Source organism: Arvicola amphibius, chromosome 2 (assembly GCF_903992535.2).
Source record: "Arvicola amphibius chromosome 2, mArvAmp1.2, whole genome shotgun sequence".
Taxonomy (NCBI): domain Eukaryota; kingdom Metazoa; phylum Chordata; class Mammalia; order Rodentia; family Cricetidae; genus Arvicola; species Arvicola amphibius.
Genome location: NC_052048.2, coordinates 49,357,790 through 49,646,147, shown reverse-complemented (window position 1 = coordinate 49,646,147; position 288,358 = coordinate 49,357,790). Strand labels below are relative to the sequence as shown.

The 288,358-nt window shown below is 40.7% G+C and overlaps 1 protein-coding gene across 1 annotated transcript; it reads left to right on the top strand.

Moving 5' to 3' along the window:
- Positions 1–238,927: 238,927 nt before the first annotated feature.
- LOC119807764 (DNA replication licensing factor MCM7-like) lies at positions 238,928–241,086 on the top strand. Its single transcript, XM_038319899.1, is given in 3 exon segments — positions 238,928–240,121; positions 240,123–240,238; positions 240,240–241,086. Coding segments are annotated over 3 exon segments (2,157 nt in total).
- Positions 241,087–288,358: the final 47,272 nt, after the last annotated feature.

The window sequence follows — 288,358 nt, the reverse complement described above, 5'->3', positions numbered from 1 at the left end:
CAAAAATCAAGAAATGATGCATTGCTTGCTAACCTGTCCTTGCCACTAGGATTTGTAAAATTGAATATAACTTTGAAAGAGTTTCCTAAGTGGAAACTTGCATCATTTTCTGTTCTGGATAGTGCTGTAGGCAATTCCAGATGTCTAGAATTGTTACATTCACCCTGGTGTTACATAAGAAAACCATCTCTGTACAAGGTGACTAAGAGAGAGGCCAAAACGATCTGCATCTATGTTTGACTTGTTTCAAACTTCTATATCGAACTTCAAATCTTAATACTACTTGTTTCTTCTAATTAAGCTTCCTATCTTTGTCCTCCGTTTTTACAAATTACCCTGAACATGCTGCAAGGCAGAAATCCTTAGTTCCCACTTTGGTCATGTCCTGGTCCTTCTTTAGTTTTCCAAATAATGGTCTCCAAGAGGAACTGATGGGTAAGGACACTCAGGGTGCATGTGAAGAAGCCCTTGGATAATCTGCACATGTAGGAGAAATTGGACATGAATGATATGTTGTATGTCAGTACCCTGTTCCTTTTCTCCCTGACGTTACTTGCTGTAGTCACTTATCACGCAAAATAGACGTTGCTCACAGAATTCACCAACAAAGCCCCCTCACCTCTTCAATTCTTTCCAGAAGAGTTTGACATGTTGAAAGTTGTGTGTGCTGCCTAAGATGATTTACAGGTTATATAACTTGGGTATTTTTTCCCCTTCACTTTTAGTGGCTTACAGAGATGCTATAGGAGAACTGTAATGACAGATTATATAATTGTACAAGCATCCATCTGCTATTTAGGGAAATGAGTTCTTTGTCAATGTCATTAGAAAGCATCAAAACAATAATTTAACTATATTTGACATGTATCAGACTAAAATTCAGATTTATCATAAAGGTGATTTTAAATATAAAACTCATCTACCACTATTAACAGGGACATTGTCCCTTAGAATAGAAAGCCATGAGGATTTTCACTCTGATGGAAGTATACATGTGTAACCTGCAAGTAAATACATGTGTTTGGGGAACAGCTCAAGACTGGGCTTCAAAAATAGGGATTTAAAACAAGTGGGCTCTTGAGACTGACAAGGCAGTGTTTTCTGATACTCAATTAAATTGTGCCCGTGTTAAATGTTGTAATAATTATTATAACTTCATAATTTGAAATTAATGTGTCAGGGTCTGTGTGTGTGGTTTTTTTCAATATTCACAAAAACCATGCAAGCAGAATCTTACATATTTTCCTTGAAGGAAGAACGTGAGAGCCTATTACGTTTCTCAGAGCTAGTGTACTCCAAAGTTCAACAGCTGGATCCACATGTGATGTTTGGACCTTAAACACTACTTTCTTTACTTATTCCCTGTGTCATAATCAATGTGTTTATTTTAACGTTTAAGAGTGAAGGGTAGAGGAGATGAGAATATGTTCAGCATATAACATATGCTTGCACAGAAACGTCATGTGTCACAACACCATGCACAATGACTATATACAAAGGTTGATGTGGGAGAGTCTTCTGTTTGAGTTGATTTCATTGGCTAATAAAGAAACTGCCTGGCCCATTTGATTGGCCAGCCTTTAGGTGGGCGGAGTAGACAGAACAGGAAGAAGGAAGTGAGGTAGATGGCTCAGTCAGATGCTACGCCTCTCCTAAGTTAGACAGACCACCTCTCCTAAGTTAGACAGACCACCGTGCCTCTCTTCAGAGAGATGCCAGATGCGATGAAGCCAGCCACCAGGTCAGATGTGCTGAATCTTTCCCGGTAAGACACCACTCATGGTGTTACAAAGATTATTAGATATGGGTTAGTCAAGATGTGAGAAAGAGGCTGAAAATAATGAGCCAGGCAGTATTTTAAAAGAATACAGTTTCCGTGTAATTATTTTGGGTGTAAAGCTAAGCATGTGGGAGCTGGGCGGGACGAAAAACAGGCCTGCCCGCTGCTCGCCTCACTACAAAAGGTACTTTAAAAAATTACATCAAAATTACAAGTATTCATTCTCTTGAAGGAAGCATAAACTATGTAACAGAGATATTAAAACACATTCTCCTGTTGGTGTAGCTCCTCTTTAGCTAGACTGCCAAGATCCTGTAAGCATGCGTTCTTAGCTATCCCTTCTCACAGTCTAGTCACAGTAAGTAGGGGAAGCCCTCCTTACTCCAGGCTAAGAAAGCCCATTGCCTCTTTTAATGCTATCATTGTTTCTTCTTCTGAAATTTTGGTCACAAGTGATGTCTGTTATTTCTCTAGTTCTCAACCGTGCCTTCCCTTATATTATGTTTTTCCCCTGATTTTGCACATCACAGCCAATGTAATGTACTGTGACAAGTGGCTGATCTACCATCTATTTGGGTGACCCACTTGCAAATCCACCACCGGGTAAGCATTTGTCAGTCCTTTCATCTTAGAATGATGTAAAAGATGTTGTTCAAAGAAGTAAACACCCGGCAGAGTGCTAGCGAGGGTCCCTTTGATCCTGCTTGTTGCGTCTCCTCTGCAGCTAGACTCCCTAGGGCTTGAGGGTAAAGTGTGGATGTTTAGTGACTTGCGTGGGGTCCCTCGCAGTGGCCTGTGAGTAGTGCTGCACCCACTGGGGCTCGTTCCCGGCTCTCTCAAGCATCTAGCTTTTGTTTGCGGTTGTGGTAATCTTATGAAAATATACCTAAAATCCTCAGCGTGTGATCAATTTTTTTCTTTTTAATACTACATGATCACAATTTTTACCATATTTAAAATAAAATGCTACAGAAATATTTAATAACAGTTCTCCCTCCCGCTGAAAGAATTTCTTTAGAATTAACCCCTTGGAGGCTGGATAACCAGAGAAGGACTTGAAAGAACACGCAGCCTCTTTACTCAGCCACAGTTGGACTGGCTTGTGCTTTAGCTGTGAGTGCTGATACACTGTAGGTCCTTTAAACTTGAGCCAGTTGTTATCAAGATAGTTTTAAAATAATATGTGAGTGTGCACCAGAATCATGAAGTACAGAAGGTATAGTAACTGTGTCGGTAAGAAACCAGTTTTATTATGTCATTGGCAAAAGGCAGAAAGACTCATTTCTTAAAAATAGGAATATACATCTTGCAATTCTCCACACGGTGGATTTAAAATATGCCTTTTTTTTTTGTCTCTGACCTTCTGCCACTATCCTGTTATAGCTGTATCCATCTTAGTAAGAAAGAGCCCATCAGCTAGAAGGTATTGGTCTAGGAATTCCAGTATAATAACTTTCTTGAGCTGTATTAGGATCAGAATCCCTGGCAAACCTAAAAATCTCTTCACAAAGGAAATCTCAAATTGTAAGAGATTTCCAGTCAAAGTCTCGTCCATTTAAAAGAATCCCCGTGTAACATATTGGCCGGCACCCAGATCCACCCTTGCGCTTGGATGCCTCCTGATCTTGCAGCTTGCTTTAGTAATATATATTGTGACTTTAGCCTGAAAACTGTGAGCAATGTCTCCGAATAGCTAAAAGCATCACATCCAGGTGCATGTAAGCAAAGCTGTAAGCAGATCCTGAGTTTCTGAAAGCAAGGGCCAATTGGATGGTGTTTTACAACTTGGATAGTTTCTTGGGAAGTTGGGTGTTTTGCATGTATTCCTTGTGCTGGAAGTTGTAAGGTAAGTGTCATCGGTATGGTGGTGGTTTGCTCTGAAGTTATACAAGAATGTACTCCCTTGCGAGTTTCTTCTTATACCAAGTTTCCCACTCAAATACCTACCTGTCAATCTGGCAGGGTGGTGGGAGAAACCTGTGGGAGGCAGAGAAAGTCAAGCACCAGGAAACTAACATTTTCTCTTTCCTTTGATTGGTAAGGGCATCTCCAGCTGAAGAACAACTTTTTGTTTCAAAGTGAGTGTGTGTGTGGGGGGGGGAGGGGTGTATGTGTGTTAAGTGAGAAGTCAGTGCTGTTTTCTCTCTTTCTTGTTTTTGTTTGTTGTTGTTATGTTTTTGTTGCTGCTGTTTTAGACAGGGTCTCTCCCTAACCCAGAGCTCAACCGTTGGCTAGACAGGCTGTCCAGGAAGCTCCCAGGGTCCTCCGTTCTCCACCTCCCCACCCTGAGGGTAGCAGACTGCCACTTCTGGTAGTTATGTGGGTACTGGAAATCTAAGCTCAGGTCCTTTTCCTGCCCAGCAAGCACGTCACTGACTTAGCCATTGCTCCAGCACCTAAGACAACTTTTGCTCATCCCCAGCCTTGTGAAACACAGGGAAATTCAGGAGTGTGGTGGCTGAGATGCCAAATGACTAAAAGAATTTGCTTTATTAACATTTGCTTTACTGCACACCTATACCTAGTAAATCCTCGGTTTTCATATGCAATTTTTCTTTTAAAAAATAATGAAGCAAAATATAGAGGTTGTGAAAGGGAGAGAAAGAGACAGACAGATAGACAGACAGACAGAAACAGAGACAGACAGAGAGATCGGGACCCCACCAACGAATCAAAGATTCCCCAGTGTAGAAAATCAGCATGGTTCAGAAATAGTGTCTAAGTGGGGGGACTTTCCAGTCTCCCACTTTTAGATACTGAATGTAGAATTGATTGCTCTGTTGTTCTAGGATGCAAGGCCCTAAGCAGAGATCTTTCTTCTCTTCGGTCAAAGCTTCCAGCCTGAGAGTGAGCTGGAAAGCAGCCACCCTACCGGCCACTTGTTTTCCCTCCTGTGTATGCTGTTTGATGGTTCGGGTTCAGCTGTTCATTTTCCCTAAGGGCCGAGCAGCAATCAAAGCATATGAATAAATAAGTGTTCAACATTTTGAATGCACAAACTTTGTTATATTTTTTGCAATGATGATGACAGACATTTTGCAGGCATTTTTTAAAGGGAGATTTTGCACCACTTGACATAATCTGATGCCATTACTGATGTTTGAAGATGCCTGTATTTTTCCTAGGATAAAGACACAAATGCAAACTTAAATAATGGCGATGCATTTTGTTAGTGGATGTTAAAAATATAATTGCCTTATTGGAATTCATTGATCATAGTCCCCCAACGTTTTTTACATAAATGAAATAAAAAGTAATATTTATTTTATTTTCACCTTATAATTTCTGCTGCATTTTCCTACAGATCACATTTTATACTGTATCTTTAAATTAATCTTTTTTCACTTAAAATTGAGTTTTATATAATTTCTATGATTTTTATGAAATATAGTAATATGTAGATACTACAAATTGTGACTAATGGAAAAATAATTTTGTCTGACACATTTGATTGTATCTTTGTCAATATAAAAAGATTGTTGCTGTGTATTTTATCACTTACCAATCAAAGTTTGAAATTCAGGTTAGATATACTTATTATCAAATTAATTTTATAAAGTCATGCTTTGATGGGGCACAATTCCAATTTAATCTTTGGAAGCTTGTGATAGACTTAGCTCTATAACTCCCTCACAAAGCTCATCTGTAATTTGGGGCAAAATCTGTAAATTGTTTAGCCTTTATTTCTCAACCCTGTAAGATTCTGATGTCTGTATACTCTTTCACTGGAGAGTGGGGGCCTGAGGCACTGAATCCAGAGTCTTGTATAAGTTTGTCATGCTCTCTACCACTTAGCCCAGTCCTTCTCCTCATAGAGCCTACTTGAAGAACAGAATGGGAGACTAAAGGAGTCAGAAGACCCAGTGCCAAGTGCAAGCTTTGGGGTACACTAGCTAGAGCAAATGTTCGGTAGCAGCCAGAAACTGCTGTACTCAGGAAGTCCTGGCCTCTGAATAGCACACATGAGCTTGGATCTGCGGAGGATTCCTACCACGAGACCTAACAAAAAGTAGCCTCCGGAAGCCTCAATTGCTGGGATGTACAGGTCGGCTTAGGCTGAGGCCCTGATCTCATCTGGGGAACCTGGCATTTCCCATATGCTGTCATCACTCCTGCCTGGGGGTGGGGAGTTAGCACATTCTGTGAGAACGCTCTTAGGGACCTGTGCATGGTCTCCTCTCTGTAACCCCAGAGCCCCGACTTTGCCTGGGTATGCTTGCACTGTGAGAAGTCCTAGCCCCAGTACAGCCTATGCTAAGCGATTAGAATGCTTTTAGGAAATCAAAAACCCAGGGTGGCTTAGAGATTCAAACATTATGATCTTGAATGAGCTGATGAATCTTGTGATGTGTAAGTGATCCTGATGACACCCATCTCATAAGGAGGCCTGGCTCTAATGCAGTTATATGTTTTGGCAAAGAAATGTCTCAGTAAATCATTACCATTATTTTCTTATTTAAAGCATTGTCACCATCCTATCTTTCTGATGCTCTGGAATATAATTTCTTGATGCTGTTGAAAAGGCAGGAAGGGGTGCGGAAACCACAACCTTCCTTAGTGAGGTTCTGCTCTTGCTCCTTCATCAAACCACAGAAATAGGAGAGCCCAAGAGATTTGCACACAAAGCACCTGGTGCTCTTCCCCAAGTATCAAGGACTGTATGGTAGACATTATTTTTTGTTTGTTTGTTTAGTTGATGATTTTTCGTTTATTTGACTTGGTTTTGCTTGTAATTTTTATTTTTTATTGATTTTATTGACCTATACATTTTTCTCTGCTCCGCTCCTTTCCTCTCCCCTCCCCTTCTACCCTTTCCCATGGTCCTCATGCTCCCAATTGACTCAGGAGATCTTGTCTTTTTCTACTTCCCATATATATTAGATCCATATGTGTCTCTCTTAGGGTCCTCATTGTTGTCTAGGTTCTCTGGGATTATGAATTGTAGGCTAGTTTTCTTTGTTTTATGTCTAAAAGTTATGAGTGAGTACATATGATATTTGTCTTACCTTACTCAATATGATGTTTTCTAGATCCATCCATTTGCCTGCAAATATCAAGATGTCATTAATTTTTTTCTGCTGTGTAGTACTTCATTGTATAAATGAACCACATTTTCCTTATCCATTCTTCGATTGAGGGGCATTTAGGTTGTACCCAGGTTCTGGCTATGACAAACAATGCTGCTATGAATGTGGTTGAGCACAAGTCCTTGTGGCACAATTGAACATCTTTTGGATATACACCCAAAAATGGTATTGCTGGGTCTTGAGGAAGGTTGTTTCCTAATTTTCTGAGAAATGGCCATACTGAATTTTTTTACATTTTTTTTTTTTGCTTAAAGTTTTGAAGGTATTAAAATAATACCTTCATTCTCCTGTACTAGACTTTTTCTTTTGGGCTATCAACCAGCTTCCAAATCATGACAGGGAGACTTATAAGTTTTGAATAGTCAGCCTAGTTTAAACTCATTTCTGGCTAGCTCTTTTTATTTAAATTAACCTATTCCTCTTTATCTATCTTTTGCCTCAGAGCTTTTACTTCTTCTTTCCTTCTGTATGTATATCTTACATTTACTACTTCATACATTTGCTGGATCATGGCTGCCTGGCTGGCTTCTTGCCACATTCTCTCCTCTCTTCTTCCTTTCTTCTTTTCTCATTTTTCCTCTCAAACCTAGAGTTCTACTCCTATTTATTCTCTCTGGCTGTCAGCCTCGCCTATCCCTATTCTGGCTAGCTATTGGCCATTTAGCTCTTTCTTAGACCAAGCAGGTGCCTTAGGCAGGCAAAGTGAAACAGATGCAACACATCTTCACATAATTAAAACACATCCTTACATCGTTAAACAAATACAGCATAAACAAAATAACACACGTTTACACAGTTAAAGTAATAGTTCATCGAATAAACAAATGTAGCATATCTTTTTTTAGTTAAAATAACATTCCACAACATTCCCCCCAGCTAGAACCCTGACTTTTTTTATCTCAGGATAGATTTCTTCCCTAGACAAGAGGATGCATCTTGGTTGTCAAGACAATTCAGCATCAGATGACCTCTATCTCCTTGACCTGTCATGGGTTTAGCAGTGGGTGTTCTGAATAGATAGCATAGGAGTCTAGGTCACAGGAGATTTGCCCTTCCTATAGACAAAGCTTCACGAAAAGAAAACCCCTTTCCTGTTGACTTCTCCCTCAATAATGTCTGAAGGCATAAATCATAAAAAAATCCCACACCAGTTTGGAATTATGATTACTAGAATGGTTATTTATTTAAAGAAGAAAAATTTACAGATCACCGTCCCAGACAACAGCCCTCTGCACAATCAGGAAGAGAGCCTAGTCGCCGGAAGCAGAGCCAGAAGCCAGAGAGTAAGCGAAGGGCAGTTGCTGCTTTTTTTAAAGAAGGAGAGACCATGGTGGTATCTCAGCAGCTATTGGCTGAAGGAGCAGAAGGAGCTCCCACAACAAATGTGTGTTAAGGGGATATGGTATTGATTTTGTCCTATGAAGACACGGGCTAAAGCCAGAAGTCAGAGTGATAGAACAGAAATAATGTCCTTCATTGCAGCAACGTGGAGCAAGTTTCCTTCTTGACACATGGTCTATCACATGATGGGCACCAATTTGGAGAGACTTTTAAAGTACTGATTCATTAATTTTGAATAAAAACAAGAATATTTATGCTTCATCAGTAATATAAGGGTCTATTGAAAAGGACCCTTGAGAATCAGAGAAAGAACCAGATCCAAAGGTAACAGAGTTGTTCCTCAGTATCTTCATGGAGGTTGGTTTAGGATCCCCATGGTCCTAAATTATGTACCCAAATCAGGTACCCAAATCCATGGATGCTATTCAAGTCCTTTATACAAATACAATGTGATTTTTTTTGCCTCTAACCTTTGTATCTCCTCCTGTATCCTTTAAACCATCATTATGCTGTTAATTATAGGACCTAATCTAATTGTAAGTGATATTTGATGCAGTTTACAGTGATGTTTAGGGAATAATTGCAAGAAAAAAGTCTCTGTGATTAATACAGATGCAACTCTTTTTTTGACTAATTTTGGTTGGCAGGGATTGAATCCACAGATGGAGACTCTCCAGGTGTGGTTAGATTCTGGTTACAAGCTGCATGCTTGTAATCTCAAAGCAGTAGGTGGAGGCAGAAGAGTCAAAAGTTCTAAGGCACCCTGAGCTAGATAATGAGTTCCAGGCTGGCCTTGGCTACATGGGACCCTGTTTCCAAAAAAATTAAAAAAGTTAAAATAGAATCTATAGCTATGCATTTCAGTCCCTCAAATCTCTTGTTGGACTGTTATGAGCAAAATAAGCATTTTTTTCGTGTGTGTATGTGTGAGTGTGTGTGTGAGTGTGTGTGTGTGTGTGTGTGTGTGTGTGTGTGTAAGCCAGAGGCTAACACTAAGTGTCTTCCTCAGTCACTCTTCACCTTACCTTTCTGAGAGAGTCTCTCACTGAATCTAAAGCTAACTAAATTAGCAAGAACTGGTCAGGAGGTCCAGGGAGTATTCTTGTCTCTCCCTCCCTAAGCTGGAATTACAGGTACTTGCTTCTTTTGTGACTTTTATACATGGATTTATGGAGAATCAAACTTGGGTCTTCATATTTGTATGGCAAACGCTTTATTGACTGAGCCATTTCCCCCACCCCCAAAACTTAGTACCTTCATGGTGAGGAGCAAAGTAGAGTTTGAAATATAAGCTTTAATAAGAAATGTTTTATTCTACTTATTACATTTCTGGATGCAAAATGTTATTACACTTGAATGCTTGGGGTCAACATGTTTGAGGCAGAAATGAAATAGTGATGATAGAATACAGTTTTTTTTTCTTTAAGGGTGATCACATGGTTTCTATAATAAGGAACGAGGATGACTCACTTCAAACTTGCATCTTTATTGACTGCAGTGCACACCCACTGTCATGTGTGACACTGCTTATTAATAAGGAGAAAACTTTGCAAGTACCTATGCCTTAGCATAGCTGCATAGCTGGCTGAAGGTTCATGAATAACTGATGACAAATTTGAGTTGAGATGTATTGATGGAGCACACAGCACAGCTAGCCTCATAGCATCCTTCTTCCAAAGAATTTTTCTTAGTGTCTGATTAACTTCTGGGGAACCAAATGCCACTTCTATTTCACCAAACAGACTGATGAATGGCTAAGCAAAAGCCACGTTTTCTAAGAGAATCCCAAGTGTCTTTTATGTACTTGGCAGAAGCCTGTAGCAAAGACTTTATGATATATACACCTTTCATTTCCAAAACCATCATCATTAGGCAGAAATATCTGCCCAGTGTCTGAAGACCAGAAAGCAGGGGCTGAAGCTACAATGGATGACTGACACTTTTAACGTTAAGGATAATCATCTCCTTTGTCTGATTCACCTGGGGTTTTCTATCTCGGTCCATTTTCCTTGCTCTGTGTTTATGTATTGTGGCTGAAGAGGTGACTAGTTCCAGGACTGAGGAAATGGCTCAGCTGGTAAAGTACTTGTCATGCAGACATATCCCAACTTTAACTCCACATAGAAATCCCATGTAAGAAAAAAATTAAAAACCGAGGAAAATAGTGTGCACGGGAACAGTGTTCTGGGGGCAGCCAAGACAGTAGGATCACTGGGGCTTGCTGGCTATCGAGTCTGAAGCAGTGAGTTCTAGCCTCAGTGAGGGGAATACTGTCTCAACAAATAAAGTGAGGTAAAAGAGATGGCTTAGAACAGTGGCTCTCAACCTCCCTAACGCTGCAACCCTTTAACATGCTTCCTGTTGTGGTGACCCCGTCAACCATAAAAATATTTTTGTTGCTACTTCCTATCTGTAATTGTTTCTACTGTTATGAATTGTAATGTAAATATCTGTGTTTTATGATGTTATTAGGCTACGCCTGTGGAAAGGTCAGGGGTCACAACCCACAGACTGAAAAAGACTGTCTTACAGGGTAAATAAATGCCCTTGTAAGTCAAGTTTGAAGGCCCGTGTTTGATCCCTAGAACCCAGGATGGGAGGAGAGAACTAACTCCAAAATGTTGTCTGTGAGTTCTAGACATACTGTATCAACCACCTACACTCATACATAGCACCCTCTCTCACACAGAGATCCGTAATAAGAGTAGTAGTAGTAACAATAGTACACTAATTTAAAAGTAAGGTGGAAAGGCATTGATGAAAACACCCATGTTGACCTCTAGCCTTCATATAAACAGTCACGGGTGAGCAATCCATAAACCTATGCATTTGTACACATGAACGCACACACAAAGAACGGCTGGTTCCTATATTACAGTCCAAGCTCTTTGGCATTTGGTAGTAGACTGTGGAAGTTACTAGTAGGTATAAAACTCTCTGAAGAGTTGCGAGTGCCAAGCAGGATAGAACTGAAGATGGTACTCATTTAAGGAAGACAGTTTTGTACTCAGAGCCAATTCCTCATTACTTTTTAAAAATAAGCTTTTTATTTTAGGATTGTGTTAGATTTACAGAAAAAAAAATATTGAGATGATAGTAAGAGTTCCTAGATATTCCTTCCACACAGAGTTTCTGCCCCTGCTAGCATCTCGTGGGAGTGCAGCGAACTGGTCACGATTTATGAATGCACAGTTACTACGGTCTGTTATCATTAACTGATGTTAATACTGTAACCAGGCTCTCTCGAGTGTTTGTACCTGCTTCCTTTTCTGCTCCAGGGTCCCACCTCAAACCATGCTAGGTCCTCTTGACTGTGAATATTTCTCAGCTCCCATTTGATTTTGATGACCTTAACAATTTTAAGGAACGCTGATTGGCTATGTTATACAATTTCCAACAACTGGTGTTTTTTCGATGAACATCTGTGGTGATGGATTTTAGGAAGGATGATTACACACATAAATTCATTGTTGCCATATAATATTGAGGATACTATTTTTCCAAGGACCTCTGGTCTGTCCTCCTAGAGAATCAGAGCAGACTGTGCATGGTGCTGACTGTGTTCAGTGCTTCTTGGTGTTGGAGTGTCACTTTCTAGATCTAGAACAAAGAAATATGTGTGCCTTATATAGACCAGAGCATATAGAAATCTATATTATGTTGGACTCAAACTCATACCAATGATTCTCCATCTCTAATTTCTTACATTGTGGATAATAACTGCTTTTCTCACCATACCAGTACAAATATGATTCCAATACTGCTCATCTGTTTAATTAATTGTTCAGTTGCAATATGTCTATAAAGTCATTTATGAATTGGTAACCCATATGCACATAGGGAACATCTTTATAAAGTGTATCCTGCTGTTTAACCTTACAGGTTCTAGTTACCTCCAATGTTGCTCAGATCTTCCCCTCAATCCATCCAGCATAGTTTGGAATACAAGCAGTATGTTTTGCTACATTTTGGGTTTCTTCCTTAAATCCTCCAACATTCTAAGTTATTATCAGCATCCTTCTTATTGTTTATTATTGTTGTTGTTGTTATTTTATGTGTGTGTGCATACTTGTATGTGCCCTTGTAGAGACCAGAGATTGACATATGAAGTCTACTTCAACTGTTCTCCACCTTCTGTTTTGAGACGTGTTTATGCTGAACCTGGAGCCTGCCAAATTCAGACATACCAGTTGATCAGTAAGCCCAAATGATCCTCCTGTGTCTGCCTCTTCAACAATGGGATTTAGCGTGTGTCACCATGTTAGCTTTCTTTGCGTGAGTGTTTAGGATCGAAACTTAAGTCCTCACACATGTGTCAGGAGCACTTTGTCATCAGAGCCATTTCCCAACCCCTTGCCTTTTCTTTCCCTTTTTCTTTTCCTTCTAGACCGGCTCATACTATACAGTCCAGACTCCTTCCAAACTTGTAGTCATCCTACTTTGGCTTTGCAAGCACTGGGATCACAGGTGTATGCCATCAGCTCCAGCATGCATTGCTTCAGCGACTCTGAATCCCTGGTCAGTCAGCTTCCCCTCACTGTAACAACACCCGAGTTAATCACCTTACAAGGACAAGGCCTGTCTGGGCTCGTCTTTGAGAAGTCTGAGACCGTGTTTCATTGGCCCTGTTGTTTTGAGCCTGTAGTTATAGAGTAGGTTGAACAACAGAACTGCTTGTTCAAGACCTTAGTGAAAAAGCGATTGAGGCAGTGTTGGGGTCCCCTGTGCTTTCCTCAGTGACATGAATCACTAGTACTAGGCCTTACCTCCTAAAGACTCCACCGCTCCCCAGTAACACCAGATGATCACACTATCACAGCAAATTGTTACACTGAGGCAAAAATTCCTTTGTGTTTTCCCCGTGGGTTTTTCTGGACCCTCCCCCATCCTCTGCAACACTCTCCATGAATATTGATCATAGGCCAATTTACCATCTTAACTGTTTTGCCTGTTGTAGAATGTCATGTGATGGACTCGTCAGTATCCTGCCTTTTCAGATTGGCTTCTTTCATTTAGCCATAGCCTTTAATATGGACGACCTGGCTTTGGTAGCTCCTATTTCCCAGCACTCAGTAGTGTTCTTTATATGGATTACAGCCATTTGATTATTCATTCTGGTTTGTTGAAGAAACCTGCAACAGTTAATATGCATGATTTATCCCCCACTGCCATCCCATCTCTGCTTAGACATATCAACGCTCTCCTGTTATGTCTCATATACTTCACCATTCCTCCACTTATTCTTCCAACTGGATTCTAAGATAGTAGATTTCCAAATGGCTTTTCATAAACCCTTTGCTTTTGCCCTGATTTCTACTTCCTGTGCCTCTCCAGTCCCTGTAATACATATCCCTCTGTCACTTTTACTTATGACCTACTCTTTCCTCCCTTAATGTGTCCCCCAAAGGTCTGCCTTCCAGTTTCCTGCCTTCCATGTGTGCTCCAAGTCAAACTCCTAAAGTCAAACAGGAGTTGAAGCTAGAATATGCATATGAAAGAGAACCTCACTCGGTATAAATTTTTCCAGTATATTCCATTTGCCCGCAAATTTCTTAACTTTCTTTCTCATTAGAGAAAAGCAATATCTCATTGTGTATATGCACTACACTTTTATTATCCATGCATTTGTTTATGAATATCTAAGTTGATTCCATTACTAGCATTGTGAATAGAAGAGCAATGAACATAGATGTGCAAGTGTCTCTAGAGTAGAATCGAATCTTTTGGGTATATACCCAAGAGTGGTATAGCTTCTGCTTTAGCCTTGAATTGGTGATTCCTTATATGAATGCACAAGCAAACCTTGCCATGAAATTAATGCTTAACCATTACATAAAAATGTGCTGATTGCATGCTGGTGATACATTGATTACATATCGTAGCAGAAGAGAAATAGACATCGCCACCCACTCATAAACTAGTCCATTAAGAAGATTATAACATTCTAAAATAAGATATACAAGCACTAACTTACAATATGCAGGGAATTAATAGCAAATAACAGTACGATAACACAGACAAGTAAATGCATCTTCAGGGCAATTCAGTGACTATAAACAGAGGCAGTGCAAAAATCCCTCACTGCGGAAGAAATAGCACAGTAAGTTGGATTTCATTTCAGCTGAGTCCTATCCATTCACTCAGGGCAGATGGTATGTGCACTGTATGCAAAGTACTGTAATAAATCAAGGGAGGGTGCTTAAAAGATGGAAAGAAATGACCTTGAATTTTGCTTTACTAAATGTACTCAAAGAGTTACAGTTCAAGCTATAGTAATTATTTAGAATTTGCTTAAGTGAAGGAGGTAGTTTGTTTTGCAAATTGGGAAAACAGAAAGAAGTGCTGAAGATAAAAAAAAAAACATCACAGGAGCAGATGGGTAGGGGGATGAATAACTGGAATAGGAACATGATGTCAGAGAGGGCCTCACTTGCCAAATGACTCCAAGAGGTTAGAGAACAGCCTACAATGGCGTCTGAATGAAGAGAGAATGTCCGGAGCCAAGATCCTGATTTGGTTCATTTGAGTTACTCTAGCAAGCTACCACAGACTGAATGGCTGGAGCAAAAAGTAATTATCTGTCACAGTTGTGGTGAGCCTGTGGATGCCCAAGTTCTGGGCAGCAGAAGGATTTGATTGGGGGGAAGTAAATGATTTGTGATGGAAGCCTTCGGTTTCAAAGAGGGAGGGTGGCTGGTGGATGGTGATTTCTCTTCTCTTTGTAAGAGCCCTAGTCCATTATGAAAACCCTACCCTCAGGGCTTCATTATCTCCCAAAGGCCTAAAGCTCGGATTAGATTTCCCACAAATTGGGAGAAGAGGCATAAACATCTACTGGGCTCCAAGTCACAGGTGGGTCATCTTGGGTAATCATGGAACAGCCAAACTGCAACATAAGATAATAGATCTGTGGAAGAGTGTATACAAACCAGGAGGTGAGACGAGCTAGTCTTAAGTCAACTTGACACACAAACTAGAGTTATCAGAAAAGTGGGAACCCCCACTGAGAAAATGCCTCAATAAGATCTGCCTAATTTTCTTAATTGGCGATTGATGGAGGAGAGCCCAGCCCATTGTGGGTGGTGGCATCCCTGGGTGGGTGGTCCTGGGTTCTATGAAAAAGCAGTCTGAGCAAGCCAGTAAGCAGCACCCCTACAGGCCTCTGCATCAGCTCCTGCCTCCAGATTCCCTGTTTGAGTTCTTGACCAACTTCCTTCAGTGATGAATAGCGATGTGGAAGAGAAAGCCAAATTAACCCTTTCCTCCCCCACTTGCTTTTTGGTCATGGTGTTTCATCACAGCAATAGAAACTCTGACTAAGACAGCAAGGTAGCAAGGGTTATACAGAATCTTCTTTGCTTTTTAAAGAATGTTGGTCTTTCCTTGAGGAAAGCTGGAGCCATTAGAGAATTGTGAGCAGAGAGGAACAGAATAATTCAGTGAGGTCCCATCATGTAAGCTATGTGGAGCAGGATTAAGGAAGCAATCAGTCTCTCTCCATTGTAGGGCAGGCCCCCTGCTCACCCCATACCTTGTTCCATGAAAAGCTGTGGCTTTGCCAGGTGATCCTGGTTGCTGGATCATTTTTTCCTTCTTCGTGAGTCGTGGACAAGAGAGTCGGAGGAGTGGCGTGAGAGAAGAGTTTTCAGAAAGTGTGGAGCACTTACTTGGCAGGCAAAGTGTAAGGAAGTCGGTAACCCATTAAGTCATTCATCCCATGGCAGTTACAACTTAACAGAATAAAATGTGGTCATAAGTATTTTTTCATCTATTTAATGATGGAAATCAATAAGTGAGGCACTGTTGGAAGAAAGAAATAATGCTTTCTGTAAGTGACGTTTAAGGCATTTGCTCTTGTAAGGTTGTCGGATTGGTCCATATGGCCATTAGGGGTGGAAGAAAAGGTCACTTAATGTAGAAGAAACAGTGTGGACAATAAGCCCCAAGAGTTTTCTCCTAAGACGAGGGTAGATACAGTACTGCAGACAGTATATTATGCACAAACAAATTATGCATGAGTTTTCTCGGGGGACTAGCCAGGCTGCTCCACAATAATGGGTAATTGCCTTAGCAAATGTATCCTCCTATTGCCTATGCACCCCAACAGACACTTAAAGGAAAAGGTATTGAGAACAAATGTCAATTCAAAACACATTATTTTTATGAACACGGCTGTTGGGTTTGATTCTTAGGCATCACCCATTTATTAGGAAGCCTGTGGAGATGTTGCTAGGACATAGAGAAATTTCCACTTCCTTCGGGATGCTTAAATGTGAGTATGAGTGTTGCTCCAAATTTGAAAAACCAGACACCCAAAGCACTTAAGAAAATTTATCTCTTCTATGTCAAAAGGAAAGCTAAGTGATTAAAATGCCTGCAATTACTCCTTTAAAAACAGTTCCTTTGGCTTGCTCTTTTTTTTTGTTTTGACCACCAGAATGTTCTGTACCAAAGACATATGTTTAACTTTAAAATACCATTTTATTCTTCAATTTTTCTAGGTATTATATTGAAATTCTAAACCTTTGTGTTTTGGCTTATTTATATTCCACATACACAATATTTTAAAAGTTAGACTTTATGATTTGCTACTAGAATGTTTCGAGAGTCTCCATTTTTCTTCTTTTGGGAAGAGTATTATTTCTGTGTAAGATTCATAATTGTTTCTTAATATATATTTAAGTTGATCTTGCATAGAAAATACCAAGGAGCCATCATAATACAATGAGCTGAGAGATATATAGGAAAGGTCCACCTCACATGAAGCTGACACCATCATTTCCACACCCCAAACAGGAATTTGAATGCTAATTGTGAGAGTGTTTCGGATATGTTAGAGCGATACTATGGAAAATACCCACAATCAGGATCACTTGTCTGTGCAGAGTGGGGGCACTCAGATTTCTCTGTATCTTTGCTCCAAAGGAAAGGTCTTCACAGACTGACACTGGAGAACTGGCTAGAAGTCTGGCTGGTAAGGATTATTCCCCCTCAAAGGCTATGTGTTGGATGCTTTATCCCCAATTTCGTGTGATGATGGGCATTAGATATGGGACCACTGAGAGATAATTAGAGTGAGAAGAGCTCACCGATGTGGGGTTTCCATAAAATGAAGGTTTTGTAGGAAGAAGAAAAGAGACAGGAGCTCACACCTTACCCCACCATTCTGTCTGGCTAGGTGTTACCCTCCACCATTTTGTAAACATAAAACATAGACATAGACATATAAGGAGGTGCTTGGGAGATGAACCAAGTTGACCTTAGACTTTCCAGGCTTCAGAAATGTAGGAAACAGATTTTCCTTCGTGAGTAACTCAATCTGTGGTATTCTTTTATGGAGACAGAAAATTGACTAAGACAACCGCGGTCCTTGCCAACCAGCGCACAAGCGGTATCATTCTGTCTCTTAGCTCATCCTTAATCACACTATCGGGAAAGCTTCCGTTTCCAATAAGATATTGAGATTAATGAGGCAAAAGCCCGGTGGCACATGTGTGGCCAAATAAAGAAGAACACAAATCAGAAGAAAACCTAAAATACTCAGAGGCATACTTGACTTGCTTCCAGAATTTAAAGCTAGGGTTATGTTTTTAAAAATAAGTAACCAGAGAGAAAAAGAGAGCTTTGATAAAGAAAAAAAAAAAAGATCGCAAAAAAAAATCCATTTTAAACTTGGAATGTGGAGTTCTGAATATCTTTCAGAAATTAAAACAAAACAACAAAAGACAAAAGAGAAACAGCATCAGATGAATAAGAGCCCCAGTTCCCACCATGAAGAAATTTCCACCGAGATTGGATTCAAGGCAGAATTTTGGAGGCAGAGACAGACATATCTCTGAACTGGGGACTAGCCTACTCTACAGAGCAAGTCCCAGGACAGCCAGGGATACACAGAGAAAACTTGTCTCAAAAAAAAAAAAAAAACCAACAAAAAAACAAAACCAACAACAACAACAAAACTGCATGAGGACAGAAGCGCTGTGATTAAAACTGCAGCTAAGCAGAAACAGGGTACCTTTGTATTTTCCAAATGAAGCAGTAGAATCAACAGCACTCTGTCCTTTAAAATATCACCTCATGAGATAGAACAGTCAAAAGCAAATTTAAAAAACACACACACACAGAAAACAAAACAAAAAAAAATGGAGTCTTCACTCACTAAACAAATTGTTTTTCTTTAGAATACCTCCATTCAGAATACACTGAAAAATCTAAAACTAAAATTGGACACCTTCAGTCCTGAGCCAAGCACACAAGAGCAGTAACACTGGGCAATATTTAGTGATACTGGTGATGACTCTCATTTACCACATGATTTTATTTGTTCATTTAGTTACCTTTTGAGTTATGTAGCCCAGGCCTTCTTACTATATTTGATCTACAATCCTCAAATATTCAAAGAAAAAGTCTCCAGAAAAATATTTATCAGATTAAAAATGACAGAGTCATCAATTTGTGGTGATTATTACAAAGAAATTTAAATCCGTACTGACCAGAGGAATAGTGCACCAGTGAAGTGTGTGTGTGTGTGTGTGTGTGTGTGTGTAAATCCAAGCCTTCACACATGCTAAGAGTACAATCTATAGCTGAGCTCTATCCCCAGCCCCAGTGCAGATATGATTTTGAATCCAAGTTCTATAGAAGTCAATTTGTTCTCTTTAATTACAGAATTATATAATATGCATAAAAAATATCACATAATCCTAAATTTAACAATAACAGCCATTGAAATATGCATGTGTTAGTGTACTCTTTCCTAATTCTCATGGTTGTGAAGCAAAACCATTAGACTATATGTGTTTATAAGCTTGAATACAATTAAGCATGTACACAAAACATACAGTGTGTGATGTACGAGCCTTCCTAAATAAACAGGAAATTGGAAAACGCTCAACTTTCCCTGCTAACCCTAAATCTTGATAGTAAGTCCCAGCTGCTTAGGGACACTTACTAAGTCAGCTGAGAAATCTGCTCCCTGCTCCTCGCTTTGGTTCTTCAGGATGGCCCCCAAGCCTGTGTGGGTTTGTGCCTGTGCGTAGGTCAGAGGACAGTTTCTGATGTCATTCCTCTTCAGGAGCCCTTGCCTTGTCTATTTTGGACATTGTCTCCCGCTGGTCTGGATCTCTTGAGTACACTAGTCTGACTGGCCCAGGAACCCCCAAGGTCTACCTTCACAGGCTTTTTTTTAATGTGGGTTTTGAGGACCAAACTCAGATCCTCAGGCACTGAGCCACTCTCCCAGCCTTGCTCCTACTTTAAAAATACCTATCTGAGATTCCATGCATTCTCTTGAATGAGCAGTTAGCTGCATTTCCCTCTACAATAAGAAAATTCATTCCATAGATATTCATTCCGTAGAGTCTCTGTCTCCTTCTAATTTAGTGCTTCTAATTTGCTGTGGTCTGGGAAACCACACAGCTTAGTTTATTAATAATCATAACTCTAGTCACAGCAGTAATTAGACTGAGTGTTTCTGAACACTTTCGTTAGCCCAGCCAATGACTGTAATCGGCGCATTTTATTCTTTATTATAATTCATAGGAAACTGAGGATTAGCAGAGATTCAGCAATTTGCCCAAATTCCTGGAATAAAGCATCTGATTTTTGAAGAAGAACAAACAGAGCTTGTCAGCAGAGAACGGAGGCTACCGTTGGCGTGAGGAGTTGGTTCATCAACATTCCTCAAAGGGTGGCTGTGCTATCCAGAGTTAGAGCTATGTAGTCACGGAAAGGAAGATGACTCTGTGGTGTGCTCTGAAGAATTTTATGTACATGTGTGTGGGTGTGAAACAAACTTGAATTACATAGTAAAATTCCACTTATATCTTTGTCGATTTATTTCCTTATTTAGTTATCGGTGCTGGATATGCACTATGCTAGGCAAGGGCCCTACCATGAAAAGCATTCCAGGCTTTCAAAATCCTTTTTTTTTAAATTTAGTTTCAGGTTCTCTGATTATGTTAAAGAAAAAGTCACAATGCAGGGTAGTATGGTAATATGTTCTTAGCATGTTTTATAGATGTAATCAAACACATTCTAGAAAACAGGACTTTATACACCAGTATAAAGCTTCGAGGAGAGCTGTGGTACCTAGCTAGAAGTTACTAATATTTTTCATTTATTACTTTTTTTTCAGGATAAAGCCTGCTAATAAAAAGTGAATTTTTTTCTGAATAAATGGCATGTCTCCTTTTGAAATTCTATTGTTTTGTTATCTGGAATACTATGATTTTTTGATTTGAAAGTTGAGTCCATTTTCATGAAGTTAAGTTGTAACAGATGTGACAGGAAAAACACCACGAGGATTTCATAAATGATGAAATATTTAAAGTGCATCTAATAGAAGGAAAATTAATTTTGAGAGTGAGAAAACAGGCCACAAATGTGACACAGTTTTCTATATTTAGAAAAGACAGTCTCCCCAAACAAGAAGCCAGTAGCTTCTCTCTCTTCCCAACTGGGGGTGAGGCGGTTCTCTGCTTCTCCGAGGTGTGAGTTCTAGAAGGTCTTCAGCACGGATGAGACAGTGTGCCAAGCTCTCCTGAGCTCTGCATGACATACAGCAATTTCACAAACCACTTATTAAACCAAGCCATCGCCAAAACTAAATTACACTAATTTATATTTAAATAAAATTCACTATAGCTGAAATAAATACACAAAACTTCCTGTATTTTACTCCTGCCTTGCCCTTGAACTTATTTGTGTCTGCTGTAGAGTAGACTGGCAGTGTAGCCTAGCGAGGGGCTACTGCGCCTGTCTACGGCACTTCAACGTCAGTGACTTCGTGTTTACTCTCTCCTGTGGTGTGAAGACTTTATACCAGGAAGACTGGCAAAAGCTGTGAGCTGGGTTATTTCCTCCTGGAGTGCTTTGAACATTTAAGAGCTGTAAGTGCCAGAATGAGAGGAACTGGATGGCCCTGCTTCTGACCCGATGATCCCTAGTCAATGCTTCTGGTCACTGACTAGGCCTCTCTGACGAGGAGCAGATGGGTAGTCAGCCAGAGCTCACTGGCTGGAAATAGCAGGAGTGAGATCCTGAACCTGTTGTGGTTGCGTACACAGGAACAGGAAGCTCCATCTCCAGGCTCCATAGCACAGAGAGAATGCATCTTCTGTTTTTTTTTTTTCGATAAAATTCCATGCCCGCTTGCTTTTGTTCATATTATTACTTTTTCATTAAAGCATGGCTAGCGATGTCCTCAGAAGTTTGAGTACTTTTCTGAATGATAGGGACTTATCCTTAAAAATTCATAAAATGTAAAAGAAGCCAAAGTAGACAGTGATAAAAATGTCAGTTGCTGAAACAGAATTTATGGCTTTGGTTTTAATACTAGGAGTGTTTTGAAAATATCTCGTCTCTTATCTTGTGCACACAGTGGCTCTTATTCAGCTGAGAGAGAGGTTAAGTGAGAAACGAGTTGGCTCGCCAAGGATAGATTTGTCCCACCCACCCCAGCCCCCAACACACATATATACTCGCGCACACATACTCTGATGTGAATTTGATTTGAAAAAGAAAAAAAATATATATATATCAGGAAACATCATCATCAATTTCTCTTCTTACAGAAATGATTATTCTTGCTTGAGTGCCCTCTGCTGGAAGTCCTGATATATACACATTGCCTCTACTTACAAGGACAAGCTGATGCAAGAGGTGAGGAACTTAATATTATAAGCAAGACGGAGGATGTGCAGAAGCCCGGCGTGCAAGATTAGAAATAAAAGTGAGTTAAGCATTAAATGCAGTGGTCAAGTGTTGATTTAATTAGCCATGAAAAATAGCCGCGTTTTGAATGGATCAAAGAAAACAATTACACATAATGGGTGAACTGAAAACAATCCACTATTACTGAAAGAGAGGAATGCCTTAATTAAGCTAAAAGATCTACCTAATGTTAAATGAGCTGGTTACAACAGCTGCATGGGAAAGCCGCTTAACTGCTGATTACAATATGAGAGATCGGAAGGGATGGTTAAATGCACCTAATAAAAAGGCAACCTTATTAAAATTCTATTACTATTATTTAAAACTATAGTGAGCCCTCTTCCATGTTTGGCAAGTTGGGTAACCATATTGAAGAACAGTCATTCACTAATAGAAAATATTTAGGTTATGCTTTTAATATTATTTCTGATACAGAGATGTTGATGTTCTCTGCTTTATAACTATATTGTCGGTATTATTTAGGGAAAATTATTTCAGAGAAAGAGTGTGATTGTATAGCAATAAGATCTTGGACTGGTTAGATGAGCACGTATTGATCTCTTTTTATAAGACTTCCAGAACCCGAAGAATAGAGATGATTGTACAAGGTTGAGCTGGTAGTAAATTTGAGCCACAGGAATCCCACTTTAAAATGTCGCTTGTAATATTTTTTACCATGAAGATCCTTTCTTTCCTTGGAGGAATTTGAATTATCAAAGAAAACAGATTTTTAGTTGTGATTACTGGTCAAAGCCCAGAGCTTTGTGTAAGTCACCATCTTCCTACAGTGTCTTAGTCAGTGTAAGACCTAAACAAAGGGATTAGAAAGACGGAAGGTGATGGGAAGAAAATAAAGGAAAGCCAGAGATTTAATAGAAAGAACAGAGCAAAAAGTAGCTTCCCACGCTATCTCATTCTATTCTTATCCTTCATACAGACTGGACTCTAGAGTTAAGGCTTTTATGAGCCAAGTTTCCTGAATTGAGCACATGGATTCTGGCAAGGTGCACTTAGCATTATTTTCAGGGCTGGTTAACTGGTGAGGCGTGTTTGTTCTTTTCAGTAAGAGCTACTTACTATGCAAGTAAGTCTTGTTTCTAGTACAAAAACAATGATATGGGCAGACAAAGATGGTAGAGATACCAAGTTACTCACTAACTCAATCTAAATGCCCTCTATCCTATCCTGATACCTCTGCCAGCAAATATTCACTTAACACATTTCTGACACAAATTTGAAATTTAAAAATAAATCTGGAGGTAGAGTTTGAAGCTAGAAATGCAATTTGATTTATTTTTGTGAATGCCATAAGATAAATGCTTAATCATTGAATAAGATGCAACAATCTAAGACTCCTTAGAGTGAGACATGACCAAACACCATAGTATGAATGCAAAACATTCAGATTTTTGGAGGACTTTTTAACTGCTAAGCTGCTTTAGAATTATACATTCATGTTTTAGAACAAGGATATAAAATCATTATATATCTAATTTACCTCTGAATGAAGAAGTAAGCCCTATTTCACTCAAAGGAGAAATACCCAAACCTTGTGTCAATCATGAAGCTGGGGCTGTAATGCTGGGATTTCTGGCTATGAGGACACAGCCCTTAAGCACAGATGGCTCTTTATCTAAAAACTACAGAAGTCTCCTCATGAGTCATTATCCTAGTTATATGCAAGGTCTAAGTAGAACAGGGACTACCTAGGTGCTGGGGAAATTGTGGCTCTTTTAATATGCTGGCTAAATAAAAGATGCTGCATGACATTTCTAGAATTCATTTTCCAAAAATTCTAAGAAGTTACGCATGCTGCCGAGACACTCTAGAAAAGACTTTTTCCCCCAGTTTTTTTAGATACATTCTTGTTGTCTGTAGGCTATCGTTTTGTTCATGTTTCCAGAATCCTATTTGGGGAAATGATCTGACAGACAGCCTGCTCCCAGAGCAGCAAGCCCCTTTCCCCACTCGCCTCTCTGCAGCATCTGCATTGGGCATGAGCCCGGATCCAGATTTACGAGACATATGTAGACACTTCTCCCTTTCTTGGCAAATGCATAAATAGACTCCTACTGTCTACATGTAGGTACTATATAAATACAGAGTTGTGCATACTCTGCGGATGCCATGTATCATTTATCCACGTATTTTTAGCATCACCAACACATTTACATATGCTGTCACGTTTCAAACTGCACCTCAATATAGTGCCTTTTTCAACATGATCTCGGCAGCAGGCAACATCCATCCCTTTAACATTTCCACCAAAAATGAAGATCAGAAAAGCCAGCGAATAAAGCCAAAAATAGAAGACAAATTTAAAAACGGATAACACTTTTACTAAGATGTTCTGAGATAGTATAGAATTAGCTGGAGCAGCGGACTGAATCCTGTTCTGGAATTTGATTTATGCAATCATTTGAATGTACCTCATATGCCTGGGCTTCCTCAAATGAATGTTTACCCTTTGGCCATTCTCTAAAAGGCAGTATCAATATGCAAACTATCTTCACAATTTGATGTGGGATGCTTGTAAAACATGGTAGCAAAAGGAAACAATTCTTTAAATATGATTAAAGAAGCCAGAGACTCTTCATGGGGAGAGAAATCATTTGAATTGATTCTTAGAGGGTGAGTACAAATGTGGATTGCTTTGTATAAACCATAGGAAAATTAGAAATCAACTGACCTAATAGATTATGCCCAAGATCAAACCTTATAAAGTAATTCATCTAATAGATGACACACAGAGGACCCAATTTCTCAACAAGAATCAGTCTTACATAAGAAATCATGCAAAGGGTTGCAGAGCGTGTCATCCCACCCTTATTGAACCCTTAGTATGCCTTCCCTTGACTTTGATGGCTATGTAGGGATGGCAGATCAGTTTATGAGGTTCACAACAGAGTGAAAATGTTTGTACATTTTCCTTGAGAAGCAGGGCATACTATTAAGAGAAATATTTCATGGAATGCTAAGCATAAAAGAGAAAGAGGCAGGCAACTAGCCTGTTTTAAATGGGGGCATGGAAAGCAGAAGATCACTTACATGCCACATGGACTTGGACAGATAAAAATGCGCACATGTATATGCAGGAGCGTGTGTGCACACTCTTTTGTGTACACATAGGGTGTCCTTTCTCCAGGTTACTGAACGTCTTTGTGGATACTAGTTGTAAGTAAAGCTGCCTGACTCTGGCCCAGGGAATTCTGAAGATCCCGACCACCATCTTTTTCAACTGTCCCTGATCTCATTCCTCCAGCAGCTACTAGAGTGGCAGGTGTGTTTGGGAGATTCAGCCATGGGGCTGAGAATATAGTGTGAGAAGTAGCTACCCGAGAAAGCGGACAAGATACCGTTCCAACAGTCCGTTCCCACTGATACTGTGGCTGTAAGGCCTGAGGTGGAGCCCAGGAATCTCCGGGATGAAGACTGCACTCCAGGCAGTCTGATGGAGCAGTGTACGAGAAGTGGGTATAATATAAATGACTGCAATGGTGACGAAGGGGACTGGACGAGGAAAGAACTAGAGTAAATTCCAAAGAAGAGTTGAGAAGGGGGAGGAAGGCATTGTGGTCATGGCACAGTGCTAAGACAAATGGCCCAGCTGGCCATGCAAGGGCACTGCTGTTGGTTCCTTACCCCTGCTTTAGGACACAAATGATAGGAAACATATATACAGGTTATTATGTGTTGTTTCCAAACTATAAGCATTTCGTTAACCTGTATGTACTTACCCCTTCTTTGTTCTCCCTCTCATTTCCTCTCCACTATTTATCTATTTAAGGGAGATTTATGGGATTTTATGAAGAAAGCTCTGCTAACCTTTTGATAAGCTCAATAGCAAATCATAATTGTGTGTATGTGTGTGTGTGTATAAGCACGAAGCACTCCTGTTTCCTTGCCTACAATATGGTTTTCCTATTCTGTAGCTTTTATAAAAAGTTAAGGTATAGAGATGTGAAGATTAAAATATTCTTGTTACTTACTGGTCTGAATGGTACATAGTATTTAAATAAAACATTATAGAGCTGGGAACATGGCTCAATGTATAAGAGGATCTACTCTGTAAGCCTGAGGACTTAGTTCAAATCCTAAAAATTCATGTAAAACCTGGACAATACTACACATGCCTGTAACCCCAGAATTGCTGGGGCAGAGGCAAGAGGATCCTGAGAGCCTCATGACCAGCCAGCCTAGCTGACCAAGAGCAGTAGAGGAAGACCACCAGGGTCCAATTCTTGTCTCTGTCTGTGGGTGCACAGGTGAATGCACCCATGTTTATGTACATACAACAAACACCTACCTCTCTCTGTACCTCTGCCTTCTCCACTTTGTGTTTCTCTCTTCTCTGTCTCTGTCTCTGTCTGTCTCTGTCTCTGCCTCTGCGTGTGTGCGTGTGCGTGCATGTGTGTGTGTGTGTGTGTGTGTGTGTGTGTGTGTGTTGTAAGATGATTGTTATGGGTCTTCCAAATGTGGACTTAGCTTCCTATAGATGCCTGGAGAGCAGATTCCCTGGATCATGTATGTGAGCATTTCTGCTGGGATATACATTTTAATGTCAGTACAAGTCTGCCTTGGTGTTTGCTATATGGTTTTCTAAAATAATCATTTTAATGTGTTATATCATTAACAGTGTTTCAGAATATCTATTCCAGTGGTCTTTAACATATGTAATTAATCAGTTCTTTTAGAGCTTGTACTCTTAATTCTGTTATTACTATGTGTTTGTGTATGTGTGCATGAGTGTATGTATGAGAAGACTGACCATTGATCATATATTTGTTGATAATTTTGATTTTAAAAAACATTTAATATAAAATGACATGAAAAATGTCAAGGTTATTTCCTGCTTAGCTTGGGTACTTTTTAAAAAAAACTAAAATGTTTACATGCTTTTAATCTTCTTGAGGTCTTATCTGGGGAGATTCTCATTTCTCTCACCTGCTATTTACTTCGGCCATGTTTCTTGCAGAGCATGTAGCCTGTGTTTTCTGCTCTATGCATAATTCCTACGTTTGTTTGCTCTATGTCTTCAGTTAGACCTTTCCAGAGCACAGTTGCCATCATTTTATAGAATTTCCATATTTATCCTTTTTTCAGAGGAAGTGGTTCTGTATATTACATACCTGGTTTTCCTGTCACAAGCATCTTTCAGTCTTGTGGCATTTGTCACAATTTATAAGCTCACATTATAAACTATGAGATTTAAGTCCATGTTTTATTTAGTTTTCCTCAGCTTATGACACACACACACACACACACGTGTGTGTGTGTGTGTGTGTGTGTGTGTGTGTGTGTGTATGTTGTTTCAAGATCTGCTTCAGGCCACTACACCTCTATACCTTTGGATTCTCTTGGCTAACTGTTTTTTAATCTTTTCTTTTCATTTGTTTGTTTGATCACTGTGGTGGCTTGAAACTGAAGTACCCTGCACAAACTTGTGTTTTGAATGTTTGGTAGGAGGTAGGGTCTTGTTGCTAGAAGTAGGCACTAAGGACGGCTTTCGAAAGTGCCCCAGCCCTGCTTCTGGTTCTCAGCCTTCTCTCAACTCCTTTGCAACTTCACAGTGTTTCTGTTAGGGATTTAAAGGCCAAAACAATGCAAAAGACACCAGTATAATGGTGCTGGACATTTTAAAATAAAATATCCATGATATTTAAACTGCTGCTTTTCTCATTATTAGCCTAGAGTTGTGGAATTTGGAAAGAAAACCATAGAAGTCTCCTGTTCAGAATCCTGATAACCAAAATGTTGGTGTGTGTCTGCAGCAGTAGGTTGGCGGGTACAATGGTCATCGTGCAGACATGAGGACCTCATGTCATGCTCAGTACTCATACAAGCCAGGAGTGCTAGCGTAGGCTTCTAATTCTGGAGACGGGGAGAAGACAGCAAGTAGGGATCCCTAAGGTTTCACTAATCAGCTGGCCTAACCAAATTAGTGAGCCTTAGGCCAGGGTAAGATATCATCTCAAAATTCAAAGAACAAATGTGAAGAAGACCCCTAAGGTCAGCCACTGACTATCAAAAGCCTGTGGACACGCATGTGCACCCACCTGGACATGAACATTTGAGCTTGTCATGTACACACAAACGAACAAGAACATACATGCACACACATGTTGCTCTTCACCCAGGTTTCTGCAGAAGAACATCACTCCTTTAACTTACTGTACATAGCGAGCTCTCAGAAAAGAAGAGAAAGTGCATAGAGCACAGAACGGGAGCTACAGCTACGGCCCTCCTTCCCGAGGAGGACATAGTTGTTAAGGTACTTGGAATTTGACTCTAAGAGAGACTCATCTCGTCTCCATGTGGTTACTTGTTCAATTGTTTCTCTCTCGTAGCCTGAGCTCATGGGCAGTTACTTCATATTTGGACTTCAATCTGGTATTGCTTTGCTTTCTTGTTTTCTTATGGGAACTTTTACACTCAGCCCCCGTGTCTTCTGACATGCCTCCTTCACGTGAATTCTCCGTCAGATTTTATCTTTGCTTTTGATCAGTTCCTTTATTTCTGGCTTCATAAGATGTTCCAGACTTTTCTGATGTATTTTTTGTCATTGTCATAGAATTAAATAGTTTCCCAAGATTCCCTGGTTATCATATGATAGCAAGAACTGAGATTTGAAAGTTACTATTGTGCAATACAATTAAGATGTTTCCAGGTATTAACAGCTGATAGACTGTACATACACTAACTCTTGTATGAGTCCATGTGTATAAGTAATTCTGTATGAAATTATCTCTACCTACGTTAAACTTAGCATGGATTGTGCATTCCTAACGATGTCTCCAACTCTAATTCATTACTGTAAAATGATTTTTTTTACTGTTTAATAAGATACAAAGCCAGTTGGGGTGGCACACACTGATAGAATTTGCTCAAAGAAGCAGAGGCAGGAGGATCATGAGTTTAAGGCTAGCCTGGTCTACAGATTAGAAAAGAAAAGAAAAGGGAAAGGGAAAGGAAAGGAAAGGAATGGAAATAAAACAAAATTTGTGCACAAATATCGAAGAACTAATGGGGAACCTGAGCAGAATCGCAAGCTACCACACCCGCATTGCTTACTCCTAGCTCCAAATGCCCGCTCTCCCTTGCTCCGGCCCTGCTCTTGGTCGTGTCCATCCCCAATGTAAAACCAGCCTCTCAACAAAAACGCTCTTTTCAATTGGATGGCGGACTGGTAGCAGAATTCCTGTAACACATTGCCGCATATATCCTCCCTTACTTCTGAACTCCCCTTGCAACAGGGAAAGTTCAGACTTCCGTTATTTGCCACCTATTTACTTAACTGTTAATTCCTGTAAGATTAATAGAGTATAAGAATTGTTATCTTTTACATTTATTTTCTAAGAATTTCATCTATGACTAGTGTGCTTATACTACTCTCCCATACCCTTTCCTCCTCTAAGTCCTCCCATGTCTCACTCACTGCTATTCAAATTCATGACCTCTTCTTCTATAATTAGACTTGTTACATATATGTGTATATACCCTTTATAATACAGCCGATTGAGATTATTTAGTGTTGCTCATACATACTTAAGGCTTACTTCTTGGAATTAGCCAGCCTATCAGTTTCTCAGTCCTGGAGAACACAAATTCCCCCTTTCCCAGTCAATTGACTATAGTTCTCCTAGGAAAAAATTCCCATGAGAATTCATCTATCCATGGCATAATACCTTGACACTGTCATATTTAAGTTTTGTTTAGGCAACCATACTGTGGGGATTTTCCGGGTGCATCTTTGTCGTCAAATAGAAGATGTAATCTTGCAGCAGACATCCCTGCCCTGGTCCTCTGGCTCTTAGGATCTTTCTGCCCTGTATTATAGGACATTCCCTGAGCCTCGGGTGCAGGGTTTATATTATAGATGCATATGTTGAACAGAACCGTTATCGTGAGGTGAAACTTTAGCAAGTGCTGATCAACCTGACTGTCCATGCATGCCCAGACTTACTTGACCCCACTTCCTTCAGTGGGGTGATTTTGTGTGTGGAAACTCTGCCCCAAACTGCTGTGTCCCACTCTCCATGTATTCATAGATCTTCTGACCTCTTAGATATTTAAATTTGCATATAATACGGTTCTTTCTTTGTGTTGTTAAATTTGACAGATTTTGAAAATTAGTGTATCCTATCTCCACCACTACAGTATCTTGCAGAGTGGTTTTACCAGCCTCAAAACTTCTTGTTCTCCATCTTTTCCACCCTCCCTGCCTTTTCCCACAAACCTGACCAACTCTAATCTTTTGAGTAATTTTTCTTTTTCCTAAAGTGTGTTAAAATTGGAATCATCCAGTGTGTAGCCTTTTTTCAATGGCTTTATTTACTTAACAACATCAGTTTAGAGTTCTTCTATGTCTTTTACTTTGAACAAAATAGCTCATGTCATTCTGTTACCTACTGATACCCTGTAGGCTGGATGCAGGGCCATTTATTGACCTGATCATCTATTGAAAAGCATCTTGGCAGTTTGTATGTTCCAGCAATTATAACTAGATATATCTTTACAAAGTGATATGCAAGCTCTTGTGTGAACATCACCTTTAAAATCAGTCAGATAAATGCCTTTAAATAGAATTGCTGGATCAAATGCTAAGATTGTTTTCAATTTTGCAAGAAATTGCCAAACTGTTTTTTCAGAGTGACCGTGCCATTCTGCATTCCCCTGGGGAGCGAAGTGGAGCCCCTGTGGTTCCCCAATCCTAAGTAGTGAAAATATGATCACATCTTTGAACTTTTTTTCCTTCCCTTTGTTGTCTTTTGATGTTAGCCATTCTAAGTATATGTGCAGCATTTCTTACTGTTTAGCTTGCATTTCTTCAATATAAAATGTTTGCTATCTTTTAATCATTTCGTTAGATTTCTGTGTGTATTTTTAATTGAGGTGTCAAATTAATGCTTGCCTGTGTTAAAACTGGAATGATACCTTGTTGTTAGCTTTAAGCATATTTACAGTATATACATACACTGGCTCCAAGTATCCCACCAGCTACATTTTCTGCAAATATTTCTCAAATCTGAAATTTATGTTCTTTAAATTTTTTTCAGAGTAGTCATTTATAATTTTAATAGTAAGATTTATTTTTCAAGTTTTCCCCATTGACTGTTTTTTTTTTTGGGGGGGTCTTCTATTCAAACCCACAGTTACATTGGACCAGCTAATATTTCTCTCTTGAGGTCCATAAACTTAAACTTTCCACGTAGGTGCATCATGCATTTCGGTTGATTTGTGAAGTCAGGCCCGCCTCTCACTTTATTTGTGAGCACACAGGCAGGTATCCATCTTCCATCAGCATTTGCTGGGTCATTCTCCGCTTTCTCTGAATCCCTTTTGTGCCTTTATCATCTAGACTATCTTTGTTTGGCAATCTCAAAAACACTTAGTTAAGCCCTATTGCTCCTTGTGTTTTTTTTTCTCTCACCAACACTACGCTGCTAGATCCTTATAGCCCTGTGCTGAGCCCTGACATTACAGGGCTGAGTACTGCAATGCCAGCCTAGGTGGTTTGCTTTGCTGGAGCAAATTTAACATCACTGTCAATATCCACAAAGTCTCTTGCTAAATTGTTAATGGGATTATGTTGAATCTATAAGCCATTTATTTAGAGGGGTAACACTAAGTCTTTCAGTCCATAAACACAATGTATCTTCCTATGATTTTGATCTTTGTTGACTTTCATTGTGGTTTAGATGGACAAACTTTTGTAATACCTTGTTTTAAGCCTGAGTACATGTGGTACTATTACCAGCATCAGCTGCAAAAACCCAGAACGGTGGTGCATGCAGTAACCCCAGTACTCTAGTAGTGGTGGTGGGAGGATCAGAAGTTCAATATTATCCTCTGTTGCATAGTGAGTTCAAAGCTATCTTGGGTTATACCAGATCCTCTCTCAAATATTACATTGTTTTTATACTTTATGGTTTCAATTATTGGAAAAGCATCATGTGTAGTTAGAAAGCGATTGTTTTTTTCACATAGTAAACTGGTATTCCGTAGCCTTGCTGTCTTAATTTACTAAGTTAAGAAATATTTGGATAGAATATTCATGATTTTCTAAGCAGAAAATTATATTGTCTGTTAATAAGGACAGTTCTCATTACTTCAGACTTTTTGTTAAAGATAGAGTCTCACTTTGTAACTCTGTAGCTTTTCTTTCTTACCCCTCTTAGAGGGTCATTGATAAACAAAATCAAATAATAAGAAGAAGAATAACATTTTGACAAAGTTAACTTTATATATTTAACACATCTGTTTTGCATATTTTAGAAGTAACTCTAGTCATTATATTTTATGTACACGACTTTAACAAACTATTATTTTTGTCTTTTTCCTCTTAAAGTGAAGTACAAACGTCTCATTTTCAAGCTTGCTTTTGACCTCATTTTCTTGGTACTTCTCTCCCTATACTTAGAACTATATTAAGCACCGATGTATGGTTTTTAACTGACAAACATAATTCAGAAACTGTTGCAAGGAACAAGCCTTGTCCTAACTTATTTATTCTGTTATTCTTCCTTCATTCTTGATAACGTAAGATCCTTTCTCTAAATTTTTCTCTATTGAAAATCCTTCCCTCAGCCAACTGTTTTAAAACAGGTCTCCTAATGAAACTAGGGTTTTGATATCTTTCATCTGTGAATGTCTTAGTGTCATAATCATTTCTAGCAGAGATCTCCATTGAATATGGAATTCAACACTTCCTTCAGTGTCTAAAAATATTGTCTTGTTTGTGTTGTCTTTCAATAGTGCTGGAAGGAACTTTCTGTTGTTTGAATTCTTTCTCTCCTACAGGTAAGATGTTTTCTTCTTTCTGGTTTCAAGCTTTTCTATGTCCTTGATTTCTGAAAGCTTGACTCTGCTGTTTTTATATGTGCATGTAATATGTGTGTATGTATATATGTGTATGTATATGGTGTGTCTCTGTGTCTATTTCTGTGTGAATATAGGCATATATGAGTACGAATGTGTCTATGTGTGAGCCTATCAATTTATATACATATTGTGTTGGTATGTATGTAATTGTGCATATATCTCTGTCTATATGTGTATGAGTGTATTTCTGTATGTATAAATGTGTGTGTGGTTATAGGTATATATGAGTATGGATGTGTCTGTGTGTGTGTGTCTATCCATTTATACACACATGCTGTGTTGGTATGCATGTAATTGTGCATATATCTGTGTGTATTTGTATGAGGGTATTTCTTTGAACTTCTCTTTTGAAACATTTTTATGTTTCTAAACTCTGTATGTTGCTATTTTTGCTGAATCTGGTGATTGAATTGTTATTTCTTGGGATCCTTTTAGCCTCATGTTCTTTCCTCCTTTTACGATTCTGATGACATACATATGAGACATTTTATTGTGGTGCAACATGCTCTTGACCCCTGACTCTCTTTTTTTGCTCTGCTTTCCTATTTATCAGGTTTTCTTAACCTCGTCTGGCCCTCTGCTTCCTGTCCTGGAGCTTTGAGTGAGGTTTCCATTTCAGTTGTAGTGCTTCTCGGTTCAAATTCTTCCATTTGGTTTTTCTTAGCCTATTACTCTGAGAAGGCCTTTTTATTAAAAAAAAAAACTGCTGTAGTCACATACATAATTGTTTGCTCAAGCAATTGTATGAAGGCAGCTTTAAAGTTTCTTCAGATTCTGGCTGTCTCAATCTTTGTATCTATTGACAGTCCTATGAGTCAAGACAGGAGTTCTCTTCTCCTTGGTGTAAATGGTATTTTATTGAAACATATATTTAGGATATTATAAGCCCATAGGTCTTTTAGCTACTTTCTTCTGGTGCCAACTCAGCAGCTGGTGGAAGAATGAACTCCTTATTGATAGCAGGAGTGGGTTGAAGTGCAAGGTGCTCCCTGTACCATTCTGTTTAGTGACATTCAAGGCTGGGCCGGGGATGCTTGCCTCTGAGTAAAAGGTTCTCAGTGCCCTACTAGACGTCTACTGATGCCCCTCCAGATGGACTAGGTCTTGTTACTGGTGTAGCCATGGCCTCTACTGACTCATAGGGTAGCAAGGCACCTTGTTGTTACCTAGCAGAGATGAAAACTCTGACTCTTTTCCGGGACAATATCCCAGTAGGTATACTGTTGTTTCTTATTCTGACTTAGGGAAGGTAGAAGTTTAGAATTCTCACTTCACTTTCTCTTTGCTTGGATTAGGACCATAGCTTGTGTGTGTGTGTGTGTGTGTGTGTGTGTGTGTGTGTGTGAGAGAGAGAGAGAGAGAGAGAGAGAGAGAGAGAGAGTACTCACACATGCACCATTAATTTATTGTCTATCTTGATTAAATTTCCATCTTGTGTGTCCTCTGGCTAGGGAACAAGGACTTTGTTGGGGCTCATTTAGCTCTGTTCTTCAGTATTTCCAACTACAACACTTTGCCTGATTCATATAATGAGTTCAACAATGTCTTACTCTTTGAGTTCCCCCACCTTCTTTTTTATTTTTGGTATATGCAATGTATGAGGGGTCCAGCTTGAGAAGAAGAGAGTAAAATGTATACAGAGCATCTTGGCAGAAGGGAAAAGACAGGCACACACTTTTTTTTGGTCCATTCACTACGTATTTTACCTCTTTGGGTTTGATGATGTTCTTGTCTCTGTGTAAGACTTTCCTATTTCCTGATAAAGTCTGCCTCCCTTTTATAAGATGCAGTGGCCATTTTGGTTGTTGACTCTGCTTCCCCACACCTTATGGTGATGGCCTGTACTCATGGATCAGATTTGTCCTTGTCACAGTTTTCATGCCATAGCCTTGTGTCAGTTCTTCTCTTGACCCTTGCATTACTTGACCTGGAGTCATGTCACAGCCAGCCACCAGGCTGGTGTGTTGGGGGACAAGCTGCAGAAGTCCTGCATTCCCAGCATGGAGGCACTGTCCTCTCAGTTTGCAGAGGGACAACGGGACCATATCTGCAAGACTGGAGCCTGGCACAGCACTGTGGTTATCGAAATAGACGCAGATCATCTGGTTCTGTAAAACACTCCAGCCTCAAGTGCGTTCCTATAGCATCTTCTATCCTTGTTTTGCTAACAGAGGGTATAATTTTCTCAACCCAGAGCGAGGCTCTCATCTGCAGGAAGTAGATGACCATGGGCTTTGCCTGCCTGACCTATGTGACTCCTGGGTGCTCAGCAATCTCGTTATTTAATTCTCTTTATTCCTTCCCATTATCAACTGTCTGGGGCAGCTCAGATATGAACCTCTGGGTTTTATCTCTATCTTAGATTCATTTGAAACAGAGTTTACAGACGTTTAAAAAACAATCTGTCACCTTATTGTCATAAGATTTCCAGAATAAGAAGGTGGGGAAAAATTCTGACTGCGGAAGACATTTTTAGAGTGCAAAGTTTCAGCCTACATTTATTGAGTGCCTACTGCTTCAATCTTTCATCTTCATACTTCAGAAGAATCAAAAGAAGACATTTGGAAGATGTACCAACAAAGAAGACGTTGGTAGAGCTAAGCAGAAGTAACAATTTTCAATTGACAATTTGGGCCTCATCAAAATACTTTCTAGAGAATTCTCAGAGATTTTCTTTGAGTTAACCGTGCATTGTTTCCTGCTTCTTCTTGACTAGTTAACGATTTCAGGTACAACACTTTCAAAATCTCCACATGAGGTATTTATTATATGTGAAATAAAATCATAACTGCCCCACATGCTAATTGCCATTACTTCCCACAGCCCCCCGTGTAATGCTTGTGTTGGAAGACTGAACTAACATGCTTATTTTAGAAATCTGCTTTTACAAGGAAAGACTCATTCTACATATATGAGTGCTATGTAATTTGATTGAAGCCATCCAACACCTTGTCATAAGAGTTGGTTTTTTATTTATGGGTCCCTCTGTGACAAACTGGGACTCTGGCACACAGCAATAGGTGCCACTTATATTTCACTACAGATTCTAGGATTTCTACTTTACTATTCCTTTGGGGGAAGCAAAAGAGAAGAGATTACATATACTTTCTTCCTGTGGAGTTGAACTTTGAGTAGAGCCCATCTTAACAATTTTGAAACGACAGACTTTAAGATGGACATGAAGATTGTTCACAAACTTTCTTTGCAAACATGACACATTGTTAATGTCTTAGACTATTTTCTGTCAATCTTTGTCTGTGCACTGAAATTTAATTGGCATCCTGCTGTCCATGCACGTTTATTTCTTTGCTTTTAGGGTTTTGATTTTTTTCAATGTCATTCCAAATCTTTGCAAATATCATTCTAATAATTGCATAATATTTTATTGAATCTTGTTGAAGTATATAAAACTAGACCACAAGGCAGAAAAGGCACTCCATGCTTAGACAGCAAAATATATCATATAAATAAGTCACCTCAAATTGGATATATGAATTAAATAAAATGTCAATTAGGAATGCAGAAATTCTTTCCTAGATTTTTCATGTAGAGAAAGAAAAAAGTAAGGTACTCTTCATTTCCATTAGATTCAAAATATCTAAAACTTATATCAGAAAGAAAAAATGTCTTCACAAATGTTCACTCATCAAAAGAAACAGTAGTCTTAGACTCTCTCTTCACGTAGTATAGAGAAATAAGTTCTAGATAGATAAAATATTACTTTCAATAATCTTAAATACAAGAAGGAAATTTAGAACATTCAGTTTGCTTGTTTGTTGTTTTGACACCAAGTTTAACTATATGGCTTAGGTTGGCCTTGAACTCACAGCCTCTTGCCTCAGTTTCCCCAATGCTAGAAGTATATCACATGTCATACCATGTGATATATCATATCATGGAGAGTATTTTCATGACTTCCAAATAAAGAATAATAACTTGACATAAAAACTCAGGGGTATAACACACCAACAGTGTCTTAAAATGTGAATAAGGTTTCACATTGGGGATGGAGAGATGGCTCGCAAAGCAGACTCACACTTGGTTCCCAACACCAACACTGGACAATTGACAATCATGTGTAGTGCCACCAATATCTTCTACTGGACTCTGCTGGAACCTACATTCACATGTGGGTTTACATGGATATATGCATCCATATGTGCAATTTAAAAAATCAAATAAAAAAGATTTTGAGTAGTAAACCACATCAAGACGAATGAAAAGCTGAAGAAAATGGCAGGAAGTGAAAAGTGAACCTTGGATATAGTATTACAAAATTTCTACAATTTAATGAGAAAAAAGTGACACTAACCATGATATTATAAAATCCCTATTATTAGGAAAATAAAAGATGATCTAATAGGAAAATATTCAAAGAATATATGAGAGAAGGGAACTCCAGAAGCCAGTGACAGTCAGCACATTCTTTCACCCAGTCTGCCTGGCAAACACTTACCAAAGTGTCAACTGCTTGGAGGAAGACACACTCATCCATTCCTGCTGGGAGTGTTTATAAGTCTAGACATTAAAAAGCGACTTTGTAAATAATTGGTATTTGAAAACACATTCTCTTTCATCTTAGTTCTACTTCTGGACATCTTTCCCTTTAAAATAAAATCTCAGTGTGTGGTAGCACTTGCCAGAATGTTCATCTCCTTACAGGGTGGCAAAGGGAAAACTGTGGGGTCCTGGATGTTAGAAAATAAGAAAAGAGCCGAATAAATGCAGTGTCTTTGGAAGCATACATCTAATTAAGGAGAATGAAGCAAAGCAGATCAGATAGCCTCATCCATGTGCATTTGATGACGAATGAGAAAATCCGCTGTAGAAAAATGCCTGCAAAATGATTGCACTTAGGTAAAAACCATCAATGGTAGAGATGTCTCCTGTGTGTGGATTTACAGAGAACTAATTTACCTGTGGCAGCCAAGGAGGAAGTACAAACACTGTAGCTAAAGAAGCAAGCTGTGCAGGAGGATGCGTGTAAGATAACTAACAGCATGCCAGGCACTAAGTGGAAACACATGGACCGTATAGTCTTGTGTGCTACTCTTTCTGGGAAGACAGTAACAAATATTCACTCACCCCCAAATGACAACCAACGACAGACTAACGTGCAGAAGCATCAAAGACCAACTTGATGACTCAATGAGTTATATTGGGGCTTCTTATAGAAATATGGGTGAGGAGTTACTTATAGCAGTAGAAATTAAAGTTGACAACTGTACCACCAAAGTCCATTCCATCATGGGTGACAAGTCATGAAAGCTGGAAATCTGGAGAATAGTGCACAACCTGAGGCCCCTTAGCTTGTTGGAGAGTGTCCTTTCAGGTAGTTCATTACTTTGAGTCTCCTCTTATAGGCAGGTTGCTTGCTCCCCGTTCTTCCTGGCAGCTCACTTTGAGTCTCTCTGCAGGCAGCCATCACTGCTTAGTTTGGGGAGGGAAGGGCATAATGAATCTGATCAGTTTCAGGGTCTTCCTACAGCAGCCATTGCATTGTTTACTTCCTGGAGGTTCATGCAGTGTGGAATGATGAACCTCCCCTAGAACCTCTCATTGTCTCATTTACCCTTAAACATCCTGTGTCTGAACAAATTTCCTTCCAAGACAGATTTTAGTTGTACTGCACAACACTGTTGCTTCTCAAAATGTAGAATATCAAATTCCATTCTATTACAATTTTTGCTTGAAACACATACACACGAAAGTAATGTAGGGTTCATGGTACAATTAAAAATGTGAGTACTAAAATATAATTTTTGGAGATGGTTACTATTTTGATAGGGAATCTAAATTTAAGTTTTAAAAGATGTGCATTTATTGTTATGAGCAATGAATATTTCATTTGTGTGTTGAAAATTTGAATCATGTAACCTTTGTATGTAAATCATCTATATCTCAAATTATTTTCTTTCAAACATGTATGTGCAAGAAGAAAGTGAACAAACACCTATTTTGAAAAGTCCTGGTATCTGCTGACAAATGCCTTTTGTGTCTACCACACTGTTCTAGCTCTGAAATAATAATACTTCCTGTATAGTCATGTCTCTATTCCCACAATAGCTTATACGTTCTTTGACTGGGCTAGTTGATCTGTTTTCTGAAGAGTTCCTCATATTTTTAAAATTCAAAATATAATGTAAACAAAAACAGTTAAAACTAAATATGTGGTACATTTAGAAACAAAAACAATGTATAATAACACCAATGAATGACATCATTGAGAGACAGGCACAAAAAATCAAATATATCTAACAGAATCATACATTTATATTTAATTTAGAAATCCCACTTTGAAGACACTACCTTGAAGTACATCAGCACAAACAAGAAATAAAGTAGATGTGAGATTTTTTTTCTTGACATTATTTTGAACAAAAATTTAGAAATAATTAATATATAGTAGTAGATTCTTTCAATGAGAAGCAAAAGGAAATTGAGAAAATCGATGGGCTTTATTTTGTTATCCCCAGAAGATTGGTTTCAGGTCCCCTGTTGGTGTCAAAATATACAGATTCTTAAAGTCCCTTATGTAAAATGATGTCACATTTTCACAGAACCCAGGTCCATCCTCCAATATGCTTTAAATTTATGGCTAGTTTACTTTTACCTCTTAAGATCTAAATATTGTGGGAATAGTTCTTATACTGTACTGTTCAGAGGCTAATAACAAGTATTAATAGTCTGTTTTCAGTAAAAATTCAGTGCTTTTTCTATCATTACTGATCCAGGATTGCTTGAATCTGTGCATGTATAATCAGCCTGGAGTGATAGTTCATTTTATATGAAAATGCAAAATAATATGCAAGATATTTTTGTTAAATTCATATTGTATCCTTAAGGATATGCATGCCTTAACTGTTGCAAGAGATGCAATAATATGAAGAAATTTATTCTTTGTCTGAAATCTAACTTTAGCTGGTCATCTTATATTTATGATGATGATGTGTGTATACATGCACACCTACCTTTACATGTGGGTATATATGTGTGTGTATGTATATACCTATACATGTATATGTGTGTATATATGTGTGCATGTGTATGTATACACATGCTACTACACATGCTTTGAAGTTAGATAACTTTTTGGGGTCATTTTTTTGTAGACAGATTCCTGGCCACCCAGACCCAAATAATCACACAGAAACTATCTTAATTACAATACTGTTCAACCTATTAGCTCAGGTTTCTTATTATCTAGCTCTTATATCTTAAAATAACCTATTTCTATTATTTTGTGTATTGCCACAAGGTTATGCCTTACTGGGTAAGGTTCTGGTGCCCGTCAGCAGCTACATGGAATCTCCTTGACTCTGCCTACTCTCTCTATATCTCTTCCAGCCTGGCTATATTCTGCCCTGCTAGAGGCTGAAGCAGCTTCTTTATTAACTAATTATTATTAACTAATAAGACACATTCATAGCATACAGAGGGAAATCCCACATCAAATTTTCACCTCCTACTCTATTGAAGATGGATCCTCCTGTGTTTGTATTATTATACAACTTTCTTCAGATTGGATGGCCAACAGTCAGCTTCTAGCCAGTTCCTCTGTCTCTGCCTCCCGTCATTGGGTAGAGTACTGCTTACAGAAGCTTGGTTTCACATCTGTCCTTTTACATGGGCCCCAGGAATCAAACCCAACTCATCAGGTTTGCTCACTTAGTGTTTTTACCCCTAGAACCATCTTCCTGGCCAAGTCTGTATTTTCATTTGCGGAGTCTGATGAGACATTCTGGGGGGGAAAGATCTGAGATGGAATCCAGCATGAGAAAATGCTCTGAAGACGTTGTCCTTAAGACGGATACCCTTACGTACAGAACGAGGAAATGAGAATAAGCAGGACCATTATCTGCGACAGAAGTCCAAATATCCACAGGTGAAGCAAGCTATGAAAAATCTCTAGAACAAAAATTCTCTAAATGGACCAAAGTCCACATGTCTCCTCAATTTAAAACGTTACAGTGAATATTTATGGATAAAATGTCATGATACTTAGGGATTTTTTTTAAAGTTAGACATGAATAAGTCAACCATGGTGGTAACAATCGGTGTCTACGAGCTTATCAACCCCTATTTTAAATATACCTGAAAACCCTAGAATTGTAGCATTTAAATTAGATATTTTCTTTTTCCTTTCCTATCAAAATTTCCTCATTCTCTGCCTCTCTCTCTTCCACCCTCCCCACCTCCGCTACTAACCCTGGTTGGCACTCTCTTTTTCTAATCTTCTACCTCAGTCTCCTGTATCCTGGCATTAGAGATACATACCGCCACATAGAGTTCATTATCTCCTAATCCTGGGGGCAGGGGTTGTTTGTTCATATTTGAGATACCTGCTCATAATTTTACCCAAACATGCATCCTTTTCCTAATTCATAGAAGTTGAACCAATTGGCACTCTTAGTGCTCTCAATTGGTAGCACTTTGGGAATGTCATATATCAAGATATTTCTGAGTGTCAACAACACGAAGGTTTTATTAGTATAAACTAACGTAAGAAACCACTAAATTAAAGAACACAAATAAGCTGGTAGAACGTGTCCACAGAACCTTAGTGGTTCATGGATCTACTTTAATTATCCTTTAAGCATTTTTATTAGGGTTTTTCAAGGGGATGGCTATTCTGTAATATGAGTGAGTTGATACTTCCATGATAATTTACTTAAAATGAATGCTTGAGGAATTGAGGGTTTGTGTCATAAAGATTATATCACAGGTCAAAGGTAATCTGAAATGCTGAGATTCATAACTGTTAAATTTTATTCCATTTTTCTTTCAAATTTGTAGTTGGATCAGTTTTTAAAATTTCCCTAAAGGGTACTCAAATACATATATGCCCACCTATTGGTTTGTAATGTATAAAGCCTGGATCCCTTTCCTCTGCAGTCATTTCTAGATTTTTTTTTTTCTGGTATGAAAGACGGAAGCTTTTCCCCCATTGGTTTGTTTGTTCTTTTGAGTAAATAGCAATTGCTCTATTGAACCTTTGTGAGTTTGACCCCACCCCTTCTCCCTTCTCCATGGTTCTGCTTTTCTAGGTAATTCTCCTTATAAATACCTTCTCTGGAAGGGTGGCAGTGAGGGATCCCAAGTGTTAACTTTATATTGTTAGTGAAATTTTCTTTACACTTTCCATATTTTTCTATTTCTCTGAAAAATCATAAATTTTAAAGAATAATTAGTTCTGTATAAATGTGTGTGTGTGTGTGTGTGTGTGTGTGTGTGTGTGTGTGTGTGTGTATTTCAGCCCATCCATGCCTAGAAAAACACATTTCTTCCATTTGCTGACCATCTACGTGGTTAAGAGGATAGGTATATATTTTGTAAATAGTCTTCTTAAAAATGAAAAAAAGGGGTGGGTATATGATCCTCTTAAGCTAAAAAGGTAAAAGCCAGACATCATATTGGGAAATAGCTTTCGGTTTCCATAAATGCTATAATTAACCATTTTGGAACTCAAACCATGATTGTGACCTCCTCATGTTCTTTGAGGTGTCCACACCCACTTTTGGTATGATTTGGGGTGTTAAGTTCTGGTGTCAATACCAATTCTAACTTAGAAATTACATTCTTCCCACTCAGAAATTCCTCCTGGAGTTTCAACAGGAAAAATTATTCTTCATTTTCCCTCCCAAAAACTGTTGTGTAATGTTGCTGGCCGAGAAAGGAGATTGGTTCCACCCCAAAGCTAGCTGGAATTCAGGCGAAGTTGAAACAGCATCTATATATAGTATGTAAAAGGCCTCAGGCTGGCGGCAGATGAAAAGCTCTCCAGATAGGCAAGGCATTATTACCGCTAAAGTGCTATTATTTTAACTTTGCTGCGTGTTACATTGAACCTATAAAATGTGCCCAACAGCATAGCAGCCAGATATGCCTCACACTCGGGGTCATCGCCCCTGACAATTTGTTTCTCTTACAGCAATGCTACCTGTTAATTTTTATTAAGCAAAAATAATTTGAATTTTTTTCTCTACATGTCCTTAGTGGGAGTGAAATGACCAACAAAACCATTGGTTACGGTGTCACTTTTGAGTACCACTAAAGACAGGAGCTGCCAGCCTTTCTCGGGGATATTAAAAAAAAATAGAAAAAATAATCTACTGCATTCACACTGGGTCTTAAACACGATTCAGTTGCTACCTGCTGATTTAATCAATCCTTTTCAGTGAAAAAATAGAAATTGGAGTATAATATGCATGATGAAAATTTTTAATAAAACACATAGGAATTTCTTTTTCCTAATGGGAAATGGAAATGAATCTAGTCAATGCACCTTTTAAAAATCTTTGGTTAAAAACAGAAAGAAAGAAAAAGAAAGCCGAATGATAAGACGGTATCAAAGCCTGGTTCCAACCCTGTATATTTATTGCAATGTAGAACCCCTTGGTGTGCAGCATCGCCCTGAAACCCAAGAGGTTGTGTGGGTTAGTCTAGCAGTCTGGGGCCAGTCCTTTAGGAAAGGTGTTTTGGTTTTGATCTCTGAGAGGATCAGAGAATTTTGCTTTCCTCTGTACATAGATCCCCACATTCACGCTGTAGCTTTGGAAGTAAACAGTGAAGAAGAGGGCTCAAGATGCAAATTATTGAAAATCCATTTCCAGGCAAATAGAAGCTCTTGTGCGTCTGATTCCAGGGACTCACGGCAGTGACAAACAACCGAGCACATTTCAGCCAGCAGGTCCGACGAGAGGCCTTCCCTGCTCAAATGAAGAGCAAGCTGGGTGCAGCTTATTTCCTTAGGCTATGTATGTAAAGGTGGCAGAACGCAGATGTCCAAAGTGATAGAAAATAAAAATTGTTTTGTCCTTGTCAAAGGCTGTTTAATGGAGTTTCCTGTAAGGATGGAAAGGCCCTTTATTTGTGTTCTCTGTCTTGTGAAAAAGTCAGTTGCTACATACGGCCGCTGAGTACTTCTGAAATGTTGTTAACATAAGTGATGACTTGATTCAATTTTAATTTATTATAATAGCTGCATGTGGCTAGTGGCTAATCTGTGAGACGATGCAATCTATGCATCAGGAGAAGGAGCTACCCAAACTGGTAGATATCTCAGAGCTGGAGCGGATTCACTTCTTCTAGTGTAGGCTCTGTCGGGGCACTTGAATTGGCAAGTGGCATGTTGGCTAGTTTTATGTCATCTGTCCTACTTGATTGGCTTGTGAGCAAGTCCTTGGTGCGTTTTCTTATTAGTGATTAAAGGGAGAAGTTCCATCCCACTGTGGGTGTACCACTCCTAGGTTGGTTGTCCTGGGTTCTACAAGAAAGCAGGCTGAGCAAACCATGAAGAAACAAGCCAGTAAGCCATACCCTCCACAGAATCTGTACCAGTTCTTGCTTCCAGGTTCCTTCCTTGATTTGTTTCCCCGATTTCTCTAGATGATGGGTGTATAAAATCTAAGATGAAGAAACCCTATCCTCCCCAAGTTGCTTTTGGTCATGGTGTTTTGTCACAGCAATAGAAATCCTATCTAAGAAGGGCAGTATAATAGAAAGAAGTGGGTGGGGGGGGTGGAGTTTGAGTATCCAGATTCCAGTCCCCTGAGGACAAATTACTTCATTAGGACTGAGTTGATTTAAAATAATGGTACTGATGCTCATATTGTTAATTTCTTGTGTTGATTTATACAGGAAACATTCTTAGGACCAAAAAAAGCCTGTCATAAGATAGGTGGTCATGAATGTTAATACTTCTTCATTATCTTAGAGATATGTTGCTCACTATAGACAAATACTAAGCTGAACACAGTCATTAATTTAGGAGTATTTCATTATTGCAGCTGTGGGTGGATTACTGGGATGCCAGCCAAAATCTCTAAACTCATTAAAAGGTTGAACTTGTCCCACCCATCCATCCAACCACCTATCCACACATCCACCTATTCACCCATCCACTCATCCATCCACCCATCCATCCATCCATCCATCCATCCATTCATCCATCCATCTAACCATCTATCCATCCATCCATCCATCCACCCATACACTTATCCATCCATTTATCCATCCATCCATCCATCCATCCATCCACCCATCCATCTATCCTTCCACCCATCCATCTATCTATCTATCATCCACCCATCCATCCATCCATCCATCCATCCATCCATTCACCCACCCACACACACTACATACATACATACATACATACATACATACATACATACATCTATCCACCCACCCATCCATCCACCTATCCAACATCCATCCATTCATGTAAATACCAGACTGTGTGGAATACTGTGTTAGGCACTATAGAGTGAAGAAGGGAGACTCACAGTTTACCCCTTCTAGCATGTTCTATAGGATGACCTATGTTAAATTCAATTGAGATTTTGCAGCAGTGGTCTGACAATAGTGAAAATTGTGACTAATAATGTGGCATACCTATTAGGAGATGTCAAAGAATCTCTTCCTAGTTACCTGAGGGACGGCAGTATCAATGTGCCTCCCGTTTCTTCATGCTTGTAACTAAGTGACTTTGTGTGTGTATCATCTTCATTTACATTATGGTAGAGTTCATGTTATATTTTTTAAAAATCCTGTGGCTGTTTTGGTTTGTGTTTGGAATGTTTCCTACAAACTTAGGTTTTAAATAGTTGTTCCCAGGTAGTGGTATTGTTTGGAAAGTCACAGAACCTTTGAGTGTTAGACTTAGAAGGTTAAAAAAAAAAGGAGAGGATGTGTGGACCTTTGCAGTATCTATATAGCCAGGCTCTGATTCACTTGGCTTCCTGAGCTAGCATTGCTACCTGTTCCCACAGCCATTAATACTGCCCTGCCGTAATGGCCAATGAACTCTCATCTCAGAAGCTGCGAGCTAAAGTAAACCCTTCCTCACTTAACTTGTCCTGGTTGGTTGTCACAGAAACGAACATGAGTTACAGTCAAATACTGTGTAAAGAAAAGTATTAATGTTCTCTTTTTAATAATGCTCTCTGTCCTGAAATCTGAAAACACAGGTCAACAACCTAAGACAAATGAAGAAAGCTTCTGACAAGGCAGTCCCCACACACACTGAGGTCACGAGTTTAGGTTCAGGGCACTCAGTGGGGCGGCACACTAGCTGGTTGTACCTCTGTCTAGGGAATAGGATGGCACAAGAATTGTTGGCAAGAGGGCATGGAACAGTCTGAAAAACACTAATGAATGCTCAGTCTTCTTCCATCGGGTCAACAATTTCAACCCAAGCCAGACATATAGTGGTAGAAGTTCCTCTGGATGTCAATGTCCCTACCCTGTGTCCATCTCAAAGTTGATAATGCTGCCGGGTTCTCTGAATTTAAAAGCAGAGTTGAGCCAGTGAGAAATATCACTCCATGGGGTATGTGCATGAACAGTTGTGGACAAAAGACATATTTTGTCTTAACTATCAGATACTTGTGAAAAATCTATCAATTTTTAAACAAACAAAATGAAATGTATACAGACAATTTCATAAGTGCAGAAGAAATGAATGAGTGTATATGATTCTATGTTGCCAGCTCTTCTAACTAGAGGTATTGCCATGGTTAGAACATGATTTATCTCGTGGGTTGTTTTTTTTTGGCAGATGGAAGCTAAAGAGGTATTGTTTATGCACTATGTAATAAAAAATGATTTCTGAAATTTGGAGCAGTGATAGTTAACTATTGAGTCAAACGTTAATTTCTCATAGAAAGTTCAAAGGACAGACAAGTGAGCTTCACCTAATAGTTTATTTCCTTTGTCATGTAACAGACGTAGCAACATAAAGGTAGGTGACTTAGAAGAAATCATCCACAATACTTTTATATTTAATGGGGGAAAATGACATACAAGAAAACCCAAGCACGAGGCAATTGATTTCTCAGTTGGGATGTATTTCAGGGAAAGATGGCAGCGTGCCTTCCCCATCAGGACTTGGTCATCATTCCACTATTCATGAACAGATGCCTTGCGCACATCCCCAAGTGTAAGCGAATTCATTAAAAGATCTGGGGAATTGAGATATTAATTCTAAATCATTACATATTATAGATTTTCTGGAAGCAAGTAGGGGGACATGGCAAGGAGAGGAGACAGGAGAGATTTTATCTGACTCTTGGCCAGAAGTTAGTCTCCTGAGATCAACCAAAAGAGTTCTTTTTCAAAAGTGTAACTTTGCAACTCTTAAAAAGATTTAGGCAGATATTGTCACAGTGTAGAAAGTGACACAAGACAAAGTTGAGTCATGAACACCAGATGCCATATATGGAAGAAGAAAGTGATTATCAGTTGAGTGGAATAGTGTGCAAATGATTTTGTTCTCTCTAAGCTATAGGAAATAATTTTCTGGCAACATTTTTGTCAGTGCCTCTGTCCTGTAGGGCATTGAAAGGAGACTGTTAATAGTAAACATTAACATATATATATATATATATATGTGTGTGTGTGTGTGTATATATATATATATATATGCATGTTTTTTCTTTTCAATTTAGAGCTTCGTTGCTCTCTTTCAAGATTATTTTTTTACTCAGACAATTTAGCACTAGTTAGTTGATGTGTGGGTGGGTGTATTTTCTCACCTGCACAATTAACTTGAAGTTATTTTTGGAATCATTTTCATTTCCAGCTATTATGATGATACCATACTTGGGAAAAAATGCTGTTGAGTTTGAATTTAGAGATTCTGAGTATCTAAGGGCAAAATGTGACAATCGGGTCACAGGGAGAACTCCAAAATAGCATCAAAACTGTGTTAGAATAAAGTTGTCGAGTACATAATTCTTATGGATGTGTTCTTTATGCATTCTGCCGCTGGTAGTTGATGTCCCATCATGACAGTACTATGGGTGCAACATTAAACACTTCTCTCTGCTTTTCAAGTGACTTAATGTCATAAAAATGGAGTAGTGACTTGAATGGTCTCCTCAAAACCATATTCAAGGACATAGATGGGATGGATACTAAAAACATGCTATATTTCTGTAATGAAATCCTGATGATGTTTTGTATATTTAGACCTGTTTTGTTAGTTTATTTCGGTATTGCTTGCTACTTCAATGCCACCAATACCACAACAAAGTTGAGATAAATATTCCTATATATTGGTTGGAAAATAGGAAGTATGGGTTTGGGAGATTACCAACCTTTTGAAGTAGAAATCTCTAATTCTGAAAAGACACATGACTTAGGCATCTTGATATTTATCTTTCTAAATTAAGGCAGAGAAACCAACATCTGTAGGCCATATCTAGTACATTGATTGTGAATTAAATTTTATTTGGATATCAGCCTACCAGTACATAGAGTACAGGCTATGATGGTTTGAGCTATGATGGCAGAGTCAGTCCAGGATTTTTCACGTAGATCATAAGAGCTCAAGAGCCTAAAGTATTTACTGTCTGCTCTTTATATAAAGTTTTGCAACTCATATTTTAAAAGAATTTTAGCCGATGTTTTGAGATTGCAGAAACTGTATCTCTCTTAGAAATTATACACAGAATATCTAAGTTAATAATTTATTAAATGTGGATTTTCATGTGAGGGTTAAATAATGAATATGACTTACTAATTAGCTCTATGTAAAAATTATTTTAGTGTAATTTTGGATTTTCTTTTTGAATGTAACTGTAAATTCATCAATTTAAAAGACAATGTAGCTTATTTTTTACTAAAAAATAATATCCTTATATACTTTCAAATACCATTTTTAGTTAATGGAAGTCCATGCATCAGTTCTGTTCTTGAAACATGAATGAGATAGATAATGGCTGTGGCATTATGAGAAAGTGGGATTGTAGGAAATAGTTATCCCTACCATAACCATATTTTCACATTCTTGCCTTGCTCTTTAACATGGTAGCTTTAGTTGGACCCAGTCACCTTAAACCCTATCAGTTTAAGAAATCAGCAAATACACAGGAACTCTTATCTTTGATTTGTGTTAACAGCAGTCATAAGTGATCTTGCCTGGTATAAAAATGATATACTTTAAAAACCTCAGATTTTTGTTGTCAGTGGAGGAGATGGAGCAAGAGCTGTCACTGCTTAAACAAAAGGATGATTTGGGTAGAATATGTAACATGAGCTGATTAGTCTTTCAAACAAGACACAAATCTCTGCCACCTGTTTCCATCCAGCTGTTTAGCTCTGCAGTGTTCAAAGATGTCAGCCAGCAGTCCCATTTTCTATTCAGATACACCAAAAAAACATCTCTCTGCCTTCCTTTGGATCTTAGATGGTCTTGTGAGCTTCTTTGACAAATGAAATGCAGGTCGTCTGACATCCTGGGAATAACTGTGGTCCAGTCTCTGAGGAGTAGCAATTCTTCTGGAAACCCAGAAGAAGATAACGACTCAAAGAGGAAGGCATCCCAGTAGTGCCGCATACACTGACAGTTAGGTAGATTGGAGACAAGTGTTGGTAATTAAATAGAGTTGTATAAATGTTATTTATATTTGGTTTTCAAAAAAATAGTTGTGGAATGTTTGAATTAAAATCCTGTCTAAAGTTAATTCTTCAAAAGAAATCGGTCACAATACTTGTGTACCAAAACAAACAGCGATAGCAAGAGTTTACATAAAATAAGGACATCTGTCTCACTTCTTGATATACGTAATGGTCTTGATAAGACTTACAAGTTAGTTCTAGGTGTGCACTAGGTGTCGGAAGAAGCTTTATGTGTACCATCCATCTGCTCTCTATTTCCCACATATCTCTTGCCAGTGATTCAAGGAGATGGGTCTATCTCATTCTGCTCGGCCTAGACCAACAGGAAATCAATTTTCGTCCTTGGCATTTTCACTTTTCTTATCTAGAATATAAATACACCTCTGGAGAATGTCTCATATTAGTCATGGTAATTCATGATGGCTCTTGCTGGGGGAAAGTTTGCTTAAAGATTGCTAGAAAGTGTTCCTTCCCTAAAATTTATCTCAGTCAAACCTTATTACCCTCTTCCCTTCAGGGTAGACGCTATTTATTGCCATACACTTGAGTTTTGAGAGAAACTGTGTGACTTGGCCAACGTCACACCAAGGTTGAAAAAGATAAAACCTAGGCTCACCTCGCTCCCAAACTCCTGCACATCTTATGCCTGAAGCCTGATTCAAAGGGTATTCTATCAGCAGAATATGAAGTCTTGAAACCTTATTGGAGACTGCTCACTTATAAAGCTCATGTGAGGCCATAACTGCCTTGGGAGATAAAGTTTCTGTACCCAACCCGCAGAGCCATTCTGAGGCTTGTTTAAGGCAGAGGCAGAGTTGAAAGTAGCCTCTGGTAGCAGTCCAAACTGTGCAGGAATTCTTTCTCTGTCACCAGCTGTAGAATATGGCCCCCCAAAGCCGTTTCCGTTTCCTCTTTGTCTGTAATGTGGAGATGGTTTAATACTTTCCTTTTTCAGTTGTTAACAAATGAAATAAGACAAAATTGTGATAATTTTGACTTTGTGATTGCTCTTACTTTTACTCTGACAACATAGCTATACCCGGGAAATGTGATATTTAACATATTAACATTAACAAATAGAATGCAGGTGAAGACTGGCATGACGGAAGCATGGTTAGCAGCCGGTAGTGTGGAAACTATAACCCAGACTCAGACAATGTTAATTCCCATTGAAAACTTGTTTTTGCAAGCTGGGGGATACCCAATGGCAGATTAGTTTATGAAAGGCAATTTCTTTCACCTTCTAGCCAAGCTCAACTAAATCATAAATCAAGTATATAATATTTTGGTATCAACTGGATAAAAAGCTAGATATCTAGATGTTTCTGCGAAACATTCCTCAATAGAATGCCATCTTAAGACTATTCCATGGAACATTTTATATTCATGTTTATATTCTCTTATCATTGGAATACACTCTCTGGATCATCACAACTGGTGTGCTAGTTTTTAATTCATATCACAAAATTCAACCTGGAATATTTTTTGCTTTGGGAAGGTTCGTAAAATACCACAAGCCTTTTCTTCTCTCACATAAAATTGGGATATTAATATGAACTAGTGCAAGTATATGTAGACAGAAGTTTTTGTCCCGCCTGGTCCCACAGCAATTCAGTCCCAAATAAACACACAGAGGCTTATATTAATTATAAACTCTTTGGCCTATTAGCTCAAGCTTCTCATTAACTAGTTTTACAGCTTAAATTAACCCATTTTTTTGTCTTTGTTTAGCTATGTGGCTTGGTACTTTTTCTCAGGGAGGCATCCTCATCTTGCTTCCTCTGCATCTGGCTGGTGAATGACTCTCTGCCTTTCCTCTTCCCAGAATTCTCTTAATCTGGTCACCTCACTTATTCTTCCTGCCTGGCTACTGGCCAATCAGTGTTTTATTAAACTAATATGAGTGACAAATCTCTACAGTGTACAAAAGCATTATCCCACAGCAGATATAATTATTTTCATACACCCCAACAGATTGTTTGAATACCCACTGTATGGTGTATGCAGAGCTACAGGTGGGAACGTAGAGGATCCTGTGGATGGTGTTTTCCTTTTCTAAAGGCAGAAATAAATAATGTATCCATTACTTTTCTCATTGCCATGACAAAATATCTAAGAAAAGTAACTTAAGGAAGGATTTTTTTCAGCTCACAGTTTGAGGGATACAGTCCATGATGATGGGGATTGCATGGCTGCAGTAATATGTGGTGGCTGACCACCTTAGATCCTCAGTCACGATGTAGAAACAGATGAATGCTGGTCCGTGTGCAGCTCTCTTTTTCCTTTTAATTCAGTTTGGCATGGACCACTCACATGCTGGATACAGCTTCCTTCTTCAGTTAAAACTTTCTGGAAATACCCTCACACAGCCAGAGGTTTACCTCCTATGCCTGCTTGGGTGGACCATGAAGATTGACAACCACAGCCTTCTCTTCCAGACACAAGCTGGAGAAGAGAGCAGAAACCCATTACCTACACAAAAGCCCTCCTCCCCTCAGCTGTCCATGAGGCACCTGTTTAGGTAGGACCTAAATTCAGGAACAAGGAACCCCTTCTAAATCTTAGCTTATGAACCCCTGCTCTGAAAACCAGGGGTATCATATCATCTTCTGAGCCCATATCTTCTTCAAATTCCTGAATAAACAAGCACCTAGCTTATAAGAATATGTGTTCATCCAAGACTTCTAATACTGTTGGTTGAATGCAATTATGCATATAGAGCACAGCTACAGTAATTGGCATCTAGTAGGTGTTCACAAATGAAGCCTATTGATGTTTCCTCTGGCATGACTGGAAGAGTATTTCCAGTAGATGATCATAGCTTATTAAAAGACTGGTGTTCTGAAATGCACTTGTATATTATAAAAGTGGGTCAGCATAAAGGATTCTTTTACAATGTCTTACAAGTATGCAGTGACTGATGACCACAAATGCCAAGAACTGCAGAAACCCCATTCTTTAGTAATCACCTGTCTTATTAAGATATCTATGACTATTTCAGGAGCCCACGTGCCTTTAAAGAAATAATTAATATATTTATTCATTTATCAAATAATATGTACCTATCATGTCCCTGGCATGACTCTGTCATTATTTTAGACATTATTTTAGACCAAAGCCTAAATGTAATAACATTTGATTTTCCACTGGAAAATATCTATAAACAATCATGTTAAGATATACAGAGTAGACAACTAAGTATATGATTTTTTGAGTGTCAGGAAATAGGAAGTCTAGCTTCAAAATTTTAACACAAGAGTAATCATAGCCAACATAGTATAAATCTAAGCCCAGTCATACTGAAGCTTAATTCTTAACACTACCAGGTTCAAAACTGGTCATTTTTTTTCCTTCTTTACAAGTAACAAGGGAACTAGACACCCTCTTCTATAATCTTTAGGTGCTGGAGTGGGGAAGATTTAGAAAAACAGGAAGAGCTTGGCAGTGGTGATGCACACCTTTAATCTCAGCACTTGGGCAGCAGAGGCAGGTGGATCTCTGTGAATTTGAGACCAGCCTGTTCTACAAAGTTCCAGGACATCCAGAGCTATTGTATAAAGAGATCCTGTCTCAAAAAACAAAAAGGAAAAAAAACCCAAAAACAACAAAAAAGGAAAGTGAGATGTAGAAGGAAAGAGAGCAGGCCTGCTTTTTGTCATGCCCAGCTCCCGCACAGCTAGCTTTATACCCGAAATAACAACACACAAATTGTATTCATTTAAATACTGCCTGGCCCATTAGTTTCAGCCTCTTATTGGCTAACTCTCACATCTTGACTAACCCATTTCTATTAATGTGTGTAGCACCACGAGGTGGCTTACTGGGAAAGATTCAGCGTGTCTGACCTGGTGGCAGAAAAGGGGGAAATGATGGAGGAGGGTCTTCTTTTTTTTTTTTGATTTTTCGAGACAGGGTTTCCCTGTAGTTTCTAGAGCCTGTCGTGGAACTAGCTCTTGTAGACCAGGCTGGCATTTCATTGGTTAATAAAGAAACTGCCTTGGCCATTTGATAGGCCAGCCCTGAGGTGGGTGGAGTAGACAGAACAGAATGCTGGGAGGAAGAGGAAAGTGAGGCAATCACCATGCCTCTCCTCTCTGGGTCAGACGCCATGGATCCAGCCACCAGGTCAGACATGCTGAATCTTTCCCAGTAAGCCACCACCTCGTGGTGCTACACACATTAATAGAAATGGGTTAGTCAAGATGTGAGAGTTAATCAAGATGTGAGAGTTAGCCAATAAGAGGCTGAAACTAATGGGCCAGACAGTGTTTAAAAGAATACAGTTTCTATGTAATTATTTCAGGGCATAAGTTAGCCAGGCAGCCAGGAGCCAGGCAGGAATGCAGCCCACCGCTCCCATCACTACAGTGAAAGGGTGAAAGAAGGGAATGAGGGAAGGAGGGAGAGAGTGCGAGAGAGAGAGAGAGAGAGAGAGAGAGAGAGAGAGAGAGAGAGAGAGAGGAAGAAGTCTCTACTGAGAGGACTTAACAGGCATAAGAAGAAGGCTGCTGCTCACTTCTTTCTAAGTTTCATTTGGCTTTGAGGGGAAAAGTCAATTTCCAAAATCAGGAGATTAATGAAGGTCAGGGGACAGCCTCATATATCAGTCCTCACCTACTACCTTGCTTGAGGCAGACTCTTGTCACCACTGTGTGTACCAGGCTAGCTGGCCCACTGGGGATTCTCTCTGGGCTCTGCCCCCATATATGATGCCTTAGCATCACCAGAACTGGGGATGTGCCCTGCTTTGTCCAGCTTTACATGGATTCTGGGAACCCAAACATTTGTTTTTTTTTTTCCACTTGGGTACAAACTTTAACCATTGAGCCCTCTCCCAGCCCTATGATATCAGTACCTTAGAATCAAGATATGAATATTGCTACTTGTTAAGTTTTAGAATCCATCTCCAGATTACTATTATATCAGAAACTATCTGATGTATATTCTGCAATATTCTTTTTAAATAATATTTTCATGAATTTTTCAAGATGTTATAAACTCTTCCCATATCTACTTTCCCCACCCTCACTTCCCTTACCATCCAACTTTGAAGTTCTTTTTTTTTTAATAAGTCCACTTTGTATTACCTAACTACTCTTGGGAGTAGGGAATGCCCAGGGGTATGGCCAATCCACTAAGAGTCACATTATTAAAACTGACTCCCACTTTTCCAGAAGCTACTAGATACCAATAGATCCTCAGCTAAGAGTAGGATTTCATGCTCTCTTCCCTGCCTCCATACTGGGATATTGTCTGGCTTGAACTTGCTCCTAGAAAATATGATTTTACCTTCTTCTTTTATTTTTGGTTTTTCAAGACAGGGTTTCTCTGTAGCTTTGGAGCCTGTCCTGGAACTAGCTCTTGTAAACCAGGCTGGTCTCGAACTCACAGAGATCCGCCTGCCTCTGCCTCCCGAGTGCTGGGATTAAAGGCGTGCACCACCGCAGCCCGGCTACCTTCTTCTTTGTAGTAATCGTTGTGCATGTTTTACATCTCTGTGAGTTCATGCATGCACCTTCCCTGTTGTAGCCAGAGAACATGTTTTCCTGGAAATCAGTTATCACTTCTAGCTCTTTCAATCTTTTGCTCCTTCTCACACTTATCTCTGAGTCTCGGAGGTAAGGGTGTGAAATGTGTATCCCACTTATTTAAAACATTAACTTTTTTCAATGTTTGATCAAGAGTGCATATATATATATACCTTTTAATGAACATTGAGTATGTGTCTGTGCACATATGTGTGTGTGCATGTGAAAGTATCTATTTTATTTCACTTTTACATTATCCAATTTTCTTATAAAAATGCTAAAAGTAAAATTATTGGATCCAAAATATAAATATCTAATACGTATGATCCAATTACCTTTGGGAAACATGGTTCTAATTTATGTCCTCCACACTGGGGAAAGGAGAGTTCATCTGATAGTATTTACAGCAGAATAATTTGTTATAATGTACTGATATATTAGACAAAATGTAATACTGTAATCTAATCTTTTACTTGCCCATTTTTATTATGAGTAATAATCTCTTGAATGTTTATTAAGTCCAATTTTCTTAGCTTTTCTGAGCTCCTAGCAAATATTTATGATTTTATCTTCTTCTTTAAACTAGTGATATCCTTTTCTTTTTTGGATTATCCAGAATTTCCAAAAATAATATTAAATAACAGTGAGCAAAGTGGCCGTTGTCTAAAACAGCATTTCTGGAAGTCCATCTGTTGTGCAGAGTACTTAAACAAGAGACTAGTGGGAGGAATATGACAGGACTTAGAAGCAGATATTAACAAAAAATAAAAGATTGTTCATGCCCATGGGTGATTAGGATATGTCTGCCACATAAAAAGAACATGCTATTTCCCCTTGTTTACTTCATCTAAGAATCATCTTTACTGATCTCTTCTGGGAGGGAATAATGTTTTCTCTGAGTTTTTAGACTAAAGTAAATTAGTCTTTTCATCCAAAACGGATTTGAAATGATTTTGTAGATCCTATCTTAACATGTATTTCTAGCTGTTTTTTGATTTAGAAAATCTGGTTTCTTTGACAAATCAGCATGTAAAATTCTAAAGTAGTGTAATCTTTCTTAACTGTTCAGTCAAATGCAACACATGTCTATTACTGAGTTCCTTTCCACAACACACATCTTTGTGGTCCTTAACTCGTGAGTGAGTGTGTGTGTGTGTGTGTGTGTGTGTGTGTGTGTGTGTGTGTGTGTGCGTGCATGTGTATGATCAGTTTAAGTAGCTGGAGGAGTGTCCTGAAGGAGTTTCTTTCCATATTGAAGAATACTTCATAAAATGGGTTTTATGAGACCGGAAGTTGCTCTTCATAATTTTGAGTATCCTAAAGATGTCTTGTACATTTTATGCTCATCCCTTAAAATTTGACTTTTCACTTCATTTGCCACATAGGGAGTGTGTCGTGGAAAAATGTAAATGCTGGATGTTCTGCTCAGACACACATAAATTTAGATTCTTTTTGGAATTACTACAGCTATCTGTCAGCCTTAAGGCTTTGGATCCAAAATTCCCTAATTCCAAAATTATGAGCCTGTAATAAAATGCAGTTGATACTGCTTTGTGGAATGCAGCCCCTTATGTACATTGTTAATAGACTGAAGAAACAAACACAAGCTAATGAGAAATTGACCTTAATTTACTGTTCAGCAATCCTTTGAAGACACGACTCTTAGCCACAGTCTGTTTCAAAGCTAGAAGCATCTGAAAGAAACTATATGAACCTTGCATTTTTTAGTCTTGGAAATTTACAATGGAAATAGAGCCTGAACTGTTTTTGCTTGGATTAAGCAATCATCCAAAACTCCTTCCCTATCTCTTTCCTCCTTTTGCTGGTTGGCAAGCCTTTTTGCTCATTTCCCACAACATCCTCAAAGTTAGTTTCAGGGTTTAGGGAGCAAGATGTATCCTCATGAACAAATTGTATACCTTTTGTCTGACATAAATTTCCTTAAGTGTTAAGATAAGGTTAGAAGTAAGGGATAGCTCACAAAAAATGGAAAATTTAGATTATATGTGAATTAGTTGTAAGTAAATCAAAGCTATAATGCTTGCAGGTAATAAATATTTGGTAAAGAGGGTTGATTTTCTAGAATTTTCTTTGGAAGTATATTTAATCAGATTTGGAGCTAAGTGGTGAAGGGCTTGTTTAGCATTCTGGAAACTCTAGGTTTGATCCCCAGTGCAGCCCTCCACCAAAAGGGGGAAGAATTGGGTATGAAAATGGTTGAAATACAGTACATGAAATTCTCAAAGAATCAATAACATATTTAGAAAAAGCAAGAAAAAGTAAGTTAAACAAATATATAATGTATATACTTTTCTTTCTTTCGTCCTTGCCGTGACATTCCTTTCTCGTTTGTGCCGACAATTAATATATTTGCTCTCTCATCAGGAGTAAAGGTTTATCTTCCATCACACACTAGAGTCCAACTAGGCAAACGTTTTTCTGGATAGCCTTGGGGATCATCACAGAATCCTAGACACAAGAGCAGGAGTGGAACACGACAATTCAGTGTCAGTGCTACCCAGTAACTGTGTGCAGTGACGGGGCCATGCTGAGGAAGCCTCACTTCCAGCCCTTGCTGGTGGAAGCATCTGGCAGTCTCATGCCCACCAGACCAGTGTTCTTCAGGTAAGATATGATCTGTAGGAATTTGAATAAAATAGTTCTGTGATCTATTGGTTGCCTATTATTTTCTCCAACCAACAAAGAGAAACATGAAATGTAACTATTTAATCAGCTTTTTCTTTAAATATATTTACTTATTTATTTTTGTATATGTGTGTGATCTCACTTTTTCATAGTGGGGATATGTAGATCAGAGGACAACCTGAAGGAGTTGATTCTCTCCTTCTACCATGTAGAATCCACCTCAGGTCACTGGGTTTAGCAAGCCAATACCCTTACCAGCCGAGCTATGTAGCTGGCCCAAGTTTATATTTTTGAAGAAAAAAAATTTTCATTGCTAATTCCTAATCCTGATTTTTCCATAATTTTCTTCTCAGTTTTTCTCCTGGAATTATTTTTCCTACTTATTTTCTTTTTTCAATTCAAAAACATTGAAAATGTGGTTACGATTTAGTTTAAGGATCATTTTCTTGCTAAAAGAATTATACCTTTTTAGCTTAGGTTTCCTTTTTGAAAAAGCTCAAAGCAAGTTTATTGACAAAAATCTCTTTTTGCCTAAGGCAAAAATGAGTAAAATTGTGCCATATGAAAGAGATTATTAAATATTTTATTTTGCTTTTTGGGGGAAAAAGGCATGAGCAAACATTTATAAGGCCCTTCTTTATACTAAAGTTTATTTTTATAAACCTTTGCTGAAGAAAGTTCTGTCTGGTTCTTCCTAGTCAGGTTTCTTGAGTATGAACATACTAACATCTAACAGATAATTAGGCAGCCTTATTTTCCAGACCAAATAGTATGATACTGTGCATTCTGCTAAATGCCAATGTGTTATGATGTTGTCTTGCAACATTACCTATTGTCTGTTCTGTTCTGCAGAGGCTTGTTTAGATTTACAAAGAATTCTTCCAAAGGTTTGTTTGTGGCTCTTGGTTGAATCTGTTAAGGTGAGTTTTAGTTGCTATTTATTCTGCAGCAACGGAGCTGTATTTAAGGAATAAGATATATTTCTTACTCAAACACCATTTCAAATTTTGTTCTTGCCTTCATAAACTGATTGGCTCAGTTAGTGTTTCCTTAGTGTTTGATAAATGAGAGCCAGCCTAAATTTAGGGCCCCTATATATATTCTTTTAATAAAAAAAAATCTCACAACAACCCAATGAGGACATTACAGTGATTTATGGAGATTAGTATACATATTGCCATCTTTTTCTGAAAGCTTTCTAAAATCTTTAGTTTCTTTGAGAAATGATTGCTGAGAGAGTTCAATCTGTAAAGAGCTGGCCACATGATCCTGACGATCTGAGTTCAGTCCCTAGCAGGACATGGTGATATGTGCTTGTAATCCCAGCTCTAAAGAGACAGAGACAAGAAGACCCTTCGGGCTCACTGGCCAGCCACCCTGGCTGGGTTAGTGAATTTGGGGTTCAAGTGGGAGACTCCGTAGCAAAGAACATAAAGTGAATGACTCCTAAGTTACCCTCCCAGGCTTAACCTCTGGCCTCCACACACGTGCGTAGTTACACACAAAATAATCTATTTCTATGTTAAAATCCAATTTTTGATGGACACATTCTCTAATTAGTCACATGATTCCCAATGTATAGTTATTGATAACCTCTTATTTCAGGTTTGATACTTCATTTTGATTGTTTAGTAAGCTGTTCACCAAAACAAAAAGCCTGGCAGGGTTACATTACTCCTCATCACAATTTACAGAACACAAATGGTAGCCTTAAGAGTTCATATTGCCCTATCACACTCTGCCATAATTTGTGTTTACCCACTCAATATTTTTTACATAAAGACTAAAAGTATTTGTGTTATTCAGTCTCAAGAAGTCTGAGCCAGGGAAAAAAACAGTAATGAGATGGAGAATAGCTGGAAAATTCAAAAAAAAAAATTCCTAAGTCCATGAAAGAAGGCCAAATGCAAAGATATAAACAAACACAAACATAGATCAGCATTGGAACTAGTGAAAGAAATGTGGGTTCTAACTTTGAAGACACAGTGCCCTGTTGTTGGCAGGTTAACAGCAGGTGTGGTCAGGTTTGGCTACACTCATGGTTCAGAGCTGGCCATACACAGTTCCTATTTTCTGAAGTACTAGGATACCTGGTTACCTTAAAATGTTGGCCAAGTGTAGCTCGTAATCTCTGGGGAGGGAGGAAGCTTTATTGAACTATAGTTACACTTGTAGCGCAATTTCTAATCAGTCTTAATAATAAAAACCTGGAGTCAGATATTAGGGGGTGAAAGCTGAAAGATCAGAGAAGACAAAGGAGCAAGCCACAGCTTCTGACCTTGCCAGCTCCTCAACTTAAAAGCGCTATCCTGGCCCTGACTCTACAAGTCCTCAGACTGAATGCCCCGAACTCCTGTCCCTTACTGCCTTATATTCCTCTCTCTGCCCAGTTACATCCCTTCCTGTCTCCACGTCCCTAGTGTTGGGATTGAAGGCCTGTGACTCCCAAGTATTGGGATTAAAGGTGTGAGTCATCCTTCCTGGCTCTGTTTCTCTTTTACACTGGATCAATCTTGCGTAGCCAAGGGTAGCCTTGAACTCAAAGAGATCCTTCTGCCTCTGCCTTCCAAATGCTGGGATTAAAGGTGTATGCCACCACCGCCTGGCCTGGATGGCTAACTAGTGGCTTAACTCTGCACTCTGATCATCAGGCAAGTTTTATTTGTTAGATCACAAACAAAATATCACCATGGCAAAATTGAACATCTGTTACAAAGTCAAGAGTCATCAAATCCTAAATATTCACCAAAAAGTTCTTTACATAGAATGTTTGACAACTCCAGATGCATAAGAATCTAATTTTTATCTCCTGATCATATATATATTTTTACAGAATGGATATGTTTGGTATCTTAGAGGCAGTTTTCTTATAATTGATAAAGATTCTTTTTCACCCGGAATGAAAATTACGATTTTATCAAATTTCACTTTTAGTATACATATAAAATTTTTGATTATTGACAAATAGCTTATAGATTTCAAAATACAAGATTCATGTTTTAAGGTGGTCTCAAATGTTTTTCTTCTTAACTTCTAAGATACTGACACTGTGGAATCATTAAAATGAGTCATGAATAGTCTTTTGTTCTTATCTTTAATATTGGAATAATTAAACCTATTCACTGCAATTAGAGTCAAGTTAATTTAACATGGCATCATCAATAGAAATTAAACAATTTTTATTTTCCTAATATATTATCATAATATTTGCTTACATTTGGGGAGATTGGTTGATATTTCAGGTCATGCAACTGCAAAATAACTCATTATCCATGACCTTGAGACTGAGAATGTTATACATCAAATTTAACCCATAGAAGACATTAGTGGACCTTATATTGACCTGGACCCATGTAGATATCCTTCCATATGGCACTTTTGATCTTGTCAAGATTCAGAGATCCCCGATAGACACATAAGACCAGATGGGAAAGAGCGACACTGACAATATAATTAATCTTCTTGGGATTCAAGCATAAGAATGAGAATCATAGTAAGGATTGCATATAGTTTGGCGGGACTTACAGCTATCATACTAAATAAATGTGACTTTCTTCTACATCTGAGCCTGATGTCGTGTGGTACCAGCTTAGCACTCCTGTCATAATCAACCAAATATGAAAACTAGAGGAGGAAGAAGAGGCTAAACAGATAACCAGATAAATTTCCACTCGAGACAGATTCTTGAAGTGAAGACAGCAAAGAAGCAAAGCCTACTGTGACTTTAGATTTCTAACCATGCCCTGATAACTATGGGACCTTATTCGTGCCATTTGAGCACTGGTATATTTGTGTTCTGCTCTACAAAGTGAGGAGTGAACTATATCCTAAAAAATCTTTGGCATCAAAGATCAAGCTTGGAATGAGTTAATGTATTGGTCATGACATTTTTTTAATGCATACCCATTTTCATCATCCTTCCTGGCTTTTGTAACTTAAAAAAAAAACTCACATAGATGAGACAAATATATTTAAACCTGGTTTCATTATGTCTTCTAACCTTTAACCTGAAAGTTTTGGGGTTTGCAACCCCAAAGCCTTTATTTCCCTAGACTATTCTCTGACTCTCCTGTAGTTCCAGGCTAGTAATATTCATAGACCCTACATAAGAACCTCTTTGCAAACCTACTCTGCCACTGTCTCCACATTCAGAATACATGATTCTGGTGAACCAGGTAGCGGGTTTGTTCTGCAGCTACAGCTTCGAAGAGGACATATTGGTTCTGATACCTGGACCATCACTCACGTCTGTTCCTTCACCATTCTCATAGACCAATTATTTCCTAGGACATTTTCAGTGTAACCACAGTCCACACTAGGAAAATGAAAAGCAAAAAGCAAACAGCTGCTTGCTTTTCCAGGGAACATTTGAGCGTGACTCCTGGGAGATATAAATAATCAGTTTACTTGAGCAGGAGTAAAGGGTCCCAGAAGCAAACAGATCAGCGAGACAACAGGCCGTCTATGCTCATACCACCTGAACTGCCCTATCATTTCTGTCTGGGTTTGGATGCCTAGGCGCGGTCGGGCCTGGGTAGAACTGGGATGCAAGAAGCACTACCCTAGCTATGGATAAACAGAGCCTTTGCTGTGAGCATTTTCTTGCGCTTTGTCAAGGCAGAATTTTTTTTAACTAAGTTATTTTGGGGTTTGTCTTTCTTTCCCCCCAAGCTGGCCTGAAATCTGTCACTGTGGCTTACCTTAGCCCTCGGAACTACAGATGTATAACGTCGTACTTGGCCAGTGCATGCAATTGTTGATACATGAGGAAATGGAAGTGAGACTCTGGGAAGATGGTTCAATGGGTGAAGCACTCGCCACACAAGCATGAGGACTAGCGTTCCCACCCCTAGTACCCACGTAAAAGGTGAGTAGGCTTGGCATCCAGCATGCAGACAGAGAGCAGACACAGGGTCCCTGGAACAGGATGTCTAATGACACTACCCAAATTAGAAATCTCTGGGTTCACATGAGAGACCCTGCCTCAGTAATAAAGTGGCAAATACTGAAGACACCTAATGTTGAATATTACTGTCTAGAGCCTCCCTCTGCACACAGTAACGTTACTTAATTAAAAATATTCCACATGTCCATTCACAGGAGCCGAATCAACAGCTCTTTTCTTCCTTGTTTATTTCTAGACAGCTCAGAGGTTTGGCTCTTATACTAACTGGAGATGGCAGTAAAAATAGAGAAATGGGAGGATTTTTTTTTTATTCTTTGTGTTTTGCAATGATGGGGAACTATGCATATGAAAACCATAACAATGATGCCTTTGAGTGTTTAGAAGCAAGAGGGATGTTTCCTCCCAGTTTTGAATAATTTTTAATGATCTTACAGCCATTCTGTTCACTCTTCCTCTCAATTTCCTCTCGCGTTAATGAGGGAAAGCTTTTAAAGGACTAATTCAGCACTGGTGAAATTAAAAGAAGCCGTTAAACTTCATGAATTGAATATGTAAAAACATATTACCATGATGGACTTATCTTACCAAAGGCACCCGACAGACTTTATGTGTAATGTATTAAAGAAGTCAAGTCGGCAATCCACCACTGTCTGTCCTTCCCTTTTAAAACACACCACACTGACAGCCTTCCTGCAATTATATGTATAATATTTTCTAGTGCATGGTATCCTTAACAAAATATTTGATCATTAAGAAGATTAAAAGAGAAACAAACAGAAGAGTGGAATACCTAAATGCTTTTATTTTCTTTAAATTTGGAGGAAAGTGTGTCTGCGAGATGATCGAATCACAAGAATATTTTAGTATCTAAAGAGTTGTCAGTTTACGAAGTGGTTGCTTTGTTCATATGACAACGGAGGCTGTGAAGTGCTTGCCAAATGATAAGGTACACAGAGTTATGCTTTCTGGCTTCCCCTGGGGGTGTCAGTAGCACTGATCAAGGTACACGCACAGGGCTGTAGTACAGCATTGACTTGAGCGCTTTGATGCTAGAGCGCTGCGCCTGCTGTGGCAGATCAGACACTAGATGGCACAGAGCGGGTAGGCTTGACTCGCCTTATTGACCCAAGCACCTAGTACATACAACTAGAACTAAGGCAGGCAGCGGCGTCTGGGATGAATTCTGGAAAACCAGGGTGACTACACCCAGTCCAGATGTTCTTAATGCAGCACTTTCTCTGCTAGAACCCAATGACTGTGGAAGGAAAATAGTCTGGGCTTCCGCCACAATGAGATGAGATTATTTATATCCAAATAAACATCCTGAGAGGCTCACATTGGGAGTAAGGACATCATCAGCTGCACAGTTAATTTTTAAGTAAGAGCCTGAAAGTATTAGGAGAATCGGTCTTGATTTATGCTTTTGCTTTTTGATACAAGGTCTATCTATCGCTGCAGGCTGGTCGTGGAAGACCTGGCCATCCAGCCTCAGCCTCCTAGGGTTGTGATCACAGGCATGTACCATCTTGGCTAGGCCCAAATCAGCCTTTTAAAACTGTCTTTTCCTAACTTAAGAAAACTGCAAGTCAGGGAATCAAAACAACAAACGAATTGGGCTATCGTGGAAAACCTCCCAGGTCTGAAATGAGGCAGATCCACAAATAGATACCAACAACCTCCTTCAGGAGGCTGCCCTAGTATTCAATCTTTATCTGACCATGTATTGGAGATCTCTGCTGCTTCCACGGCCATTTTAGTAACACTTCGATCTGTATGAACATTCCTATGTGGACTTCTCTGTGAGCACAGCTTGCTGATAGCCTCTCTTGGTGTGTGAGATAGCATGTGGATTTGCACAAACTCACCATGGTTGGAAACAGAAGGAAATCAACACTCACCAGGAACACCTCTTTGTCGGCCTTTCTTCTAGAAGCCAACCTTAAGCATAGAAGCAGAAAATAGATGCAAACTAATAGAAGTGCAACATCAAATATATTAAAATGATATAAAGAGTACTGGAGGGCTGGAATTCCCTCAAGAAAGCACAGCCACAAATTTGTCCTGGAGACATTCCCAAGACAAAAGAGCCCCAAATACTTCTCAGAACGCGCGGTAGGGCTTCTGCTTGTCCTGCATATTCTGTATATTTTCAGAAATCGTGCATATAAATAGCATCTCAAAAGAGGGCACTATTTAGGGGAAATAATAGGCATTAATTAAAACATAGACAATAGGAAAGGAAGGTTGACAGCTTCCTAAAATTAGAGGCCGATGATTCAATAACAAATAGTGGCGCATTACTGGTCTGCAGTGGCCTCTGCTCATTGTTCCTTTGTCACCTTCTCTGCCTGTCTAAACAGAGTGGAGGTGAAGGCTCCATATTGTTTTCTTGAAAATTTTTCCAAAGCTTATCGGGCAAAGAAACAAAGGGAGAAGGCAAGTCTGGTCTTTTGTAAAAAAGAGTCCTGTAAACTGAACACTAGAATACTTTCTGATTTCTGCCCAACCTTGGGCTCAGATAATTTTGTTTTATGGAAAGGTTATTCCCATTACTTATGGGATGCTCTCGGGTATGGCTGACAAGTATGCCATGGGCCTTCAGCAGGCAGCCATTTCCCCTCTGTATCAGGATCAGGTTAGGGCACTAGGTTTAGCAGCTTGGAAGAAGCTTGAGGAGGGTCCTACTGAAGCCCTGGTGTCAGGGGTCACCCAGAAACCAGACAAGAACCTTGCATCCTTTATAGATAAGGTTAATAAAAGTCTTCAGAGAAAGATCCCCCTGGGGAACTTAGGGACTGGTTTATTCAAATCCTGAGACGGAAAGAATGCCGACCATAGACTAGCATGTGCGGGACTTAAGGATCACAGCTTGGTGTTTGATCAAAAGAGAGACCCCATCCTTCTAACACTCCTATATCCAAAGAGTCTTGGATGTAATATTAAGTTGGGCGCATCACCCCAGCGCCTGGCCTGGGAGTTGTGTTGGTCCCGACTCCAACTCCCAGCCTGCCAAGCGCTGACCCCTCCCCAGGGGAGGGTCAAGACCACTCCCACAGGGTATTTAGGTGACCATCCAGTGAAGGAACATGTGGTTTTGGGTTTTGTGTGTGCTTTCCATTAGTCTACACCCTGCCATGCTCCCAGCCACCTGAGAGTGCGGCATTCATTAAATGTGGGCATTTTGATTCCATCTAATCTGGTTTGATTGGAGTTTTTTGCTCAGGCAGAGAGACTCGGTTAGGAAATATTCCTAACACTTGGGAAAGTGGATCATTGCTTCCGGGGACAAGGGCTTAATGTCTCACCAAGCAAGGACTATGGCCTCTGCCATGCAGGCCGTACATAAGGAAGAGATGGCAGCTTTGATTAACACCCTACAACAAGTAACTGTAGGAAGAAAGAGGACCTGTTTTGCATGTGGAAGGAAAGGCCATCTCAAAAGAGAATGTCCTAATAAGGCTAGAGTCAGTCTGCCAGCTCCAGCCAAGTCTGGGGTGCCACACACCCAATACCCCCGATGCAAAAAGGGGGCTAGGGATTTTAGGTTCAAGTTCAATCTCCAGGGGAAGCCTTTCAACTCCCCCAGGGGCCATCCCTAGCCCTGTTAAATAAGGGGGAAAGGGCAGTCAAAGCACACTGGACAGTGCCTTTGATACCTGGACTAAGACCAAAGACGGCCCTAACAATAGGAGATAGAACCTTTAGGTTCCTTATAGATTGGGGCCTGGAGAGAACCGGACCTACTCCTCACTGCAGGAAGAGGGTTTGGATGTGTCTTCCCTCAAAAGAGGTCCATCTAGGTGCTGGCTAGAGAGCTTAAATATTTACCCCCAACAAGGCGATAATGATAATAATGTTCCCAGGGAGTGCCCCACCCCTGAGGAATGCTTTTCTGCTACTTCTCCAGAAACAATCGAAGACATGGATGCTGTCACTTACCCTGATGAGACCTAGAGAAGAGAGGGCGAGACCTTTGGGACAACCCCCTGTGGGCAAGCTTGTGGATTTTCACCCTGCTTCCTTTCCCTGCTGGACCTTTCCTTTTCCTTATTTACCTTCGTACTGTTGGGCCTTGTGTGTTTAATAAGATCACATAGTTTATTTACCAAAGATGGGAGGCAATTGAATTACATCAGGTCAAGGTATACTATCATAGGCTGGCCACTCAGGAGTCTAGGTCCCTTGTATGACTGTATGTCTGGTAATCCTCATATAAACTCCCCTCCTCTGCCCTCCACTTGACCAGTGATGGGTAAGATCTCAGTCAGGCTGGAACAACCTAAGGCAGGGCATGGAGTGGGTTTTTTCATAAATGAGGGACATGAGAGATGACCTAAGACAGGGACCATGTCTTCCACTGTCATGACAAAAACAAAACAAAAAAAAAAAAGGCAGATGTTAGACCTTATGGGGCCTGGGCATGAGGCCCAGTGTAATTTCCTGAGCCTAACTTGAGTTGGTATGAGGCCTGTTGTAACTTCCTGAGCCTAGCTAGAGTTTGGAGACCTGTCTCTGTTTACCCAACCTAGACTCTCCTCTGCCCAGCCACCTCTCGCATGGCAGAATATTATTGGCCCTTGCTCCTTGCTCCACCTTGGCCCATCCCAGGCTTCTCCACCCCTCTCACAACCCTATATAAGTCAGTTTGATACCATTAAACGAGTTCCTGCTTTGACAGACTCCCGACTCAGTGGGTGTGTTTCTCCCCATGCCCAGTGGCAAGGGCTGAGTTGCAACACTCACCATCCCTTCAGCCCCAGGGAGAGTTCGGGAGGATCCGGATAGGGCTCTGCCCCACCCCTTTCCGCCAGAGAACCTGGCATCCAGTGACTTGAGTAGTGAGCAACCTCTGGCCTATTCCTTGCATAATAAATACAATGAAATTATTATTCCTTACATGATAAGTACAATGAGATGACTGCCTCTGTCCAACTGATTTTTATTTATTTGAGTTTGGGACAAATATTGAAGAATAAAAGAAATATTGGCATAATTAATTGATATAATTTTTAAAATATTGCTATAATAATAAGAGAATATAAAAATGGTAATTTTACTTTTTAGAGGTAACTGACCTCACCACTCAGGGTACCTTCACATGGGAAAGTGTTGGGCTGCAATGAGGAAAGCTGTCACTTGCTGTGTGACTTTGGGGAAAATTAATCATCCTTTCTGTGCCTGTACTTCCTTATCTACACATAAATAATAATGAGATAATAATTGAGAATAATGGCTGATTTTTCTATGAGTTTTATAAAGAAGCAAAGCTAGACAGCAAAATACAGCTAGGAAAGGTTTGTGGATAATGGGTATTTAATGGGGTTAGTTCCTCCATGGTACCTTTCTGGATCTCGGGTTTCTCATATATAAAGTGAGTAGGCTTCTATCATTGACACTAAAGTCTGTGAAAAGGAGTGTGTGTGTGTGTGTGTGTGTGTGTGTGTGTCTGTGTGTGTGTGTGTGTGTGTGTGTGTGTGTGTGAAATTTGAGGGCAGTAAGCTGGCTCAGTGGGTAAAAGCACTTGACATCCTAGGACCCAAATGGTGGAAAGAGAGAACCAGCTCCCACTAGCTGTCCTCTGACCTCCACTTATATGCCCTGGCATGTTTAAAAACACACACACAGAGAAACACACAAACACACACACAGATGTATACACATACATGCAGATGTACATGCACACACACTAAATAAACAAAAAAAAATTCATCTGGAAATTAGAGATATCCTCGGGTAAGAGTATTTTCAGATTAGTGGAAAATGCATGGTCCTAGAGGCAAAAGCAGACGCCTGAAACTGAGTCACAGAAGCAGGAGAAATCCCGAATCCAGAGGAGAGATGAAGAGAACAGAAGAGCAGGAGAGAAGCTATAACAATTACTGTCATCTGGAAGATTGGGGGGGTCTCCAGGGGGAGGGGTTGAGGAAATTACACCCTGTTGACTTCTGCCAACAGCCCCCTTCCACTCAGTAGAACAAAGGTGAGCGCAGCATGGCTGGTAATATTTAAGATATTATGAATTCATTTTGTAGACAAAATGTAGACTGGGATTGGGGACTCATCTGTCATCATCACGTCTTCTGTCAAACGCATGTTGCCCTTGGCAATGGGTCTGCTGTTACTAATTTCGTTTTTGTTTAGAAGCTTGCATTTTCCCTTCTTGGTTCTCTGAGTTGCTGCGAATTAAAAAGAAAAAAAATTAAAACGCACAAAAGCCAAGTGTCTTTGATTGATTTCTGATGGTAGCTCTGACACCATTGTACTTGATGTTTGTTACATAGGTGGGTGGGAGGCACTCTCCTCCTTCTCTGTGGCTGCTATTGTTCCAAAGTAGATGAGGATTTTTCATGAGATCGCGGGGAGAAAAGCAAGCATGATGCCCCAGTGACAACTAGCAAGGCCGGCTTCTGCTTCACGCTTTTCACAGGGGCAATTGTTCCTAAAATCTGTCGGGAGAGGTCAGTGTCCTTATCAAACCTCAGGGTCTCCTTAGCTCTAAAGGGAGAAAAAAAATATCCTAGTGGGATGCTCCTTCTAATTCCAGGGCGCAAATGTCTGAAGAGGATCCGAGCACACCTTTATCCTCCTGCAGTTCTTTTGGCTAATTATCAAAACTACCAAGAAAGTCATGTTGTTGAATGTTGGGCACAGAGCCCTTTAATTGCATGGCCTTACAAATGACCTTTAGAAACAATCTCCCAATATGCATTTCACCCATTTTTTTCCCCTGTCGAGTTCAGATTCTGTGTACAGCAAGTGACTATCTCGCTCTTCTATCTGTCTCTATTTTGCTGTGGAGACTCAGGAAGATGTATTTTAAATTATTCATAAGCTTTAGATAGAAACCTAAGCAAATTAAAATGTAGGCCAATATAGAGAGAAATGATAATGGGCATATAAGTATTTGTGGCTCCTGTAGCTTCCATTGGGACAATCATAAAATTAATTTCATACCTTGCACAGTAATTTCAATGGGAACAATTTCTCAGTTCGTGGTCAAACTTGTTTCCAACATTGATGGAGATGAACACTAGAGAAAGTATTGAATTTTCTTTCTAATTAGCTTTTTCTTATGAAATAGCTTCTTAATCATTTCCCTTCGTGTCCAGTACATAAAGGTATCTATTCCTTTTAAACTGTATGTGAATTTAATTTATATGCCAATGATGTTTAATGCATTGTCTAGCCTGCATCTCATTACTGTCATTAATAAGCACGGCGGTACATCTAGTTACAAGGTTAATTGGAACAAATCTGAACTCCTTTCTAACTGTAAATACTGTATCTCAGCAGCGCGTTACTACAGTTTTGTGCTGAAACTTACGGGTATTTTACATTGCATTCACCCCTTTTTTGTGGTCCAGTCAATCCAAATGCAATAGGATGTGATTGCTCTGTACACATAGACATAGCTCGGGGTTTTTGCTTTTTAAAATAGGATTGCTGATCATCTAACTGCCGTGTAATCCCAACACTCTCTTCCCTCCATTTAAAACTATTTGACAAACTGGATATCACCAGGAATAACCCCTGTAAATTTAGTACTATTTGTAGGAACTACTATGAGAAAGTCCAAGCCTGTTATTAAATGTTTTAGGCTTTTAAAATATATGTTGGTGATGGAGTGGATGCCTCCCTATATTATCCAGGTTAATATGGTATGGGTGAACTCAAATAATTTTGCCTTTCTCAGCCTACTGAGTAACTAGGACTATAGGCAAGAGCCACCATCCTCAGTGAAAAATGTTGTCAGGTCTTCCACATTGAAGTTTCCGTTGGATACAGTTGTCATTAGGGGACACTGGATGTTTTTATTCACTGACTTTGGAAATCCATAGAGGAATAAGCCGCTGCTCAAGGGCTGTCAATTTAGGAATGAGCCTCTCTGGCCAGTGCACAAGTAGAAAAATGACCCCACCAGAGATCCTAACATAACCCTCTTCTGCTCATGCCACACACATAGTAATCAGACAAGGCTAACAGCCCAGACCTAGCTTCCGAATGCTGTTCCATACGCAATTCAGGTAGCACTTAGAAGGAAGCCGAGAAACAGTGCGCCTCTGGATTGAGGATTTTGAGTAGAAAGATATGAGCCTCAGTGGATTCTATCTCTTTGCCTCGATTCTCCTGTTGCGGGGCCTGGACAGTCTACTTGGTAATGGTTTCATTACCAACCCAGGTAATGAAGATGAAGGACTCATTTAGAATGAACCGCACCATTTACAGAGCAGCTATGGTGTCAAGACATCAATCTGCAGGTCCCTTAGGTGGCCTTTTCCTTAGGACAGTGACAACAGGTGAGGCTCCATTTCTAACTTCCCTTTGATATAAATATCTAAAATCCATCTTTGACTCATAGCTTACTTGGCTTTATTTAGTTAGTTTGCAGTGTATGAGTGTTTGTGTGTGTGTGTGTGTGTGTGTGTACGTATATGTGTGTGTATTCATTTTCATGTGCATATAGGTGCTATCTGACTCCAGGACACCTTGAAGGAACCCATGCAGGGGGATTTCCTCTTGGTGCCATTGTGCCCAGCCTCTGGTAGCTGCTGGAGATGTTACTTCAAGCTAAACAGAGAAAGAAACACAGAATTTGATTTAAACAGTGCCTACTTCTCTTGAATTTTTAAAAAGAAAATAGGGCACAGTGTAAGCCCATCCTTGAGAACATTGCAGTGGGTAACTATACTAACTGTTTCTAAAGTAGGGAGAATATCCTGGAGGGGCGGTGATCCACTGGTGTCTTCTTTCCGTGCTCTGTTGGATTCGAAGGTGTCCTATCCCCCCCCCCCCCCCCCCCCCCCCCCCCCCCCCCCGCCTTCATTCAGAGCCCATGCACCCACCCTCTGGCTCTCAGGAATGTGGGCTGCAGAGGACTCACAGCTCTGTCCCTTGGCAGCAGTGACTCACCTTCCCCAAGGTGAGAGTCCCTGCCTCTCACTGCCTGGCCAGTAACAGAATACAAAGACACAGCTTGTTTCCAGGAAACACAGCAGGGAGCATGCTCAGTTTCTTCAGACAAGGCTGGATATCTGCAATTGTGATGTTTAAGTCCTTGGGAGTTTGAAGTCACCTAATAACTTGCAGTGAACTGGCACTTGGAAGTTTTTAGCTGTGTTGCCCATCCTCCTAGGTAATAGATTCCTTTTATATTTTGCTTAATACTCTGTATTTTTTTTAAATTATTTGGGGGTTATGACAACTACCTACATATGTATGACATGTTTTCCATTGGATAATTTCATGACTGTACATAATGTATTTTGATCAGATTCACACCCGTTACTTGTACCCTACTCCTCCTGTCAAAACCTTGCTTCTTTGCCACTTGTCCTCTTCCTGCGTGCATGTGTTTGTGTGATTTTCCCAATCTAATTAGGGCTGCTTGCAAAAGCAGGGGTGGAGGCTATTTCCTGCAGTTTGGGTCACTTACCCGTGGCTATGCCATTGAGAGAAATGACCCCAGGCCCCCAGCTAGGTTCTCACATAGAAGTGACTGTTCACTCAGTCATCCCCACCGAGTACCTTGGTGCTCATTCAGCTGCAGCTGGGAAAGCCAGGCATGTAAACGTTTCCACATTCACGGAAGAAGGGGAAGAGTTGTTGCATGTTTCCAGACAAAACAATCTGTTTCTAGAGATGTAGGGGTGACGTGTGGAGCCACGACATAACTGTACTCTGACTAGAATGGGAAGCAGCAACGGTCCCTAGGGTATATTTTCCAAGAATCAATACAAAATGAAACCCTATTTTCATAAATTATCATTAATAATAAGTACAGTTGAATATAGAGTGATTTTCATCGAGGAGCGACAATTTGTGATTTGGAAAAAAAAGAGTTTTCCTAAGGGCCTTCAGATACCGCTAAGGTAGAAATATTATAGATGGATTGTCTTCTTTATTAAAAAAAAAGACAAAAATAGCAATCAGATAAAAGTATTCAAGTCAGACTCGTGCTGTTTAAAAGATAGCCATAGTGATGTTCTGCCTGAACCTCCAAGATGACGTGAGGATTATTGAGGACAATATGGGATGGTGGAATTTTAGAAATAGGATACAGGTAGCCGGGGGTGGGGGTGGGGGGCTTGGCCAGAGATAAGAAGTTGATTCTCCACATCAGAAAAGGTTCTACTATGTCCCACTAGAGTATCTGAATCCGGAACAGGCAAGTCTTTGGAGTTTTGGGGGGATCAGTGACAGAGAACTTGAAGCAGGAACATAAATTCCAAAGCCTCGTGTGGATTAAGAACATGAACAGGACCAGATGTGAGATAAGAGATTCGTTTTAATTTATTCTGGGCAAGCTAGTTTACTGCTGTCTGAGTTATGAACAGCATTAAAATATTTAGCTAAGTAATAATTACATCTCTCGTGTCTAAAAAGGCTCTGGGTTTTATTTGTTTTAACTGAGTATATTCATCTCCCTTATTTGTCTCATTGTCATTGTTCCCATCGAAAGGAAAGAACCTTCCAGAGACTCAGATCCGGTAATTCCAACAGTTGACCATAGAAAAGGCAAGTTGGGCCTGCGTGATGTGTCATTTTAATGCCAGCAATATGAGCAGACTCCAGGTACAAGAAAAGAGAGGCGGGGAGAGGGAGAGACAGAGACAGAGAGAGAGAAAGAGAGAGAGAGAGAGAGAGAAAGAGAGAGAGAGAGAGAGAGAGAGAGAGATCATTAAGAGACAAAAGGCAGCATGTGTTGCCATCAAAGTGCCCGCATCTGAGAAACACCTTTGGTTCTGAAGGGAGCTTCATGAGTAAAATTAATCCCGACCTAGAATTATTTGGTAGTTTTTGGTAGTTAACACTGCCAAATTAATTTCTTTCCTAATAAGCACCTATGCTTTACTAGAAAAGTCAGGTTGCAGTAGCAGAAGCCTTCCCCCCCCCCCCCCCACCTCAATGCCCGGCTAGAGAAGTTTCTAGGATCTACAAATAAAATCTAATCAGGTCTCAATCAGAAACTGAACCATGGGGCAGAAAATCAGAATTTAAATAAAAGTTGCAATTAGAAGCCACCGAACTAGCATGCCATTCATTTATGTTCTCAATGCTAAGAAACAGCGAGGAAATCATTGCCACAGTAGGAATAGGAAGGGCTGGTGAAGATTTTTGCCTCCTGATAGAATATTGAAAATTATCTTCATCAGTGGGTTAATTGGCTTAATTTTCCTTCAGATGGTAACTTTCAAATGCTTGGTCTTAATTAGCATGGGTAAATGAGAAGTGTAGGTGATTCTCACTCCCCTGTTTCCCTTGCTCTCCAGGGAGTTCCAGCCCTTCCCCTTAAGATAGTTGAAATTGCTGAAGGCTACATTGATTAAAATAAATTATGCTTGTATTTTAAACCAGTAAAAATGGAGATGGAATTGACTTATGCCTGGTCCATTTAAAATAAAATGCAACCCCTCAAATACCATAATGGAGAGCCGGTGTGAGCTGCTTCGATGAGTCTTGTGTTTGTTGAACTGAAATGCAAAACCTAATTCTTAAATGCTGCCATTGAAGAGGGCTGATTTTTCAAAGGAGAAGAAAAAAATGTTTCAGAGCTTCTTTGAGTCTTGAATAAGGTTTGGATGAGTGGAAATCAGACTAGAAGAAGAATGGGTGGGTAAACAGGAAAAGAATGTTTGTCAGTCCTAGGTGATTTCCTTTGCTGGTTCGCTATTCCCTCCGTCAGGAGTCTCAGCATTGCATATTGTTATTTGAATCTGAGGGTTTTTTTTTTTTTGCGTGTGTCTTCATCTGCTATCAGATATTACATAATTTCTTCTTTATATTAAGCAGTGTTTTCCTATTAATGACATGTCACTTAATAACCTCTGCAGATAAACCTAAGGAGCAGTATCCTCACAATACAAGGCAACAACTTTTCCAAATTTTCTAATAAACTCAAGCCTTTCTCGTTTGGTGAATGCTTGACCTCAGATGCTCTATTGTGAGAGCAGATGAAGCCAAAGAGTTATTTTAAATACTTTAACAATTATTTTTTGAAATTTAATTAATACGGGATTGTTTTTCTATTAACACCTATACCAATAACCAAATATTTAAAATATAAAAATTACTTTAGTTTTCTGAAATTTGACATAAAATAATTGAATTGAAAATAATCTGCATAAAAGGTTAAAATACAGTAGGGTCATATGATATGATTATGTCATTCATAACCAGAATTTGACATAGTGTTTGTTAAATTATATTTATAATAACTACTAATTTATATTTTATTTAAAATATTGATGTATCTACTTAAAATATATCATTAAAACTATCATAGAGAGATTTTCTTTGAAAATTATCTGTACAAGATGTTAAAATACAGTAGCGTCATGTAATATGATTATGTCACTCATAAACAGGTTTTGACATAGTATTTGCTAAATTATATTTAAAATAACTAATTTATATTTTATTTTAAATATTAACACATCTACTTATAATGTATCTTTATACTATCATAGAGAGATTTTACATAAAACGATTAAAATTCATGCTTACAATATTTACTAACTTGCTTACATAACGGTGTTGTACGCAGAAAGATAGAAGAAAAAAAATCAAGAGAAATAGAAATGTCGAGATGGTCTGACAGGTACATTCTGTATTGTTTCAAGTTTTCTGTAGTTCCTGTATTTCCTAGAACAGATATATTTTAGTTGAATAACGTATAATAAAGTCAACCCCTCATTCGCCTTTCCAGGCAAAAGCAGAATGTTAAGAATTTTGAGTCTAGAAGTCGTTGCTTCCCTGGCATAGGTACAGGGCACTCAAGCATGGAGATCACATTTTCCTCACTATCTAATAGCATCTCCGTTTCTAGATTGCTCCCCAAATAAAAACAAGCACTGAACTTCCAATCAGTGATGATAATTTAATTTCCCCCTCAGCTGTAAGTACCAGCAAACAGTCAGGCAATCAGTGAGAAAAACATGTTCTCCCGGTTTATTTTTACATTAAGTAATTAACATTTTTTCTCTCTAACTAACATGATGTCTAAAAGTATAGGCTTAGCTGACCTAATTGCAGAAGACTTTTAGAAGCCGGCACGAGTGCTTTTAGGAAAGGCAGAATTTAGAAGGGAGGTGTTTTAACAAAACCTGGAAATGACAGAACTCTTATAGGCATCTTCAAAATACAGCGCATATTGGAGTACCATGAAAAACTGTCAGTGACTTAGAGCTGAACAGGAAAGAGCCAAGGTTCCCTTCCAGTGAGGTGTGTGGCATTGTTTAGCTGAACTTCCTAGTCTGGAGTTGATAGATTCCACAGATAGGTCCAGTTTGGGTGTCCTATTATTGAGCTGACTAAGTTTTCTATAGAAAATGCAGTTGACTTTCAGGATCTTGTTCATGAGTTGTTCAAAATGTTGCCGTTTTGTCAGTCCAGAGAGATACAATTGCTGTCTTGTAGATAAAATGGCCCCAAATAATGCCAACATTCCTCATGCCAGCGTGTTATTGAAAATGTCCTTTGAGCCTGATTTAATGTTTCACAGACTCCTTAATTAATTGATTGACTATCTTTTGACTATATTAATTTCACATTCGTTCAAAAGTCATTTTACTTTGGCAAAACCATTTATTACTACAAGAAATATGTTGAGGTCATAAAAAGCAGATGAAATCAAAAGCAATTCATAGGTCAAGTATTCTCTAAATGTGATTTAGGAAACTTGAAGTGTTTGCCCTGAACTTTTAAGTATACTTCATGTGGTTTTTCAAATAATAATGAAAAATACCAACTGAACTAAAATATGTAAACTCCAAATTTTTCACACTGGATGTCACTTCCATATGAGCTGTGGATTCCACTCAATGCCCTCATAACCTGTGAAAATTATGGATTTGAGCTCAAATAAAGCACAATACTTGCGGCATAAAAAAATAGTGCCTAAAAATATGTTGCAAATACAAAAGATTCTGCTTTGTGATGTGTTTGAGGCAAGGTTTTCTTTCTTTATACAGTCCAGGCTAGCCTCAAACTCAAGATCTGCCTGCCACACGCCCCGAGTGTCACCCGACCAAGTTTGCTCTGGTGGACACATTCCTAAGAACTACTGTGGTCAAGCATAGCAGAGATGAATAATCCTCAAGTTATCTCTAAGCCATCTGCACCCAGGGCTCTTTAACTCCCAGATACTGTCCGGAGCTGTGTTGCTCTGAATTTATAGTTTCTGTCCATAAAACGGAAGCATTGGGGGTAAGGAAAGAGCCAGGAGAGGCAGTATGTGGGTATGTTCTTAGAAGAAAGCACTTCTCGAAGACGTCATAAGTAAGATGCAGTGATCCACTAGCGCTGAGTTGTTTTTTTTTTTTTTTTTTTTTTTTTTTTTTTTTTTGCTGAACATGTTGAACGTGGAACGGCAGGACAAATAATCATAAACTTGCCTAAGCCTGAGGTCCTGTGTCCTCCAGCAGGCTGGGTCTGAGGTCCTGTGTCATCCAGCAGGCTGGCTCTGGAGGTTGCCTTTGATCCTAACCATTTGTCTGATAGTGAAGAGCCCAACAGTGACAGCTGAAAGCAGTTCCTGTCTCAAATTCCTTAGACCCAACAGAGCAGATCTTTTATTAGATGAGGTATTGAGTTGCAAACCATTGCTATGATGTTGAAACAGGACTCTGAACTGGGGGGTGGGGGAGGGGCATAAACAGTGCAGCACTCTGAGAGGGAGCTTTAACCTAATGACGAGGCTCCCTCCAGGATATGGTACTTCGGGCCCTACAAGGATTTTTGGGTTAAGGGATATGAAGCAATTAAATTTGAAATTAATAAGGAAGGGGGAGAGATTTTGTCCTTCTTTTTCTCGTTCTTTGTTCTTCTGAGTGTGTTGAGGAATATGGTCCGAGTCTCTGTCTCTTTCAATACTAAAGAAATTTCCATGACAACAGAGGTTTTGGAGATCTTATGAGATGACATCCCCCTTTCTGTGCCCTTAAGCATAGGTGTATTGCTTAAGATTCTTACCACCTTGGAAGAATCAGTTATAGAAGGATGAGTGTGGAACTAAGGAGGGGAGAGTTAACTTGAACAACAGTAGTAAGTGTTGGCGTCAGTGTTCTCACATCTGGATCATGTTCATAAACAAATTTTCCCAAATCGCTTCTCGGCAGGTGGTCCAAAGCACTTAAGCTATAAAACTTCCCTCTCTGGTTAGCGTGTGTGTGTGTGTGTGTGTGTGTGTGTGTGTGTGTGTGTGTGTGATGGAGACTTTGAGAGTTTGAGAACAGTGTAAATTATTCAGAAGACCCTTCCATTGGCCACTCAGGCTTTATTTAAGATGAGCACACATGCGGATTGCTTTAGTGAACCCCAAGTTATGGTCAAGTTGAAGAGATGGGCAGGGAATTCTTCTATTTTATACTTTCTGATAGAGCGACGTGGTACCTGAAGTCTGCAGCAGCAGATGGGACTTTCTGTATCAAGAGCTGATCTCCCGAAGCACCGGCTGTTGTGGTGGAAGGATCCATTCGTTTGTTCAGGCCGTGCATCTTAGTAGCATCTGTCCATCTGACATGTGGGTGGAGCTAGCAAAGTCATCCCTGTTTTTCTTCCATAGTCTCCCGGTTAGGCAGAGGCTTGAAGAAAATGTTCTGGATATGCAGGGATAGTAACACCTAAGAGAGAATCTTCACCAAATGTGCAAAGATCTCACTGGTGACACACAAATTGTGAAGTCTCAGCTTTGACATCACTGTATGGAGTCTTTCAGCGCAGCTCTGTCTGCACCCTTATCAGCAGCACAGACGCTGACCCAAAGTTAGAGTTTTAATATTATGGGAATATTTTTAGTTTAAAGGTGTGATTTTTTTCTCTTCTTTTGATATCTAATGTTACTAGTTATAGGAGTCTGTGAACGACTTCCATCAATAGCCTACTTTCCTTCCTTCCTTTTCTCCCTCCCATGAACATTCCTTCATTCAACCAGTACTTATCAAGGATGTAGTGACAGAGACAGTAGTTACTCTACCAGCCTGGACAAACAACCCCTGTCCTATGATCTTTTGGACTGAATGAGCAATACGGACATAGTAAAGAAATCATAGCAGTTCCAGTTATACAATTACACTTATGAGAAGTTCAATTAAGAGTTACAAGTTCTTATGAGAGCATGTGACTGGGGAGCAAATTAATAGAAAGTGGAGGGGGAGCAGCTGGGAGAGGTTCTCGTCCAAGGGAAATTGAGTGTGAGGCCTGCCTGAGAATAGGCAAGAGCTGACGCAAGAGTGTTTCTGAAACCCTTAGCTGATAGAGCCACAATCGGAATAGAAGCAGTGCAGATATTAAAGCCATTATTTTGCTATTGATGCCTGCACTGTAAGAATCCACTAGGCACAAACTCAGACAAGACTGGTTTGTTTGTTTGTGTGGTGAAATACTTCTCACCTTATGGTGTTCACCAATCATTTGGCTGACATATGCTGTTGGATTTGGTATTGAAATTGCGCCTTAGTCACCACGCAGTTTTAACTTCAACTGAATCTTTTATCTTCTTGTTTTAGTTATTAGATAATTATGTCAGTGTCTTAAGAAGAGTATTATCTGAGTTTTCATTCAGCTAGTTTTTCAGCTAAGAAATTGCTTTAAGGTTTTCCATAGTTGGCTATGAATTGCTAAATTATCACTAAATTTCCATTAAGTGGCTGATTTCTGAAAGAGTGGTGGATAGTTCACAAAGTTATTAATTATTAGGAAAACCAGAGACTCGCTATGCAGAACTCCGATGAAAACAAATATTTACAAAAGTGTATGGATTCTTTGACCCATGATAATATCAACAATATGGCTGTCTGAATAAGACCTAAACATTGGCAACACCCATGGGCATGCTGACATAGAAGGGGAAGTCTCAAGGGCCCCAGGTCCACACAAAAGCCTACAAAGACTACCGAAACAGGGAGAATTAGTCTTTCTCAGGGAAGTTTTCCATTGTTGGTTATCCTATACCAACTGGTCAGCCTGAAGTCATAAACAACATAAAAACACCATCAAACAGACTCAAAACGTTATATTTATAGTTTTATGTGCATACAGTTTTATGCCTAAGCTGTCTTACCACCGAGTTAGCAGCTACCCTCGTGGCTCAGGCTTGGTACTGATCCCTCCTCCTTTGTTTGATGGAAAGACAAATGTGTTTGATTCCTGTACTAGATAATAAGGGAATAAATTGGTTTCTGTTACAATTTGTTTCAAGATGCAAATCCCCAAGAAATGCTTTGTATGGAACTGAAAGAACTTCTGCTACAAATAGAGGACCCAGGGAACCTTCCTGGGTGAACCAGGATAAAAATACTAAAGAAAAGGAAGTGCTTTCATTTAAAATCTAGGCATATTGCCCCCCGCCCCATCTTCTAAGCACAGTACTCAAGCCATGGCAAGTACTTGAAATGTCCGGTGAAGGAGGAGACAAAAAGTCACAAAAACAATCGATTACTTGTAGATCTTTTTAAATGATCTCAGTTCTCCGAAGAATATAAAGACTCAGAGATAATAAGGAAATAATCGATAAATAATATTTAAATTACAGCAGTGTTCCTTGCAGATAATATAAAAGAATAATATGAAAGCGATTTCTTAGATCGGATGGGAGAGAACTGAGTTTTTGAGTGAATTGGGACTTTTAAAGGAGTAGCTCTTCAGCACTAGGTCCTAGTAGGAAAATAGAAGAGTTACTCTAGATAGCTTCTCATCTCTAATGACTTTTACACAAGAAAAGCTTTACGGCATGTATAAACAATTAAAAGCCCTGCTAAATTAAGTCCAGGTTGTGTATCTAATGCTAATACATTCATCCAGTTTTGATCACCCTCCTCTCCTCTAGGCTGATGTCATTATTTCCCCGGAGATCTCATGACAGCTTGCACCCAAGACAGCATCACCCAGCTAGATGAGTGCATGCAACAGCTCACCTTCGAATGCGGGTAGGAAGACGAGGATCTTCCATTGCTGTCTCCCTATGTGTCTTACTCTCAATGTCTTCACATCTCCTCTTCCTCCCTGCCCTGTCTAAAGCCTCAGCACTTGACTCTCCTACCCACTAGAACAGTATCCAAATTTCCTTTGCACCAACTGTTCCTTGGCATGGAACACCATCCTACCAGATACCAACTAGTATGCTGGCCTCAATGGAATCTCCTCACTGAGCCATACCCAGGCTACATCATAGAAATTTCAGCATGGCCTCCTCAGTGGCTCTCCATATCAGTCTTTCTGTTTTATTTTGTCATAACGCTGCCACCCTTTACAGTTCTGTATTTCTCTGCTAATGACTCCTCCTCCCATTATAGCAGATTTGAGAACAGGAGTATGTTGAAAGGGCTTGGACTGGCCTAGACCAGTGGTTCTCAACCTTCTTGATGTTGCGACTCTTCAATACAATTCCTCATGTTGTGGTGACTCCCCCACACACACCATAAAATTACTTTGTTGCTTCATAACTGTAATTTTTGCTACTGTTATGAATCACAATGCAAATGTCTGATATACAAAATATCTGATATGTGACCGTCCCCCTAAGAGGGTGGCTAACCACAGGGTGAGAACTGCTGGCCTATAGGTTCAGAAAATACTATTGGTGAATGAAGTTGCCAACATTTCACAAATCCTTGTAGTCCAGGAGTATATTTCCAATATTTTTAAAGCTCACTTGCACAGCAATTTTCAAACTAGAAAGACAGTGACAAAGTTGGGGGGAGCACTTTTTGAATGTTCAAAATTTCTAGTAATTGGTAGTGAAAAGCCAGGTGGTGATGTGGGATTCCCATCTGTATGCTGTGGATAACATTGGTTAATAAAGAAGCTCCTTTGGGCCTATTGCAGCACAAAATGGGGCAAGCTGGAAATTCCAAGCAGACAGAGGATGAGAGAATAGGTGGAGTCAGGGAGAAGCCATGTAGCTACCTCAAGAGACAGATGCTGGATGCAGGATGGAACCTCACTGGTAGGCCACAACCACATGACGATACACAGATTAATAGAAATGGGTTAATTTAAGATGTAAGAACTAGCTAATAAGAAGCATGAGCTAATAGGCCAAGCAGTGTTGTAATAATACAGTTTCTGTGTGATTACTTTGGGTCTGGGTGGCCAGGAAGGAATGAGGAGCCTCCAACTACAAGGTAGGGATGCACACCTTTGATCTCAGCACTGGGAGGCCAAAGCAGGTATATCTCTGTGAGTTCAAGTCAGATGGGTCAATATGGCAAGTTCCAGGCCAGCCAGGGCTACATCAAGAGACCTTGTCTCTAAATAAACAAATAAATAAGTTTCCAATAACTGATACCCAACATAGGAGCATTACTTCAGGTACTGTACTTCTTGAGATCTTTTACAAAGCTGTGGAAACCCAAAGGTTCAGGTGTCCTGTGGGGAGGACGGGTTAGCATTGTCTTCTCCCTGTGAATGACTAGAACAGGCTCATCTTTCCCTGTGATGTTTTCCTCCCGTCATTATATTGCAGATAAAGGTGTATTGATTGTGATAATATTGATTGAATTCTTTCAAAGAAGAGAGAGAATCTCTTAACTTGTATTTTTCAGCTGGAGTTGTGCTATTTGAAACAGTATAACACAAAGCAGCAAGTGGGCTTGACTGTTTAATTACAGGAGAACGCTGTACCAATTCAACTATTGATTTTACTTCACTAGCCATCTTGTAATATATGATACTCTTTTCCAGCCACCCTACAGAGTGTTCAGTGTAGAATTCTATGTTTACATGTTCTCTTAAATATTTAATTCCTTCATTTAGTTCTTAAGGACACATTTTCTAACAGATTGAAATTATCAACCAGTGTCCCATTGAAAAGTTAGGATACAGAGAAGGAAGATCAAACTTTATAATATGTAAGAATTTGTAGAAAACATGAATCCAGGTATCTGAACACTAAATGTGTCAAATTAAATGTATTAATTGCAATTTATGGATTAATATAATAGAGACTACATAATGATATGGATATAGAGTAGCAGTATATAATGAAATTTAATTCACATATGCAAGCAATATGGAAAGTGCAGTGGAGATTTATGTGATTTAATAAGTTTGTTATTGAATAATATATAAAAATTGAACAAGACAAAACTAGGCTTTATTAGCATCTCATATAAATTAGCTGGACAATTCTGATTGGAACAAGTAACATTACTGTGGGCAATGGTCTGAATTTCTTGAGTACTAGAGTTGCAGTATTTTCAAACAATCTAGACGTGGACCTGTGGATCTAGGTCTGCTGGCACAGAGAGCACTCGTGTGCATGACACGTGGGGTTCAGTCCCCAGTGACACATAAGATGGTGTGTGTTGTCCCAATCCTGGCACTCAGGAAGCAGAGGCAGGAGGGGTAGAAGTTCAAGGTCATCCTTTGCTACACAGGAAGTTCCTTTCTTTGAGGCCAGCCTATCTCAAAAATAATCGTCAATAGCATCTTTAATAATCAATGTGTATACATGGGTTTTTATAACACATATCATGTTCATATTTACTGATGTATCAAATAAGATAAAACTGTCAATGATCAATGATGACAATGCAAATTGATACAACATTTAGTCATTAGTTAAACGTGCAACCGGGGGAAAAATTCTGAAATATATATCACTGTGTGATCCAACCACTTTGGCCCTGTCGGCCGCTTGTTTCCTTGATCTATGGAGGCATTAGGAAATGACCACTAATTACCATTATTAGACCAGAGGATGGTCATGTTGGGTGCCACCCAGGCTTGCTAACTTGCTAATGTACAATCTCAATTCCAGGAGAGGTGTCACTGTGGAGCCAGGTCAGCATGGCGGCAGAACCTATAAATACAGTTCCCATATCGTCTCCTGTCATCTGTGAGGATCACGGGCCTTGTCTTTTTAAAAGAGGTCCTCATATGTATGGAAGACATGCGTGATAAATTAAGCACTTCTTTCAAGATACTGAAAACATAATAGTGATCTAATTAATTACAGTCATATTCTTGTTAAAATCGTGCCGAAAAATTACACCTTTTTCGATTAACATGAAATATAAGTGTCAAATCCCTAATAAAACCCTGATCAATAAGACAATAATAATTGTGTTGTTAAAAGCGGACATTGAAAGGTGTTCGTGGCAACATATTTTAAAGGTTAGAAACCCTTTTAAAATAAACGGATTTCATCTTTACACTGTGTCATCTAAATCATTCGTCTGTTTGTGTATACAATTATAATCAGACGATAAATTGCAGCTATTGAATGGATTAAGTCTGCACTTCTTGACCTCGTAAATCTGAGATTGTCATAGCTTTAGGAAATGCTTGTGTAACAATCAGTTGATTACACGCCAGGAGCAGCTGTGTGCATGTTAACTGGGAAACACAGGAGGGGAAGGGTAGCTCGGCGTTCAGTGGTGGAACCCGGATGCTTTCTGAGGCTTTCCAAGGCTTCCTTCGCTGCCTGAATTAGAGGTTAGTTATGTGTTTCTGTTTGGTAGAAAGACGGCTTGCAAGTTTAAATGCACAAAGTAGGGCCCCGCGGAAAAGCGAATCTGTAGTGAGATCTCCTGAATGGTCGATCTTTATTCACATCAAGCTTGCTCAGCCCCGTGAAGAAGAGAGAAGGAAAAGAAATACTTCCTGGTACATTCTAGAGCTTGAGGTGTGGGGGAGGGATTCTTACCAAGACCCGCCCCACCCCCAAAAGTATTTTGTAAGTGCTCCGTTTTGGCCATGTATGTAGAGACACTTCAATTTCTGTTTATACTGGGCAAACAACAACAACAAAACAAAGATTACCTGATGTTACTACAGAGGAAATGCTGCATTTGAGAACACCAGATGCTCTTGTAGATGACCTGCATGGGGCTCTCAGCACCCGCATGGCAGTTCACAACCATCCATAACTCCAGTTCCAAAGGATCCAGTCTCCTTTTCTGTTCTCCATGGGCACATGGTCCACAGACAAACTCAGGCTCACACCCATAGACATAAAAGCTAATATTAATAAAATTTTCAAAATGAGTGCCTGATGTTGCACATTATTGAAAATTTAAAAACTGTGAAAACAGTTATCTCACCGCTAATGAAAATCAAGTGTTAAAGTCACAACACAGAAGTGGTTTTGAAGATGGGCTGCAGAGCAGCCGGCGGCTTCATCTTCAATACAAGCGGCATTACATCCATTTTAGATCTTCCTGAAAGAGAACCGGTTTTAACTCAAATTTATCTATTTGTTTATAGCTTCTACCTTCAAAAATTTATACAGAATATGACCCAATTTGGAAATCTCATATCAAAATGGTATTAATCAAAGATCCAAAGAGAATTAGATTATTAATAATGAAATATTTTCATTGACTTTAATTTTCTTAGATGAAGGGAAGAGGTGTGTGCATGAAGCATTAGTTAGGAATTTACAGCCTGCTCATAAAAGAGGCCTTTTTTCTCACTTTGCATAAAATGTTCCAGTATATAATGGCTAAATAATCCAAGGTCACGATGAAAAGAAATGTCAAGGGGTAGCTAAAAAGAGAATCCTCAGTTTCCCAGTTCCAGAAGAGCAACTGTCTTTTGCAAGCCCCTACTTAATAATATGCAGTGGGAAAAGTCCCATGAAAATACACACCTTGTTCTGTAGGCATTCTGGTGTGGGAAAGAGAAAGGCAGAAATCTGGGAGGTGCACTGAGCTTTGCTCAAACAGTCTTCTAACAGATTAGACCCAGCACCTGGCTTGGGAACCCACTGGGGTCTGTGAAGATGTCTAAGGAACAAACATTCACATTCCAGAAGAAATGCGATTCCTTTTTGCCTGTATGAGCTTGCATCCAGAGAACTCACTAGAAACAAGATGGATGTCTGTTTCTAGTTATCATATCCACGTTGATAATACCTGCTTTTGATAATGAGATTGACAGTTCAGGCAGGGTGGAATATCTCATGCTACTGAGTTTTACTCTGAAAAGCTAGCCCTGAGCTCACAGAGGGCAGTGGAAAATCAATCTTTGGGTTAAGACATCTGTAGATAGAACCTCACTTTGTATTGAAATCAGTCACTAATAATCAGAATCTCCTATTAGGAAACAAAGGGATGAAACATGTTCTCTGAAGTCAGCCATCGAAAGTAACACAGTGATTGGCATCCCAGATGCTTAAAGAGCCAGAACAAAGCCTTAAACATTAGGGAATCTGACCTCCAAGTTATTATGTTTCCCAGCTTTAGCTTCCCTAAGTAGGATTTCAGAGTCTCAGCTAAAGGCTGTCCAGCAGGCTGTCAGATTGAGCCCCATTGTTTTGTGTGTATGTCCTGTGCATAAGTGTGTAAGTTTATGTATGTGTGTGTATCTGCATTAGTGCATTTGTAGGTGTGTGCACATGCATGTGTGCGTGCATGTTTAGAAACAAGATATCAACCTTGAGAATCATTTCTCAGGAGCTTCCCACCATGTTTTACGGAGATAGGCTCTCTCCCGGGCCTTGAGGTTGCTGGCTAGTAACCTCAGGATCCTCCTGCCTCTGCCTTCCAAGAATTGAGATTATAATCACACGCCTTGCCTGACTTTTTTACATGGGTTCTGGTCAGGGAAGGCATTGAACTCAGGTCCTGATGCTTGCCTGGCAAACTCTTTCCACCTATCAGTTTTAGTGCTTTGAAAGTGGAAATTAAAATCCAAAATTCTAGTCTGAAAATCACCCATTAGCCAGTATCATGAGTGTATTCAAGGCAATGTGGCATGATTATTACTATCATCGCCACCATTGTTATTAATTTGAGACAAGGTCTCCTTGTCTGATTGTATTTCAGCTTGGGGTCCTCCTGGCTCAGCCTTCCAAGGGTGCCTTTTCCGTCTTGTTGGGTGATGAAGCAAAGTCACTACAGCTATTGAATGTTAGCTTTTTCATTTCCATGAAAAATGCATTCATGGTTTACCATTTCAGTCATGGAATAATTATCTTAGGAAAAGTGGTTAGAACAACCAGAGTTGCTGTGAGGAAGTCTCCAGAGAGAGTGCTCGTCTAGTGTCCGATGAACAGAAAAGAACTTCACATCTCATTAGGCCAATTTGTTGCTTCCTTTGACACGAAGAATGAACTCACGTAGAGAACTAATTCACTCATTGAGAAAACTAATGCAGTTCATTCATTCATTTTAGTAAATATGCCAAATGTAAATAATGACATGTTGACATATTTACCTAAAAACGGACTTTGTTTTGAGATAAGGGAGTCAATGAAAAACGTGCCCACTGAACCTCTCTTTACCCTCCTGATGCCTACCAGATACCACTCTGAATTTGCAAGTATCCATCTCTACCTACACAACCCCCCCAAACATGTTTTCTCCTGCCTGAAACACGGCTCCTACCCCCTGATTCCACTCCTCTACTAACCTAATATTTTTATCCAGAGCTCTACTAAACTACCTCTCCTCTAAGGACAGCCCTCTGACTCTACAGTCAGATTAAAAGTTCATAGTACATGTCAGGGAACACCCGTTAGAGAAGGTGACTCTTCACCTGAGTTACTTTCATGTGCGACGGTGACCACATGCACAGTGATGCCCCCATAACACTATAATAGGGCTCACTAACTCCCATCACTCAGTGATGTTATAGCCATTGTAATATTATATCACGCCACGTCAGTCACCTGAATGCTGGTGCAAAAAAAAACCACACTGCATTGCCAGTTAGGCACAAGAAGAGCACGTGCATCTGTATACCATACGGAAGGCTTGGTAATGATGATCAACAGTCATGCTACCGACTTATGTATTTACTATGCATCCTATGATTATTTTAGAGTACATACCTTTTACCTATAAAAAATGTTTACTGTAAAACTGGGTGCCATATGCCAGCAGCAGCCTCATACATCTGGTGTTTACTGAACCCCTTGATTGCATCATTTTTTCCCCTGTGCTTGATTTCATCATGCTGTGTTCATCCTGGATCCTGGAGCAATAGATTATATGTTACACATGCACTGTGTAGCCTAGGCATACAGAAGATGGTATCATCGGAATTTGTCCTACATGCACTTTGTTTGCAAGATGATGAAATTGCATTTCTGAGAATATGTCCTCACTGTATTTAACAGTGTGGTTGTTTAACAAGCACACTTCTTTCCCAATAGCCTTTAAGCCCCTCGAAGGCAGGCACCATGGATATGTGTGCTTACCATGCATCCCCAGTATCTAGCGCAGGTCCTGGTGGGCATCAGATAATTCATAGCTATACATTGACTTGGAGGATAACGAATATCACGCAGACTAGCCAGAGACATTGAATAACTGAAGGAGAAAGTTCTGAATCAAGTGTATGAAGCTTCTCTTCATATCGAGTAGCACATTTGAGTATGTGATTCCATCAGTTGGGGATATAATGGTTGCCTCTCTGATACTAAGGCATAGCTGGTCTCCCAATGCTGCTGTACTTTCCGAGTGCTGATATGCCTACAAGCACTGTAGTGTCCCTAAAGTCCCTGTCCATTTTTAGGCTCTAAGTCTGTGTTCAGGTTATGCATGCTTCACACTTTGGTGTAAAACACATGTTCCTGGGACACTGTTTTATTTCTAGATGCCTGCCAAAGGTCTGCTCAGCCTGCCTGCTTCTGGAAACACTTTGCTTAGATATTCCTCAGAATTCTTCACACTTGAGGCTTTCCATTGCTACCCACTGTGAGAAAGGAGCATCCAGGTCAGAGAGATAGTCTGTCACTGCATGTGTGGTTCAGGGTCTCTGTCAAATTTACCATGCCCTAGAACTGAGCGGGCCTCTGAAGAGTTCTGATGGCTCCGTTCCATCAAGGATCAAGGACACAATGGGAAAAATGACACAAGATCTCTTTGTGTAAAAAGCATCTCAGATGCGACTCTGTCTTTTGCTTTGGCCACATACATCTTTGCTGTTCTTTTCTTCTTCTTCTTCTTCTTTTGCTCATTATTTTAGTAGCAAACATGAAAATGGTGCATTGAGCTACTTCTGGAAAATTGTTGACACAGTTGAATACGTAATTTAAAATATACACGGACACAGTGGTGTGGATATTAAGAAAAAGGTGACTTGAACTTAATAAAATAAAGAAACAGAGAACAAACAAACAGAAATGAGAACTGCCCACAAGGTCAGCAGAGCCCATGGAGAGCAAAGCAAAGAGGGCAGGCAGGGAGGGCACGGCCTGCCACCCACAGGGATGTGCAAGTACAGGAGAGACTATTTTTGGCTGAGACGGACTCTGCTGGGACTATTTAGGACACATATTCTCAAATGATGTGCTGGCCTTCAGATACTAAATATTTTCAAGTGATCTAATTTACACCGAAAAGCAATTTCATAAATAGACTATCCCCCTGAAAATAACTCTCCACGATTTGCTACCTGAACCACTCTGTCGGAAGAGGTCTTTGTCAGTTAGCATCTATATGGAACATTAAAATACATTTCATTCTAGTGAAAATTAAAATCTGTATTTTAAGGTATGGAATCTTCTACCAAAGAAACAGTAAAATCTACTCATTTTAAAAATTGCTATTGAATTTTTTTCTAAGTGTTTTTCCCTTTTGAAAATTTCATAAACACTCTCAGGGAAATAAATAAGTAAATAATTTTTTTTAGGGGCAGGGGGCTTATGATGAAAACACAGGTGGCTACTTTATTCCTCGGTGCCTTTGATCTCACCAGTAGAAGAAATCACTCTTCTGAATCCTATATAGTTCTTAGAAGGATTGTCTCCAAATGGTAAATTATACAACTCATTACTGTATCTCATTCTCATTTTTCAAATCTGAATAGGCAAGACGAAAAATTTCCACTCTGTCACTCCGTCAAGCAATATGCTTATTTTTTTTCTATTTGCACTAGATTTTGGCCTTGTGAAGGACTTCATATCTTCAAATATCCTTGTGCTTTCATGTCAGGGAAAGCTATTGTCAGGTGTGTGACTTTTGTTTCCGCTGCAGTTGTTTAACTCTGTGAAGCTGTGGTTCTTCGCCTGTCTAAACCACCCGATGGTCCTAATAAAGAGCTGAATGGCCAACAGTGAGGCAGGAGCAAAGATAGGCGGGGCTGGCAGGCAGAGAGATTAAGTAAAGGAGAACTCTGGGAGGAGAGAGAATGAGGAACAAGAGAGAACAAGGAGAGGAGGACATTGTGGGTCAGCCACTAAGCTGCACAGCAGGCCATGGAGAAAGAAGTAAAGAAAGGTATACAGATAAAGAGAAAGATAAAATCCTGAGGCAAGAGGTAGTCAAGAAAATATAAGTTTAAAAAAAGCTGGAAAGATTCAAGCCAAACTAAGGCAGGCATTCATAACTAAGAATAAGCCTCTGTGTGTAATTTATTTGGGAGCTGGGTGATGGGCCCCTCAAAAAGCCAAAAGAGTAAAAAAGTCACACAACACCTGCCATTTCATGTATTTTAGTGGTTACTGATACCTACTCTATAAGATGAAGATATTACTAATAATGTGTTAATTCTACCCTCCCAATATTTACTTCCCAATTTATTCTCCTCATTATTTCTCTGTCACAATTTGCATTTTTCATACTTTCTATCATTTACTACCAAAAGAACTTGGTGCGTCATTTCTTCTCTATACAGGAAAGGGCAAGCAGCAGCCAGTGAGAAGATACGTAGGGCATGAATAGCAGATGCTATGGGTATGCTACACGAAGTAAATCCTCTGGTGTGCTTTCATTCAGCATGAGTGAAATGGGGCTTTCGTGTTAATAAATTTTAGAATGGACTATGAGTCTTTTGTTAAAGTATTTTCAGGTGTGAGTCTTGGTTAAAAGTCGGCTTGGATTATATAAAAAATGTTTAAAGGTTTTCCAAGGTGATTCCACAGCTCTTGGGTTATAAGAGTGTAGATCAAGGTCTTGATTACGTCTTTGGCAGAAGTAAGCCTTTGAGAATGACAGAAATGGAAATCCATACTAATGAAGATGATAGTGGAACTGCATGCTATGAAGTAGGCACCAGCCGGGATGTCGTGATGGGAAAGTGGAGAAGAGAGCAATTCTTATTCTTGAAGAAAGACATCTTAGAATTCAAGAGTCACTGTGAAGGTTTTATGAGTACCAAAGAATCACAGATCTTCTCTGAAGGATGGTGGAAGGGAATAAATGAGGTGGGGTGGGGGCAGATTAGGCAGGAAGTGAGCTGAGCAATCGGAGATATGTATCCAGAGAATCTCCATAAAGAGTTTCAGAGTGAGCTCAGAGGAGAAAGTGGAAAGAAACTCTAGTCTCGGGTGTCCGCAAAGGCCCAACTCCGGAACCATTTTTGCCTGAGTCTATCTATGGCCCTCTCTGGCTTAAGAGCTAAGACTGACTGGCGGTCACTTCTCCTTTTCTGTTGTCTCAATCGGTATTTGTTGTCTTGCTGAGGAACCTGACCACCCTTTGCCTGTGCACTTACAAATACATAGTGTCTGTTCTAGTGGCTGGAAATTCATAGCCGGTGTATCTGTATTTCCCTGGTTCATGGCCTAGAGTCTTGAGCTGAGCAGGCAAAGCCCATGACAGCATATTAAAATCTATCTGTACTTGACTTATGTTCATTTTCTTCTCACTGCCTTCATTGCTTCCATCTTTCTCTCCTTCTTTCCCTCTTTCTGTGCCCAACCCACACATTTTGCTTGGCTTTCTTCTTTCCTGAAATGATGAAGCCAGTCTGTGCATGCATGGATAAAGCAAGACAAGGTTTCCATGGAGCCATGGTGATCAAAAAGCCTAAAGGGGAGCAATACTAGAAAGAATGGAGAAAAAGGAGATATTTAGTATTTTTTGAATTCTTCCAAAGATGGGAGTATATCATCTCTCTGAGATGCAAGAGAAAAAGAACTGTCAGCATCGTGTGTTAATTGATATTCAACTGGAGTTCTTTCAGTGATGTCTGGCTGAACTTGTAAGTACAGGACTGTTTCCATTCCTGTTACACCCCTCCAGTAAGAATACAATCAAAACTAAGAATCAAATCACCACAGACCTGTTTCAGATTGCAGTGAACAAGAGATTAGGGGTTCAGGGATCCATGTGAGCATTCCTCAGGAACTACTTTGGAGATCACTAGTCCATAAAACACCTGTCTGGATTCAAACTTGTCATCAGAATGGGTGACCACTTTTATAGACCCGATGAGTAGTTTTGAGTACTGTGCACCTCATATGGCTTTAGCTAAAGGGGCTCCCAGTAATCTTAAAATGATCGCAGAGCTTAATATGTTTGAAACAGAACATTTGGATGAAAATGATGCTGGTTACTTGCTAAGCTACAATCTGGGTTCTCCTGGTGAGTGGAACAAGGTTCAGGCTACTTCCCTGAGAGATGACAAACTTGACTTTTTGCCCTGAAAGCAGAGGTGCCTTTGAAAGCAGAGCTCATAGTAACCATATTCATCACCCACAGGCCTACTTCCCACAATGCCAACTTCTTGAATGATACTGTGAAATGTGTTGGCCAAGTTAGACATTCTGCTCAGCTCCGTATCTGCTGGGAATGTAACTTATAGTTGGAATTTGACTTGTGCGTATGGGTACCAGTCAGCCATTAGGTGTGTGACTTCAGAGTATCCTAGAACCTCTATTTTTAAGAGGACAAAATCTACCACTGTCTCTCTACGAGTTCCACGCATGAGATCTCCCAACTTGTCCTTCCTGTGTGACTTCTTACATATGTTATATTCTCAGTGCTTCTTAATATTGACATAGTTGCATGGCCAATTTCGTTCACTAAAAGCATTGAATGAGTTATATCTTGACTTCCACAACTGATCCATTCTCATGGATAAAACAGACTGATGACTAAGAATCAAATTTCCATAAGCATATTGAAAACGTCAGTGATCAAAGGGTTATCACAAAAGGGGGCGGGATTTAAAAATAGAGGTTCACATATGTCACAGAAAAGGCAACAAAAGCTCTAGTCTATGAATGCTCCAAATCAGGAAACATATCTAAGATTGCTTTCAGAATCCAGAAACAACACTTCATTAACTGAGAGGCACTCGTAACAGATTTGTTGATGGTAATAGAAAAACTATAGAGAGATGTATTGACAAAACTGATAAGTTTAACTATTTATAGCGTCTTCACTTTATTAAGTATTTCACAAGTTTTTCATTCAATACCGAGTTCCTCTAAATACATGTAAAACATGACTTGCATTATAAAAACTGAGATTTCCAGAAATATTTTAAGAATGCACCTATGTTTTCAAAGATGAATGACTTTCAGCTATTACTTTAGGGTTTAAGAAAGATAAACCATTTTCTTCTTCGCAGAGGTGTGTCAGTTATAACAGGTTTCGGTGGAAGAGACGTTTACGCACAGATATGCCAGCCACAAGCCATGCCTCATCCTGATCTGTCAATGTCCCTTTAGCTACATTTGTGTCCCTCACACTCATACTCTTCAGGGAGTTTTTCTCAAGTGTCCTACCTTACAATTTCTTCAAATGCTGCTCAAAGTCTGCTCATACTATTTGACCAACTTGCCCAGAATGCCCAGGGTGTCGTGAGGACAGTTTAGCAGAGTGTCACTCACGGACCAGATCCGCAACCAGGAGTGTAAATGCCCAGTTCCCTCACCTCCAGTAGACACAAAGGAGGCATGCTTGTAAGACCAGGACCCACTTCATCATTAGGCTGAGACTAGGACTTTGCTATGGATCGAATCCTTGGTCGCTTCTATCTGCTGCTGTCTTGGTTCCTCTCCAGCTCTGCTTTCTCCGGGGAACATAATCTCACTCATCACTGAGCCTGACTCCTTCTCTTAAGCTGATTTTTTGCTGAAAAGTCCCTACTTTCAAGCAAGATCATCCACAGGTAATTTGAGCTTTGAATTAAAGAATCCGTTTTTTAAAAATTATTTTGTTTTTTTAATATTTATTTTTATTTTATGTGCATTGGCATCTCATCTGCATGTGTGTCAAACCCCCTGGAACTGGAGTTACAGACAGTTGTGAGTGGCCATGCAGGTGTCGGGAATCGAATCGAATCCTGGGTCTTCTGGAAGAGTCACTGAGCCATCTCCCTGACACCACAGAATCCATTTTTGGAATTACAGTTCTGCCCAAAGCAGTAAGGTAGGATATTAGGTTTGGAGACTGTAAAGACAGCACCCAGCCACAGAATGATTAGTTACAGAAAATATACTTAATGTGATCTCTCTCTCTCTCTCTCTCTCTCTCTCTCTCTATATATATATATATATATATATATATATATATATATATATTGAGTGTGTGTATGTTTGTGCATATACATGTATATGTGTGTACATGCTGTAGATACTAGAGGTCAATTTTTGGGTGACTTCCTCAGTTGCTGTATACTATTTTGTTTTGTTTTCTTTTGTTTTGGGGTTTTTTTTGAGGTAGCATCTTTTATTGTGTGCAGAAGTTAATGGTTTTGCTTGGCTGGTTGGCCAAAAGACCCCCAGAAATTCTGTTGTGTCTGCTTCCCAGGCTCTAGAATCAGAAATATGCAAGTAGGTACTATGGATTAAACTCAGTTCCTTATTATGCTCAGCTGGTACTTTAATTGGCATCTCTCCATCCCCTGGACCATACAATATCCCTTATTGCTTCTGACACTAATGTCAGAATGAATCACTGGCCCTTCCCTTGAGACTCCTCCTCTCTGTTCTCACCTCCATGAGAAAGGGAACACTGGATATGTGACCTCTTTCTTTCAAACGAAATCACGTGAGAGCCAACAGAGAGCTGCCAGGATTAGAAGTAAGCTTGTCTCTTTCTACTACAGAGGACAAAGGCATCTCAAAATGAGAAATTCTTCAAATCCAGGAGTGTTCATAGAGACAGCCAACCCAGAACACAGAAGACATGACAAACCACAGCTTCAGTTGACCTCAATGACTAATTAGGAGGCATATATATTTAAATTTGTCTATGCATATTTAGTTATGAGTTAAATTTGTTTTTGTAGGTGAATGAAACTTCTGACTTAGAAAACATATGTCTATGATATTTCATGAAATGCATTAAGTCTCATGGAACGCTAAATGAAATATTTTCTGCGTTAGGAAGCCTATATTATATTTTGTACAAAGTATGAAGATATTATTTATTAATATATGGTGTTAGTATCAAGAGAAGGCATTGGGACCTAGATAAGTTCATGGTATTGGTTTGGCTCAGAAAATGGAAATAGGTATTTTCAACGGAAACACAAAGAATAGAACTTTGAGGGGTTGGTATCAATTGAGGTACTCTAAGTATGGCACATGAAGTACAGATGACTTTACAACTCTGTCCTCTGTCCTCTTCCTCGTCACACACAGAATCATTTCATTACGATGTAAACTGCAAGATTTTACATTTTGATGAACATCCAGAGTTCTATAATCTTATCTTTTTTAACGGTCAATACTCTAGAGTAGGGGTCACCAAGGAGCAGCCAAATCTGGCCCACCACATGTTTGTATAAAGTTTGTGTGCCAAGAATGGTTTTGCATATTTAAATACAGACTATAAAAATCACTATTAATATGTCCATGAGAAGAGTTGTTTGAACTGCTGAGGACAGTATCTCTTGGCTTGCCAACCCTAAAATATTTAGTATCTGGCACTCTGAAGAAATAGATTACCAATTCATTTATGAGTATATAGCCAAGAAAGAATTCTGCGTGGAAAACATTGTTACGTAAGAAACAATCATTTATCAAATATGTTCCTATATTTTTCATCAAGAAATATCAACCATAATGAAAAATAATTATATTTTAGGGTGGAAATGCTGGAAATTAAGAAACTATAATCAGAGGATAATAAAATTAAAGACTTCAATATACCTTTTCTCACTTCTCACCTCTGTACTATAAATGAATAAATGGGAGATACGTGACCCACCGTGAGGCAAGAAAACACACAGGACAAGTGCTTCCTTAGGTTTGTGTGACACCTGTAGCTTCTTGAAGCACTCCCTGATGGTGTTTAATGTCTCACGGCCATGCTATAGCAATAACTCAGGGTTTTTATTGTTTAGTGCTATGAAACTCAATTGTGTATGTTCTTTTTATCTTTCATGGTGACAGTTACTCTACTCCTCAGCCAAGAGATTTAGTTGAAAATCAAGAACTTCATGGGTATGCTACTTGCTCGAAGCTTTTTTCTGGCTGCGGTCAGCACTGGAGGCTCAAAGGGACCAAGACAATCATAAAGTTCTGCTTGTTTAGTGAGTCAAGGTTGTGATTTTTAGGAGATAATCCTACATATGTTTGGAAAAAACGGTCTTTTGAACATCTGCTGCGTGCAGCATGTATAAATATCCCCTGGAATCACTTGGTGCCTGCCAGAGAGCATCATTCCTAACACGAGTGTTCTGCTTAAGATGTTCATCTATAGGCTAACAATGTGCACGCCAGGTAGAGGACTTAATTGCCATGCACAAGGCTCTGTGTTCATTCTCTATATCCCCAAAACATAACATTTCTAATGATGTCATTATGACTGTAGTTGGTAATCACACATCGACCTGGGATAAAGATCCCAATATATACTCATCTTACTTAAAAGAAGTTAAGTCCAGTGTTAGAGTGAATATTTGATCAAGTTAGAGGAATAATTAAAGGAACAACATCAGCTAACTTTAGCAAGCAAGTGCTGCGTGGTGATTATGTACTTAGCACATTGCCTGACTCAGTAACTCTGAGTGCTTATGACTTAAAATTCTTATATTACTGTTTATTGATGATTTCTTACCATAGCCTGATAGTAATGTGTGGGACCTTTCCTCAAAACTATGTAAGTATTTATTTTATAGATATAATGTTTTGTATTCTTATTCTAAACTCATAGGATAACCATTCAAGTGTATAGGCTCTCAGTCTAGAATAGTTGTCCTATAAGTTTAGACTAAGACTATCCCTCCTACCCCTAACAACCATAATTCTACTTTCTAATCCTACGGAATCAACATTTTTAGGTTCTATATAGGGAAAATTCAAATTGTCTTTTGGTTTTTGTCGAGACAAGGTTTCTCTGTAGCTTTGGTGCCTGTTTTGGAAACTATCTCTTCTAGACCAGGCTCGAACTCACAGAGATCTGCCTGCCTCTGCCTCCCGAGTGCTGGGATTAAAGGCGTGCACCACCACCACCTGGCCAGTGTTTGTCTTTTGGTGTGTGGCTTATTTCATTTAACATAATGTCCTCCAGTGTCATGAACTTTTCCACACATAATAGCATCACATTACTCCTCATGTTTAAAGTTCGTTCACATGTTTTCTTTACCTGCTGACAGATACCTCAGTTGATCCTAGGCTTGAGTAATGTATTACAGTCTGGAGGAGCAACTACTTCATTTTAATGCTGATTTCAATTTCTCTCTCTCTCTCTCTCTCTCTCTCTCTCGGGAGCAAAAATGGCCAGGACTTTTTACAGTTCTGTTTTCTGAGTAATTTCCATCCTGTTTTTTCACAATTCTTAATAGATTATCCTACTAACTTGATAAACTATATATTCTCATCATCCTTCATTGTAGTTTAGATTAGCCTGGGAATAAAATCCCTGCTAGTTAGCCAGATTTTCTAGATAGTGGCTGTCTGAGATTTTTATCCTTTAACTGGTTATTCAAATACCAATCTGAGTAGAAGCCATCATACAAACACGTAACGGTATTTGATGACCCAGTAGTGAATAAAGAGAGAAAAGGGAGAGAGAACAGAAATGAGGGTGTCTCCAACTTTCCTAACCACAGGCAGTAGATATGGTGGGAGGTGGGTGATCTTTGAAATAAGCAGAAGCGTGCAGACAAAGGTGTAATCGTGGACGTTAGGGTATTAAAGCAATGCAACAAACACTAACAATGCACAGGCAGCTGCATGAAATGTCAGATGATGGAATTGAAGGGAGGAGTAGTACACCAGTATGGTAACGGCATGTATACACTGCTGAGCCTACCTGCTTGTGACTGCAGTCTCCTATGAAATGCTAAAATTCAAGAGGATTTGTGTTATGTAAAGAAAAACACTTTAGTGTTTCCATTGTCTTAGACTGCTTCAAATTTAGCTCCTCTGGGCTCGGCACAATTGGATCAAACAGTAGCGTTTCAACTCTGCATGTGTATTGCCTGGACGCAAATGTTGAAGTCAGAAAGAGGGAGCACTATTTGCAAGAACTCATCTTGTTTTTCACCCTCTACCAGGTGTATGTTATTGTCCAAAAACTCTAAGGGGGCATTTTTAAAACTATACACCTACGTAGAACCTAGTAAAATGTAAATTTACTGAACTTGATTCAGAAGGCTCCACAATATTAGATAAAATTGCAAAGTCAGAAATACTTCAAGGAGTAAAAAGTTCCCATACATTGCATTCTTAGAAGATACTAAAGTGATGGGGCTAAAAGGACTGGATCGTGAGTAACAAAAGGAAGAAAGGAATGAAAGAAGGGAGGGAGAAAGGGAAGGAAGAAGGAAAGAATGAACTTGAACAAAAGATGCTCAGGTTATTAGAGTAATAACCAGAAGACTAAGCCTTAAGAACTGCAGGCTATGTCAGAATATGTAAAAGGAGTTTTTTAAAGAAATCTTTCAATGAAAGAATTGAAATAAGGAGCAAACCAGGAAAAAAATAAGGCTAAAAGTGGATGAGTCACTGTCCCTAGGGCAACAAGGGAGCCAACTTGCAAGGGCCAGGCCATCTTCTGCCCCTTCTGACAACTGCTCTTTACTTTGAGATGAAAAGATGAAGCATGAAGCCCAGAGAAGTAGGCTGCTGATTATATGAAGCTCCTTGAGCCACACTGGACTAAAGCTCACATGGATTTATAATTTGAGTCCTAGCAGTGTAATCTATAAGGAATTGTGGAGGATGGGAGGCGATCTAAGGGGCTAGAAATGAGAGGGTGCGCTCCCGGTGTCCCCACATATTTTTAAATCAGATTCTAGGAAAGACAGCAGAATGAGATGTTTGCTTTTCTGGGATGGGGGAATAAGCATGGGAGTCTCCTTCTGGTACTGGCAAGTTGGACATCTAGTAAGGCAGAACATTTTCTATGAAAAATTGGGCACCTTGTAAAGCTGGGCATTTTCTATGGCCTGTGGGATGGAACGGTTATCACTGCAAGTCTTCTCATTCAGACTCGTGTGTGTGTGTGTGTGTGTGTGTGTGTGTGTGACTCAGGAAGGAAATCAATCCATGAAATGGCTTAGCTTTTGTTGTTATATTATTGTTTTAACATCTGTCAATAGTGGGTATCAGACTGCTCTTAGGAACGATGTTTCCCCTTTAGACAGCATCTTACTCTGTAGTTCAGGCTGGCCTCTTACTCACTACATTGTTCAGGCTGGCCTTTAACTCATGACAAACCTCTTGCCTCAGCCTCCTAGGGGCTGTGCTAACAGGCATGATTTGGCCTGTGCCTGGGAACATACTGACTTTTAAATAATGATGCTTAAAGAAAGACAACTTGTGGCTACTCTCTGTAGGAATCCATTTACAACCACAGCCCTAGGTGTGCAGACTACAATGTTACCAACTGCTGAAACGAGGACACTTGTTTATCTGCATGTGACAGATACTTGGGAATGACATCTTCTTCTGTGGCAAGTATCAAAACTGAGGCAAGAGGGGAAAAGGAGGAAGAGTGAGAGCAGGGAGGAAGGACAGAGAAAGGGAAAGGAGTAAGTTGTGGGGTGGGGGCTGGGATGAGGATAAGAGGGAGGGAAGAAAGAAGGGAGGTGAATAGGGGAGGTCAGGAGAAGGGAATGGGCAGATGAGGAAGAGCAAGAGGCTCTACCACCTGCTGGCCTCATGACCCTGGAAAGTGACTTACCTTCTCTGAGTGATCATTAACTCATAATGCTATAGCTAACCAACTGATGTTAAAGACACAGTGTCTCTCTTAGTGCTTTTGTCCTGTAATGCGACTAAATCTCCAGTGACTGTCCACTGACGACTGCTGCTGATGTGGCTAGGACAATGAGCCAGCAGTAACAAGGTGTATACAACGGGCACAGAGAGGGATGATAAGCCTGTGGTAAAATAAATCAATTTATAAAAAAACACAGAACACCAACACCCTCTGCTTGTAGTTCAGAATCAATCAGCCTATGATGTAACCGTAAGAGGAGATTGACTTAAACGTCCCGGTTTTGTTCCAAGCAAGGAGAATGCTTCCCCCTTTACTGTACCAAAAATATGTGCTAGGGTAATTGCTTTCATTGAGTAAAATATTTTGAGGATACCAGGACAGGCAGCAGAGGTAACTAATATGTTGAAATGCCATCATTCAGGAAGTCATTATAACAAAGGCAAAGAAGCAAAGCGATTGTCCGGCGAGCATCACGCGCCACGTTAAGGAAGGGGCAGGCTCTGCGTACTGACATTGAAAGGTCACTCAGAACTTTAGCTGTGAAAAGATAAGGTTGGTGAGGGATGCGCATGCCTAGTGAGATTGGCGTCCTGGGTTCAATGCTCATAACTAGAATGAACAACAGAGAGCGAGGCCCGCCATAATGGGAGTAGAATGGGTTGCAGCTTATGCTGAAAAGTATGAGCATTTATGTTTGCCTGGAGATGCATGCAATGAAAACTTAGGAAGAAACCAGGACCGGAGTTTGCTTGTTGGGAATGAGATGTAGGCAGAAGAAACATGAAGGTTGGGGCAGGGTGATCGATTTTACTTCATCCCTGTCTTGCTTCCCCAGTAGCTGACTCGGAGACAGTTGGTTACATGTGAACCGTTCATTCTGGAGACAATACCAAAACTAAGGCAGTGAAGGAAGCTGTGTCCCACCTGTAACCTTCTCCATACAGCCAAGTGCACCCAGCGGTCAGCAGGCGGGGGTGACATAAGGCTGGGGTTCCTAGCAGACACTCAACTTCTTAGAGTCATAGGTATGGAGGAACAATCCCAGCATTTGTAGTGATGCTTTCTGATTCTTGAACCAAGCAAGGTAGTTGATGAAAGAAAGAAAGAAAGAAAGAAAGAGAGAGAGAGAGAGAGAGAGAGAGAGAGAGAGAGAGAGAGGGAGGAAGGAAGGAAGGAAGGAAGGAAGGAAGGAAGGAAGGAAGGAAGGAAGGAAGGAAGGAAGGAAAAAAATAAAATGAAATATATAAAGTCAAACAACATAACTGCTTGCCATACAGTACAAGCAACACTATCAGGACTAAGCCTATTTCTGCTGCCTTCTTATGAGAACCCATGTAACTTATCAGGAGATAGTAGTAGCTATCAGTTTAAGTCAGGAGAACTTTCTAGTAATTAAATCTGTGGTCCTGTGAGGCCTTGATAATGATCTATTATTGGCTTCAGCCAGCGAATAGCACTCACTCGAGGATCTGTTTTAAACAAACATTTATTGGGTCTTAAGTACAAGGTAATAAACAGGGTAGTTAATCTCCAAAAGTGGTCGTCAGAAGATGAAGTAGCTTGTTATGAAGCAATAAAAAAACTAAACAGCCCTTTACATGATTTTTTTTCATTTAATTCTCTCACTATAGCCTTCTTATGAAGGGGTTACCCTACAGTAAGACACTAACGCATGGAGTGGGTGGTCGTTTGTACCTTACCTCTCTCTCCCAGCAGCTAATGCAGTACTCCTAAGGGAGCTGATAGGAATGCAGAGTCCAAGGTCCCCCAGATTTATATAATCAGAATCTGCATTTCAACAATGATTTTGGATGCTTTGTAAAGTCCAGGAAGCTAGTTTTACAGCGATTAGTGTGTTACTTAGCTTTTGGTTACTATGACAAACACCCGAGATAAGCAACTTATGTAGAAATGGTCTAGTTTCCTTTCTAGTGCTGTAATACAATGTTCCAACTAAATACTACTTAGAGGAGGACAGGATTTATTTTTCTTATACTTCCAGGTCTGTTTGTCATTGAAATTAGTCAAGGCAGGAACCTAAAGCAGCCATCATGGATGAATGCTGTTTGATGACTTACTCACTTGCTCTCAGGATCATGTGTAGCTTTCTTTCTATCATCTATCTAAGTAACTAAGTATCTATCTATCTATCTATCTATCTATCTATCTATCTATCTATCTATCTATCTATCTATGTATCTATGTATGTATCTATCATCTATCTATCATCTATCATCTATCTATCTATCATCTATCTAACTATCTATGTATCTATGTATCTATCTATCTGTCTGTCTGTCTGTCTGTCTTTCTATCTTACATCCAAATCACAGTTTCCCCGCCCAGCCCCTTTCCTACATCCCCTCTGACTTCCCATCCACCACTCCTCTGTTTCTATTCAGAAGAGAGCAAGCCTCCCATGGATATTGACAAAACATAGCATATCAAGTTGTAGTAAGACTAAGCATCTCTCCTTGTATTAAGGCTGGGCAAGATAACCCAGAATGAGAAACAGGGTTCCAAAAGACAGTAAAGGAGTCAGAGACAGTCACTGCTCCCACCGTTGGGTGTCCCACAAGAAGATCAAGCTATCTGAAGAGCAAACTTTCTTATACGGCCCAGGACTACAGAGGGCTGGACCTTCAGGTACCAATTAACAAAACAATTTCCCTGAAACATGCTCACTTGTCAATCTGATCAATCTCTCAGTTGGGATTCCCTCCTCGGGTGACTTTAGACTGTCAATATCACAGTCAAAGCTTACGAGGACAGGAAACAAGGTTGATCTAACCTCATACTTTTGGAAGCTTTGGTCCATGGGCTTGTGGTGAGGCAGCACATCACAGTGAATCACGTGGAAGATAAAGCTATAATTTCCATGCCCAGGGGGCAGCAAGCAGAAAGAAACAGTCGAAGGTGCAGGAATCCCACCTTCCCCAGTGGGACTCTTGGCCTCCAGCCGACCAGTGGTCTCACCTGTTAAAGGATCTGTGACTCTCAGTACTACCAAACTTGGAACCAAGTCTCTAACAGATGGTATTTTAGGGGACATTTAAGATGTAAACCCTTCGTTATGATTCTACAACTAAGAAATGTGATTTGTTTTATCCCTAGTGGGGAAAATATGGCCCACTTTTAATCAGTATTTAATCTTATCTGGATTGAATATTTCAATTCGTGAAGCCATAATAAACTGAGTTATCATCAATAACCAACATTTGTTGATGTCAGCATCTTTTGAAATAGTACATGAAATAATGTTTGTGTGAGGAGAGAAGCTGGTTTAGAACGGAAAGGTTTCACTTCCTCAGATTTGAGCATATTGTCCAGTACTGTCCGCACAGTGCCTTGATGTCCTTGGTGACCTAGTAAGACCAGAGTCGTGCCATTGTCTTCAGCTCATTGTCTGAGCCACTCAGAGTACAGAGGCACTCTGCTGTGAGCTGAAACAATGGTACCTGAAAACATGAATAATACATCATACTAACAATGCTTTTGGAACCATTATGGTGCCGAATATTGTATCAATCCATAATTTGAAGATGAGACTAAATGGATCTTTCATCTGAAAGAACTCCTGTGATGTGTCAATTTATACCTGATATTAATAAGAATATACTATCGCCAGAAATCCACATTAAAATATTTTATATAAGACACACTTGCATTAATAGATATCTGTCATTTGTTACTAAATACAGCTGTTCAAAGAACCGCTTAAGTGCTTTGGAAATTTGTTTTTAAGACTTTGACATTGGATTGAACAAAGAGTATTCGGGAGCCAATCTTTCATGGTGAAAATGGACAGAATGGATGAAATACTGTATGTTGCTTACTTCATTTTTGCCAGGTCAAATTGAAATTCCCATCAACATTTGACACCCCTCACATGGCCACATAATGAACGAGTGAGAGCCTAAATATGGACGTTAGATATTTCATTTTCACTAGACATTATTACCGTTTACAGTGGTTCAACTTTGGAGACTTGGCATTTCTTTTCTGAACATCCTGATCTTTCATTATGAACCTTTCCTGTAAGAGGGGAATAAAATAAGGTGGTTCACTCAATTATGAATCATTGTGGATTATAAATTCATGGATCATTAGCCATGAATTCAACAAGTACACAGTGATGTGTTTGCTCTGAAATTGCATCAGAGTGGTGAAGTAGTACTTTAGGAAGATTAAATTAATAAAACGAATTGAGTAACTGTTCCATATCAATGAAATATGGCCCCCTCACCTAAGGGTAAATAAATAAATTCACTGTTTACATTGTTCCCCTTTGACTTCATTTTCTCCATCATCTTCTTGCTGACACTAACTGTTCCTCCATTTGATGGAATCAATATTTTAAATATGAATCAAAATGCAAAGTAGGGGGGCTTAGGCACACATAAGTTTGCAGTAATTTTTTTCTAATGGCTTCTAGTCATTTGTCTTCCTCTGAAAGGCTTTTGACTTGTAGAGGAACCAGCACGCTTCTTTTTATGAAAGTTGTATTTTGGCTTTGAAAATGCTCTCCCAGTGTTTAAACAAAAGAAGCTGAGAGCAAACCAAGTGGGAAATCTTCAACCTTTATTGTGGTTACTGTTGTTATTGACGCTGTTTTGTTGAATAAATATGGAGCATGGTCTCGAGGCTGCTTTGGTATTACAATTGCCAGAAGATTTTCTTTTCTCCGAAAGTGTTTTCATCATTTGATCTCTGCCACGCTTGCATTTTCTATCCTGCGAAGCATCTCTTGATCAGATGGTTGGGCCAATCTGAACAAGTGAACTTGTCAAGAAAAGGTTTCAAGTGACTTGCCATAATGCTGAAGCACAAAGCAGACTAGGAAGTGCATGATTAAGCAATTAGATCGATTTGTTTTCTTGCTTTTTAGCCTTTGTTATTTCCACGCACACTAATGCATTTTCTAAAATGTGCACAGAAAAGTGTAGTTGTTCGGCCTCTTCACCAAAGTGTAAAAGTTCTGAACTACTTCCAAACTTAAAGCTCTCTAGAACCCGAATTGCCACTTAGAGAAATGGGTCCAAATTCTTGAACAAAAGTGAAATTACTGTACGCCATGTTTGCATTTCTCACTAACAAATTCACTTTATAATAGGGCTCAATGCTTTTTCTCCCACTGAACACAGACTCAAAGATGTGGTAGCTTCAGCTGGGGAGCACTGTGCCCTTCATCTATAACATATGTTGGTTGTCTAGATGAAAGATTTGGAGGAAGGAGCTGGACAAGTAGGGCGTTGGCACAGAGCTCACCAGACTTGCCCTGAGCCCCAGAAGCAGGCGCAAGCATCACATGAGAAAAATTGGGGCAGTGGTGCATGCCTGCAATTCCAGCTCTCAGAGGGCAGAGGAGCATCAGGAGGAGGTCCATACTACTCTGAGCTACACGCTGAGGTTAGTAGCAAGCCTGGGTTACAGTGAGTCCTTGTCTCGAAATATGTTTTGAAAGTAAAACTTAGTATTCATGAAAAACAAAAATTAGAACCACAAAGTTAGTTGCTACTCGACAAACTTGAATATCTCCAAGAAAAGCAATATACCATCTTTCAATCGGCCAGACTGGAGAATTTGTGTATTCTTGACTCTTTAGTTACTTCACATCTTAATTTATCTGTGCCAACATTTGCCTTTTCTTTTTCCCTTTCAGGACGCAGGTATGCCATCTTTAAATGCATTCCTGTTTTGTCACTGGGCAGGCAAACCCCTTGCTCTGTCAGCCCCCTCTGCCCCTCCCCAGCCCTTCCCCTCCATCACTAATACATTCTGTCATTACTTCCAGGTCAGCATCTCCATGCTTTTCTGTGCAGTCTCCCAGCTGATGTCCCACATCCTTCATCCCTCGGCATCTGAGCAGACCCACCAGATGACAACTTTAGGATCATAATGCGGATTAGTTATGTTCTCACCATTTCCCATTCCATTAAATCATTGTCAGGACAGTGGATTCATGGGGTGCCATTTCCTGTTCTCATTACAATTTTTGTCACAAGAATGAGGTATCAGGATTGCAGTGCTTAGAATAGCCTTTGAAAAATCATACTTAGTGCGGCGGCTTTGACCTAGTTTCTGCTCTTCTGCCTTTCACTGGGTCCTGCCCTTCCTCTTCTCTCTGCCTGCTTTTGGCTTTGCCAATTAGCAGATGGCACTTGAAGAATCGAGAATTTGGTAAAAGTCAAGAAATCACACAACAGGATTGTCACCGTTCTCTTTCCTGGAGCAAAATTCATTGTTCGCTATCCATTCTCCAGCAAGTTAGGCAGACTCTGAGTGGTCTTTACTTAGGCAGATGATGCATTTATCACCTATATTTTCATTTTACGTTCTCAGCAGCTTAAAGCACAAAACCAGAACTTGTTCTTGAGCTAAAGCAAAGAAATCATTGTTCAGACTCGATTTTTTTTTTTTTTATGATTCCAAATTTATGTTACTTGGGGAGTGCATATTGTTACTATTCAAATAATTTGAATAAATTACTTTATTTCCCCTCCCCGCTGATCCTAGCTGCCTTTATGGGGTTTGTTTTTCAATTGATGGCTTTGTTCTTCCAAGACAGTTAGATGTTCTGTTTGGGTTCAGGTGGAAGTCTTACAAACACCAAGTAATGATTTGTTATCTAAACGCTCCTGCAGCTGTCTGTCAGCTTCCTTATGGCATAATAGCGGTTTCTCCTGCCTGCAGTCACTTCAGGGTGCTGTAATTAGAAGCAAACTTCCTTAGACACCAAAGAGGGCTGGGCATCTCAGAAATGCTGCAAAACTATTGGTTTTCTCCTTTAGTAACAGACAGAATTGCATTTGTTTGTTTTGTTATTGCTCATCAAGAACAAGACATGTTGGAAAAAATGGTGATTGTTTTATTGGTAATAGATCTAGGACTCTATCGGTGTGAAATGTTTGAATGCTTACTATGTATTCATAGTGTCTCCAAATTCAGCACACTTACTTTAATGGTCAGCGTTCTTCCTTTAAAATATAGTCCCAGGGTCTGGTTGCTTTCTCTGTATAATTTTCTGCTTTCTAAATTATATTTGTCTTATATTTCTTTTAAAATTATATATTTTTCTTTTTTTAATTGAGAAAATGTCTCTGGAGTCAAGGCTGCTTCTGAGTTTTCTATGTAACCAGTAACCAAAAATAACCTTAAACTCTTGATCTTCCTTAACTCCAACTCCCAAGTCTTATTTCTGTCTTTCTGGACTTCACAGTGTCCTGTTGCTATATTTTATTAGGGCCAAAGATATTGAGTTCTGAGGCCTAAGACTTAAGCCTACCCAGTAGATGGAAATATAGATAGGAAAATACAGAAATGTACATGTCCTATTCCCCTTTAGTTTCCCTCATATATGATAACACTACCATTCTTTTTGTCTTGTCAAAATCGAGTGCATGGGTAGACATAGTTCTGAGTCCTCCGATCATTGCATTGGACAACTGCAGATCCAAAGTTCTTACCTCTGAGCTCTGTCACTTCAACATCCCAGTCACTTTGCTGCCATAGGACAAAGCAGTCAGGAATTAAATCCAAACTCTGAGTTCTCCATAATATCGCTATATATGGACATTAAGCACTGTGTACAGATATTAGGATTTTTAAAGACCTTGGATTATTTTTAAATAATCTTGGAAGATTATTCTCAATATCCATGCAGAAATGAGCTCACGAAATGTCACAAGGCTTTCTGCTGCTATGGGCATTATCTATAAACTGTAGGCACAAACTTCCACACAGGCCCCCACTATGGGAAATTCTTAGTGGTGGTTTTCCCTTAAAGCACGGAAACAAGTAGGCTCCATTTTATTTCTTCCTGTACGTTCTTCTATATTACTTACTGTGACAAAGCTTGGCTTTTAAGGACAAAAAGATTTCCAAAGAGAATGAGTTCATTAGCTTTGTAAGGTGCCTTATTTCACTGCAAAAATAAAACTTTGAAAGACAGCTACCTGTCTCCCCCTTATGTTTACTTCTAAGCCTGTTTCCTGATTAATGTTGAGGCTCTCTCTAGTCTGGCTTTCTGATAGCTATAAAAAAAGACACAGTATATGAATCTCCTTCCTTTTCCTCAATGAAAAATATTTTTTTTTTTACTTTTACTTCCCCATTCTCTACCTTAGGCTTATGAATGACTTGTCTCCACTCAACACTTTTCTTCTGAGCCGAGTCAGGTCCGCAAAGTACCCATTCGCATCCCCTGCCTCCATTCCCCGAAGCATCCTACATAAGGAAGGGGACGCATGCTAAGTTCCAAAGTCTTTCACTGGAGGCTTACTCTAGCCATCTATTTGAATAAATGAGTTCATAAGGAAAAATGCAGTGTTAATTTCAATTCGGAAGCAATTATGCAAGATTTAACCAATGCCTTTTAAATTAAAGATTTCTGTACTTATTCTGGCTAAAATAAAACGATGATTTTCATTTTTCAAAACTAAATACAGCCCGAGAGAGGACGGCGATAATATTTACAAGTGGTTATATTAGAAGCATATTTCTACTTTGGGAAATCAATATAATGTTAGAACACCCTAAATTTCCACTGGCATTCAAATAAGCTGCCTGAAATTACTAATATTATGGTAAAGGGATCTTTCTGCCGAAAGCATGTGCCCGTAAGATTCTAAATTCAGTGTAGAAGGATGGTTTGGCAGGGCGGAGCTGTTGCTTAAAACATAATAACGAGGAAAGAAACCAGGAGAAAGATGCCGCCATTAAAATTTCCATCTAGCCCGTATGTTCACACTATTAAAATGGACTCAATATTTTCATCTGTTTTCCACACACAAACCCTGTGACTAACCACCTCAGCTCAGTTGAAATCACTCGAATCCTAACATTGAAATCGAATGCATGTCATTTCCCTTTCAAATCTATCTAGCTTCACAACTTCATCTTGAAAGCTGTTTAAGTCTTTCATAGCTTTTACATCTGATTTGAGAACTTGACATACAATTCAAATCTTAGGACTTGAAAGTTTCAGCTAGTGGGAAAAGATCGGAAGTCCTTGGAAACTCTTTCAAAAAGTTCATTCGCTTTAATGTCCAAAGACAAAGCTGACATCTGAAGAAGGAAATTAAAATAACAATAAGCCCATCTCTCTCATTTGGGCTCCAGGTGGGGCAAAGATGTCCCGAGAAAGTCCTCTCAAATGGAGATATCTCTCAGGAAGACATCGGAATTCTCTCTTGTCTGGGGAAGGTTAGAAAGACTACCACAGGAAAGCAGACCAAAGAAATGATTTTATAAAAATTAGCAACTCTAAAATCGGGATAAGAGCATAGGCTCCCAAGCCGGAAGCATCTGTTTGCAAATCTCCAGCCCAGCGATCAGATGGGTAACTCAAACTCCGGTGTCAGAAGGTAGAATGGTAACTTCTGCAAGGAGCCTTATGAATAAAGTGACTTAATCCATATGCAGGGTTTAGCAGAGTACCTGCCATACCAAAAAAAAAAAAAAAAAATGTATCCATCATAATTACTGCCGTTATTACAAATAAAAAGAAGTCTTCATATCTGGCATGCTCAGAAGAGAGTTTTCAGATTTGCATATGCAAATGGCAGAGTTATTGACAAGTGTGTTTAAATAATTCTCCCCATCTTACTTTAATTGGCTTTCTGTAAGACTTGAAATTCTCGACTTGGCTTCTGAACGGCTCCATTTTCCCAGGCCATGGCTAAGCTGCCGCTGTTGTTTTCTAATGAATTAATTGCTGCTTTTTGGATCTGAGCAGAGGAGAGCTGGGCCAGTGTATGGTGGTGCAAAAAGACTCGTCTTTCAACTAAAAGGACCAAAAACCTTTCCATTCTCGCCTATGCCGCCGCAGATGCCCTAGCCCTTTTGTCTCCCGTCTGCCTCCTGCTATGACAGAAAGAGCTTGACTTGAAAAGTTAGATAGATAAGGTAAATTCTAGGCCTGGCCTATGGTTACCAATAAGCACAGTTCAGAGAGCATCCGAAAACAGAATAGAAATCAACAAGACTCTTGAAAATTACTTCCAAGTAATTCCAAGCGGAAATCTACCCATCCACCATCACGTTGACCTTGCCTGGGTTTGAGCAGTTATACCTTATTCTTATGTATTAAACACTGGCAGTGGCCATCTGAATGGCTCCTTTCCTTAATCTTCTTATTTCCGGAGGCGCCGCGAAAACAACTATTAACGTCCCACGCTGCTGGAAGACAGGCTCTTGAGTTTTCCAGCTCCTGGTTTGGGAGGGGGGCAGATGCTAAGGCGGATTGGTTCTGACCCCTGACCTTTTCGCCAACATTACTTTACATACTTTGCCTGGGTCTCCAGGAGTATATGTTTAGGCAAAAAAAAGTGAATAATAGGTAGGAACATTTAATCCATTTACAGGTTCTAATAGATAGTTATGCTCCTTTCCTTTTGATTTATAAAAATGAGAAAGAAAAAAAAATGACTTGTCTTTTATGAAATCGTTTGAAATCTGGCAATACTTTTAATTGGTGACTCTGCCCGTGAAAGTGCTCCGGAGTAAAGTGAGCCCCTGTTCCTTTGTAATTGCTATTTTCCCTGCAGTGAGATAAGGACAATAAGGGCTGCAAAAAGAAAATGCTGATTTGGAGAAACGAATGTTCTACGTTTTCCGTCTATTGACCTGTTCTCCAAAAAAAGGTCTCTATTCTAAAGGATCTTTTTTAAAAATATATTATTCCATAAATAGCAGTTGATTCTTCTCAAAAATCTAAAAGGGAGGAAAAATTATTTTCTCGGATTTCTATGATGCTAGATAAATTGCCTCTTATCCCATGTCTGAAATGTTTTGAAACCTGATGACAGTAAAGAAGAATTCATTTAGATTCAATTGGGTATTAAATGATAAATTTTCTATTTGCATAAGTTTAGCTTCTTTAACTTTAGACTTCACATGTCAGTTTTTAATGTAACGAATCCATCTGTTTGTGCTTGTGGAGTCCCTTTAAAAGAACATTTCATAATAGACTGTACTTATCTAATATTTCAGAATATAAAATAAAATTCTTGGGACTGAACATTTCCAGTTTCTCTTAAGGTAATATAATATATGGTAATCTGTGACTTTTCAGTCACGTTCAGCTGACCACAGGACAACATTCTCAGATTAATCACTATAAGAGAGTGCAAATGAAGCCCCATCCTTTCCTCCATTTTTATTTACATTTATGAAAACCTAGTGAGTGATACTGAGGAAAACAAAGGCTATTTTACCTCATTCAAGGAAGTCCATATCTCACCAGTCTACTGAGAGTATTGCATTTTGTGTCTAAGCTTGGGCTTGTGCTGGTGTGGCTGTGTGTGTAGGGGTTCTACTTAGATCCCGAGGAGCCTTTCCTGTAGGGAGGATGTGCTGTGGACTCTAGCTACACAGTCCCCCAGGATGACAGGATGCAGGCACAAATCCTCTGGTTGAGTTTCTGTGCTATGCAACTCAAGTCTTAGGTGTAAGTTTTTGTACCCTTTGATCAGATGAGGTCAACTAATTGATATTTCTTTCCTTAAGGGATGGGTCAGATGATATCAGTCTTGCCCAAACCTTTGACATATGGTGGAGAATATCTCTATAAACTAATGTGAGGGTAGAAAGTGGCGTGTTTGGGGTGACATCGCTTTTAAGTGTGTCTTTAATTTGTTATTATTGTATGCATGCTTATGATGTGTGTGTGTGAGTGCAGGTGAGAGCTCACGACAGACACCATACAGTGGAGGGCAAAGGACTCCCAAGAGTCAGTCCACTTCCTCCACCATGAGCTCCAGGGATCAAACATGGATTGTCCAGGCAGCAAGCACTTCTCACAGAGACACCTTACCTCGGTTCCCACCGTGGTTGGGTAGATAGCAGGTAAAATCTCTGCTGACAGCAACCATCTGATACCCAGGAGTCTGAAGCCAAGTCTAATGCTGACTGAAGCTTCTTCTATTTTGTTCATGTGATTTGATCCTTAATATGCAATTGACGGGACAAGGTTAGGGATCATGTTTTAGAAGGGTTCCTAAATAGTATCCCAAATAAAACATCCCCAGGCATTTATCATCATTTAAAAACATCTGAAATCATCATTGTCTGTCAAACTTTATTTACCTGTTTTCATAAACGTTTATATTTAAAAGTGAAAGTCATCTTTAACAGTTACCTGAAGTCCAACATTATAACATTTCACAGTTGCTCCAGGCCCTGGAGAGTGACAGATAGACCCAACTCCTCCCCTAGGTCTTAGAGTTGACAGGATGGAACATACAGTTCTGCCCACACTGCATCTCAGAACTGAGTTTTGGAACTTGGCAACTGTAAAGTAAGCACTGTCTTCACATAGGAACACTGTTAAAAATTTAAGGAAGTCATAATAAGAAACATTCGATTCAGTAGTAATAGTATTTTGGAAAAGACCACATATATAGAGTCTCAGGGAATTAAAAATAATACATCATTTATGTAAGACATTAAATATTCTCTTGCACATCACCTAACATACCAGGGACCTGACAGAGCTAGTTTTTATATCTCTGACTTTAGGCATTTTCATTAAAACAGCCCTGTTTTATATTCACAACTAACTGTATTACCATTTCTATATCTTTTTTCAGCCACCTCACTTTGTAAACTTTCATATTTTCACTTATAATTGGTACTTGCTCATATGATTCCTTGCGAATGGCCCTTGTTAGAAATGGTAAGTTTTCGTGTCACATTTACTGTATCACCAAAACAAAACAATAAAACAGCTTTAAGTCTGATGACTTGGGGTTAGGGAGGTTCTGGAGGGAATGACCAGGTGTTATACTACTTTAGTCTAGAATGTCCCTACAGGGTTATCATGTAGCAATAAATCCTTGAAAATATTTTTTTCATGGCCCTTCTCTGTTTACAGCCAAGAAAGCTTCCCAGCAATTCCCTGGGTTTTGACAGACAGAACAAGTCTGTCTTTCATCCTCCCTGACCTAAGGGAGGGTCTCTGTCAGGTCTGAGTAATGTGGTCCCAGCTTGTCTTTCTAGGACCAGGGTTTCAAACTCAAAGGTGATGTTCAGTTGTCTGGGCAATAAAAGTCCTCCTAAGTATCCACCCCTTCTCTCTGTGCTTTCCATTCCTGCTGAGAGCCTGTAGTCATTCACCACCACTCAGTCAGGCCGTATACTCAAGGGTTGTGCTTTTCTTCAATATTTTTAGTTGCTATCTACAGAAGGTTAGATTTGTGTGTCTCGTTGTCACTCACCAGAAATTGCGATACATAGAAACTTTGCAGTGCCATTGTTCCACGCGTGTACCTCGTGTTCCTCCAGGGATGCAGTTTGGCATCCCCACTTTGCCCTCTTCGTTTACATTCTGCTCTCCCTGAAGAAATGCATTATTCTTCCTAGTTCAGATTCTAAGACGTGGGATTCATCCATCTCTGTTCATCTTTTACCCGTAAGCTATGATAGATTCACTGGCCACCCACACACAGACAGGTTGAACATGAATGAAGACAGGATGGAGTCATGCCGGAGAACCTGCCGGGAGGGCAAGTAGCAGTGTTGAGTGGCACTATATGTGGAAGTCCTCACTGTGTTCACTTATATTGACTTACTTGATGTAGAAGGTACAGGTACTTTATCAGTTTTAGATCTAAGATTAACTAACCTTTGTCAGAGATGAATTAATTATTCAGTTTTTCCATAGACAGGAGAAGGAACTGAATCCCAATCCTACCTTATGCCTGTTCCTCGGGACCCTTAGTCTTACACTTGGGATAGGCCATGAGCATTTGTTCATGCTCAGAAGGAGTAAGTCAGTAGAGGAACTCATCTAGGGACTCTGGACAGTTCTCTCTCCCTCCTGTGTGGTGTGAGGACTGTGAATGTCGGGGAAGGAAAGATAGCTGGCAAGTGAAGAGTGACTGAATTTTGAGATTGCTTCATGCTCCCCAATCTCCCCATTCATTTGATGGTGGTACTGTGAGTTATGTGTTGAAATTGTGGACACTTCTGTAAACATAAGGCCTTTTTTTTTCTAATTCAATTGTATATATCTCCTTATATATCTCTGCATATACAGGTAATATAATATAATTTAATTCTACAATATGTTGTAGATAGATTGCAATCAGATCTTTACGCAGTCCTGTTAATCATCTTCTCGTGTTTTATAGATGTAATGAACAGACTCTTTTTTATCTGTGTTAGCTAAGGTGACTCCTCAGAGGAGCCCATACATGATGCTAATATGACTGGCAGCTGAGCAACTTTGAGGGCTGCTGTCAAGGTCACCTTTTATTGTGGAGCATTGATATTAGGTTTTGATGGCTCGGGTAAAAGTTGGGTGGCTGGGTATAAACCCTGCTCCTGATTGAGTTGCTATCTTAGTTAGGGTTTCTATTGCTATGAAGAGACACTGTAACCTCAGCAACTCTTATAAAGGAAAATATTTAAATGGGGTGGCTTACAGTTCAGACCTTTAGTTCATTTTTATCATGGTGGTGTGTAGCAGACATGGTACTGGAGAAGGAGCTGAGTATTCTACATCTTGATCCAAAGACAACAGGAAGTTGACTGAACTCAGTTAGCTTAAGCATGGGAGACCTCAAAGCCTGCTGCCACAGTGACACACTTCCTCCAAACCTACTCCAATAAAGCAACACTTTTAATAGTGCCACCCCTTATGAGCTTATGGGGGCCAATTACATTCGAACCACTACAGCAGCCCTTCCACCATTCTGAAGAGCCCTGAGTCCTCCTCCTCAGAGCCTGTCTTCCCATCCCTACTCCCTTTCTCCCAAGGGATCTTGTCCACTCTGCAGAGTAATACGTTAAGTGCTATCCCCACTCAAGCAGTCTTCCACGGTCCTAGCTATGCACATGTGTCTTCTCCGTTGACTTCTAAGGGTTACTCTTCTGAAATCTAAAACTTAAAAGTTACTCCTATTTCTTTATTTTCTGTTTTTGTGTGCATGGTATCTTATCTCTTCCTTAACAGAAAAAAATACAGATTTTTGCTGAGTAGTGGTGACACACACTCTTTTAATCTCAGCACTCGAGATGCAGAGGTAGGTGGATTTCTGTGAGTTCAAGGCCAGCCTGGTATACAGAGCAAGTTCCAGGATAGGCTCCAAAGCTACACAGAGAAACCCTGTCTCAAACAAACAAAACCAAAAACAAGACATAAACAAAAAATAAACAGATTTTTCTAGGGGAAAAAAAAAAGAAAGGGCCCCAAAATAAAAAAAAAAAAAATCAGAGAGACAGTGTGCCTGTTCTAATGGGAGCTCACCAAATCCAGCGGGACCAGGTGTGAATGAGCATGGGATCAAACCAGACTCTCTGAATGTGGCTGAAAATGGGGACTGACTTGATAAAGGCACTGGGACTTATTTCTACTGCATGTACTGGCTTTTTGGGACCCTAGTCTTTTTGTCTATTTGGATGCAAAGCTTCCTAGGACTGGAGGGGGGGGGGCTTGGACTTCCCACAGGGCAGGGTTCCCTGCTCTCTCTTAAGAAGGGAGAGAGAGAGAGAGAGGGGGGGGGGAGGGGGAGTGGGGGAGCAGGAAGGGAATGGGCAGAGGGGAGGAAATGTAAATTTTTTGAATAGAAAAATAAAAAAAAATAAAAAATAAAATAAGTCAGAAAAGAGCAAGTAGTGATGTTTTTATATAATTATTCAAAAAGAGGAAAAGTCATTAATCAATATACTAATTAGTCACTGTCTCATCTAGAGTAAATGTATATATTCCTATATCATTTATTACTTCCTAATGGTACCTGAATTATGCAGATATATGTCTACTTCACATTGTTCTTTCAGACACACAAAGATGGGAGGCAACACATAAACAGCATCCACATTCCCCCATGAAAACTAACATATTCCATCGCTCATGTAGTCATGAAAAAGATGTAGCTTCAGGAACTTGCTGAATGCCCCTTCTACAAAGGACACACTCATTTGCACACGATGGGCAAGACTTTGTCCAAAGCCTCTCACAAATCTGAACAGGAAAGCAACGATTGCTGTTCCACGAAGGCCTCACTGAATTAAGAAAGATCCTCGCCTCTGCGTTCTAATACAAAATCCCAAAGATTTAGGAGGAGGTCTGTTTCCAGGACCACTACACACGGAATGGATGCCAATGTTCTTTTTGAGCGGGAACCAAACAGGGTGATGAAGAAAGGCACACGGGTAGTATCCCTTTTTGATGTGCTTGAAGTTTGGTATTTCCGTTACATGTGTGCAGAGAAATGGAGGGGGCACACAGCAGTGCAGGAAGGATCTCAGATAAGACACTGAACCATGCCAACTGGGTAGTCTTTCTGACCTCAGAGAGATTACCTGTGTCTCCAAGTGAACATGTGAAAGTGACTGAGATGGGGCGCTAGGAGCTGTGGAATTCCGTCCGTGTGTTATTGGGTGGAGTGAATGTGGGAAGAAGAGCACATAAAGAAAACAACACACTATCTCCAGAGAAGATGGAGAGTAGAACTGGGCAAGTAGGGAAAAGCTGGAAGCCCAGCCAAGCAAAGCATAAAGGAGAGCAGTTCCAGGCAAGCTCTGCCTGACCTGTTATCCATCATGCTGAATCTTTTCACAAGTTACATAGGGAAATTTGACCCCCACCACCGATTACCCTTTTCTCCATTGAAGTGGTCAATTCTCACTGATTGCGCACTGACATTGCCCCCGGCACTACAAGGGGTCTTCGACAAATGTCAAGAGCTTTCTCCACTACGATCTCCAGCATGTGTTCTGTCTCCATCTTATGAATGTGGACAGTGAGCTCAGAATTTAAACCTACCACACACCTCTGTTCCAGCAGCAGAACACTGCCGTTGGGAACGGTCCACTGGAAATGCACACCTCCATCTGGTGATGACGCATCTGCAACTTCCCTTCCTTCCTTGCTGGCTGTTGTGAATGTGTGACACAGAAAACCCTATTGGATGTATTGAAGGGAGAGACCGCGAAGCAACTGACAAATGTGTTTATTTCTGGCCCAAGATGATGTTTTTGGCAACCACTCCTCCCCCATGGATGCAGCTGGTCCGCAGAGTGGGCACAAGCGGGTCCCCTTCTCTTTGGAATTGCTCCGCAAAGAGACATCCCAGGCGTGTCCCCATGGTGACAGTATGTCATCAGCGCACTTTCAGTTGGGCCTGCAGATCCATTTTGGTCTACAGACAGGGAGCGCCGTGAAAAAGTGACAATAGAATGTGCCAGCAACCTTCACCAACAACGATCTCGGAGCAGAAGGGAACAGGACATAGAGTGGAGACTCAGGGCAGCAGAGACCAGGACACACAGTGGAGACTCGATTCTATTTTTCAGAGTTTATGTCACTGGGAAAACAATTTCTGACCTTAACCAGGTTGCAAAGATTTGTTTTGGTACACAGCTTCAGAGGGTCCAACCCTTGGTCTTTGGCTTCACTGACCCTGGGCTTGGGATGGTGCAGACCATCATGGTGGCAGGAGTGTGTGGCAGAGACTACTGTCACTTCAGGAGTACAGGAAGTAGAGACAGAGGCATGGGGAGGTTGAGAAAGGCACCTCCAAAGACACGCTCCACTCGTCTCCCTGCTAGTCTCTGATTTCTAAGGTTCCCAAAGGCTCCACAAATAATAGCAGCTGGAGAGTTCCCAATACTTGACGTGGTTTTCTTGTTTTCTTTGTTTGTGTATTTTTTAAGGGGAGCATTTCATATCCAAGCCATAACAAAGGTGGTTAAAGGGTATGACAGAAATGTTCAAGTGAGCTAGAACTCATAGTAATTTGCATATATGATAATATGAGGATTAGAAAAAACATGTAAAAATAAGAGTGTAGCTGGCATATATACTACTATAGGCTCAATAAATGAGAGGTGTGATCATTTCATTAGAAGTTTGAGTGAATAAAAAAAGATTTTATTCTATTCTGGAGAAAAGCCCAAAATGTATGATTTGATGATTTCACTATTTTTAATTTCAATATTTACAGCTGACATTTGATATTTTCAGATTAAAACATTCAAGTGTTGTAACATGTTTTATTAGATGTCTTTTTGTATCTAATGATATTTCACATGTAATTTCTATTTATCTCCTTCATTTCACACGGTCACACGAGTTTCACTTTCTAATTTTGCTGTTTAATATCCCCACAGCTCAATTTTTCCAGCTTTCTCTCCTCTTTCTCTCTCTTTCTTCCTTTCTTTCTCCCCCCGCCATCTCTTTCTATCTCTCTATCTCTTCCTTATTATTTCCCAAAGTATTCCCATGCCACTTCTTTCTCGTCGCGCTTGGCCCTTTGCTAGCTCTGCTCGTCAGCTCCAGACAGCTCACCTCAGCTGCTTGGCATGTTCACTCCTCACTTAATTTTTACCCAAACCTTGTTTCTCATTGTCTGCTGTCCCCTAAGCTCCGTGGTAGGCTTTGTTTCATAGCTGTAAAGTTTCTTTATCAGAATTTCTACAGCTGGTGTTCTGCCGAGGGAGAAGTCCCATGACAGGGATAACGGATTTGAAGCAGTGGTGCTTACTGTAAAGGAAGAGAAAGGGAGATTTCAGAGAAAAAGCTTTGGGAGGGATTCTGGGAAGACTTTCCTGAGAAAATTCTACGTGATCCCAGTCTCTACCAAGAAAATGAAAACTTTGAAGCATCTTAGTTTTGGAGTTCTACCTGTGTGTGTGTGTATATATATATATATATATATATATATATATATATATATGTGTGTGTGTGTTGTTGTATGAGTGGGTGCTATGTGTGTGGAAGTCAGAGGACAATGTTGAGTGTCATTACTCAAACACCTTGCGACATTCGGTTTGAAATAAGATTTCTCATGAGCATGGAGCTGCCCCATGTGGTCTAGGCTTGCTGGCCAGTAAGCCCCAGCGTGTGAGTGTCTCCCCCTCCCATCTCACCATCACTAGGATTACAAAGGAGCATGGTGTACCTGACCTCTCATGTGGAGTCTAGGTCTGAAAGCCCTTTGCCAAGCTCTCCCAGCCTGTCTTTGTAGTTCAGACTCTGAACTTTTCAGATCGTCCATCTTGAAGCTGGTGAAGGCCCCAAATTCATCCAAGAATTGATCTTTATGCATCTATAATAACCTTGCTGAAAACTGGCTTATTTCACACCTTTCTGACATCTCTGTGCCATCTGTCTTTCTGCTCCCCACTTAAGGTGAGTATTCTGCAATCTTTTCTTCTCACTCTTTGGTAAACTACAGTTTTTTTTTCAGTTGTTTCTGTGTTCTTCCCTAAGGTTTGCTTTTGATTCCTGCTTCCTCTCACCTAGCTTCTTCATATTCTTTTCTTGCTCACTTCATTTAGTTGTCCATTGTTTGCTGTTGAATTTTTTGGCATCCTTTGTACCTTTCCTTACCCATCAGCCAGTAGGATAACATATCCTATTACAGTAACATATCAAATCATGTATAGAAGGGAATCCCTTCATTTCCATGAAGGTGGAACGTCGTAAAACTTGTATGTGATTTTTTCTTTATTTGTGTTTGGGAGATTAACTCATCTGTCCTTGATAAACTGAATAGCAATGATTGCTACAAACATCAGATCATGAAATCTAATGAACTTGGCACAGACGGTAAGACTGGCATTAGCACTTACCATGGAACAGAAAGTTTGTCATCCATTACAAAGAGAGCGTCAGCAGTGGTTCCAGCACGGAGTTCTGTGAATCCTCGTGTGTATAACACTTCCCCATGGGGATAAATCTCAATGCTGCTTATCACAGCAGTTGGCGTGGTGCCAGAGCAGGTCTAAGAACAGCGCCCTAGCAATGCACAAACTCGTAAAAGGCCAGGGATTTTGGAAGTCCCAGGATGGTTAGTCATCAAAGAAAAAACAACAGTAGAGGATGGAGCATTCTCTCAAACAGTGCAGGAAAGAATTTTCCATGAGTTAATATGAGTGTGGACCTCGTTATATTCCAGGGTGTGGGCTCTACCGGATGATTTATGTTTTATTATATTGTTGGAAAACATTGGACTAGTACAAAGTATGTCATTTAGTGTTTAAAAGAAATAAACCCTTCTATTATTCAAGGGAACACGTTTAGAATCCTGCCATCAGCATACACTTTCATTTATAATTTAATAGAAACTTGATATGGAAAAATAAAAACAGTAATAAATCGGGGAAAATCAAACTACCGGAGTGAAAGCCCTGGAATTGGAAGTAACGTTAGCTAAACAGAATGTGAAGGTGCCGTGCCTGCCTTTTAATAGAACCCTGATGCAGTCACTGGAATGGGACTCGTAAGACTGAAAGTTCTAGATTTTGTAATATCTTACAATTCTAAGACAACTCTTAGTAGAAAAAAAATCGCTGGATGACAGCAATGTTCTTTCTGTTCTAACGTCGCCTAGGGAATAGAAACCCCAACAGTGGCAGTGGGTGGAGGTGGGGATCTTATTTAACCCACTACTTGCCCAAATCAGTTCTGTGGTCAGAGCCCACCTTCTAGTCATATGTGTTGGCACAGGACTGTAACCAGCACATGGGAGGTTAGAGAAAGATGATCACAGCTTCCAGGATGGTGAAGGATGCTGAAAGAAAATAGGATAAAATGACCACGCTTTTCGGAAACCCCACAATGAAACTATGCATGGAAGCACGATTTTTAAAGGACTAAATGACAGCTGATAAAATATTTTTTTAATTAGTGGACAGTCTGAGTCACACAATGAAACTTTCAAACTAGAAGAGCAAACAAACAAGCGCATAAACAAAAATCAACCCACTGCCAGCAAAAGTAAGTTTACGTGTCTATAACTAATTCAAATACTTTAGTATCATTATTTAATATTTTGGGAATTATTTTTAAAGTGCATAGATTTCTCCTAGGATTTTCAGGAAATAATTGTGTTTTTTTTTTATCCTATGTTTCTTTGGTGTCGTTCTGCTTATATAACATACATGTGAAACAGGCCAGGGCCAATCTACTAATTTGCAGTGTTTGAAATGTATGTGGGAAGTAGCATGCACTGATTTTGTTGGTTATACATTATTTGAATTAAAAGATAGCTAACTGAAACGAACCAATACTTGATTATTTTTTTTCTCGTATTCTGCTTTCGGAGCTCAGTTTCCTGGTAGTGAGGTGCAGAGCACACACTCACTTATGTATAGATGCTCATGAAGACAAAATACATAGCACATTATGGTCAAAACAAATGTTTCTGTTTTGTTACTTAAGGATTCAGTTAGCAAAATCAAATATGAGTGGCATTTTAAAATGAAAACTTAGCTCTCAGAAAACACGAGCCATTATGATACCTGACAACAGTCAAGCCTGAGACATTCAAAACCACATTCTAAGGGCCATCCTTGGTGTATGTCATGGGGAGGCTTATAATGCTCATCCCTGGTATATGTCAAGGGGAGGTTTCTGCAGCCCAGTATGCAATTCTCGCTGATACAGAAGTAGCAGTTCTACACAGCAGTATTTTAGGAGTTGGCATATTAAGCCAAATTGTAAAACAGACATACTAAGGTACTTAAAATCAATGTCTCCCTGGGTTTCCAAGGTTCGAGTTTTTGGGTATTGTCCTATTATGAGAATTGTTTATTTGTGAAGGTTTGTGTGACTTGCCAGTTTTTCTTGAATTCAATTACACATGTCAGGTGGATGTCAGGTGTTTGGGGCTGGGGGAGGGAATTCCGTCAGCATATGCTCCCTCATTGACACATACATAAAAGAGCATTTGCAGGCGTTTTGATAATGGAAGGGTTCAAATCGCTTGTCCTAAGGCAGTATTTGTAGCAATACTTTGATCAGTTTCACAGTGGTTAGTTAGACCATTTTTTTCCTGCAGAAATTACCACATGCCCCTAAAGGACAAGAGAAATATTATGTGAGAAAATTGGGAAACATTCTCTTGGCATGATTCAGCAACTAAAACAGAATGAAGTGGATTCAATCGGATTTCAACAGCTTAATGTAAGGTGTTTAATACTGCAGTTGGTCAAAAGATGCCAAGAGATAAAATCCACATCAGTCATAAAAATCTCTCTGACACACAATATGCCTAGATCTTAATTGTGATTTTTTTTTGTTTAAAAGGTTACAAATGTCTTCTTCACAATTTTTTACAGTTGTACAGCATTGTTTTCTGTCTTAGGGATATAGACTTACCTAATTCACTTAAAAAAAAACAGGAGCAGACTTTTAATATCCCCTTCTCAGTAGGGAATCAAGGATGACTTTAACAATTACAATATCTTTAAGAATAATAAGGTGGTATATTACAAACTTGGGACATAGATTCTCATGACCAAAGCTCAGGTGATATTAAGGGAGAGGAAGAAGAAAGATTGAAGAGCCAGAGGCAGTGAATGACTTTATGAACAGTGTTGTCTGGACACCGTAGGGCAGTTATATATACAAACTGACAACAGTTGAAACGGCATATACAAGACCTTCAAAGCTCAAGCCAGACAAAATCCCAACATCGAGGGAACAGGCAGGCATGGAGTTCTACCCTTAGCCATGGAGCCACTAGCAATTAATAGCTACTGGGAGAGGGCAGATCCGGCTTAAGGGTATATAAACCATGATAAGTCAACCGCGCACCAGTGGGAGGTCACTCATTCAAGAATATATAAGCAGCACCAATCAAACTTGATGGGTATTTAAAAATAAGACGCAAATGTGGGGCGTGGCCATGAATGGGGTAGATTTAGGAGGAGATGAAGAAGGAATAAATGTGATCAAAACATATTGTACAAAAATTCTCAAAGAACTAATTAAAAAATGAAAAAAATAAAGTAATTCATTTATACTCTGCTGCCCTCCATGGTAAAAATCTCCTATTAATTGTCCTTAGACAGGTACATTAGTAGGAGCATCAGAGTTAACACTTTATTAATACTTTTAGTAACCATTATAAGATCTCCCAGCAACTACATTTATTGAACATTTTTCATAAACTAGCCTTGTAATTTATGGTCTCTGTTTTTATAGCCATGGAGCTGAATCTTAGAGGTGAAAAATACTTTTCCTGGTGTTATATCTATCTATTCATTGAGTAGGAAAACCAGCATTCAAATTTAGGACCTTGGAAATCAGTAAATGCTTTGGGCAGAGTAAATATTAAAAATTAATTAGGATTGTAAACAAATAGAGAAAGAGGATTTGGGGATGGGTTTCTTTTTTGAAAACTGTGATTTCCAAATCTGTTTGTATCGCATTTAACATGAAAACTCTCTTTATTTGAAAAAGCACTTTTCCACATTTCTTATCTGAATATGTTAGCATGTGCTGGGGATGAGGACCACATTCCTTTCATATATATATATAAACTCTGACAGTTTCCATCCTGCTAATTTGTTGAAAATATAATATGCTCAGTCTTCTCAGGGTGTGAAGACTTTTTCATCATAAGCCTTCACGTTTAAAATTAAAATTCATTGTCAGCAACAACATATCTTACGATTTCAAAAATTTCAAAGAAAAAAAATCTTGGGGCGGTTAAGGCATATTGAAGTCCTGTGCTTCCTCGTGACCCCCAGTCACTAACTCAGAGAGAAGCAATTTTAAAAGTGCTTACTCAGACAGAATGCTCTTCCCTCACCTTCCCTAGAGTCAGAAAGAGCTCTCAACACAGTCGCTGGGACCGAGCTTGTCTTCCCGCTCACTGTGTTAGCAGAGTCTTGAAGGTAGAACAACTGTATGTTTATCCTCGTGAACTGTTAGAAACCTGGGCCTAAATGCTGCTGTTCCCTTGTCTCAAATAATTGTTTCTGTTTTAAAAGACTTAGTTCGTGTTATTTGGGGGAAGGGTGTTCCAAATGTTTGCTTCTGAGCAGGAATGAAATTCCACTCTATGACTGGGAATTGAAAGCCAAGTTATCTATGTTGATTTTCACCAAACCTGTGTGAGCCCAAACCAGACCCAGTCCAAGCATGCAGAGTGGAGGTGGGCACAAAAATCGCACCCTTAACAAGGACTGATTGACAATCCTTAGCTGCTAGAAGAGGGGGAGAGATTTCTGAGTGTAGCCCTTGGTAAGGGGACGGAGCTCTAGGAGGGAGGCACAGGGCCAAAAATATATGGGCAAAACAAATTTATCTTGATGGGTTAGAAACAAACAAACAAAAAAGGGACAAATGTGGGTGGATCTATGGGGAGTTGAGGAAAGGGGGTGACATGGTCCAAATATGTTGTACAAGACTCTCAAAGAGCTAATGTATGATAAATAAATGCCAAGTGAGGAAATCGGATGAGAGACACTGAGCAAAATGACAGCAATCAAACCTTCCAGTTCAAGTTGTTTCAGAGAGCTACTTTGAATCCTATCCAACGCAACTCTGGGAGGCTTTTGTTAGAGCTCTGCACAGCCACACCCCCACCCCAGCTACACAGCTTGAAAACATACCCAAGCCCAGGTTTCTTCATCAGCGTCCACATGCTCAGCCAGTTGGTTTGATGCCGCAAAGCCTTTATTTGTTGTACACACCCCACCATTGATGCCTGAATCTTGCTGGGTGCAGTATAGCATTCCATCTCTGAGGATTATTTCCCAAGCTGACTATTCAGCCACAAGCATGCAGTCATATCAAAGAATGAGGCTTCAGTGACTAAATCTTGTTTATGGAGAAGAAATTTTGGGATTTGTGGGGTCTTGTTGTTGTTGCTTTTATTTCAGTTGAAGAGCCTTCTATTAAAATTGTGTTACTGTCAAGTTTTTTGGAATCTTCTGTTTAAGACCCAGTTTTGTGGGATAGTAAAAGTTACCCTATTGCGCTGTCTAATTATGTATAAAGAATGATTTTATTCTGACTCCTCCCACACCACAACGGCACCATGTAAGAGGCAAATGCTATGCCTTAAGCGTGTATCTGGTTATAATCTGTAAGCCTCTGAACTCCATGCTTTCTTTTGGTTAAGGTTTTTGTGTGTCGTGTTGAAGAAGTGGAAATGAAAATTAGGCTTACATTGAGTAGTTCTTCCGGGTCTCCTTAAATAGCAGTGTTTAGACAATTATATTTGAATATCTTCTGTCTAAAGGAAACCCAACAAGCACTACTTTAATTTGGTTTTGCCTAAATGCAAGTACAATAACTCTAGAGGATGATGTATGTTGTGTTTGTGTGTGTGCCTGTGTGTACATGTATTCATAGGAATGTGTGGTGGTGCATATATACATGTGCATACGTGTGAAGGTCTAGAGTTGTGTCAGATGTCTGCTTCAATTGCTGTCCTCTTTATCTATTGATACAGGGTCTCTAATTGAACCCAGAGATCACTGATTCCAGATAGACTAGCTAGCTTGCCCTAGGGATATACTGTCTCTGCTTCATGACATATAAGCAGCCACCAAGCCTGGCCGGCTTTTATCAGGTTCCGGGGGCCCTTCATGCTTACATGACAATATGTTATCTACTGAATCAGCCCCCAGCCCCAGGTATAAAACTCTCTCTGTGAGTATTGAAATGACTTTTACATCACTGGGCATGAAGTCACTTCATGCTGCTGGGGTTGTGGGTATGTCTCTTCTTCAAACACTGCCAGCAGTAGGCTATAGATGGTGGCTTCATTCTCAGTAACCGAAAGAAACACAGATACTTGGACCCAAATGCCATGCTAGATCTCTTTACACTTGTAACATGTCATCTGTGCTCTCTAAAGTAGGCCATGATAACAGAAGTCAGACACGGGCCTTGTTTACAGTCTGTTTCGAAAGCTCTTCTCCAGACTGACTTTATTTTACATTTGCTATCTGCTCGAATCTATCTTATTATCTTTAAGTAATGTGCCTTTACAAAAGGTAAGATTATGAGATTCCATAAACATTACCTACCAACATAGACACCAGCATTAGAAACTACTCAGTTTCTTCATCCAAGTCTAGATGATGGGCCTCTTTGTTTTAGCATATAGCAGTGACCATACTCACTTACCATGTATATTCTTAGGCCCAATTATGCCAGGGAAGTGATTAAGTCCAAATGATTAATCTAGCTTCTTTTCACCCAAAATACTTACAATAATTGTGACTTTGACCAATCAGCCCAAAGTAGATGCTTCAGAAAAGTGTAAACCCTTCCGCTCTCATTTGGGGGGCTTATAATGTGGTCAACAGTTTTGCTACTGTCTGCTTCATTTCTTGTCATCAACACTACAAGGAAAATTTGGTTCTTCCTACTACATTTCTAATGTCTAATTTATCAACTTAAGGGTTATTCATTTTACATAACCAAATACAAAGGTAAGTTTTTGGTGCTGTCTAGATTAACACAAAGAGTGGGACCAGAATGGGTGTTTTGACATGTGTCCTTGGTACCTCTCCAGCTAATCCACAGTCAATGCAAGTTTGAGAAGAATTAGTCAAGCATTGGGGTATAGCCTAATAGAAGAATGCTTTCCAACATATACAAAGTTCTATATTTGAACCCCAGTATGGAGGGTGGCAGAGAAATCTAGGCGGACCTTTATTAGATTGTCACAAGAATACAGAGGTGGCAAGAAAAAGAGCCAGCAAGCAGAGCATATAAAACTGCCAGAGTTTGTCACTGTGGGGAACATGGCTCTGATGGATTGATGAAGATACCAGGATGTTGTGATTGAACTGTAGGAGTCTTCAAATTACAGGGGTCCTTATGGACCTTGTGCTTTGAAAGGTGCACTTGGACACTTCCATCAGCTCTGTTCTCCAGACCAAACTACAATGCAGAGACTATGAAACCTGCCCGAGATCACACAACTCCTGGCAGAGTGCCTCCCCCTCTGTTTGGAGTAGCCTCGTACAGCATGTATATACCTCCAAACGAAGAAATAATTTCATATCTGCCACAAAGAAATGTAATTTATTATAAATCTGTGCTGTAATACACACACCTTTGTTCTTGATCATCATTAGTCTTTTAGTCAGATGATCCTTACTAAAGAGTAGCTTTCTTACTTTGTTTTAAGCTTGAGTTTCAGGTATACTTTCCTCTCAGTAAATCTATCTGAAATGGCTGGAGTTTGGGGTTCTCTTGCCTTGTATAGTTACAAATACTTCAAAGCTCTGTTTTTGTGCATAGGAAACTGGCACCGTGACTGCAGCCATATAAACAGCCTTGTGCTCATGACCCCAGCAACCTACACAGCACTCTGGGGGACAAAGTGTGACAGAGAAGTTAACAGTGCAATGAAGATGGTCCTTCTGCATTTAAGGTCAAACTAGGAGGCCACACACCCTGGATCTGGATCATTCTGAGCTTTGCCACACACACTTTCAAATCATTAAAATGTTGCCCTTGCCCCATGAAGCGACCACATTTTCAATCCAGGTAAATGTCTGCCTACTTATGTTGTCTTGGCTGCAAGAAAAAAAAAAGAAAAAAGAAAAAAAAAGAAGGGAGCAATGGTTCTGCTCCACAGAATGCTAATTATTTATACTGATACAAACCTAATTACCTGGCAGTCCATGGAAATAAAAAATAGGGCATTAAAAAGAATGAAATAATTAAAATATATTGATAATGAGCACACACTGCTATATTGACCCAACGATGGTTAAGATATCAAAGATGCACTCTTCAAAGGGGTATTATTTTGTAATTAAAAAGAACTGCAGAAAAAGAAACTGAAGACACGATAATTATACAGTGCTTCCAGCAAATGCCATTTAAGGAAAATAATACCGTGTAAAAAGAAGCTAACATGTAGAGGAAAAAAATCTGAAAAGGAACTTGCCATTGATATGAGGAGGATCAATTATACATGTCTGGAAGGCAATAGTTACCTGTGATAGACTTTTAAATAACAGACACTGGAAATACTAGTTTCAAAGTCTGGTTGTTTTGAAGAGGGAAGGTTTGTAATTGTCACCATGGACCTTCCATCACTGGGCCATCTTTGATGGAATCACAGCTACTACTACCAGACTATATTCTTAAACCCGGTTTTGTTTGTCCTCATTCACAGTAGAGATGGCCTTATTGCCAGACAGGTGGACAGTAATGTTCATGTTTTTAAGGGACCAAATGCTTGATTTTTATCAATCCGATGTGTCAAACATTTGAGCTCAAAGTCATTGCTGGCATCCAGCAAGGCAAACATTCTTTCACTCTTCAACTCTCTTCCAAATGGGTGGGCATCCTCTTCAGGGAAAGCAATCGGTACAAATTCAAAAAGAATCCGTGGTTTGGACCAAGTTATGTCTAGTCTTTCTGATGATGTTGGGGCCAAGCCAAAATAGTTTTATTGAGGAAAAACAGTAAGAATTATAAGCAGTTAGCTACATATGCTGACAGCTCTGACTGATCATTTAGTATTGCTTGTAGGTGGTTAGAAATTTAATTGTTATACAGGGATAGGAATTAGGTCTAACACTGCGGGATCTAATTCATATCTATTGCTAACTTTAAGACAAGGCCCAATATAAGAGACATATTTGTACTCCATATAAATTGAGTGTACTTAAGTCTACCCCATATCACCTTATCTCTATGAGTAAAGCTGTCAGTGGTTAGGAAAGGTGGGGTCAGGGTCTGTATGGTCCTAAGAACCCTGGCTCTTGTGGAAGACAGGTACTTCTCAGACACACAGTGAGGATGACAGATAGGATTTAATGCAGTCAACCTATTTCCTATTGTATTGAAGGCATAAATGATGCATATTTGAAATCCAGCCCATTCAGCAGTATGTGAGATGCCTACTTGTAAAGCACTATTGAGGTTTGGAAAGAGTTTAGAATAGAAGGGAGAGCAGATTGTACAGCGAGCATCTTTCTCTCTCCAGTTTCATGCCGTATTTGGGCAATTGCTTCTTCATGCTTATATTTTCAAGTCCAAAAACAACTGTCACAGCTGATTAGGGGGCTTCCTTCTACAAATGACAGGGATCCCGCCCCCAGCTTTGCACGGCAGCCTCTCATGTGCTCAGGTCCAGGTCAGTTGACTTGTTCCTTGACTGTTTTCTCTCACAGGGTACAAATTCTATCAGAGCTCTTCTGTATTGGTCCTTGCTCTGACTACAGAGTTAACAATCAATGAATATTAATTAAAGAAGAAGGACGATGCAAGGGCTGAGAGAGTCACCAAGATCATCTTTGGACATTAATTTAATATCCTGGAAGCAAATATGACTATCTTCAAAGTTACCTCATCAAGAGAAGTGTATAATTCTCCAAATGTTCCTTTCTAAGCTTGATAAAAATTCCATTAAAAAGGTAACTCAATATATTTCATAGTCTTGCCCAAAGATACCAAAACCATGATTCTTTAACACATGCTTTTGTGGGGGAAGTATGTGCAGTGAATAAGCATGTGATTCAGGTGCACATGAACTTGTACATGTAGGTACATGGAGGCTGCCATCCCTGATTCGTCTTCATCTTTATTATTTGAGACAGGGTCTTTCAATGAACTGGCAAAACATGTATTTGGTTGAGCTGGCTGATTATCAGAGATCCACCTATCTGCTGCTCTCTCAGCCTAGAGTTGGGGTAACAGACACACACCATCATATCCAATTTTTCCATGGATACTGAGGATCTGAACTCAGGTCCTCATGTTAACATTGGGAGAGTTTCACTAGCTGAGCCATCTCCCTACCACAAAGAAAAGCTTTATAAAAGAGAAAGTGATTTTATGATTTCTATTCATATCTTCTGATCATTAAAATAATGTATATTCAATATATAACACTTAGAAAATACAGAATACAAAAAGCTAAAGATAAGACTTTCTAGAGTAACTACCCAGACATCATTCTGTTTAGTGTATCAGTCTGTTCTACTTTCCCAGGTTTGTTTTTCCCTGCTTCTCTGTACCATGTATCTTGTTGAGATTGTATGGCATATATACAATTTGCTACTTCGTTTTTTTTTTCTTGCCTATCATAGTGACATAATTTTCACATGCCAAGAGCTAATAAGCTCTCTACTTTTAGATATTGATATTATTTTCATTTCTCACTACTATAAATATTTCCATAATGTCAAATATGATAAATCATCCCAACAAATTTAGGCGTTTATTGCCATTGTGTGTGCATAATCAGGAAAAGATGAGGCACAAGTTTCCACGTTGAATTTTCCTAGAGCTAAAACAAAAAATTTAGAGACAAGAAAGAAATTGGCTGGGCTGTTCCTCAGGGGTAGGGAAGAACATGTAAGGTGCTGGGTTAAGGTGCCCCTAGAACTGCAGAAAAGCAAAACAAATACACACTCAAAGAACAAGAACAAAGGAACAAAGAAAACAGAAACAAACAACCCAACACTTTTGCCTATTATGACCTGGCATTTCCACCAACGGAAATGTGACTTGAGCTTGGTTCTTTTGTGAGTCCGGATTATGTCGCTGGATCTTAACAACCCTGTGATTTAATATTTGGAGAACAGACATTAGGTATGTGATCCAAACCTATTTTCATTTTGAGTGTTTTTCCCTTATTTCCAGAGAGGTTTGTTATATGAAAGAAAACACAGCTGCATTTTCTCCCAAGTAGAGAAAGAGACTCCCCTTAACTACCCATCATCTTGAAGGGTTTTTTTTTTCCAGAGGATTCTTGGTTGATCTCTACTTGCCCCGGTTAGACATACCATCCCATGTCACACTCGGCCATGGATGATTGCTTTTTCTATCAACTCCATGACAAATTTCATGGCTAACCTGATGGGCCACTGGGAAGATTAGTAAGTAGAGGACTCACGAATGCGCCAAAGTGTCTTTGAAACACTCAAGCTACGAAGTGCTGTGGCAGGGAAGAGCCTCTAAGACTTGGGCAGCATCTCTACCTCCAGGTGCTCAAATGAACTAAGAATCTATTCGTTCTGTTCACCAAAATAAAGTATTTCGTTTCAAGCAAAGAGCGGAGCAACGAAACCAGGGATACCTGGCTCAACAGTGTCCTTGGTCTGTTTATTTGGGTGTTTTGGGGTTCCTCCACTCTAGGGGAACTCCAGCATTCTGCTTTGCCTTCAGGTCATTTGTTCAGGTTTGGGGAAACAAGCTAAGTGTGTCTTTGGAATTCATCCACTTTCTAGACTATGGCTTCAGGGAGTGGTAAAAGATTCACACCTTAATGGTTAAGAGAGGGAGCCAGATTTAAAAAGCAACAAAGCCTTGCCAGCGTTTAAAAATCTTGTGTGTCTCTGTTAAGGCTGAGTTCAAAAACTGCATCCTCACAGGCCATTGTTATTTCAAGTCACGTGAAACAGGAGTAGAGAAAGGAGGGTATACAGGAAGTAGTTCATGCGTTATCAGGACACTTTCCCTCACCTGGACAGCACTGAAACGTGCAACATTAATTTTTTCAAGCCCTTCACCCCAACCTTGCTTTTCATTGTAATAATTAATGGCAGCTTAACATCACACACGAAACAGTGACACACATACACACAAATGATCGGTCTTATTTCATTTCCCAAATCCCGTCATAACCTAATTAGGTTTTCATTAATATGTTCGGTGGAATCTTTAGAAAGCCTGGCAATGTCCTTTTCTCTGTAGAGTTACGTGTTGATTGCCCAAGGTGATTTTTCCACTGGATCCCACAAGTTGGTTTGAAACAATTTGTCTTTGTGTCTGAGAGCGCTCCTTGAACAGGTTGGGGATGGCTGGAACAGCCACTGCGCCTGCCTGAATTCTTACCTGGAGATCCGGCTGGCTTCTGCGGCCCAGGCTTCAGCTGTACAAACACATCGCGCCATCTGCACATGGCGGGGGAATTGAGCCCGGAGACGCTCAGGACCTGTGTCAGTGTTTTCACAGAAGGACTGTTCGTGAACAGATGTTCTGTGGTGTTTTTCACAGAAAATGGACTCTGGAGAGCGAAAATGTCTATCAATTACCGAGGTATTATGTATAACAGCAATTTTTAACCTTGAGAGTGAGTCTCTCAAAGTTCTTGACAAAATATTGTCAACTGTGACCACTTTCTTTGTCTCAAGTTGGATGCAACCTGGGGTCATATGCAAAGTACCCACTGTCAGGTTATGGGGTGATCTCTGAGCTGGAGAGACTGAATTCTCCACCCACCTAGGGGTCCCTGAAGCTAATATGCTTTCACAAGTAGTAAGAGCTCGCTGCCTATAAAACTGCTGTTTTCTTCTCTGTTTTTTTTTTTTTTTTTCCTAGTAGAAAAAATAAACTTTAAAACTATGGGATGGAATGGCCAACTAGATTTTTTTTTAATCAAGTGCTCTTAGTGTATTCCATTGCTTTGGTTAAAAGGTTTTAAGTGGTTCAGAAATGTTAATTATGCCTGGAAAATTAAGCATTTAGAGTTTTATAAATGAACCCGTTTGCTCTAGCCTCCTTCCTGGATTCAACCCGAGGCACACAGAAATGAAGTCCACGGCTCCTCATGGCTGATGTTCCAAAAGATGGAATTATCTCCGGTAGCAATACCAGGAGCATGGAAGCCCCTCTGTGACCTGTTGACAGACACCATGTTTTGCATAATATATATATTTTCATTTTCCCTTAGCTTTCTTATTATTTATTCAATAAATCCTTTTTTCTTGCTGACAGCAGTTGTATTTATAAAGCTAAATCCAACACAGCAAAATGTTCATCACTTTATAAACTAAATGCTAATGTTTTATTTATGTGCAATGAAGAGAGAAAAAAGAATTGAATTGATGTTTACCTACCAGGCAGCACAGAAGTGCGGTACCATAACGGTGGAGTTCAGAAGCATTCTGGCTTGTAATTTTGGGTGTCAACATTTGAATTGCAGAAAGAGTTTATGCAGACATAGCACGTACACAAGTGCAGTTTAGATCCACATCTATAAAAATAACATCTGTTTAAGCATACATTACATTTAAAAATAACTGTACAGTGATCAGCTGGTTAAGTACAGTTAACCAGATGTCGTTTTAAAGGGCCAGATGGAACCATGAAACGAAGATTGAAAAATTAAAAAATACTGTGAAAGGTCAAACCAATTAAGCAACCTGTTTTGTTGGCATGCAATAGTTAAAAAAGTAAGTTGGAGTGCTTTGGGAGGGAGTGGCTTGAAGACACAGCATTTGTAGCCAGGTCCTGCTCCTCTAAAGATAATCGGGGAACATCTAAGGCACCCCTGGAATCCAGAAATACTCATTCGCACTAGCATCAAGAAGCACAGATTTCCTATGGTTCCAAGCAAGCTCAAAATCAGATTAGAGGGCTCTTGGGCAGCAGACACAAAATTTCTGTAAGGCATCATGCATGAGTGTACAGGACTCAGGAGCATCGCAATGACCACAATTGAGGAAATGTATCTGTAGTTGAACATCCGTAAGGAGTAGATGGTAAGTATTCTCACCACACACACACACACACACACACACACACACACACACAGAGAGAGAGAGAGACAGACAGACAGACAGACAGACAGATAAACAGACACAGGGACACACACACACACGCATGCACGTATGGTGATGCTGTGTGAAACAGTTTTGACCATTTCACAAAATAAACATATGCCAAAGCTTGCTGTAGCACATGAATATATACAATTGTTAATTTTTTAATGAAAAGAAGGTAAAGAAATAGATAAGTCTCCTTAATATAATTCACAAGGTTTACAGGCTTCTCAGCTGCTTTTTCTTTTCTATTTTCTTCTGGTCCTCTGACAAAAATTTAAATTTATGCACAAAGTCAGAGGACCCAAAGAAACTTTCCAAAGCACAACCTATAGGCAAGTTAAGCATGTTAGCATAACAGGAACTAAGACTAAACATGTTAGCCCTCCGTCTAAGTCATAAATCAGTTCCTTAAACCTGAAGAATCGGGTGAGTCTCTGAAACACTCAAATTGCTTATTTTTCTTTTCTCGTGTTGGGTACGACAAGGAAAAGATGAGACAAACATTTGTGGAATAGCTATAATGAGGCAGTCTCTGTTACAAACATGTCCGCATCCATCAGAGGTCACGGCGGGAGGCTCCTGGGGCCGGTGTGGCTGCAGATGTGTTTTCTTTGGCTTTTGCCATGCTTTAAGTTTTGAATTAATTGCCAAAAAGTAAAAATTGGGAGGTTTCACATAAGAGCCCGGATTTCCAGCTTCCCGGAAAATCTGGCAATCCCAGGTCTGAGGGTTTTTTTTCCATTGTGGGGGAAAATATACTGGCTAGAGCTGAAAGGAACAGCTGCCTCCGGAGAAGAGCAAAAACTCTCCCCTTGGTCATGAACAAATCCACAGGGTGTCAGCATCTTGTCCCTAGGCATCTTCTTTCATCAGTAGTACCCATGTAGTTTCTGGATGTCTTAGAGCCACCCGAGTCTGGTAGCCATCGACTTCCTGGTGTGTAGTCACCCTCAAGGAGGGAGAACAGTTTGTTACTAGTACTCTATTGGGAAGTAAACACGGGAATCCGTGTAGCTCCCTTGAGACACCTTGCTAACTAACAACACTGATAGGCACACTGGAGTCTGGTGGTGCCGCTTTTCCTCAGAAAGCTCCCTGACTTGAGACAGTCGAAGCCATGGGCCTCTCATTTGTCAACCACGTAACAGCAGGCGGAGCTAGTTCTGTGGAAGGCAGGGGTATGTTAGAAGAACCTTTGAGCCTCCACAAAAATTGACCCACCACCCAAAGACCATTAACCTTCAGAAATGAAGGTGTAAGTACAAAGATTTCATCTCCCCTTCCTAGTCCAGGTCTAAAACCAGTGAGCTCTCTCTCTCTCTCTCTCTCTCTGTGTGTGTGTGTGTGTGTGTGTGTGTGTGTGTGTGTGTGTGTGTGAATTGATTAAAGCATGATTTTCTTGATTTGTGGTAATAACACCCTGCTCTTAAGTCTTTTTATTAGTACTTCCGTTTTCTGACTTCTTTAAAATCTGTTTTCCCATAGCACATGACTATCATAGAAACAAATAGATGCTAAGTATGTTTTATTTTCTACCTAGATATGCATTTCTTTTTCAAGGTGGAACCCTTTTTCTTTACTGTCCTTGCTACTGCAGTCTTAAGGGGAAAGTGCCATTAGAACAGTGCAAAGGGAAGGTGGCAGGAGAGAGGTTAGCATACACTTGTGACATTAACCCCACAAGCCACAAAGCAAGTCTCTCTGTAGGGATCCAGCTGCACTGGCCAAAGGAAGGCAACATCCAGTGTGAGTTGAAGTCACGTGATCCCATCCAGGAAGAGAGCAGCCTGTGGGGGTGTAGGGGGCAAAGGAGACTTTTGTTTTCATTCTCTAAGGTGAAAATAAGCTCTTAGCTTGCAGAGTGTCCAGCTCCCATGAATGATCCTAACAGATGCTTCGCTGTGACTGACATTTGCCCCAAGTTTCATGGCTCCCCATTCTCTCTGTCACCACCTCCACTCCCAGGGTCTGTCCTCTTCTACTGTTGTGACACTGATCTGTGGTATCTTCCCCACACCACTTCCTTAAAGCCTCCCTTTGCCTGGCTCATGGTCTCTGACACATACTCACGCCAGAATTATGGTTTTTAAAGAGACGGGGCCCAAAGGGCAGAGGTGGAGAAGGAAAGGAAGAAAAGAGCATGTTGAATGGGTATGGATTATAGGAAAGACAATGATAACTGAATAACTCCACCCACTCCCCCTTCTCCCATGGTATAATGTATGAAAAAAAAATAAACAATGCTCAAAGGTTTTCTTGGAAATTATTGCATCAAAACTATATTCACAGGGCCTATTTGTGGCATTATAGACCTGGGAAATACTTTGGGACACAGTTCAAATAACCGAGAAGACACTGTGTCTTGATCATTTCAAATAGCATATGAGTAAGAAAATTGTGGGTGGTAAATATCCTGGACTTAATGCTGGCAACACCTGACTCCTCAGCCATCCATGAGGGAAAATCCTTGCCAGAAAAAAAAAAATAAGGAAAATGGAATCTGAGATTTGATAAATAAATATGATGACTTCGAGAAAGGGTCAGTGTGTGGAGAGGATAGTCAGAAAAGATGGAGCAAACCTTCACCGACAGCAGACCGATTGGTTCTCTCACTCGGAATCCACTCCTTCCTCCTCAGTTAAATGAACTGTTAAAAGGCCCAAACCAAAGCTGCAGCTACTGAGCCAAAAATAACTTGGGAGTTAGAGCAGATGGCTCCACCTCCCCATCTGATCCCAGCATATCCATCACCTCCCCTCCACTCACTCGCAGGGCCACAGAAGAAGGCTGGCTCTGGGAACAGCCAACAGGCCAAGAGAAGGCCAGAGAAGCAGGGCTCCGGCTGCCTTCACGGTCCTGTCAGTGGACATGACCGAGGTGGACGTCTCTGCGTTCAGATTTCCAGGAATGTGCTAGACGCGAAGCTGCCTTCCTCACGAAAGCTCATGGGTAGCTGGGTGATGGTGTGACTCATGGGGAGGGTCATTCTGGAATGTAAGCATCCATCACTCAGTCCCGAGGCTGCAGAGATTAAAGTCTAGTGGAGGGGAAAGGAACGCCATTTGGTAAATGACTTGAACCGTTGGGCCACTTTTCCAATCACTTGGGGTGTCTTTCCCATGAGAAGATAAAGAGGAAAGACAGTCCTCTGACCACATCATTATGTGGGGTGCTAGTTGCCTTCTGGGCCTCCTTCAATAGAGAAGGCACGGATCTACTTCCACACTTGTGGTAGGAACAACAGCCAGCTCCGCTGACTGAATGTGGGATAGCTAGACTTGTACTGAGGCGAGCCCTGGATGTCCCTGGGAATGCATGTGTACAGTCAGGTCCCCAAGAGGGTTGACAAGACAGTGTTCTGAGCATTAACCGGAAGCACTTCCTTGATCACAGAGATGAAGTTTTTCAGCTGGAGAAGAGCCAAGTATAAGACCCTCGCAACAGACAGTGAAAATATAAGATGCCAGCAACCCTGTCCCCAAATCAACCAACATCGTGAACGAGGCAATAACTTAAAGCTGACCGTTGCTTCCTGTCAAGGGGGCATTAAGAGCGGTAGAATCAACTGGCTCTTCAGACAGCCAAGGAGCGGTCTTCAGGCCAGCGCTATAAGATTCCTTGTTTCCTCAGGAACGGAATTTAAATTATTATACAGAATCTTCTAAATTTGAAACGTTGGCAACTGTTTATATTTTTTAAATTAAACTCTGGGCAGACAAACAAATACATTTGTATGCTAAAGGCAGCTTGCTGGCTGCAAGCTGGGAGCCTGTAGTTGCATTTGGTAATTTCAGCTAGACAACGTGCAAAAAGAAAAGAAGGGCAGTGGCAGTGGGAGAGCTCAGTCTGTAGGAAGACTTAGCTCCATCCCCCAAAGCCAGGCACGAAAGCCAAGTGTGGTGGTACATCCTTGTAGTCCATACCTTGGGAAGTGGACAGGCCGGGGCACTTGCCGGCCAGCCAGAGCTATAGAATCAGTTTCTGGAAAAAGAGTAAGAGGCCCTCCCTTCAAAAACAAGGTGGACCCCAAATGAAGAAGAGATTTCAGAAGACACATAAGGTGAACTTCCACCCCACACACATGCACACATGCATACCATACACGCACAATCACATGTACAAATATGCACACACATGGCACATGCATATAGACTGCACATGTACTCATGTATGTACACATGCACACATACACCCAAACACATACAAATGTGTAGCAGCACACAGATAATGGTAACCCTCTTGGTTTGGATAAAAAGACACAAGAACTCAGACAAGCTCCAACTTTACTGTCAGTGCCCGAATGACCTTGGGAAAGCCTGTCCTTCCCTAGGCTAGGGACAGGAACTATTGTCTCAGCTGCACTGTTAGCCAGGCTATCTACTCCTCAGGGGCCCTCAGCCCTAGTTTTCTAGGTACAGATTTTCTTTCTTTTATTCTACACACTTAAAATAATGTCCCTAAGAAAGATAGAAAGGCAACCTGAACACTACATTGTAACAGTCTAACAAAGTCCTCAGGAGGGGTTTCAGTGAAGAGAAAGATGTAAGTGGAGAGAAGGTGACATCCTCCCTGGAGTGCTCACAGGGACTTGGAGGGTCTGAAACTGAAGCGAATGTGTGTTCCCTAAGTGTGAGACTTAGGAAATCCCTAGGAGTCAGTGTTCCGGGAAGACGAACATTTTAAGCGTTAAGTGCGTACCGTGACTGGGAACAACTCAGAGCCTTCATTGTTCGGATGAATGCTGCAAATCTGTGTAAGGATACAGAAGCTGGATCCTCAAGTGCTCGCCAAGGAGGATTTGGGCTGGTATGTGGGGGTGGAGGGGGTATGCAGATTCTTACTGTGTGATCCAGGCCAGGCTGGCTTTGAACCGTCAGTGCTTCTAACCTCAAACCCCAAGTGCAGGAACGACAGGTTATGTGCCACGACGCCTGGCTCCTCCTGGTTTTGTTCTTTTAAATGGTCTTAGTGTGAGCCTTCAAACGGTTGGTCTATGCAAAGAAGGTTTTAATGACTTTCTTTGCTTTCAGCCACTAAACAGATTCTCCCTGTGTGCTTAAATTTTTCAAGGATTTCTACGTTTATTATATGTCAGACCAAAAACAAAAACAAAAAGGAAGAGAGAAACAGAAACAAGGCGTGTATTAAACATTCTGGCTTGTTCTTTCTCATCCAGTTCAGAAATTCCTCATTCAGTTGTGTTTCCCAGATTCAGTTCTAGAAAAAAAAAAAAAAGCCATTATTTTTATGGAATTTTTTAAGAGTCCTATTTTAGCAGGTACACACTTGCTGGGTTAAAACAAAATATTATTAATATTTCTAAAAATAATCTTTTTATGTCCTACTCCTGTGCTGGGATTCCAAGCAGATGGCCTTTTCCAGGCGTCCCACAGACTTAAACTTACTCTAAGAGTGAATTGCTTCTTCAAGGCATCGGTATTATGTCTCTCTCAGGGCTTTATGCAAAGCCAATTCCTGAATGCATTCTAACGAATGTTTTCCAATCCGGACATTACATCTGACATTGATATCAACAGACCTCTAACTTCATAGCCAGTGAACCTCTTCATTCAGTAGTCATTATTAAAAATTATCATGATAATTTGTTTTAGTGTTCCTTAAGCTATCATGAGTATCTGCCTGAGCCTTCATGTCTTTCTTTTAATTGAACTGAAGGCAAGCTGTAAAGACCAAACAAGGCTGTTGAGCAACTGAGCCGGAGTGTTTTGCCTCCAGTCCCAGAGCTTTTAAGGAACACCTCCTGTTCAGCTGCTTCCGTGGCTTTTACAGCCATTGTTTAATTTTATGCGTATGCACATAATTACATTATGCATTAATCCAGGAGTGCTTGGCAATTGTCCACACTTATATTTTCCCATATTTGTTTTGCAAATGGGAGACTCTTGGCTTTCCACAATCAGCTCCATAAGGGATGTGTCTGAAAGGTATATTTCAGTAAAGTCGCTTGTTTGGTTTTCTGTTTGTTTGATTTCCCGCACCCCACTCTCTCTACTAAAAAGCAGCCAAAGGTATGTGGGCTTTTTATTAGGTCTCTTGTCATCGGGAGTCCTTTTCTTTCAATCAACCCTCTCTCTCTCTCTCTCTCTCTCTCTCTCTCTCTCTCTCTCTCTCTTTCCCATAGACATGAAAGATCTACGTGAAACATGCTGAACAGGCTCACTGTGAGATACAGGAGCTTTTCACAACCTAAAACAGTCAGGGTACCCTGAGAATAGAACAAAAGAAATTAAAACGCTGGATATGCCACAGTTGTCTCATGCCGCAGTTAGAAATTAATTATTTTATCTCATAGAATAATGTGCCCTTCAGAAATCATTTTGGACTAGATGTTTCAAACCAATGATCTGTAGTTAATTATCTTTAATAACTGTTGCACATTATGGTTAGATCTATGTTTTTGCTAAACCAATTAATAATATCTTCATTAGTATAAAGACAAGGTAGCAGGATCCTTTCATTTTTCACATTGAAAGAGTAGATATTTTAAACACTGTAATTTACTTTAGCCATACATTCCCAATGATAATGACTAATTAATGAAACTTCAAAGACATACTTCCAAAAATCTACTTATTTTAGCGTCATTGTTGAACATTTAATGACATTAGGGTTAGAGGCATTTCTGGAACCCTCACTATCCATGTCCTGGAATTGACTAAACCCTTTTAAGCCACCAAAATGTTTAATGTTAAGGAAATAGAGAGAGGGGGAGGAGAAAGAGAGAGAGAGAGAGAGAGAGAGAGAGAGGAAAGGAGGAAGAAAGAAAGAAAGAAAGAAAGAAAGAAAGAAAGAAAGAAAGAAAAGAAAGAAAGAAAGAAAGAAGAAAGCAAATTAATTGAATATTATCTCCTTTAAGACCTGTTGACCACAGAAGAAATTTTTTTAAAAAAATGAATGGATGACCTCTCCTTCTCCCCCCCTTCCTCCCTCCCTCTCTCACCCTCATATTCCCTCTGTAGTTAAAAAGCACTAGTGGGATCCTGGGCCTTCTGCTGATTGTAAGGGATGGAGAAGGCGATGAGGGAGGTAAGCTGAGACCTGTTGCTCTTGCTCTTACCAGTTGTGTTTATTCGAGAGCAATGGATACGGAGCAGGGACACAGTCTCCAGTATGGTGGCAAAATCCAATCCGACGCACCGTGTTGAGATGAATTATGGAGAAACTTAGGACTCTTTAACACTCCCATTTCATTCGCATAAAGTATAGTTGTTCAGGGAAGATAGTTATAGTCAACCATTGCTTTGGGGTTCTGGACCATTCTAATTCCTTCAGCTGTTTTACAGTAGGAAATGGGACTTTGAAACATTATCTAACACTTATTTTCATAGATTTAACCCCCATAAGAAGGAGATTTTTAGGAGAATTAGCTTATTAGTGTTAGGGTTGTCTCCACCATGTTGAAAATATTTGGAGTGACGTGGACATATGCCTATTAGAAGTAAGAAAGAAACGTGTGTCAAAGGGCACGTGAAGGCGTGGGAGGCTCTCAGAAATGCAATCATGATGGGGGAGGCGGAGCTAAACAGACCTTGCCCTACTAACAGCCAAGACCAAGAGGGAAACGCACCCTGAACGCCAGCTCACCTGCAAACTGGGAGCCTCTAATTAGGGCCTTTCGCCACCAAGTCCTCCTAGTTTGCTTTTCTCCTAAGGAAGACTGGAGTTGCTGGAGGAAGAGGAATATTTCTATGCTTCTGGACAAAGACGTGCTGGGGGCATAGAAGCTCTTCCATAATTACATGTGCTGCATGACACCAGCTCCTCGAGTAGGCAAAAACAGCAAGTCACTCATTCAGTAATTTCACATGTCACATGACCAGAGTTTTATGGGAGACGATGATAGGATGCAGGGACATAATTAAAGGAAGACAATTTAGTGGAACTAATTGTAAAGTCTGGAAGTGGGTTTGGTGACCTGTAGGCTTTAGTTCAGGCTGTTGGCAAAATAACTCACGCAGCTTCATCTTAAACGTAGTTTTAAATCGGGAAAGAATGAGGTCACTTGGGTAACCTCTAAAGGACATTAAAAAAAGTCCCCTAACTGCCATTCCCATAAACTTGTTTTTTTTTAAATGAGAACAATTGTCAGATAAACCTATTTGTTGATCTGATAACTGAAGGCCACTATTTCTGAAATCTTTGTTCCTGTCTCAGCACACACAAGAAGGAACGCAGCGCTTATGAGAGTGACAATGGCCTGTCTATAAATTGTCCCCACAGTGAAGTCCATTCTTGGTGCAAAAGAGGAGGTGGTCATATAAAATTGATAAATCAGCTCTGTCTGAGTCATTGTCTGCATTACTCAGAGTTCTCCACCAAAACAGAAGCCACCAGAGGCTGGGAGTGTGTGTTTAAACACAGAGATTTACTGTGGTAAGTTCAGTCACAAGATGAGGGGGGCTGAGGAAACCCATGCTCCCTTGTCTAGGCTAGAGACACAAGCAGCCAGGACACGTAATTTGGTGTAAGTCGCTGTGTTCTAGAACTGAGGGAGCTGACGACATCAACCCAGCTCTGAAGGTAGGAGATGAGGTGAGACGGTCCAGCTCAAACAGTAAGGCAGGGAGAAACTGAAGAATTCCTCTTCCCTTGTGAGTTTGAGGGTGTGTGCATGTGTCCTTGTGTTTATTGAGACCAGAGTTCAGCCCCTAACATAACTTAATTCCTCAAGAGCACCATTGATCTCGTTTTTCTCACTGGTCTGGAACTCCCCCGTTCAGGTAGCTGACTGGGCAACAAGCCCCAGGTGTCCCCCTGTCTCTGCCTCCTGGAATTAGAAGAGCAAACACCACCAGGCAAGGCTTGGTTTTTTGTTGTCGTTTGGTTGTTTGCTTAGCTTTGTTTTAAAATGAATTCTAAGGGTTGAACTCAGGTCCTCATGGTTACAGAGCAGCTACTGTAGCCACCAAACCATCCCCAGATCCCTCACGGGCTCCTTTGCTTTCTTCATCCAATAAGCTGATGTCCACCACACAGAAAGGCCATGCACTTTACTGCATCCATCCGCTCACATGCCAGTGACATCTAGAAACCTAGTCTCAATACACCGCTAGAAAGTCTTTAACCAGACTGGATCATGCTACCTCCAGCCAACACAAAATCATATCTGCCCACTGAAAATTAGGCAAGGGCTTTGTCTTGCCCATAAGGTCAGATGCTAACAGTTGGCCTTAGTTTCAAGGCCACTAGGAACTCTCTTAGGGAACTCGGGAGGCGTGGCCACTGCGGACGTGAAGACCTCTGCACATGACTATTGTTCTAAATATCAGTCTGTCAGTCCTGCTCTCTGCACGCAGGGCTTTCCAGAGTTTTGCTTTCATCTTTCTTGACTCGGGAAGCCTACATACCAATGATGACCTCTTACTTACGGACCACTTGTATGACCACTTGCCCCACACACGAGCTTCAATCAATTTTTCTTAGGTCCTCATAGACTCGCTGCCTCGTTTCTTAAACGCTCTTCAGATTTGGAATTCATGGACCCTGGCCTGTCCCCCCACACAGTAAGAAGAGAGTGGTAACATGGCACTCGAGAAATGTTCAATAAATAAATGGACAGCTGTCCCAACCTAAGTGTCACAAACTTAAGAAGTCTCTCTAGTAAAAGACGTTCAGACACTATTGAGCTGAAGCAGATAATGAAGTCGCGTTTCCATGGACTGTGGACTGATTTTATGTACTTCCGTCCCGACGAGGTGCAGTTTACCGTATTAGCAGTGCAAACACACTGTGACAAGACTTAGTTTTAGCACATTACGATAATCCCAACTCATCAAGGTACATCATCAATTTCAAAGTCTTTCCCACAAGCTAAAAGCGCCAAATGGAAAAATCCCCTCCATTATCAAATGAGAAGCACAGATCACAACCTCCCTTAGCACTTCCTGTCACCCGCCAGTCATTTTGGAGGGAAAACTAAAGAACTCCTTCACGTCGTGACTTTCTCTATTTCCCCCACCTCCTGTACGCTGCACTGCTTTGTGAGAAATTACATGAAGGGGGGGAAAAAGGCACAAAGCAGTTTGCAAATAGCTTTTGAATCCCGAGTGCGCTCCTGAGAATACGACCCTAATAAGATAGAGATGAGGGTAAGTTGCTGGATGCTTCTGGCTGTTATTCTTTTGTTTCCACTACAGAAAAACACGCGCAAATCTCCTAAAGAGGCTGCTGGGCACGTGTTTTTGCTTACTGCCTAATGTGGTTCTAATAACACAAACATTCCAGCGAAACAATGACGACACAGCTTGAACAGCAGATATTAGAGGCCTACGTGAAGGAAGCATTTGGGGAAAGACAGCAAACGCATCTCTGACAGTTTCTTGTTAATGTCTTGGTAGAACTCATCCTGGCTTGCATAAATACAGGAAGAAACAGACTGAGGAAAAATGAAGTAGAGGGATTGAGCACAGCACTTTTGATGGAGGAGGGTCATCTGTCTATGTGTTACTTTCATTGATTAATAAAGAAACTGCCTTGGCCCTTTAATAGGACAGAAAATTAGGTAGGCAGAGTAGACAGAACAGAATTGTGGGAGAAAGAAAGCAGAGTCAGGCAGACGCCATAGCTCTCCTCTCCGAGATGGACGCAGGCTAAGATCCTTCCTGGTAAGACATCACCTCGTGGTGCTACACAGATTACTAAATATGGGTTAAAGCAAGATATGAGAATTAGCCAATAAGAAGCTAGGGCTAATGGGCCAAGCAGGGTTTAAATGAATACAATTTGTGTGTTGTTATTTAGGGTGTAAAGCTAGCCGTGAGGGAGCCGGGTGGGAATGCAGCCCACAGCTCCTTCTGCACACTTCTTTGAATTTGCACCAAAGTTTCTTTGGTTCAGAGGAAGTCCCAGCTTTTTAAATAAATGTTTGTGCATTAATTACAATTTTGTGGAATCCTTTTACTCTTCTATTCATTGCTGACTCTCCGATATGGTCCAAGGAGGTACTCCTTGGGTAGAAAGAGAACCCTTAAATTTACTATGGTCTGTCTTACACTTAAACGTAATCCTGCTTACGGAGGTTGTATACCGCCCCATCCAGGCATCAATTCCAACTCCACTGGGGAGTCTTAGACTCTGACGGAGTATTAGATGGAGACGGGCTATATTTAAACCTTGGTCTAACAGTGCCCTTGTCCCCTGGGTCACCTGTAGACATACAGCTTAGGTGGGAGAGCCCAGATTCTTGGCGAATTCTCATGCTTCTCAATGCATCCTTCTTGTCATGCTTAGTTTATTTAAAACATAGAAACTATTGACCCCAAAAGTCCTTGCTTCCTTGTCTACAGACATTTTTGCACAGACTGGGAGTTTCTCCTTGAGGTGACAGTTCTTGTGGAAAAGTGGGAGTTCATTGTGGAGCAGCCCAGGACATGATGTTATCAAAATCAAATTTGACACGCCATGAGTGGGGCAATGACTTCTTTATGAGAAGAAGAAGAAGAAAGAAGAAGAAGAAGAAGAAGAAGAAGAAGAAGAAGAAAAGAAGAAGAAGAAGAGAAGAAGAAGAGAAGAAGAATAAGAAGAAGAAGATAGGAGGGTGGATTGGGGGGGGGTTTGGTGATTGTGTTTGGTTTTTCTTTCTTTTTCCGCCTCTTCTCCTCTCCTCATCCTCCTCCGCCTCCTCCTCCTCCTCCTCCCCTCCTCCTCCTTCCCTCTCTCCCTCTTCCCTTCTCTCTTTTCTCTTTCCCTTCCTCCTTCTTTCCTTTCCTTCTGTCTTCTTTCTCCCCCCTTCCCGCCTTTCTCTCTCCCAAGAAAGGAAGGAAAGGATGGAAGGAGAGATGGAGGAAGAAAAGAGGCTCTCACTCCCCAAATCCACCTGGAGTTGCAGTTGCTCACACTTGTGGTCAAACTTCCTAAGGCTGCAGAGTCCATCACAGAATTTGTTCTCAGGGCTCATTCCTCCTATTTCAGAGCTCATGGGTTAGGAAGATGTTATCTTTTCCAGCCCTGGACACAATACCCATTTTTCTGCTCTCTGTAAAATAGCAAAGCACGTCTTTGCATTTGAGTACCCCCTACTCAGAGGCTTCGTGTCCTTGAAGACTCAGATAATACTTAAGTGTCCATCCGCGCTGCTCAGGAGGGCACCTCCCAGGGTGTGAAGACTCTGGTTGTCACCTGTGCAGGACAGTTCATCTCTCTGTCTTCCCTGATCTGTTGTAATGGTAGTCACTGTAGTGGGTCAAGAACATCACATGTCTTGTGCTAAGTTCCTTGGTAGGCCTACTTGTCCAAAGAAGAAAGATAAAGTAACCGATATGTGATTCTCGGCGTTCCCAGAGAAAGAAGTGAGCACAGCTGTTGGAGTTTCGATAGATTTCAAGCTACTCAGTCACAAGCAGGTAGGTCCTGCATGTTTTCATATGTTTAAGAACTGTGTCATCACAGGGTAAGTTCCAATATCCCAGCAGTGTTCAAGATTTGACCTTATTATAGCAGCGGCTCTGACTCACTAATCAATCACCGAAAATATACTTGACCAATAAGCAGATTTTCTCATTTGTTCAGTATTTGCTTGAATATTTTTGAATAATATTTGGCCCAGTCGCCGGGCAGTGGTGGCGCACGCCTTTAATCCCAGCACTCGGGAGGCAGAGGCAGGCAGATCTCTGTGAGTTCGAGACCAGCCTGGTCTACAAGAGCTAGTTCCAGGACAGGCTCCAAAGCCGCAGAGAAACCCTGTCTCGAAAAACAAAAAACAAAACAAAACAAAAAATATTTGGCCCAGTCTTGCCAACCATAGGAAGATAATGAGGTGGATTTTTTGTTTGTTTGTTTGTTTTGGTTTTTTTTTTTTTTTGCTTTTTTTTTGTTTTTATCTCCCTGGAAACAAGTACATATTGAACATCTGGGCAATCCTGGCTGGCCCAGTAAACCTCTCCGAGCTATTTTCTTGTGTGTGAAATAGATGATAATACAATATGGCTATACACTGTGATGAGAACACAAGCAGGAAGCACTGTGTGTGGGGGGGAGGGGCATTCCCTGAGCCTGGGAAGATGCGCAGTCAGAATCCTCCTAAGGCAGTGCAAGCATCATGGTAAAATACAGCTGCCCATTGGCTACAATGAGAGGGAACAATGGCCATGAATTCTTCCCTACTTCAACAATGGGACTGAAACTATGAATATGACATTTAGTTGATGTTTGTCACACTCCAAGTGAAGGGAAAGCAAATCAGAGAAGCCACCGACCTGTGTGCCACCAACGGAGCACTTATTCCTGCTGGTCAAGAGTGTGGGTTTGTATCTGCTTCATTTAAGTAATTACTCTATGTATACGATTCTTCCCTCAAACCAGAATAAGGGAATAAAGACAGATCATTAGACTACGGGACTACTACACGGTGAAATTTAAATTGCTGTGGTATCTGGTTTTCATATAGTTCAACCGAGAATGCTTCCCCTGCCAGGAAAGAGAGGGAATGACTTAATAGTGACTATAAAAATCATTGAAAATTGAAATGTAGACCTTAGATTATTTGTCTTCTCACTGGATTTAGTATTTTTTTTTTAAAAATAAGACCTTTAATTAAAACCCTAAATTTGGATTTTTCAATTTTAAATGAGATTTTTTTTCTCTAAAAGTAGAATCCTCTCTTTTCCTAATGAGCCACTCAGACATTCCCACCAGTTGTCCAGCAGATGAAGCTGGGAAGTGGACATTATTGTATGTGCACTGCTGTGCTATCAGCAAGCACCAGGGCTAGGATGCTGAGGAACGCCCCTTGGCCCTGTGAGTGACACCAGTGGCCAGGTCACTGGAAGCATCCACCGGGGTAGCTGCTTGTGACTGGACACAGACCCAGGGAGAGGACACACTTCACACCAGCCTTCAGGAAGGAACACACGCCAGGAGGAAGTCAAGCGGGCCTCCTTCCATCCAGCCAAAATCAGAAAGCCTCTAAATCTCCCTGGAAAACAAGTTTATAAACTCAAGTTATGTTTAAATAAACATTCGAAGTTGAAATGCTGGACGGAACCCCAGAATATGTCCAGTTTTTTATTTTATTTTATTTTTTTGCTTATCACGTTTTTTTTTTTTCTGGTGCTGCATTTAATTCTATGACAATTAACAGATTTTCTAAATTTTCTTGAAACCATAATGACAAAATTTCACAAAGCATGGACAGAAATCCCTGGAAGTTTTTTTTTTCTTTTCTTTATTTCTTTTTTTTTAAGTAAGATGGGTTGTCCTGATCTGACTGACTTCTAGTCCCTAATATTTAATTCTTTCATGTCTTGTCCCAGGCTTGGGTGGGGTGTGAGTGTGAGTGTGCACATGTGTGTGTGTTGAGAATTTCTTGAAATATAGTACAAAATCACTTGCAGACTGTTTATAGATCTCCTTTGGTTAAAATAATTTTTCCTGACTAAACTCGATTAATATTTAATCTGCCCCACATGCATGTGTGTCTGGTTCTCTTATTGACAAGGCTCATAAATTAGGGCTGGTTCAGAGAAAAGCGCACTTCCTCTACCGTCCACAAGGCGGCGGTAGAGCATCTCTCTTCTCCCCCAGATGCCATGAATTTCTCTGGGCTCATTTTCTAAACATTCAGATACTATGTTTGCCCGAATAGTAGTAAAAACCTATTCTGGCTTCAAATTTCTATTTTGCCATTCGAATACAATTTATTAGTAAACTTATGCCAGGTACAATGAAACCCTTAATTAGTTTTCCCTTGCTCACATAAGTAGAAACCTTTAAAGTTTGGGTGTCATCTAGTATCTGCTTATGTGCAGCAATGTCCCCTTCTTTTTCTGGCTTGTATTGGATCCTTATGGAATTTTGATGAGATCCCGTTATCTGACCACGAAGCTTCCCCCCCCCCCCCATCGGACTTCCGAGTTCTATTATATAAAGGTGTTATCCTGTGGTTTTTCTACCCAGGCCTCAGCTAAAACATAAAATTGGATGTTCCCATTTGCTTAGCAGATGTGCGCACAGACCATGGCTTCACTGTACTTGAATCGTGCGCCTTCACGGGTCAGGAAAAAAAATGACTACTGACATCCTGAAGGCCCCATTCAAACTGTGCCAGATTTCTACCAACGAAGGGGCCTGCCTGCCTGCCCAGGGCACCCCTAACATGGTGTACCCCTGAGTCTGAGCTGTGAGCTCCAGCGTTAGACTACTGAAGTGTGCATCCAAATACATGCCTCGTGCTTGAGAAAGAAATGGGAGGCTGTAGGACTGGTGACTTTGTGGTGTTCACCAAACTTTCTGCTGTTAGCGCAGTGGTGACCCCGAGGACGGGAGGCTGCCAGCGACACCTCTGACATAATTCGTCATCCTGGCAGATGCATGGCATTCTGGGAGTGAAACATGAGTATGAATGCATAATAGGGAGAGAAGAGGGAAGAGGTTCGGCAAAGCCAATTCGAAGGGTTCTTTATATAGGAGGTCTGAGCCACATTTCCTGCTCCGCTATCCGCATGCCCAGGAAAACTCCTGGGAGCGTGGCCGGACCAAAATTGTGTAATTGAGTGCAGCGTTTGCCAGTGGAGGCATGGCATATTTGCTTGTGTCCATGACTGCACGTGTGATCGCAACATCAAAGCAAATGGTTTACGAAGTAGATTCATATGGCAAAATGCACGAGTCACCGACAGAGCACCGGTAGACACATGCACATGGGCACACACACGTGCGCAGGCTTCCCATTGTGCGGGTGAAAATACCAACAGCCTAACGCCTTCGGGACTTAACATTGTTTTGCCAGCAATAAAAGACATTCAGGTTCTTCGTGATTTTAGCATTCAAAAGAACAGTGTCCTTCTCTAAGCAGGCTAAATGGAAACATATATCATCCTCAGAGCACTTCATTTTTAAAGATGCGTGTGCCCGGAACTATGCTAGGAAATGGGCTGGAAGATTTTATTTCATCTCACAGTGCACACGCAGGGGCAGAATCATGTTCAGACACAGGTTTTTTTTGTGTGTGACCATGAGCAGCGCTTACTGAAAGTATTTTGCCACCAGATTCAAAAGCACTGAATGCGACGTCTGAGAGAAACGACAAGATTCTTTTCCTTTAAGAGGAGCACATTGATTTTAGAGGCGCCGAAACTTCGAAGTTTTCCCGAAGTGTGTTTGGGTTAAGGTTATGTCGTCCTTGACAGCATTCAGAGAAAGGTTTGAATTGTTGAATAACCACCTTTCACCCATCCCTAATTGTAATTTAAATGACAATATGCTCTCAATCAATAGCTCTTTGTCACACTTTGAAGATCAAGGGATGAGATTTCACCCCGTGAGTTTACGAGGCAGAAAGAAAGCGCCTTGTTCATAACCCTAAAGACGGCAGCTTCAGGACCCGCTGCCCAGCGTATCGCATGGACGCGAGTCTAAAACCTGTCCAGACTCTTTGTTTTTCCAACACGCTCCCAGGCAGAGATCACAACAAAAACATTGCCAATTAAAAAGGTTGAATTATCTTTTTGTTAATTTCACCAGATTAACCTCGGCCATTTCAATCTAATAGCCAGTCTCTCTCTGAACGTTGGCTGTGTTTGGGACAATGGACCATGAGCTCTCATATTTGGTTTCTTTCTCTCTCCAAGTCAGTCTTCGAGGTACAGGTCCAGGACTCTGACATCAACTTGCTTTATGGTCACATCCTTGTTATGGAAGCAGGAAGGGAGTCTCTTCTCTGGACTGCTTTCCTGCAAACTGCCAGGGCCAATGTTAGTAACGTCAGCTGTTACGTGACAAGTGTGTACGAGGTACCCAGCTGATCCTTATTCCCACTGAGCAAATGAGGCTCAGAGAGGGACTCCGCTCCCCTCCTGTCATGCTGCGAGAGAAGAGAAGAACCTGGACAGAGTGAGCTCTGGCCATGCTCGTCAGCATTTGGCATGCCTCACCTTCCCCGTGGGATGAAACTTTAATGTGACGGAATGACTATTTCTTCGCCCCAGGCCCCCTGCAGAAGTCCACCGTTCTGTTGTCATGTCTTCGCTTCCATTCTATGGTCGCACAAAACCGCACGCATCACACAGAGAACATGTTTTATACATACAAGCAGACACATAGGCCACGTAAGAAGAATGCATCCCCCGCGGCTGCCTGTGTGCGTCGTTTTGTTAGTCCATAATAAGGATAATGAACTTTCAGGCCAGCCAAGCCTAGTTAAAGTTCAGGTAGGGTAGAAGCCACCTACGATGTGTACACGGTTAGTTTTGAGCACCCAGGGTTGCAGACCATGAGCTGAGCTTTAGGACTCTGACGTGGACTTGGTGGAAAGTCTCCAGTTTGTGCTGTTTTGCTGCCAACAGCCAAAGCCAATGGCAAGAATGAGCCTAGGAAAGCTGATGATAATAATGACGGCTGGCATGTGTTGATATTTGTGACTTACTGGGCAGAGAGAGAGAGAGAGAGGAGGTCTAGATGGGTTTTCTCCAGATCACCCAGGGTGTCTGGCACTGTTTCCAAAATATGAGTTATTGGGAGATTTTACACACACACACACACACACAAAAAAAAAAAACGCATGCATTTTGCTAACCTTGCAAACAGAAATCCATTGGAAAATTAGAAAATCTGGAAACACTACTTCCCAGAAGTTGGCTAGAATATGTCACAGATGTATTCAGTTGATGACCAAGTTGAACCCCATATAGCCACAATCCTCATGCCAAACTCGCCCTTAGACCAAAAAGCTTCTCTTCAGGGGCCAGAATGCACTCTTAACATCATCATCATCAACAAAAGGCATTCTTGTTTTAGGTTTCTTCTTCTTCTTCTTCTTCTTCTTCTTCTTCTTCTTCTTCTTCTTCTTCTTCTTCTTCTTCTTCTTCTTCTTCTTCTTCAAGATAGGGTTTCTTTGTGTAGCTTTGGCTGTCCTGGAACCAGCTGTGTAAACTGTAAACCAGTTGTGTGAGGTTCGCCTCGATCACAGAAATTCACCTGTTTCTGCCTCCCCAGTGCTGGTATTAAAAGTGTGAGCCACCACTGCCCAGCGTACAAAAAGGTATTCTTTTTTTTTTTTTTTTAAAAAAAAAAAAAGGTATAGTACTGGTGTATGTAAATGTTCTTGTATGTGAGTACACATATATTGACCTGGGACTCACCAAGTAGGCTAGACTGGCTGGCCAGTGGTCAGGGAGCCTCCTGTCTCTTACCTCCCTGTACTGAGACCCATGCCTGGCATTTTCATATGTGTTCTTGGGCTCAAACTCAGGTCCTTAAGCAAGAACTTTGGTTACTGAGCAACCTACGATAGTGCTAATCATTTTATAGATACAGAACCCAGAGAATTTAACTGCTTATTCAGTGATGTTACGGGGGCGGGGGCGCGAGCCTGTCTGTGACATTCGAAGACTGAGTTCCGGCGCTGGCTGGCATGCCCTCCCGTGTGTAGCCTCCTCCCTGTCCAGTCACCCAAGTGTGCTCATCAGAGATCACACCTGTGCTGGGAACCCTTGCTCACTGACATCTCCCTTCTCCCCTGCTATCAGGGGCTCCTTGGATGCTCTCTCTAGGATGACCAGGGCATGCACAACTGTCCCTCTGTACAGTGAGAACATCGAACACTTGAGCAGTTTCAACTTTGCGCGGTTGGCAGTGACAGCTCCCTCAAAAGGCGTGGGGGGATTGAGCTCGGCAGTGGCAGTCACTCCACCTGCCGTGGCATACTGGGATCCTGGTGAGGTGGGAGCCCACAATCTGCCGTTCCCTCAGCCAGCCTTGGCTGACTCTCTCTGTGAGTCTGTTGTTTAAAGATATGTATTTAGCCATCATCATCATCATTAATATTATCTGGATATAAAACATTTGCAATTTTAATGCCATCACAGAGCTGGAAGTGGGAGGTATTTTGCAGTTACGTGATAATTACTTTCATGAACTTTCCATGATGCTTCCAACCATGCAAACGTTAAAGAACATTTCTCAAATTAGTTGTCTCTAGAAAGGAGAGTGTCTGGGGATGCCCATCTCAGTGCACTTGTATGTCATGCCTCTAACTCAGGACACCTTACTGATGACAGACGGACTCCAAGTGGCAGTTAACACCATGAGGGACAAAGACTGTCTGACTGGGGCCATGGCGGCTGGGAACTCTTATTGCACACAACCGCAACTATAAAAGACAAATAAGAAGTGATTGTTAACTGCCCTCCCCCTCCCCGGTCCCCTGGGCTCATAGGTGACAGTGTGAATCTATTTTTCCATCTAATATGCAAGGTGAGTTGTCTACCAGTAACCCACCTTGAGAAATGTCTGTGAGCGCAAACCTTTCCACAGATTTCAAGGCAGGGCTGTCTGGCTTCAGTTCCCAGGCTGACACAAATCTGAGGGAGGTGTCATAAGGAGATCCCAGTTTGCTGCTCCTTGAGGGACAATGATCACATGTTCTGGGACAATCTGCGCTGCTGAGGGGTGGGGGTGGGGGATTCAAATTGCTTATTTTGTGAGAGAGAGAGAGGCTGGGGCAAAAAAAAATGCTATACAGGAGATTACTTGAAGCCATTCAAAAATGTAAGCATCGGCATAATCCACACCAGAAATGTTATAGAACAAAACAGTATATATTTGTGGAGGGAAATCGGCTGCGTTAGAATTTTGGTAGGAGAGCTGCCAGGTCCCTAGTCATTATCATTGAGAGAAAGCAGATGAAGGAATGTTTTTTGGTGTCGGGAGAAATCATGGCCAGGGGGACACATTTTCAGCCCTGATCACCCCAGTATGTCCAGTAAAGGAAATCCAAAAGGCAGGCTTCCACTCTGTGCTGAAAGCCAAGTGACTTCCCCTTACTTCTGTCTTTCTGGTTTCTCTTGCCGTCCTTCCTGGTTCACTTCCGTCCCCTCGTCCTCCACCCTTCGCCCTTGTCCTTTGCTTGCTCTCTGCAGGTGGAACAAGAAGGCGCTGTGAGCTCTTCCCATAAAAACACGGGAGAGCACGGAGAGCCCCGTCTCTCCAGCTTTCTGCTTTAAAAAAAAAAAATCTTTGAAGGAAAAATAAAAAGCTGGCAATTCGGCAGCTAGAAAGAGAAAGGTTTAAATGTAAATGAGAGCTCAGGGTAACACTTGAGGGTGAATGAGCTTCATTCAGAGCCTGCCAATCACTCAGCCATCACACATGATTGACAAGAATTCAGGGGGGCTCCTGACTCCTGAGGAACGCCCGTGAGAAGTGGGGAGAGAGGGCAGCGAAAGGTGAGAGGTGAAGAAGACACCTCCAGCGCCTCTCGAATCTGTCTGGAGGTTAGCCCTGTGGGTCTCCCTTGGCAACCGACCCTCACGGCCGGTTCTGTGTTCAGAGCGTGCGCGAAGCTTTCCCCCATATTATATTTGTATCTCAGAGTTTGTTTCCCAAGGGCTTATTAGAGCATCTCTCAGCCTTGTGACCTCCCAAAGCGAACCTTCCAGACGTGGTCCCCACCTTGAGAGTTCTGTGTCCTGGGTGAGACTGAGGACGGGAGATCCAGGGCAAGCCATGTGGGGTAATTGTGCTCGCTTGAAGAGCCCTGCCTCTCTAAGCTAAGAAAAAAAAAAAAAAAAAAAAAAAAAAAAAAAAAAAAAAAAAAAAAAAAAGGCGGTCCCTGCCCCACCCCCACCCCTACCCCCACACACTGTCAGGCAGCAAATTGCTCTGTCTGTCAAGGCTGTCTTGTCGAGTCTGTGGCTTTGCCAGAACACTTCCCTTTTGCTTGCTAAGTGCTTGAGATCTTGAGAATCAGGTGTGGGTTGCTTATGGGGCATCAAAACCTCTGGTTATCAGTTCCTCTCTTGGCCATAGTCTTCAAAAGGGGGCTAGAGACAGACCAGAAGCAGTTTCTCAAAATTCCCCATAATCGGAAACCTGGAGCACTAGTGAAAATCACTGATTTATTTTTAAATAAAAACAATTCAGACTATTTACTATTTGTGACCTAGATTGTTTTCCGTTCCTCAGAGTATCTACTGAATGTCTTCTAATTGCAGAGATGCCAAGGATCCCTGAATTGAACTATACAGAGCTTCTGTTTTCATATGGCTTATTATATATGAAACATATAATATATATGTATATATATAGTTTAGAAGAAAAAATTATGTTGATTGCCTACCTGGCAATTGGCTATGTTCCTTCTTTATCTTGAGATCCCCTGAGCTCACCCTCAACCAGTGATATGCCCTCACAAAAAAAAAAAAAGAAAGAAAAATGGGGGGGGGGGGTTGCTTTTCACAGTTCATCAAATAAAATCAGAGTTTGAAATGGCCTCCAATACAGTGCTGGGTGTTGAACGATCAAAGAGCAATCCTGTTGCTCCCAGGGGGAGAGGGGTGTGAACAATTCCACTTAATGACATTCCTTCCCTGGGGAATAAAAAGCAAGACAGTACCTCGTCTCCCAAACAAGTTCCCTTCCTATTGCGGATTGCGAAAAGCCATCCAACTATCAGAGGGGCAAGTGTTTCTACAATAATAGACTCTTTCGATCCGATCCTACTACACACATGAAGACAATGGGATGCCAGAAGGTCAGCTCTGTTACCCACACACCGCGGGATCTGGTTTAGCCTTCAGTGCACATTATCCAAGGCTCTGTACTAGAAGACTTCTGTCTGGACACTATGCCGGGGAATTTTGGATTCCTTGTTTGGAGTCGGTAAGATTATGTTTTGCAAACGGGTTGAGGCAGTTACAGACAGGGTACATGCTCTCATATAAAGAAATTAAACCTCCTAAAGAAATCATTTCGTTGAATGTTTACAATATTATGACAACTTAAAGAACTTCCTGGGAGCGAGGAGATAATCGGTACAAACTTCCTCCCAAGAGCATAATAAGAGAGAAATGAGACTGTTGTAAGCACCATGGTGATTTCATTCAAAGAAAAACACTTCATCCTTCCAGGCCTGCCCATGCACCCAAGGTAGCCTGGGCTGCATCTTCCCTGAGTGCCTCCGAAGGCAGAAATTTTGATTCAATTACTCAGGAATATAGCTGTTCCTTGCAGACAGTACACTGACCATAAAACGTGAAAACCATAGATGTCTGGAGAAAATTTGAGCAATGAAAGCCATGGAGAGCAAGCCAGTAAGCATCACTCCTCAAGGGCCTCTTCATCCGCTCCTGCCTCTAGGTTCCTGCCCTGTTTGAGTTTCCTGTCTTAACTTCACTCAGAGATGGAGTGCTATCTGAAGTGTAAGCTGACATAAACTCTTTCCTCCCTAAGTTGCTTTGATCGTGAGTTTCATCCCGGCACCCATGTTGGCCGACCCACAGCTCCCTGTAATTACTGCAGCAGCAGCAGCACCACTGATTCCTGGCCTTCATGGGCACCTGCATTCGTGTGCGGATCCTCCCTGCTCTCCCACAATTAACACGAACATAGATCTTAAAATAATATAAAATGAGATCTGTTGGAATAATTTGTGCTCTGTTGTGGAGAGCAGAGCCAATCAGGAAACCCACACCTGGAACAAATTCAAGAGCCCTTGGACTAATATGTAGAAGCTCGCTTTTCAAACGGTGTCAGCAGCAATCAGAATTTTGACTCCCTGGGTGTATTGCTAAGGGCGCGTTACATATTGGGCTGCGGTGTAGCGCAGTCATAGAACACTTGCCTAGCTTGTGCAAGGGCAGAGACTTAATCCCCGGGCCTGAAGATGGTGGCAGTGATAATGGAAACGTTGATTTCTTCTTTTGCCTTGAAAAATTATTTTGGGAGTCTATGCCATGCATCCACAACAGTCTTTTTCTTTACCCATCTGTGGGTACCTACATTTTCGCAGTAGCCTCACGATCTGCTAGTTAACATTTTACAACGTTTGCAAATTTCATTACCTTACAGTCTGCATAAGAAAGGAGTACACATCATACTTATGGGTTTCTATAACTCTCCGTTGTACTGTTAATTAATTTATTTCGCGTTTAAGCAAGGAGAGTGAGCCTATAAGAAGTGTTGAATGCAACACATCTTTCACTCCTTAAAAGAATCTCCAGGTAACGATTGTGGGGGGGGGGGGGGGGGGGGGGTGGGTGTTCTATAAATCTACCCCATTTCTTCTCTCCTCCACATCTGCCCATCACTGCCACCCACATCTGTATCTCTGCATGCAGAGAAGTGTTGAGTTCATCCCACTTCTCTGGAAGAGAAGCCAAAGCACCTGGGCAGCTGTCCATCTGCTCTTGAACCATCGGAGTCTATTTTCAGACAGCTCGCTTTCTCGGTTTTGAGTGCTAAGTTCTATAAAGAAAACTGGGTCTTTTGAAGGACACTTTCGGCACATCTACATTTCCTTCCCAGGCTGGAGTTGCTGTCGCTCTCTTGTAACGCATCCTCTCCTGAAAGGTTTCAAAAGCTGTAATAATTTCAGTTCCTGAATATATTTCATTTTAATTTTTTAAATGCTCTTCTAATTTGAATTTAGGCCTTCACGCAGATTTTTGTCACCTGGGCTGTTGTGAAATATATGATTTTAAATGCATGAAACTCATCCTTTAAAAATGATTTGTGAGTGTACATTTGAAAATGGTTAATGCTTATTTATTACAAATGGAATAATTACAGCTAATGGAACAGTGCCATTTAACATCAGGGTAGTGGTGGGGAGCTGGGTAATTAACAACACTCTAAGTCCCTTTTTTTAGATTATGAAATGACAGCCATGGAACACCTTTCCGTGAAATGTCTCCAGGTACTAAATTCCCTCTTGTTTGTTCTCATTGGCTGTCGACAACAAAGGGAAGTGGGTTTGGATTTAACTAATTTAGTCACACCCCGGTTCTCCTCTGACTTGGGAGATAGGCATGGAAAAAAATGATAATAAAACACAGGACAGAAACTGCTTAGGTTAGGAAAGAGTGTCATTTTCTTCTACACACAAATAGAATGAAATTCCAAAACTTGAAACATTCAGAGATGGTAACATCCCCCCCCCCCCCTTGAAAGCAGCTGCCCTTCAAGAAGAGGGCTATTAATTCATGCTTTAAAAGATTGTGGTTGTAGTCATGACGTCATCTGAAAGGAGACGATATTTTAACCGCATCATTTCCCAATGCTCTACAAATTGTTTAAAGAAGTGTCCCTTGAATAAATAGAATTGGAATTTCAGATTTCCAGCAGAAGTCTGGGCTGCCTGAAGGTTCCATTCACCCTCTTCAGCCTGGTCCGTGTGAGACAAAGCTTTCTTGCTCCTCTCTTAAGACTCCAGTATGGACGACCCTGGCAGAGGAAAAAGGCTCTCGCAATCTCCATCAAAGAACTCCCTCCCTCTCTGATTTCATTTCCTTCTCTCCTCCATGTTTGTACAAAGTCATGACTTTCATGAGAAAAAGATGGAGGAGCTGGACTGAGAAGTTTTCAAACACATGAAGTTTAAGTGTTAAAGTTTATGTAAAATATTGTACATTCTTCGTCTTTGAGGACTAAGAGCTGGTGATGTCGGACCTAATATCACCCTTAGAACTTCCACCGCCATCAATAAGCAAGGAAATAACTAGTAATTTATTCTGAGCCAGGAAGACAGTTCTAAAATGCAATGCAACCCTAATTTAAAATAGAGGGGAAAGGGTTTAAATTAGGTTTTTATAGTGGTAAGTATTTGCAGACAATGTAGAGATTTATGGATTAATTTGTTTTAAATTAACTTTTATAGGGTGACTAATGTCCACGGGGACAAACCAGGCTTTCAATTGCCCGTGATTTTTAGTCAGATCCTAGAGAGGCGGTCATTTCTCTTAGGAAATAGTGACACACTTTTTAAAGTATGCCATACATTTTTTTTTTGTCGGTGTCCAGAGAAGATAAATAATTTCTGGGGCTGGGGTAAAGATACTCAGAACGGCCCTAGCATTTGTTGTCACACTTCACTCTGCGACAGGGAAGGATCCTGACCTTCGCCCCGGAGGGTGCATTTCACGCTCTGACTTCCCGAACGCTTGTCCATGGCACCCAGACTGTTCCCACCGTCAGCTGTCCTGTGTGCTGCACGCTTAAAGCTGTGTGCCTTTGTGTTTCTCTTGGTCTAGGAAACGAACACAAATCAGATTGAAGAGGTGAGAATTCAAAATATTACAATGTTGGCCTCCGTATTGTGGTATTAATCAGACTCTGCCTAAGAGGTATCCAGAATGTGGGAGGCAGCAAATTTAGTTAGGTATCTATAATGCCCATGCAACCATCCATCCATCCATTATCCTTTAAGTATTTCCCAAGTATCATCTCATAAATGTCCATGTGACTGTGTATGCGCATGTGCAGGTATGCGGGCTCGTGTGTGTGTGTGTGTATGTGTGTGTGTGTGTGTGTGTGTGTGTGTGTGTGTGTGTAAAGGCTGGAGGTGAAGGAAAGGTGTCTGCCTTCATTGTTCTCCACCTGAGAACAGTTGAGACCCTCTATCTCAACTTGGGGCTTGCTGACTGAGGCAGGGTAGCCAGGAAATCCCAGAGAACTTTTGCCTATTGCTTCCCAGCACTTGAATTGCAGGCACTCGGCTTTGGATGGGGGTATTGGAAGTCTGAATTCAGGTTCTTGCCTGTACTCACCAAACAGTTTTCCAACTGAGGTGTTCTTACCCTGTCCGAGCATCTGTGTATATAGTCAGCCCACTTCTGGGACTAGGAAAAGTGTATCCTCTATGAGGGTACACTCATGACATGTTTGAACCGTTCTATATACAATTCATTAGCAGGAGAATTTTATTGACTAATGTTTAAAGCTTGTGCACCCCCCCATCCTCCCCCCATACACTTCTTGGCTGCCATCAAGGGACCAGTCTCCTTTGCCCCTCTTTCCCACTGCTGAAATTTTCTTCCTGAGGTCAGGCCCCAGCAATGAGAGCCAGCATGGACCATCCATCTAAAACCAGGAGCCAACATCAATCCTTTCTAGCTGAGGTTGTTTCGCTCTGCTCTTTTGTCACAGCACCTGAGCTGTGACTGATAACGCTAATCTCTGATGTTCTTTTATACAGTGGATCATCGTTACAAAATACCCTTGGTATCTCATCTGGAGCAACAACCCAGAATATTCCTATGCTTTAATTCTATGTAGCTCTTGGCCAATTTAAGCCTTAGTTTTCTGTTATAATTTCTGTTCTCCCAGATCTTTAAGCAAAGCATTCTGCATTCTGGCTTCCGTGATGCTGGCAGTCTAAAGCTTGTGTTCTGCATAAACTCTCCCTTTCAACTTCTCGCTTCTTTTAAGGCCTCGCCTTCTTCTTTGCCATGGTGTAACTTTTTTGTATGTTGTGGTCTGCATATACTTGTATGTATACAAATCTTTGGAAGCTATTTTTGTTCATGACTCTAGGGACTGAAGTTTTATATCAGTTCTAGAATATTGTTTTTCCAGTTGTGAGTATCAAACATTATTTCTCATGCTTCCCTTACTGTTAGGACTGAGGAGGGACCAATACTGTGTTTTAGTTGTCCTGTCTGTCTTTCTTCGCCTCTTTTCTATCCGTTGTATCTGTTGGTCTCTTCTAACAGATTGTTATAGTTCCTTCTTGTTAATTAATTTTTCTTTAAAAGTATAGAATCTATCCCTTGGCTCCTTTGTTGACTTTTTTCTGTTTTGCACAATAAATCTATTGAAGAGTTGTATCTCCCATGATTTATGAGGCTTATCTTTTGCTTTAGATCTTAAGAAACTTTTATGCACAAAGGAGATGTGTGTGTAAATTTTTATTGAAGTACAACATACATAAAGATGCAGAAATCCTAAATTTATAGCTAGATGAATTTTCATAAAATGAGCATATATTTATAACCATTATAAATACTGCTGCTATAAATTCTCTTGCACATTTATTTGGGTGAGCATATGCTGAGCATTTTTATTGAGTTCTTATCTAAAAGGATTGCTTTGTCATGGGGCACAGGCGGTTGAGCTCCAGTGAGCACTGCCAAACGGTTTTCCAAAGTGGTCTCACACTCGTCCCTGCAGAGTGTGATTGCCAATCAGCTCATGATCACAAGTTCCACATCACATCAAATGTGATCATTTCTACATGTGTTTTTGGATCTCCTGATTTCATGTTCTATTTGCTTTTCTAGATCTGACCAGCCCTTTGACTTAGTTTCAAATCTTCTTTTACGTTTATAAGCATGTTAAGTGTCTTTATTTCACACTTAAAAGAACAAAAAGAAAACGCTAGATTTTCCCCCATTTGATTCAGCTATTTGTTTCCTTATTTATTTCTTTAGATTTTTTCTAAACCTTGAGTCTATTTTTTTAAGTTTTAATTGATTTTTATTGAGCTCTACATTTTTCTCTGCTTCCCTCTCTGCCACTCCCCTCCCCTTCAACCCTCTCCCAAGGTCCCCATGCTCTCAATTTACCCAGGAGATCTTGTCTTGAGCCTATTATTAATGACACATGCGGGGGCATTCATCGAGGTCTGAGTTAAAGGTACACTCCTCCAGGCAAGATTCACACTCCTAATTCACAGATACTCAGAAGTACACCAACCTGGGACAACTTTATAGTAAGAATGAAAATTTAAAAGCCCTTAAGAGGCCAAGCATGTGGTTAAGACTTCTCAGGGGAAACTTTTCCCCTTTTCTCCAAAACCATTATTGAGAGAAAATTTCCTCCTGTCCTCGCCAGGTATTTTTCCTCATCCTCCCTTCACGGTGTATCTGTCCTTAGGGATGTGGGAATGGAAGAGAGAATACAGCTTTATCAGATTAACCCCCCTTTGCCCAACTCTCTGTCCCTTGTACCTCTGCCTCCCTTACTCATCTGTTAAAGCAAAATCTGTTGATCACAGGAGATGAGCGCTCCTTCCACTTTGTCCCACGCACTTTTCCAGGTTTGTACTTTGACGTCAGTAGATTATATTCATTTCCTGACTGCCTAGCAGTGGATTTAATGTATATATTTTTATTTGAGAATTTATGAAAAATTCACAGATAGAGCTTATTTTTCAAGGGAAAACATTTTAAAGAGCAGTTCTTAAAGTGTGAGGTAGGAACCTCTGAGCGTCTCTGAGGTTTCCCTGGGTCACAAACATTTTCATATTATAAGATCCAATGATCCAATGTATGGTGGGTTTTTTTTTTTTTTTTTTTTTTGTTTTGGTTTTGTTTGCTTTTTTAACTTTCCCCCCTGGAGTGTAGAAGGGCCAGTCCCGAGGCAGCCTGAAGCCTGGGATGCCCATGCTTACAGCTGATGGAATACATGCTTTTGTGGTCATGTGACTGAAAGGGGTCTTTTAACTTCTAGCAAAGCTACTATCTATATGACAGAAACTCTTTGGCGTTTTAAAATAGGTTTTGAGAATATAAAGAGATTTTGAGACTAAGAAGGAAGAGAGCTGCTTTGTCACACTTGGCACGGAAAGGAAGTTTCCAATGCACAAGTGTATGGATGGGCTCCTTCTGTGGACAGTCAGTAGGCAGGGAAGGCCCCTGTGGAGGCACCATGGAGCCCTTATGCAAATGAGCTCCCCACAGACTCTGAGTTCTAGATCAGGAGCCTTCTAGCTTGATTTTCACATCCTATGAGAACCTGAGCGGGTATCTCACTACTTTCCGTACTCCGTTTCTCAGATGTCCCATGAAGTAGATCCCACACCGAAGCCTTCCTCCTCTGTTTAACAGGAGGGGGACACAGGGTGGGAGTGATTGGGATCACTTTCAGCTTTTACGATGTTGGAAGTCAAGGCTTATCAAAGCTGCGAAGCTGAGCTGGAGAAATGGCAAAGTCGGTAAAGATCTTGCCTTGCAAGCACAAGAACCTGAGTCTGAACCCACTTTTAAAAAGCTGAGCCATAGCCGAGCGGTGGTGGCGCACGCCTTTAATCCTAGCACTAGGGAGGCAGAGGCAGGCGGATCCCTGTGAGTTCGAGGCCAGCCTGGTCTACCAGAGTTAGTTCCAGGACAGGCTCCAGAGCTACAGAGAAATCCTGTCTCGAAAATCCAATAGATAGATAGATAGATAGATAGATAGATAGATAGATAGATAGATAGATGATAGATAGATAGATAGATAGATAGATAGATAGATAGATAGATAGATAGAAAGCTGAGCCTCATGGCATGGGCTTGTAATCTCAGTCCTGGGATGGCAGAGACAGAAGCCTACTGGCTGGCCAGCCTGGGCTATGTGAGGAGTTCCAGACCAGTGGAAATCCACCTCAAAAACAGAAGGAAAGCAAAAGGGAACAGAGCTGTGTCTGAGGGAAGGCATCCAAATTGTACTCTAGCCTCTACTTACATACTTGCACATATATGAACACACACACACACACACACACACACACACATGCTAACAAAACTATATTTGTTTCAAGCTCCTTCTTAGATAAAAAAAAATGATCAGAATTTCAAGTGGGTAATAAGTTTAATTGGCATTTTAAAAGTAAATCATTTTCTCTTCTTTCCTTTCTGAATAACCCTGGAACAAGAAACCTCGGCATTCTTAGAGGCAGTGTTCACGTGGCACTGGAGAGCCAGTCTGGCCGGGTGGAACGAAAGTGCAGCAGAGCCCGGTGAGTTTGAATCTTACACTGGTCCCCACAGTGATGATGACACGCTCTGCTGAGAAACTGCCTCTTGGCCTTGCCTCGGCAGCGCTCCCTCCCTGCCTCGGCCCTGGGCTTGGGTCTGCCAGTGGGACTGCACCATGCACAATGCAATTGGCAGTGGTAAAGACTTGCGTGCATGCTGGGGCTTGTCCTGTTGAAATGGCTACACTTGTAAATCACTGGTCTTATGGGAAAACCATCTTGACTCCTGAAGATGAGGAGACACGAAAAGAAGCCATCAGCAGTGAGAGAGCGTTTTTGGATGTTCTGTTCCTGACGGAGCTTCAAACTGAAGAATTGTGTCATCTTAGACCCCTATTAAGGGAGCAAAGACAGTGCCAATATAGGCCTATGCATAATTCATCATTGTGTTCTTTTTTGCTTTCTTTTTGGGAGGGGTGCAGATTTGAGACAGGGTTTCTCTGTATAGCCTTGGCTGTCTGGAACTCACTCTGTAGACCAGGCTGATTTTGGATTCCTAGAGATCTGCCTGTCTCTGCCTCCCAAGTGCTGGGATTAAAGGCATGTGCCACCACCGCCCCACCATCATTGTGTTCTTAATCACTGTGTTCTTGGGAGGTCTATAATACAGCTCTGAATTGGCCACACCTCTCTATACCTCTCCAGCTTATAGCTGGAATGGAAACCTCAGTGAGCTTATTGTAACGCTATTGTGCTATCGCTACTATTTTTCCAGTGAGTCAGCTATGAGTAAATACCACAGCTAAGCCAATGCATGCAAGCTAGTTTGACTTGGCCTACTTGACCATTCAAATCAATGTCTTTAGGGGGAAAAATCTAGAATTTAAATTTTAATTGACTCAATTATCATTTCAAACTCTCTGACTTTGGGGGGTCAATTTCAACTTTTTTTTAATTGAAGAGCTTGACAGACAGATTAGTCAGTCAAAATAATCCAATCAGCCTCTGTACGATGGTTTTCTCTTATTTAATTTTCGTGGCCATTATGTGACAGAAGCCTACACCTGCATAGCGACTGTGGGTATGAACGTCTACTTATAACTGCCCAGTTTCAGATTACCGTATGGACTAGAGCTGCATTTGTTTGGTAGCAGGAAAAAATGGAGTTAGTTTTTATTTCCCAATGGCATGCTACATTATAAGTCCATTAGCAATTGCATATGTTATTGCTATAATTCTAATAACTGCCATTTATTATTATGGCAACAATAGTGTAATTCTTGCTGTATGCAATATGTAATTTATTGAACATAGGTAGGATTTATTTTTTTAGTTGTAAACGTGGCTTGCTTTTAGGCTGATGCTCTGTTCTACTTGGAGACTTCAGATAGATTCCTTTGTTTTAATAATCGGTCAGAAGTGTGTGGCTGAGATGAGTGGGCAAGAGGACTACAGAAACGAGGTAGTCATTGTCCTGGGTCAGCAGTGACACAAGTGATTTGAATGAGGGTTTTGTCATGTGGGTATCACCAGGTCTGCTGCCGCTATTGGAGGGTTGATCAGCGCTCTACTGAGATGACAATACTTTCCTTATCCCCTATGGAAGGGTTCAGAAGCTCTTCCATGCAGAAAACTGTTTTGCTTGTTTGTCTGCCTGCTCTCTGACTGCAGGTGCCTGTATATTTTCCTTAGAAAGAAAGTACAAAAAAAATCACATAGTCATTTCCTGGTTTTTAACCCATTGATGAAACGCTTTTTTTTTTTGTTAGTGGACAGGCTCTGATCTAATTTGAACTAATTTCTATCTACCTGAAATCCTTCAAATTACAGAACAAACATATTTACTTTGTTTTGCAGAAAGTAAATACCTCTTCTTACACCTCAAACCAGTTTATTTCAGTGCTGAGAGAAGCAGCTCACCCCAAGTCCAAGTACATCCTTTCTGCCTCGCACCTGAGGGTACTGAATTATAAGCCCTCCCTAACTTCTGATCCTTCTCCCATTCTTTAGCTGACTGCATAAAGCTTATTACCTATAGACTCCTGCATGCTACACTTTTCAATTTAAAAAATAAGAAGTCCATTTATTTAGATTTTCTTAGTAATAATCGATATTATCTTTCCTGGGGAGACATGGAGAAGCATTTATTCACTCCAGGCAAGCCTCCAGTTAGCCAAAGAAATGATTCCATTCAGATCGGGCTTGCTGAACTCATCAGCCCATTGGAGCAGAGGTTACTTACAGGGGCATGCGTCAGTGAAAGCCTACCAAGCAAAGCACTTGAAAAGTTCCACACCAGCCTAAGTGACAGTGCAGAAAATCTGCATCCCCAAAGCCTCGACCTCAACCCACTGTGCACTCCCTAGATGCTGTAGCACTCACTAGGCTCCTGAGCAGCTTGGAGGCAAGATCAACAGAGGTTGGTGGAGTAGCCAGTGAGGGTCCGGGGACCTTACAAACATTCCTTATGAGGGAAGGGTAGCAGTTCCATTGTCAGTACTACAGAGCTTGCTATCACAGCAGCTTTTGCTTATTCTGCTGCTATGATTACAACCGAAGTATTGGGTACATAACCCTATATTTCCATTCTATCTTTTGAGAATCATGTAGGCTCAAAGGGAGTAACTGTTCACAGCAGCTACCCTTACTCTTGTAGCCATCGTTTCTCTAGATAAATTTCTAAAATTTCAGTATCTTCTTAAGCTGAAGACGCAAAGACTAATTTCTTTTATTGGCTCAGAGAGGAAGGATCACATTCGCGGCTTTCTACAAGCTACATCCACTACAGGATTATATCTGCAGCTCGGAGCTCAGAGTGGAATCTAAGTGGAGCCTTTCTCCCGTAGCAGCAAAGACCCGTCACGTGAAACCTCTATTACTTACACTATTGTTCACACTTATTCAAACCAATGCTTCTTATTTATTCTTTCATGACTTCTAGATAGTTTTAATTTTTCTTTTACTTACTTAACATTCTTTTATTTAGTAAACTAATCTTTATCGGGATCCCATGGATCTGACTCTCAACTTTGGACATCTCTGCCTCAAAGGAGTTCATATGCAAAGGATCTACTGTTTAGGCTGTCTCTGATATTGATAAAACCAGCCTAGGTCACACCAGGGCCCAAAGGCCAGCATGTGGGTACTGAAGCATCTGCTGAAGCCTCATTTTGCAATAAATGCATCCTGGAAGTATCTGTTTGACAGAAATGAGTAAAACGAGCTGAAAGAGGGACAAACAACAAGTGCAGCCTCCCTTGCTGGGTTACCATAACATGACCCTCATTCTCTCAATTTACAGCCTTGAATTTGGATACCAAGTTTAGAATTCAGAATTGTCCACCCCTAGAATGGGGCAAGGCATATACCATCTACTCCTGGCTTCCACAGAAGACCTGTGGTCAGATACTTCAGTATTTCTCCAGATGAATTCAACCTAAATATCATAACATGAGTCATAAAACTTCTACCATAAGTACATGTGATTGATACTTTCAGAAAAAAAAGCTTTGTGTAGTCCAAGCACGGGGCTTTCAGATTCTAGATCTGTCTCAGGAAAGCTCGTTGATACGTGAGGGGTGTGTCCACAAACTAGTTAGCTGATCTTTGGGGCTTGTGGGGTTTACCTGGAAAGATTCCAAGTTCCTGGGTTCTGGACCAAGGAGTTGAGCAAACACAGTAACCACCGAGTAGAGAGGATTTAGGAGGGTGTACTTCTAAGGGAGGGGGAAGTGGATCAAAGCAAGGGAAGTTTAGTAATTCAGCAACCCACCCACAGCACCAAGGTGGAATTTTTAGACCACTCTAGGTAGAGATTTTTGGCTCCTTGCATAGTATAGGGGCTTTTCTCCATCACATGTCTTATGAACATCTGAAATCTCTACCCAGGGACTCCTATGAATTGTAGTATTATAGGTGCCACGGGTAACCTCGAATTACTCTGAAGTACCTCTGCACCTTCACCACTGGCCAGTACTGGAGCCTTGGCCTGCTTGGTTCCTAGTTGTCCCTTTGCCTAGCTGTTCTTTTCTTATGTTAATTTCACAGGACTTTGCAGAAGGTCTTCTGGACCTCATTCTCCACCTGATTCTCCTGCCTCAGTGGTTCCTGTCATTCGGTTGAATAGCAAGCAGGAAATGAAATGTGACAGCCATGACTGTGAGGTTGGAAGGGGGGAATGGGAGGTGGCGGGGCCATTAACAGAACAGAAAGGACGTAGGAGGAGGGAAGCCTTAGTGAGAGCTGGGGGTGGGGAGAGATGAAGATTAATTCAACCTGAAATATCCAGATCTCCAGGACCATCATGAGCCTGCCTTGAAATTAGCATGATTAAAGGTGTCTCTCACAGTGTTTGGGTGAGCCTGTGATAGGAAACTAAATTAAAACTCAGTAGCCTTTCCGCATATAACACATTTCATTAATCAAATTTGAGAGTCGAATCCATCCAACCTAAAAAAGTCATCCTAAGCTCTAAGAAATAGCACAAATGTCAATTGGATCGCAAAAAAAAAAAAAATTATAAAATTTTAAAGGAGACTGCACAAGTTTCAAAATCCCATATGGGTTGTTTGTCATCTAATTCTGTAAAACTTTTTTGAGAAAGTAAATAAAGGCATATATATGTCTTGAGCACAATCACTACCTGATTCATTTGGGGAGTGTATTAGTGTATACTGCTCATTTCTTGACAAAAGCAATGGAAGAGGGGAAGGGTTTATTTGGTCTCGCTGCTTTGAGGGTACAGTCCATCACGGTGGGGGAAGGCATGGCAGCACTTGCATGGGGTGACTGGTCACATTGTATCCAGAGTCAGGAAGCAAAAACTGAGGCTGTTTCTCAGAGTTTCTTGTTTTTATTGGATCTAGGGTGGAGCCCATGGCACGAAGCCACCCACATTCAGGCTGAGGCTTTCTACCTCAGTTAAGCTGTCCTAGAAACCCTCGCCGAATCACCCAGAGATGAGGTTCCATGCTAATTCTAAATCTACCAAGTCAGCAGTGAAGATAAACCAGCCCAGGTGAGACTAATAGGTCAAGAATGGACCCATTATAACTTGAATCAACATTCCTATGTTTAAACCAACCTCCCATTTTTAAGTTGGAGGAAAGTGTTGCTTAAATTCATAGAGAAAAACACTTTAAACTCCGATTTACAGTGTTAGGAAAATAGTGATAATTTTGCAATTGTTTGTATCTGCAGAGAGAGGAACATGCTCAGCTTCTACGATAGTTTACTCCTTGCTGTTGGTTGACTGATTATTTGCTTTCTGACAGTCAACGCCCTCAAATGCTTTACTTCTTTTGCAAACCCTCTGGAAGGGAATTCACACATGGCAGGTCTGTAGGAACCGGTCTTCTCGTATCATGTCACCAGTCTGTCTTTTCTGTTTCCCTCTCTGCTTTTACTTGAAATACACAGGTTCTTTAGGTGCCCTTTGGCCACCAGGCTTCATGACTGATAGGATGGAGGTCACTGAATCTGCTGGTCTTTGGGGAGAATCTGACATAGCCTGCTAGGTAGCGGAGCTTGGATGAGGAGTGGGAGACGAGGATGAGGGACAAGTCCCTCACACTGTAGTCAAATAACTATTGGGATGAGGAATTTGGAACAAATTAGTTGTTTCTGTACTTTTCATTTAAAAAAAAAAAATGCCTTGCTCAGCCATCATAGAGTAGCAGATGGGAACAAACACAGACAGTCACAGCCAGACAACATGAAGAGGGTCAGCTAAATAGGTTGTCTCCAACAAATCCCTCCCCTCAGAGCTCAAAGAATCCTGAAGAAGAGGAGACAGAATGAGTGTTAGAGCCATTCCTAATCCAGAAGCTAGTGCCAATTGATAAACACTTGCACATAAAACATTAGTTTTCTCCAAGGGCATCTCACTGTGGAAACAAATCGCTCAAGGGTGAGTCCCATGCCCATGGTCAACAGAAAATGAACTCCATGGCATCTTTGGAAGTTCTTTGTCTTGTAATATTGTGTCAGGGCTATTTTTATTATTTATTTATTTATTACCTTATAGGTCCTTTATATGTGTGTGTGTGTGTGTGTGTGTGTGTGTGTGTACACATATGTATAATGGCTTTCAGTTTTGTGTTTTTATGGGATTCCTGTGAGCTTGAGCAAATGTGCCTCTGTATTTATGTTTGTATTTATGTTTTTTCTTTGGCCCTTTTCTTCTGTTTGTTTGTTTTATCTTATTTACTTTATTTTATTATAATTTCTTCGATTGTCTAGTTTTTTTTATAACAAGAGGCTAAATAGTATGAATCTAGATAGGGAAGGGAGGAGGAATGGGGGAAAATTAGGAGAGGAGAAACTGTAATTAGAATACATTGATTCTGAAAAAATCCATTTTCAAGAAAATAAAGTAAAATAAAACTTTTATAAGAACATAGAGAAATTCAATGTTAAATATATCATCAATTATATTGTCTCGCTTTTTCAAAATATTGAACTTATCTTCATTCGTATTACTTCTCTTCATTTGCTTTTGTAAATGCTGTACACTAGACTGTATATTAGTCTGTTGCTGCACGATGTGTTGTTGTTGTTTTCTCCCCCCAAAAAAGCTTACTGATTCTTAATGCTGTTATCAAGTGACTCTCTCATCCCATAGCTGTTGGTTTTTCTGTTTCACGGGCATGATATCCTAGTTCCTTGGTGTCAAAGATACAGATTTGGAAGACACAGTTCCAGGAGCAGGCCACACGATTCAGTCAGTAGAGGGGCCTGTCACATAAGCATCAGAGCCTAGCTTCAACCCTCAGTCCCTCAAATAAAAAGGTATATCTGATAATGCGCACTTTGAATTCCCAGTACTCGGGATGCAGAGACAGGAGGATGCTTATGACTTACTAGGCAGCTAGCACAATCTACTCAGCAACCCCCAGGTCCCAGTGAGAGATCCTCTCCCACAAAACAAACTGGAACCACTCTTGAGGAATGACACAGGACAACGACTTTGGGTACACACAGACATATACGCACACACACACACACACACTTGCATTAGGAACACAGCATAGAAATCTTACAGAGCAGCACAGAGAAATGGTCTTCTCCCAATACCGAGAGTGACATTGTATATAATGGTTTAGCAGTGGGACCCTTTTGTTTCTTGGTTTCGGAAAATGAATAGCCCATGTGTACAAGGCAGAAAAATTATGTCCTTTTGTCCCCAAAGTCTTGCTGTTTTTCCTCTTGACCAAAGGCTCCTACAAAGTCACCTTGACCTCCCTGCTACTCAGAAGGGGCCCTGGCTGCAGGAGTCCTGCCTTCAAGGCCCTGGTGACTTCTTGGCTATCTCCCTCCTTCCCATGTAGGAGGAAAAGAGCCAGAGCATTTCAGGGACTTTCTGCAGCACACCCTCAGGTGGGACAGCTCCAGCCTTTGAGAGCAAGATGAAAAGGCCTAGCAGCGGGAAGAATTTGGGTTCTACTGAGGGGAAATGCCCCTGATAAAAGAATTATGAGACCCTGGTGCATATTACCAAGGGAGTCTGTAGAATCCCATTATCTGGTGATTTTAATGAATAAAATGCAACGATTTTTGTAGGATAATTGGTGTGAAATGCTGCCCAGACGCCAAGGGATGAATGAATCCACCTTCACACATCCTTTCAGGCCCCTCAATTCTGTGATGTGTGCATTATATTATTTAGCAGAAATAATAAACTAAATATGCTTTTTTAAAATGCATGGCATTAACCCACCTTTGTGTGTTAATGTAGTACCTGCCAATTACATGCATTAAGGTAAAAGCTAAAATATACAAATTAAGTTATGAACATAGTGCTACGTTTAGCAGATTAACTGAAAGCCTACAAAGGTTTCAAGAGTGTATTAAATGCATAAAAGCCTTTTCTGTGATCTTCTACTTGGAGGTTATTTTTCCCCCAATAGTGCATGGTCTTAGAGTCTAGAATGTGTTCTGAGTACAGCAAAAGAAATTTAATATATACCAAAAAAAATAAAAAATGAAAGGAAAGATCTCTAGGCTACGTGCTTCAGGAAAGAACAGAACTAATCTACATGTTAATCTGGGACAAAGGTCAACAGACTTTATTTGTACAGGGATAAGCAGTAAATATTTTAGGCTTCAATGAACAAGAGGTCTGTGTCTTCTATTTTAACTCTGCCATGGCCTCATAGTGCCTGGAAAAGCGGGTATGGTTATGTTCCGATAAAGACTTACCTTTCAGAACGGGCAATCAAGTCAGGTTTGATTTACTCGCCGTGGCATGGAAACTTCACCTAGTGACACACATTATCTCTGCCACTTGTGAAGGACGAGACTAAAACATACAAAGGTTATTTTGCTAACTCAAGGTCTCTCAGGTGAATGATTGATGGTTGATTCAAATTAGGCGCAATTAAATGTATTCGAACATAGACCAGTAAAACGAAGGAGCTGAGAAATTAAGTCATTTAATTCTTTGCTTTCTATTGGGCCACGAAGAAATTCCTACCTGAGCAGATTTGAGATGTAACCTCGCACACACTCATCTGCGAGGCTCTGCCCTGACTGTAGCTCTTCTGAGTATATCATGTCTCTGTGACCCTGCTCTTCGCAGCTGCTAATTAGACGAAGGATGGGAACTTGACCTATCTGTACCATTACCCAAAATTTATGACTTGTATGGTCTGGTGTGAACTGAAACATAGTCAGTGGATTCCTCTCCTGGGAACTTGATCTTTGAGGAACATGGGAAATTCTTGTTGGACAGGCTGAAGGCTGGAAAGGCTATGTGTGGCAGCTATTTGGAGATAAAGAACAATATCAATTAGATATCTGAGGAGGCTGGGGAGATGGCATGCTAGGTAAAAACACTTGCTATATAGGCATAAGGCCATTGGGTTTGTGTTCCTAGTGTTCATGTACAAAGTTAGACATGTCTGTAATCTTCAGAATGTTGAGAGGGGTAAGTGTAGAGATAGACAGATTTTACTGGACAGGCCAGCCTAGCCAAAACAATGAACTTTTGATTCCATGAGAGATGGTGTCTCAAGGCAGCAATGTGGAGTAGGGTAGAAGAATATACTTCACTGGCTTCCTCCTACAGGGGTACAGGTATGTGCACAGGCACATAATCCCATAATTGTTTGCATATAACATACACACAAATACACACACACACACACCCTGAGTAGGCAATAGAAGGAAAGGGGATCCATATAATGGAGAAAGATGCATTGCTGAATTTTAATTTTACAGACCTTGGCTCATCTGTAGCTTGCTTTGAGCTGTGCTAATATCTGTGTTACATCACTAATTAGCTACAGCTGTCCTTTCATTATACCCTGAATGAGACTCTGGGCCTTAAACCCAATGTATTGTGATTGGCTACTGTAGTTACATTTTTTGAAGTTGCTTATTTGTTTAAAGTTACACTTGATTATTGTAGGAGGGAGGTTGTCTGTCGCTGGCAGCTGCTTCACGAAAATAATCACTCGGAGACTTAATATTAAGTATAAAATATATTAGTATAATGAATAATTATCAAAAGCCAAAGACTCAAGCGTATTAGTAACTAATTCCTTACAACTTAAAATAACCCCATTCCTTTTCTTTGTGTGCTATAAACCTCCGAGGCTCATAGACTTTACCTCTCCTAGCGTGTCCTACTTCTCCATCTGGCTTGAGACTTCTCTGACTCTGCCATTCTCAGCATTTTCTCTGCCCCCAAAATCCTGCCTAGCCATTGACCAATCAGCTTTTATTAACCATGAGAGCAATACATACTTACAATGTGCAAATATTGTTCCGTAGCAGATTACTGAAGTTAAATTGTTGTTTCTTAGACAAAGGGGGTGAAGAGTGAGGGGGCAATTCTAGAACATGTCACTCGTGGGTTACCTTCTAGCCCCTTTTCCAAGCCCGCTTCCCTGACAGGCATTTCTAGTTCATATTGCAAATTGTATTTTCTAGTCAGTGTCTTCACTGTATTACCAGGCTTGCAGGAGCATTTAGTGCACCGCTACTCTCCCATTCACTAAATTAAGATGTAAATGCGCTCTAGCTTATTAACATAAATGTGTCGCTTATGACGTACCAAGCCTGGTCCGCTCATCCCCCACCATGGTTTCAAGGCAGACGTGGTATGTGGGCGCTGAAGCTCAATCCGCTTTCCTTCTCTGAAGTTATGAGTGGGTTGCAGGGTAAGCAAGTATACAGCCCAGAACTGCAGGTAGGTGATGTGCTGGAGATAGTCTTCTGACCAAAAGGCAGGGGATTGGTTGGAAGAACCCCAATGCTTGTGGGAAACTCCAACATCGTTCTCATGCAGCTTCGGAGTGCTCCCAATGAGCAGAGTCCCACAAGGTCCGTGAGACTGGCATCCTCCTTTGGCTTGTACCTTCCCTGTCCTCATCCTTTTTCAGCTTCCGTGTCACCCTACATCAAGTGTGTTCAGATATGGAGTCTTGCTCCCTCCACTTTATTGAGGTTTTATAGTGTTGAACGGGACAGCTCTCAGAGCTGATCCTGCACATCTCCTGTTTTAGAGTTGAGGAAATAAGGCCCAGCACCATGAAATCTGTAATTCCTAACAGAGGTAAAATTAGAATAAAATCAAATGGCTTTCACTACAAGGGTCCTCAGCTTACAGCTTTCAAAGCTAAATATAATGTTCGACTTTTTCCTCTTTCATGTATTTTTTTTTCCAAATGTTATCTATAAAGCCACAGGTTCTGATATGCTTCCGTTGCATGCCCCATGTTGGCTTGGAATCATGTGGCATAGGGGCTATTGTTATAGTCCCAGAATAGAGTCTGGTGTTTGCAGGGCACAAATGGAGCTTTTAATCTGTGATGTTCTTCTACTTCGGCAGATTTTATGGGGCAAGAGGCTGAACTCTCATCAATCCCACACCATGAGCCTCAGATGAATTGCAAGCCCTACAGGATCCCTCTTTGTACATGGAAGCTGTACAATTAGGCACATTAATACCCAGCTCTCCAAGAACATCTCTGTGTCAGCTCAATCCAAGCCTTAGCACGGCAGCCAGCAGCATTTTCTTGGAGTGTCGCCTTGACTCTCAATTCTTTTTCTCACCAATTGCTGGCCCCACTTCTCTGCCCCTGATCCAACCCCATTACAGAGATGCCAGAGAAGGCTGTGCAGTGGGGTTGTCTGTAAATGAACAACACAGAGAGCGAGAAGCAGATACTGTGACAACCCGACGGTGTCTGTTAAGTTCCCACACCCAGAGAACTCCGTGCTCTCCCGGGGCGTTTGAAGCAACACAAGGGACTCCACAGCAGAGAGGTGCCTGGACTAGCAGGTGGAGAGGGAGTGGCTGTGCTACCTAAATAGCATGTGAAGATGCCGACGGGCTCCCCCTTGTACACGTGTGTGCTTGTGAGTCATGCACACGGTTCCTCAAGTCCAACTTTGGGTATCTTCCTCCATCAATCTTTGCCTTGCTTATTGAGATGAAGTCCCTCACTGAATCTTGAAGTTGGCCAGCAAGTCCCAGGGGATCTTCCTGTCTGCCTTCCAGTGCTGGCAATACAGATGTGTTCGACTGGTCCCAGCATTTGCATAACTGTTAGAGATGGAAACTCGGGTTCCCGTGCTCACATGGCAGGCCCCTTCCTGCACATCTGCCCCATGCATGTTCGCTTCATGATTTGTCTAAAGACGACTGAGGAGGCTCTGGGGAAGGAAAATGAATGAATGCAGGTGCCAAACCAGGGAATTCATACATGGGCTCTTGCCAAAGGTGACCTTTTAGGACATTCACAGAACTTAATGGTGTTAACAATCAGTCCTTGTTTTTCTGGAATGTGCTTTGTGAAGCTGAGGCCTGGAGTATATTAGAGTACTCTTGAAACACCCCCAGAAAAATCTGCTGGCCATCAGCCATCTTACTCGACTCCTCGTCAGTCCTGATTTCTCTTCATGGTAATTGAGTAAGCAGAGGTGAATCCCAAATGATATTGCTCCCATTCAATGCTACAAACAATGTAAATGCATCTCCTAAATACCTATCAGTTGACCGAATAGCTTGACTTTGTCCTAGTAGCTTTGACTAATGGTCCTTACCTACAAATATAGACATTCTTACTTGTTGCTTCTTCCTATAGAACTTAGCTTCTAGATTTTTCCCCAGCCTAGAACTTCTCCCTTTTTCATGTAGTTCTTGCCTTACTTTGTATTTCCCCAAAGTCAAGTCCGAGTCAGGGTTGCTAAACCTTGGCGCTGCTGATGTTGGATGGCATTTTTGAAGCTGAATAAGTTTTTGAGTTGAGGCGCTGAACACGGCAGCATGTTGAGCAGATGTATGGGCTCCAGGCACTGAGTCTACCCACAAACACCCACGGTGCTCCGGATAGGGCCAGATGTGACATGGTGGAAAAGTCACTGTCCTGAGTCAAAGGTTCAGTGACAAGTACAGGGCTGTTGGAAACCGGGTTAACAAACAGTGGTGGGGAATGTAAAACACACCAGGGTTCTCCAGTAGGGAGGGGGGAGGAGGGAGGGAGGAGGGAGAGGAGAGGAGGGGGGAGGGAGAGAGGGAGAGAGAGAGAGAGAGCGGAGAGAGAGGGAGGAGAGAGGAGAGAGGAGGAGAAGGGGGAGGGAGGGGAGAGGAGAGGGAGAGAGGGAGAGGGAGAGAGAGAGAGGAGAGAGGAGAGAGAGAGAGAGAGAGAGAGAGAGAGAGAGAGAGAGAGAGATGGGAACGGGGCAGGGAGCAAGAAAGAGAAGGAAGAGTAGATACAAAAGGGAAGGGAGCAATGGAAATGGATTGATTTTAAGAATTTGGCTCTCATTGTCCGCCATGTTCAGGGAGTCCGGTTTTATTCCGTGCTTTTTCAGTCTCAGTCCAGCTGGTCTTGGTGATCCTCCCATTAGATAAGCTCCCACATCTTAGTGGGTGGGTGCACTCCTTGCAGTCCTGACTTTCTTGCTCATGTTCTCCCTCCTTCTGCTCCTCATTTGGACCTTGGGAGCTCAGTCCGGTACTCCAATGTGGGGGCTCTGTCTCTATCTCCATCCATCACCATATGAAGGTTCTATGGTGATATGCAAGATATTCATCAGTATGGCTATAGGATCTGGCCATTTCAGGCTCTTCACCTCAACTGCCCAAGGAGCTAGCTGCTGAGAAGCCAGGACAATGGCACTGGGTTTTGATCCTACTGCATATATTGGCCTTGGGGGGGGGTGCCTAGCCTGTTTGGATGCTCACCTTCCTAGACCTGGAAGGAGGGGGAGGACCTTGGACTTCCCACAGGGCAGGGAACCCTTACTGCTCTTCAGACTGGAGAGGGAGGGGGAGGGGAGTGGGAGGAGGGGGAGGGGGAGGGAAATAGGGGGGGGGGAGGCAGAAATTTTAATAAAAATAATAAAAAAATTTAACTCAAGTGTGGAGTCTAATATCTACAGGGAACACTGGCAGGCTGGACCTAGGGGAGAGCTGATATGTTTTGCTTGGTTCAGAGGGTGACTTCTCACTCTCATCGAAATTGATACACTATGAGTATTAATCTCTGTTAAGGGCAGCATATAACCAGATCACCTTCTTCTAGCCCCTACTCTTAATGGCTTTACCACTTCTCGCATTGCCCTATTGGAGGCTAAGTTTCCGTGAAATAAACCCTTGCAGGAAAAATACATCAAACCATAACATGTTGAGGGACCCTTCTCTTCCTTTTAATGGGTGAATTGTACTCCACTGCATGTATAAGACATTTTACTTATCCATTTGTCAGTCAGTGGACACGTGGACTGTGTCCATCTTTTGCCTGTTGTCAGTAAAGCTTCTGTCAACGTGAGTTTTAAATATCACATAACCTCATGAAAGTCCCTGCTCTTTTGTTTTTGAGTATACATCTAGATGTAGAATTCTTTTGTTGCTTTGTGAAACCTTTAATGCAAAGCAAACTCTCATGTGGGAGATGATGTGCAAAAGAGAAAAACGATAGAAGTGAAGGCTGGGAAGTTGGGTAAAGTGCTTCCTACACAATGCATTGGGACCTGAGTTCTATCCCCAGAAGCTTTGCTAAACTGTTGGTGCAGCAGCCAACACTTATAATACCAGTGTTGGAGAACTGACAGGAAGGAGGTTCCTGGGCTCACTTGAGAGCCAGCATCTTTCTAGTTGGTGAGCCCCAGGTCAAAAAAAAAAAAAAAAAAAAAAGACAAGTGGATATCTCTTGAGGAAGATTCCCAATGTTGACCTCTGGCCCTATATAAAATCATATAAAAACATGCATATAGACACACACACAAACACACACACACACACACACACACACACACACACACACACCACCCTCCACACGAAGTGCTGGGAAGAGCAGTCATTGTCTATTTTTAGCATCTGCCCATCCGTGTCCAGGAACCAGGTCCCACCTAGCTCTGAATCTCAGACATCGGTGAACTGTTCCTGGGTACATTTCTCTAACAGTGGTTTTGTTTGCCCCCTCTCTGCAACTTTCTGCAAGAACTTAAGTGAGTGTCCTCCCCCGGTTAGAAGGCAAGAATATCGCCTGGCAAAGCCCGTGACGGACTTTTTTTTTTTTTTTTTTTTTTTTAAGTTAACCCGAACTCTACACCATAATTCTCTAGCACTTTCTGCTTTCCCTTTGTCTCTGGGAGTTTTGTAGCAAACTGCTGTTTAGCAAAGAAGAAGCCAGATTCAGAGCAGGCCAAGCCCTAGTGAGAGCGGCTTCTTTTTGTGGTTGCTACCAGCATCACAGGCCCACCTGACCAGACCTGCCAAGTTTTTTGGATTTCATAGAGGAGGGTTTTTATTCTGTCTGCTTGTCTGCACTTGTAGCACAAAAACCTGTAATTATATAATAGGGTTAACTTACTGTGTGCCATTGTGCTGGCTTTTCTTTTTTTAAACCCGCTGAATTGGTCCGTTTTATATTGTGAGCCTATTGTTACCTTTAAAATTGTTGCCGTTTCCTTTCCTCTGGTTTCTGATACTTTGCCTTTGCACCAGCAACTAAATATTTATGTTTTAAAGAAAAAAAAAAATCCCTACTTGTCTTCAATGAGGTTTTTAAACTTTTATGTTTCCGGTCTTAAGTTGAATCTTTTAATGGATAGCCAAATAGGGCTAACTGATGATGTCATTTTTATTCCTAAAATTCTTGTCTCATTTTTACATAAGAAAATCACCTATGCAAGCTTATTGAGTGCTAAGTATGCATATTTAATTCTTTTATGTGAAGGTCCGGGTCTCTAATTTGTGACATTCGTATCTCCTTTCACTAAATTAAATGTTTATAATTAGCACACACCACATGGACTTTTAAAATAGCCGTGTGGATTCTAGTAGAGCACATGTTTAATAAAATGGCTGAGGGAAAAGATGATGTCCAAAGAATATCAAAGAATGTTGTGCTATGATCTATTCTATAATGCTATGTATTCAACCCTTCAGCGTGGTGCTCATTTTTCTTCAGACTAATTCGTTGTACTGATACTAGTACAATAAGTCTTTGTTTTCTGTGTTTCCCTATCCCCATAATCGTTGGCATATCTGCCATGGAGAGGTCCTTCCTTTCCCTCTGCCCTCTTCACCTAAATGTCAAGTGTGAAGAGAGAAGACTTACAGCTGATTTTCCCTCCTTGTCTTTGACACTCAAGAGGCATTGAAATTGAAGTGCTGTGAACAGCAGCAGAAAAGCCATGAGTCTTTAGAGGTGGTGGTCGTTGACTCTTTTGCTGTTATAATTTATGGCTGGGATTTTTATACACCAGATTAGACTAGATTACTATGTCCCTAATAATGTTCTGGGTTGGCACTTCTAAGAGAGCTGTTTAATAAGACTGAAGTAACCTAATAAGAGCTGGACATTAAGGTTTTATCTCTGAGTACATGTCCTAAAGAAAGAAACTTGTGGATAGCTGCTACTCTCCACTGACTCTACTTCCCATTCTATTTTGCCCAGTGCTGTATTTCTGCTCTATCTTTACAGCTCTTGCAGAATCCTTGTGGACGAGGCAGAGCAGTGGTTCTCAACCTTTCTAATGCTATGACTTTTTTAATACAATTCCTAAGGTTGCCATGACCCCCAACCATAAAATTATTTTCACTGCTACTTCATAACTATAATTTTGTTACTGTTAAGAATCTCATAATGCAAATACCTGATACGTAGAATATCTGATAGCAACCAACCCTGTTAACGAGTCATTAAGACCCACAAAAGGGTCGCAACTCATGGGTTGAGAACTGCTGAGGGTAGAGGAACATACCAGTTTCACTATGAGGGGAAAACATGATGCTTCTCTCTATATATAAAACCCTGATCATATAAGGAAATTACCCATTGAATAGATCATTATCGCTAGAGAATCATAAAATGTTATCAGAACATGCAGTTGGAAATATTCAGATGAGAGCAATGACTCCAAGCTAGATGTCAACGCAAAGAGAAACTTATAAAGGAAATGCAGAAGAGAAAGGAAATACAAATCACATGTCTCAATTGACTCTGCAAGCAAGGAAAGATATGGTGCAAGAACACTGTGATATTTAATACTGATTGACAGGTCCAAGAGTCACCTAAAAGACAAGCTTGAGCAATGCCTATAAAGGAGTGTCTAGATTACATTCCTTTATTAGGATGACACCTCAACCTGAATGTGGGTAGCACCATCCTGGGTGTTGTGTTGAAGACAGAATGCAAAGGGAGAAAGAGGCTGAAAGCTTTCATTGCCCCCTGCTTCTGACTGTGATATAATATGGTCAGCAGCCCCCTCCCTCCTGCTGCCATGTCTTCTCTGCTGTGATATACTCTCACACATTAGCTGTAGTCACCCTTCCTTTTTTAAATTGATTTTAGCAGTATTTTGTCACAGCAAGGAAAACTGTAGCTAATAACATTAACTGTTGCATGAATCTTCAAAATCATAGATGTCTTCAGATACTGACTGGATCCATTTAGAATGACTTTTTTTTTTTCAAGACTCAATCTTCCTATAAAGCCAATTCCCCTCCAATCAACCAAAAGGCAAGGAGTCCCTTAGAGATGTCTTGATAGAAAGATAGACGTGCCATCCTGAGACCATGACCTGGGAGAATACAACTGCAAATTTTATTAATAAAGTATGGGGGCAAAATCACTTCTCATGATTTCGCATCTATGCTAAAAATGAAAAACAAAACTACAGTGTTTTATCAGGTATCAGGAAGGCTGGATTAAATATAACAGATGAACCTGTAGCTGATGATTTCACTCCACTTTAATTCCCTGCATGGCTCCTGGCAGCTCACCTGTTTATCTGTGGGTGAGCATCAAAAAGGCATCATGAGAAGTTACAAGGGAGAATCAACTACAGAACTTAGTCCTAACCTGTTCAACTTGGATGATCCTTCTGGGTGGACTGATAGCGCCTTTATTTTCAGCTATCTCACCTGGAGCTCAGGGTATATAAAATAGATAAACACCAAACTATTAGCTGTTGCTGTTCAGGGAACCAGAAACCTCTTGGACCATCGTCTGTTCACAACCTGCCCTGGAATTTAGGATTTGCAACATACAGATTGAAGAAGGTAGCTGCCAAAGGAGACAGGTGCTGGAATCTTATAGGTAGGCCACAGCCTCGTGGGATACACAGATGAATAGAAATAAGTTATTTAAGATGTAAGAGTTAGTTAATAAGAAGCCTGAGCTAATAGGTCAAACAGTGTGGTAAGTAATATAGTTCTGTGTGATTATTTTGGGTAGCCTAGAAAGAAAAGCAATCTCTTTTTACAGGGTTCTCTCTCTCTCTCTCTCTCTCTCTCTCCCTCTACGTTCCTTCTTCCCTCTCTCTTTCTCCTCTCTCATACACCTGAACATTAATGCCATTTATAGATTATAAACTTGACCTGTGTCAACTTGGGCTTCCATCTGCACACATGTGTACATGCACCTGTACATACTCATATAGCCACACATGTTTGCTGTGGCTACATGAGCAAAAACCAAGCACACATACACATGTAGAAATAAAGAAGAATGAAATACAGTAGAAGTTTTTTTCCTCAGTAATCTTTACAATACGGAGAAAAAGTGGAGAGTGGGAGAGGGTAGGAGGCAATTTAACTACATAATACTCTAGAAACTGCTGATTGTGTCCACACATTTTCTTTTGTAGAGTGCCTAACCTCCTACCATCTCCTCTGCTTGGTTTTCATATTTTCACCTTTAATCTACATCAATACAGTGGATGTCAGGAGAAAAGTAAGGCAAAGCTTCTACCTTTAAAAGAAAGTTAAGAGAAGAACGGTAGAAAACCTTATGTTTTTTTTTTCATTCTCTCTGTCACATAGTAACATAGAAAAACATGGGATAAAGTTCTGTCCTAGGAAAATCATGTCCTCCAGGTCATTGGGGAAAAATAAAAAAAAATGTTCTCAGTAGAGTTAATCCCTACCTCTGGGCTTCCATGTAATTTTGTTTTATCTTAGTTTTAAGACACTTGATATTTGGTTTGAATGATAATTTAAGGATAAACTAGCCTTATTTTCCTATTATATCACAAACTCCTCAAGGGCAGGGACTTTTCCATATAGAACTCTAAATAGTTTATAGGGCTAAATTTGTTGACCAGAACAGTGTAACTATGCCAATTCTTCATGGCAAAGTTAATTGAGGAAAACCCTAAACTTATCTTCTAAAAGCAGAGTTGGCAAATTGCAAGCCCATGGGCTACATGTGTTTGTAAATAAAGTTTTATTAGAACACAATCATGCTATTTTAAAATTATTGTCTAGAGCTGCTTTAACAAACAGATTACTTCCAATAAAAGCCACATGGCTCATGATGCCAAAAATATCTATTATCTGGTCCATTGTAGAAAACATTTAACAACCCATGGCCTAAAATCAAGGTAATTAATACATGTAAATATATTCTCCTCGTTGTTGAGTTACTTTCAAAAATGTCTATTTTTAAATATTTACTGTTGATGCTTTCCCTTTTAAAAATTGTCGTATCAGTCATTTCAAGTAGGTGTGGGATTGATTTTGCTCATTGTAATATAATTATCCTAAGCTGTTACTGGGGTTTGAACTATACAATGGGAAGCATGATTTTCCTGTCTATGTTGTGTTGACCAAACATCTTGGGGCTGGAGAGAGGAGTCAGCAGCCTAGAGTAGGTACTGATCTTGCAGAGGACTCAGGTCTAAGTCCTAACACACCCCACACCAAGTATCTCACAACCAATGATGACTCCAGCTCTAGGGCCTCTAATATCTTCTTCAGGCCTCCATGTACACATTTGATACACATACAGTAAAGCAGATACATGGCACGCATACACACAAAGATTTTTTTAATCTAGGATGATTTATCAAAATACTAATTTATATTCAAAAACTTCATGTTGGTTTCCATCTAAATTACTTAGAGGAGACATGGTGATGAGTAACTAAGAAAGGGAACATTGGCCTGCATTCAGGAAAGACTAGTTCACTCACCAACTACTGGGCCTTACTCATAGTCAGGTTTTTCATTTTGTTTTCTTCCCTCCTTTCTCCCTAGGTAAAACTAAATATTTCCACATGCAACAAGGTCACTTTAGGCAGGTGTACATTAACCTATGACATCCTACCGCAATTTGTTACCAAATAAGTGGCCCTGTATTTTTATAAGCATACATGTGTTAAAGCATGCATACATACGCATACTTATAAGCATACATATATTAAGCACTCCACTGCTTCATTCGTGGCCTGGATTGGTTATCATTGCTCCAGATGGGCTATCCTGATACTGCTCACATAGCTCCTATGTTCAACACTGAATGTTAATGATCATATAACAGAATCTTGTTGATAAAGAACAATGCTCCAAGGCACAGAAGCTGCTTCTCCAGTGGAAATAGGACAATCATTTAGAAGTGGCATATCCAAATTCAGTGGAGAAGACAATATGGCAAAGGACAGCCATTGCGTGATGTAGGTGGGTCTTATTCTATGTGTTGCTTCATTGGTTAATTAATGAAGAAAACTGCTTGGCCTGGTAGATCAGAACATAGGTGGCAGGGAAGACAGAACAGAACACTGGGAGGAAGAAGGCAGTGAGACAGATGCCATGGAGCCAGCCCCCAGGTCAAGACATGCTGAATCTTTCCTGGTAAGCCACCACCTCGTGGTGCTACACAGGTTATTAAAAATGGGTTAAATTAAGATGTGAGAGCTAGCCATGAGAGGCTAGAACTAATGGGCAAAGCAGTAGTTTTAACATGAATACAGTTTTCATGTAATTATTCTGGGGTGTAAAGCCAGGCCATATGGGAGCCCGGCAGGATGAAAAGCAGGCCTGCCCGCAGCTCCTTCTACAAATGTGCTTTACTTGGAAACCCTCTAAAGGTCAGGAAATTATCCTGTGTCATCACCATTCGATATCAACCTCATGGAAGCCCATAGCACCTTCTAACTCATTTCTCCTCGCAGCAATGTGTACCTGCACACAGTTCTGTACCTCTTTCTGATTCTGTAGTCTCCGGTTCCACTTGTTTCCTTCCACATAACGTTTAGTTCTGAATCTAAGGAGATTGTAGGACTTACATTGGCATTCACACATTTGTAACAGTGCCCAGAAAAAATGTTAAATAAAAGAGTTGGTTAAGCTTTAAGTATTCAAAAGTAAGATTCAAGAAAGAAATGAAAATGCGTATCAGAATCAGAAGGGTAGGGTAACCTTTTTTGAATAGAAGATACATCAGGAGGAATATCCAGTCCCTCCTTCCCCACATTCCACTTCAATTCTACAGCATCTAAACTTCTCAATACTGGAAAGAGTTCTCATAGGATGTTCTGGGGTGATCCAGTAAAAAACTTAGCATAGGTTTGTATTCTCCCTGCCTGTCTTATAGCTTGGAGACACTGATTTCAATCTGAAGTAATTACTGTTATTCAGTGTCATTCACACATAATTAGCCTTAAATTATAATAAATTAACATGGTTTGCCCTGTTCATGAAGTGAAGTGACTCTAATACTGTTTTTTTTCTCTTTCTCTTATGTACTTCCCTACAGGAAATACTTGGAAGCTTTCATTCTACTAGAAAGGACCTACTCTGGAATGTTAGCTAATACTGAAGAGAGGTAGTGGTGGATGGCTGGTCAACCAGATAGAATTACAAGGCACAGACTATGACTACTAATACTTTGCTTTCTTTGTGGCATTCCACTTCTTAGCTCTGTCTTCTTCATTATCTGTTCTCTGGGTATATATAGAAAGAGAGCCAATATGAGGAAAATGAACCAAACAAATTAATGTGCCTCCTTAAGTAGTAAAAAGAATTTAGAATAATAATCCTAAGTTTGGTCCTCAACAGACAGACAAAACACACACACACACACACACACACACACACACACACACACACACACATACCACAAACATCAGTACCAACTTAAAACAGGTAGGAGAATAGGATACAGCAAAAGACACAAAGGTGTGTAAACCTTCTAAGCACTAAATACTTAATACAATTGTAGAAGGCGATGACTCTTTAATTTCTCGGCTGTCCAGATCTGAATAATCACACGAAACTATATTACTTACAACACTGTTTGGCCTATTAGTTCAGACTTCCTATTAACTAACTCTTACATCTTAAATAACACCCATTTCTATTAATTTATATTTTACAATGAGGCTCATGATTTGTTAACCTCTTGCTTCTTGAGCTGCTACATGGTATCTGCCTCCTTTGGCAACTGCCATGGCATCTCTTTGACTCCCACCTACTCTCTCTATAAATCTCTTCCAGTCTGGCTATATTCTGCCCTGCCATAGGCCAAAGCAGCTTCTTTATTAACCAAGGGTAAGAAAGCATATCCACAACATACAAAGGTAATACCACACATCATTTCCCTTTTTCTGTCTAAATAAAAAGGAAAGTTTTAACTTTAACATAGTAACATTACATATAACAAAACAGGTTCAAGTAAGAATTACAGTTATAATATTTAGTCTATTTGTAGCTGGCAAAATTCAAGAAAATATACTATCATCTATTTTATCTTTGTGAGTCTAAGTTTTATATCTAATTTAACTTTTATCATAACTAAGGAAAACTCTATCCATTTTCAACTCTTCAAAGACTCCAGAAGGATACAATATTACCTAAGTAAACACAAAGTGCATTGTAAGCAACTTCTAAAACTTTAGAATTGACAGAGACATCTTGCTGCCTGGACAGACACTTGAAGTTCTTCTGTAACACTGGGCATCCATCTTCAGCCTACAGGCCCATAGTATCTGGCAGACTTTTCCATGAAGCAGGGATTTGACCATCTGTTCTGCCTATATCACTTTCTTCTGTATCCTGCAGAATGTTTGGCAGTTTCTTCTGTGAAGCAAGACCCTTGATTGACCATCCCATCTTTTAGACTGTTCAGCAGTCATTTTTTTGTGGGTCCAGTTCATACAGCATAGCATCAAGCAGTCCAGGTAAAGCAGTTTCTTTCCCAAATGGCCAGTATTGTTACATTAAAGACAAATTCCAAAATGAGTTACTTCAAAGTGCATCAACCTCTCTGAAGTAATGGGTGCTTCCATAAGGAGACATGTCTCACTGTTGAAAAAGACTAAGTTCTTAAAACATTTAAATGCCATATTCGATACATCTTTGAAATGTTGAAGATTACCTATCTAACTGAAATGTATCTCTATATATCTAGAAAACCTAACTAACATGGCTATAAGTTTGACTATTATAAATGACTACCTATTAATCAGCAATTTTAAATTATAGATTACAGTTTTTAAATGAGCTGTCTAAACATACCTTTAACAAAACCGAAATACATATAACAAAATCGACCTTAATCTGTATCAATAGACCAAAATCCAAAATGCAAAGTATTTATTTCTTATCATATTTCCATTTTTTAAAAAAGAGATTGTGACGATTAATGATTTATACCCAATACCTTTTGAATGAAAACAAACATTTATAAACAATCATTGGAAATTTGGGTGTAGTTTTCTCCAAACTGCTTCCTTCCTTTTATTGGGTGAAGTATTTATAGATTTCATGGAGAACTTTTGGGGTGTCTTGTCCATCAAATCAACATTAGCCCTGGGAGGAATTCACAGGTTCTCATCTTCCGTAAAAACAAAAGCAGACCTTCTTTTCCAAAGCAACATATCCTTAGACCTAAATTTTGAAGTTAAAATACATTTATGTTGGTTTAACTTAGCAGCCCAAAGAAACAAATGTCTCTTTGCAGTCAAAAAATTTAAAGAAAACACAATAATATGCATAATACAGACCTTCTGCATATTTTCCATCTTATGTGGCTTATTTTTCCTTACTCCTTTAATTTATGATTGTTTGTACTCTTTTATGTTACTTTTATTGTCTCTTTAAGGACTTTATTTATTTTTATAACTGTCTATATTCTTTTTCCTCTCTCTCCCAAGCCTACATACATTTTCAAACACTGTGTCTTTAGTGGTCTTTTATGCCTGAATCTGTCTTGTTGTGTATATGAAATCCTTTTCTGACAAGGAACATTTTAAAATAGCAAGTGGTATGGTTGTGGCAGCCTTGGATGCTGGCTCCACCTGTCTTGGCCTTTCAATATGGCAGAGGTACTATTACTGCCAGCTCTGGGATTGCTGGGTGGGAGCTGTGCTCAACACCTCAACTCTGGGATGCACTGTACATCACATAACCCCTTTCTGTCTCAGTAAAAGCTAAATCTACCATGCAGCGTGCTGCACAGCCTAGAAATATATCCATGTATGGTGGTGGGAATCCACCATGCTTTCCTGCCTATGCACGCCTACCAGACCTGATCCAGCTGTTTGCCCAGGCAGGGGTGCAGAGTGGCAGGGCATGTTCTCAGCTACTTTCCTTCTAACCCTGAGCAGGCGTACAAGCATTTTGCCCCGAATGTATGGCTGGCCACGTGGGTCATGCCCAAATATACAGGCACCATTTTGTAGATGCTCTTTTCGTTTCCCAGACACACAGACCTGAATAATCATACAGAAACTATATTGCTTACAACACTGTTTGGTCTATTAGCTCAGGCTTCTTATTAACTAAATCTTACATCTTAAAATCAACCCATTTCTATTAATTTACATTTTGCCACAAGGCTCATGATTAGTTACCTCTTGTTTCTTGAGCTGCTGCATGGCATCTGCCTCCTTTAGCAGCTACATGGTGTTTTTTTGGATTATGCCTACTCTCTATCTATCTCTTTCAGCCTGTCTATATTCTTCCATGCCATAGGCTGAAGCAGCTTCTTTCTTAACCAATGATAATAAAACATATTTACAACACACAGAGGGGAGTCCCATATCATACAATGACAAGTTCATATGGAGCTAATAGCAATAGATATCACAATACACAATAGATAGATAGATAGATAGATAGATAGATAGATAGATAGATAGATAGATATAAAAGTTAGATATAGACAGACAGACAGACAGACAGTGGATGGGTAGGTAGAACAATAACTGACTGTGATTGATAAACATCCAGATCTCCAACTCCAGGTTTCCTTATTTCAAAACCATAAATTGGCAGTTACATCAATGGAGTATCTCCCCACGGAAAGTTTCCTACATAAAAACTCATCCCAGATATGAAACCTTCAGTAAAATTCACTTGTTCCTGAAGTACTTGTGGCTGAATGGAGTTCTGAAAACAAAAATACCGTTTTTCTCTTCCAGGTAAGAATGAAAGAACCCCTTTATTGTCAGAATGTATTTTCCCCCACCAGTGTGCACGCCTCCTGTATGTCACTGATACATGGTCCATTATGTACCTCCTACCGTATGTGCTCTGACTATTGTCTCAAGATGATGTCGAAGGACATTAGATACCCGAGATTAACCCTGCAGGAGTGAATTAATGTCAGTGTTGAAGGAGTCTATAATCATATGATTAAATGGCTTTCAGGAGGCCACACAGTGTGCTGATGACAGAATCATGAATGGAATCTAGGAATTCTGACCATTTGTCTTGTTCTCAGTGCACAAATGATCCAGTCTATTGTTAGTATTTAGTAAAGGTTGCTGAAAGCTGTCCGTTTGCTGGTATCATGAGGGAGTTTTTGAAAATCTCCAGTGGAAATTTCAGTGGTGATTTTCTAAGTTCGGAAAGAAACCAGAAGATACGTGTGGTTACGGGTGCAGGGCTGCTGTCATGAGGTAAGGCTGCTGCACCTTGGATAGTGTGCTAAAACAGCTCTCACCAAACTGAAATGTTTGTTACCTTCAAGACTCTAGTCCATGGAAGGATAAAGAGATATTGATAGCAAATATGAAATTATGACAATACAGTACGTAGCTAAGAGTACAGACCATAGAGTCAGGCCCCCTGAGTTCAGATAGTTCTTTCTCACCAATTAGCCTTCTAATCTCAGTTTGGCATTACTCTTTTGTGAGGCCTCGCTCTACTCACAAATTCTGGTTGTTATGCTTGTTGTAAAGATAACATAAAATGATGCATTTAAAAAATACCCTATGTAGGACAGAATGTTTGAGATTCCTACTGCAGTGTTATCATATTTGGAGATGTTTCTCAATCTCCTCACACAAATAGCAGAGCAACCAGACAACAAAATGTGGACAGTATTTTCAATACAACTCAGTGAACAAGCTATCAACAGAAGCTCCAAAACGGAAGACAAGAGCACATCATCCAAAGCCACCAACAAAGCCCTCAGAGTCATCCACTCAAAATCCAAGGGATCCTCTACTAACTGGAATCACCAGGGAGGTGCCCAGGGGTTGTAGTGAGCATGTATACACATATATAAACAAAGCTGTATGCCATAACAATACAGGCAGCAGGATGAGAACACAGCCATTGCAGTTGCGGATGGCTGGGTGAAGTTTGTTCTAAGACAGCTGTGTTTATGATATAGCATAAAACAAATGAATAGCTACGTGAAATTCCGTCATCCCTCATGTACCTAGTACCGAAATCTACATTCGAGAATTTCAGCAGGTAAGAAATGATAACAGCAGACAGAAATATTTGTATCCCTGATTGAACTGGAAATATCAATACAAACTCACATGACATCCTATCTTTATAGATGCACATCCTAAGATTATATATATAATATTTAAATCTAGAGCAGCTCGTTTTCTTCTCCCTCTTGCTATGTATATTTACAATGTATCTGTATTCCCTGGAAATTTGTAGAAACGGTATTCTCCACTAGAGTGCTGGGTATCTTACCCTATTGAATGAAACTTAGCCTTCTTAGAGAAAAGTAGCTGACATTAATATTTTTAATAAATACACTTTCTCTATGGACCTATCATTTTTGATATCTTCTATAAGATTTAATTTACTGTCCTTTATAATTATATTTTGTCATAGAGAAACCTGGAATTATCAAGTTTAAGAATGAAAAAGTCAATGTAGAATAATTAGACAGTTGATTTTAATTTTTTCTATTGAGACTGGGTCTTGCTATGTAGCCCAAGCTGACCTTTAGCTGCTAAGTGCTAGATTTATAGTCATACAGCACCAGGTCTGGCTTTGTCTTTCATTTCAGTTCAAATTTCCTGTTTGATTAGTTATGGAAACAAAAAAAATAAATTTAAAAGCATTAAAAATTATCCAACTAAATTGTGGTCTATCGCCAAAGTGCAGTATGTATTTTGCACTACATGTTCATATTTATTAAACTTAATAAACTCATGGAGAAATGTCAGTGACTATCTGTCCCACTTGTGGAGGAAAACAATGTAAACTACATGAAGTAGCTCGAGACTAAGGCTCACATTTGGAGCAGTGCTCGCTCTTGCTGCCCTCCACCAGACCTGGCTTTTTAAGTGCCGTCTTTGGTGATTGAACTCAGGACCTTGTACTTGAAAAGCAAGCACTTTCCAGATTAAGCTATCTCTCTAGCTAAGAATGGCTGTTTCTTTTGCGTTATACCACCTCTGTTTTGAAAAGATATAGGAATACGGTTGTGTAGAGGATCTTGATGTAGGAAGACTACTCTTGATTAATACATTAGACCCTGTTTTTTTGTTTTGTTTTGTTTTGTTTTTTGTAAAGTTCCTTCTTCAAGGGCAGCTGCAGGTTGTAGTAAGAAGACGGAGATAAGATGACAAGAAGTTGGCAAGACTAGGGGGGCTACAAGTCAAGCATAGTGGGAAACCTCTATGAAACTCCAAGATATAAGCCTTTGGTAGGGGTGTGGCCCTACTGTGTGGTCTTTGTGTTCATTCTTTAATATTCATTGCTATCATGAAGCATATATGCCTCTTTCAGCCAGCAAATCTGGCCATTTATCTCAGCAGCCATAGGAAATTGACAGAGACATCCTATAAAACAACCAGCCACTTGTCTTCAAAACTGCCAAGAATTGTCTTAGATTGGCAAGACGTAAGAGAGACATGGCAGCTAAACCACCTGTGGAGCACTGGAGGAGAAAATGAACATCAATTGGACCACTGGCAAAAATTGAGGAGCATGTCAGGCGACTCTGAGCGCACAGTGCTGCAGTGGGCGGTAGATGATCTTACTGTGAAGAGCGACTGGCTGCACTTCTGCGCAAGGATGGTTTCTAGTGATGAGGACTGAAGCCGGGCTGCATGCACACTAGGCAAACACCCTGAGACTGAGCTGTGCTGCGGCCTTGGTGGGGAATTTTGCAAGTCTGAAATTACTTTTACAAAGAAAAAGTGTTTTTCAAAGAAGTACTGCAGATAAAGCAGTGAAACCGCACATCATTTCCTTCACCATTCAATGAGTAGTTAATACCTATCTACCAGGGACTGGGCACTGAGCATTCCGGTATACCTGCCCTTTGGGGATCGAATGACCCTTTCACAGAGGTTGCCTAAGACTTTGTTATGAAGTCCTATGATGTTCACAGTAGTAAAATTGCAGTTATGAAGTAGCAACAAAATTAATCTCATGGTTGGAGGTCACCACAGCATGAGGAACTGTGTTCGCGGGTTTCAGCATTAGGAAGGTTGAGAACCACTGATTCCAGAAGGATGGGTTATTGTGAAGATATGTAATGCAGAGGCAGATAGAGGACTGTTGGGATCCAGCTGCCATCACTCCCCCTGACTGACAGCAGAACTTCCTTGTGGTCTGTAATTGACAAGGATGTTTGTGTTCTTTCTGGCCGGTGGGTCTCCACAGAAGGAGTAGAGGTATAAAAGGTTGCTGGGCTCACACAGAGTTGGGAGGACCTTGGACTCAACATAGTGTAGAGAACCCTGATGGCTGTTTGGCCTCAAGAGGGAGGGAGTGGGGGTGTGGGTGGAGGGGAGGGGAGGGAAGGGGGAGGAGGAGGGGAGGAGATGGCAATTTTTAATAAAAAATAAATAAACTGGAAAAAATGCATACAAAATAAAGAACACTGCATTTTAAAATAAAAAAAAAAGGTTGCTGGGCAAAATAAAGGTTGCTGTTCTTCCACCTGAAAAGAAGCCTCCGTGTCTCAATCCCGGCACGCCCCCCCCTCCAGTCTTGGCTATCCAGGCTGCGCTGGCTGCAGCAGAGGGCTTAGCCTAAGGCTTGGCCTAAGGCCTCATGACCAGGGAGTGGGTCCAGTCTGGCATCTACGCTGTCTACAAGAGACAAACATGAAAAGTGGATTTCAGTGCTCAGAGTGGAGCCATTTACCATTTAGAAATATTTGCTCATTTCCTGCTCTCTCTGTCTGTGATCCAGATGGGTGCCATTGATGGGTAGCTGAACACCAAGAGTCAGGTCATTACTGCAGTTACGCATCTGCCAGATGAAGAAAATAACCCGGAAAGGAGGGTTCTACAGAATGAAGGGGATTTGTCTATAGAATTGTCTGTGAGTTTTTCCATTGCTTCTCCTATCAAACAGACTTCTCATACAGCAAATGGCCAAAGTTGTTTGAAGCTCCCTATTCTCCCCACTTTCCTCAAAACTTCCTGAAGTTCTGTCTTACACAGCGTGTGACGTGTTATCCCCACGGTTGCTCTCTGAGGTGCCCACCTCTTTGGCTGGATACAACCTTGTGCCATGTATCTAAGACGCCTGCAGAAGCTTGGGGAGGGAACCATGAGAACCGGAACCCAAAGTCCTAGAACTCAGATCACAGCGGCAATCTGATACGGGAAGTGGAAAAGAAGCGGAAACGAGGAGACATCAGACACTGCCTACTAGCATTTGAAGCCCCTGAGGGGAGAAGACACATTACTTTCCATGCCTTATGTTGAATGAAGCATATGGTCAGTGCTCAACAATAATAAATAATTAGCCATATTGGATTCACATGTTTGATTCACCATATGTAGAGATTAAAATGTGCCTCCGAAAATAAGTTTCTGAAAAGAGATCCTTGGATATTTTCTGGTAGATGCTGCAAATCACAGCGTTTTCTTTCTTCTTATTATTTTTACAGACTCTTGCGTAAGTTAAATTTATACCATTTCCCCCTTTCATTATACAATAAATTCCTTTCCAGTATTCTAAAGGCCTGTAAAGGTGCTACCTTTAGAGTCTTTCTGCATACAAGTGTCCCCACACAGCTATGGGCAGGGTTAGACCTAGCTATTTATCTATATGTAATAGAGAGAGCAATTACTCACTGGTAAATCTGTGCATTTCATATTCCCACACAGCACACTCACTTTAATGGCATACTTTCTAATCTCATTTTGCCTCTTTGCCTCAGATATTTCTGAATTCACATTTCCTTCCCCTTGTCTGTATTTAAAAATAATAATAATCATTTTATACACCTATTACAAATAACAATACCTGGTCTCTGATTGAATCCTAGCATTGCAATTCATTCTCAGGGTTTGGCTGCCATTCATTCATGGCTCGAGCAGCGCTCTCATTATGTATGACATCAGCAGAAACTCTCGGTTCAATTGCAGCCTTTTATTTAATTAGGGACTCGGTATTATTTGGTTTGGAGTATCCAGAATTAAAAAATAGCCCCTTCCAATGTGTAATGGGAAGGGAAGAAAACTTTGAATATATATTCTAATTGATATTTTTAATGCTTACTCTAAAATCAATCAAAACTTATGTTAAATATTAATTATAGTATTTCCCTCAGCCTTTGTGCACCTTGATTTATGGCTGCCCTTTTGGGTTCACTTTTAATTACATTACAGGAAAACAAAGGCTATTTTTATGGAAAGAGTTATTTAGCACAGACAATACTTTGAATAGAGGTGGTTATACTGAACTTTATGTTAAACTTAATTTTCAAAAGCATATTTAACACAGTTTGCCGGGCTTTGTAAAAAAATTATTTTTCTTTCCTTTAACAACATACCTCTCTGGTCTCTATATTAGAAATCAGGGACAAAGCTCATAAAGGAACAAAGACCCAAAATCAGGGATGGTCTTTTAAAAGAGGTACAGTTTCAAAGACTCCCAAAGATATAAATCAAAGTGCTTTTGAATACAGAGAGCATTCTAAAAAGAATATTGAACTGTTTGCTTAAAATCTCACATTATTTCCTGCTTTTTAAACCCTCTTCCTTTTTGAAGGCTGCACCAGCTAGGGACAAAAGGAATATTTTCATGCAAAAATCAGGGCCAGGTACAGAGGCACAGTCAGAGTCTATTTCAAGTAGGGACAGGAATTTAATTCAAGTTATTCTCTGCTTTATTCCACGTTTAGCAGATTTGAAGGTTTTCGCCACCTCTGACACACACAGACATCACTTGGTAATGTTTGCCCGGGGTGCTAGGCTCTGGGAAATCTTGGTGTGGAATTTTCTGTCCCCTTGGAATGGATTCTGAATACACTGTATCTGGTCAAGGCAAGTTGGCTTTATTCTTATGACATTGCCCTCTGGTCCCCTCTACTGCGGAAGGTGAACCATCACTCTTTCTTCTTCGTTTTCAGAAGACTCTTAGGTCACACGCAGGTGGGCCTTCCCCTAGATGCAGTTTCTAAAAGTATAAAAGAATATTTTCATACAGCTACAAAGGCAGAGCTGCTACCTGTCTTGCTGTAGGTTTATGCTTCTCCATGCTGGGGTTTTAATACGAGCTCCCAAAGCCTTTGCTGGGTCTATGTAAATACAAAACGTAACTGCTGAACACTTGTAGCAAATTTTGATTTGCAAAAGTTGTGACTAAATGCAAGGCTTAAACCCCTATGATGTGTGTGTTTCATTAAGGAAGTGAAGCGCTGCTCCTCTGAGCGGAGCAGGTATCTGTGATTTCTAATGTTTCCATAGCAACATGTAATTTTTATTGAACTGTGGAATAAATAGGCAAATAAAACATGCATAAAATATTGATATGGGCACCAAAACCGCTGTCCAGAGGCTCGAGTGACTGATGGTCACCATTGTCTCTCTTAACTTCTGGCATCGGTTCCCCGATCACAGCATATTTTTATTATGATTTCTTTATTCCTCACCTAGGAGTGGTTTACTTTTTTTTTTTCAAAGATGACTTTAAGTCTCGTTTTGTAGTATATGTCATCAAGAAAGTGACAGAGGAAGGAACAAAACTATAGGTAAGGAAATGGTTTTCTAATTTCTTCCTAAGGAGACCCAGGTGACTGGCTGTCTCCTACACCAGGTTTTCAGAGTTTGAGTGATTTTTGTAAATTTTTGATAGTAAGTTCTATTCCGTGTTTAGAATATTTAAGAATAACAGGAAGGTAATAAATGGAAATAGGCCTGAGATCTTCTGAGGAGCTTTTATAAACGAAAGCTATTTCAACAACACTGGCTGAGCAGACCAAAAATACACGGGATCAAATTATTCACCCGAGTTTGAAAAAAAAAAAAGAAATATAGGATGTAATTGGGGCTGTGAAGATGTCTCAGTCAGCAAAGAGTCTGCTGTGCAAGCATAAAGGCCAAAGTTCGAATCCCCAGCACCCACTGAGCCATTTTGAGCACCTGAGATGAAAAAGACACATGCCATGTGATGATATTTTAACTGAGCCTGTCGCTGAAAATGTGAAGTTTATATATGTCTGTGAGGGAGAGGTGAGCAGAGATTATATAAGCAAACCAGACGCAGAGAACATTTAGCCACAGCTGTCGAAAAACAAACGTTGTTTCTCCAGTGACAACCTGATACGAGCAGGAAAACGCACACCAGGCATTGCACCACTTCCTTCTGTATAAAAAGAAGTTCAATGTCAATTAGCAAGAGAACTGTCCTGAGTATTTGACTGCATTCCCACCGTGGAATACTAGGCTGCCAGTAGACAGGGGAAGCTGATCCTTGAGTCCCAATACAGCTGTAGCTAGGAACAGTGTCAAATGCAGACAGAACGATGCAAGTGAGTGTTGAGGGATATCTCCATCATTGTAAAAGCGTAAGGTAAAGATGTCTATTCACATTCTGTCATGTATATTCTCTATCAAGGGTATCCAAGAAGCTGTGTTACTTCCCAGGACAGCCATTTGCACTTGGGAGCGCAAGGGTGAGGTAACAAATTGTAGCCTTTTGTGTATTTGAGTCTCACGTACCTCTTTATTGAGGTTCCTTAATTTGTTTAAAAAAGTAGGTGCTGGTTTTAAAGGCAGTATAAAGGTAAATATTAATATATGCCAGCTAGCTGAGAATGTTAAGTCACAAGTGACCGTGCTGTGATGGTTTTTTTTTTTTTCAGGATAAGTAGATCTTAGGCTAGACTTGAAACTAGGAAGAGCAGAAGAACCATGCCCGGGAGGGACCCTTATGTCTGCGTCACTCAAGCACGTAAGAGGTGGCGAGAGGGATGAGGGAAAACTGCGGAGAAAGAGAAGGGTGGGAGGAACAAGGGTATTCAATTATGTCCAGTTTGCCGTGAGAGCAAGGTAATGGGTTCAGAGAAGTTCAAAACAAATATTCAAATAGCATGGTTGGAAGTCCACGTTCTTAATGATTATGTTGCAAAAGTAGCTCATTTTGCATAAATTCTCATATGAGGACAAGCAGGATGATGTATTAGGAGAGGCCGTGAACTTGAATTCGGGAGACATTTAGTCTGGTCCCTCTTCTGTTATTAATTAGCCGTGTAACCTTGAGAAGGTCACATTGTGTCTTCGGGCCTCAATTATTTTGTGTCTAATAAAGGGAATGGGGGCCAGAAATTAGATTTGAAATTCCACAATCATTTTTTTTTAATCCAAAGAATACTATTTTCACATGAAATGTCAGAGCAAACAGTAAAACACATAAAAGCAGGGTAACCGTACGTAGAGCAGGGGCGTGTGCCCCCGAGCCCACTCACACGCTGTCTTTCTCTCTCATCATGGTCCTCTTCAATGGAGAAAAAAAGGAAAGCCCTGGGAACTGGCAGAGCTCAATTTAAAACTGTTTTACTAGATGATTCCTAAGGCTCCTTTTCATGAGTGCATTCCACAACTCTAGGAGGTAATTGACTCACAGGTTTAATCATGTTGTGCAATTTCTACAGAAACAGTTGCCAAAATAGTGGCAGCAGCGGGAGGCCAAGCAGGAAGGAGTTATGTCAGCTAAGATTTATTAAACCATTTTTTTGGTACTTGTGCACCCCCCCACACACACACACTCCATGTCACAAGACTCATAACTGTCCTTTCCAACTCTCACACTATTAAGTTTTCTTTTTATAAAATCTTAGAGTTCTGTAAACTTCTAGAAGGTGTGTCTTGGTATATTTGCTGGCCTTGTGTTTTCCCAATGAAACCCCTACAACGGGTAAGTAATGAGAAGGGTGTCTTTAGCTCCCACTCGAGGAAGTTCACATCCTAAGACATAGCAGGTGCCATTATCCTAGCCCTAGGTGAGGCCACAGTGGCAGAACGTCATAGCAGGAGGAGGTGTCTGCTCAGCATTCCCATCACTGACGGAAACAGAAGGATGGAATGAGGGGACATGAGTCTTCTCCTAAGTGCTAACGGGTTCTGCAAACACCACAAAGAGGGTCGTGTCATCATCCACTCTCCCAACCACCTAAATTGCTCTCCCAAGGCCTCAGCAGCGGTAGACTGTGTCTTTGAGGTGTGGACCTTCAGGAGACAATCAAACCATAAAGAATACTGTCTTATATTAAGTGAACTTTTTTGTGTGTTTTCTTTCTCCTTTCCTTCTAAAATTCCTCTTCCTCATAGCACAGACTATGGTCCATTTTATGTGGCTCTTGCATTCACCTCCGTTCTGTTATTTTTCTTTTTTTAAATATGGTTTATTTTTTTATATTTAAAAATTTCCTCTAGAAACTACAGGGAAACCCTGTCTCGAAAAACCAAAAAAGAAAATTTCCATCTCCTCCCCTTCTCCTCTCCCTTCCCTCCCCTCCCCTCCCCTCCACCCATATCTCCCCTCCCTCCCTCTCCAGGCCAAGGAGCCATCGGGGTTCCCTACTCTATGTTAAGACCAAGGTCCTCCCAACTCCCCCCAGGTCCAGGAAGGTGATCAAACAAGCTGAGAAGGCTCCCACAGAGCCCGTCCATGTAGAAGAATCAAAGCCCAGCGCCTTTGTCCTTGGCTTCTCAGTCAGCTTCCACCGTCGGCCACATTCAGAGAGTCCGGTTTGGTCTCATGTTCCATCAGTCCCATTCCAAATGGAGTTGGTGATCTCCCATTAGTTCTGTCCCACCATCTCCATGGGTGAACGCACCCCTCACGATCCTGACTTTCTTTCTCATGTTCTCTCTCCTTCTGCTCCTCATCAGGACCTTGGGAGCTCAGTTCGGTGCTCCAATGTGGGGCTCTGTCATTTTCTTCATCTATCGCCAGGTGGAGGTTCTATGGTGATATGCAAGAAATTCATCAGTATGGCTATAGGAACTGGCCTGTTCGGGCTCCCTCTCCTCAGCTGCCCAAGGAACTAGCTGGGGGCGTCTCCCTGGAAACCCGGGAACCCCTCTAGGGTCAAGTCTCTTGACAACCCTCAGATGGCTCCCTAAATTAAGGTATATGCTTCCCTGCTCCCATATCCACCCTTCCTGTATCCCAAGCATCCCATTCCTCCGAGCTCCCCCCATTCTCCCCTTCACGCTATTCTCTCCCCCATCTTCCCTTGGCCCCGTCTTGCCCCACCCTCAAGTTCCCAATTTTTGCCTGGCGATCGTGTCTACTTCCAATATTTTTCTTAATTGCTATATTCAGTTCATGTCTCCCTGGACCCACCTTTCGTTTCCTAATTCTGTCTTCCCTTGTGTCCAGCTTTCTGTTCTGCTTATCTAAAATTTAGATACTTTGATTTTAGTGTTAAACTATCCATTTAAATAATTGCTTGAAGATGTATAGACATGCTGTATATATTACGTTTTCTCCCTTAACTTTATTTGTATTTATATTCATATGTGTGTGTGTGTGTGTGTGTGTGTGTGTGTGTGTGTGTGTGTGTGTGTGATGTGTTCACTTGAGTATGACAATGTGCCCACCTATTTGGGCACATATAGAAGCTACAATTTGACATTGGGACATCTTTCCCCTGTTTGCTTCCTTAATGTTTGAGACAGTCTCTCACTGACCCCGAAGCTCTCCATTTCTGGCTAGACTGGCTGGCTAGTGAGATTCCCCAAGATCTGACCCCAGTGTGAGGCTACAGAACCAGCAACTTTAATCATGAAAGGCAGAATCTTCAAAGCAAACTAAATGTTAAAAATGCTTTTTAGATAATCATATATAATAAAGTAAAATTTTCAAGTATGTACTAATTAGTTTCGAATGCCCATGATGCAATTGTTAGACATACACTGGGGAGAGAGTATATTATTAAGATAGTCAAGATACAGAAAGCATTTTACTATGCCATGCTTAGAAATCCCAAGCCATTGCAGCTACTATCATTTTTTTAACTCCTAAAACACATCAAAATTTATTTTAAGTTATTTCTTCAATTAATTCCAGGATCCCATCATACTAAAATTGTTTGGAAAGCCTGGAGGGAGGGCCTAAGAAATTGTGTTTATGCATATGTAAGTATATATTTAAGAAATGAATTTGTTTCACTTGGATTCATTGTACTCTTTCTTTTTTTCTTAGTTTTCTTATATTTTAATGAGAGTTGTATTTGTAAAGCAATTTTAAAGCTATATTAAAATTTAGCCTGCAAAAGAGTTGCTTTGGAGATGAATTAACTCCCTCTGCCACGCTAGTCCTCTCTTGTCCTTTGTACCCCAAGTGATAACACCTATGGCTGGCATCTGGTTTCAGACAGCTCTTCACTAGCCCAGTGGTTCCCAGTGTCCCAGTGATCGATGAGCCATATTTAAGGTAGTTTATTAAACACTTTCTGATGTATGGGGTACCCTTCAGACAGGGGTCATAAAGGGTGGACCTCCCAGTCTGTGTTTCCAATGCCCTATGATTATGTAGCCAAATACATCATGCCCAGAGTATAAAAATGATATCAGACCATGTTATCACTGGCCTTTCCTTGTTCTTGTGAAGATGGGTCACTCTGATTCTTATTAAAACAGCCATTGACTTCTTCCTCCATGATCATTATTGAGGAACCTGACTGTTTCCTCTTCCTTCTCTGTGTTCATCCCTCCCACGCTGCCCTCTGGAGTCCTCTTTGCCATTCTACTTGTGGAGATCTCAAGTCACTATCTCCACACTCACATTCCACGACACCCAATCAATTCTGTGTATGAGTCTTCAGTTTTCATCTTCTCGTCATGTAATCAGACCGAGAGAGGGACACTTTCGTGGCAATTTAACACACCATTTACTGAAACCACAGTACCCTGTGATACATGGCATCTGTGAGGTCACTAGTTGTTGTATGACAGAATTTTTCCTGGGATAATACAGCACCTGTTTACTCACCTGAGACTGAGAACCCACAACAGACCAAAGTACGGATATCACCAAAGTACAACTTGATGAACCAGTAAGTTTTATTGGGGTTGCTTACAGGAATATGGACGAGGAGTTGCTTTCAGGGACAGAAATAATTCAAAGGCAGCTACATCACCAAAGCTCACCCAAGGATGATGGATAGCTCACCAAGTTGGGAGCCTAAAGTACACTGCACAGTCTGCAGGCAACACAACAGATAGGAGACCATCCTTTCTAAGTGACTCCATTGGTCTAAACTGCATCTGGGCAGGCTTCTGCTTCCTCCAAGCAGCTGGTCTCATCTCAGACTCTTCTTTGCAACTGGACTTCACTGCCTCTGAGAGGGACTCTATGATTTTTGTTGTTTACTCTGGGCGAAAGGGACCCAGAGAATCTGATCAGTTTCAGGAACTTCCTGAAGTTATTTCAATTTATTTGATTTCCTGTTTAAGGAACTTCCTGCAGGGTAAAGACTGTTACACAGCACTTGTGGCCAATCAGGTTTTTTTCTGGTTATCACTAGCTAGGAAAACACACAACCCACCATGTGGGAGGTTCCTAGTGAGCCTTCTTACTTCGGTCTATGATTTTTTTATTGTGGCTAATCAGGAAGAAAATTAAACTCTTCTCATGTCCACAGTGGCTGCTGATAGTCAGGAGTTTATGGTAAATCTATTAACATTTAAGTTCTTCATTTAATCTTAGCCAGGTTTCTTAACTTCAACTTTCTGTATTTTTAACTATGACTCAAAAAAGCACAGTAGTCCCTAATACCTGAAAATATCTTTGATATTCAGGATTTTTTTACTGAATATTATACTTACAGAAACTACATATTCATATATCAAAGGTTAAGGAGGAGGTTACTTTTATAAAGGGAACAGACACAACACCCAGTCCAACAACACCATCTCACCAACATTTACCACTCTTGTGGCCTCGAGCTTCATAGATCCCTCTATGTACATGCAAAAGTCATGCAACCTGGATTCATCTGTTTAGCTTCTCTGTCATTATGTTTTGGAAGGCCAAACTTGTGGTTGCACATAGAGTTTTCCATACCCATTTAATGTTATATGGTACTCTTTTGTTAATACACCATAGCTTATTGTCTGTTCTGTTATTTATAGATTTTTTGCTAGCTTTCTTAGTTGGAAGTTTTAAATATTAAATATATTATGCCATAGGTATGAATGCTTTTAATATCCATGGAATATTTCTGTTAGGTCCATTCTTAACAAAAGAACCTCATGACTCATAGAACCTGTGCATATTAACATTTAGTACATCTGTCAACAGTTCTGTCTGTTTTTACCACCACAAACAACCCGTGGGTGTGCCCTGGGCATTTCCTACTATTATCAGCAGTGATTATTGTTTCTCTCTTTTTTCTGTTTTAGTCTTCCTGTCAGACAAGGATATTGACTTATGGTTTTTGTTTTATTTTATGGTAAGTGTTGTTGAATACCTTTCCTATACTTTCTTCTAGCTGTCATAAGAATTGAAAGATACAATGCATATAAAGGTCTTTGCATAGCTCCTGGCATATATCACACATACAATAAAGCAAGGAATCCTTGTTTATGCTTTTGATAGAGGAATTTGGGAGTGTCTTGAGAATGATACACCCTTCCTCAGGCAGCTAGGGTCTTGTAACTCAATGACCACCAAAGCCACTCTGAACCAGTGACTTTCTGGTTCTTGTGTAAATTGAAGAATAAAATTCACAGATCATAGAGGGTGAGTTTTAGAGACAGCCCAAATTTGACCCAAGAATAAAGAAATGACTATTAAACCTAAATACCATTTGAGTCAAGAAATGGTCATGGGCTGGATGTGATGATCGCTCTGTGTGTAAAGTGACATCAGACTGGGGTAGGAAAATGTAGTCCTTTACATACATGCAAGCTAGAGTTTGAACAGATAGTTTTGACCCGCAGGAACTATTTGGAAGTGTCTAGAGAGAATGTCATCCCATCTGGGATGAAGGGAACTCTTTAACTTCCAATATAAGGGTGACCCATTACAATAAGGAACACCCTTGTCCAAAACCCCAATTGTGCTGATGTTTACAGATTCTAATCTGTAACCTTTGGCTTGAGTTTTGGGATGCAGAATGAGTCTTGCCATATAATGTACTGTTTGTAAATGCATATTAAATAGTAAATGCAACTATAAAGGTAATGCTCTCTTTAATAGAAGGAGATACTGTTTACTATGTGACAAGTGAATGAATTGTGTTAGGTGGACCAGCTCATAAAACTGTTCAATAATCACCTGACTTTTTTTTCACATTTTTTTCCTACAAGGTATTTTCCCTTTGAAGATTGTCACATTAGAGATCAGGTAAGTAACAATTTAATTAAAAACAGTAGCTTTGATGGTGAGCAGGCATGAATTCAAATCTTCAATGACTATCATTTTCTGAACTATAAATGAAGATAAAAGCAAATCAATATAGCCAAGAACATGTAAAATATGCTCCTTTATAATAAAAACCATTTTGTTCTCAGCTTAGCACAGGGCACTCTCATCTGGGCCCATCTGATTGTATATTATCCCTTTATACTGTTGGCTGGAAGGCAGGGTGTTTTCTTTTTGATTAAGGAATTGTTGTCTGCTGGGTTCTGGCTCACAAAGGCTTCTCAGGTAGGCTCACTAGCCCTTTTGAGGGGAAAGCTGCATCAACCATGCTAACCTCACAGTGTAGTGTTTCTGCATGCCAGGTACTGCATTAAACCTGTTCTGTACATCCAATCCTGTCTCCCACAACAAGGATCTTGGGATGTCATGACTGAAGAAGCATTGATTACATGGGTTAAGTATCAAATTCAGAACAAAGGCACAAAGGCATTTGATGCCAAAGTCAAACTTTTTCCACCATAAATGATACTGTCCCTGAGCAGCCAGGAGGAAGCTTTGTCGTACAGGACAGACTATACAAGCTTTAAAGAAAAAGGCATGTGGATGTAGGTGAAATGGGAAAAAAATGTGTCTGCAAAGTACCAATGTGATTTGTACATCATTGGAAAGAACTTGGGTATATTTGTGGGGATCTGGATTAGTCATATAGAAGAGCAGTTTCCTTCACTGACTTTGAAAGACACTACTTTTGCTATGAATGTGATCAGAAGCTCCAGAAAGAAATGTGTGTGTCCGTGTGCATGTGCATGCTTGCATATGTGTTAGAATCAGAATTTTACAAATGATTGAGAATTGTGCCAAAAAGGGCAGACTATGTGATAGGGTAAAAAGATTGATAACAGGATTTCTACTTTAGGTATGAGTGTCTTTGAATGCACTCTCTTCTGCCAATTTGAGTCTTATCCTTGCTGTGTTAGTCAACAGAGATACACGAACCATACATGAAAAATGATATCAAAGCTCTATCTGGGCAATGAGCTGATCAGACTGTAGTGTAGGAGTTCCTTTTGTTTGTGTGTTGCTCTCATTGATTGATGAATAAAAAAACTGCCTTGGCCTAGTTGATAGGGCAGAACTTAGGTAGGCAGAGAAAATAAAACTAAATGCTAGGAAGAGGTAGAGCAGAGTCAGAGAAGCCATGGGTCCTCTGCCTGAGATGGACATCGGTTAGAATCTCTGGTAAGCCACTGCCACGTGGCGATACACAGATTAATGGAGATGGGTTAGACTAATATGTAAGAGTTAGCCAATGAAAAGTTAGAGCTAATAGCTAAGCAGTGTTTTAATTAATACAGTTTCTGTGTGGTTATTTCAAAAGTAAGCTAGCCAAGAGGCCAGGACAAACAAGGGGCCCTCTCTTCTTACAACAAGACGTCTGCATTGTGGAGGTCTCTGAGGAGTGCAGGAAAATGGGGCAATGTTTATCTATCATACGTCTTACGGCACCTAGTACACAGGTTCCTCTAGAAAGTCCTTCCCGTTGAGTGGAAGGCTGGCGGAATAAAATTCAGTTCATGCCCTCACTTCACAGGACTATGAGCCATTTCCTACGAATAAGGAGAATTAAAAAAAGTCTCTTCAGACCATTGTTCCTATTTGACTATAATATGACTATTTATTCATAGGGTACTTTCCACAGATTCTGATTTTTATGGTGCCATAAAGTAAGGTTTTCAGAAACTTGGTGGTGGGTAACATGCTGCCATCAATGACACTGTTAATTAATGAAGAATTCTACTTAGTGAGGGTGAGCATCATATTTTTCTGCAAATGAATCTTGAGAGCTTCCTTGATTATATGGTGATTCTGCTTCCATTATCATTTAGAGATTGAGGCATGAGATGGGTCTGGTGATTATAATGATTTAAGAGGAGAGATGATCTGTCAGAGCTATGGGAGATTCTATAATTTCATGGTCTATAGAATAAAAAAATACATCACATTGCTAGATCTGAGTGTTTTGTGTGTTAGCATTGGCTGTTGTTAAGCTCGGCACCATATGTATACCTGTAGGCACGTTTGCTCTTCAAGACCCGACATGGGTGATATACCTATTGTCTTTACTAATCAAGAGAAGGAAATGTAACAGACTTTATTACAAATTTCCTCAGGGTGTTGGCTATAATGGAAAATATGTGGGAGAAAGAGATTATTCATTAAGAATTTCCCAGGCATTATTCATAATTTCACCTAATGATATTATAGACCTTCTAGATGCTTCATCTGGCACTGAATGGAACCTTCCAGATCTGTGAAGCAGTTAGCCATATGGAGCACAGCATGCCTCTGATGTGCAACCTGCAATAAAGGAGTTTTCTTGCTTTTTGGAGCAATGTTTTCTCATGAGAATTTAGTCATCAATAATTTGGGCTGAGACATTGTTAGAAATATGAATTTGAAAGTGTTCCAGTTTATTCTCTTGAAATTGTGTAGCGCTAACTTCAAGGTTTTATTTTTAAAACACTGGTGTATGTGTATGTACTCGTGTGTGTGTGTGTGTGTGTGTGTGTGTGTGTGTGTGCATACATAAAACACACATAAGCCTCTGACTCACTTTCTTACCTCTGCCTCCAATCTTTCTGTACAATTGCTGGGATTCCCTTTGCGTGCCACCACAAGGAAAGTTTTTTTTTTTTAATTCTGGAGAATACTTTATTGACATATTTTCAACACTTTATTTCTTAGGAGAATAAATCATATCCTGGATTGTTATATTCTTTCTTTTCTTTTGTTAAAGAATGGCTAACACCAAGAGATGCCCAATCATACTCCAAAAGCATTTGTTCAACTATGTTCATAGCAGCATTATTTATAATAGCCAGAACCTGAAAACAACCTAGATGCCCCTCAATGGAAGAATGGATAAAGAAAGTGTGGGATATGTACACATTAGAGTACTACTGAGCTGTAAAACACAATGACATCTTGAATTTTGCATGCAAATGGATGGAAATAGAGAACACTATCCTGAGTTAGGTAACCCAGACCCAAAAAGATGAATATGGTATGTACTCACTCACAAGTGGATTCTAGCCATAAATAAAGAAAATTGAGTCTATAATTCGTGATCCTAGAGAAGCTAAATAAGGTGAACCCAAAGAAAAGCATATAGTTATCCTTCTGGATATTGAAAGTAGACAAGATTGCCAGGCAAAAGTTGGGAGCACGAGGTGGGGGTGGAGTGGGGGTAAGGGAAGATGGGGAGAGAGAAAGGAGAAGGGGAGGATTGGGGAGAACTTGGGGGAATGGGATGGTTGGGATGGAGGAAGGGTGGATATGGGAGCAGGGAAGTAGATATCTTAATTAAGGGTGCCATTTTAGGGTTGGCAAGAGACTTGACTCTAGAGGGGTTCCCCAGTGTCCAAGGAGATGTCCTCAGCTTGTTCCTTGGGCAGCTGAGGAGAGGGCACCTGAACTGGCCTCATCCTATAGCCACACTGATGAATATCTTGCATATCACCATAGAACCTTCATCTGGCAATGGATGGAGACAGAGACACAAGGAAGGATTTACATGGGTTCCAGGAACCAAATGCAAGTCATCTGGCTTCTGGGTGAGCACTTTTATCTGCCAAGCCATCTCCCTGCCCAAGATTTTTTTCTGATGCTTGAGACCTCAGCTGTTAAAGTAAAAAGTACAATAATTGAACAGGGAGAATTTGGGTGTAGGTAGGCACAGTTAGCCAACAGTTAAGGGAGTCTTCAGTTAGAAATTGTTCATGAGTAAATTGTCTCTAAGGATCCCAACTGTCTGGGTGTTTTCTCTGCACAATGGTTGCTAATAATTTGGAGTTATGTGGATTCCCTAAAGTTTGCTTTTTAACTATATAAAATTAGATTTCATTAAATCTAAGATGTGTCGGCTATATAATACACCATTGTTTAAGACTTGCAAAAATGAAAACTTTATGACTAATCCTAGCAGGGAAACGCAAGAAAATCATGCCATTGAACTAATAAAAAATTCTGGTGCAATATAAAATATTCCTGTAAAAAAATCAAACATATACATATTGATATAATAGCTGCTCCTCTTGGAATGTTCTAGAAATAATTTGTTTGCATCCCTATAATTGAGTGTGTTTACAGTTATTTCCCAGACAGAATCATTCTGTGTGTTCGGTATCGCTGCTGGCTTTTATCATGCAGCTGTGAACTATGAACACATTTTGTGAGTTGGTGTCTCACTTTTAATGACTTAGGTGATATTCAGAGCATCTTTTCTATCTGTAGGTCCGAAGTTTCAAGCATTGGTTCACAGCTCACTGCACCCCTCCTCTAAACATTTGGAACAAAATTTAGTGCACTGGTGCATGACGGGCTTTTTTTTTTTAATGTTTTCGGTTCACTCATAAAACGAACATAATTTCTCTCTGCCTATCATTAATACTCCGTTGAGTATTTAGTTCAGTCATCATTAGATACATCAGAATCCAACTATTTTTTTTTACCTCTCCTACTTTATTTATTTATTACATGGGTTCCTGGGTGAGGGGCCCATTTTTCTTCTATTTTCTCTTGTTCTCACTTCTCATACAGCTTACTCTGCTTTCCTGTTGATCTTTCTCTCATGAGCCTCATTTCTAATAGTATGCATATATCCACCCCAAACCCAAGTGTGCCATTCCACTGCTGGGCACCTCAGCTTGGTTGTTGCAACCTAAACTGATCTCTCTTTTTAACACACTTCCTTAGCGCTAAAGTTTCAGCTCTAAGGAAGCTGGATTAAGCCATTCAGCTTCTCTCTCAGCACTGTTGCTCCTTTAGTTGTCCTAAGGTGCTGTGGAGATGTCGGAGCCCTAGGACGCCCACAGAAACTGAGGCAGAAAGAAGGTAAAGGCGAAGCGTGAACTACACAGCATGACTCTTGTCTCCGAGCACACACGTGCACACATACTCCCACATGCACACACACTCAGGCTCGTGCGCGCACGCTCTCACACACAGGCGGTCCAGCTGCAACTGTACAATTCCTGGTATGATCATCTTTGTAAAGCTGCCTAGGAACACTCCCACGAAATTGCGATTCTTAATAGATTTCTTAAACTTATTTCTCTATTGAAAGCTGTTGTAGGCAGGAGATAGCTTTTAAAGATTTTGGGGTGTGATGAGTTTGTTAATGTTTTTTTTTTTTTTTTAATGTGTCTTTTCTATGAAATGGGGCATAAAAACAATTTAAATGTGATCTTTATTTTTTTAGAAGACATGATAACACGTTTCTGATTTGCTTTAAACTTGAAGCAGAAGGGGAAAATACTAAGGGCTGAACGAGGTGAAACTGTGAGACAATGGAACAATGAACACTAAAACATTTACCCTGCGGTCTTAGTTTACATATGTCACAGCTGGATAAAAGTCGTTCTCCGGGCCACTTTTCTTTTTCTGTCTTTTCCTTTTCCTTTACCTAGAATGTCATGTCAGCTGTAGCCAACAGAGAGGCTGCTCCCTTGAGGAACAATGCAGGGGAAATGAAAGACGTGACTGAGCACCTCTCGTCAAGGGAGTGAACCGCAGCAGCCTTATCTTTGAAACACACCCATGTCTCTGAGGTAAATGTCTTCCAAGGGGAGGAAGAAAAGCTAAAGACTTTAGAGTCGCTCGCTGGGAGATGGTGCCCTCTGCCATGTAAATTAGATGCAAAGATGGGACCGCTAGGAACTCTTTCCAGGCACACTCTGAAAGACTTCCATGAGAACGAGATGCCGCAGACTGTCGTGTGTGCCACGGACATCAGGGTAGAGCCAACTCTATGCAGCCAGTTATTGGAAGTGTCCCAGTGCAGAGCCCTTGGACTGTCATTGCTTTTCTTTCGTTAGCCATGGATTAAGACATGCAGGCGTGTTATCTTACCCTGATTATATATCGTTATCCCAATGACCAGTCCTAAAAGTTCTGATAACAAAAGATCCGACACACTTATTCCAGAAAAAACTTATTAAAATGTACAGAAAAGGAAACAACTTCTGGTTTTATTTTAAGATGTCCTGAGTTCACAGGAGGTTATTTTGTGATAAATGTAAATATTGGGTCTTACACACACAATACATACATCTGCGTATGTGTATGTGATCAACAGAATACAACGGAGCCATTTTTCCCAGCTCGCTGAAAATTTTTAAACACATGATTTATGACAATTTCCAGTGTGTCAACATCATAAAATTATCTCTACAATTCTCCTATTTGGGCCCTTTAGTTAGTTTTCTTATTTTTTTTCCTTTTTTCTGTTATAGTCATATTATAAAGCATTGGTAGTGATCCTTGAAGAATAACGTAAGCGAGAAAGAGGTGAAAAATGTTTAAAGACTAAATGGAAAATTGTTCAGTGTTTTAAGGAAATGTTTTAAGGAAACAGTTACTTTTATCTCAGCTACTGTCATCAAGCCCCCATTTCAACCCAGTCTCATTGGCAAGGTGTAGCCTTATTTTCCAAAGGTTTGCAATGGTGGATAAGTAGTGTCTCTTTAATTGAAAGTACACTGCTCTTATTCTTGTTATTTTTAATAATTTGTTTATTTTATGTGCATTGGTGTTTTGTCTGCATATATACATGTGTGAGGGTGTCAGATCCCCTGGAACTGGAGTTACAGATGTGGTGAGCTGCCATGGGGGTTCAGGGAATTGAACCCAAGTCCTTTGGATGAGCAGCCAGTGTTCTTAACTGCTGAGCCATCTCTCCAGCTCCGTTGCTTTTATTCTTGACCAGGATGACTATTACAGCAAGGGTGGCCTTGCAGGCACTAAGTAGTTCACATCGTGATATCACATACAGAATTACCTTACCGGAATCTTCCCGCCATTTCTTCAATGTTGGCAAATCCAGTGTTACTTTCTCATCTAAAAGGGAGACAAGAAAGGCTGAATTAAAATCAGTAAGGAGCTCAGGTTAGCGGCATAAGAGGCATCTGTTTCATGCAGTTGGTTTTGCTGCTATTTCATCAGCGGCTCAGCAAAACAGCATTCGTGGAAAGGAAGGCACAAAGAGGAAAACGGGAGAGAAGGAAGTAAAGTGATCACGATTCCATCCCCTCTTTTGTTCTCCTTCTAAAAAGGATTGACATCTGGGGAAAAGGTCTCTGCCCCCTCTGAAGTGACAGGTAAGAATCTCCAATTCTGAATAAATGTTTAGGGAAAAAGACTACAGGAAACATTAGCCTAAGATCTGTTTCTCTAAGGTTTACCTCAGGCAAGTATTAGCTTCCAGCACTGTATCCCAAAATATCAAGTGACAAACTGAAGTAGTTAGGAGTTTTGCATAGGGCTGGCGGGATTTTTTTTTTTTTTTAAAGAGAATGTTACAAGATTCCACGAGTTAATTAAGTAGAACTTTGGGTGTACGTTCAGAGGAAAATGTTTGTTTCTTCTGCGTTGCGAATGAATTATTTGCTGGCTGACTTGCTGATTTGAGGGGTGTGGCAGTGTGAATGGAAATGATCCCCGTAGGCTCAGAGGGGTGGCATTATTTGAAAGGATTAGGATATGTGGTCTTATTGGAGTAGGTATGGCCTTATTGGAGAAGGTGTGTCACTGGGACTTTGAGGTGCTAGATGCTCAAGCCAGTCCCAGTGGCTTACTCTCTCTTCCTGCTACCTGCCAATCAAGATGTAGAATGCTCAGTTACCTCTCTAGAACAATATCTGCCTGCATGCCGCCATGCATGCCTGGCACCTTGATAGTAATAAACTAAAGCTCTGAACTGTAAGCCAGCCCCAGTTAATATTTCCTTCATAAGAGCTGCCGTGCCAATGTGTCTCTTCACAGCAGTAGAAACCCTAAGACAGGGGAAGATCATTAAACATCTCTAGTTCTAGTTTGACTAAACAACCTAGCATGAATTCAAATATGTACTCAAAAGTCTTCCCAATAAAGATAAATCATACAAATTTCAAAAGAAGATATACCTAAAATTGTATTATTATTATATTCTGTTTTCTAATTAAAAACTATTTGATGTGTGTGTGGTATGTGTGTATGTGTGTGTGTGTGTGTGTGTGTGTGTGTGTGTGTATGGGTGTGCATGCATGTGTATCATGTGTATGGTCAGAGAACTATATATGAGAATTGGTTCCTCCTTTCACATTATGGGTTCTGAGGATAGAATTCAGGTCATCAGGCTTAACAGCACGTACCTTTACTCACTAAGTCATGTAGTCAGCCTTTCCAATAGACTCTATCCCTTTTTATTGCTTACAAAGTTTTCATAAAGACATCATAAGTTTTCAAACCAACAAATGGTACCTGTGCTGTGGTGGAATACAATATTAATGATACATTGATAGTTTAGCATCAAGGCCTTCTGGATGATGATGTCATTTGTACCAAAACACTGGAGGAAATGGTGTTATCAGTTACAATTTTACCTGGAAGCAACAGAATCTGAATCTTGGGCAAAGAAGAAACTATTTGCTAGACTTTTCAAGGTGGGTAGGGTTATCATAAGACTGTCCAAATTCCTTTCTTCTCTATTAAAAAAACATATACTTTTAAATTTTTTACTTAGTCATTTTGTATGTTGTATAGGGTAAGAGCAGGTGTATGTCATAGCAGGTATGGTATGTAGGTCAGAGACCAACCTGTGGGAGTTGATTCTCTCTGTGATGACTAGTCTTAGTTGTCAATTTAAGCACTTCTGGAATCAACTGAAACTCAAACGTCTGGGCACGGCTGTAAGGTCTTATTTTTGATTGGCTCATTTGAGGTGGGAAAACCCTATCTAAATATGGATCATTTGAAGTCTTAAGACCCACTGAAATCTAGAACACACCTTCTGGCAGCAGCCTACATAAAAGAACATGGAAGAAGGCTTTTGTTTTATGCCTAAAAAAACTAATAAGTTCATCTATCCTACCAAGGCATTTCTTTGATGGTTTTAGAACTTATTTCTTCAGGATTCCCACAAAAACTTAAGATCAGCTGAGACATTCAGTTTTCTGAACTGAACAACTACTGGATTTTTGGGCCTTTCTGTTGGGAGATAGTCATTGTTGGACTATGAGGACCACAGTCTATAAATGCAACTCTAATAAATCCCCCTTTCACATATGTAGACTCAGCCTATCAGTTCTGTTCCTCTGGGTTAGTGGTTTCCAACCTTCTGAATGCTTGACCCTTTAATACAGTCCTTCATGTGGTCATGAACCCCTTGCCACGTTAAAATTATTTTGTTGCTACTTCATAACTGTAATTTTGCTACAGTTATGAATCATAATGTAAATATCTGATGTGCATGATATCTGATATCTGATATTCGACCCTCAAAAGGATCATGCACCACAGGTTGAGAACGGCTGCTCTAGAGACCCATGAGTAATCCACTCTCCTTCCATCAAGTTGATTTCAAGGATCACACTCAGGTGGTGTGGGAGGTCCTTCTGTGTATGTGTTGCTTTTATTGGTTAATCAATAAAGAACTGCTTTGAGCCTATAGCACAGAAGAACTAGGTGGGGAAAGCTAGGTTGTATTCTGGGGAAAAGAAGGGCAGAGTCAGAGAAAAGCCATGGAACCACCAGAGATAGATGCTGGTAACTTTACCTGGTAAGCCACAGCTATGTGGCAATACACAGATGAATAGAAATGGGTTAAATTAATATGTAAGAGTTAGCCAATAAGAATCTGGAGCTAATGGGCCAAGCAGTGATTTAAATAATATGGTTTCTGTGTGACTGTTTCGGGTCTAAGCTAGTGCTTTAAAGGGGGGGGGAGTAAAGCCTTCCTTTTTATTTAAACAGAAAAGGGGAGGTTATGTGGGATTTCCCTCTATATGCTGAGATTACCATTAATGAATAAAGAAACTGCTTTGGGCCTGTTGATAGGGCAGGACTTAGGTAGGTGGGGAAAACTAAATGGAATGCTGGAAGAAAGAAGGACCTCCCACACCATTCAGGTCATCAGACTTAATGGAAAGTGCTTGTACTGACTGTGTCCTCTAGTGGGCCTTCTGCAAACTTTTTGGCATGCATAGTGCATTGCATCACCATTATTCTCCCACTGCAATGGCACGCAGAGTCCTTCCCCCTTATCTGACTATAACCCAGCATCCATTAACCTTCCCTCCTTTCCTGCCCACTCAATTTATTGATCATAACAAAATGTCTCTTTTTAGCAAAATAATGATATCATCTATATCATTTGCATTATTTTTAGACAACACAAGTAAACATAAAGAAGAAAAATATCTACAGTCCCACTACCATTGTCCAGAGAAAACTGACTTTTAAGTTTTTGCAGTGAGTTCTTCCACTTCTCCCATTCTACATGTACATGCATGCACACACCAGTTCACATGTTGTATATGGAACATCCATGTGGACATTTACTAGGTTATATGAAGTGACAGACAACTTTGGTATCCTGACTTTTAAAGTGTCCTCCTCATTGTTTTTCATTGTTGCAAAAGATTTTATGCTTAAAAGTTAAATCTCACTGTAATTGAGTCAATTAGAAATGCATACATAAATAAAAATACCTTAAACTCCCTTAACCCACAACCCTGAAGTAAATGCTAATCATAACTTGGCATCTAGACTCACAGGCCTTTATAATATTATGTTCCTTAAAATGTGAATCAGCAAACACACAAGCATGCTTAAGATTTCGTCTCATTACCTGTCATTTTGGGGTGACCTGTTGAACTTCAGAAGGAACAACGGGTTAGGAATGTCAGTATTTCGTCTGTTTGGTTGGTAAGACTAGAACATTCAATTGAATAGAAGTTGATAAATACAGTTCTTTTGTTGTAGGCTTTTCATTGCACTCTGCCTTATTAATGCCTGAATCCATGATCTATGCAATCAGTCTTTGTGGGGAAATGGGCTTCCCATTTAGACAAATGATAAGAAATGACTCTTTTGAAATTTGCACTGGGGACCCTGCAGATGGATATCTATCCAATTTAATAATCACTCAGCATTCAGAAAAAAATATTTTCTCACAAGTGCCAAAGAAATATTTGTTGTTATCTTGTTTAGTTTGTAGAAAATTGGACTCACAATTTTTTCTAATCCTTTTCAAAAGGTCCTGTAGGAAAAGGACTTGAAGATCAACTCAATAGCCATTGACTTTACAGAATGAGACACCTATGAAATTATTAAAAACACTTAAACTCGCAGAGTTTCCCACCGAACTTACTTTAGTCTAATTAAATGGCTGTCCCCCATCGCTCTTTTATTTTGTTTTATCCTAGATAAGATGCAAATATATCGTCTCTGGGTGGCATTAAATATTTCTCTCCTAATATATCATCAACAAAGTCCTGCTGGATTAATGAATCATGTGCATGTTTGAAAGTGGGATTGTACTTGTCTAATTGTGGCATCAGTTGTCATGGAGACTATCATCCAATCAGTGAATAAACACCCTTTCTTGGCAATGTTTGGGTGAAGAAAGCTTTGTGCGGTTGTCAGCCTGAGATTTATGATGGTAAAACTATATTTGGCAGGCCAATCAATGTGTTGACCACTCTTTGTGTTTCTGCCCTCATTTTGAGTCGACCCCTTATATTCAGCTATAATATGAAGAGATGCTGGGTCTTTGGAGCAGTTTTGTTATTAATAGATCACTTTTATAAAGTGTGCATGAAATGACTAGCTATTTGTATACATGGCCAGTAAAGGCAACCCTTGGTATTTCTTTGTATTTCTAATTGCAAATGTCAGATCTTGAAAGCAAGTGTGTCTTAGAGGATATCTTTTTATGTCTACTATTAAAACATGTCGAGTGATCTATAAATTACCCCACAGATAAACAGTGGATTAAAATTAGACACTCTCCTCAGTCATCGCCATAATATTAATCATGGGAGTTTGGGTCTTTAATGTTAATATATACCTTTTAGCACTATATGTCACTACATATTAAATTACAAGAGAGCTGACAGATTTTTAAATCAAAACATTTTTTCTTTCCTAATGTCATAACATGAGAAGACATAGAGTAATTTTTGCTTGCATGGAATATTGTTTAATCTTTGTTCATGCTGTTTTGATTGTTTATATTTGCAATGGACACAGATGTTTTTACCAGTAACTATTCTTATTCACATACCAAAAAGGGTGATTAATATTTCTTCTAATGCACCAAGAGAGCTATACAAAGGAATGTCTATAAATCAATACTCATGTATTAAGCTTTCAGTAAATAAAATTATGAGAAAATATTATATTTTCTCAAGTATTTGCTTCCTTTGACCAGAAGGAATTGCTATTAAAAAATACTATTAAAAAACATGAGAAAATAATGACTTTTTGTCTAAACAAAACCAACACCAAAATCCCTACAATATACTATCCAGTAGAGAGTGAGTCATTTATACTCACTTTTTCTAAACAAGGATGATCAAGTTGTATGTAGCCAGTTGACATGGATTATTTAGTGAGCAATGAGAAGTTAAAGTTTGTTTACATGTCAGTTCAGGTCACAAGCAAAATCTCTTCTATGTATACTCTATCCTAATCTTTGCATCTATTTGTGACTCAAATTAGTTATTGATGCTGGACCTCGCATGGAGTAAGTACACAACAAGAGGTTACTTTGTATAGAGTAAATGTATAAGCAAGCATATTGCCCACTTAGCTAAATTGTGTTTTATCTGAGATCCCAATGCTTCTATGTTTATCTCTTCTGGCTGTGATATCTGCATGATTCACAGCCATAGAGTATTTATTGCTTTATCGTCAGCATTTTGGACAATTTGGGTCAATCCCTAATATTAACCTAGCATATAGGGATTCCATCTCTGGAGTGTTATAGTTGCTAGTAGGTCACCTTCATAAACAGTCTGAGAGCAGAGCCAGCTCTCCAATAGCCAAGTGAACGTTGAGGGCTTCAGAACACCGCCTTTCCCCCCGTGTGAGGAAACAACAAGAGGTCACGTGGGAAATCACAGGACGAGCCCTCAGCAGACGGTGTTGAAGCCCTGGTTGTGGGAGCCACACGTGGAAAGATGAAGTTTCCATCGTTTATGGGAAACAGGATTTATTAACAGAAATAGAAAGTGTCTGATGACAGGATTTCATTCTCCTTTAAATTCCCTTTAACTGAAACATATTCAGCTAATCAAATAAAATTTATCCTATTTCTCAGTGATAAGGTTCAAAAATCAAATCCAGGAAAATGAGAAAAATGTCTTGAGTAGTAACTAGAAAGGGAGTTTTTCAGTAATTGCATATTAGTGAGAATGAATTTTAAATAATATTTTAAATCCTGTTTTAAAAATAATTTCTTAATAGCAATAGAACTTAATGTAATAATTTTTATTTTTATATTCACTTACATTTCTTAAGGCAGTTTTGTACATGTTTTTCCTAATTTCCTGTTTCTAATTTCACAGATTAAAAAAAATCAAAAGACAGAAAATTTTGAGAACTTACTCCAAAACAGAAGGAAGTTATCCTGATGCCAAATTTAGAAATCTTTCTACTATAAGGATGAATTTTTAAAATTTCCATATAAATGCTATGTCTGAACTTAAGGAACTGCTCCCAACAGGTTCAGCGGCATACTGCTCACTAAGGTCACAAAATACCTCAAGGTCCTTCCGGTAGCATATTGGTAATAACCAATGCAGTTGTCCACGTCTGAAAAATGAATGCCACAGATTGCGATAGGCTTTTAAAGTAACATTGAGGACGGGATATCACCAAGAACATGTACCTGGCAAAAATGTCTTCACTGGAGCATAAAGTACTTGCCCTAGAGCCGCTGAGAGATAATCAGCGCCCTGGGACGTATTAGCTGCTGTGTACACAGACTCGCGGTGAACGAACAGCTTGCAACTGCACATTCACCTACCTAACGACCTCGGTGAAGATGAGGAGAGCGACTTGCAACACTTTGACCCCATCGTCGTCTCTGCACACTCGTTTGCTTGCTTGACACCTCACGTTTCCCGAGGCCCTTGAGTTTGTTCTCTTTAACATTCCTGATTTATTTTCAGTTTATTTACTTATTTTTTTTTCATTCTTGGCCATTGTCAGAATAGACAAAGATTCAGGAAGCAGATAATTCACTTTATTAAAAAACTAACACACACATGCTCTACATTTACTCTATGACTTTATATTCTTAATACCCAAATGTTCTGTCCAAGAAAAAATTATTGTGAGTATAATAATTTAATTCTGTCTCTATACTGTAGCCCCATGTGAGGTGTCTATAGGTAGTCTGTATAGAACACTTTATGTCCTTAAAACATGCGTGTTATGTTATTGTTACATTTCAAGGGTTCTCTTTGTTCTGAAGAACAATGGCCACCAAAATCTAGTCAGTATGTGCAGTAGAAACATATGTGTCATCATCATTCATATGAACGAAAGGAATAAGAAAATAATCTTCATTTAGGCCATTTTCAGTAATATGTACAAGTGAACAAAGGCAACAGACAAGTTTTTTGTGCGTGAAAATATGTATTGACTATAAAATGACATCAATACATCTGGTAAAACATATAGGATATTCATATTATACTACATCATTTAAATAAATATCCATAAACTATCTCATTTAAAACATTGTCGCACACACACAAATTCAAATATTACTATATAGAAATTATAATGGTATAAAATATTATGTAACTTGTAAGTATACATACGATTTTAATTTCAGCAATCTCCATAGTAATCAGTGCTGTAGGGAATTTATGTTTAAATTTCTCTGCATAAATGCAAAACCTGCTACTATTTTCTAGTTCATCCCGATTATTTTGCTTTCTCGCTATCCTTCCATTATTTATCCCTCTTCGATGTCTTGGATGTGTTTCAAAGAAAGTTTCTGAAAAGCTAGAAATGGAGAAAGGAAGCGATGATTCAGTCTTCATTGACTTGATTAACAGAAAACATGTTTCTCACTTGATTGACAAATCTCAACTATTATAGTCAAGCGAGGCATAATTTACAGATTTATAACATTTAACTAGTGTTGAAAAATGAATATTGCACACTGGGGAGATATTCAGGGGTAAAGCGTTCAGTGTACAAGCTTCATCATGTAAGTTTGGATCCCCAGAGCCCATGTGAAAGCTGGGTCAGTAGCATGAGCACCTGCAATCCTAACACACCCCTCCAAAGACACAGGAGGTTTGGTCATGAGAAGTCAGAGATAGCCTGGAGCACACGGGAATAGAAGGACCTGGTACCAAACAAGGTAGAAGAACTGATGACCCAATCTTTGTCCTATTCCCAACACATGCTCGCCATATTGCGCATGTGCACACACACACACACACACACACACACACACACACGCGCGCGCGCACACACACGCACGCACGCACGCACATACGCACACTCTTGTCTTGCTACTTTTAAAACAGGTGTGCTTTTCTTATGAAATTATATGCTCGTTTTGTTCTTGGTACAAAGATCAAAAGTTCTGAATCTACACATAATTATAAAAGTATCTTGGTGAAAATTATTTATGATCACGATCCAGCATGATAATCCAAGAAGTCTTTTGTTTGCATTACACAGTGATGATAAATATGTGACAAAGCTTTTGTGTGGGTTTTAATGGGACAGTGGGAGAGTCTCCATAAGTCTCATGTGCTGGCTTAGAGATGTGAGGCTAATGGTAATCAATGTCAGATTGCTTACCTAGCACTTGTGAAGCTCTGGGTTCAACCCCAGGTACCACAAACAATAATGATGACAATTCAACTGTCAAATGTCTCCTCTTTACCTCTCGGTGTTAGGGTTCTCGTGGATCTTTCTTCACTTGAGGGTTGAAAATTCGGTCTAACGATAGTATGCAATGTTGCTACTGATAAAGGGCAGCTCTTGAAATCAGTGCCGAGGAGGTCATACCAACTCAAAAGCTAAGTTCAATACTACATGAGATTTGTCTGTTTGCTTTTTGAAAAAAAATATTTATGGACTTGCGTGTTATTTCAGGAGCTACTGAACCATGTGGGGACTAGATTCCAGCTCTCCCAAACCATCTGTTGGAGACAGCGTTACTGGCAGTCTTTTTCCTTTTGTTACTGTTTAGTCAAGATTATTTTTTACTAATTTTGAAAAATAGCTTTAAAAAAATCTTGCTTCTCCAAGTATTACCCTTAGGGAAATTAGTACTTGCTTATCGCAAAGAAAATTATTTTCGTGTTATTTGAAATAATGGCTATGAAAATATCTTTCCCTTGATTTTAGGAAGAAAGACTGTTTAGTATCAGGAAAGAGTAAAAGATAAAATTCTAAAAACCAATACACTTGATTTGTAAATCTTTGTATCAGAGATTAGGGTGACCCACCTTCTGCTTCTATGAGACTCTTGTGCTATTGTGTGTCCCTTTGGTTTAGGGTGATATTGTCAGGGTATTATTTTTTGTTTATCTATTTGTTTTGTTGTGTTTTCTTTTTCTGTGTGTAGTCCTACTGTCCTCACTCTGTAGCCCAGGCTGGTCTCGAACTCACAGAGATCTGCCTGCCTCTGCCTCCCGAGTGCTGAGATTAAAGGTATGTGCCACCATTGCCTGGCATCAGGGTATTTTTAATTGCCCTTAATTAAGAATCTATTTAACATTAAATGGTTTCGCTCTGATGAAGAAGGAATTTGGGACTGGTGCACACAGCTTAGGGATCAGTTTGCTTGCCTTGAGCTGGGGACACAGCTCGGGGTTAGGCTTCTTGCCTCCTATGGGAGAGGTATTTAAAATTCCCCAAAAGATAGTGATGATGGGGGGAAGAGGAGGAAGAAGAGTCAGTGGGGAGAAGGGAAGAAAAGAACAAAGTGGAACTAAAATTTCCAACCACAAAAATGCCAGGAAAAAGGGAGCCTTCAGTTTAGCTTCAAGAAGAAATATAATTTTAATCTAACCCAGAGAATAACTCTGTTCTTACTCACGTCTCTATTTTTTCTGAGAGACGGTTTTCCTCGGTTCACAAGCCTAGCTTAGCAGTCAGTTTCTCAGAACCAGATATATTTTATCTTCCTGCTGTCACTGTTCCAACAAAGACCTCTGCTGTCAGTCAAATTTACATTCAATTCATCAGCTCTTTTTTCCATGTCTCCTTTTCAAAAACATTTTTTTTCAAACTGTAGTGTTCTGTTCACACAGTTGTCTAATGTTTCTTTTTCTTTCTTTCTTTCTTTTTTAAATCTATGCGTTTCAGACCAGAGCTGTCTTCATGGGGAGCTCTTGTCTTCTGTGAGTTGGACACTCAGTTATTCCCCCTCCCTCTGCGCCATCACTTCAGCGTGGTCTCTAGGATTTAGGAAGTTTTTCCTGCTCTTCCCGTCCTCCTCTTCCCACAGTTTGTATCTCTGCCTCGCATAATTACAGAACTTACTCTTTGAATCTGTCTCTCCATTCCCTGGTTCTTATATCGCTCACTGAATTTAAGTCTTTAAAAAATTCAATGCATAGAGTACTTATACATAGTCTTTTCATCAACTAGTTAATTCCTTTTTCATGATTGACTGACTTACACTTGCCTATATCTTATTTAATTTCTGTCCCATGATTGATTGACTGCTTTACACTTACCTATATCATTTGTGCTCTACATGTAGAAGTATCAATATCTAAATTCTTCACTTGCAGATTTAAACCTTAATTAATTGTGCTGATTTTTTTCTCATGAGAGAGGGACTTTTTTCATCATCCAGATTTTATATACTCAAGAATTTTGCTGCATTTGTTTCAAAATATTTCTATAAATGCAAATAAACTATTCAGAATCCATTAATGACACATGCCTCTTCCTTTGTCCCAACTTCAGGAGAAGACATTATCCTGGAGTGGTTTTCCTTTAGTTCCATGCACATTACTATGTTCTGCCATATTTTCATGTTAATAAAAACAAGTAGTGAGTTTATATGTTAGAAACTCATTTAAAAGGTCTATAACATGTATCCCATGTGCGGGGTGGGGATGCCTCAGGTTTTTGTGGGGTTTGTTGTTGTTGTTGTTTTTTGGGGTTTTTTTGTTTGTCATGAGTTCAAATTTCGTTGAATTTGGCCTGTAAGAATATCACTACCTACATTTAGTATTTGTTCTTTTGGGGGAAAGGAGTGGCTTTGCATGGTGCCACTGACAGTTTGAAATTCACAGTTTAATGCAGGATTGAGGGGTCTATCACCTTATTGTCTAATATCACATGCTTTAGCCTCCTAGTCCAAACTCTGCTACTGATAGTCACAACTAACAGGTATGTCAAACCTTCTGACTTTGCAACATGGCCTTTTCGTCTACACAGTTAACCGCAGAGAATATGTAATCAAGATGCAAGAAGAAATCAATAAGGAATTCCAAACAACTTCAGAGAGTTTACTGTTATGTTGGGGAGCTTTCATATATGCCTTCAGTCACATGTGACCCATGGGTCAGACCCATCTGTAACGCTAGGGCTATTCTGATCATCGTGGGATCAAATGGCCTAGTAGTTTATTTTGCTAATGTTTGCAAGGGTCCAGCAGTGTATCAAAAGCTTATATAATGTGCATCATCCAGAATCTAGGTTATATCTTAGCACACGATGCTTTATGAGACAAAGTTTTCATACTATCATAATGGCTATTTATATTTTATTAACATTAAAAATAAGACAAAATTAAGGAGAAATCACACATAACTGTACTATCTAGCTAATGTTATTGAAATTTTTTGTGTCATTTGATCATAACCACATGTTCACAACCATAGTAACAGTTTCTAGTGCTGTGAAGAGACATAGTGACCACAGCAACTCTTATAAAAGAAAACATTGGGCCGAGTGGTGGTGGCACACCCCTTTAATCCCAGCACTTGGGAGGCAGAGGCAGGCGGATCTCTGTGAGTTCTAGGCCAGCCTGGTCTACAAGAGCTAGTTTCAGGACAGGCTCCAAAGCTACAGAGAAACCCTGTCTCAAAAAAACCAAAAAAAAAGGAAAACATTTAATTGGGGTTGTCTTATAGTTCAGAGATTTAGTCCATTATCATCATCATGGCTGAAAGCATGGTGGCCCACAGTCAGACATGGTGCTAGAGAAGGAACATAGAGTTCTACATCTGGATCATCAGGAATCAGGGGGAGGGAGAGAGAAAGAGAGAGAGAGAGAGACTAGGCTTGACATCAGCTTCTGAAACCTCAAAGTCCATTCCCAGTGACATGCTTCTTCCAATAAGACCACACCCACTTCAACAAGGCCACGCCCTCTAATAGTGTCGTTCCCTATGAACAAATTGAGGCCATTTTCATTCAAATCACCACACATGGGATGTGAATACATTTTAGTATATGGGTAGAGTTGTTTTGTACTGAGTACATTGAGAATGCCAAATGCACATTCTTTTTTTTTTTTTTTTTTTGGTTTTTTTGTTTGTTTGTTTGTTTTTTTTTTTTTTGTTTTTCGAGACAGGGTTTCCCTATAGTTTCTAGAGCCTGACCTGGAACCAGCTCTTGTAGACCAGGCTGGCTTTGAACTCAGAGATCTGCCTGCCTCTGCCTCCCGAGTGCTGGGATTAAAGGCGTGGGCCACCACTGCCCGGCTCAAAGGCTCAAATGCACATTCTTGATATCAAGACTTCCTCACCCCTCACAGCAGTCATGGCAGACAGCTCCAGCCTACTACTGTTTTCCAACCTTGGGACCAGTAGCTTCATATAATCTACATAATCAGAGCCACGCAGATGTTCCAGTAGGTCAAGGTATTTGCTGTCGTGACTAACAACCTGAGTTCAGCCCCCAACCCATACGGTCGAAGGAGAGCTCCAACTCCCATTATTTGTCCTCTGAGCTCCATGTGTGCCCCCCAAACACACACACTAACTAAAGATGGTAACTCCTAGTCATCTACAGTAAGTATATATAAGTTGGTGGTCTACTCATTTTTTTTAAATACCATTTTATTTTTCAGATTCTTTAGCAATTAAAATCAGCAAAGGCAAGTTATAGAATTCAAATGAAAAGTCTTATTTTTAAACATTCATAAAAAGGGACTTCAGAGAAACATTTAGAATGCAAAACTGTCACCTCTAAAATAGTAAATGTCAACACAAATACAGCATAAGAAGAAAGCCTTCCAGGTGTCACGTCAGAGCAGATTAACAGGTATGGATTATAAATGAGATGTGTTATGCTACAAATATTCTTCACTCTTCGTGAGTAATACATCTTTATTAAATATCTAAAGCATATATGAATTATAGTTACTGGTAAAGGTGTAGAAAAGGAGATCCAGCCTTGTCTTTAGAGGTCTATATGTTTTTTTACAAGGAAGGGATCTACTTTCTGGAGTTAACATAGAGTAGCCTCATTCCAGCCTGCTGTCTGGTAGGTAAAGTTGTGTTGGAATGAAGCCATAAACTATTTTCTTGATGCTTTGTCTTAGTAGTGTGGTGTTCAGGTGGCAGGCTAGATGACCTATAATACTGGAGTCATAGATGAAAACCTTTACCTTCCGGGTCTTTTAGTTATTTGGGTGTTGATTAGACAACAAAGCAGGGTAAAGAGTCATTAAGCACACAAGTAACCTTCATTTCTTTTATCTTCTCTCCTGAATGTTTTCTTTGCTGCTTCCTCCAACTTCCTTTGCATGTTTCTGTCTCATTCCAGGGAGCCCTACTTTAAGCTTGGCTCTGTTACCTGACTTCTGTGTCACCAAGACCTGTTTTAACATAAATAACATCCAGACACATACCAAGTCTGGCTTCTTTGGATATTATATAATTCAAATGTGTTCATTTTTTAAAGCATGTCTTAACTCATGTATGTTTTAGCCCCTATCGTTTCCCACAGTTCTCCCCCCATGAATAGAAACTATTAAAAAGAAGAAAAATGACATAAAATGCAAAATTAATTTCCAAAATTAAAAGGTCACCATTTGGTAAATAAAATGAACATTGTTGAGGTTACTGTTTGAGTTAGACCCCAGGAACTAGAGACATTATGGTAAGGATGAGCTGGAGATGAGATTCTTATGGTTAAAGAGAAGGGCAAATGCAGGGGACAAAGGTGGAAGAGCATTTAAGATGATCAGAGCCCAAGAGACAGGGAAGAACAATGAGCTTGAGTGAGTCAGAGAGAATTTACAGCAGTCACTTAGAGTGAGGGCATGCGCAGCAACAAATACAAAGAGGAGAGCATTATATTAGGTTGGCATAGGTAGGGAAATTGGTTGGAGGAGGGGTCACTTGTTTGTCCTGACAGCCCAGAACCAAAATAACCACACAGAAACTGTATTAATTAAATCTTTGCTTGGCCCATTAGCTCTAGCTTCTTATTGACTAACTCTTACATCCTAATTTAACACATTTCTATTAATTTGTATGTCACCATGAGATCATGTCTGACTCTGGTGGTGGCTCTATAGCTTCTCTTTGACTCTTCCCTTCTTTCTCCCAGCATTCAGTTTAGTCCTCCCCACCTACCAAAGTTCTGTCCTATCAACAGGCCAAGGCAGTTTCTTTATTCATTAATGGTAATCACAGTACACGGGGGGGGGGGACTCCCACATCAGGGGTAAGATCTGAAAACATATAGGGCCATTTACTTTGCTGAAATTAGTAGGAGTGTATAGGATTGGCAGCATCACCTTTCTCTTGGCCCAGCATTAGGTAACTATGTATGCATGAGTGAATCCATGTATATGTCATTGTAGCTGGACCAACTCTCCTGGTGTAGTCTTTAGAACAACTGCTTATATTATTGCCTTTCTATGTGCAAAGAAACTGATGTTCAGCAGAAGTATTCATGTCTAAAATCCCAGAACAAAGGATGGAGACTTCTGGATTGAATCCTAGCCAGTAATAACATTAAGTTCCATCTTACCTTTCTCATGTACTCTCTGAGATCACTGAAGTTATATTTATAATAATGACAATTTTTACTGACAGCAAAAGGGAAAGAGAACTAGAAATGCCACAGCAAGAAGATTTAAAAAAATAGAGGATGCACGAAAGAAAAATGTTTAGCAAGGGGAACTTACAAATATGACTCAATACCCCCTTACTGCCATTAAAAGAGAAATGAAGTATGAAATTATTGAGGGAGGCAGTATATTGAAAATGAAGGCACTGATACTTCATTCAAAGCCCCTAATATATAAAGTTAAATATTCAGTCCATTTTTAAGTGAATGATTCTGTCAAAAGAATTAATTTTCTTGAGCAATGAGGATATTCATTTAGCGTGATTCCACCATCTGCAATTTATGAACCAAATTATACTCTTGCAGAAAAGGGAAGTTCATAGAATGCATTTAAACTACATCAAGACCAAATCAAAAATGTTTCTTTAAAATTGAAGAAATCACCAAGTAAAAGTTAATCGCCTGCACCTTTAGTAGACAGTGACCATTACAAAATAATATATAACAATGCCTGATTCAGATGGTTTTTGAAACTTCAGCACATTATTCGTGATATATGAAGTCAGGGATCAAGTTTCAATTGAAAAGGTACATCCTTACATCAACTGAGCAGTCAATAGTCTTGGCTCTTCCAAAAAAGACTTTTATAAACATACTTTAATTTTCTAATGAGTTTACAGGAATTTTAGAAAACAGTGCACACCAGAACCTGGCAGGGAACTTGGAAAAAAATAAATGTGGGTATTGTGCAAGGCAGAAGAACTCATATTCGGTCTCTAACCATAATTAAAGGACATCGAGCCTATAAATTTGGGATCCTTGAGAAGATAATAAGAAGGTGAACTCCCAAAAAAAGATATAGTAATCCTCCTGGATATTGGAAGTAGACACGATCGCCAGGCAAAATTGGGAACTTGAGGGTTGGGCGGAGACTGGGCCAAGGGAAGATGGGGAGAGAAAAGTGTGAAGGGGAGAACGAGGGGGGGGGGAGCTCGGAGGAATGGGGTGCTTGGGATATAGGAAGGGTGGATATGGGAGCAGGGAAGCATATATCTTAATTTAAGGAGCTACCTGAGGGTTGTCAAGAGACTTGACCCTAGAGGGGTTCCCAGGTTTCCAGGGAGACGCCCCCAGTTAGTTCCTTGGGCAGCTGAGGAGAGGGAGCCTGAAAAGGCCAGTTCCTATAGCCATACTGATGAATTTCTTGCATATCACCATAGAACCTCCAGCTGGCGACAGATGGGGAAGGTGACTGAGCCCCACATTGGAGCACTGGACTGAGCTCCCAAGGTCCTGATGAGGAGCAGAAGGAGCGAGAACATGAGGGAGAAAGTCAGGAACGAGAGGGGTGCGTTCACTCATGGAGACGGTGGGACAGAACTAATGGGAGATCACCAACTCCAGTTGGAATGGGACTGATGGATCATGCGACCAAACCCGTCTCTCTGAGTGTGGCCAACAGCGGGGGCTGACTGAGAAGCAAAGGACAATGTCTCTCGGCTCTGATTGTTCTTCATGGATGGGCTCTGTGGGAGCCTTCTCAGCTTGGTCGATCACCTTCCTGGACCTGGGGGAGTTGGGAGGACCTTGGTCTTAGCATAGAGTGGGGAACCCTGATGGCTCCTTGGCCTTGAGAGGGAGGGAGGGGAGGTATGGGTGGAGGGGAGGGGAGGGAAGGGGGAGAAGGAGGGGAGGGAAGGGGGAGGAGGAGGGAAGGGAGGGGGGAGGAGGAGGGAAGGAGATGGAAATTTTTAAATATAACAAAAAAGAAAAAAAAAAGAAAAAAAACATTATTTATATATGTTTAAAAAAAAAAGAACTTTCTCCGTACTTAAGAAATAAAATCACCTGAGATCCAGGTCATTGTTGCCATAATGGAATGGGGTTTTCAAGATTACTGACTGCTCCATTTTTTAAGGGGACCTTATTACCCAAGATAATCAGGGACAGGGATGGATGGGTAAATAGATGATAGATGGATGGGTAGCTAGATAGATGGTATAAGATAGAGAGATAGATAGACAGATGATAGAGAGAGGAGAGAGAGAGAGATGGATGCTTAACCTGTGCCAGCCCAAAGTCTGGGACTAATGTGCCCTTGAGAACATGCAATAGAAATGTGAATTGCCTATTCTGAGAAAGTCAATCTGGCTGGATTGTAGTGGATTGCCTGTTGGTTTTGTCTCTTAAGTATGGATAATTCACCTTTGTTCTGCTAACATTGACCTAAATTCTAATTTGAGAACATTTTAAAATGCTGCTAGTAAAATCACCCTCAGTATTTTTTCTCAACACTAAGCTCATCTTTTTCAAGCTACTGGTCTATAGAGACTTTGTCTAACTACAGAGTTTCGGGGATCAAGACTAGCCAAGTGTTCCACCATCTTTACATGTCAAATGCTCCTTCTTCTTTGCTTTTGGTTTTATTACATGTCACATCTCCCGCAGTTCACTAGCCTGAGTAATCACATGATCTCATCTAACCTCACTGAGGCGTAGAAAATGTGTAAGAGCAGAAATAACCATGATCTCAAGCATTGCATATGTCTTAGCAGACCATCCATCAAGATGCACCACAATGCACTGGTTAAGACACAGATGTGCTCTCAATTAAAACAGTCGTAATTCTCATATTTGCCTCGTATGTCTTAAACTGTATCTAGTGGAATGCCAAGCTAAAAGTAACTCATTCAAAGGTTTTGTTCATGAAGAGTTTATCTGCTAGTTCCTGCAATTCAGATCCTTACAATTTGGTTTACAGGGAAACCTGTGTTTTCTTTTTCTGAACTAAGCCATGTCCTTTCTTCTAAAGATTTTATTGTCCCAACTAAGACAGAGCGCCTTATGAAAGCCACATAAGGTAACTGGTGTAATGGAAGAGGTAATATGTAAGGTAGGTTTCAAGGGAGGGGTGAGAGACTGAAGCAGCAGGAAGCCCGAGCTGGAATGGATGAACACACAGTCAAAGGCAAAGAGAAGATCAGAGACAGAAGCACAGCAGATCCAGGTACAAGAGTTCTCTGTGGTCAAAAGAAATGATGTATAGACACAAAGCTGCTCAAGACCAGAAAATGCTCATAAGCAGAAAAAGAGCAATAGGCCTCCTACCCATAATAAAACAGTTTTACACTTCATCCCGGGGATGACACTCATACCTAGCTCTAAGACCAGCTACAGACAGCTGGAAGCCCTTGAAAGCTTTTAAACCATGGTGAATTCACCATGCTTTTTAAATTTTTCTGTTGTTTACCCATTAGCACTACTGAGATAAGGCATTCTTACCATAAAATGTTTATCCATTCAAAATAAACAATTAAATGTTTTAATACAGTCATTAAGAACGAATCCATTACCACTATCTCAGCTTTAAAAGTTTTAGAACCACCCGTGAGAAAACGAAGCCCATCATAGTTCTGCCTATATCCCCATCACCCTGGCAACCACTTGTTTATGTCCGACCTCTGTAGATTTGTCTGTCCTGGACATTAAGTAAAAATGGAATTATGTAATATATAAGTTATTATTTTCTAAAGATGAGAAATGTTAAACCATAACCTATTCTCTCCTGGGACTGAATGCTGTTCACTGATACATACGTATCATAGTTTTGTTTGTTCACTTGTCACAGTGGTGGAAAATTTAGTATCTTTTACTATTTATCTATTAAACGTGATTCTGCTGCAAACATTCATGTGACAACCAGGAGGAGGCCACCAAAATTAGTTTCAGATATGGTATGGCAGTGGACTAGACAACGTTAATTCTGTAGGTGTGAAAGCCTCAGATGTGTGAAATCAAAAAGTTCACATTTGTCATTGGGGAATTTTCTCCGGCATTGTTGTCCACTTTAATAAAGCACTGAAGCTTTTTTTTGTGAAAATTATTTTTCCCTTATTTATTTTGCTCTGGGGGATATCTTGTCCCGAGATTCTCCCTTTCTTGATGTAAGTCAAGGCTACTCTATGCTTCTTGTCACTTTCCACAAGGTGAAGTCAGAATATTTCCACTTGATCTTTCTTTTTTATGTATTTTTCACCTTCTATTTTATTAGTCTATGTGTACTGGTGTTTTGACTGCATGTGTATTTGTGCACCACATGTGGTGCTGGTGTTCACAGAGGTCGGAAAGAGGGGAGTCCAATTCCCTAGATTTGGAGATATTGGACACTTGTGGGGCCACTCACTTTGTAGGGTGCGCGGAATTGAACCCATGTCTCTGGAAGACAGTCAGTTATCCAAATTGGGCTAACGTTACCTCTCCAGTCCCATCACCTGATATTTCAAGAAATTGTCTTCTAGGACTTTAGACCCACCAGGAAACAATCATGACTAGAGAATCAATTTTTTTATCTTGCCTCTGACTCTAATCAGTGTGTGCCTTCTATTCTCATAACATGCCACTTCAAAATACAGCCAAAAACGACAACAATCAGATCAACCTTACGATTTTGTAACTCTCGTGATTTGCCGGCTCATATTGAGATGAGGCGCAATTCTTTTGCCCTAGTATCATCCACCTGAAGATCCATTTGCTTAGGGGGCCTATGACCTTAGGTAAGAACAGTTGGAAAGCTAGGCCTACTGTCTTATTCTACTAGAGATCCCAAGAACACAGTTCAGTCCTCAGAGAGGGCAAGACAACAGTTGGCATCGCGCTATTCCTCCAGTAATCTATGGTTAATAACTACTATAGGACAGTTTAGCTGCAAGGGGAAGAGGAAGTAATCTCAGCCTCTGAGTAGAGGAAGGTCAGTGTTTTTATGGTCGTGTGGTGTGTGTGTGTGGTGTGTGTTGTGTGTTGAAGTGTCTAGATTTAAGAGCTGTCTTATTCCTCTGTTATTAGAAGCTAACTTTCCAACATCTCCAATTCCTAACAGTACTTAGTGTACTTTTTGTGTGCTTTCCAGTAAATACTTAAAACTGTATGTTGCTTCCATCCCTCCCCACCCGCAAAAGCCAAATGGATGCAAGACACAAAGTAGAAACCCACCAATGGAGAAAGCTAACAGGCAGATGTCTGATTCCTCCGGCACTGCAGTTTGTCAGATTGAAACGATGGAGCTGTTCACTCTCTGGCTTAGGTGAGTCACAGGAACAGGCCATGGGCTGGGGTGAAAAAGAAGGAGTTGCTCTCCTGAGTACCCCGGGCCAGGTCCTCTAAGCAGCAACTTTCTGAGTGTGTATCCGGTGCTTGTAGCAACAAGAGGGGATGTGAACATAACACACTGCTAATAGCAGGCAGCAGTGCTATGAAGAATTAAAAATAATGCAAAAAAAAGGGATTCTGTGAGATAATATATGAATGAACCAGAAATGGAAATCACGAATCTAAGTCTTTGTATTAGTTTTGAGAATTTTATAGAATGTGTTTAGATCACATTTACCCTATCCACCAATTCCTCCCAGACGGACCACCTGCCCATACCCACCCAACTCTATGCCCCTTTTTTTCCACCCATCAAGTCCAACTTGTGTTGCCAATATATCCTGAGATCTGTGACCTTCCCACTAGAGCGGGTCAACTTACTTTGGGGCAACATTCTTAAAGAAAACTGAATCCCCTTCTCCTGTTAGCAATTGCCAAATAGCTCCTTGACTAAGGATGGAACTTCAAGTCTCCCCTTCCCTCTCTATGATGAGATTGATCTAGGGCTGAGCTAGCACAGAGCTGGTGCTGCTGTCACAATCAGTTCATAGGTGCGGCCTTCTGGAACTTATTATTTCCTGGTACTTCATCCACCTCTGGCTCTTACCATCTTTCTGTCCCCTTGGCACAGTGATCCCTAAGCTTGTTAGGTAGATATGTAGATGTCCTGTTTAAGGCTGATCATTCCACAGTCTCTTATTCTCTACACTTTGGTGAGCTGCAGATCTCTGTGTTCATCACCATCTACTGCCAAATAGTAGCTTCTCTCGGTGAGACTTGAGAAATGGATTAGTCCTAAGATTATAACCATGGGTCCTTAAGAGTTGTGTTTAATATTCTATGTTCCATTTTGGAGAATAATAGTAGTTACTTATACCTTACAGTCTGTGGTATGACCTATCTAGCCACAGGTTCATGCCCCTGAAATGGTGGCCAAGTATGGATTTCATCTTGTGAAAGGGGTCGTAAATTCAATCAGAAAAACAATTGGTTACTCCCATGATGTTTATGCCATTATTGAACCAGTGGGCATATATTGCCAGCCCAGATGTTACTGTAGCTCATAGAGTTTCACAGCTGGGTGAGGCTGATATTTGTTTACTTTACTTTTCTTTTTCAGTAGTCAGAGTAGCATCTATCAGTAGTATGAAAAGCAAGCAGTAAATATGTTGCTTCTTGTCAAGTTTCATCTTGGTCTCTCCACGGTCTTGGACTCAAGCATGTGTTATCTTCAGCAATAGAGTCATGAATTCGTGAGTGGCAGCCAATAACCTTGGGAATAATCTGTAAGATACCGGAATCTATGGGGACATCACCAACCAACCTACCAACTTCAAAAGAGGTAACCATTCCTGGCAGTAAAGATCTTTATTTGTGATCCTATTACTCATTCTCACTCTCTCTCCTTCCCTCCCCCCCTCTCTCATTCTCTGTAAGATTGCCAAGATTGACATCCCATTATAAGGATGACATTTTAAACTCTCACATATATGTATGTAGAGCCTTATATAGTTAGGTTTTCCATATGACTTTTTCAAAAGGTCTTCTGTGATATTTCTCCTTTCTCTATTCTTCCCCTCCCATCCTTTACCCCAATTTAAACCTTTCCTATCCTATTAAACGTATTTAAGCCTCTATCCTCCCCACCCACAACATGGCCCCTTTGTGGATTCTTAACCTCTGTGAATATTCCAATAAAACATACTTTTCTAAATGTTGAAAGCTAGCATCCACATATGAAGAAAACTTGAAAAGTTTATCTTTCTGGGTATTTTGTTACCTCACTCAAAGTCATCATTTTCAACTCATCCTTGTACTAGTGAATTTCATAATTTTTATTTTTCTTGAAAGACAAATAATATCCATTCTATGACATGGTAATATTTTTGTTATCCATTCATTTGATGGGCATCTAAACTGTTTCATTTGCTGGCTATTATAATTAGAGCAACAAGGAACATTGATGAGCATGTATCTCTGGAGTTGAATATTGACTCCTCTGGATATTGGTCCAAGAATTGTTATAGCTAGAAAATAAGGTAGATCTACTTTTAGTTTCTTGAGGAACCTAAAAATCCATGAGACAATTTCCATAGTGGTTGCAGTTTGTGTATTCACCAGCATTGAATAAGTGTTCCCCTTTGCCTGAATTCATGTCAGCACTTGTCATGTTTTCTTAAACTCTGCCCATTATGACTGGGGAATAGTGAAAGCTTGAAGTAGTTTTAATTTGTATTTCCTTGACAGCTAAGATATTGAACATTTTAAAAATGTTTCTCAGTCATTTGGTATTTCAATCTTTTGATAAATCTCTGATTTAGTCCACTGGGTGGTCCTCATGCTAAGGAGACCACCTAACTTGGCTTCCAGTTTGTTAATGGAAGAAGACTAATGGGTTGCTTGCTCCTAGTAAGCAACTGGTTCAAAACATGAAAAATCCCCTATCAGTACAGTTTCAAGGATGCTTTGGGGATAATACTTCTGTTCACTGTGTGAATATGTGTTACCATGGTTGCTTTAAATAAACAAGTTTGAATGGCCAATAGCTGAACAAGTTAGAGTTAGGTGGGAAAGCCAAACTGAGGAATAGTGAGATGAAGAAGGGAGGAGTCAGAGGGGAGGCTAGCCCTGCTGAGCGGACTAAGGGAGCAGGATGTGCAGAAAATGAGGTAGCAAGCCACGAGCCATATTAGAGCATAAATAAGAACTATGGGTTAAGTGTAAGAGTTAGCTAGTAACAAGCCTGAGCTATCAGCCGAATATTTATATGTAATATTGAGTATCTGAGTGGTGATTTGGGAACTGGCAGGCAGAGAGAACCATCCAAATACACAAGGGGGCAAGTGTCCTTATCAACCTGGCAATCAAACTTGGCAGTGTCATCCATGTGGAATTGACTCCTGGAGAATACAAGAATGAGGGTTTCAAAATGCAAGAACAAAGAGGTCATGAATTCTTCTTCCATTGATGTCCAGAGATCCACTGAGACAAGACCCTCGTAACAGAGGCTCTCTGTGTGAAGTCCCTGAGAAGCCATATGTGAAGCTCTGAAAGTGAAACTCGGGTTGCAGTGGAGAGCCTGAAGATGTTGGAGATGTCAGAGCTGTGAGGCAGCTGCACACAGTAGGCAGACCCAGACCGAGAGAGAGAAGTGTGTTGTAGGCAGCAAGCTGGGACGGAAGAGTCATCTAAGCCTTTTGACTCAGACGTGAGCTACATGGATTTGGTGGCTGTCTTGCTAGGTTTTGGTTTTTCTTTGGTCCAGTATTTCCTCACTATGCCCCCACCCACCCTTTAGGAATACAAACATACATTCTGTGCTGTTGTGTGTTATTTAAAAGTGGTCACAGATAGAAGCTTACCTTCAGTCTCTGAAGAAACTTTGGACTTGGGGCTCTTTGATAGGGCTGAGACTGAAAGACTATGGGAACTTTTACAATTGAATGTAATGCATTTGCATTATGGCCTGAGCATAAGCCTGGTCTATGGGGACCAGGAAGTGGAGTGTGGTGGTTTGAATGAAAAACTATTCTCATAGACCCATGTATTTAAATACTTGGTTTTCCAGTCTATGGTGCTGTTTAGGGAGATGATGTAACTTGGGGAAATAAGGCCTAACAGGAAGAAGTGTGTCATTGGGGAAGCCTTGATGGAGGACTTTCATTGGTTAATTAATAAAGAAACTGCCCTCGGCCCTTTAATAGAACAGAAAATTAGGTAGGCAGAGTAAACAGACAGAATTCTGGGAAAGAGAAGGGGGACAACTTCAGGCATTCGCCATATGCAGTCGCCATGTTCTCTCCAAGACAGACGCAGGTTAAGATCTCTCCTGGTAAGCAACCACCTCGTGGTGCTACACCAGGTTACTAAATATGGGTTAAAGGAAGTTGTGAGAATTAATCAATAAGAGGCTAAACTAACAGGCCAGGCGGGGGTTTTAAATGAATACAGTTTCCGTGTAATTATTTTCGGGTAGTGTAAAGCTAGCTGGGTGGTGGAATGTAGCCCCGCTGTTCCATCTACAAAGCCTTTAAATCTGTACAATATCATCTTATTTTTAGTTCACTCTCTTTGCTTTATATATGTGTCTGAAGATGTGATCTCTCAACTTCCCCCTCCAGCCACCTGCTATCATGCCTCCCCTTCATCATGGACCCTCCCTCTGGAAACATAAGCCACATAAACCCTTTCTTCCACAAGTCGTCTTTGGTCGCGGTGTTTATCACAGCACCAGAAAGTAATTAATACAGCGGGAACACAGAATGAATTTTAAAATATGGTTTCATGGGAATGGAAGCAAATGAGATGCAGACTGTTATAGAAGGATCCCACAGAACTGCTTTTCATGACTTCTCGATAGAAGTCTAAAAGATAGCCATTTTCCTTCTAGAACAGGAAGCAATGAGGGAAAAGTCTCAATAGCGAGGCTGAGTGTGTAAACAATGAGGCTGAGTGTGTAAACAGTTGAGGCTGAGGGGGGTAGACAGAAGAAGAGCTAAGGAACCCACTTGGGTTTTCCCTTTTGCTTTTCCCAGTGCTAGTCCTGGAGACCATCATGGCCAATCTTTGAAATTGCTGGGAGACAGACCCTAAATGCTGTCTCCATCTCAGGCATCAAGGCTCCTGCCTGCCTTCTTTCTGCTTTGCTCCCTGTGACTATGACTGCCAAGTTCAGTCTTTAATTTTCTACCACTTGAACTAACAATTAATATGTTATGGTTGCAAATAGATCCTGTAAGAGTCGAATCTCCTTATGTGACCACCATGCACACTCTCCTCTCTCTCTCTCTCTCTTCATCTCCTCTCTCTCTCCTCTCCTCTCTCTCTCTCGCTCTCTCTCTCCCTCTCCCTCTCCCTCTCCCTGCTCCCTCTCAACCTCCCTCTATCTCTCTCTCTCTCTTGTATGTGTAGGTACACATTTCCCCCTACTAAATTAAATACTATAAGGCCCACTACCTAGTATTCCAAGCCTCCAATACCTGTCTCATTTGGGGAATATCACCTATTCTCTAACTAAAAATGACATGAAATAAAATGAAATACTGGTTTTGTAACTTCTCAAGTTTTCCTTCTTTTATCCTTACCTTCATGCCTCTGACCCTTTTGTATCCTCTGCATAAAATGTCCCTCTTCCATCTCTACTATTTGTCTGTTTCTGTGTTTCAATCCCATAGAGTATTAAAGAATGGGAAGAGGGCTATTCACCATAAATATTATATCCATAATCCTATTTGCCTTCTTTGTAGTGACAGACAGACAGACAGATGACTGATAGATAGTGGGTGGACAAATGATGAATCACTTGATGTTAAAAACTTCAGCTTCTTATACATGAATGAATTTTTATCATTTCCCTTCTGAATAGATATTAATGTATTGGCTATGTCACAAATAATAAATATGCTTGCAAAGTTGTAATCTTTAACGCTTACCCAGTGTCTGTTTACATACCATTCTGAAGACTTATTTTTTTTAATCCTTTTACAATAGAACTACGATATAGAAGCTGCTATTATGTTCCTGTGAGAAAGAAGCGATCCGTGCTGTGGGGGCAGACAGTTAACACAACTCGAATGGCACGTTTCACAACTGTTAAAGATTCTCATGAGCAGCGCCTTTCCCTGAAAGCCTCGTGACTTCCTACTGTCCACAGCACTCGGTCAGGAAATCCCAGCTGCCTGACCACAGCCAGTTTTTAAACACATTCAACCTTCATGCAGAAAAGAAAAATGCAGGTCGATGACAGTGTAATTACCAGTATAGTAAATCAATAAGTCCTAAAAGCATTACCTCCATAAAGAATATGAATTCAGTAATGACAATAATGGGGACATAGCTAATGTTTGTTCTCATGCGCACTAGCTCACGTCTCTTTCTTCCCACCTGTGCGGAGCTGGCATCGAATCGAGCCTTTTGTTCTTTCTGCCTTAACGTTAGACCTTTAAGAACTTGCTAGATAATGAAAATAACGTAAAAAATGTCCTTGTCACCCCTGTTTTGGGTTTTAAAGGTGAGAGAAATAAACCCAAAGCTGTGTGAATCAAATAGTAACCTTGATGAAATCCATTACACACGTTCACACGGAGTACGGAATATACAGCACATGACTCTTTATCTTCCTTTTGTAGTACTGCCCTTTCATGTCTTCTTAGGAATCGTTTCTATGTTCTCATTTGCTCCTCACTGCCTGGGCTTCCTTTTTCTTACCTTTCTTCTTTCCCTCTGTTTCTCTTACTTACCAACATAATTTGGGATTTTCTGTGAACGTCTAGAGAACTTACTATAAAGAGAACTTTAAAATACTTCGTAAGACAAAAATGGCACTTTCCCCCATCAATTAAATTACAGATATTTATTTATTCCCTGCATCATAATTTGAGCCGTTCATAGACACTGAAAACTCGCCATACAAATCACAAATTACACTGATTTTCATTCTGTCATGAATAATGCATTCACTGTCTTTTTTTGGTGGTATCTGTCTATTGTTTTCCTAGCTACAATCAACAGGCAATACCCATGTATTTATATATTCTAATGTTTCTCTCCTTCTATCTCTGTTCTCATTCTCCATATATACACATATTTGCTGGTATATGTGTATTTATATGTGTTCTAATTTATAAGCTTCAGGGCAGCCAGAACCTAGTTTATATTATTGTTTAATGCTTGACAAGATGTTTACTAAAGATCCATTGCTCATGTGAATCTTTTAGTTTAATAAAATGTTTTCTGTGGATGCCCTTTGGACACACAGACTACACATAAGCAAAACCATGAATTAATAAGAATAAAAGGTTTCTGGTTCCCATTAGAATTTGAGTATAATTTGACCAGAACTCTTTTGCCTTTGGTGACATCCTTTTCATGAGGTGCAAATGAGAGATTTGGCCCCAACTCCAGGTCCTAATCCATACCCTGTTAGAAGTTGGAAAGAGTCAGTTCCAGCCAGATATCCTCAAGCTTCAGAGGGTGGGAAAGAGACTTATAAACGATTATCTAGAGACTCTGTGTACCACCACATCCTTCACCAGGCAACCCTTCACATGTTACCTCATGTCTCACTTCAGAGGAAACATCTACACGCCTCATCTTCTCGTAAAAGTGTGGGAAGAGGAAATTTTCAGAAAGAAACTCAAAAGTGCAATATAAGCAACTTTGGCCACATTGCTAGAATGGTGTCTATATGCAAAATAAACTTGGCACTATTTTCATAGACATGCCTAATATTTCCTCATTTTAAAGCCAGAAGACAGATGTAGTTAGAGATCCATTAATAAAAGTATGCTGCTGCCCTCATATAACCAAAAGAATCTAACACACATGTACATGAGTGCATGTGTGCGTTTGTGTGTGTGTGTATGTGTGTGTGTGTGTTTGTGTGTCCATGAGTTCCCACAGAGGCCAGAAGAAGGTGTGTTTGAATTCATGGAACTGGAGCTACAGGAAGTTGTGAGTGGTTTGAAGTGGGTGCTGGGAATTGAACTTGGGTCCTGTGCAAAGAAGTAAAAGCTCCTAACAACAGTCATCTCTCCCGTCTGTGAGTTTTGCTGCTTTTGGCAGCCTTTGCCTAGACAAACAAGTCCTGCCAAATCCTAGGAGTCCTCATCCATTCCTCCTGTTTACAGCCTTCATCACATTTGATAAACACAGCTGCTTATAGCAAGACATTGCCTCTGAGCACCAGTCAGGGGAGAGGGGAACAGAAGAAAATAGGCAACCCTCGCCTGTCTAAAGATACATCTGGGATAGTTTAAACGGTATTTCTTCTTACATCTCACTGACCAAATCTTACCTACACTGCTCCCATGGTTGCCAGGAAGACATGGAAATGTGATATTTCAAATGAGTAGAAGTAAATCCTAAGAAAGGAAGAGTAAAAAGAATAGACTGGGGTTTTTTTGCCATAAGTACAATTTAAGGGCTCAGCTCGGTGACAATCTGAGCCCTAGGATAGCATAAATGAGCACTAATGGTGGCATTTGGGAAGAGGCAGTACTGAGTTTAAAGCTGGACATTACTGTTAGAAAGTAATGTGTGGCCAAGAATTCACTCCCTAAACTCATGTCCCTTGCATTAGAACAGAGGGATAACAACAAAGCAAAAATATTGAACTTGAAGTCTCATAGTAAAGATTTGGTGATAGCATATACAGAATGCATGGAACTAAACCTTATTTTAAGATGTCTTACAAAAGATTATATTTTAAAACAAAATGCCTCCAAGCGTAGTTCATTCCTGAAAATTTCTTGAATGTGCGTTTGACTTGACAACAACAACAACAACAACAAATAAAGTCTTTAAATCAGTTGTGATGTGCTTCCTCACTCAATCCTATGAGGAAAGAAAGTAATATCTATTCCTTATAACTGGTAATAATGAAGGAATTTTAAAACACCAAGAAATTGATATTATCTAAATTAAGAATGCTTCTAAAATATCAATAACTTTTTCTTCACTTATAGATTGCTTCAGTTGAGAAATACTCCTGTTTATTATTTGGAAACATAGTTTCCTAAGTCACAGGTGCTGAAGGAATTGAAAACTGTAGAGTTACACACCTTAGATACCACATTGCCCTGGTCACCTCCCCAGCAGAGTGACGAACTCTTTCGAGGCATCAGAACGTATGTAGGCTCAAGCTTCAGGTGCTCTCTGTAATCAGTGTTGTCTGGCTTCTGGGAGCGCATCTTCCAAGTCCGCCTCTCTGGGTCACTTGTCTGTGGCTCCATCTAAAGAGATGTTTAAAGCCTTTGATAAGATGAGCATCCCCTAGGAAAGAGCCTTAGGTGCAGGAATTTCAGCTGTGCAGCATGAAGGGTCTGTGAGGGACTCCTAGCCCCTAAACTCCCTCCTATGTTTGACCAGCTCTTCTGCCCTCTTCCTGTCTTATCTGCAGACTGTCTCCTCTTTTTTCTTCCTTAGCCTCCTCTCCTCTTCGTGACTTAGATGGCTTTAGTTATTGCCGCCTGTGAGTTATAATCCAGAAAGTTAAACCATTTGCATGGGTTCATTTAAAATACTCACATACTAATTTATGTAAATCACAAACAACTGTGCTTTTTGAGAGCCTATTGTGACATTTATGTAGGACATAATAAATACATACAAATTGATGAAGAAATAAAACCCACCAGCCTCCTGGACTCAGTCTATGTCTGTTGAGCTAACCATAAAAGCTTTATCTGATAGGACAATGTATGAGTTGCTTGTGGACCAAAAGGGCTGGCAAAGAAGGATGAAGCATCTTGCTGTTTGTGTTCCATTAGACTAACTAGTTTATTAGAGCCTTAAATGGCAGGTAGATGTTGTATTCATCTGTTTCTATCTTTAGTTCTGCCAAGATTGCTGGAAGCATATGCTTTTGAACAAAGAGTACCATTCAGTCTTGCTGGTCTTAGGAGATCCCTAAGCACAGAAGTTTCCTTTAGTCTGTGCAAAGCACAGAAGGGCACTCTCAACATGAGTCATTTGTATGTTGCTATGAATTTGTTAGCTATCTTTCTCAGAGCAGGAAGACGTGCACAATAAGCAGTGGGTAGAGGAGAACGAAATCACAAAGACACCCAGGGCTTGGATGTGGTTTTTGTCCTCAAGAAGGGAAGAGAGTAGACAATAAGCTGGAGATTCTGGAAGCTCATGGTTTACTCTCATCAAACAAGGGTCTTCCCATCTTCCAAAGCATCCTTGCTTACACCTAGAACTGAGCATCAATGTTCCCAGTATATCCAACCACTGAAAGTGGGGTGTCCTTTTGAGACATGAAGTGCTTAACCTCAACCTGTACCACAAATAGGAGAGGTCTGGGGATTAAGTGCGGCATGAAAGATGTCTTAGAATCAAGTTGAGAATGATTGGAGATTACCTTCTAATTAGAAAGAGATGGTGTGGTTAGGTAAATATCAAATAGTTAACTGAAGTTTCCTGTTCATGGTAACCCCTTAAATTAATAAAGGATGTCAGGGCTCCTTTCTGTTTCATAAACAATGAGATTACTTAGGGATGATGAGAAAGCACTGATTAATTGTTTTGTTTTTAAAACAATTAGATTAAATATTGTTTGAAGTCATTCATTTTAGCTAGTTGACATTTTAATGTATAAATATAATTGCAGACTTTAATGATGCCTAATTTTGCATTGATATATATGTTAGCCATTGTGTGTTTGAAAGAGAATCATAAAATGTAAAACTTTATGCTTAATCACCAGTGTCAAAAGTTATTAGGTAATAACCACTGAGAAGAGAATGTGGTGAAAGATACAAAGGCCCATATTTAAGACATAATTTTTCTAATAATTTCTCTGATTTTAAGATGTCATGGCGTCATGTGAAGGTTAAAGGGTCAGATACCAAATGGACTTTTTAAAAAATGTTAAGTGATCAATTTGCACTCATAAAAGGGTTAAGATTACTGGAAGCTGCAATCGTCTTGGGCCATCATCTGGGTACACAGCTGGCTGGAGAAACAATAAAACCTGCCTCCGAGTGAACAGCCAGGAAACCAAATGAGTGGCAGCAGAGTAGAAAAAGAGATGCAAAATGCGGGTGGCCCCAAAGTGGGGCCAAACCTAACTCATCAATTTTGTAAAAACGAATTCAGACACTAGAACCCTGAAACTCTGCCTCATTCATCCCCAACTCTAGCCACATCAGTTCCCCTTTGCCCACAGAAAGGCTCCACACAATGCCTGGCCCACAGCTGAGCCGTGCTCTGAGGAAGGCAAAGGGTCGTGTCAACGCTGAGCTGCCTTTAGATTACATTTTTCACTGCTGAAAGTTTTGCTAAGAGTGTCTGTAAAATCTATTAGAATTGTCAGTATAATGTATTTTATTCAGTCCTTGTCTGTAGGTTAACAAATAAAACTTTAGGGCAAGAATAAATGAGAAAAAAGAGGGAATTCTCTTAGTTTTCTAATAGAGGAAGAGCTGATCTCCAACAAAATTCGACATTTCACTTTCTTTTAAGCTGGTATTAAGTATTAGTTAAAAAATAAGAATTTTCGCGCCAATTTCGGTTGGTCGGGCTACATCGCGCCGCGCGCTCAGTCTCTGCTTCTCCAGAGTGAGACTTCTCAGCTCGCCCGCCCCTGTCGCACGGTCCCCAGCAGCGATGGCGCTTAAGGACTACGCGATCGAGAAAGAAAAAGTTAAGAAGTTCCTGCAAGAGTTTTATTATGATGATGAACTTGGAAAGAAGCAGTTCAAGTATGGGACCCAGTTGGTTCATCTGGCTCATCGGGAACAAGTGGCATTATACGTGGACCTAGATGACGTAGCTGAAGACGACCCTGAGTTGGTCGACTCAATTTGCGAGAATGCCAAGCGCTACTCAAAGCTGTTTGCTGATGTTGTGCAAGAGCTTCTGCCTGAGTACAAGGAGAAGGAGGTGGTGAGTAAAGATGTCCTGGATGTGTACACTGAGCACCGGCTGATGATGGAACAGCGGAGCAGAGACCCTGGAGCAGTCCGGAACCCTCAAAACCAATATCCTTCTGAACTCATGCGTAGATTCGAGTTGTATTTCCAAGGCCCGAGTAGCAGCAAGCCTCGAGTGATCCGGGAAGTACGGGCTGATTCTGTGGGGAAATTGGTAACTGTGCGAGGGATCGTCACTCGTGTCTCTGAAGTCAAGCCCCGGATGGTGGTGGCCACATACACTTGTGATCAGTGTGGGGCAGAGACTTATCAACCGATCCAATCTCCCACCTTCATGCCTTTGATCATGTGTCCCAGCCAGGAATGCCAAACCAACCGCTGGGGAGGGCGGCTATACCTGCAGACTCGTGGTTCCAAATTTGTTAAATTCCAGGAAATGAAGATTCAAGAACATAGTGATCAAGTTCCTGTGGGAAACATACCTCGTAGCATCACAGTGGTTTTACAAGGAGAAAACACAAGGACTGCCCAGCCTGGGGACCATGTCAGTGTCCCTGGTATCTTCTTGCCAATCTTGCGTACAGGATTCCAACAGATGGCACAGGGTTTACTGTCAGAGACCTTTCTGGAAGCCCACCTGATTGTGAAGATGACAAAGAGTGGGGATGATGCAGCTGGGGCCGGAGAGCTGAGCAGGGAGGAACTAAAGCAGATTGCAGAGGAGGATTTCTATGAAAAACTGGCAACTTCTATTGCTCCGGAGATCTATGGGCATGAAGATGTGAAGAAAGCGCTGTTGCTGCTCCTAGTGGGTGATGTAGACCAGTCTCCTCAAGGCATGAAGATCAGGGGAAACATCCACATCTGCCTTATGGGAGATCCTGGTGTGGCCAAATCTCAGCTCCTATCTTACATTGATCGTCTTGCCCCCCCGAAGTCAGTACACAACAGGCCGGGGCTCCTCTGGGGTGGGGCTCACAGCAGCTGTGCTGAGAGACTCTGTGAGTGGGGAACTCACCTTAGAGGGTGGTGCCCTGGTGCTGGCACCAGGGTGTGTGCTGCATTGATGAGTTTGACAAAATGGCCGAAGCTGACCGCACAGCCATCCATGAGGTCATGGAGCAGCAGACCATCTCCATTGCCAAGGCAGGGATTCTCACCACACTCAATGCCCGATGCTCTATCCTGGCTGCTGCCAATCCTGCCTATGGACGATACAACCCCCGCCGGAGCTTGGAGCAGAACATACAGCTTCCTGCTGCTCTGCTTTCCCGATTCGACCTTCTCTGGCTGATTCAGGACCGGCCTGACCGAGACAATGACCTCCGATTGGCACAGCATATCACCTATGTTCACCAGCACAGCCGGCAGCCCCCTGCCCAGTTTGAGCCTTTGGACATGAAGCTTATGAGACGCTACATAGCCATGTGCCGCGAGAGGCAGCCCACGGTGCCTGAATCTCTGGCTGACTACATCACAGCAGCATATGTGGAGATGAGGCGAGAGGCCCGGGCCAGTAAGGATGCCACCTATACTTCTGCCCGGACCCTGCTGGCCATTCTCCGACTTTCTACTGCTCTGGCTCGCCTCCGAATGGTGGACATTGTGGAAAAGGAAGATGTAAATGAAGCCATAAGGTTGATGGAGATGTCAAAGGACTCCCTTCTGGGTGAAAAGGGACAAACAGCTAGGACCCAGAGGCCAGCAGATGTGATATTTGCCACAGTCCGTGAATTGGTCTCAGGAGGACGAAGTGTCCGGTTTTCTGAGGCTGAGCAGCGTTGCATATCACGTGGTTTCACACCAGCCCAATTCCAGGCAGCTCTGGATGAGTATGAGGAGCTAAATGTCTGGCAAGTCAATACTTCTCGGACAAGGATCACTTTTGTCTGATGGCCAGCTTTTAAGGCCCTGCTGCCCGCCCACCACCCCAGAGTGTGTGCTTGATGCCCCAGAGAGGAAGATCCCATTTTCCCATGCTGCACTTTTTGTGTTTGTTAATAAAGTGTTCTGATCATGAAAAAAAAATAAATAAAATAAAATAAAAAATAAGAATTTTGAGGCCGGGCGGTAGTGGCGCACGCCTTTAATTCCAGCACTCGGGAGGCAGAGGCAGGCGGATCTCTGTGAGTTCGAGGCCAGCCTGGTCTACAAGAGCTAGTTCCAGGACAGGCTCAAAAAAAAAAAAAAAAAAAAAAAGCTGCAGAGAAACCCTGTCTCGAAACCCCCCCCCCCCCAAAAAAAAGAATTCTGGGATGTGTTTATTAAATAAAAATATTTTTTTCAACAAAATAAATAGCATCTGTCTATAGGAAGAACAGGATGAAGGGAGAGCCAATGAGAAGCAAGGTGGTATTTTCAAACTGTCCATACGACAAGAAATTACTGTTCATAATACACAAGAAACAACTCAGTAGCGAGAAAACGAAGAACCCATTGTTTCTTTTAAATTTTTATTATTTTTGAAAATTCCATGCATGTATACACAATGTATCTTGATCATAGTTACCTTTCGTCCTCTGCCCGACTTTCCCATTCCAACTCCATGTCTTCCTTCTGTAATTTTTAATTGATAATTGTTTTATCATTTGAGAATTTCATGCATATATATGGTGCGTTTTGATCAAATCCACCCGTGTCTTTTCCCCTTCCGATTCCTCCTCTAACGCTCCCCTGACCTTTCGCCTCCCAGCTTTATTTGCTCTTTCCTTTCTTAAACCCACTGAGTCTGCGCGGTGCTGAGTGGGTGTACGTGGGGGTATGACTTAAGAACTGGAGTAGGCATGACTGAAAAGTATATGTACAAACGGTCCACAGGTATAGAGGGCATGCTCAACGTCACTCGTTACTGTAGGTATACAAATTCAAAACTACAGTACTCGTGTATAAAATCCACAAGCGAAACAGAATGTTTAATTGTTCGAAAGCCAACAGTGAGGCATTATCTCACACCATGTGGAGAGGCCACCAGCAAAACGCTGGCAGGTGCGCCGCGAGGATGTGGGAGAGAGGGGCGGCTTTGCAGGCAGGGCGGCACAGCTGCTGTGAGGAGGCAGATGGAGAATGTTCACAGCCTAAACACAGAATGCCAGGATTCTAGCTGGTTATAAACCTACAGGACAAGCAATCCACGTAGCGAGGAAACCACTGTATGCCGTGTTCACTGCCGTGCCATTTCCGGTAGCTAAGAAGGAAGCCAGTGTAAATGCCTACGGACAGAGGAATGGGTGCGGAGAACACAGTGCAGATACGCGATGGAACGCTACATGACCTTCAAGAATGAGGGGAAATCCTCTTCTTTGTAGCCGAATAGGTAAGCTTGGAGAATATTAGGATTAAAAAAAAAGCGGCAGGCATAGAAAGGAAGATATCATTTACATGTACTTAAGTTGCTCTCATAGCCGCAAAGGATAATGTAGCTACGTGTTATAAACTTAGGAGTGTGGAGATTGTGTGCCAAAGAATACCACCAAGTTTCAGTTCTGAGAAATAAGCTCTACTCTATGCCGTATCTATTCCCTATCACAGTTGGAGTCGCTGTGCTGTGGAACGGCGGGGAAAGATCCGAATTGTTCTCACCACAAAGAAAATACTAACTGCGTAAGGTGAAGCATGCATTGTCTGACGTAACAATTCCACACGATAAATACATTATAACACAGACGCCACACATAAAGGTTCATACAAATTTCCCTCCTGGGCTAAATACAATACATCAAAATACTTTTGAATGCATAAACACATTTGAATTCTTTGTAAAATGGTTGTGGTGGGTACAGTTTTAAGAAATTTGCGTCGACAGAGCGGAGGCATCCTAGGGGAAGGATGGAGACTGGCTCCCATCAAGTGCTAGCCGAACCTCACTTCATTTCTGGTCATGTTATGAGAAAGGCTACATCTGCAGAGTGTCAAAATATCCAGATGCAAAGGGGGAAAGTCCTACATCAGGCTGCCTTGTTTAGCAGCTCCCAGGCTCCTGGGGTTTGAAAGGACCGTGAGATGCTGGGACAGCTCCATCAGCATCTGGATGTTTGGCGTTGTGAAGCCATAATGAAAGACAAAGTGCTAAGTTTTACAGCTGTTAGCCTAACAACCACCCCCACCCCTCCTCTTTTTTTTGTATGTTTTGTAATTTTTATATCGGCTTATGTGTCTCTTGTTGCAAGCCCAGAAAGTATAATCCCTGTTTGGAGGAGAAGTGACATAGAATTATAGAAGTTAGGACTCCAAGAGACACTGGGCAGTGGGACAGGAAAATGATAGTGTATTCCTGGTGCTCAGATGTAAGATCATCCTATTAGGCATGACAGATTCGATGAGGAAGTTGAAAAAAGCTGAGGATGAATCTGTAGTAAATTATGGGGATGAAAGTAATGAAGATTTACGTATGATCAAGGTAGGGCATGGGGAGATGAAGTCTAGTGTTAATGGCAGGGCTGGTACTGCAAGCAAATAAGTGATACTTATCATAAAATATGTGATGTTTATAAAAAGATGAAGGTTAGCAGTTTACGTAAATAAACTGAGCTGAAGTAAACAGACATGCGTTACATAATGTTTTTAGGGGAAAAATGGGCTCCGTCAACCACACTGGTCCCATAAAATTATAATGGAGCTCAACATTCCCTGTTGCCTGGGGACGGCAAATCTGTCATAACGTCGCCGCGGTGCGACACATTATCCACTTGTTCATGCCACACTAGTGTGAGGCACACCTGCTGGGCTGTCGCTTGTGTATATAAAAGTGCAGCGCGCGGTGATGATTCTGACACAGCACTCAATAATGAACGCCTAAGCTCCCGGTTTATGAGCTTGCTGTGCTCTGCTGTTTAGCATCATCTGAAGGTCCACTCCTCCTTACCAACAATGCCTTTCATGCAGCCCACCCCCAGCTAAGCACTAAGATTATCTGTACTGTTACAGCTTGGGTTGTGGCAATGGCTTCATATTACAGCAATTGTTTATTTTGAAAGTCTCAAACAAGATTAACTCTTTTCTCTGAAGATACATATATGTCTGTCACAACTACAGAAGCTGTTGTCTTGATGTGTTGTATATACATTTGTGTGTGCACGCATGTATGTACACATGTTGCGCATACACATGAAGCCTGGTGTTCAATATCAGTCTTCTTCAGCCTCTTTCTACCCTACTCTTTGAGGCAGAGGCTCTCACTGGTCCCAGAACACATTATTCAACGAGGCTGACTGACAACTGAGCTTGAAAAGTCCTCCAGTCTACACTCAGACAGGAACTATGATTACAGACCAGTACCCCACGCCTACTTTGATTGGGTGCTGGGGACCCAAATGTAGGAGTTCTTGTTTGTGCAGCAAACACTTTATGAACTGGGATATTTTCCCATCCCTTTGGTGGAAAATGTAGAGGGCACTCTCTCCAGGGTTTGGTCTTGTGATCTCCCACATGGGTCAATGACTAACTTTTTTCTGTCTTGATTTCCAGGAGGCAAAATGGAAACAATCTTTTGCCCTTCCCTGCCCCAAGTTCTCAGGTTCTTCCCAGCCTCACAGGTATTTTGAAATATATTAAATTTTAAAGAATGTTTTGAGTTTCAGGAAATTGAAGCCATAGGTGTTCATCTATGAAATATCATGCACCAAAAAAATGATCTTGTTTAGAATGAAGTTAGATTATCTAAGTCAGAGCATGTCTATTACCACTTTGTTTAAATTGTAGCCAAGAATATTTGTATCCTTAAAATTTTAAGAAAAATGTTCTGCAGTCTGTTTGAGTTTGTGAAGGAGTCTTATGACTTGATGTGTACCCAGTTTGGAAGCATCCTAAAGGAAAGTACTGCAGAAAGACACAGAAAATGTTATCATGTTTAAGTCCTGAAGAGAGAAGTGCAAGTGTATGAAAATAAGCCTTTAGTTTCAGCATTCTCGGGAGGCAGAGGCAGGCGGATCTTTTTGAGTTCGAGGCCAGCCTGGTCTACAAGGGCTAGTTCCAAGACAGGCTCCAAAGCTACAGAGCAACTTGTCTAAAAAAAAACATAAAAAAGAAAAGAAAATATAAAGACAAAAGGAAGTTTTTACGCAAAGATGGCTTCTCCTTTGGAAAATTATTCATTTATTCTTCTTGCACCTATTCTCTGTCCCTTCTACTTTTATGGAGTTATGATAGATGACATTTATATCTTTGTAAGGTATTAACTTTATAATTTTATATGTGTGCACATTGTAGAATGATTGCCACGATCAAGCTGCTGTATCTTGTACCTCACCTAATTACTCTGCATGTGTGTGTTGGTGTATGTGCATTTGTGGTGTGTGTGTGTGTGTTATATAGTTGTATATATGTGTATAATAGGTAACTCTTACCTCACTTTCTGTGGGTGTTATATTGTGTGACTAGGTATCTCTTACCTAGTGACCCTATATGTACTGGTGTGCGCCAAGACAATACTTGTGAATGGCTTCAAGCATCACAGGTGATGGAGGATTCTCAATGGCTAATAAACAAACTGCCTTGGCTTTTTGATAGGGCAAGATTTAGATAGGTGGAGTAGACAGAACAGGAAAAAGGAAGTGAGGTAGATGGCTCAGACAGTTGCCCCGCCTCTCCTCTCTGGGGCAGACTGCCATGCCTCTCCTCAGGGAGCCAGATGCAATGAAGCCAGCTGCCAGGTCAGACGTGCTGAATCTTTCCTGGTAAGACACTGCTCGTGGTGTTACATACATTATTAGATATGGGTTAGTCAAGATGTGAGTAAGAGGCTGAAAATAATGGGCCAGGCAGTGTTTAAAAGAATACAGTTTCCGTGTAATTATTTCGCATGTAAAGCTAGCCATGTGGGATCCGGGCAGGACGAAATGCAGCCCGCAGCTCCTCACTACACACAGGCATGGGATACTTCACAGTTAACTATAGTTTATGCAACTGTAGAGTTCCAGGTCTCCAGAACTTGTTCTTATGACTGAAAGAACAGGGTTAAACACTTTAATACTCTCTTCAAACACTTCCAGAATCCTCCATTGCTTAGGGACTCCTAATCGCCATTCTGTGTTCTGTCATAGAATGTGTGTGTGTGTGTGTGTGTGTGTTGTGTATTTTTTCTTTTAGATTTCACATGTGAGATCATACAATAGCTGTCTCTCAATGTCCAGCTAACCTAACTGGGCATAATTTCCCTCCAATTCTGTCACGTCACAGAAGACAAGGTTGCCATCCTTTTTAAGGCTGAATAGTATTCTGCTATGTGTGCATCTGTGTGGCACATGCGTACACCACAGGTTCTAAATTCATTCATCTCTTGAGGGGTACCAAGTTGTCTCCATGTCTCAGCAACTGTGAATTATATTGAGGATAATGGGTCCTATGACTGTTTTCAATTGTGCTCTGTTCTGTGATTGCAGTAATTTACACTCAGCATTGTATGAAGCTGGCTTCACTTTCATGTTGATAGAAGCCATCCTAGCAGGTGTGAGGTGAGACCTCACTGTGCCTCCCGCTAAGCTTCTCTGGGGATTCATGTTGAGTGTCTTCTTGTACAGCTATACATATGGTTATTCTTGGAAAACGTTTGTTCAAGTCATCTGCCTTTTTTAAAATTTGGTCACTTGACTGGCTGTTGTTGAACTGTTTGATTTTTTTCACAAAAAGATGGAAATGCCTTTATTAATTCTTTATGAATTTCATATAAGCACTCAATGTATTTTAACCAATATTTACAAATTCCCCACCTTCCTGGATTTACCCACTCATATCTCCCAACTTCACATTTTCTTGTTTTTTTTTCCATAACAAAAATGTTTATTTACTTAATTTGTCCCCCCCCATGGGAGTTATATGTCTATTTAAACTGGTTTTTTTTATTAAAATTTTCCATCTCCTCCCCTCCACCTACTTCCTTCCCCTCCCCTCCACCCACACCCCCACTCCCTCCCTCTCCAGGCCAAAGAGCAGTCAGGGTTCCCTACACTATGGGAAGTCCAAGGTCCTCCCAATCCCCCCCTCCAGGTCCAGGAAGGTGAGCAACCAAACTGACAAGGCTCCCACAGAGCCCATCCATGCAGTAAAATCAAAGCCCAGCACCACTGTCCTTGGCTTCTCAGTCAGCCTCCACCGTCAGCCACATTTAAAGTGTCTGGTTTGATCACATACTCCATCAGTCCCATTCCAACTGGCCTTGGTGATCTCCCATTAGATCTGTCCCACCTGTCAGTATTAACCCCTGTATAAGTCAGGCTTTGGAAGAAACATATTCACTAGAATACAACTGGCTAAACATGAGTGGGGCCATTGCTTTTTTTTTTTAAAAAAAAGAAAGTTGGCTTACCTGATTACAAAACATATGTAGTCCCAGAAAGCATTTCTACAAACTAAAGTACCCATGGTGCCATGATTCATTCAGTCTGAAGTTAAATGCCCAAGACTAGAAATGGGAATAGGAGGGACAAATGAAATGAATGTAAATAATGGGCCACACTTTGGGAGTTCTGGTGTCAGAGGAGAAGGTAGAAGACCCGTGTCAGGAAGAGGGAACTGTCCCTTTGCCTTTTTGCTAGCTTGACCCTGAAAGGATTGGCTAATCCCTTCAGCCAGCCATATTGCTGAGAGAGATCTTCTTTATACATAAATGTCCTCACAGACACATTGGGAAATGATGTCCTACTAACCATATTTATTAATACATAAAATATTAATCACTCCAAGGGCTAGTGTGATGTTTTAATGGGTAAAGGCACTTGCGGTGTGCCTGATGATCTATGTTTGACCTCAGAAGCCCACAAGGCAGAAAGAACCAACTCCCAGGGGTAGTTCCTTGACTTCTACATGGTACACAGTGGCATGTGCATGTCCCCTACCAAATGAAAATAAATGCACTCAATGAAAAGCTAATCATTGCAAACCCACCTTCTGTCAACTTGCTAGAACCGTGTGGAACTCTGCTGCAAACCACACTTGATCTCCAGTGGAAACAATAACAAGATTATAATGCTTCCCCACACAGTACAGTTTCCCGCTGCAACTGAAAACACGAGTCTCCAATCAAGATCTTAGAGTGATGATTGATATCCCATAATTTACATGTGATGGTAGAAAGCTAAGCAGCTAAATGTGGGTGTAAAGTCACTCAATCTTATATTTCATGGTAAGACTTAAAAAGAAAAAAAAAGAGATTTACAGATTTACATAATTTTCAATATACATATATGTATGCACACAATTAATTTATGGATGTGTGAACTTCTCTCAGCTATTATAGTGCTCATTTCTGCAGTGTGTTAGGTGGTGATGGCCATCCTTGGCTATAGACTACAGACTTTGGCTATGCTTCATATATTCCCTTGTCTTCAGTAAGATCCTCCATTGTAGATGGTCAGACCTCATTGCCCGAGGGTTTAGAGCCATTGGTGGTCCTACCTGGCTCAGGTGTTTGTAATTTTCCAGTGCCTTTAATCTCAGGTCATGGGAGCTTTGAGACGTCCCCAAGGGACCACCTATATTTCTATCAGTTTTGTCTTTAGGCAAAGATGCTTATGGTCTAATATTTCATCTTGGTCATCTGGATCATACACCCCAGCCAACTTAATTCCTTCCCTGACCCGTTGACTCAATGGAACGAAGATCCCAAACTGGCCAGGTGTTACTCTTAACTTCCAGTTTAACTGAATCATTCTTGTATCTCCAAGTAGATGCATATGTCCTGCTAGAACAAAGACTTTTAGGTCTGTGGAGCTACAGAAGATAAAATTTTGTTGATGGGACCTAGAGGCATTTGTTGGCAGGGCTACTTCCATTACTACCACTTATTGCTAGAGAACTGGGACCATGTTTTGACATTGATTTGGAGTTCCTTTAGCATTCTGGAGAAACTCCTCGCCTCTCCGGTGCTGTAACAGTCTTCAAAAGGCCAAGCCACGCCTTCATCAGTTAGAGAGTCTACATTATAGGCTTCCCTGTCTACGAACTTTGGTGTCATGGATTTTCTACTGAGTTTCATCCCAAATCTCTTAATACTTGACTAACTACTGACATTAGCCTTTTGGTGGGTGAGCTCTTATCCATTTGACCATTCTATCTCCTAAAGTGCCCAGCAGATGCCCCTTACCACTGTGCTTGAGAGATGCCTAAAAGGGGGCTGGAAAGACCACTTTCTGCAGGTGACTCTATATCCTAACTACCCACCTGCATATATACCTAAATCTTTTCTTCCTTTATCAGCTGATTATAGTGCACACTTCCTGAAGCTGCTGGTACAAACTGAGAGGGAGTAGCTAGTGTAACTGTATGGGGAACTGTGGGAATCAGAGTCACGTTTTCATGTAAATTACTAGTGCATCTGAGGCCTGCAGAGTCCCAAACACACATGTATCTTCTCACTCATGGAACATGCACTCCCAGCTTGGTAGGTGAAGAGTTCAAGATGCAAGTTCAGGTTGCCTAGTGTCTCACCCATCACACACGGAATATGCTTTGAAAATACTTCCCTCTGGTCTTCTGGCTACCTTTCTCTTTTATTGATTATTCTTCCATAGCTAGACAGAAGCATTTCAGTTTGGAGAAATCCCACTTGGCTATCTTTTTCTTATGTTGTGTGGACCTTTTATGTCTAATCAGGCAAGGGCTTTTTCAGATAAAGATGGGAGTAGTTTTTTTTAATTGGTGTTGAGTTCAGAATCAGTTTTAGGCTGGTATTGTATTAACCTTATGGATTTAAGATAATGAAAAGAATGTGATGCACCGTTCTTTTTGCCACTAGCAATTAATAAGTTCATAAGAGTAGGATTACTATACTTTAAGGTACAAGATTTGGCTTAAATTAACAAGTTTTTTGGTGGCTCTGAGTCTTAACTTCTTTACATTTAAAATATAGATAATTGCCTATATCATTGTGTTAAGTCTCAAGTCCTAAAGACCATGCAAAATTTATTTTTCTTGTGTTACAGGAAACTGAGAAAACTGCCCTAACTTGATCAAAGTAGGGGCCATGGACAGTAAATAAGATGTCAGAAATGGGAGGTGTGTAGAGATATGGCTCAGAGGTTCAGTGCACAGGCTGCTCTTCCAGAGAACCTGGGTTTGATTCCCAGCACTCACATCGTAGTTCAGAACTGCTTATAACTCCAGTCTAAAAAGGAGAATCTAATGCTCTCCTTTTTGGCCTCTGTGGACACCAGACACACAACGAGGTGCACAGAAATACATGCAGGCAAAAAGATCATACACACTTTTTCAAAATGGAAAATAGATATGGTAGAAATACCTGAAAAGCATTAGATTTTGTTAGTGACATTCAACTCAGAGATCCTCAGACTAAATTTTAGTGATTATGATTTCAGATTCCAGTTTTATCAAAAATTTCCTTGCATTCAAAATTATGTCTGAATAAATTCTTACATAAGCGCAATGAATTAAAATTACTGCAGCTGGAACTGAAAAGATGGCATAGCAGGGAAGAGTACTTGGTGTTCAAGTAGAGGACATGATTTCAGATCCCAGTATACATATACTGGCTTACAAGCAAGCATGGGTCCAGTCCCAAAGGATCTGATACCTTCCTCTGGCCACGGTAGGTCCTGCATGTATGTGCTATACAGACATATATGTAGGTAAACACTCATCCAGATACACTATAAATAAATCTTTACCCTTTTCTTCCATCACCCTCCCCAAAGCAGGGGGGGGGCTATATGGAGGGACAACTAACATGAAAGACTATTTGAAAAACATGCTACCATAGAAGCTTTCTCAACTATATACATATATAAAAGGTGATTCCATATGGATGGAATCACCATATAACAAGGGATAGAATACTACAAGTAGACATCTTATGCCACCACGTCTAACCTTCAGCATCAGCAACGGATCATATCTTGTTGAGTCTTTGACCATAAGGGTACTGGTACAATAGAATACCTCCAAATATCACAAATATCATTATTGTTATTGGTGATTCTGACAAGTAGATGGTAAGACCCTATTGATGAAGGCAAAACTTACTTATGTCATCAAACACAGAGAAGTCAAACTGGTCCCTAGCTAGAAACTGCACCCTTATTTCTTAGCATATATGAGGTGGAAAATTACCCTGCATGTTACCAGAGGAGAAAGGTAATCTGTATCAACCAGCTACAAACCCTGTAACATACAGCAGCAACCTGCCTCCAAGGATATTGTTACAATAGTGGCACAAACTTATGGTTGTAACCAACCCCTGTTTTTATTGGACTTAAAGTCTACTCACTCCATTAGATGGAGCCCACACCTAATAGTGCTAAAGTGACCAAGAACCTGAGACTAGGCAAGTTATGAGTCTAATACTATTATTCTACTAATGGAACATAGCAATATATGACTCCTAATAACATATTGCTGAAGTTGTAGATCATTTCCTTATTCAACCTGTATCAAAGAAACTTTTTCTTGCAGGAGATAGAAACTAATACAGAGACCCACAACTGGATAGCATGAAAAGAATGAGAGGCTTTGGAGTACTCCACATTTAATGGGGTGTCTTCATCAAATCCTTTTCCTCAAGATTCATGGATGTATGCAGAAAAGGAGGCCAAAAGATTTTTAAGAGCCAGAGATAGTGGATAAGTCCAAGGAAACAATGTCTTCCACACACAGCAGAGCTAAGGCACATAGGAACCCATAGAGACTCTGGCAGCACACACAGACCTGCACAGGTTCAAGCCAGACAAAGCCTCAACACTGACAGGGGGAAGTGGACAGAGGATCCCACCTCAAACCAAGAAGCTATTTGCAATTGATACCTGCTGGCAATTGGAAACCAGTTTTTTTTTCCCCAGTGGTGTATCATTGAGTGTACCAACCACAATCCAAGATGGTCCCTATGACCAGGAGTAGTTGGCCAATACAAAATGATTTTTTTTTTGCATTCTGTTTTCTTTTAGCTTTTTTTGGTTTGTATGTTTGTTTTATTAGGGTTTTGTTTTGATTTTTTATTTTTACATTTCTGTTGTTTGAGATAGAGTGAAAATATAAGATTGGGTGGATAGAGAGTTGGGGAGGATATGGGGGGATTTAGGGAGGAGGAGAATATGATCCAGATTGTATGAAATAATTAAATATAAATATTCTTTTAAAGACATTAAAAATAATCTTTAAAAAAACTTCTAAGGTATATACTTGATAGCTTACTTGCGATGATCAGGTGACGGGGTAACTTGATGACTGAACTTCCTTCCTATCTCCTCTATTCAATGCCAATGCCTTCTCTCTCACTGCCTATGTCGCAAACCAATATTCCTGCTGCTATTTCTACCTTATTATGTATCTTGTGGTAGTGAGTGGGGAGAAAACTCGGGAAGGTTTAGGGTATTAAACAGAGACACATTACTTTGCTTTTTATATTCCGGAAGGCAGGGAGCTCTTGGAATCCACAGGTGGGCTGACTGCAACAGAGAAGCAAGTTGGGGCAGTGGCAGTGGAATTGGAAGCTGCTCTTTCTTTTTTCCTTTCACCTTGGAAAGTCTTTTGCCAAGAGGGAGTACAAGAGCCTCCTATGCACACCCGATGCTCTCCTGAATAATAGCCCAGGAGTCAGGAAATCTAGGCTGTCCATGGGAAACATTGAAAATGTTTGCAAATATTTACAGAACTATCTCAAACTAGAAGGGGTTGCCATGTGACTACAGCCGCTCTTCATGCATTTCCCCGTTTATAAGAATTTGCACTTTTTCTTTGTCCATCCACTTAAGACATAGAAGTAAAGGAAAACCAGATAATCAGAGAAACCTCGAGTACCCACTTCACTACTTAAAGCTGAAAAAGAAGACAGTCCATCAAAAAGGCTGAGTGTGTCATTCAGCTCACTTCCTCTGAAGTTCTCAGACAAGGGTGGCCTAGTTGTCATCCTTCCTGGGGAGACTTTAATGCCACTGTCACCTAGCAAATCCCAAGGAGCATCAGGCCTCAAATAAATGATTTAATTCTAGGTACTGGCCTAGTCCTGTTCAGTGTTCAAGAGTTTGTAGTGGTCTCTCAAATGAAGTATACCGTATCTCTTCTTACATCTCCCTTGTGAGATTCATTTCAAACTTCTAGCAACTGTTTCTTTGAACAAAGTCAAAGGACTCAGAATTGAGGTTTTACTGCTACAAACAGAATTGAACAGTGATTTCCATGGCGGACCTGGGAGTGGTATTCTAAGTCACCATTCATAAGACATTCATGTGCCTTGTATTAGATTTAAGTCACAATGGGAACTTGGAGGTGGGAACATGAATGCAACATAAAAAGAAAAGTTGATATATATATATATATATATATATATATATATATATATATATATATATATATATCCTGAACTCTGCTGGAAAGTACAGAAAGTATATCAGTGAACAAGTCCTATTCAAATCTGGAAATAAGTAATTTTTATGTTCGGCATTGTTGGAAGGCAACGAGAGACTGATATAGATATGTCAGTGGAAATCGTGGTTGATAGATACCTTCAAATGAGAGCATAAACTTCAGTTAGCGCCTGTCGGCCGAGGAGCCCAACAATGCCTCCAAGGACCTTAAAGGTTAACAATAAAATCGCAAATTGAATCCTCATTTTCGGTGTGAACTGATGTGTTATAAGACAATGAATTGGCATGACCATACCAAGGCCGAGGTGAGCACTTAAGCAGGAGCCTGTCAGCGTGCCCATACTTTATCACCCATGCAGAGAGTAACTCTCCATGACATTAAGGATGCTGTATTTGATGGAATGTCACAGTTAGTTGACACTGGCCTTATCCGGGATCGTAGATTCTCTGTCACATCCTGCCAGTTTAGAGCCAGACCTAATGATGACAGTGTTTTGCCTTGCAAGTGACGGTAGGAACCAAAGCCGAAACTTAGTGGTGTAAATTGCTGCACGGTGTCAGAGCTGCCAGCAGGAAGTGATTGATAGAGAGGTGATCAGCTGTATGGAAGAAGGGAAGGGAAATCATCTTGATCTTGAGCAGGAAAGCTTATAATCTCATCAAACCAAAGGGAGTTGATCGGTAAGAGTTTCAAAGAATTTTGAGGTTGTAGAATGTTTCTCCTTTGATGGTCTGAACATTATAGAAAATTCATCTTCCATTGGGCACTGGAACATACCTAAATATTTAGAAGTTTGGACAGATTTTTTTTTGACAGGCCCATAGTGGCCTCAAATGAGAGAGTTAAGAGGAGTAAGGAGACACACACACACACACACACACACAGAGAGAGAGAGAGAGAGAGAGAGAGAGAGAGAGAGAGAGAGAGAGAGAGAGAGAGAGTAGTCCTCCCTCAGCCTCCAGAGTGCTAGGAGAGTAGGGGCATGGCATGCCAGTTCATTCCAGGTGGTTTACAAAGTGTGTAATTACAGACTAGGGATGTAGCTCAGCAGGTATAATGCTTATGGGTGAATATATGGAGACCTGAGCTCTGATCCACAATACTCATGTAAAAGCTAGGTATGGAATCCCATGTCTGTAATCCCAGAGCTGAGAGGCAGAGACAGAGAATTCTGGGATCTTACTGGATAATCAGTCTACTGTATCAGTGACCCACAGAATCCGCAGGAGATGTTGCATCAGACTTCAACTGAAGAAGGAACAATGAGTTCAGGATTCTACAAGTGCCCACACACATGCAGGCGCACACCCACACCCATGTGCACACATAAATTAAGGGACCTATGAAACTGTATAAATTTATTTTACACTATACATCAGACATTGAGAATCTAGAAATGAATAAAATATACAAGTCACAGAATTTATTCATAAGACATTTTTTGTATATGCTTGTCCTCTCAAGATTAATCAATGTTCAAGTGCTTGTTTTTGAAAGCTGAGATAGTATTAAGCACAGTAGATGGAATAAACAGCAATAATTTGATAATTGGATAGCCATTCCAAATTAAGTCACACAGCAATTAATTTAAGGTTATAGCTGCTGCCTCTTAGAAGTATTTGTTTCTGAAATTATTTGTTACTCTTGGGTGGGTATGGCATGCTACCATGCATGTTTGGAGGTCAACTCCTTCCACATTGGCACAGGGTCCAGAGATACAACTGAGATCTCCAAGCTTGCAGAGTCAGGTAGCAAATGCCTTCACCCACTAGACCATCCCACGGACCTTCAAACTGTTTATGCTACAGAAGGGAAGCCTGGAGCAGGGCAGATGTTAGCCCCCATCTTTCTTCCCTTGCCTTGAACTCCTGCCCTTCCAAAAAACATCTTGCTAAAGTGGGATTCAAAGTAGAGCAGGATTGGAGTAGGGCATAGAACATGCAGGAAATTTGTGGAAAAGCTCTCTTATGACAAAGACTGCTGTGAGACCCAGCTAGGGTGCTCAGAGACCTGGCAGACAGTGGATGCTGAGGTTTTGGCTGATGAACAATTTGAGCACTTTATATAAGCCTATCAGTGGGCATTTCTCCTCTGAAGTAAGCACACTGAACTGTGAACCTCCATTCTACTTGCTACTTTTGATACCTTCTCTGGGTCCCAGGTTTTCACACACACACACACACACACACACACACACACACACACACACACACACACACACCAGCTTCTTCTTTCTACCTTGTATTCTGCATTGCTTTCTCATGCACTCAGTTTCAGTCAGGTCCACAGTATACAGCCTTTTTTTTTTTTTCTTTGGCTTTGGCTTTGGCATCCAGGAGCAGAGTTTGCAAACTACTGACCTCTGTTCTGGTTGTCCAGGCACATTTGCCCAGATCCTGTCTCGTTTCTCAGGAATATTTTACACGCGAATCTCCTGCACCACCCTAGCAATACAAATCTCACCGCAGCAGGACTCACAGTACCAGTGGGGCTGAGGTGGACAGCCAGGATTCTAATCCACCAGTTCCTCATCATGGCTTAACTTTTCCTCCTAAGAGAATACCAGCAATGTCTAGGGACCTTTTTTGCTTGTTTAAATCAGTGGGGGAGGTGCACCTGGTTTCCAGTGGAAAGACGTTATGGAGGCTTCAACATTACATGGCATACAGTATAGCCCTGTCACCCCACCCCCCGCCCAAAAAATGTCTATACCCAATGTGTGAACGCCAACCTCAATTTGCAAATAAAACGGAGCTGCAGGGACTGTTTGAACTATTTTCTCCATTGTTACAACTTAAGGGAGTCGGGGTTAGTTTATTTTATGTTTTATACAGTGTGTGTGTGTGTGTGTGTGTGTGTGTGTGTTTGTATGCACATTTGGGGGCTGTGCATGTGTGTGAAGGTGTGTGTGTGCACATGGCAGCTGTGGAGGTGAGAAGGCAACCTCCGGTGTCTCTCAGTCCTCCCCTTTCACCCTTTCCGAGTCAGAGTCTCTGTTCTTCTCCAGTGCCTGACGTTAGCAGGTCGAGATCCTTCTGTGAGCCTTGTCTCTCCCTCACCTCTCACAACCACAGTGCTGGAATTACATGTACAACTCTCACCCACCTTTATGTGGGTCACTGGGACTCAGTCTCGGGTCCTTGCACTTGCGTGACAAACAGTTTCACTAATGAGCCACTCCTCCAGCATTTTGTACTTATTTTGACTCCTAAGGGTGGGTGGGGATAGGGTTTATCTTGGTATGAAAAGCGTGGCAGAGAGCTTGGTCCGTCTTCACGGGACTACATGGCAGCCCAGTGGGTTTTGGAGAACCTAATCAAGGAAGAGCCAACTGAAAAGGTGACTACTGGGCCAACATCCAAAGGAAAAGGTGGAGTCATCGTGGGTAGAGAACATTCTGGAAAGGAAAGATGGAGTGTGCAAAGACCTGAGACTGAAAAAGCATGAGATGGCAAAGAAACCTGAATGTGTATGAATAGAGCGGTATAGGATTTAAGAGATGAGGGGGAAACACAGGCATTCTTTGTGGACCTACCAACAAGTCCGCAGAGGGCCTTGTGGCCAGGGGGGTGGGGAAGTCCATGGATCCCTTTAGAATTGAAATGTGCGTGTATTTACGGCAGTACCTATCATTAGAGCCTCAAGGATGGGTCCAAGTACATGAGCGAACTAACCGTCAGAAACCCAGTACTGGCACGGCACAGAAATCTGGGTCCTATTGTTATACATTTTGGAGGACCCCTCAAATCCTGATGAAACTCTGGCCTGTTTGAAGGCCTTTTTAAACCTTGAAGAAATTCCAGAACATAGATGTTAGCTTTGGACTTTACATGGTAGCCCCGGCCTTCCTGGGAGTCTGAGAAATCAATTTCTCCTGAGTCAGGGCTACAGTATACGGCCCCAGGAAATGACCCCAGCAGTTATTCCAGCATTCTTTGTGTCTAAGAAGCAGAGATGAAGCCACCACCCGAGGCTCCCTTCTCTCTCCTTCCACAGCCGCTCCGTTCTGGCCACAGCTCTGTATAACATTTGTAGCCCACTCTCTCTCTATACGTAACAACCTCTCCCTGTTAAACAATGCAATCTTGTGGTTAGCTTAAAAAGCAGTACCTCACTGCAAAGGGAATAAATTAAATTAAAGAGAATAAATACCAGTCGCCTGAAGCCTGGGGAGCTGAAGGCATTGCAAAGAAAACCTAGGGAGGAGAGTGGCCAGAGGCAAAGGAGAGAGGACAATGCAGAACTGAGTGACAGTATCCAGGGAACATAGCCAGGTTAGTTATGGCAGCTAAGTAATTTCAAACTACAAAAGGAATTTTAGGCTTCAAACTCCAGCTCCCAAATAGTGTTATAATTAGTATTATTTTCAGATTAAAGAAAACACCACTTTTGTGTAACAAATTACCTCCATTTTAAAAGCAAAAATAATATATTTCACTTCATAAAAAAATGCCCAAACGGAAGCATTCTTACATTAATTATTTCACTCTATTCAAAAAGCATATCCCTGCTTGCTTTTTATTATGCCTTCCAGCTTCTACTTTGAAAAACACGTTAAGAAGCTCGGAGGTATTTTTTAAAAATGAAAGGAAAAAAGAAAAATAAATAATCTTTGAAGCAATTAGAGCCCAAATACAGAACGCATAAATATACATGTACATATTTCTTTATTTGCCCCCTAGATTTCACTCCCCATTTTCTTCCACCTCCCTTTTTGGCTCTGGTACATGCAGCATCTTTCTTTCCTTGAGCTTCAACAGCAGGGAAATGTTTGCCCCAAAATTGAATAAGATTCTGTTCCCTGGATTGATTGGCAAGAGTTTTCAAAAAGGGGCGGAGTCTCCAGAGGGCAAATACATAATTTTCATAATGCTTTTCCTTTGCACCACCACCCCAGCCTAGGAGCCGAAGTCTATTTCTGAACTGTTTTGTCAGAGAGTAATGATTAACAGTGCCTCACAGAAGGCAAAACATCATCGCCACCCCTCCTGCCTTCATGGGGTCGGAGTTGCTCTTGTAAAATTACCAAGAATATAATTTTACTGTGGGAACAAAGAACATATGTAAAGTAAATATTGTTACAGATTTTCGAGTTTGGGGAAGAAAATTTTTAATTTGAATATTGTATAAAAGCCATGGGAAACAGGGTGTAAAATGGATTCTCTTTCAGAGCCTTCCGTTGCTCCATGCCCCATGACTGAGGTAAATGTCACTTTGTGTAAGGATATTTGGGCACAGGGTTTTCCAAACACAGGGTCTCAGAGCCCTTGAGCTTAAAACCTTCTTTAAAAATGTACGTGCCCTCTTAAAATGAGCCTCAGTATCTAGAAATCTGTCTTCAGATGACAAACAAATATGCCATCATATTTTAATATTAACATATTTTAAGTTCGATTACTATTTTAAGATGGTTTTTCAATGTAATGTATTATTAAAAGGAACCAAAGCTAAGAAGGTGGAAATAAATTTGAGATGACGTTGGCAGTGCGTGACTCGATGTGGCTGTGTCTGGTCTGCCTAGGTGAGGCCCGAAAGGTTCTCTCCAGAAATGGGAGACAGATTAGGGTAAGAAACTGAAGGTGGCGCCTGGCTTTGTGTGTAGCCTAGAGACAGCATGGGCCCCTGGAGGGCTCATAAAGCATCAGCTGTTTTAGCTGTGCTATGGAGTAACAGCTTCAACGGTGAATCTCAGCCAGTGGATTCCAGAGTGTCAGAGGCAACCGACAGAGCTTCGTGACTCAATTTACCCCAGACCCACACCATGACAGAAGTGTGATTAATCACAGCACAGCACATGAATCAGTGCAAATTAGAAGTGGGGGGGGGGTGAGGAATGCCACAGGGGCAGGGACAGAACAACAGACGTGATGGAGGATGGTCATATGTCTATGTGTTACTTTCATTGGTTAATAAAGAAACTGCCTTTGCCCTTTAATAGGATAGAAAATTATGTAGGCGGAGTAGACAGATAACCCAAGCCCAATTTGGTGTATCCCAGATGAGTTCTCAGTAAATTCAGATCTAGAATGCTATCCTTGCATCGTCTCATTCTGTGGGTAAGGAAACTGTGGTGCCTAAAGCTTGGGTGATATTCTCAAGGCCATCTAGTCAGTGCCAGTTGAATATCCTTTATCTGAAATGCTTCAGACGGGGAATGTTCAGATTTGAATTCTTCAAATTTTGTAGTAGTTGCAGATTCTTTTTTTTTTTTTTTTGTTTTTGTTTTTGTTTTTGTTTTTTTTGTTTTTCGAGACAGGGTTTCCCTGTAGTTTCTAGTGCCTGTCCTGGAACTAGCTCTTGTAGACCAGGCTGGCCTCGAACTCAGAGATCCGCCTGCCTCTGCCTCCCGAGTGCTGGGATTAAAGGCGTGCGCCACCACCGCCCGGCTGTAGTTGCAGATTCTTAATGAGATATCTTGGGGATGGAACCATTGCACACATGTGAAATTCATTTTAGTCTATGTAGTTTGTATATGTAGTCTGAAGATCATTTTATGCAGTGTTTGTATCGATGTGTATGTATGTGAGTGGTAATGTATGTACGAGTGCAGCTATACACATGCATGTTTGTGGGCCAACCCAGGTATCCTTCCACAGAAAGCTTCCACCTTTTTATTGAGTCAGGAGTGGTCATTGGTCTAGAACCAAGTGAGCCAGACTATGACCAGTGAACCTCCAAAACAATGCATGTACCCTCTTCCTACCTCACTGTTGCTGGGGTTACAAACCTGTGTCCCCATTCCTGCCTTTTTATGAGGATTCTGGTCCTCAAATCCAAGTCCTCAGGCTTGTGAGGCAGAGGCAGGTGATGAACTGTGCCACCTCCCCAGCCTCCATCTTATGAAGGGTTTGTAATTTTTCATGCATGAAACAATGCTTCATGGGGTGAGAATTTTGCCTTGTGGTAAAACATTTGGGATCTTGGAGTGTCATGAATTTTATACTTTTAAATTAGGAGCACACACATCCTGTGATATGGGAAGAAGCTGCTCACCTACCCAGGTCAGCTCTGGCAAGATCATTCCAGGGCACCTGTGCTCCTTTGAGCTCAGGAGATCCGTAGCTTGGCTTGATCTTGGGCCTCTGATTGCTAACCCAAACCTCTCAGAGCACATCATCACCTGGAAACTTCTAGAATGAGAGTGTGTCATCAAAACTTGTCAACCGGACTCTCTAGGAACCTAGCAACTGTCACAAACTCCCTGGGCATTCCCTCTGCTCCTGTGCTTGAAGATCGTGGTTCTAACCCATTCCAGGTGCCGTGGAAATGGCGTGGAAACAAAGGAAGCATCTCTCAGAGGCTCTCATCTTGGTTTCTAGCAAAGGAAACGGAGCTATCCTAAAATGATCTTTCTGTGCCTTTTAGCCATGTGTCACAGGTTGTTTCTAACAATGGGTGGCCCATTTTTTTATGCCTTTCTCTTGAGCACACACACACACACACACACACACACACACATTATGGATGAAGATAATGGGTGAAGACCCCATGTGTTTAATTATTTCACAACAGCTAATCTCAGTTCTTCTTCTCTCTGGGCCCCATCTAAGTTCATTTCTGCATTGGTGCAGAATGAGAAGCTAGTCCTGCAGCATCACTCCGGAAGCCGTTAATCAGCAGGCTGTAATCACCTACTTCTTTCTGGTCTTCTGGTAGGGCAGCTCTGGGCCTCAGTGCCCTAGTCATTCTAGGAAGTCTCCAGTGGGAATACACACTCCTAAGAGCGACAAGGGTTGGTGCCACGTCGTTTGCTATCTGCCTTCTCGTCCTTACCTCCTTCCCATCTCACTCCAGCCATCTTTCCTTGGGCTCGCTCCAGAGGACAAGACTTCCACTGAAGCCGTGACTTGGAGTCCATGTCTAAGAAGCCCAAACCTAAACAAGACCTACGAGCCAGAGATGAAAAGGAATAGTCAGTCTAGCATCAAACAAGCCAGGCATTTCAATTCTTGCATAATAAGGCAAACATTCTTCAGTGGGTGGGATGCCTGGGGAATAGCAGTGGTTTAGGGAGGAAAGGAGAAATGACATAAGGCTTGTGCCTTAACAAAGTAAACAATTGTTAAGGTATTCATCCTAAGTTTTAAGAACATTTTTTATTTCAATTGCCTGATTTTGCTTCCTGATGCCAAAGCCCCAGCCCAAAGGACAGAGGAGACTGGCAGACACTTTGCACTGTTGATGAGGGTGAAAGCCACACCCATCCTTTTCAGCCCAGCTGCCCCTGGTGAGGTGCAGTCAGGTGACTCAGTCAGCAGAGCAAGGGAAGTGAAGGTCATGCGTTTGCCTGGCCGCTTACTCTGTGCTGAGCAGAGTCAAACATGACGTGAACCTCTTGTAATATTTACTATGTGTCTCTAAGCAAAGCTTCGTCCATGGATGGGCTTCTCCGGAGTGAGTAAAAATCTCCCTCAAGAGGCAGTATAAGAATGTTACCTGAAATGTTGAATAGCGATAAATTCCTTTGCATTCCTCTCAGCGTTCTGCCCCGCGACGATGAAGTTTTCATGTTTTGGCAGCTGTTGTAATTTTGCTTTCACAAACGCAAGACAAATTCTTCCCATCTAAGTGGCTTTTCCCGTTCAGCGGTAAGTTTCAGAAAAATTCTGCTATTGTGACTTTGGATGGCATGTGTTTCAGGAGCCCTGTAAAACACACACACCTAAAAGGTTTATATTTGAATTCCTTTCATTTGAGTCAGCTGTAGACAAGTTTTAGTCTACATTTTGAAATAATTGACTCCATTATATTTCATAAAATATAGGTTCGTTCTGAAGGCAATAGTTAGCACTTACATAAAGAGATTTTTTTTAAATCTTCAGAAAGCTTGTAAACCTAAAATAATTTTTACATCCCTGTGAGGTGAATCAGAAACTCTAGAATTCCCAGATTTAAGAAAAGGAGACTGAGGCAGAGAACTGGGCTTGCACTGAAAATATCCAACATGGAGGCCTTAAAGAGATCACTGTTCTTCCTTCAGGTGAGCACAGGTCGTTGCTTCTTCTTTCGCACTTCCCTGTGTACACAAGAGGAGGCATCTAGCCTCCCAATAGCTGCATAGGTTAGAAGCTGTAATTAAAACTACATAAAATTAATTGATGGACTTAGAAAGATTTATATGCACCTTGAAATAAAAGTACTTTCTTTAAGTACTTTAGATTTATATCTCTGACTTGTCAATTTTGTGTGTAGGTGTGTCTGTTTTTAAATGAGGCGAGGATGTAATTATTCAAGTGCAGAGATGCCTCAGGTTGCTCTGAACACATTCATGGCTTACACCCCAGCAGGACACAAGTGACCCCCTTAGACCACAACATCTTCAGTCTCTGACATGCGTCCATATCACGAGTTTTAAAATGACTGGGTTATCCATGAAAGACCTCCGAGGTCCTGTCAAGCCTGCACCATGGGGATTCCCTGATTGTCCCGCCATTTCCAATACAAGAAAACATCTCATCTTCTTGTCTTTGATAGTCCTTGTTTTAGGGTTTGGCCAGAACACACACACACACACACACACAGAGAGAGACAGAGAGAGAGAGACAGAGAGAGAGAGAGAGACAGAGAGAGAGAGAGAGAGAGAGAGAGAGAGAGAGAGAGAGAGAGATTGAACTACCAATAAGCAGAAAAGATGTGGATCCAGGGCACATGAGCGAGGTCTCACACTATTTCAACTTGGGAAACATCAGAAATAGCAAAAGAGGGGAGGGCTTGGATATGGAGCCATGGTAATCACTGACCAATAACTGTCTAAGCAGATTGTACTCTCCAGTAAGTCTCTGCCTTTGACCTCATTGCTCCTAATGACCACCCTCACTCATTTTCCTAGCCAGGAGAAGTGAGGGCTTGGAATTTTAAATGTTTTCTGTACCACGTGGTCTCTTCAAAGAACTCCCAATGTCACCGCCTGAAATGATGAACCTGCTACATTACCTTGGCTTTCAAATTTCTAAAAACGATACCTAAAACCGTTCAACTCTTACAAAAATACTCATTATCCTCCATCGTTCTTATCATGAAATCAAACTCACATATGTGTAAATGCCTCTCGTTGGATCATTTCAAGATACATATTTTATCATGTTGAATGTGTATGATTAGTGGTGATGTGGAAATTTAAAAAAAGAAAACTCCTTACCCCCTCCCCCCAATTAAGCAAAAAACACGCTTTGCAGATGGAACCAGGTGGTTCCGATGTGACTGGTATTTCCGGTGAGGCAGCCCTGGGACTGCGAGTGCAGGAGCAATCACGCCTTACTAAAAGAGGGAGCTATCTTCACGGCTCCGTCTGCATAATTGATCCCTTATGAAGCGAGCCCGGTAGCCCAGGCTCACTCTGGGGATCCCTTGTTTGTCTCAGCATGTTCAATGTCTGGGAGGCATTACCCATCAAGTCGTATTCATTCAACATCCCTCCTCCGTGGCTTTTCTGGGAGCCCCAGGAACCTTCTTCCACTAATGATAAAATAATCAGAAGCATAAAAATGTTTCTTTTGGACAAATCTGACATGTTACAATGGTAGAGTGTTGATGACTCAGAGTCGCCCCCCTCCACAGCCACTGCTTTATTTAGAGACAGCAGGCAATGGAAGGAAGCAGACAGCTGCAGAAGTTTCCTACCAAGATGAAAGTCGTGAGCTTCCTCCTAAACACGGCGTGGTTATCAATGATGAAACGGGTCTGGATTCTTGGGGCTGTGGCTCACAGAAACACCATTGTCCCCGTCCCTCGTCTGAATATTTTAAGGTCACGTTGCAATTCAAAGACAAGCAGGTGGAAGTCTCAAAAATGAGATGGGGTTTGATTTAAGCTGACTACGTTATTGAGAGACCGCCACGGTGGTGGTTGGTTTTCATTTCTGTTTAGCTATTTGTGGTAAATATATAGAAACCGGAATCTTGCCTGGCAGGGGGACCAACTGAACACACACGTAGGTCAAAAAACACTCTTTAGAAACCTCTAAAAAACTGAGTGGGGAGTAGCTACATGCTTTGGTAAAGTTCTATCAGAGATGCAAAGGTAGAAATGGCTACCAGTAAACAAAGCAATTAAGCTATTTAGAAGATAATTGTGACACCTTCGTACACTGTAAGGGAAGTAACTTTGATGTACACAAAATTAAGGGACTCAACTGAAGCCTGAGAAAATTACATTCAAAGTATGAAGAAAATTGAGCCAAGCAGTGGATGAAACTGCCCAAGGGGCATTGCTCTCTGCCCCCAGATGCCCACCTCTGAGAACAGTTGGTTGTTGAGGAGAGCAAAAACCTGGGGCTGAGTGGTAGCTACAAAGGCCAGATAATCAAAGACGCTGTTTGCAAGCCAGAAGGCGTAGAATGTTTACCACATTTCCCCTGGATGTTATGGAAAATTATTGAAGAAGAAAAATAAATATACGAAAAGTAAGAGCACATTCGCCATACAGAAATGCTGCCTAAATGGGACAGGTTTTTCAAGAATAGGTTTACCGCAAAGGAATAGTCAGGGAGCCACTGCTACCTCAAGGGATGATGTCATTTAACAACAATAGGTAGAGGAAAAATAGATGGTGCAGATAGAAAGGGATATTTCACCATGAATGTGGTAAGTTTGCAAAATGCTTGGGGTATTTGCACAAGGATGCAAAAGGGGAACAGTCAAAGACAATAGTTAGCACACTGATTGAGATCTTAGCAGCCTAGAGACACAGGAAGCCCTAAATGACTCAGGTCTATAGACATGAGAAGCATGGGGGAAATCTCCGTCACAGGGTAGTAAACGTTAGACTGAATTAACACGCTCTGCTCTACAAGCACAGTGACAATAGTTCATGGCAAAACCGTCCTTCTGAAGATGTCAGCACACATAATGAGTAGATGAATACTGGGGTGACCGACTTGTCAACTAGTTTGAGGGGGTTGGCTTAACTACTGAAGGACGGGAAGCAAGAGGGCTGGAAACCAAAACCCATGTAAAAAGGGCAGAGTGCTCCCAGAGCAAGCTGGCTAGTTGACCTAGCCGAACTGGCAAGCTCCGGGATCAAGTGAGAGACCCTGTCTCAATTTATAGAGAGTGATCAGTAAAGATGACATTTTCAGTTGTGGGATTCTTTTATTGGAAAGTTAGAGAGCACCCTCCATGAGGAAGGAGAATTGGTTTCACTTTGTTTTCAAAGTTGTTTTATTTTGATATAATTTTTAAGTTCTAGATAACCACAAAGATAGCATAGACAATTATTGTATTTTTTTCTCATTTTTCTTCTGTATAAACATAGATAAATTCCAGAAGTAAGAAATTAACACTGATAAATGATGCTGATTTTTGTTGTTGTTCGGGCTTCTTGTTTCGGTTTGATTTTTTTGTTAGAGCATCTTTACACAGCCCGGGATTACGTAACTCAGCCTGACCTTACTCTCCTAATTAATCTGCCTGTCTCCGCCTCCCTCTGTATCTGGGGATACAGAGGTAGTGAGACCTAGTAAGCAATGTTATTAACTAAACCACAAATCTTATTTAACTATAGTTTCCCTTCCATGTGAAAACTCCTTGACTCCCAACCAAGTTTCTATGTTGGGGAGGTTCAGTTGCTCGAAGTTAATTACAATTCAAAAATATTATATAGAAAATTTGATAAAGAGATAATTCATATTTCTTAGTGTGTGCCCCTTCAAGTCTTGCGATGAAATACTGTACCATCCTTCTTCACCCTGCTAAGGCTTGAATAATCTCTCCATCACCTCATCCTCTCAGGTTGTGCTAATCACCTGTTAGCCACTGAGTTGCTCCTTTGATTATCATCACAATATTAATCTAAAAGAAATTCTAATTCTACATACTGATGGTTCCAAAGCACAAAGGTATGTAGAGGTGCTGATGATCCAGACATGCTGAGAAGAAGTTTAAACGTACTTCTTTTGTGTAGAAAAGTAGAAGTCCGATTATATTTTGAAGAAGAAGCCACATTCATGTAGGCTGTCTTGCACCAAATTGTTATAATTGTCCTTTCTTATTGTGCATGTATGTGTGTACAGTATGCACTCATGAGCATATGCTTGTTTGCTTGCATGGGGGACACATATGTTCATTATTTCACATATGGGTGAGCCATGTGGAAGCCATGGGGTAGACTCAGGTGTCTTCCTGGACTGCTGTCTACTTTATTGACTAAGGCGCGGGGGGGGGGGGGGGGGGGGAGGGGAGGGGAGTGTCTCTCCCTGACCCCAGAGCTTGCTGACTCAGCTGGTCTAGCTAGCCAGCTTGCTCCAGGAATGCAGTCTCCCATCTTCCAAGTACAGGGCTAGCTGGCAGGCTGCCATCCTCACGTAGCCTTTATGTGGGTGCTAGGGGTTCCCACCCTGGATTCCATGCTTGCACTTTATGAACTTAGTCATCTCCCGAGCCCCCTGTTGTCTTTCCTCTGTGGTTAGCTAGAACTTTAATTTTTACAGAGCCTTCTTTATTTCTTTAGGAATGAAACTTTCATCGTACGTGCGTGTAGCTAGGGAAGAACACAATATAGGTTTCAGGCACCACTAGGAACACATTCCCTTGAATAAGAGGGGACCCCTGGTTGTCCTTTGTCTGGCCGTGAGTTCAGTCCTGGATCCCACATTGTATTGGGGACATTTGTGTCTTCAGTCTTTCATCTGCTGGTCCTCAGTTTTCCCTCATCTGTCACAACTCTGACACCCTCAAAGGAACTTCCTCTCCACATCCCTTCACTGGGCTGTGGCTGGTGATCTCACATATGTAGACGGTGACTACACCTTGTACAAGAGTAACGCAGAGGTGGGGACCACCAGAAAGGCTCAATGGGTAAAAGTTCTTTGTGCCCAGCACAAGCATGACGACCTTGAGTTGGATCCTTAGGCTCCCCACAGTTGAAAGAGGAAACGAGCCCCCACAAGATATCCTCTAACTCCCCCCTGTTCACTGCAGCATGTGTGTGCACATGTGCACACACAAAAACACAAAATAAATGTACAAATCATTTTAAAAAGCAGTGCAAGTTGGCTGCTCATCAGAGCTTGTGGTGTGTCTGGTGTCTGTGTGTCCTACCGTTAGCTGGGCTCACTTGGATCCAGCAGTTTGGGGAATTTTCTAGGTGCCTCCATGGCAAAGCAGCTCATCTATTTTGGGTCACCATTGGACTCATTACGCTATGCATATTTCCTGGCATATAATACATGACTAGAAAAGGAACGTAATTAAGTGAGCGCTAACTGACTACGTCTCTCTCTTATAACAGTGAAGCAAAGCTTTCCTATGGGCAGCTGTGGCATTGTGATCGCCAAGACTTTCCTGGAAAATAACAGACTCTCCAATCCTGCCTTCAGATGACACTCAGGGTCAACTAAGGAATGTGCAGGTTTATCATGTTGCTTAAGGCCAGTGTCCTTCTGTGGAGGGAACAAGATGGAGCCTCGTGTTTCTAGAAGTCAGATCATGAAGACACTAAAGACTAAATTTTCATTTCTTTCTCTGAACTAACCTCTTTCCATGGGAGTGAAGGCAAACACCACATATCTGGAATTCTTCAAGGATAAAAGAAAAAATGAAGTTTACAGGCAAGGCTCCTGTGGGCCTTGTCAGGCTCCTATAAATTCTTCAAGCCTTAGAAATAGCCATGATAAATATTGTCCATTTCCCCATTTCCATAGTTAAGAGGGAAAAAAAATCTAAAACGTTCTTGCCCCCAATCCTAATTTACTCAGTAATTAATCTGAAGCGAAAGCTAATTTCTTTGCTTACTTTGACAAATATTTTAGAACAAAGGGGTTACTTTAATTTTTTAACTGACTGGCTAATCTATTTTTGATGACACTAATCTTTTTTGGCTGGAGGCAGTGGCTGAGTTGCCTCCACATCACCGTTGTTCAACCTAGACTCCCTGGAGCCAGAGGTTCAAGTCCCAGCCGGGTCACCCTGACGAAGGCTGATAAATTGAGTGCCTTGTGATACAGCCCTGACAGCAAGGCGATCTTTCAGCAGAACCCTTGAAAGCTTACGTTTTCTCTAGACATTAATGATCCCCAAATAAAAGAGGCCACAGCATCCAAAGCCTATTTCTCATGAGCCCTCTCCCCTCAAGTTCGGAAGACAGTGTTTATGACAGAGTGGGAAGGTGAAAGATGTCGGAAAAGACAGACTCTGCCGAAGATCTCAAGCAGGTGTAACGGGAAGGAAATCTGCTGGAAGCCACCGCAGCATTAACCTTCCCACCAGCAGCCACGAAATCTCAAGAGTTTAGATATTAAAAATTCCCACTGAAGCAGATGTCAGACCATGCTCAGAAAATAGAATGCAAGAAACGTGCTGTGGAAACTTAGCCCGGTTTAAAATAGTAAAAGTGACCATTGGACACTGGTTCCTGCATCCTCTCTTTATCCTCCCTCTCTGTCATCTCCAGCTCCCCCAGAGCCCGGCAAGGATGGTGAGTTGATGCAAGACTGGGAAGGCAAAAACATCACTGTGGTACCTGGTATTTCAACTTGCTATTCAGTAGGCAGAGAGTTATAGTTTGCTGGAGATCTGTAACGAGAAAAAGGAGTCGGTTTCACTGTTCCTCAGTTGAAAGCGCTATGATTTGTATTGTTCTTTATTTAATTGCATTACATACCAAACACACTTCAAATGCATCTAAATATTAGTTATGTCATATATAATCATGTGTGTGTACAAATCTACATGTGTGTGCTCTAAACTTGCGTGCAAATTGCTTAATATTCTTTGGTGTATTTTATTACTGGAAGTAATGATTTATAACCAGAAGTCTAATACAGTTGTTATATTTACAGGACATGAAAAAATAGTTACTTAATTATTAAGTGAATTTAACTATTCTCCCCAGGGTTCAACTCATTCATTTATTTTTCATTCAGTAAATGTTAATAAATGCTTATTATGTTCAAACTCGTATCCTGTGTGCTTTGCTTCTGTTCAAATTGTGTTGTATGTGTGTGCATGTGCACACATGCACATAAGCATGACTGTTCACTCATGTCTGTGTGCATGTGCACATGTGTACGTAAGCATGACTGTTCACTTGTGTCTGTGTGCATGTGTCCACATGCATGTAAGCATGAATATTCACTTGTATCTGTATGCATGTATGCATGACTGTTCACTTGTGTCTGTATGAATGTGTATACATGCATGTATGCATGACTGTTCACTTGTGTCTGTGTGTATGTGCACATATGCAAGCAAGCATGACTGTTCACAGAGAGGTAAACTTTCCATAAATACTGACCCGGGAGCAATAGCAGAAGTTATCAGCCGATTAAAGAGCTACAGTGACCATGATAAACAACTTAGAGTTCAGTCTTCCAATGATAGCTACACGGAAGCACTGGTCATGAAACTATGAGAGAAAATTGCTGTGTGGCCTCTCTAAACTAAATTGTTCTGGAGTCTGTAAAAGTCTAGTAAGCTGTATTTGTGGTGGAAATGGAATTGTGTTTACTAAAGGCATTGGGAAGAGACTTGTGAAAGAATAAAACATTGTCTTTTCTACTCAAAGGCTAGATGCTTACAATTTAAGAGCTGAAAAGAACTATAAAGATTATCTAATTCATTGCCTCTTAATCTTTTAAGGGGTCATGTACCCTTTTAGAATCCAATTAAAACTATAGACTTTCCTCTTCAGAAAAAAATTCACAAGCAAAATGTGGTATAATATTTCACAGGGTTTATAGTCACCCTCCTTAGCTCCATCTAAAACTCGGGGTTATGAACTCACAATCTCATCAATATTCCCATTGTATAGATGAATACACCACAGTCCAGGGGTTAGGCAAGGTTATAAGCCTAATTCTGTCTCCCTAAAATTCATATATTGAAGTCTTAAAGCTCAGTAACTCAAAATATAGCTGTGTTTAGGGACTGGGGTCTTCAAAGAAATACTTAAACTAAAATGAGATTGTTAGAGTAAGCTTTCCTTCAGTACAGCTGATGTCCATATAAGGAGGAAATCCTTGAACAGAAATCTACACAGCTCATGTGAAGAAGTCCACATGCAAGACAGGAAAAGCAGCCTCACAAATAAACCTTAACCTTATATTTCTAGCCTCCAAAGCAGAGAAAATACATTTTCATCACTTAAGAAACTCAGGCTGTGGTGTATTGTTATGGCATGCCTTGCAACCCAAAGCAAGAAATGATTAACAGTTTATTTAATGAACTAGATAGTGCTTTGAATGGTGTCCCTTTCTCCAGCCTCCTTTAGCATACAGAGTCCAGTTGTTTCCCTCCCTCCCTCCCTCCCTCCCTCCCTTCCTTCCTTCCTTCCTTCCTCCCTCCCTTTCTCCCTTCCTTCCTTCCTTCCTAACTTCCTTCCTCCCTTCCTCCCTTCCTCCCTTCCTCCCTTCCTCCCTTCCTCCCTTCCTCCCTTCCTTCCTTCCTTCCTTCCTTCCTTTTTTCTCCTCCTCCTCCTCCTCCTCCTCCTCCTCCTCCTCCTCCTCCTCCTCCTCCTCCTCCTCCTCCTCCTCCTCCTCCTCCTTCTTCTTCTTCTTCTTTTTTTGAGACAGGGTCTTCTACATAAACCTGGCTGTCATGGAACTTACCCAGTAGAGCAGACTGGCCTCGAAACTTGAACTCACAGAGATCTGCCTGCCTCTGCCTCACAAACACTGATATTAAAGGCATGCATCACTATGCCAGGCTTCCAATTCTCTTTCAAAATTTGTGTATCTTTAGTGGAAAATAGCAAAGCAGACTTTTTGGTCATCTAACATCACTTTCCTTCCACACATACATCTGTGACGGCACTCAATTACAAAATCAAAGGTTTAAAATGCTTCTTATCAAATCTTCTAAATGCTTATAAAACATGCAAGTGTCATGCCCATGATTCTTAGGCATGACATAATAAACTTACTTTCTAGGTGTAAAGTATCTTCCTTTTCATTCTACGAGTGAGTCTCCTCCTAACCAGCTCCCAGATAAATATCTACAATTCTAAGATGCCTCAGAATGAGTCATTTCCACTCTAGCTCAGACCATGCCATTGTAATTAACAAGAATCACACTGCTGTTAAGAATGCATAAGGACCATTCTCATCTCTCAGATGACGTCACATTGTGGTTTAATGGATTAAAAGCCGGGTACTAAAGGGAAACTATCTGACTCTTAATCTTTGTTTCTCTATTACTTCATCACCCTGGATTGATTTCCTAGCCTCTTTAAGGTTCAAACTACTCTGTAAGACTAGCAGAGCTCTCTTGGACAGTTATTTTGAGGGTTAAATGAAATAATATATATTATATGTTTAATGCTGTGTGCTCGAAGTAAACAACTAATATGAAAAAAATATGCCTATGTCTTCTGATTGAATGAGGGCTGCTGAGAAGCCAAGGACAATGGCACTGGATTTTGATCCTACTACACATACTGGCTTGGGGGGTGGGGGGCGCTAGCCTGTTTGGATGTTCACCTTCCTAGACCTGGATGGAGGGGGGAGGAAATTGGACTTCCCACAGGGCAGGGAATCCTTACTGCTCTTAGGGCAGGAGAGGGAGGGGGAGTGGAGGGGGAAGGGAGAGGTAAATGGGAGGCAGGGATGAGGCGGAAATTTTTAATAATAAAAAGTAAATAAAAAAATAAAAAATATGCCTATGTATAAAAACCTAAAAGTTTATCAAAAACCTAAAGCTATGAAGCTCCTGGAAAAGAAGCAAACAAACACAAAAACCTGTGACTTAGCCCTGCACAAAGATTTTGAAGCAACACACAGAACATGTAAGCCTTCAAAAAGAAGAAAAGATTAATTAGATATCCTTGAAATTCAAAGCTGTAGATGCAGTCCCTTTTAAATGACTGTGGAGGCCAAAGGACAAGCTGTGTAGATCTATTTCTCTCCTTCTTCAGCGTGGGTCCTGGCACAAAACTCAAGTTATCAGGATCAGCAGCAAGTGTCTTTATCCATCTTGCAGGCCCAAGCATCAGCTCTTTAAAAGAAGCCGTTGTATAATTAGTAAGCAACTTGGTGTATTTTGCCATAGCACCCCAAGCTGCTCAAGACTTTGTGCTTGGACACTGTGGCATGTACCAGTGCAATGACTACCAGGCAGGCAGTTGAGGGGGGAGGGTGACAGTGGCATTTCCTACCCTGTTTTCAAGCAGGGCTCTGTACAATCTCTCTTCTTAGTGGCACCTCCATTCATCAGAATGATCAGGCAAAAATAGGCTGTCATTTGATTCCACTTGTCCCTCCCTCCACACATCAGAGTCTTGCCATTGTGTTAGGGTAACACTACTTTAAGTTTATCTTCTGAACATGACCACTTCCAACGTCTTCACAGATTCCACCCCATGGCAGACCAAATGTCTATCTCTGAGCTTATGGCTGTGATTTTGCATCAGTAATATTTGTCTTCAACTTAAACCATTTGCAAGCATTCCATCCTTGGACTCCTTCGTGGTTTCCTGAGATTCCCCCTACACTCAGAACATATTCTGGCATCCACGGTGTGACTTTGCAGTCTTACATGACCCAGGCTGCCTGACAGACATCACAGCCAGTTGCGTATATGGATACTCAGCAAGCTCCTGCAGTGTGGACCGCCTGGTTCCTTTCTCCATATACTGAACCTGTGCTTCCCTCCAAAGAGTTCAGATGTTTTCTGCTCCCAGATTTTGACCCCATGCTTCCCTGCTGTTCTTCATGTCCCTGTTTCCCCTCTTCAAGAGGCCTTTTCTGAACACTCCTTTTAAAGGGGCTCTGCTTCAAAGAAAGTCTGTCTCTTTGTCTCAACATCATTTCTTCTTAGCAATCCATCGCTGAAACCAAGTTGTCTATTCACCTGTCTGTATTTGGGTTTATTTTGTTGGTTGTGCCTAAATGTATGCTTCATACAGTCAGGGATTAATGTATTCTGTCTAGTGCTGTATTCAGAGCACCTGTGATGGGCACATGGGAGGGTTTATTGTGTGAATAACAAAATGAATGGCATATAGGATCAAAGGAAGATGGCTGCTTCCTCTGGCCATCCCTTACTCTCCTGTCCCACTCCCCACTGTTTCTGTTTATTTCATCTATTTATTCTTTGGATGCCAGCTCCAACACTTCCTTCTAGAGATCGTTTCCTGCTGATAAGAATTCAGTCAGCCCCCACCATGCCCTGCCTTAGGTTCTGTAGATTTTCCTTTTTTCAGACACTGTAGTTTATAATGCAATTCACTAAGGAGATTGAATTAAAAACCTGCCTCTTTGATTGACTGGTTGCAGCGCATGCCTTTCATCCCATCCCTCAGGAAGCAGAGGCAGGTGAATCTCTAAGAGTTCGAGGTCAGCCTGGTCTACAGAACTAGTCTCAAGACAGCCAAGGCTACACAAAGAAACCCAGTCTCAAAAAACAAAACAAACAAAATAGCTTTCCCCTTTTTTGAATCCCATGAACCTAAGAAGATTGCCCACTCTTGACATTGTTCCCTGTATCTAAAAGAGTGATTGATTATAGTTATTTGAATATGTCCTCCATGTTCTCAGTCATTTGGACTCTTTTGGATCCTCTGTGGCACTGTATGGTGGGTCTTTGGACTGTGCCCTTGTTGGAGAAGTGTGTTAGTGAGGACAGACTAGTTTAGAGGTTTTAAAACTTCCTGCATCCCGATTCACTTTCTCTGCTTCCCGTTTTTTGCTTGAGATGTGAGCCCTCAGCTCTCAGCTTCCAGCTTCAATCACCATGCCTGCTGCTACTTTTCCCCAAAGTGGTGACAGCCTTTTATTCCTCTGGAAACTAAGTCGCACATCAATTTCTCCTTCTATAAGTTGCCTTGGTCAACTGTGGTTTATCACAGCAATAGAAAGTCCCTAATACCCTGGGCTGCACTATTATAATCTTACATTTATCAATTATTTAGCATATGCCCTTGTAGTGTGTGAAGATCAGAGACCAATTTGCAGAAGTGGATCCTCTTTTTCTACCATGTGCATGCCAGAAGCCAAACTCAGGTCATTAGGTTTAGCAGCAAGCATCTTCACCCATTGAACCACCTTGTTTGCTCCCAAGTTATACAGTTCTTTTCTTTTTAAAATACTTAAGTGTATATATATATATATATACATATATATATATACAAAGAAATAATGAATGTGGAGTAGATAGATAGATAGATAGACAGACAGACAGACAGACAGACAGACAGATAGATGTATAGTACAAGTAAGTTTTGGCCATGAGTTTCAAAACAGGAAGGAGATGTTTAGATCAAATGATATGTATAAACACATTCATGTATAAACACTCAAAAACTACACTATAAAACCAACACATACACACATCTCATAAACCACACTTTCTCAACTTGTTCTCCTATGAAGGCTTTTATATATACATTGAACGCTTTTAACCAATAGATTGTTTTTGTATCATATTGAGGGGTATTTTTCTTGTGAAAATATCTTGACTGTATAAAGGACAGCACAGAAATCTTTTGTGCACCGCTGTGGTCTAGGGCCAACTCAACAGGACAGTCAGTGAGAGAATGAGTCAGTCAGTGGGACACTCGGTGACACAGTCAGTGGGACACTCGGTGACACAGTCAGTGGGACACTCAGTGTGACAGAGGGACACTCAGTGACACAGTCAATGGGACACTTGGTGTGACAGTCAGTGGGACACTCGGTGAGACAGTCAATGGGACACTCAGTGAGATAGTCCATGAGACACTAGGCTCAGAAACTCCTTCCATTCACAGAGGTCTTATTAGGCAGCATTGCCTTTGTGCTGTGTATCTCAAATGTCAGCTTGACAAACTGAGGCTTCCCTGGGAAGAGTCTTAGTGAGGAATTATCCAGATCATGTTGGCCCGTGGGCATGTCTTGGGGTGAAAGGATTGTCCTGACTGCTGTTAACTGAGGTGGGAAGACCCACCCTGAGGAACTGTATAAGAATAATTGAAGCTAACTAGTTACCTTGCAGAAAGGAAACAAGAACGCAAGCAAGGATTCTCTCTCTCTCTCTCTCTCTCTCTCTCTCTCTCTCTCTCTCTCTCTCTCTCCCTCCCTCCCTCCCTCCCTCCCTCCCTCCCTCCCTCCCTCCCTCCCTCCCTCCCTCTCTCTCTCTCTCTCTCTCTCTCTCTCTCTCTCTCTCTCTCTTTCTCTCTTTCTCTCTCTCTTTCTCCCCCACCAACCCACCCCTAGACTGAGGATGACTGCGGATGTGGTATGACCAGTGACCTTCACATTCCTGTCTTGGCTTCCCATCAGTAACAGTAACCTAGGACTGTAAGTCAAAAAACCTTCCTGTCAGGACATTGTAGCCCAGCAGCAGAAATGGAACCAAAGCAGTGTGTTTCAGTGAATTCAGCAAAGGTAAGAAAATGACATCTATTTTCCATACTAGAATTCAGGACAGAGACGGGACCAGATGAGCAAATCATGGAAACGTGAGAGGAACTAGAAGAACACTTGAGCGACACTTTCCAAGAACCCAGCACTTGCAGCTACCTCTACACACATATGTGTAATCTAGGGCACCACGGCACCAAGATTTAAACATAGCCTTTCCTTAATTAAGACCCTGCGCTAGAACTGAGTTCTGTTAATGAAAATATATGTTCGATGATATGGCACAGCAAGGCAGCATCATATATATATATATATATATATATATATTCCTTTGGGAATTGGCAGGCTTTCTAGAGCTATTTGGCAATATTTATAGTGAACCTCAAAAATATTCCTGTCTTATATCACAGTCACTTTTTGAAAAAAATGTTTTAAGGACATTTTCAGATTCATAGATATGATTTTTAGTAAAATAACAGTCCTTTAAAAAACAAAAAACCCTTGCAATTTTCAATGATTGAGCCCCACTGTACCTAAATATCTAGTGTCACAATGAAACTGCACAATTTATGACATACCAGGTACAGTCACTTTCAGGTTATTATAAATTGAAACTTTACTGAGTAGGTGATCACAAGAGGGGAGAAGAGGTGTTGAGGAGACAGTGGAAGGCAACAGGATACACACAACATGCAAGTCACAAGGGAAGATGGAGAAAGAGAAAGACCAAAACAAACTGAAGAATGCCACCATGAAACTTAGGGTTTTCATGATAATGAAAATGTTTACTAATTTAGAAAGTTTCCAAGGTTATAATATTAAAGGGAGGATAATATTTTTTACAACTTATATACTATAATACTCATTTATTTTGAAAAATTGTACTTTTTAATGTGTATTATTTTTAAATTATGTGTATTGCAGATTCGGGATGTGCACGTGCATCCTCAGAGACCAGAGGAGTTGGAGTCCTCACAGGCACCTATGAGCCCCTTAATGCAGGTTCTGGGACCCAAACTCAAATCTTGTACAAGAGAAGTACACAGCCCTAACCACTTGTTTTGCTATATATTTTGCTATATTGAGGATCAAACCTCAGGTCTCCCACATGCCCTAAATAAGTGTTCTATCACCAACCTCCATTCCCAGCCCTAACAGAATAGTTACAATCCCCATTTTCAATTCTTAAGATCCAAATAAATATTGACTTCAAAAAAACTACTAAAAATATTAACTATGTGTATTGTCCTATGCTCTTGCCCCAGACAAGCCTACAAAGTAAAGTAAACTCTCTTTGTATTCTTATTTGAGGAAAGGGGAATTGTCCAAAATCTGTGAGCTAATTACAGTGACCACAGACAGGAAGATGAGTACCAAGGCTCCAAAAGTTCCTTCCTCACTGCTGTATTTTCCTCTTGTTCTTTTCCTTATACATACATTCTCCTTCTTTCTCTGTCTTTTTAATCGCTTGTTCGACTTCCATCTACATGGCCCAAAATAAGTATGCAGACAATTCCTAATTTTAAATTTATTTTTTATTAGCATTCAGACAGTATACATCCTATGGCATCTTCCTTTTGGGTCATAATTTAAAAATTGCTCTACTTTTTAAAATTAATTTTTATTTATTTTTAACCTTTAGCATCTTTGCATTTTGGCTTTTGTTAGTCCTTCTCATACCCTACCACCCTGCCTCACCTCTCCTGCTTCTTCCACTGAAACACTTTCTCTTTCCAACAAGCCCCCTTCTTCCTTTCATCTCTTTATTTGTATCTGACCAACTAAGTTTAACTAGAGTTGCTTATATGAGCATGGGTAAGATTTCATTTACTGGAGCCTGGGTAAGTTAACAGTGGCTACACCACTGAAGAAAGTGATATGCCCTCCCTATGTCATCAATAGTCCTATGGAAAAGTGAGTCCTTCCTTCTTCCAGAAACGCTGATAGGCCCAGTTGCTGAGGGACAATGGTCTTTTATCTTGTCACTTGTATTATTATTAATAAAATGCTGATTGGCCAATAGCCAAGCAGAAGTATAGGTGGGGCAACAAGGCAGGAAGTAGAGGTAGGGCAACAAGAATTCTGAGAAGAGGAAAGTTTCAGTCTGCAGTTGTCACCGAGACAGAGAGGAAGCCAGACACAGAGCGAGCAGGATGTGACTGCCTTGCTGAAAAATGTACCAAACCATGTGGCTAACACAGACAAGAATTGTTGGCTAATATAAGCTAAAAGAGTTAATAAGAAGCCTAAGCTAATGGGCCAATCATTTTATAATTAATGTAGACTTCTGTGTGATTTCGAGACTTAACGACTGTGGGAACCGGGCAGAATAGAAATCTCAGTCAACACTCAATCTTTTGCAGGTCTTATGCAGAAAGGAGAAGCTGCAGAGATGTTGAAGAAAGGCTGCTTGTTTGTTCCCGACTACTCAGCCCTGAAAAAATAACACAGAAACTGTATTAATTAAATCACTGCTTGGCCCATTAGCTCCAGCTTCTTATTGGCTAACTCTTACATGTTAATTTAACCAATTTCTATTCATCTGTGTATTGCCACATGGCTATGGCTTACCTGGTAAAGTGCCCAGTGTCTGTCTCTGGTGGAAACTCCATGAATTCTCTCTAACTCGACCTTTCTTTCTCCCAGCATTCAGTTTAGTTTTTTCTGCCTACCTAAGTTCTGCCCTGCTATAGGTCCAAAGCAGTTTCTTTATTAATTAATATTAATCACAGCATACAGAGGGGACTTCCACATCACAGAGACAGTGTTGTAGGCAGAGACTGCTTGTTCATTTTCTGGCTGCCTCTGATCTGAATAATAACACAGGAACTGTATTAATTACAATACTGTTTGGCCAATGGCTCAAGCATATTTCTATCTAGCTCTTATATTTTAAATTAAACCATTTCTATTAATCTGTGCATTGCACAAGGCTGTGGCCTGCAAGTAGGGTTCTAGCCTGCAGGTGGCATCTTTCTCCTTTGGCAGCGACATGGTGACTCCTTGACTCCACCTGCTCTCTCTCTCTATCTCTGCTTGGATTTCCTGCCTGGTTTTATTCTGCCTAGACATAGACCCAAAGCAGATTCTCTGTTAACCAGTAATAATAAAACATCCACAGCATACAGAGGAGAATCCCACAACAGAGTGTGTCAGCCTTGAGGTGCCCAGAAGGTGGTTTCAGCTCTTCTCCCTAACCTCGGGCCCTTACAATTTTTCCACCCCTCTTCTGCAGTGATTCCTGAACGTTGGGGGGCTGGAGTGGTGATATATATGTCCCTTTTGGATTGAGCACTGCAAAATCACTCATTCTCTTCATTATAATACTTTCCAGATCAATCCACTCTCCTGTGAACTTCATAATGATTTCCATTTTCTTTGCAGTCAAGCTCTGCTGTGCATACAGGTCATATTTTTTGTTATCCATTTGTCTATTGATGAGTATCTAGGCTGGGTCCAGATCAAGGCAATTTGAACAAGGCAACAGTAAATATGGATGTGCATGTATCTCTGTAGGATGCAGAATTCTTGCAGATGGGCTTTCACTGAAGATCTAAGTAGTTCATGGAATCACTTTGGGCCACTTTTCACTTTCAACTTTGGCACCTTATTTTATATTAATTTCTAACTTTCTAACTTCCCCTTTTGGTCATACCAAGATGGCTAGCCATAATTTCTGCAACTTTATGTTTCCTCTATAATATATCAGGAAAAAGAGGAATGTGCATCCCAAAGACTAGATGAATAAATAAACTCCAAAGCATTAGTCTAAGGGAACCAAGTTAGATCACATTCCAATCTCTTAGCCAATCACAACCTGAAGACAGAACCAATCTAAAGTCTGTATACCTTGCCCAAACTTGTGCATAAGAAGGAGAATCGGTGTCTCCTGAAATACATGATCCACCTAAATAGAGTGAATATCTTTGCAACTAATAGAAAAAAGACTTGGAGGCCCCCAATGGATATTCACTGTTCTGTTTTATTAATAAAGATTATCATAAGGGCTAGCTTCATCTTTTATACATAGTTCCCTTATTTCTTTATGTAAGTATACGTGTGTGTGTGTGTGTACATGTATGTGTGTGTGTGTACATGTGTGTGGAGGCCAGAGGTTTACATCTGGTTGTAACCTAATTGTTTTTCATTTTTGAGATGAGACCTCTGACTCAATTTAAGGCTCACAAATTCATCAAGCCCAAGGGATCCTCTTGCCTCTGCCTCTCCAGCCCTGGGATTATAGACCTGCACCATTGTATCTAGATTTTTTAATGTGGTTGCTTAAGGTTGAACTCAAGGCCTCACGCATGTGAAACAGGCACTTTACTGATAGACCCATCTCTCCAGACCCTCCCTTCTAGTTTTCTAACATGAATATTTACTACATGTTTAGTCACATTCCCTCCAAAGCCAAAATTACTATTCGTATTTAAAATGGATTTTTGAACCTCATAAGGCAAACTGAATTATATATGCATAATATGCACAATATATAATATATAATAATATGTGTATACATACACTGTAAGTTCTCCCTCACTACATCCCAGCCTCAGTAACGACACACCCTTAGCTCCAAAATCCTCCTATTTTATATCCCTGTGGGTTATAAATTTTCCTATCCTCTAGTTAGCATTTACACTCGGGTTTCCATCGTCACTTCCGTTTAAGATATCCCTTAAACAACACCCATCCTTACCTTTTTTTTAAACCTATTTCTTTACAGTCTTCCCTACACTCTCCCACACACAAACAGAATTTCCTTTTAAAACAGCAATATGATACCCCTCTCATTTTGTTGCCAGTTACACGTATCCAGACATCACATTGTGGTCCTGAATGACTTCTCTGCAAATCCAAGCATGGTGCCTGGCGCATAGGAATACTAAAAGCACACGCAGCTCTCCAAGGCCCACATTTTATCACCTTTGCCAAAAAAATAACCAAGATGATTTTGTTTTTCAAAACCTCCAGAATTAGTCCAGCGCTACTAATGAGGAACCCAGATCATCAGCAATAGATGAAACAGTCTAACAGGCATGAGACTAAGTTCCGTCATACGTGAACACTGCAACACTGCAATACATTTGTGGCTGCAACCGAGGCTGCCAAATTGTACACTGTAATGACCAAAATTCCATAAACGTTTTCTTTAGAAGGATTTAGCATAAATAGACTCTACACAGTTCTAATCAACGGAGGGCGGTTTAAATTTCCACATATGCCTCTGCTATTTGGGCCATTCTACGAACATGGAATTCCCAGTGATGACATTTGGGAATCTTCTGGAACCTCCTGGATTACTTATCTCCCGTCCTCAAGGTTAATTCACATGAAACAATTTCTCTTGTTAAATGCCAATTCTGCCCTAAGGTATGAATGTCTAATCCTCACGAAGGTAGTGAGAGCTACACGTGGGCCGTGGGTATGGTCCCTTAACTAATTAGTGGTGCGAGGATGTTAATAAGAGAGTGATTTATATAATACCAAGGACCTGCCAAACACAGTAAAATCTAATTTAGACCAACTGCTGGAACGCCAGACATAACTGGGGGCGGGGAGTAAGAACTTTAAGATGCGGTTAAAGGAAGACTATTGTAACTTTTCAATGTATGTGGTGCTTCTCAAGCTTTAATGGAGTAGAGGGCATAAAGGGTTGCCAGGATGAGACTCATAAACAAATAAATTTCACATGTGGTGATTATCATTGTCTAACACCATCAATATAAATTGTACTAGGGCTGAGAGTTTTCGGAATGTGTTGAATGCTGTTCTGTGTCACTCCCTGGCACCCTTGGATCTTGATGTCCCACAGAGGCTCAAGCCTTCAAGGCTTGCCCTTCAGCCTATGTCACTGTTGGGTGGAACCACAGGAGGTGAGCGTTGAAGCTGTGCTGTTATAGATGCCACGCTTTGGTGGCACTATATGGACTATGGGTCTTGCTGGTCTCTTTCTTTGCTCCCACCATGATGTGACTCACCATCATCAACGGGCTCAGAGCCACAGAGAATGAGAACTTGTGCTATGAACCCAGTTAAACCTTCCCTCCTTGTAAGTTGCTGATCGCAAGCATTTTGTTACAGTAGCAGGAAGCTGGCAAACATACTTAGTTTATTCCTGACGAAGACATGCATTGGTTTTGTATGAGCAGCTCTACTTCATGAGGGGGATAAAGGAGCTTCTAGCTCACTAACAAGTTAGTGAGATCAGAGTGATAAAATGTGAGGGTTGCAGAAAAGGCCACAGGTACCCTCACCTTTTACGGGCTTCCTGTTCTCACAGAGTACTACTGTTTTCTCGTCACTGTTGTAGAGGGACCATGGCAAGAAAAGCGAAAAGGCCTCAAGTTCTGATTTGATGGGATGTAGCCTAGGAACCCGTTAGACAGTTGAAATTGGCAGACGTGCCCACATCTTATTTCAATTCTGTGAAGTAACTATTTTCCCGGAACAGTCCCACCTTGCCTAGGCAAGTCTCCCTTTTCCTTCCTTTGTGCGTACTCTTCCTTTTGTCTGTGAACCCCTCTTCTGTCCTGCCCTCGGCAAGATAAGTGATACAATCCATCTGCTGCTAACTATGCTATTTGCATGGGGTTTTATAATGCTCATTCGATCGAGACAGCACGTGTTGTACACTCATGTAGGTTTTGATTTTACTTGATTCTTTTCTAAACCCTTTCCAGTCCCTATGGGCCTTTGCCTGTTTGTTTCTGTGCTTACAAAGAACTCCAAAGGATAAGCCCAGAGTGATTTCCACATTCTTCAGGCAAGCAGGAGCCATTAAGTGTCCCTCCAACCCTCCACTACTGCAAGGCTGAAGGACATCCACATCTGCATGCCTGCTCTGTTGGGACCTGAATCAGAATCTTGCTTGTGCATATACCTAAGATGCACTTGTCTGGTTATGGGCACTGCATATACACAAGTAAGCCAAGAACCTCAGAACAAAGCACAGACTCCTTCATTCCCTACCAATGATTTCCTCTATCCAACTGATTCTTGTGCATATAATGGGTGTGAATTGATACCTCAGGATTTAATTAGCATTCTCCTCTTAGTAGTTTTTAATGTATGCTTATAGGCCTTCTGGCTCCGGTTTGTTTGTTTTGTATACCAGAGCTTGTACTCAGGCCTTCCCAATGCAAGGCAGCCTCCAAGGTTTTTAATTTTGCACACTGCTGGTTCATATCCTTTGCCTATATTGGCATTCCCAGTACTAAATTTTCAGAAATTTGCATGTTTATATATTAGGTTACCGATGTTCCTATTGAGAATATCTGTTATGTGAAGTGTCATATGTGTATGTATGCATGTATGAAGAAACAGACAGCATGAGATCCAACATCATCCTGTCAGTCAAGATAACATTTCTCCCTTGTCTTTACCTATATCGTTGAGCACCATCCAAGGCTCCTCCCCAAGGTTGCTTGCCAGCTAGCGGCCAGTGGTTTTCGTAAAACTCTGCCTTGTGGGTTCCACTGTTTCTTAGATGTTTCCACTGTCCGTATTTCTCCCCTTTTCACTCTGGAGCTTCTCCCCCAGAGTACAGTTCTTCCTCCACCCCTTTGTTCGGCAAGGTGGCGGTAACGACCTGCCCTTCCTTCAGCCATGGCCTGAGTTAAGCATTGTCAACCCTGAAAACTGCAGAAACAGACTTCTCAGCTACAATATATATTAGAAATTAAACTCTCGCCACTGGTTTCTTTCTGGCTGCTCTTAAACAGTTTTAGTACCCTGCAATTGTTTTTTAAATATGGAACTTTATAGTTCATTCCAACAGAGGTTAATATAAACATATTGCTTTTCCAACATTACCAGAAGTTGGCTATAAATTATGTTTAAAGACGTTTCGAAGCTTACTTGAAGAAATAATTCTGCATGTCTAAAATATTATTTTTACTTTGTTTTTTTAAAAGACTTAATTTCATTTTATTAATGTGTATATGTCTGTATGTGTATATGTCATGTGTGAAGGTGCCCCTAGAGCCCAGAAGAGGGCCTTGGCAACCTGGAGCTTGTGTTCCAGGTAGTTGCAGCCATCAGACATGAACTCTAAGAACCAAACTCAAATCCTCAGGAAGGACAGCAAGCACTCTTAACTATTGGGCCATCTCTCCATCAGTTTGACTTTATTTTTTTTTGTCTACCAGTTGTTCTGTATATAAAATTCTAGCTTGGCAGGAGGGTTTTTTATCTTTTCTTATTGTTTATGTGAGTGCTCTATCTTTTCTTGTCTATTTATGTGAGTGCTCTATCTGTATGTACACCATTATGCCAGAAGAGGGCACCAGATCCCACTATAGATGGTTGTGAACCATCATGTGGTTGCTGGGAATTGAATTCAGGACCTCTGGAAGAGCAGCCAGTGCTCTTACACAGTGAGCCTTCTCTCCAGCCCTGATAGTGAGAGTATTTTAACACACTCTTTAGTTATATATAACTGGTATTTACATGATTCTTTTTTTTTCCAGTCTTCATAATCATTGATCTTTTCGACCATTCTATCTGACATGCTGTTATGGTTACCTGTGAAGAGGAACATAGTTTTGAACTAGGATATTACTAAGTAATCTGGGCTGTACTGAAGCTTGCAACCCCCTGCCTCCCAGCATTCAATTTAGTTTTCCCTGCCTACCTAAGTTCTGCTTTGCTATAGGTCCAAAGCAGTTTCCTTATTTATTAATGGTAATCACAGCACACAGAGGGGACTCACACATCAATGAAAGATGAACTTAATAATGTTTTTGAATGGAAAAATAGCATCTGTGTCATGGGCCATGCCACATTGGGCTGCCATATGTCAGGAGTCACTTTTATGGGGTGACTTCTGCCATGATCCTAGCCATGGTGGGTTTTCATATTCCAGAGTAGCAGTATGAGGATTAGAAAATTTAGGTAGGAGGAACAAAGATAAGAATCAGAAACACAGGATAGTATTGGGAGGGCCACTTAGTCTCCTGCTTACTGAATTCTGAGTTCACCCATGCTTAATTTTCCACACACTTTTATACACCAATACATAAAGGAGGAAAAAAGGCAAGACTGTTTTTAACATGATATAAAGAACAACCAGAAGAGTTACTTACCCCAATACTTTGAGGCGTTAAGCCATTATTTCTTGAGAAAAGAATTCTATTGTTAGGCAGTGAACCCACCCTAGATGAAGTATACCGAAGGCAGTTACTACCTAGGCCAAACCTCCTAATTCTAAAGAAGGAGCAGAAGTCCGCTTGAATTCTCTGACTTTTGGTCAGGATGGAGTAGATCTACCTTTATGGGTCATCTTCAAAACACCAAGTAACCACACCCTAGGTCAGGGTGCGTAGCCACAGTTTTTGTCAACAACTTTGAATAAGCTCAAACGCTCTGACCTTCAGACAAGGTGGAATAGGCTCACATTTTTGGGCCTCCACGCATTTGAGATATAACCAAAGGGTCCAGAAAGATGGCTCAGAGGTTCAGAGCACTTGCTTCTCTGGCAGAGGAGTTGGATTTTGTTCCCTACACCCACATGAAAGCTCATCACTGTCTTTAACTCCAGTTCCAGAGGATCTGACCCCATCTTCTGGCTTCTGCCTTCTGCAGACACTGTATATGTGTCATATAGATATACATACAGATAAAAGCACTCACATTCATCAAATAAAAATAAATGCTTGTTTTAAGGCATAAAAAAGACTGGTTGAAAAAAATGCACACTAAAATGTAGTTGTCTCTGAGTCAAATAAGTTATGACTTTTTTATCTTGTGCATTAAGCAATAGTAATTGCTTAATGTAATTGGGGTGAAGATGGTATTGTGATGTTGGAAGAGGAGGGGGTGTTTCAGCACTCATAGAAGCCACTGTGCTAATCCAGTTAGATGATGTTTTGAAGTCTTGGCTGGACTTGCTTGACTAAGTATTGCCTCCATCCATTGGGGTGTAAGAACAGGGCACCACTGATTCAATGTATCAGGCACCTTGACAAGTTTATCCATAAATAATGTGAATTTAAACATTACAGTAGTGTGCAGTGGTGTAGTGAGGAGCTGCGGGCCGCGTTCCCGCTGCCCAGCTCCTGGCCGCCCAGCTAGCTTTACCCGAAATAATTACACAGAAACTGTATTCTTTTAAATATTGCCTGGCCCATTATTTTCAGCCTCTTATTCACATCTTGACTAACCCATATCTAATAATCTGTGTAATACCACGAGTGGTGTCTTACCGCGGCTGCCGGCTGGCTTCATCGCATCTGGTTGTAGAGGCGGGGCAATTGTCTGAGGCATCTACCTCACTTCCTTCTTCCTGTTCTGTCTACTCCACCCACCTATTTTCTAACCTATTAGGCCAAGCAGTTTTCTTTATTAATTAACCAATGAAATCAACAGATTGATAGAAGACCCGCCTCCATCACAGTGGGAATCATTTTTCATTTTGTTTGCCAGTGAAGAACAAAGGTTCTCTGAGGTTCAGTAAATAATCAACACAACCTAGCCAACAAGAGGACAAGTTAATTTGAACTCACTGCTGTCAAACTGTGTTCTGGTGATTTATTCAACAGCTTGAGTTAATTGGAAAGGGGGGCATCAACCAGGAACACTCCCCCATATGACTGGCTTGTGGGCCAACTTGTCTGTCATTTTTCTTGATTGATGATTAACATGGAGGTTCCAACCTACATTAATGGAACCAACACTAGACAGGTGGTCCTGAGGTGTACAAGAAAGCAGGCTGAGCAAGTCAGTAAACAAAGTTCCTCCAGGCCTCTCCTCAATTCCTGTCTCCAGGTTCCTGCCTCCAGGTTCCTGCCTTGAGTTCCTGCCCTGACTTCCCTCAGTGACAGAATGTGACCTGAGAATGGAAAGCTGAAATTAACCACCCCAAGTTGCTTTTGGTCATGGTGTTTTTTTTCTCAGCAATAGATGCCTAAGACAGACTACATGGCCCTCCTTCACCTCAATATAAATGGTTCTGAAGCTTTGCTGCACTTCAAGATCCTCCAGGAGAGCACATTAAATACAGCTAAGGGGGTTCCCACCTCTAGTCATGAATTCATTCTGGCTGTGGATTCAAAAATTGCCTAATAAGCTCTCTGGTAATCCTTGGTTATACAGTTTGCTAGAGCCCAGGTTGGAATCCCCTGATCCACATGATATCCTAAGAGATGCTCTACATTTGGGGCATAATTCCCCACACCTAGTCTGCTTATTCTTTATTTGGATGTCTGTTTCCCAGCCACTCTCTTTGTGATTTCTGTATTCTTGTAAGGTTCCCAGCTCGATGAAGATGCTTGAAAAGCCCTTCCTTGAGTCCTTACTCTTAGCACCCTCTCCAGTACTCCAAATGCTTTTCTAGTGGTCCAAAGGAGTTAATGCAGTTCCCACGTTGTAATTTAATTTTAGGGAGTAAATAAGCCACAGTAGAAAATCTGTTGTCATATCAATCCATTTACCAGAGCTCTGAGAGCATTAAAGTAATTTATTGCAAAATCATATCACACGTATAAAAAGCTCTCTATAGCTCTTGATTTCCCTTTAAACTGCATTTCCTGCCCACCCAGCCCCCATAGCTAACACTGGCTACAGCTTTAAGGGTGGGTCAATAATGTTTGCCCTATGGGGCTCTGTCACCTTAAGGACATTCTCTCTCTCTCTCTCTCTCTCTCTCTCTCTCTCTCTCTCTCTCTCTCTCTCTCTCTCTCTCTCTCTCTCTCTCATTTGGGATATTGGGTTTTCTGGCAGCTCCAAGCTTTGGTCCAAAGGATCACAGACAGTTTCAATACAGATGTTGTGGACAGTTGATGGAGCAGCCAAGTATTGCTTTCTGCGCATTCCATTGTTCAGAAGAGCTAGTACATGGTCTGCCTAAGAGAACTGACAGGGTGACACTCCATGTTACAGACTGTGTGGCTGACCTTGGAAGTAGGACTTTCTTTTTTCTTTGGGGACATTCCCCAAGATAAGAAGGAACTTCCTGAAACACACATAGTGTACTCTGAATGGCTCAGAGGTTAAAGCAAGTGTTCCCACATTATAAAAATAAAAATGAAGTCTTTTGGTTAGGAGTTGGTATGTGTATGTGTGTGTGTGTGTGTGTGTGGTATATTCTACTTTTATTTATAATCGAAGAAACTAAAAATTAATTTAACTAAGATTCTTGAAATGCAAAGAAGAGATGTCCAGTTAAACTGGACCAGTGGAAGCAGTAGTGAGAGTATTTGGAGAAAGTGGGAATGCCTTTAAGGACAGGGACAGCCCTATCTCTAGGAGAGACTGGAAAAAGAAATAAATGCTTACCACCAACCCAGATAGCCTTTCCTCATTCTTCTCTCTCCTTCTTGAACCTTTTCTCTATTGACACCTTTTTCTCAGCCTCTCAGTGCATGAGGAGGGAGGGAGGCCGTCTACAGTTCTACAGATACATCCATGGACTAGCCTGGATGGTAGTATCCGTGGACTAGCCTGGATGGTCGTATCCGTGGACTAGCCTGGAGGGTCGTTTGTTGCCCAGAGCCACTGTGAACTCTAACAGAAATGATTTGATGGATTCATCTTAGATGATGACTATACACACGGTGGGCAGGGGAAAGTATCTTTTAAAATGGTCAC